General features: G+C 40.7%; 3 protein-coding genes and 2 pseudogenes across 9 annotated transcripts in view; 1 reads left to right on the top strand and 4 right to left on the bottom strand.

The window, feature by feature from the left end:
* The window catches only part of SUGCT (succinyl-CoA:glutarate-CoA transferase), a 754,504-nt gene extending 721,103 nt beyond the window's left edge, over positions 1–33,401 (bottom strand). For all 6 annotated transcript variants that reach the window (XR_002520705.2, XR_002520704.2, XM_017956755.3 and 3 more), the window contains exon 1: positions 33,172–33,401. Coding sequence is in view for 4 of the 6 variants with exons in the window: in XM_017956755.3 (XP_017812244.2) it covers positions 33,172–33,292 (121 nt within the window). In the remaining 2 variants the exon portion in view is untranslated. The remainder of the gene's footprint in view (positions 1–33,171) is intronic.
* Positions 8,830–11,735, bottom strand: LOC100999649 (annotated as a pseudogene).
* Positions 33,402–33,418: 17 nt separating the features above from the next.
* On the top strand, positions 33,419–35,528 carry MPLKIP (M-phase specific PLK1 interacting protein). The gene is made up of 2 exons (XM_009203070.4): positions 33,419–34,068; positions 35,011–35,528. The coding sequence occupies exons 1-2, from the start codon at positions 33,730–33,732 to the stop codon at positions 35,209–35,211; spliced, it is 540 nt and encodes a 179-aa protein (XP_009201334.1). The 5' UTR covers positions 33,419–33,729; the 3' UTR covers positions 35,212–35,528.
* A 17,150-nt stretch (positions 35,529–52,678) lies between these two features.
* On the bottom strand, positions 52,679–53,334 carry LOC108584799 (annotated as a pseudogene).
* A 22,159-nt stretch (positions 53,335–75,493) lies between these two features.
* CDK13 (cyclin dependent kinase 13) lies at positions 75,494–214,371 on the bottom strand. 2 transcript variants are annotated; one of them, XM_031665375.1, is made up of 14 exons: positions 212,878–214,371; positions 182,968–183,627; positions 173,736–173,906; positions 171,911–172,050; positions 169,393–169,563; positions 127,562–127,751; positions 125,732–125,788; positions 110,076–110,177; positions 109,903–109,980; positions 94,597–94,713; positions 93,864–93,995; positions 83,942–84,147; positions 79,361–79,630; positions 75,494–78,505 (listed from the first exon to the last, which is right to left on the bottom strand). In XM_031665375.1, the coding sequence occupies exons 1-14, from the start codon at positions 214,086–214,088 to the stop codon at positions 77,655–77,657; spliced, it is 4,356 nt and encodes a 1,451-aa protein (XP_031521235.1). In that variant the 5' UTR covers positions 214,089–214,371; the 3' UTR covers positions 75,494–77,654. The 2 variants fall into 2 exon arrangements, with proteins under 2 accessions (XP_031521235.1, XP_021791549.2); XM_021935857.2 differs by having other exon boundaries at positions 79,361–79,810; positions 212,878–214,220.
* Positions 214,372–288,358: the final 73,987 nt, after the last annotated feature.

Raw genomic sequence — 288,358 nt, 5'->3', positions numbered from 1 at the left:
ACACCTGGCCTGCAATTGTTATTACTATCATCATTACTATATATGTATTATACAGTCACATGATCTATTACAGCAAATAACTTCTTGTTTGAAAACAATAATCTTAGTACGATTATTCTAAGGAACAAGAAAAAAATCATTTCTTAATGCACTATACTTAAAAAGGATATCTACAGTCAAATTTTGCCTATTTGTGAAAGAACTGATGGGCTGGGTGGGAGTAGGGGATGATTACAAGGCATAAAACAGTTGGAAAAGGCATAAATTGTAATGTAATTTGTTGAAATATATTGAGCAGCTTGTATATCTCTCTGTCTTTTTGGCCTCTAGTATGGAAAGCTATTATGATGATACAGCTGGTCAACCATGCAAAGAAGTGTAATTATAATGAAGCTGCCATCAATTCTATGCTTGCCAAAGCTGCTTGGTAGGACTCCCCTGGTACTTGGCCCTGGGGTTTAGACGACACAAATAAACTTGAGCAACACCAGAGCAGGGATAATTGACAGATGCCCACACAAGTGGCTCATCTGTGTGACAGGAATCATGGCATCTCTTCCCACCCATACTAGCCAACTACTGAGATTAAAAAGCTTTTTTAAAGGCCAAGTCACAAAACAAACTGCTCAAACAGCAATACGAAACAGAAACCTTTTATATACACCAAAATAATTTTTTAATTTGATGATTCACAGAGAACTTAACCACCAGACCTTATGCACGAAGAGGCAGAAAATGGGCCTCGCTTCAAAGCATGCTCTCTTAATCTGCTGAAGCTTTATCTGTAACAGCATGATGTTTCCTTTCCAGCATGTGTCCAAAGTCATGGAAGAAGCTCTGTTCCTAACAACCTAGTTTGACAGGAAATTTTAGGAGTTGATGGTACCTGGAAAATTAGTATCCACTGGAAGACATTCCAGGGAAATTATAATTTGGGAGTCACCAGGCAATAATTTTTTTCAATTTCTAGGTTCATGGGGAATAAGAAACGAGGTTCGTGGAAAAGGAGAGTAAAAGATCTTCATGGACTCAAGGAGGCTTCAGTTCTGTTCATCATGGAAATTCATGAGTATGTATTGACATAATTACAGATTAATTATTGTCTCATCATCATCCACTTTATTCCTCTTTAACACAATCACTCACAAAAGAATCACATCGAGATGATAATTTTTAATTAGATTTCTTTTTCTGAAATCTCTGGAGGCAGAGGGGACATGAATTTTCAGCATCAAATGTTTATGCATAATAAAAAATAAAATAGGAATTCACCTTCCAATACAACTAATTAATATTAATTTTCTGAAGCCTCTGTTACATTAATAAAGTAAATAAAAGAGACACAATAAAAACAGAAAAAAAAATCCTCAACTTTTTTTCTTTTTTTTTTTTTTTTTTTGAGATGGAGTCTTGCTCTGTCCCCCAGGTTGGAGTGCAGTGGCGCGATCTCGGCTCACTGCAAGCTCTGCCTCCCGGGTCCATGCCATTCTTCTGCCTCAACCTCCCAAGTAGCTGGGACCACAGGCACCCGCCACCTCACCCAGCTAATTTTTTGTAGTTTTAGTAGAAACGGGGTTTCACCGTGGTCTTGATTTCCTGACCTCGTGATCCGCCCACCTTGGCCTCACAAAGTGCTGGGATTACAGGAGTGAGCCACCGTGCCTGGCCAAATCCTCAACTTTTGCAATTAATTTCCATATTTTCTCTTTACATAAACAATTCAGACCAGGCGCGGTGGCTCACGTCTGTAATCCCAGCACTTTGGGAGGCCGAGTCAGGCGGATCACAAGGTCAGTAGTTCGAGACCAGTTTGGCCAATATGATGAAACCTTGTCTCTACTAAAAATACAAAAAAATTAGCCAGGCGTGGTGGCAGGTGCCTGTAGTCCCTGCTACTCGGCAGGCTGAGGCAGGAGAATCACTTGAACCCAGGAGGAGAAGGTTGCAGTGAGCAAGCCAAGATTGCGCCACTGCACTCCAGTCTGCATGACAAAGCAGTCTCCGTCTCAAAAACACTCCAGTCTGCATGACAGAGCAGTCTCCGTCTCAAAAAAAAAAAAGAAAAAAAAAATTCAAGGGTCAGGCATGGTGGCTCACACCTGTAATCCCAGGACTTTGTGGGGCCCGAGGTGGACAGATCACCTGAGGCCAGGAGTTCAAGACCATCCTGGCCAACATAGTGAAACCCCGTCTCTACTAAAATACAAAAATTAGCTGGGCATGGTGGCTCACACCTGTAATCCCAGCACTTTGGGAAGCCAAGGAGGGTGGATTACCTGAGGTCAGGAGTTCGAGACCAGCCTGGCCAACAGGGTGAAACCCCATCTCTACTAAAAATACAAAAACTAGCCAGGTGTGGTGGCACACGACTGTAATCCCAGCTATCTGGGAGGCTGAAGCAGAAGAATCGCTTGAACCTGGGAGCAAGAGGTTGCAGTGAGCCGAGATTGCGCCACTGCACTCCATCCTGGGCGACAGAGCGGGTCTCCATCTTTAAAAAAAAGAAAATTATTTTATGGTTTCTGCCTTTGGTATTGTTTCAGGGATTCCCAAGACCACCCATATTTTCAGTGATTTGCTAGGAAGATCCACAGGACCTAATCATCTGGTTGTATACAGAGCTAAGGTTTACTACAGCAAAATGACATATGACAGGACCAACGAGAGGAAAAGACACAGGTAGAGATGGAAAAAATTCATGCCATGCAAAGGCTGCTTATGTTCTTTTGCTCTCATGGAAGGCCACATCAGGCATGCTTCTTTCTCCGGCAACAACAAAAAATAGATATAGAAACATGCAAAGTTTGTGCCCAGGGAAATCTATTAGAGACTCAGAACCTCGGTTTTCAATGAACACTATTTACATAGGCACTGTCTGCATACCATGTACCACAATTCCAGACTCCCTCCCAGAAGAAAGGTAGGTGTTTACCATTGTTGAAGCACATTGTTGAACCATACCCTAAAATGTAGGCATCACAGCAGCCTCAGAAGCCAAAGTTTTTCTCTGACCTCCTGCCTTCCTATCTCTCAGTCCCATTCTCCTCTGAGAATAGCTATAAAAACTAGAATTCAGCCAGGAGCGGTGGCTCACACCTGTAATTCCAGCACTTTGGGAGGCCAAGGTGGGCAGATAACAAAGTCAGGAAATGAGACCACCCTGGCCAACATGGTGAATCCTCCTCTCTACTAAAATACAAACAAATTAGCTGTGCGTGGTGGTGTGCACCTGTACTTGGGAGGCTGAGGCAGGGCAATTGCTCGAACCCAGGAGGCAGAGTACAGTGAGCCGAGATCACGCCACTGCACTCCAGCCTGGCAACAGAGCGAGACTCAGTCTCAGAAACAAACAAACAAACAACAATGAAAAAAACAACAAAAAACAACAACAACAAAAAACAACTTCTTCCCCAACAAGGGTCACAGAAACCAGACCTCTTTTCCCCAATGCCAGCCACAAAACTTAAAAATACTACTCCAATTGTCTCTCTGCCATATCTGTGTAAAAACCGGCCATAAAGAAATTATCTGACCAGACGTGGTGGCTCACACCTATAATCTCAGCACTTTGGGAGGCCAAGGCAGGCAAATCACTTGAGCCCAGGAACTGGAGACCAGTCTGAGCAATATGAGTAAATCCTGTCTCTATTAAAAAAAATACAGGCCGGGCTCGGTGGCTCACGCCTGTAATCCCAGCACTTTGGGAGGCCGAGGCGGGCGGTTCACAAGGTCAGGAGATCGAGACCATCCTGGCTAACATGGTGAAACCCCGTCTCTACTAAAAATACAAAAAATTAGCCGGGTGTGGTAGCGGGCGCCTGTAGTCCCAGCTACTCGGGAGGCTGAGGCAGGAGAATGGCCTGAACCTGGGAGGCGGAGCTTGCAGTGAGCCCAGATCGTGCCACTGCACTCCAGCCTGGGCGACAGAGCGAGACTCCATCGCAAAAAAAAAAAAATATATATATATATATATATACAAAAGCAGGCTGAGGTAGGAGGATCACTTGGGCCAGTGAGGTCAAAGCTACAATGAGCTGTGATCATGCCACTACACTTCATCATAGGCAATAGAGCCAGACCCTGTCTCAAGAAATACAAATTTAAAGAGATCTGTATTTTTCCTTGCTTTCTATTTTCCTAAATATTTCACATTTTCTGCAAAATGTATCCATCATTTTAACAATTGAAAAAAATACAAATATGTAAATGCTAGGGACATAAAAAATTTATTTACGCATTTTATTTATTTATTTTACTTATTTATTTATTTATTTATTTGAGACAGAATCTTACTCTGTCACCCAGGCTGGAGTGCAGTGGCACCATCTCAGCTCACTGCAACCTCTGACCCTCCAGTCGAGCAATGCTCCTGTCTTAGCCTCCCGAGTAGTATGGCCTACAGGCGCACGCCAAACACGCCCAGCTAATTTTTGTATTTTTAGTAGAGATGGGTTTCACCATATTGGTCAGGCTGGTCTCGAACTTCTGACCTCAGATGATCTGCCTGCCTTGGCCTCCCAAAGTGCTGGGATTGCAGGCGTGAGCCACCACACTCAGCCATATTTACTCATTTTTAAATAAACTTTTAGTCTTTGTATCTGGAAAACAATATTCATACTCTGTTTTTCTTCATATAGAAATAATCTGTCAGTAATGTTATTATTTTCAGTGAAAACGTTTATAAGCATAAGTTAATGCATTAATACCTGTGTTACACTTGGGTGAGGAATATTAGTCTACAAAGAAGTAAATATGTATAAAACATTTCTCTTGTGCTTGACTACCTTGCATAATTGGAAATGAAAATACCACTTTTTTTTTTTTTTTTTTTTTTTTTTTGGTATGGAGTCTTGCTCTGTCACCCAGGCTGGAGTGCAGTGGTGCCCTCTTTGGCTCACTGCAACCTCCACCTCCCAGGTTCAAGCGATTTTCCTGCCTCAACCTCCCGAGTAGCAGGGATTACAGACATGCACAACCACACCTGGCTAATTTTTGCATTTTTAGTAGAGACGGGGTTCCACCATGTTGGCCAGGCTGGTCTTGAACTCTTGACCTCATGAGCTGCCTGCCTCGGCCTCCCAAAGTGCTGGGATTACAGGCGTGAACAACTATGCCTGGCCCCAAAATATCACATTTTAATGAAGCAGTAGAATCCGGCTCTCAGAAACCCTTGAAAACAAGCCACTTCTAATTCTCCCTTTATCAATGAGATCATTATTTAAGTGACAGTTAAGTAATCTACTGTGCTCAGTGCAGGTCTAACCCTATCAATGAGTGAGCTAATCACATCCTATAGAAGCATTTACTTTTCCACTATTAGTAGTCTTTAACATGAAACAGCTAACAATAAGCACCTCTATAAGGAAAACTGAGATAATCTGAAAAGTTTCAGGGATACTAAGGTAAAGCTTAAACCTGAAGTATACATACAATCATTTCTGTACAGATACATTATTAAGTATATTCTCCTAAAAAGTGTTTTACATAAAAATATTTAAGTTTTTAATCTCTATATTTATTCATTCTTGTAACCTGAAAGTAAACACAAAGTTTCTGGAGCAGAGATCAGAGTTATTATTACTTAAGTCAAGAAATACATAATTTTCCCATACCTAATATCCCATAGATAATGCAATGAAAACCCATTTATAGGTAAGGGTTGAACTACAGGAGAAGAATCCCAAAATTTTGAATCTGTAAGTTTGTACAGGATAACTGCCCAGCTGCCGCCTTCGCCTAAGAAAGTGAAAGAAAGCTAATCTACCTATGGTAAGCAAATTCTCCTTGGGAAGAAAAGGGGAAGATCCCTGGGCTCTTACCCTTTGGAACATAAATAAATGTCTCCAGGAGAAGGTAAGATAAATGTTACTGGGTTTACAATCTTGGGAATGCCTCCCGCGCTCTGGGTTTTATATCCCTTAAGTCATCTTTTAACTCCCAAGGCTTGTCTTTTAACCCAGGTTCTACTTTTCTACGCTCAGAAAGCCCTGACCATGCAGAAACATGAAAATATTTACCCTTTTTTTTTGAGACAGTCTTGCTCTGTCACCCAGGCTGAAGTGCAGTGGTGCCATCTTGGCTCACTGCAACCTCTGCCTCCCGAGTTGAAGTGATTCTTGTACCTCAGCCTCCGAGTAGCTGGGATTACAGATGTGTGCCAACACGCACGGCTAATTTTTGTATTTTTAGTAGAGATGGAAGTTTCACCACGTTGTCCAAGCTGGTATCGAACTCCTGTCCTCAAGTGAACAACCACGCCTGTCCAATATTTACTTCTTAATAATACATAGTAAAAGTAACCAAAGAAAAAATAGTGGCTTTCAAACCCTTTCTGCAGAGCCTTGGGAATTCCTCAGAGGTGCCACCAGAAGCCACCACCTCAGAGGTGGTGAGGGGGTAGGGGGGTAGTTAAAATAGGAGTACAGAGTGAGCAGGTCTCTGGGACTCCAATTCCTCCTTTGAATATAGCCCATTTGCTCTTACATATTGGGCTCCCAAGTGTAGTTTTTTTTTTTTTTTTTTTAAGACAAGGCACTAAAAATATTCTTCTTTTATTTTGAGGCGGAGTCTCACTGTTGCCCAGGCTGGAGTGCAGTGACACGATCTCGGCTCACTGCAAGCTCTGCCTTCAGGGTTCACGCCATTCTCCTGCCTCAGCCTCCCCAGTAGCTGGGACTACAGGCGCCCGCCACCACACCAGGATAATTTTTTGTATTTTTAGTAGAGAGGGGGTTTCACTGTGTTAGCCAGGATGGTCTCGATCTGACCCCGTGATCTGCCCACCTCGGCCTCCCAAAGTGCTGGGATTACAGGCATAAGCCACCGCGCCCAGTCGGCACTAAAACTCTTAGGTATCCTAGGCCAGGCACGGTGGTTCACGCCTGTAATCCCAACACTTTCGGAGGCTGAGGCAGGTGGATCACTTCAGGTTAGGAGTTCGAGACCAGCCTGGGCCAAATGGTGAAACCCCATCCCTACAAAAAACACAAAAATTAGCCAGGCATGATGGCGCACGCCTGTAATCCCAGATACTCAGAGGCTGAGGCAGGAGAATCGCTTGAACCCAGGAGATAGAGGTTGCAGTGAGCCAAGATTACATGCTGCACGCCAGCCTGGGCTACAGAGGGAGACTCTATCGCCAAAACAAAAAAAAAAAAGAAAGAAGAAAGAAAAAAAATCTTAGGTATCCTAAGTAAAACTCCTCAGCCTTATAGAACTAGACAAGGTCCCATTTACATTTAGACTTAAATTTCCTTGACTTGTTACCCTTACTTGCATTAAAGCAGAACTTCCAAACACACTCCACCACATTATTAATAACCAGTTATTAACAATAATAACCAAGTATTTATGGGGCTCCCCAAGAGGCTTGGGTGCTCAAATGTTCCTTGATGTTTTTTTTTGTCTGATGATGTCTTCTGCATATAATGTCACTTGAAGATAGCCCCTAGCCACTGGAAGCATATTTCATAAAAGCACTGCCTTATCCAGGATCTTGTCTTCTAATGTTGGGCTTCCCTCAACAGTGCTGCAAGGATCTTTTTGTGGGAACCATACCTACGTTGCTCGCAAAAACAAGCAGTGTCCTTTCCCCTTAGCTCACAGGACAGCCACTATAAGCTCACATGCATCATCCCAGTTCTTCATTTGTCCTTTTTTTTTTTTTTTTTACTGGAAGAAAAAATTTCTTTTAATTTGCTTTGTTGGCCTCAAATACCAACGTGTCTGTTATTTTTTGTTTTTTGTTTTTTGTTTTTTTTTGAGACGGGGTCTCGCCCTGTTGCCCAGGCTGGAGTGCAGTGGTGCAAACTTGGCTCACTGCAACCTCCACCTCCTGGGTTCAAGCAATTCTCCTGTCTCAGCCTCCCAAGTAGCTGGAATTACAGGCATGCACCACTACACCCAGCTAACTTTTTTATTTTTAGTAGAGACAGGGTTTCACCATGTTGATCAGGCTGGTCTCCAATTCCTGACCTCAGGTGATCCACCTGCCTCGGCCTCCCAAAGTGATGGGATTACAGGCGTGAGCCACCGCACCCTGCCTCTGCTATTTACAAATAGTAATGCTCTATGCTACTACTAACAACAGTATTTTTGCAATCCCTTTGATAAATCCTAATCCTCTATTTTAGTTCTGAATAACAGATGCATATTAACCTGAATAACAGATGTGTATTTTAATTTTTAAGGCAGATGGTAAACTTTTCTATAGGACTTGTGAGATTTCATCTTATGGGGCAAACATTGTTCACAAAATGCAATACTTCACTTCTAGAGTTAAAGAATTTGAACAACTGAATAGCACAGATACGTAGGCAATGAAATGTGGCCTAAGATGTAATTATGTTCTCTGCCTTTCCTTTAGGCCAGAGTAGCTTTGCACTTGGCACAACAGAAAACAGCCTGTAAACCCTGAAAATAGGTCAGGTGCTGTGGTTCACACCTGTAATCCCAAAACTTTGGGAGGATTGCTTGAGTCCAGGAGTTCAAGACCAGCCTGGGCAACATGGTGAGACCCCTATCTCTACAAAAAACTATACTTTTTTTAAAAAAAATGTTTTGGCCGGGCGCGGTGGCTCAAGCCTGTAATCCCAGCACTTTGGGAGGCCGACACGGACGGATCACGAGGTCAGGAGATCGAGACCATCCTGACTAACACGGTGAAACCCCGTCTCTACTAAAAAATACAAAAAACTAGCCGGGTGAAGTGGCGGGCGCCTGTAGTCCCAGCTACTCGGGAGGCTGAGGCAGGAGAATGGCGTGAACCCGGGAGGTGGAGCTTGCAGTGAGCTGAGATCCGGCCACTGCACTCCAGCCTGGGCGACAGAGCCAGACTCCGTCTCAAAAAAAAAAAAAAAATGTTTTAAGCCTGAAAATAAAATGTTCTACACCCAAATCTCACAGCGTTTTACTAGGCGTTTCACTAGGCATCTTTAAAAGCATTGTAAGCAACATACTAATAGCCCAAAATACAAAACAGTGCCAAGGAAAAGCTCTGCTTTCTCATAAGACTCTTTCAATCTCATTACATTACATTCACATCTTTTGCCAACTAGGGTGAAGAGCTTTGAACAGGTTTAAAGAGTGCAGACTGCAATTTTGTTAATACTGTTTTGCTCTTAAAGCAAGTTCTTCATGCTGACATTTCCAGTGTTGGGAAATACGAGTATTATTAGTCATCTTCAATCTTTGCATTACCAGAGTTCCTGTTTCTCCATCTTGTTCTGAAGGATGAACAAAAGCTTGAGGTGTACACTTCAAAACATAAACTGCAGCACAAAGACCCCCAGTGTTCACCCGAACTGTATCCACTTTTCACCATACACGTCACATGCCAGATAATGCTTTGGTAAAGCATTTCACATCCTGAGTACATCGTACAGCTTGGCCTGTTGTAGGTGTACACAGACACAACTCATCTCCCGTAGGCAAGCTGGATGAAGGTTCCAGTTTCTCTTCTTGGATACCATCCTTTTTCCAAACGGCAAATCTGCTACAATAATATCCACAGAGCCAGTTCTCAATGGCAGATTGCAGATATCCCATTGAACAGCATCTATGGGCAAGCTTCCGGATGGTTAGCCTTCTTTAATTTGGCTCTTGATCAATAAAGATGTGACATTGCTTGCTGCTCTATTCACAACCAGGGGATTATTATCACCAGAATATAATGTGAAAACATTCAGTAGTCCCCTCTATTGGTATTGCCCCTGTTCCACACATTGGATCGACTATTATAACATAAGGTAGCAGACCACAGAGGCTGGATATCCCAGGGGCAAGAGTTGATAGGTCCAAAATGTGCCCATAGGTCCAAAATACTGATAGGTACAAAAGAGTCATAGGTCCAAAATATGTGATATGTCTTCAATGGAGACTCGCTTTAGTCGATGCCACGCCCACAATGATATCATGGATATTCAAAAGAATCGCAACATCCAAGTTGGTCATGTCGGCCTTCCACTTAAAATAGCCTTAAACATCACCCCCAGAATCTCTTCCAGCCTCATTTGAGGGAAAGCAAGGTTTCTCTCCTACTCTGTTGCACATGACTCTAAACTTGACACTTGATGCTGTTTCTTCTTTTTTGCTTTCATCAGTCTCATCTTTGCAAGATGCCAAATCATCACCTACTAATGTTGCTATCTCCTTTGATGGCTGGATTTTCACAATAATCTAAGATGTGTGAATCTAAAACATTGTAGTGAATGAACTCTTTTTTTAACATCTCTTTCATCTGTTTGGACTTCTTATCCATCATCAACCTTACTTTTACTTGAATTCTGAATTATCTTTTTGAGCTTTTTTTTTTTTTCTTTTTTCCCTTAAAATCAACATTAATTGGCCGGGTGCAATGGCTCACACCTGTAATCCCAGCAGTTTGGAAAACTGAGACGGGCAGATCACAAGGTCAGGAGTTCGAGACCAGCCTGGACAATATGGTGAAACCCCATCTCTACTAAAAATACAAATACAAAAATTAGCCGGGTGTGGTGGTGGGTGCTTGTAGTCCCAGCTACTCAGGAGGCTGAGGCAGGCGAATCACTTGAACCAGGGAGGTGGAGGTTGCACAGCGAGCCAAGATCATGCCACTGCACTCCAACCTGGCCGACAGAGCAAGACTCCATCTCAAAAAAAAAAAAAATCAGCATTAATTTTCCTTATAATTAAAGTGTTTGACCATGGGAGTTTTCCAGCCAAGTCTTCAAAATCCTTTAGAATTTCTTTGTTTTTCTAAACTAGTAATCTTGAAACTCCTGAACAACCACAAGTTATCAACTGATCTCAGACAATAAACCTGAGCCAAATTTTCACTGAAATGACAAAATATATCTTGCATTGGTCTCTGCTGATTATATGGTGACCCCAATTTGTCTCTCACTTCCATCCACAGCTGCTTGGTCAAAGCCGGCTCCAATAGTTGAAATCACCTTTACAAAAACTAAAACAGTGAGAAAGTTACAACAGTGAAAGGGATATGGCCTAACTGACTCCATCTTGGTTCTAACCTCCAGGCTGCCCTTGTTTATTCCTGGGCATAGGATGAACTATCTTTGGGTAGAACGTAGTTTAAAGTTGAACTTTGAAACAAAGCCAGTAAAAGTCCTTTCCCAAATCAAATCCCTTACTTGCCTGGGGACAAGATTGCCATTGTAAAACTAACAAATTAACCACAAGATTAGAAATTATGGTTTAGGAGTCACACACCCACAGGCTGCAAGATTCCGAACCTTCCCAGTTGCTCCTAGGGATAACATCACTATTGTAAAACCTAACATTGGTGCTGAAGATATTTCCTAGACCCTGTGTTCTGATGCACCAGCTGGTGCCACCCAGGCCAATAATCTGGCTCAACCTGTTCTGTGATCCCACCCAGAAACAAAAGACAGCTAGAAAAACCCACTTTGACCCCTGTGACTTCATCTCTGACCCATCCAATCAGCACTGCCTATCCTCTGGCCCCCAACCTGCCAAGTTATCCTTAGAAACTTCAGTCTCCAAATTTTCAGGGAGACTGATTGGAGTAATAAATCCCCAGTCTCTTATACAGCTGGCTATGCATGAATTAAACGGTATCTGGGTCACTGAGCACAATGAATAACTGGGCAGTTACATAGTGACTTGAGGAAGCTGAGACTCACCTCTGAGGTCACTTTCTGTCACTTGTGCAGACCTCTGGTTCTCATGCAGGTTTACAATTAGGAGCTGTTAGTGGCTTCTTGAATGTCAGACATGTTGGCAGTGCTTCCAAGATCCCTAACACTGTCTCAGGCTCTGGGATCCAAGGATGGCCTTGAAGAGAGATCTTGGAAATATCTATACTGTCCTCATGCCATGCCAGGCATACACAACAGTGTTTAACACTAATACAGTTTCTGCATCTAAGGAGCTCACAGTCACTGTGAATACAATCTTCACCTAAAAAAGGCAGCTGAAGCCAGTGAAAAGGACATGTCCAGCTGCCACATAGATGCTTTCAGCGCCAGCATTCCACTGGCCTCATGTGCTCAGGTCACATGACTGGAAGCCACCTCCAGTTCTTAACTTTTCTACCTCTAGGTAATCCAAGATAAAACTTTGTTGTTTTGTTTTGTTTTGCTTTGGTTTTTGAGACAGAATCTCACTCTATCGCCTGACTGGAGTGCAGGGATGCGATAACAGCTCACCGCAACCTCTGCCTCCCGGGTTCAAGTGATTCTTCTGCCTCAGCCTCCCGAGTAGCTGGGACTACAGGTGTGCGCCACAACGCCCAGCTATTTTTGTGTGTGTGTAATTTGGTAGAGACAGGGTTTCACCATGTTGGCCAGGTCGATCTCCTGACCTTGCAATCCACCTACCTCAGCCTCCCAAAGTGCTGGAATTACAGGCGTAAACCACTGTGCCCGGCCCAAGATAAAACTTTCTCCCTGTCTCTTCATCTCTTTTTCCCTGAACTCATCATCATATAAATGGTAATTCCCTGGCTAAGGCCTAGGAATGTAACTGCCCAAGGGGTTCACCTTGCCCACTGCCTAGATAGAGCCAATCATCAAGACAGGGGAATTGCAATCCAGAAAGAGTAATTCACGCAGAGCTGGCTTAGCGAAGACCAGAGTTTTATTATTACTCAAATCAGTCTCCCCAGCATTCAGAGAGCAGAGTTTTGTTGTTGTTGTTGTTTGTTTGTGTGTGTGTGTGTGTGTGTGTGAGTATTTTCGCTTTTGTTCCCTAGGCTAGAGTGCAATGGCTGATCACGACTCAATGCAACGTTCACAACCTGGGTTCAAGCGATTCTCCTGCCTTGGCCTCCCGAGTAGCTGGGATAACAGGCGCCCACCACCTCGCCCAGCTAATGTTTTTGTATTTTTAGTAGAGATGTGGTTTCACTATGGTGGCCAGGCTGGTCTTAAACTCCTGGCCTCAAGTGATCCACCTGCCTCAGTCTCCCAAAGTGCTGGGGTTACAGGCGGGAGCCACCTTGCCTGGTCCAGCAAGCAGAGGTTTTAAGGATAACTTGATGAGGATCGGGGGAGCCAGTGAGCCAGGAGTGCTGATTGGTCAGAATGAAGTCCTAGGGAGTCAGAGCTGTCTTCTTGATCAGTCAGTTCCTGGATGGGGGCCATAAGATCAGATGAGCCAGTTTATTAATCTGGGTGAGGCCACCTGATCCATCAAGTGTAGGGTCTGCAAAATATCTCAAGCACTGATCTTAGGAGCAGTTCTGGGAGTGTCAGAATCTTGCAGCCTCCAGCCGCATGACTCCTAAACCATAATTATTTTTATGAGGCAGGGTCTCAATCTGTCGCCCAGGTTGGAGTGCAGCAGCACGATCTTGGCTCACTGCAACCTCCACCTCTTGGGTTCAAGCCGTTCTCCCACCTCAACCTCCCGAGTAGCTGGGAGTACAGGCATGAACCAGCACACCCTGCTAATTTTTGTATTTGTTTGTTTGTTTGTTTTGAGATGGAGTTTCGCTCTTGTTGCCCAGGCTGGAGTGCACTGGCGCAATCTCAGCTCACTGCAACCTCCAACTCCTGAGTTCAAGCAATTCTCCTGCCTCAGCCTCCTGAACACCTAGGATTACAGGTGCCTGCCACCATGCCTGGCTAATTTTTTGTATTTTTAGTAGAGATAGGGTTTCACCATGATGGCCGGGTTGGTCACAAACTCCTGACCTCAGGTGATCCACCTGCCTCGGCCTCCCAAAATGCTAAGATTACAGGCGTGAGCTACCGCGTCTGGCCAATTTTTATATTTTTAGTAGAGACAGGGTTTCATTATGTTGGCCAGGCTGGTCTTGAAATCCTGGTCTCAAGTGATCCACTCGCCTCCCAAAGTGCTGGGATTATGCGCATGAGCCACTGCGCCCGGCCCTAAGCCATAATTTCTAATCTTGTGGCTAATGCTAGTCCTACAAAGGCAATCTAGTCCCCAGACAAGAAGGAGGTCTGCTTTGGGAAAGGGCTGTTACAGTCTTTGTTTAAACTATAAGCTATAAACTAAGTTTCTCCTAAAGTTAGTTCAGCCTACGCCCAGGAATGAACAAGGACAGCTTGGAGGCAAGAAGCAAGATGGAGTCAGTAAGGTTAGATCTCTTTCACTGTCTCAGTCACAATTTTGCAAAGGCAGTTTCAGGAAGACCCTAGCTACATTTATAAAAATCCAGTATTTAAGGTTATATCTCCAAATCTTTAAATCTAAAATAAGCTACATGCTTATTAATCTGTTGCACTTTTCAAAGAATGGACTGTGTTGGGATTCAAAAATTGAGACCCCAAAATTCGGCATATTGACATGCTAAACTGAAGGAGAAACCTCAAGGACTCTCCAAGGTTCCCACCCCTACCATTGCTTCTAAAGAAGTTTAAGATTTTTATCTGCCTAAACTCCAGGGTCACCCACCAAAAAACAACTGGTTTTTCTTCCCCTCCCTGGAAGACCAAGAATGTAATCAGACCTGAACAGGCCCTTTCAGAAGATAAAGCCTGTCTCTCAGACTCATTCAAATTCTAAAGAGAACTAGTTAATTCTAAAGAGAACGAGTTAATCGCTATCCTCATCCATTCATTCTCCCTAGCAATCCTTTATTTCCCCCAACAGAGTTCCTCTTCTCTCACGGTTTCCATAACCTCTTTCATCAGAATCCAATCCCCTATTCTTTCTGTAACCTCAAGATGGTGTGGTGTAGGAGCTCTTAAACCTTATCATGGGGATGGGTCTTCATTCTTTTTTTTTTTTAGGCGAAGTTTTGCTCTTGTTGCCTAGGCTATAGTGCAATGGTGCCATCTCAGCTCACAGCAATCTCCGCCTCCCGGGTTCAAGTGATTTTCCTGCCTCAGCCTCCTGAGTAGCTGCGATTACAGGCATGTGCCAGCATACCCGGCTAATTTTGTATTTTTAGTAGAGATGGGGCTTCTCCAGGTTGGTCAGACTGGTCTTGAACTCCCGACCTCTGGTCATCCACCCACCTCAGCCTCCCCAGGTGCTGGGATTACAAACATGAGCCACCGTGCCCAGCCAGGTCTTACATTCCCACAGCTGATAGTCAATTCACATTTCTTGGGAAACATAGTTGCCTGTGTTAGATAGGAGTTCTAAATTTCTTTTCAAATAATTAGTATGTTAGTATTGTTAGGCAGGAATCTAGACCCAACATGGCGGCTTACCCGGAGTAGCAGGCCTTTTGTTAAAGACTCCCTTCACCCTTGTACACACCCGCAGACTTACATGTGTCAGAGTTCTGGCTGGGCAGTCACACTCCCCCATGACCTGCAGCTCACCTGCATTCCACAAGTTCCTAAACAGCAGTTTCGGTTGACAGTTTCCAAAGACCCCGTCCTCATGACCCTTACTCAACTCCTGCCCTAGTAGTTTCAAGACCCCCCAGGCCCTGTTTGCACAACCAGCTTCCCTACCTCTCGGGCTATAAGAAGCCCCTACCCTCCTCCCTCAGCGCGACTTCCTCAGCTCACACCTTTAGACCGAGGAACCTTGCCCGCAAGCCCTAATAAAAGCTATTCTCACTGCCATTTGCCTTGTGTCTTTGTTCCCAGTCCGGCTGCAGCCTCAGTTTACCTTTACATTTGGTGCCAAAACCCAGGAGGAGACCCCCTCCCCGGACACCTGCCGGGTCGGGCAGGCTCTCCTCTCCCTGAGCCGGGATCCCCTCCTCAAGCCTGGAGCCGTCTCACCAAATTTGACTCAATTCGATCACTACTGGGTAAGTTTCCCCCCGTCCTGAAGGCTCCCTCCGGGAGTCCCTGTCCAAAATGCGGGGCCACGTCAAGGGCTCTCTCTGGTCAGCTGTGACCTCGGCACCGGGGACTAGGAGACATCCAACCTCCCCGGAAGCCACCTCCGGACTGCCCGCCTTGAGACCATGGGAACTACCCAGTCCAAACCAAACCAAAAATCTCCTCTGGGGTGCCTCTTGGTGAATCTCCAGACGTTAAGTCTCAGCCAAGACATAAAACGAAAGTGGCTCATTTTCTTCTGCACAATAGCATGGCCGCAATATAAATTGGATAATCAGTCTCAGTGGCCTGCAGAAGGCACTCTAGACTTTAACATTCTCACAGATTTGACCAACTTCTGCAAGAGACTAGGCAAATGGTCTGAGATACCCTATGTTCAGGCCTTTTGGGACTTGCGTTCTCGCCCAGATCTCTGTGCCCAATGCTCATTAGCTCAAGTTCTGCTCGCAAAGTCTCTTCCCTTGAGCAAGGAGAGAGATGGTTCCTCCTCTTTTTCTGAGCCTCCTGACACCCTATCCCGGCCACCCCTCCAGTCTCCTGCCCAACCTCCTCCTTACCCTGACCCACCGTTATCCCCATCCTCGTCAATGCCTCCCCACCCTTCCCCCACTCCTGTGCCCTTACCAAACCCGACAGATTCTGTCTCCCCTACCTCCACCTCCTCCCCTTCCTCGCCTGTCTCAGCCCATACTCGGTCCAGGACCGACCTCCTGTGTCCCTTACGAGAGGTGGCAGGCGCCGAAGGAGTAGTCCGGGTCCATGTGCCGTTTTCATTGGCAGACTTGTCTAAGGTTGAGGAACGTGCAGGCTCCTTTTCGGCCAATCCTACTCGTTATATCAAAGAGTTTAGGTATCTATGCCAGGCATATGATCTCACCTGGCACGACCTTCATGTCGTTATGACCTCAACCGTGTCTCCTGAGGAGCAGGAACACATCCTAGCAGCAGCCAGGCAGCATACTAACCAGGTTCATTTAACTGACCCTGCCATGCCAGTCGGCACCGAGGCAGTGCCCTCGGCTGAGCCCGACTGGGACTACCAGGTAGGGCAGGCAGGCCGCCGTCGCTGAGACATGATGGTTCAGTGCCTTCTTGCCGGCATGCAGGCAGCCTCTAACAAATCAGTCAACTTTAACAAACTAAAGGAGGTAGTCCAAGGCGCAGATGAAAATCCAGCTGTTTTCTTAACCGACTGACAGAGGCACTTATTCAGTATACCCGCCTTGACCCTGCCTCCTCTGCAGGAGGAGCCATCTTAGCGTCATACTTTATTTCTCAGTCGGCCCCCAATATCCAAAAAAAGTTTAAAAAGGCAGAGGACGGCCCTCAAACTCCCATCCAGGACTTAGTCAAACTGGCCTTCAAGGTCTACAACTCCAGGGAGGAAGCAGCTGAGGCCCAACGACAGGCCAGGCTAAAACAGAAGGTACAACTCCAAACCCAGGCCTTGGTAGCAGCCCTGAGACCGGCCGGCTCTAGGAGCTCCCAGAAAAGAGGTACTACCCAAGCACCACCTGGTGCCTGCTTCAAGTGCGGCAACGACAGCCACTGGGCCAAGCAGTGCCCCAACCCAAAGGAGCCAACCCACCCCTGTCCGAACTGTCGGCAGATGGGCCACTGGAAGTCAGACTGCCCCGACCTAAGGACGGTCGCTGCGCCTCCAAGTGACGACCCTCCTCCAGGTATTGGAGGCGCCTTCCAGCTCCTCGACACTGACGAAGATTGAAGAGGCCCAGACTCAGGGACCCCTCTCACTCTCACGGAGCCCAGGGTTATGCTCCAGGTAGCGGGTAAGTCCATATCCTTCCTTATGGATACGGGGGCTACCTACTCTGTTTTGCCTTCCTTCAGTGGCCCCAGCCACCCCTCCGCTGTCACAGTCATGGGAATTGACGGCACTCCCTCCGCCTACCGCCAGACTCCTCCTCTGTCTTGCCGCCTGGATGTCTCCCTCTTCTCGCACTCATTTCTTATCATTCTTTCGTGCCCAGTCCCCTTGTTAGGACAAGATCTCCTCTCCAAGCTAGGGGCCTCAGTTCACTTCCGACCCAACCCCTCCCCACACCTCGCGTTCCTCTTCCCCCTTCTCTCACCTGACAAACCCCGCCAGGCTGACCTCCCACTCCCGTTTCCAGTCCCCATTAACCCTAAGGTGTGGGATACCTCCACCCCAATCATTGCCCAGCACCACACTCCGGTCCGCATCCGGCTAAAAGACCCTTCCAAGTTCCCTTCTAGATCCCAGTTCCCTATCTCCCTTGAACATCGACAGGGATTAAAACCTATCATTACATGCCTGCTCCAACAGCACATGCTAGTTCCAGCCAACTCACCATGCAAAACTCCTATCCTGCCTGTACGGAAAAGCTCTGGGGCCTATCGTCTTTTGCAGGACCTACGCCTCATCAATGAGGCAGTAGTCCCTACCTTTCCAGTTGTTCCTAATCCATATACGCTCCTCTTGCGTGTTCCCCCTGACACCACCCATTTCACTGTCCTTGACCTGAAGGATGCCTTCTTTACCATCCCTCTACACCCAGACTGCCACTTTCTGTTTGCCTTCACATGGGAAGACCCAGACACTCATGTTTCTTCCCAGTTGACCTGGACTGTCTTGCCTCAAGGGTTTCGAGATAGCCCCCATTTTTTCGGTCAGGCACTGGCACAGGACATCCTCCTCTGCCCCCTAACCCATAGCACCCTTCTACAATATGTAGATGATCTATTACTATGTAGTCCTTCCTGGGAGTGCTCCCTTACAGACACTGCTACACTTCTAAATTTTCTAGGTGACCAAGGTTACTAGGTTACCCCAGGTAAGGCTCAACTTTGCACCCCTTCTGTCACCTACCTAGGCATACTACTCACACCCACTACAAAAAGCCTTATGGCAGATAGAATAAGCCTCATTAAAACTCTCCAGCCTCCTCAGGATGCGGAAGAGATCTTGTCCTTCCTAGGACTGGTGGGCACAGTGAGCCTTATCCCGTGGCCCGATTCAGGATCTTTAAGGCCTACATCAAGGTCATAAGCAGCCTCTCAGCCTGGCCTCTGACATCAGACAACAGGAGGAAGCCATCTCAGCTCTAGCCCAGGCAGCAAGCCCCAGGACAGCAGCAACCTTTTTCCTGGCTAACCTTAGTCAGGGAAGGGGCTCAAGTGGTACACATGGCCGAGGTACACAACATCTCTTTGTTTCTTGTGTGCAGCCTTGAATAAGCCCCCACTGGTTGCGGTACCTTTACCCAGACCTTTTAACTCCTCTAACCTAACCGCCTCCTTTCCCCTTCCTGGCCGAACACTACATCAATAAGTCAGGACTAGTAGAAACCAATCTCCTCACTCTAGAAAAGATTCAGGAAAGACTCCACCAGAAAAACCTCAGATCAAGGCCCTCACTTAGGTGGTGGCAGTCGTCTGTGGCCGGTTAAGTCCTACCCTTTCTAAGGCCCTTAGTAATCACTGGCTTCTTGCTACTCATAGCTCCCTGTGTCCTCTGCTTCATACAGGACCGCATGAAAGAAGTCTCCCAGGTCACTTTCAATCAGATGCTGCTCCACCCCATACCCAAGTTCCGACCTCCAAAGAACCCCACGATGACCCATACCAGCAGGAAGCAGCCAGATGAACACGTCGCCCCATTTTCTTATTGGAAAGAGGTCGGAATGTTAGGCAGGAATCTAGACCCAACATGGCAGCTTACCCGGCATAGCAGGCCTTTTGTTAAAGACTCCCTTCACCCTTGTACACACCCGCAGACTTATATGCGTCAGAGTTCTGGCTGGGCAGTCACACTCCCCCATGACCTGCAGCTCACCTGCATTCCACAAGTTCCTAAACAGCAGTTTCGGTTGAGTTTCCAAAGACCCCGTCCTCATGACCCTTACTCAACTCCTACCCTAGTAGTTTCAAGACCCCCCAGGTCCTATTTGCACAACCAGCTTCCCTACCTCTCAGGCTATAAGAAGCCCCTACCCTCCTCCCTCAGCGCGACTTCCTCAGCCCACACCTTTGAACCGAGGAACCTCACCCGCAAGCCCCAATAAAAGCTATTCTCACTGCCATTTGCCTTGTGTCTTCGTTCCCAGTTCGGCTCCAGCCTCAGTTTACCTTTACAAGTGTGTTCAATTCTTTGCCTTCTACTTTTAAACTTAACTTCTTCATAAAGCAACATTTTTCGATTATCTTCTCCACCCTGACTCATTCCGATTACCTGATTACCTACTCTACCCTGACTCCAATTTCCTGCTCTCTCATAATCATTTTTCCCACCAAACCACTCACACTGTCACTCTCTTTAAATTAGCCAATCAGAGTTAGTTTAGCCTGCGTGGTCTAACCCTAGCCAATAGGGGAATGACACAGCAGCAGGGGCCATGTGCATCAGGAATAAGAACCCCTTCCCCTCCCTTGTCCAAGTGTGTGCTCACCATTGCTCCATCTGAAAGGGCACACCATTCTATAGAAGTACATTGCCTTGCTGAGAATTAAAAAGAAAATTTTATATTTGAGTGCTATTTCTTTTGCGGCACCGAAACTTTATTTATAACAATTTGGGGGCTCTCCCTTGATTACATTCCCCTCCGGGGGCGGTCTCTGGTTTTCCCTCATGAGGAGGTCCACCCTGCCCCCTTGTGGTGGCCTCAAGGGTGAGAAATCAGGACCCACCCGGTGCGACGAATTTCTCAGCAACGCTGACAGACACTGGCCAGTAACCTAGCTGAAAGGATCCTCACATACTGTGGCGATGTCTCTGTGTAAAGACCAAGGAAGAAGAAGCCGCAGGAGCTGGTAAAGTATTTCCTTGGTGGTTGGAACTAAGGAAAAAGCTGCAGGGTGGTAAAGCATTCCTTGGTTAGGACATACCAAGGAGAGAGAAATCACAGGGACAGTAAAGCATTCCTTAGTTGGGACTAGGGAAAGAAAGCCGTGGGATGTGGTTTAGTATTCCTTAGTAGAGATGTCTTGGAGGCTAAAAAGAGGTGAGAAATCCTCATTGAGGTGGGGGCTCAACCTCAGAAGGAAGTGAGAAATCCCCACGATGGGGGGGTTGAACCTCAAAAAGAGGTGAGAAATCCCCATGCGGGGGATTGAACCTCACACAAACCTCCAGTAGTAACAAAAATATTCAGAACCCCCCTCTCCTTTCTTCTCTGGGGAAGAAAGAGTGGCTCCACTCCTGCTGGTCCCTCCCCTAGCGGAAGGGGAAGGAGGGGGAGAACATCAGCATGGCTGGCAGAGGGAGGGAAAGACCAGCATAGAGGAAACAGGGGGAGAGAGAGAGAGCGAGAAAGAGGAAAGAGAGAGAGAAGCAGAGAGAGAGAGGAAGAGACAGAAAAATAGTCACAGAGAGAGAGAGGAAGAGACAGAGAGAGAAAGAGACAGAAAGTCAAAGAGAGGAAGAAAGAAAGAGAGAGAGAGAAGTAGTAAAAACAGTGTACCTTATTCCTTTAAAAGCCAAGGTAAATTTAAAACCTATAATTGAAGGTCTTCTCTGTGACCCTGTAACACTCCAATACCACCTTGTTGTCTGTTGGGAACAGGCCCCAAAATCTGGCCATGAACTGGCCGCAAAACTAGCCATAAATAAAATCTCTGCAACACTGACATGCTGGTGATGGCCTTGACGCCCACGCTGGAAGGTTGTCGGTTTACCGCAATGAGTGCAAGGAACACCTGGCCACCCTTTGTTTCCCATAAGGAATACTTTTTGGAAATCTTATGAGTGACTTGCTGTCAATAAATATGTGGATAAATCTCTGTTCAAGGCTCTCAGCGCTGAAGGTTGTGACACCCTTGATTTCCCACTCCACACTCTATATTTCTATGTGTGTGTCTTTACTTCCTCTAGTGCCACTGGGTTAGGGTCTCCAAGACCCAGCTGGTCTCAGCAGTTGTCAGTGTAAATAAGGGCGTAGCCTGAAAGCACTAAGGCCACTGACAACCTGAGGCCACTGATTAGCCTTCTTAATCAAAAATCCTTAACCCAGTAACATGCGGATGGCCCAAATGCATTCAATCTGTAGCGGCAACTGCTTTGCTAGCAGAAGAAAATAGAAAAATAACTTTCAGAGGAAACCTCATTGTGAGCACACCTCATCAGGTCAGAAATATACTAAGTCCAAAAAAAAAAAAAAGCAAAAAAGGTAGCTTACTGACTCAAGAACCTTAAAGTATGAGGCTGTTCTGTTAGAAAAAGATGATTTAACATCAACCACCGAAAATTCCCTTAACCCAGCAGGTTTCCTAACAGGGAATCTAAATCTTAATTAGAATACAAAGGTCCGACCAGACCTAGGAGGAACTCCCTTCAGGACAGGAGGATAGATGGTTCCTCCCCACAGTGATTGAGGGAAAAAGATACAATGGGTATTCAGTAAGTGATAAGGAAACTCTAGTAGAAGCAGAGTTAGGAAAATTGTCTAATAATTGGTCTGCTCAAACATGCGAGCTGTTTGCACTCAGCCAAGCCTTAAAGTACTTATAGAATCAGGAAGGAACCATCTATACCAATTGTAAGTTAATACGGACTGAACTGGGTCTTATTAATAGCAAAGAATAATTGAAATCCCAAACTTACAAGGTTTTCAACAAAACTAAAGTTTGCTGAAAGTTAACAGTGTCACATGTATTATCCTAACTTCTAATCTTCTGGCCTTAGGCAGTCTAGTCCACAGACATGAAGGAAGTTGCTTTGGAAAAGAATGGTTATCATCTTTGAGGAAAAAAAAGAAAAAAGTAGGGGGAAGAATTTATGTAAAAAGGAATGCTATATGGTAAATGCTTGTCCTAAAATAAATTAACTGGTTGTTTAAAGGAAGAATAATTGAAAGCCCAAAATTACAAGGTTTTCAACAAAAGTAAAGTTTGCTAAAAGTTTGCAACTGAGGCATATCTAAGAATTGTCTATGAAAGTTGTGAAAAAAAGTTATAAAAGGAAATTTATGCAAGAAATGTTGTATAATTTAAAAGTAATTAGGCCTCCTGAATGTAAAACTATTGAAGAAACAGTTTATGTGCAAGGTGTGTAAGCAAAGTAAATATACTTTTGATAAAAGGATTATAATGAGGCATAACAATGTGGATTTTTACCTACATTAAAAGGTTAAAAATTTTTTTTTGTTTAAAAGGTTTAAGCAAGTTTCGAAACATTAATTTTAAAGGAAATTCTGTGTGTAAACATATTGGCTAAAGTTAAAGGGGTATCATCCAGTTTTTCTGTGAACTGGACATTAAAATTAAAGCACAACAGGTTTTTCTTAAAGCACGAATCTGCTCTTTAACAAAAATTATACAAGGTTAAAAAGAGTATAAAAATCTTACTTTATGGTCAGACATTAAAAATTGGATAAATGTGTCTACAAGGTTTTATTAAAATTAAGTTTATCATTAATAGCACACTAATTTAAAGGTGAAATTTAGCTTATCTGGTATAAAAATCATACAGGAAGCATTGTCAAATATAAAACAGTGTCTGGCTTTCTTTGGTCTAAAAACTAATAAAAATAGGTGCTAAAGGAAATTTCTCAGTAAGAAGACACCAAGGACTATAAAGTCCACTGCTGATGTCCCCACATTAAAAAACAAAAGATCAGTTTCTTAGAAATTATATACTTGGTTTACCTTCCAATTTCCTTTCCCTCAAAACTAAAAGTCTTCTAGCACAGGTACCATGCCTAGAATTTCCGTCAAACTAGCACTAGCCTAAGGATCACCTTCTCATCAAAGGAAAACTCCAGCCAGTCTGGGAAGGACCCTACCTTCTGCTGCTAACCACTGAGACTGCTGTTTGTACAATGGAAAGGGGATGGAGTCATCACACCAAAAGCACCACCCCCTCCAGAGTCATGGGTCATAGTCCCGGGGGAAAACCCTACCAAACCAAAGCAAAGAAAAATTTAACTCTCTTTCATCTATTCTATTACTCTTTCATCTTTCTTCACTCTATTGCTGACTACCTAGTTATTAATATAACCAAGTCAATTCCTCTTCAAACTACTGCATTTGATGCTTGCCTTGTTATACCCTGTGGGGACTTGCCAAGTCAAAGACAGCTCTCTACTTCAGAAAAGTACCTCTGTCCCTCCTGACTCTCCTGAGACTAGACATTAGTGAATTGGGACCATTCAATCCGGGGAGATTTCGATAAAGACCCCAGTGTCAACCAGGAGTCTTGCCCTGCGACATAGAGCTTTTGCACTGTTGTTTCTCCAACATTCTATGGACCACTAAAGAGCAAGGATGGACTGCTCCAACAGGTTTTTGTAATTTCCTAAAACCATACATTCATTTTACTATAGGGACAGCCAACCCCCAACTGGGGATCAGCTAAACCACTGCAATCCAATACAGGTTATTATCTCAAACCCTCAAAGTTCTTCCCCTTTTCTAAGCCGGTTCCCTTCTTTAAGCCAGTTTTAAGGTATGGGGGCTGAGGTTTCAGGACAGACCCTATGGGATTCTTTGAAATACGTTCCTTTGATCCCCCACCGCCTATTACCTTACTCTAAGCCTTCTTCCAAAACCTCTCACAACTGAACAATTGCCCCTCCTCCATCTAACGATAAGACCAAGATAGCTATCGTAGAAGGTAAAGATTTAAAACAAACTTTGGCAATTAAGAAAGGATACCAAGATGCAAACGCCTGGTTAGAATGGATCAAGTATTCCAACTGCACGTTAAACAAAAGCAATTGTTATGCTTGTGCGCATGGCAAGCCAGAGCCCCAGACTGTCCCCTTTCCATTAGGGTGGTCGTCCAGTCAACCGGGCATGGGCTCCCTGGTAGCTCTTTTCCAGGATTCTACAGCCTGGAGTAACAAGTTGTGCCACGCTCTCTCTCTGCTATATCCCAAAGTCCGTCATGCTGCAGGTCAGCCCCCGAGGGCCATCCAGCCTCTATCTTCCAAAACCAATTTTACCTTGTGTCTCCAACGACAAGGGGAAATATCAGGCATTCCTTGGAGACTTAACAGGATTCAGTGAAGTCTTGCACTTCCAAGAGCTGACCCATCAGTCTGCCCTTATTCATCCCTGAGCGGATGTATGGTGGGATTGTGGAGGACCTGTACTGGACACTCTGCCAAATAATTAGAGCAGTACTTATGCTCTAGTCCAATTGACTATCCCTTTTACTCTGGCCTTTCATCAACCAGAGGAAGGAAAAACCACACATCATAAAGCAAGAGAAGCCTCTTATGGGTCTTTCGACTCTCATGTCTATTTAAATGCAACTGGAGTCCCACAGGGAATACCAGATCAATTTAAACCCTGAAATCAAACAGCTGCAGGATTTGAGTCAATATTTTGGTGGGTGACAATTAATAAAAATGTAGATTAGATAAACTGCATCTATTACAACCAACAGCAATTTATTAACTACACTAGAGATGCTGTTAAAGGAACAGCTGAGCAATTGGGGCTACTAGCCAGATGGCTTGGGAAAATAGGATAGCCTTAGACATGATATTAGCAGAAAGAGGAGGAGTTTGCGTCATGATTAAAACTCAGTGTTGTACCTTCATCCAAAACAACACTGTCCCTGATGGAAGTATAACAAAAGCATTGCAAAGTCTGACTGCTGTGTCCAATGAGTTAGCCAACAACTCAGGGGTAAATGACCCCTTTACACGATGGCTAGAAAAGTGGTTCAGTAAATGGAAAAGAAGAATAGCCTCAATTCTTACTTCCCTCGAGCCCTAATGGGTGTACTTATTCTTGTCGGGTGCTGTATCACACCATGCATCCATGGGTTGGTGCAGAGGTTCATAAAAACAGCACTTACTAAAACCTCCCTTAACCATTCCTCTGCCTTATCCAGAGAAGCTTTTTCTTTTGGAAAAATCAAGCAAAACAAGTAAGCCAAGACATATTAAAGAAGTTTGAAGAGAAAGAGCTGTAAGGAAATGCAAGAGGAGGGAATGTTAGATATGAGTTCTAAATTCCTCTTCAAAGAATCGGTATGTCAGTATGTTCAATTCTTTGCTTTCTACTTTTAAACTTAACTTCCTCATAAAGCAACCTTTTTCAATGACCTGCTCCACACTGACTCATTCCAACTACCTGCTCCACCCTTATTCATTCTGATTACCTGCTTCACCCTGACTCATTCCAATTATGCTCCACCATGACTCATTCCAGTTACCTATTCCACTCTAACTCATTCCGATTACCTGCTCATTCTCCACCCTGACTCATTCCGATTTCCTGCTGTGCCATAACCATTTCTCCTGCCAAACCACTCACCCCGTCACTCTCTTTAAATTAGCCAATCAGAATTAGTTTAGCCTGTGCGGTCTAAACCTACCCCGCCGTATATATATAGGGGAACGACACAGCAGCAGGGGCCACATGCATCAAGGATAAGAACCCCTTCCCCTCCCTTGTCCAAGTGTGCGCTCACCATTGCTCCATCTGTAAGGGGACACTCTTCTATAGAAGTACATTGCCTTGCTGAGAATTAAAAAGAAAATTTTATATTCGAGTGCTATTTCTTTTGTTGCACCAAAACTTTACTTATAACATGGGCTACTGGAGTCAAACCCTGTCTCAAAAAAAAAAAAAAAAAAAATCCGCTGAACAATGAGAACACCTGGACACAGGAAGGGGAATATCACACACCGGGGCCTGTCGTGGGGTGGGGAAAGGGGGGAGGGATAGCATTAGGAGATATACCTAATGTAAATGACAAGTTAATGGGTGCGGCACACCAACATGGCGCATGTATACATATGTAACAAACCTGCACGTTGTGCACATGTACCCTAGAACTTAAAGTATAATAATAAAAAAAAAAGAATTCCCTCTGCCTCAATCTTCATATATTACCTGTAAGTGTGATGAGAAGCACACTTTTTTTTTTTTTTTGAGACGGAGTCTTGCACTGTCTGTCGCCTGGGCTGGAGTGCAATGGCATGATCTCAGCTCACTGCAGCCTCCCACTCCCAGGTTCAAGCGATTCTCCTGCCTCAGCCTCCCAAGTAACTGGTATTACAGGCGCCCACCACCATGCCGGGCTATTTTTTTGTATTTTTAGTACAGATGGGGTTTCACTATGTTGGCCAGGCTGGTCTCAAACTCCTAAGCTCGTGATCCACCTGCCTTGGCCTCCCAAAGTGCTGGGATTGCAGGCATGAGCCACCGCACCTGGCCCGAGAAGCACACTTTCATGCATAATCTGTCAAAAATTCATAAATCATATGGGCACAGTGGCTCATGCCTGTAATCCCAGCACTTTGGGAGGCCTTTGCAATGAGCCTATATTGTGCCATGGTAGTAGAGGAAGACTGTCTCAAAAAGAAAAAAAAAAAGGAAAAGAAATCCCTAGGATTTCTGTTCACCAATAAGGTTCTACCCGAAGACGAAACCAAGAAGGCAGTCCCATTTACGATAGCTACAAAAAAATAAAACACCTAGGAACATATTTAACCAAGAAGGTGAAAGAAATCTACAAGGAAAACTACAAAACACTGATGAAAGAAACTATAGATGAAACAAATAAATGGAAAAACACCCCATGTATGTAGGTTGAAAGAATTAATATGGTTAAAATGACCATAATGCCCAAAGCAATCTGCAGGTTCAATGCAATTTCTATCAACATTATTTTTTCACAGAATTAGAAAAAACAATTCTAAAGTTCATACTAAAAATGAGCACGAATACCAAAAATATCCCAAGCAAAAAGAACAAAGCTGGTGATATCACATTTTCTGACCTCAAAATATACTACAAGGCTATAGTAGCCCAAATAGCATTATACTCATAGTGTCTATAAAAACAGACACATAGGGCCACGTGCGGTGGTTCATGACTGCAATCCCAGCACTTTGAGAGGCCAAGGCAGGCAGATCATGAGGTCAGGAGTTCAAAACCAGCTTGAGCAACATGGTGAAACCCCATCTCTACTAAAAATACAAAAATTAGCCGAGTGTGGTGGCGTGTGCCTGTAATCCCAGCTACTCAGGAGGCTGAGGCAGGAGAATCACTTGAAACTGTGAGGGTGGAAGTTGCAGTGGGCCAAGATCGTGCCACTGCACTCCAGCCTGGGCAAAAGAGCAAGGCTCCACCTCAATAAAAAAATAAATAGACACATAGATCCATAGAACAGCATAGAGAACCCAGAAATAAACTCACATACTTACAGCCAACTGATTTTTGACAAAGTCGACAACATATACTGGGGAAAGGATACCCTTTTTCAGTAAAAGGTGCTGGGAAAATTGGATTGCCATATGCAGAAGAATGAAACTGGATCCCTGTATCTCACCATATAAAAAAGTCAATTTGGCCAGGCACGGTGGCTCACACCTATAATCCCAGCACTTTGGGAGGCCTAGGCGGGCGGATCACCTGAGGTCGAGAGTTTGAGACCAGCCTGACCAACATGGAGAAACTCCGTCTCTACTAAGCAAACAAAAAATTCCCCGGGTATGGTGGCGCATACCTGTAATCCCAGCTACCTGGGAGGATGAGGTAGGAGAATTGCTTGAACCCGGGAGGCAGAGGCTGCAGTGAGCCGAGATCGCACCATTGCACTCCAGCCTGGGCAACAAGAGCAAAACTCCATCTCAGGAAAAAAAAAGAAAGAAAAAAATCAACTCAAGATGGATTAAAGACTTGAATGTAAGGATGAAACTATAAAAAATACTGAAGAAAACCTAGGGGAAACTCTTCTAGACATTGATCTAGAAGAGATTCATGACTGAGACCTCAAAAGCACAGGAAACAAAAACAAAAGAAGGCAAGTGGAATTTAATTAAACTAAAAAGTTTCTGCATAGCAAAAGAAATAATCAACAGAGTGAACAGATAACCTGAGAAATGGAAGAAAATATCTGCAAACTACACATCCAACAGGGGACTACTATCCAGAATTTGCAAGCAACTCAAACAACTCAACCACAAAAAACAAATAATCCCATTAACAAACGGGCTAAGGACACGAGTAGGCATTTTTCAAAAGACAAACAAGCATATCAAAAACGTTCACCATCAGCCGGGCACGGTGGCTCACGCCTGTAATCCCAGCACTTTCCGAGGCTGAGGTGAACGGATCAGCTGAGGTCAGGAATTCAAGACAAGCCTGGCCAACGTGGTGAAACCCGTCTCTACTAAAAATACAAAAATTAGCCAGGTGTGGTGGCGCACGCCTGTAGTCCCAACTACTCTGAAGGCTGATGCAGAACAATCCTTGAACCCGGGAGGTGGAGGTTGCAGTGGGCTGAGATCTTGCCACCAAACTCCAGCCTGGGTGACAGAACAAGACTGTCTCAAAAATTAATTAATTAACAGTATTATGAATCCTGAATTTATTTAATCTTTTTTATTTTATTTATTTCATTTTATTTTTTGAGCCAGAGTTTTGCTGTTGTTGCCAAGGCTGGAGTGCAATGGCGTGACCTCGGCTCACTCCTGACCTCAGGTGATCCACCCACCTCAGCCTCCTAAAGTGGTAGGATTACAGACACGAGCCACCACGCCCAGCCTGATTCCCAAACTTAATCCAATAACAGATTTCTTCTCAAACATTGGCAGTATGCTGTAATCATTTTAAATTCATAACCAGAACATTAGTTGAACACAAAATTCAAGACTCTAGGGAAACAAAGTAAAAAGAGTTTGTATATTGCTAGAATTGTCTATTAAGAGTCATGTTTTCATGCTTTTAATCTTCCCTGAAAATTTCTGTGTACTGCCATGAGTAAAATTTTTAAAAAATGTTCAACATCACCAATCATCAGAGAAATACAAATTAAAACCACAATGAGATATCATCTTACACGCATCAGAATGGCTATTAAAAAGACAAAAAACTCACAGGATGTTGGTGAGGAAGCTGAGAAAAGGGAACTCTTATACACTGTTGGTGGGAATGTAAATCAGTGCAACTTCTATGGAAAACAGTATGGAGATTTCTCACAGAACTAAAAATAGAACTGCCATAAGATCCAGCAATCCCACTACCTTGCATCTAACCAAAGGAAAATAAATCATTATATCAAAAAGACACCTGCACTCATGTTTATCACAGCACTATTCATAAAGGCAAAGATATGAAATCAACCTAAGTGCCCATCAATGAAGCACTAAATAAACGAAATGTGGCATATATACAAAATGGAATACTATTCAGTCATAAAAAAGAATGAAACTGCTTTTTGCAGCAACATGGATGGAACTGGAGGCCATTATCTTAAGTGAAACCACTCAGCACAGAAAAACAAATATTGCCTGTTCTCCCTTATAAGTTGGTGCTAAATAATGTGTACATATGGAAGCAGAGTGTGGAGTGATGGGCAATGGAGACTTGGAGGGTTGGGAATGTAGAGGGAAGGGGATGGACTACAGGAGGTTGCTTGCTGGGTACAATGTGTGTTGTGCCAGTGATGGATGCCCTGAAGGCCCTGACTTCACCCCAATACAATGTATCAATGTAGCAAAACTGCACTTGTACCCCCATGAATAGATGCCAAAAAACAATCATAACTGGCTGGGGCACAGGGGGCTCATGCCTGTAATCCCAGCACTTTGAGAGGCCCAGGTGGCTGGATTGTGTGAGCCCAGGAGTTCAAGACTAGCGTGGGCAACATGGCAAAACCTCATATCTACAAAAAATACAAAAATTAGCCAGGCATGGTGGCACACACCTCTGGTTTCAGCTACTTGGGAGGCTGAGGTGGAAGGATCGCTTGAGCCCAGGGAGGCGGAGGTTGCAGTGAACTGGGATTGTGCCACTGCCCTCTAGCCTGTATGAAAGAGCAAGACATGTCTCAATACTTAAATAAATACAAAATATATATAGAGAGAGAGTACACTGCTATAAGACAGAGAGACACAACTCAAACTTTTTTTTGTCAGTTTAATCATCTTGCTACAAAATGTACTACTGAAAGCTTAAAAAGAGCACGGCTTTTGAATTTTAATAAATTTTAGTGAAATTTAGTTAGATTGAAGTTATACAGATAAATGCATTGGTGGAATAAAGATCTATATACTCATTATGCGGCCATCAGTTAAACTGTTTACTATTAAATTAATTTGTTGGTTGGGCATGGTGGCTCACCACACCATTTAATCGCAGAGTTTTGGGAGGCCAAGGCAGGAGAGGGGAATGCTTGAGGTCGGGAGTTCTGGGAAACATAGCAAGACCCTGTCTCTACAAAAAATAAATAAATAAATAAAAATTAGCCAGGCATGGTAGCATGAGCCTGTAGTCCTAGCTACTTGGGAGACTGACGTGGGAAAATCACTTGAGCCCAGGAGGTCGAAGATGCAGTGATCTGTGATCTCACCACCGCACTCCAGCCTCGGTGACAGAGTGAGACCCTCCATCTCCATAATAGTAATAATAAAGTGCCGGGCACGGTGGCTCACCCCTGTAATCCCAGCACTTTGGGAGGCCAAGGTGGGTGGATCACGAGGCCAGGAGATCGAGACCATCCTGGTTAACACGGTGAAACCCCGTCTCTACTAAAAATTACAAAAAATTAACCAGGCGTGGTGGCGGGCGCCTATAGTCCCAGCTACTCCGGAGGCTGAGGCAGGAGAATGGCGTGAGCCCGGGAGGTGGAGCTTGCGGTGAGCCAAGATCACGCCACTGCACTCCAGCCTGGGCGACAGAGCATGACTGTGTCTCACAAAAAAAAAAAAAAATATATATATATATATATATATATATAAAATAAAGTTAATTTTGGTCCCCACCACCCTCACTTTTCTGTCCCCTCCCCTGAGTAGACTGACGATCTAAAAGGTGAAAATTACCTATGTGATGTATGTGAACCTTTTTTTTTCTCAGTGGGGTGGGTGGGTATGATAGGGTCTCGCTTTGTTACCCAGGCTGGAGTGCAGTGGCACAGTAGCGGATCACTGCAGCCTCAGCCTCCTGGGACTCAAGCCATCCTCCCACCTCAGCCTCCCAAGCAGCTGGGACTATAGACGCACGCCACCAAGCCCGGCTAAGTTTTTTGTATTTTTGGTAGAAACAGGACTTCACCATGTTGCCCAGACTGGTCTTCAACTCCTGGGCTCAAGCAATCGTCCCGCCTAGGTCATTTTATTCAATAAATATTCAAATGAGCAATTTCCAAGCATTAAGTTAAAAACTAAAGATAATGTCCAGAAAGGTGAATTTTTGGCCAGGACAGAACCACTGTATATAATAAAGTGGATAGGCTGGCGTCCTCAGGCCTTAATTTTATCACTAAGCCTTAATGGCAATATGCTACCTTGATTAACTCTGCGACTTGTATCTACAGAAGAAACGAAATGCAGTGAATTGAATTTCCACAGAACGAACAAACAAACTCTGTGTGTGTGTCTCCATTCATCAAGGAGGATAGAAGCTGAGAAGATACCACACTCGTCAGCTCGGGATGTCACAGAACATGTCAGAGACAGCGAGGAGTAGCAGCTACAAGAGGGTGAATGGAAATCACAGGTCCAGGCTACCCATTAGGCTATGATTTAAATGAGTCCTAAAGCTCTTTAAGATTGTGTATCCTAGGCCGGGCGCGGTGGCTCACGCATGAAATCCCAGCACTTTGGAAGGCCGAGGTGGGCGGATCACTTGAGCCCAGGAATTCGAGACCAGACTGGCCAAAAAGGTGAAACCCGTCTATACTGAAAATACAAAAAAATTAGCCGGGTATGCGGCGCATGCCTGTAATCTCAGCTACTCTGGGAAGCTGAGGCAGGAGAATCGCTTTAACCCGGGAGGAGAGGCTGTGGTCAGTCAAGATGGCGCCACTGCACTCCAGCCTGGGCGACGGAGCGAGACTCCTTTTTTTTTTTTTTTTTTTTTTTTTTTTAAAGAGACTCCGTCTCAAAAAAGGTGGCAGCTGCAACCTCCAGCCTGGGCGACAGAGCGAGACTCCGTCTCAAAAAAGAAAAGGGAAAAAAAAAAAAAAAAGCTTCATAGTGGATTACCATTCCCAAATTCAGAAGGAGTAAAGAAAGTTCTATAACACGGTAGTAAAGCTAAATTTCATCCTCTAAATAAAATTCTGCGACAGGTAACTGTACAAAGGCGTCTTTTATTGTACATGAAGTGTCAAGTTATGCAAAACAGCGGGCTAAAGTCTTTTCTGAAATGTGGCTGGGTGTGCATTTTCGAAGTTACTTAAACTTGGCGGACGAAAGGATAGGAGTAAAGAGGCCTCAAACGCGAGCCGCGTGACGCGCAGGAGCCGGACCCCGCCGTACACCGAGCCCTCGGTCACAGCAACGCGCGGGGCAGAGGCGACCCTGGGGCGGCCAGAGCGGGGCAGGCCGGCCGCAGGCCCACAGAGCTGGGTTGCAGGGAGGCGAGCAAAGCCACCGGATGGGCTGCGGGGTCAGCAGAGACTTCAGACCCCGATAGCTCTCCTCAGGGCACCCCAGGGGGCAAGCTGGGGCAGGGGTCCCTTTAGCCGCCCAGACCGAATCTCGGAGGGTACCTGACTGCGGGCGGCCAGTCCACAGCCCCCTCCCGCCGCCCCGGCCGGAGAAGAGGCAGGTTCTGCGCAGAGCTGCCACCCTCGCCAGCGTCGCCAGCATCGCGTGCGCCTCAGATGGCATCGGTCCCGGTCCAAGCAGCGAACTCCGTGGGGCGCCACCCGCCGCCACTGGGGGGCGCCCACGGACGCCGCAGACCCCGCCCCCGCCGGGTGGGGTGGAGCACTCCCAGTACCAGTCGCCCGCCGGGATAGCGTCTCGTCTGTCAGACCAAGGTCACCCAGACTGGAAAGGTTCTTGCTGGGGTCGGGTGTCCATCCTTTCCTGTGTCCTTTTCTTCCTCCTTTCACTTAAATCCACTGAGTCTCTCGCCAAGTCAGTAATTTAGGTCATCCCGCCGCCCCTGGCGGAACCTTTGTGACGCCGGAACCGATGTGCCATAAGGTGGCTGCGGTCGGAGGACTGTTTTGGTAAAGGACTCGCAGTTCTCTGTGGAGGGCCGGTCGATACAGTTCCGGTGGGAGAACGGCGCTGCGAGGTTTTCGGCTTTGGCTCCTGATATGCAGCGACAAAATTTTCGGCCCCCGACTCCTCCTTACCCTGGTTCGGGTGGAGGAGGTTGGGGTAGCGGAAGCAGCTTCCGGGGTACCCCGGGCGGGGGCGGACCACGGCCGCCCTCCCCTCGAGACGGTTACGGGAGTCCGCACCACACGCCGCCGTACGGGCCCCGGTCTAGGCCTTACGGGAGCAGTCATTCTCCGCGACACGGCGGCAGCTTCCCGGGGGGCCGGTTCGGGTCTCCGTCCCCTGGCGGCTACCCTGGCTCCTACTCCAGGTCCCCCGCGGGGTCCCAGCAGCAATTCGGCTACTCCCCAGGGCAGCAGCAGACCCACCCCCAGGTAATAATAGCCAGCGTTTGCCGAGCTCTTACTGTATGGCAGGCATGGTACTAATATTCCCTTTACGTGGATTATTTTGTCTAATCCTCTCTGAGGTACTATTGTTACCCCTATTTTGCAGATGAGCGAACTGAGGCTTAGAGAAGTTGAGTAACTTTCGGAAGATTACCCTAAAGAGTGGCAGAGCCGTACGTTCTGTTTTCGAGCCCTAGTGCTTTTAAGCAGTACACTGCCACCCATACACAGATTTCCCTAATTCTCCATTTCCTCTTGTTTGCCAAGGGCCTTGCCAGTTTGTTTCAGGAAATCGTTCTTTTTCTTTTTTTTTAAATCTTTCTTTCCAGCTACACTGGCTTCTGCTCCAGCTTCCCTGGAGAGGAAATCGGTGGTAGGGGAAGTTTTCCATTCCTTTAGTGAGAGTAAATACAAAAGACAGAGAAGTATCTCTAGCATGTCTAGGATTTCTGTGGTTTACAATTTGCAACTACGTGGTTTTCCAACTTGGTGTATTCTACACCAACCCCCTACCCCTTTGAGTCTGGAGCTAAGGAGTAAAGAAAATGTTCATGAGCTAGAAAGGTTCTAGAAACTTTATAGTATTGTTTTATCCTGAAAAAAATGAAAATATTAAGGGAAAATTGAATATAACTATTTCATCACTGCTTGTATTACTGCAGAGCTACTACATTAGACACAAAAGTATTTGAGGTGACAGTGGTCATGGAATTATAAATAAGTGAGAATAACAAGTTGCTTTAAGTACTTTTTTTTTTTAAAAAAAAGGAACACTTGATTAAAGGAAACATGGACTTTGTAATCGAACATGTTTAGGTTCAAGTCACAACTTTTAAGCAGCAATGTGATTCCCACTAACCTTGAGCTAAAGGAAGAAGTACCAATTATCTTTACTAAGTGTTTTTTTAACTGATTTTTTTTCTAAAGGGTTCTCCAAGGACATCTACACCATTTGGATCAGGGCGTGTTAGAGAAAAAAGAATGTCTAATGAGTTGGAAAATTATTTCAAGCCTTCAATGCTTGAAGATCCTTGGGCTGGCCTAGAACCAGTATCTGTAGTGGATATAAGCCAACAATACAGCAATACTCAAACATTCACAGGCAAAAAAGGAAGATACTTTTGTTAACATTTCTGAAATTCAACTGGAAGCTTCATGTGTCAGGAACATCTTGGACAAAACTTTAACTTGTGTTGATATAAATTTACCCAAAGATGATGACTTTGATTGGATGATTAGTAAGGTCTTTTTGTTATTTTTCATCGTATCAGGTATTGTTGATATTACAGGAAAAAAGTAGGATAATTTGCAACATTTAGCTCTGCAAGTACCTACCACATTTTAGAGATTTACAGTTTCCATATATTTAACATTCCTGGTTATATAATGGACATTTGTCTTTTAATGTTTTTTCAATGTTTTAAAATAAAACATTTTGTCTTCTAGCTATTGTGGTTTTGTGGTATGATAAAGAAGTAGACTTACTACAGTAATGCTTTGTAATCACTTAGCGTTTGTAGGTAAATATTTTGCAAATTATTTTTGAAAATGAAATAGATAAACCATCCTTTGAGCTGTAGACAGCTCTGTATTTGTTCATAACCTCTTAGCTTTATGGAGTTATTTTCTCTTGAGGCCAAAGAAGATAGCTACCAGCAGTCTCAATTCACTTCCATTGCAAAAAGAACATCTCTCATCTCCATCAATCCAAGAGAAGACAAATTTGCCATACTTAGATCATGTTTCTGTATTATTGAACCAATTAACTGGGGCCAAGGCCACAGTGAGATCTGATTAGCTTGAATCATGGACACATCACCATAATGACACAGGGTTCTGTGACCTTGAGCACCACTGGGCCTACCTGGAGTAGAGAAGTGGTATTCCAAATTAAGGGATACTATGTATATATGACTATAGTTCTGGAGAGAAAAATATGGAAGAATTGTTACCCCAACTTTTTTTTAAAAATCAAGTAGTTTTTGTTTTTTGAGACAGAGTCTCTGTCGCCCAGGCTGGAGTGCAGTGGTGCAATCTTGGCTCACTGCAACCTCTGGCTCTTGAGTAGCTGGAACTACAGGCGCACGTCACCATGCCTGGCTAAGTTTTGTATATTTAGTAGAGACCATGTTATGTTTTATTTTGTTTGTTTTGTTTTGAGACGGGGTCTCACTGTGTCACCCAGGCTGGAGTGCAGTGGCGCGATCTTGTCTCACTGCAGCCTCCGCCTCCCAGGTTCAAGCAATTCTCCCGCCCCAACTTCCTGAGTAGATGGGAGTACAGGCGCGTGCCCAGCTAATTTTTGTGTTTTTAGTAGAGATGGAGTTTCACCATGTTGGCCAGACTGGTCTCGATCGAACTCCTGGTCTCAAGTGATCCCCCACCTTGGCTTCCCAAAGTGCTGGGATTTGAGGCATGAGCTCCCGCGCCTGGCCGAGAACATGTATTTTTAGTGTTTTTAGTTTCACCATGTTGACCAGGCTGGTCTCGAACTCCTGACCTCAAGTGATCCACCCATCTCAGCCTCCCAAAGTGCTAGGTTTACAGGCGTGAGCCACCGTGCCCGGCCAAAATCAAGTGTTCTAACGTGTAATACAGACTCTAGACATTTTGAAGTTAGAAAATAGGAAGATAGAGCTATTAAAACTTTTGTTTCAACATTCCAGAAAGAAACATGTAAAAACAAAATAGTCACACCTCCTATTTGACCCATACCCACTTCTATTTGTTCATTAGATATTTCACAGAGACAAGAAAATAAGAATGGAAGGCTTTTAGATTAATAAAAGCTCCATGAAATCCAAGATTTTGGAAATTCTGTTTCTACAAGTTACTAGCTGGATGAGTTCACTTCTCTATGCCTCGTTTTTCTCATATGTAAGATGAGGAAATTAATAGTGCCTGTGTCATAGAGGTGTTGTGTTGGAAGATTAAGTGAATTTATGTATGAAACTCTTAAGCCAGAGCCTGGCACATAGTAAGCACTCAATAAATGGTAGCTGTTACTTTCTTTCTCATTTACCCCCATTTCCTCAGTTTTTAGAATAGTGTCTGCAAGATAGTAGGTACTTTAGTAATGAATGGATATAGAAATTCTGATTGTAACTACTATATTGTTCTACCTACACCCTATATATAAAGGGATAACTTAGTAATTTTTCCCCAGTATTTTAAAGAAAAAGTCCTTATTCCCAATATTATGTCTTTCCAGATATGTCGAGGTCATGATGTATAATGGAAATTAAAATACTTTATTGAACTTTATAGGTAAGAAATGTTGTCTTTAGGAAATGACATTTGGAAATAATGTACTGAAGCATCTCTTAGATCACTGGGTTATTAGTAAAGACGAAAACAGAAGTTAGGAAGGATTTTGTGCCAGCGTATTTATATCATATTTGGAAGACCTTCAAACTGTAACTCTTCTAATGGTCTAGGTACATTTTATTTCACTGTAAGTGTAACATAAAACAAAGGTAAAATTTCTTGCTAAAGCTTACCAACATCTACTTCCAGAGACCTGGCCTGAGTTTTCTGAGAGAAAAAATTTTGTCCTCACGAAAGGTGCATACACTATAAGTAGTGTATTCAGTTATCAAAATTCTTGTGGCATTGGTCATTTGGTTTGTTACTGTTATGCTATTTTTATTTAGCTGAGTAAAAGGAATTATCATTCTTTAAAATGAAAGGGATTGTTTTTTATTGTTCTAGGATACACATTTTACCTCCATAAAAATGCTGAATAACTTTTTAGAAAAACTTACAAGTAAGTATACATCTTTAAACATTCAGATGCTAGGCCGGGCGCGGTGGCTCAAGCCTGTAATCCCAGCACTTTGGGAGGCCGAGACGGGCGGATCACGAGGTCAGGAGATCGAGACCATCCTGGCTAACACGGTGAAACCCCGTCTCTACTAAAAAAAAATACAAAAAAATAGCCGGGCGAGGTGGCGGGCGCCTGTAGTCCCAGCTACTCAAAAGGCTGAGGCAGGAGAATGGCGCAAACCCGGGAGGCGGAGCTTGCAGTGAGCTGAGATCCGGCCACTGCACTCCAGCCTGGGCGACAGAGCGAGACTCCGTCTCAAAAAAAAAAAAAAAAATATTCAGATGCTTAAAGGATGGGAGTGTAGTCTATAGTAGAGTCTTCAAACAAGGGTCCACATACTCTTGGGAATATTAAACTTTCTAAGGGATATGCAGGCATAAATAGCTGTAAGGGAATGTAAGTTCAGATCCCAGTGCCCATGTAAATTCTTTATTAAAATTGACCTACATAAAAACATATCCATGATCAAGAGATCATGCCCGTTCTTTTTCCCTTCTGCCTTTTGGTAATCACTGTTCTCCCATTTTACAAAAGAAGCCTGTGGCAAGTTGTGTTTTCCAAAAACTACCCCAACAATATTTAAAGTCTCATACCCTTCTAGAACGTTGGCACTACCCTTATCAAGATGTGGAGTTATGTCCCTTCCCTTTGAACATTAACAGACTTAGGAGGAGTTAGGGGGTCTCCCTATAGGGGCCTCCCTGTATTACCCAGGCAGGTCTCTAACTCTTAGGCTTAAGGGGTTCTCCAGCCTCGGCCTCCCAAAGTGTTGGAATTAGAGGTGTGAGCCACCACGCCCAGCCCCTTAGCCGATTTCTGACTGCCATAATTAAGAGAATATGTTGGAAGTTAATGTATTTTCATTGTGGGTGAAGTGTGGTGTTAAAAATGAGTTACAGGCCAGGCACCATGGCTCACACCTGCAATCCCAGCACTTTGGGAGCCCAGGTGGACAGATCACTTGAGGTTAGGAGTTCGAGACCAGCTTGGCCAATATGGTAAAGCCTCGTCTGTACTAAAAATACAAAAATAAGCTGGGCATGGTGGCACGCACCTGTAATCCCAGCTACTAGGGAGGCTGAGGCAGGAAAATCACTTGAACTCATGAGGCGGAGGTTGCAGTGAGCCGAGATAGTGCCACTGCACTCCAGCCTGGGTGACAGAGTGAGACTCCATCTCAAAAAAAAAAAAAAATAAGTCATATTGGCCTAGGTGGAGATGTTCAGAATTCAGATGTATTATCAAGTTGGGAAATAATGATGAAAGTGTTCAGTTACCTTGCCTTTTTGTTTCTGGACTATTCAAAAAATCATTTCTTCTGTGGGTGCATTGTATGAAAGGAAAGCAAAGAGCATGAGTTTAACATGAAGGAAAAGATACCTTATTTTTAGACAAAAGGCAAATGGTAAGGTGCTTTGCCTCATCTATCTAAGAATTAAAATATTCAAGATTAGTGTAAAAACATGGTTAGTTTTGGTGAATCACCTGTGAAGCAAGCTCTGTATTTCCACCATTGTTTGTTTGTTTGTTTGTTTGTTTGTTTTTTGAGATGGAGTCTTGTTCTGCCGCCCAGGCTGGCATACAGTGGCACGATCTCAGCTCACTGCAACCTCTGACTCCCAAGTTCAAGCGATTCTCCTGCCTCAGCCTCCCAAGTAGCTGGGACTACAGGTGCGTGCCACCACACCCGGCTAATTTTTTGTATTTTTAGTAGATACAGGGTTTCACCGTGTTAGCCAGGATGGTCTGACCTCGTGATCTGCCCAGCCTCGGCCTCCCAAAGTGCTGGGATTACAGGCGTGAGCCACTGAGCCCAGCCCTCCACCATTCTTGATAATGATAAACAGCCTGATGAAGATATCTCAATTCCTGTCTCAGTAGCGTAGTTTGCATGATTTCAAGGAGGAGGAAGTTAAAAGTTTCATGTTTACTTCTGACATACTAACATTACATCTTCAAGTTAAAAACATATTTTAGAAGTAAGTTCATGAATGTATATTTTCTGAAACATTTTCAGATTCTTAAGAGAAACATTAACCCTTGCCAGTACATTTCATCTTAGGTTCTATAAATCCATATTAGTTGTTTTACGTAGGCCAAAGTCTCCTGCTATTGTCACTCAACCATTTCTCTGTTTCATTCATTCCTACCATATATTTAGGTTTAAGTTAACAGAAATATGTTGTAGTTTTTACTGTAAATAAAACACATAATAGGCTGGTCGGAAGGTAGTGAGTTATCTCAATTGATTGTTCACAGTCACAGATCAAACTCCTTGTTCTATTCCCCCCACTTCTCACTGCTGCGCTTGACTAGTCTGAAAAAAAAAAATACATAGTAGTCATCAGCACACCTTATATAAACCCTGAACTTCGTAATGACCTTTTTTTTTTTTTTTTTTGAGACAGAGTCTTGCTGTGTTGCCCAGGCTGGAGTGCAGTGGTGTGATCTCAGCTCACTGCAACCTCCACCTCCTGGGTTCAAGCAGTTCTCCTGCCTTAGCCTCCCTAGTAGATGGGATTACAGGTGCAAGCCACCACGCCTAGCTAATTTTTATATTTTTAGTAGAGATGGCGTTCCGCCATGTTGGCCAGGCTGATTTTGAACGCCTGACCTCAGGTGATTCACCCGCCTCAGCCTCCCAAAGTGCTGGGCTTACACGGGTTAGCCAGTGCACCCAGCCTGAATTATCTCTTATTTTGCTCATAATTTCCATAATTTATCATCTAATTTAAGATGCCTTAAAATTCACTATTATTTTATATGCCACTTAGTAAAAATACTGACAGTTAAGCAGTGACATGTCATTGATTATAAGATACATCTTAATTTCAGAGATGTTAAATATATGTCTTAATTTGATAAAATACCGTACAATACTGTTTTTTTGAGACCAGTCCTGCTATGTTGCCCAGGCTGGTCTCCAACTCCTGCCTCAGCCTCCCAAGTAGCTGGGATTACATGTGTGTGACACTACACCCAGCTCATATACAATACTGTTTTTTATTTGTTTGTTTTTTTGAGACAGAGTCTTGCCCTGTCACCCAGGCTGCAAGTGGTACGATCTCACCTCACTGCAACCTCCACTTCCCGGGTTCAAACGATTCTCCTGCCTCAGCCTCCCAGGTAACTGGGACAACAGGCGCGCACCACTGCGCCCGGATAATTTTTTGTATTTGGTAGAGACGGGGTTTCACCGTATTGGCAAGGCTGGTCTCGAACTCCTGACCTTGTGATCTGCCCACCTTGACCTCCCAAAGTGCTGAGTTTACAGGCATGAGCCACCGTTCCTGGCCTACAGTACTCTTAAAAGCAGAATATATACTTAGATATAGATAGGTATATAGAAGTAAATGTCTCCAAAAAGTAGTGTAGGACAATACATTTGAAAATCAGCTTTATTTAATTAGGGTTAACTCTTCTGAGCTATTTATATTTGTTCAAATTCATTAAAAACGATAATTGAGACTGGGTGCAGTGGCTCACACCTGTAATCCCAGCATTTTGGGAGGCCGAGGCGGGCAGATCATGAGGTCAGGAGTTTGAGACCAGCCTGCCCAATGTGGTGAAACCCCGTCTCTACTGAAAATACAAAAATTAGACAGGCATGGTGGCACATGCCTGTATCCCAGCTACTCGGGAGGCTGAGGCGGGAGAACTGCTTGAGCCCAGGAAGTGAAGGTTGCAGTGAGCCAAGATCTCACCACTGCACTCCAACCTGGACAACACAGGGAGATCCTGTCTCAAAAAAGAAAAAAAGTTTTACAATTAAAAGATTGGCAACAATCTAAATGACCATCAATAGGAGAAAGGATAAATAAGTTGCATATTTGCACAGTATAACAAGATAGTTGATTAAATTAGAGCCATTTGATACAACATGAATAAATCTAAAGTCGTGTACAAACAAAAGCCAAAGCAAAACTTATATTCTTTACATAAAATTTAAAAGTCTGCAAAACAATATGCTGTACTCTCTATAGATGGTAAATATAAGGTCATACTATAAATACAAATGAAGGTAACAAATACTTTAGATACAGTAATTATTTTGGGGTAGTAATTATTTTGGGGTGGGTTTGGGGAGATACAAGCTTCAGATGGACTTGGATGTGTGAGTAGGTATGTATTTCAAGTCAACCAAATTGGGAAAATGTTAAAATGTATTAAACCTTGCCATGGAATGCACATGTATTTATTTTCTCTTCTTTGAAATATTTTACAATAAAAAATTTATTCTGACCTCCTAATTCATACTGTGATGCCAGCATCACCCAAATACCAAAGTCAGACAAAAACATTACAAGAAAGGAAAAATACGTACCAATATCTCATGACCATAGATGCAAAAGTTCTCAATAAAGTGTTACCAAATAGAATCCAACAATAAATAGAAAGAATCGTATTGGCCAGGTACGGTGGCTCACAGCTATAATCCCAGCACTTTCGGAAGCTAAGGTAGGAGAATCACTTGAGCCCAGGAGATGGAGACCAGCCTGGGCAACAAAGTGAGACCTTGTCTCTACCAAAAAAAATCAAAAAATTAACAAGGCATGGTGGTCCACGCCTGTGGTCCCAGCTGGATAGGACCACATGGGAGGCTGAGGCAGGATAGATTGAGCCCAGGAGGTCAAGGCTGCAGTGAGCAGTGTTCATGCAACTGCACTCCACCCTGGGGACAGAGCAAGGCCCTGTCAGATAAAAATAATTATATACCATGACCAAGTGGTATTTACTGTAGATATTTAAGGCTTAGTCAACATCCAGAAATCAAAGTAATCCATCACATCAATAGACTAAAAAAGAGAAATCTCATTATCGTATGAATAGATGACGAAAAAGCTTTTTTTAAAAAAAATTTGAGACAGAGTCTCACTCTGTTGCCCAGGCTGGAGTGCAGTGACATGGTTTTGGCTCACGGCAATCCTCCCACCTCAGCCTCCAGATCAACTGAGACTATAGTTGCACATCACCACGCCTGAGTAATTTTAGTATTTTTTATACAGATGGGACTTGGCCATGTCACCCAGGCTTGTCTCAAACTCCTGGACTCAAGTGATCCGCCCACCTCAACTTCCCAAAGCGATGATGTTACAAGTGTGAGCCACGGTGCCCAGCCACAAAAAAGCACTTGACAAAATTCAGTACCCATTCATGACAAAAACTCTCAGCAAGCTAGGAACAGGAGGGAACTTTTTCAACTTGATTTTTTTTTTAATTTACAAAATTCTACAACTAACATCATTCTTACTGGTAAGAAATTAGATTCTTCCCACTAAGATCAGGAAAAAGGTGAGATGTCCTGTCACCACTCCTATCAATATTGTACTGAGATGCTCGCTAATGCAATAAGACAAGGAAATAAAGAGTATAGAAATTGGGAAGGAAGAAATAAAACTATTCCCCAATAATAACATGATTGTCTATGCAGAAAATCACAGATAATCGGAAACGGAAAAAACTTCTGGAACTAATTAGTGATCACAGCAAGGTTGCAGGATACAAGACTAATACACAAAAGTAAATTGCTTTCCTACATACCAATCATAAACAACTGGAATTTGAAATTAACCTAATACCATTTACCTCAGCACCAAAAAATAAGAAATGCTTAAGTATAAATCTAAGAAAATATGTGTAAGACTTATATAAGGAAAACTACAGAACTGGTGAAAGAAAGAAAATCTAAGAAATTTAATGTATTCCATGCACATGGGTAGGAAGATTCAATATTGTCAAGATGTCAGTTCTTCTCAACTGGGTTTGTAGACCCAGCTCACTCCCAGTCAAAATCCCAGCAAGTTATTTTGTGGGTATAGACAAATTGATCTAAAGTTTAATTGTAAAGGTAAAGGACTTAGAATAGGCAACACAGTATTGATTGAGTACAGAGTTGAGGGACTGACACTACCAGACTTCAATATTTATTATAAAGCTACAGTAACCAAGACAATGTGGTATTGGCAAAAGAAAAGACAACTAGATCAATGGAACAGAATAAAGAGACCAGAAATAGACCCACACAAATACAATTGTGTGACTCCCACAATTACAAATTGATCTTAGTCAAAGATCAATTGATTTTTGATCAAGGAGCAAAGGCAATTCAACGGAGAAAGGATTGTCTTTTCAACAGATAGTGCTGGAACTACTGGACATCCATATGCAAAAAGTGAATCAAGACACAGATCGTACACCTTTCACAGAAACCATCAAATGGATCATAGACCTAAATATAAAACACAGAGCTATAAAAGAATACAGCAGGAAAAAACCTTTGTGAACTTGGGTTTGGCTATGACTTTTTAAATTTTGTTTTTGTATAAATTTAAGGGCCACAAGAGCAATTTTATTACATGGATATTACGTAGTGGTGAAGTCTAGGCTTTTAGCACCTGAATAACATACATCATATCCACTAAGTAATTTCTTATTCCTCAGCACCCTCCCACCCTTCCTACTCTCCAGTGTCTATTATTCCACACTCTATGTCCACATGCACCCATTATTTATCTTCCACTTAACAAGTCAGAGCTTGTAGACCAAGCATGGTGGCTCACACCTGTTAATTCCAGCACTTTGGGAGGTCGAGGCAGGCAGATCGCTTGAGCCCAGGAGCCCAAGACCAACCTGGATAACAAAGTGAGACTTCATCTCGACAAAAAATACAAAAATTAGCCAGGTGTAGTGGTGCACGCGTTGGTCCCAGCTACTTGGGAGGCTGAGGCAGGAAGATTGTTTGAGCCTGGTAGGTCGAAGCTGCAGTGAGCCATGATCAAGCCCCTGTACTCTCGCCTGGGTGACAGAGTGAGACTCTGTCTCACAAAAATAAAATTAAAACCCAATGTGGAAGTGTAATGTCACCAGATTTTTCAGTTTTTCAAAACACTCCCCAAAATTTGGGCTTTTTTACTCAAAATCTCCCAATTTTAAACTAATTTTTTGTTACTGTTTAAACAATGTACGTCAAAACCACATATCAGCTGAATCCCAACCCCAGATCACCAGTTTATGACGTTTGTTGTAAATGATTAACAGAATTGTGCACACATTGGTTTTTATCTTTTTTTTTTTTTTCCCTTGAGACGGAGTTTCACTCTTACTGTGCAGTCTGGAGTGCAATGGCATGATATCGGCTCACTGCAACTCTGCTTCCTGGGGTTCAAGCGGTTCTCCTGCCTCAGCCTCTCGAGTAGCTGGGATTACAGGCATGCACCACCACACACAGCTAATTTTTTTGTATTTTTAGTAGAGATGGGGTTTCTCCATGTTGGTCAGGCTGGTGTCAAACTCCCAACCTCAGGTGTTCCGCCCGACCAGCCTCGACCTCCCAAAGTGCTGGGATTACAGGCGTGAGCCATGGCACCCAGCCTATTTTATTTTTTTGAGAGACAATCTCATTCTGTCACCCAGGCAGCGGTTGAGTGGTGTGTGTCATCATAGCTCACTGCAGCCTCAAACTCCTGGGCTCAAGCAGTCCTCCCTCCTCAGACTCCACAGTAGCTGGAACTACAGGTGCATGTCACCACACCTGGCTGATTTTTTAAAAATTGTGTTTATAGAGACAGGATCTTGTTATTGGTCTCAAACTCCTGGCCTCAAGCAAGTCTCCCATCTCAGCCCCCAGAGTGCTAGGATTACAGGTGTAAGCCACTGTGCTCAGCCCAATGCTTTTTGTTTGTTTTTTTTCCTTTTTGAGATGGAGTCTCACTCTGTCACCAGGCTGGAGTGCAGTGACACGATCTCAGCTCACTGCAACCTCCAACTCCCTGGTTCAAGCGACTCTCCTGCCTCAGCCCCCCGAGTACCTGGGATTACAGGCACGAGCCACCACGCGCAGCTAATTTTTTTTTTTTTTTTTTTTTTTTTGTATTTTTAGTAGAGACAAGGTTTCACCATGTTGGCCAGGGTGGTCTCAATCTCCTGATCCACCCGCCTTGGCCTCCCAAAGTGCTGAGATTACAGGCGTGAGCCACCGTGCCCAGCCATTTTATTTTTTAATAAACTTGTTGAACTGGGATCTTTCTAGAGTGGCAAAGTTGTTATTCTATATATTTTTTGAGATGATCTTGCTCTGTCACCCAGGCTGGAGTGCAGTGGCACAATCACATAGTTCACTATAGCCTTGACCTCCCCAGTCCAAGAAATCCTTGTACCTCACTCTCCAGAGTAGCTGGGACCACAGTCGTGCACCATCATGCCTGACTAGGTTTTAGTTGGTGGTGGTTTTTAGGTTTTTGCTTTTTTTTTTTTTTTCATAGAGATGGTTTCCCTATGTTGTCCAGGCTGGTGTCAAACTCCTGAGCTCAATTGATCCATCTACCTCAGCAAAAGTTGCTTTTTAAGTTGGGATCAGGATTTATTAAGTAACTTACCTAAATATTCTCATGATGTATAGATATAAAGGAATTCTAATTGTTGACTGGCATTCTACATATTAGAACTAGTTTTGTAATTCAACTGTGTTTATTGGGAATGGGTGACCATGATGCTTTTTTTCTGAAACATAATTAAGATCACTACATGAGCCCATGGAATATGTGAGCAGACTCCTGTGGAGTCATAATATTATATTATGAATCCTGAATTTAAACCAATAACAGATTACATCTCAGACATTGGTTCCATGCTGTAATTTAAAATTCATAACCAGAAAATGAGGTGGACAACAAATTCAAGACTCTCGGGAAACAAAGTAAAAACAGTTTGTATATTGCTGGAATTGTCTATCAAGAGTCATGTTTTCATGTCTTTTTGTTTATTTTTTATTTTTGAGAAAGAGTCTCACTCTTGTCACCCAGGCTGGAGTGCAGTGGCGCGATCTAGGCTCACTGCAGCCTCTGCCTCCAAGGTTCAAGCGATTATCTTAGCCTCCCGAGTAGCTGGGATTACAGGCACCCGCCACTACACCTGCCTTATTTTTGTAGTTTTAGTAGAGATGGAGTTTCGCTATGTTGGTCTTCTGGTCTCGAACTCCTGACCTCACGTGATCCGCCCGCATTGGTCTGCCAAAGTGCTGGGATTGCAGGCGTGAGCCACCACACCCGGCTGTTTTCATGCCTTTTAATCTTCCCTGATAATTTCTGTATACTGCCATGAGCAAAGTGTTTGTGACTTTAAGCTATATGGCATTTATTCTAAACAAAAACAACTTTAGGGTCTCAGTGTATGACTTGAGTTCATAAAGTTAAGTAACTAATTGAACAAGGCTAATTAAAAGAACTTGGGCTTCAATTTTTTTTGTTTAAGAATCAAACAGTTTTCTCTTTATCACAGACACTTCCTTAACTGCAGTTCAGCTTGATGTTTGCTATTTCTGGTAACAGGAGTAATATATGCTCCTATTAAAAAATTCAAATAATTCAGAAATGTGTAGAGCAGAATGTGAAAATCTCTTGTAATCCCAATCCAGTTAACTGATTAGTCTTTCCAAAGTTTGTTGTTGTTGTTGTTGTTTGTTTGTTTTTTTGAGATGGAGTCTTGCTCTGTCGCCCAGGCTGGAGTGCAGTGGTGGGATCTTGGCTCACTGCAATCTCTGCCTCTCAGATCAAACGATCCTCCCGCCTTATAGTTGGGATTACAAGTGTGCGCGACCATACCCAGCTAATTTTTGTATTTTTAGTAGAGACGGGGGTTTCCCCATGTTGCCCAGGCTGGTCTCAAACTCCCGACATGAAGTAATTTGCCTGCCTCAGCCTCCCAAAGTACTAGGATTACAGGTGTGAGCCACTGCACCCTGCCTCCAAAGATTTTTATATGCACTAACAAATACTTTTTTTTTGATGGTTTCATACTAATTCACGGTTTTGCATTCCCTCACTATAGTTAGCGATTTATGTCTTAGTCTGGATTCCGTCAAGTTGTAAGATTCAGACTTAAATGGCCTCATAGAACAAACATACTTTATTTTAAAAGTCCAGGGCCTGGCTGGGTAAAGGAGTGTAAGTAATGCTGTCAGTCCTTGGCTGTGCTCTTTTGTTCTACTCTTTCCTGTCTTGGTCCCGTTTTGCAGCAGCCTCTCACCTTGTGATGACAATGAGATTAATACAGCTCTTCTTATCAACCCCCCAGTGGAAGGGAGAGATTCTGGCTTTTTTTTTTTCAAGCAGGGTCTTACTGTGTGGCTCAGGCTGGGGTACAGTAGCGCAATCATAGCTCACTGCAGCCTCAACCTGGCAGGCTTCTTAACAGTTTCACAAGAGTCTTGTAATTGCACCTTATTTGCTCTGATTAAATCACATGTCCATCCCTGAATCTGTAACTGTGACCAAGAAGATGTGATGTTGCTCAGCAGGTCAAGTCTAGGTCAGTTGCTATCCATAGAAGCAGAGGTGGAATTAGTGTCCCTCCAAATCACAAAGACTGAGAATAAGGGAATGCACAGTTTCCCAGTAGAAAATAGAATGTTGTTGAGAAAAAAAAAGTCAATACTGAGTAAGAAAAGATGTTCTTTCTTTCTTTTTTTTTTTTTTTTTGTTGAGACAGAGTCTTGCTCTGTCGCCAGGCTGGAGTGCAATGGCATGATCTCGGCTCACTGCAACCTCTGCCTCCCGGGTTAAAGCAATTCTCCTGCCTCAGCCCCCCTTGTAGCTGGGACTACAGGCGCACGCCACCTTGCCCAGCTAATTTTTGCATTTTTAGTAGAGATTGGGTTTCACCATGTTGGCCAGGACGGTCTCAATCTCTTGACCTCATGATCCGCCCGCCTCGGCCTCCCACAGTGCTGTGATTACAGGCATGAGTCACCACACCTGGCCAGAAAAGACATTCTGTGTGTCCTGACAGCCCAGTTTCCATACACAAACCTTTTGCTATACATACACTATTTGGTTTTCGTTTGTATGGTTTTCTTTTTTTCTTCTTATTTTGAAAACAGGGTCTTGCTCTCACCCAGCCTGGAGTGCAGTGGCACCATCATGGCTCACTGCAGCCTTGACCTCCTGGGCTCAAGTGATCCTTCCATCTCAGCCTCCTGAGTAGCTGGGTCTATAGGCGTGCACCACCATGCCTGACTAATTTTTTTGCTGTATTATTTTTTGTAGAGACAGTATCTCACTATGTTGCTCAGACTGGTCTCGAACTCCTGGGTTCAAGCCATCCTCCTGCCTTGGCCTCCCAGTGTGCTGGGATTACAGGCATGAGCCACCAGGCCCAGCCTTGTAGTTTTGTTTTGTTTTTATATTATATGTTGACTGTTAAATTTATAGAAAAGTTGCAAAGATAGTACAGAGTTCCCATATAGCCTTCACACAAGTTTCCCTGGTGCTAACATCTTACATAATCATAGAACATGTGTTAAAACTAAGAATACTAAACAAATTACAGACTTCATCTGGCTTTCATTGCTTTTTCCAATAATTATTCTTTTCTGTTCCAAGATCCAATCCAGGATTCCACACTGCATTTAATATCTGTATACTTTCTTAAAAATAGTCACACCCGAGCTAATATAACTGTCTAACCTACATGATAAAACACACCTCCTCAGGGAGATAGCTGAAAGTCTCATTATTCATTCCCATTGAGGGTCAAAAACGCATGGATGATTTGTATTTCGTTTCAGGTCTAGATATAATACAACTTCTCATGGCAAATGATTGCCAAATTACACTTAACTGACTCCAGCTCAATCAACATGCAATGGTAAAAATAAAACATAGTGGCTGGGCACAGTGGCTCACGCCTGTAATCCCAGAACTTTGGGAGGCTGAGGCGGGAGGATCACGAGGTCAGGAGTTCAAGACCAGCTTGGCCAACATGGTGAAACCCCGTCTTTACTAAAGATACAAAAATTAGCCGGGTGTGGTGGTGTGCTCCTGTAGTCCCAGCTACTCGGAAGGCCAAGGCAGGAGAATTGCTTGAACTCAGGAGGCAGAGGTTTCAGCGAGCTGAGATCACGCCACTGCACTCCAGCCTGGGCAACAGAACGAGACTCCATCTCAAACTGAAAAAACAAAAAACAAAACCATGGTAACCACAATTGGAAAAAAAGAAAAGACAAAGAAAGGAACTTCCCTTAGGAAAGGAGAGAAATGAAAACATACAGTGGTCACTGGTTGACATCATACACGTATAACATCCCCTAATTGAAAGAAATAGCAAAAACTCGCGATCTTGGCAGCAAAGTGAACTTTTTTTCTTTTTTGGGGAGGGGACGGAGTCTTGCTGTATCACCCAGACTGGAATGCAGTGGTGTGAACTCAGCTCATTGCAACCTCCACCTCCCAGGTTCAAGTAATTTTCATGCCTCAGCCTCCCGAGTAGCTGGGATTACAGGCACCCACCGCCGTGCCGGCTTTTTTTTTTTTTTTTTTTTTTTTCGTATTTTTAGTAGAGACAGTGTTTCGCCATGTTGGCCAGGCTGGTCTTGAACTCCTGACCTCAGGTGATCCTCTCATCTTGGCCTCCCAAAGTACTGGGATTACAAACATAAGCCACTGTGCCCGGACTGTTTTTTTTCTGTTTTTGAGATGGGATTTCACCATGTTGGGATTTCACCACGTTGGCCAGGCTGGTCTCAAACTCAACTGATAAGCCCGCCTTGGCCTCCCAAAGTGCTGGAATTACAGGCATGAACCACCACACTCAGCCCATATACAGATTTAATTTGTATTTTTTCATTAAAGACTAAGCTTGTATAGTGTGCCAGGCACAGTACTTGATGCTAGAAGCAGAGAAAATCAAAACAAACAAAACTATGGCCCTCATGAACCTTATATGAGGGAAAAAATGAGGCAGGAGAGAGCGGTGAGCTGGTGTGTTCTTTGTTTGGCAAGCAGGGATTTTTTAGGAGTCCAGATAGCTTTTCCATAGCAGCAGGACAGAAATTAGTGTGATGGAAATGGTTGCAAAAGGTAGAAGTGATGTAGCAGGAGTTATGGGATTTCTTTCTATTTATGGACATGGTCACTTTCATAACAGTACATATACCATGTTATCACCATGGAATGTAAATTCAGGGTAGACAAGAGAATTTCACAAGTATAATAGCATTCCATGGTATATAAAAGTTTGTGTGCAGGGCACGGTGACTCACGCCTATAATCCCAGCACTTTGGGAGGCCAAGGCAGGCAGATCACCTGAGGTCAGGAATTTGAGACCAGCCTGGCCAAAATGGTGAAACCCCATCTCTACTAAAAAATACAAAAAATAGCTGGGCATGGTGCCGGGCGCCTCTGATCCCAGCTACTGTGGAGGCTGAGGTAGGAGAATCACTTGAACCTGGGAGGTGGAGGTTGCACTGAGCCGAGATTGTGCCACTGCACTCCAACCTGGGAGACAGAGTGAAACTAAAAAACAAACAAAAAAAATTCTGTATACTTTCTGGCCAAACTAGTTTGCTTATAAGTCATTAATTCCATTATAGGTAATTTGTTTAGTGTTTACAGTTTTTATGGAGAAAATAAGCAACATACACGTTTTAATAGTGTTCATTTATTTTTGCGTGAGCTCTTAAGGTACACATCTCTTCCTTTCCTTTTTTTTTTTTTTTTTTTGAGACAGAGTCTCATTCTGTCACCCAGGCTGGAATGCAGTGGCACGATGTAGGCTCACTGCAACCTCCACTTTTCGGGTTCAAGCGATTCTCATGCCTCAGCCTCCTGAGTAGCTGGGACTAATTTTTTATATTTTTGGTAGAGACAGGGTTTCACCATGTTGCCCAGGGCAGTCTGAAACTCCTGAGCTCAGGTAATCCGCCCGCCTTGGCCTCCCAAAGTGCTAGGATTTCAGGTATGAGCCACAGTGCCCAACCAAAATACATATTTCTATTTCAAGATAACATTTAAAAATTATTCTAATGTAACAGCAGCAAAAATATAATTATGCAATTACAAAAGAACTAAACTAGAATCCATCAGTTGTTCTCGTGTTTACAACTGTGATTCTTTAATACAACTACTATACAGCTCTATTGTAAGCTTTTGAGGTTGGGTTTAAACACACACACACAGATACTGTCAGTTGTGGGGGGCTTTACAAGTTATATTCCATGCACTTTTTGCACAGAGTTCTAAAAGAGCCAGCCAGTCCACAAGACAGGCAGGAAAAAGTTAAATTAACTGGGCAAATAGCACTCTTACATAATATTCAAAACGTGAGATTCTGCAGCAAACTGGCAGTACTTCAGGGTTGGCTTACTATCTTCTTTTTTTTTTTATTTTATTTTATTTTTTTTTTTGAGACAGAGTCTCGCTTAGTCGCCCAGGCTGGAGTGCAGTGGCGCAATCTCGGCTCACTGCAAGCTCCGCCTCCCGGGTTCACGCCATTCTCCTGCCTCAGCCTCCCGAGTAGCTGGGACTACAGGCGCCCGCCGCCTCGCCCGGCTAATTTTTTGCATTTTTAGTAGAGACAGGGTTTCACCGTGTTAGCCAGGATGGTCTCGATCTCCTGACCTCATGATCCGCCTGCCTCGGCCTCCCAAAGTGCTGGGATTACAGGCGTGAGCCACCGCGCCCGGCCAGAACTAATTTCATCTTAACAGTTTAACAAGGTGGACATTTCAACACTCTGAAGTGTATTTAGGTGACATGTATCTTTTATGTTAACTCTACTTCCTTTAATGACCTACTAGTAAACTTAGTCACTAGTAATTCAATCACCAGGCAAATCAAGCCTGCAAGAAAGGAAGCCAATATTCAAAATGCTGTTACCATCTTAACCCACTCAAATAGTTTATTTTCAACATTAATATGTAACTTCAATAATGAGATGTCTAACTAAAGCAAGCTCCTCCAACAAGATCAAGACAGCATCTCTTCTTCTAAGGCTTAAGTTTTTGCCTAGAATTCCCGATAGCCCATACCAACCCAGCCATTGCTCCTACAACAAAGCCTTGGGCTCCCACACGCATGTGGATCAGATGATGGAACATTTTAGTATTTCCCCTCCTCTTCAATTTGTGTAATCCGTATGCAACAATTGCTATAAAACCTGCCATTCCAATGGGGGTGAATGGTGCCTCTTTAGCTTTTGAGTAAGTTTGGATCCCTGATCTTCATCATACAAAGAAAAGGAAACATCTGTGTCTGTCGACATAGTGATCGCTCAAAGAATCTACCTAGAGCGAGAAAACCTCTCACATGCTAACTGACTTCTCTGTTCTATTTATTTATCTATTTGTGAAATAAGAACCTCCAGCTAGACTCCAAACCCAGTGGTACAAGGGAGAGAAAACAGTCATCACTGGAGAAAGCTACAGGGAGATCAATGTCCTCAGGGAAGAGCCAGGTTTCAGTCAAAGCAAGAAGGCCAAGGGAACACTTAGAGAAAAGCTATCTATATAATTTCTCCAAATGAAACCATACCTTAACACACTTAGTATGGTAATCTAAAGTCAAAATTATTATTACTAGAGACAGACTCTCACTCTGTCACTCAGGCTAGAGTGCAGTGGCGCCATTTCAGCTCACTGCAGCCACCATCTCTCAGGTTCAAGTGATTCTCCTGCCTCAGCCTCCCGAGTAGCAGGGATTACAGGTGCCCACACCACACCTGGCTAATTTTTGTATTTTTAGTAGAGACAGGGTTTCATCATGTTGGCCAGGCTGGACTTGAACTCCTGACTTCAAGTGATCCACCCACCTCAGCCTCCCAAAGTGCTGGGATTACAGGTTTGAGCCACTGTGCCCAGCCAAAATTAGTTTCTCTTAGACATTGCAGAATCTTTTTTGCATGTAATGTTAATTGGTGAGGAGTTCTTTTGTAGACAATCTTGTTTTGTTATTTTCTCAATATAAATAAATCTAAAGTTCCAATAAAATCTAAAATTCTGAAATTTTACTTTGATCTACTCCAAGTTTGAAACCTTTGTCATGTATCTTGCTTGGTATTCCATAGGCCTCTTACATTAGAAGACTCATTTCTCCTTTAACTCTGGAAATTTTTCTTTTAGTATTTCTTTGTGTATTTCTTCCTCCAAATTATCTGTGTTTTCTCCTTTTGGAACCGCTATAGGATGGATAATGCGAAATCTGGATCTATTCATTTCTCAATTTGCCTTTATACTTTTTAAAAATTTTTAATGGTTAATTTTAAGGAGGATCATCCCTAGCATCTCTCGACTTGATATTTAGGTTAATTTGCTCTTTTTTGAGATAGAGTCTCACTCTATTGCCCAGGCTGGAATGCAGTGGGGCAATCTTGGCTGACTGCAATCTCTGCCTTCTAGATTCAAGTGATTCTCCTGCTTCAACCTCCCAAGTAGCTCGGACTACAGGCACGCACTGCCAGGCCTGGCTAATTTTTTATATTTTTAGTAGAAACAGTGTTTCACTATGTTGGCCAGGCTGTTCTCAAATTCCTGACCTCTGGTGATCTGCCCACCTTGGCCTCCCAAAGTGCTGGGATTACAGGTGAGAGCCACCACAGCCAGCCTGATTTGGTGTTTTAAAAAGCGGGATTATTCCCCCAATAAAGTGGGAGACAGAATAGGAGATAAGATGGAGAAAAAGAGATAAACGTTATCAGGCTTCTCTCACAACTATAGAATTATGAATCATTGCTTCCTACACAAGGCTGTTGTTTCAAATTGCTTCAAGGCCTTATACCATTAAATAGAAGGTCAGATCGATGAATAAGTTACAAAAATGAAGCATGGAATGGAAACTCTCTTATTGTCCATCACACTACTTCATCAGAAAAAAATTTGAGGCAGGGGGCAGAGTCTCACTCTGTTGCCCAGGCTGAAGTGCAGTAGCACGACTATGGTTCTCTGCAGCCTCAACTTCCTGGGCTCAAGCAATCCTCCCACCTCAGCCTCATGAGTATCTGGGACTACAGGCATGCTTCACCATGACTGGCTAATTTTTAAATGTTATTTTTGTAGAGATGGGGTCTTGCTGTTTTGCCAGGGCTGGTCTCAAACTCCTTGACTCAAGTGATTCTCCCACCTTGGCTTCCCAAAGTGCTGGGATTGGCCAGGCGTGGAGGCTCAGGCCTGTCATCCCAGTGCTTTGGGAGGCCAAGGGGGTAGGATCACATGAGCTCAGGAGTTTGATCAGCCTGGGCAACAAAGTGAGACCCTGTAAAAAAAAAATTAGCCAGGCATGGCGCCACACACCTGGGGTCCCATCTACAAGGGAGGCTGAAGCAGAAGGATCACCTGAGTGAAGGAAGTTGAGGCCACAGTGAGCCATGTTTGTGCCACTGCACTCCAGCCCAGGTGCCCAAAAAAAAAAGAAAAGAAAAAGTGTTGGCGGTGAAACTCCATCTCTACTGAAATACAAAACTTTAGCCAGGCGTGGTGGCGGGCGCCTGTAGTCCCAGCTACTCGAGAGGCTGAGGCAGAATGGCGTGAACCTGGGAGGCGGAGCTTGTAGTGAGCCAAGATCGCGTGACTGCCCTCCAGCCTGGGCGACAGAGCGAGACTCTGTCTCAAAAAAAAAAAAAAAAAAAACGAAGAAAAAGAAGAAGTGTTGGGATTACAGGCCTGAGCCACCATGCCAGGCCTTAGATTTTTGTTTTCTTTTTCGAGACAGTGTCTTGCTTTCTTGCCCAGGCTGGAGTGTAATGATGCAGCCACAGCTCACTGCAGCCTGCAACCCTTGGCCTCAAGAGATCCTTTCACCTCAGCCTCCCAAAGTGCTGGGGTTATAGGCCTGAGTTACCACATCCAGTCTGGTCAGAAATGTTATAGAAGAAAGGCAGAGGAGTGATTCAATTTGTGTCCTTTTAACAATTAACACAGTTACAATTATAACAAAAATTTGAACTACAAATTCAACAGATTTATCTTCATAGCTTTCACAATCGTTATTAAAAATCAGGTACCAACCAAACTTTTTTCTCCACTATAGAATTCTCCCTACCACCACCATTTTAATTGGAGTCTGTGTAAGTTGTCTTTTGCTGCATCTATTATACCGGCATGAAAAAGGACTTCCTGAATTTATTGGCCCTGAGCTTGGAATTTTCCTGGAGTTTTTCACCATGTGGTAGTTCCCACCAATGTTTTTGGTTATTTTCTCTACTCTCATTTCTCCATTTGTTACAGTGTGGATATGTGTCCCCAGCCCCAAAGTCTCACATTGAAATGTAATCCCCAGTGTTGGAGGTGGGGTCTGGTGGGAGGTGACTGGATCATGGTGGTGGATTTCTCATGAATGCTCTAGCACCATTTCCCTTGGTACTGTTCTCATGGTAGTGAGTTCTCATGAGATCTGGTCATTTGTATCAGCATGCAAGAAGGATGTTAATTTTTGGGTGATGGAATGGTTATGGATTTACTATATGTATTCTCTCAAAATTCATGTTGAAGCCCAGTGTGACTGTATTTGGGTTAAAAAAAAAAAAAAAAAAAAATTAAGGTTAAATGAGGCCATGAAGGTGAAGCCCTGATCCATTGGGATCAGTGCCCTTATAGGAAGAGACACCAGAGAGCTCACTCTTCTCTCTCCTCATGGACTCTGAGGAAAAGGCCATGTGAGGACAAAATGAAAAGGCAGCTGTCTGCAAACCAGGAAGAGAGCACGCACCAGAAATCAAGTCATGCCAGACCTTTATCTGGGACTTCTACCTCCGTAACTGTGAGAAGTCAGTTTCTGTTGTTTCAGCCACGTAGCCTGTGGACATTCGTTATGGCAGCCCTAGCTGACTGAGTATGCTCAAATTCCATCCCTGCTATGTGGCAGTCCCTGGCTACTAACCTTGGGTAATTTAATGTCTTTTCACCAGTGTCCTCATCTGTAAAATGTAGGTAGGAATACTATCTACTTCATAGGAGTCATGAGGACCAAATGATGTAATATTTGTAAGAGCTTAGAATAGTGCCTAGTGCACAGTAAACACTAAAGTGTTAATCATCTACAGCAAATGCAGTGATAATTTTTTTTTAAATTTTTCTAGAGACAGGGTCTCACTGTCACCAAGGCTGGAGTATGGTGGTGCAATCACAGCTCACTACAGCCTCGACCTCCTGGGCTCAAGCAATCTTCCCTCCTGAGTAGCTGGGATTACAATCATGCACCACTACATCAGCTAATTTTTTAATCTTTTATGAGACAGGGTCTGACTGTGCTGCCTGGGCTGGTCTTAAACTCCTGGGTTTAAGTGATTCTCCCACCTCAGCCTCCCCAACTGCTGGGATTACAGGCATGAGACACCATGCTCAGCCCAGTAATAATTTCATGTGAATGTTTCCTATAGTGCCCTTTGATAAAAAGCTGAGAGCGTAATAATAAAATGTTAGTTTAGGTAATTCTACAAACTTCAAGATAATGGTGGCAGTATTATGAAGACTAGCTTGATTTAAAGATACCGTTTAGAATAACTATAAGAATACATGGACTTGTTCCTAGGTTTAATGAAGTATTATTAGTGGTTTTGTGTTTTGTTCCAGATCATAACAATCTCCTATTTTTTTCTACAAGCTTTGACATTTACCTTTTGTATGTATGTCTAGAATCTATCTCAAATTAATGTTTGAATATGATGTGATATATGAGCCAAGCTTCCTTTCTTTTCCCACATGGAACCCAGTTGCTCCAGCAAAATGAATTGAAAAGATTATTTCATCTCCATTGAATCACATGAAGCTGAAAATGATTGTGAGGTCTATTTCTGGACTTGTATTCTGTTCCATTGGTCTATGTCTATTTTTCTTTTTCTTTTTTTGAAACAGAGTCTCGCTCTGTCTACCAGGCTGGAGTACAGTGGTGCTACCTTGGCTCACTGCAACCTCTGCCTCCTGGGTTCAATCAATTCTCCTACCTCAGCCTCCCGAGTAGCTGGGATTATAGGTGCCCACAACGCCTGGCTAATTTTTGTATTTTTAATAGAGACGGGGTTTCGCCATGTTGGCCAGGCTGGTCTTGAACTCCTGACCTCAGGTGATCCACCCATCTGAGCCTGCCAAAGTGCTGGGATTACAAGCATGAGCCACCGTGCCCGACCCTCTTTTTGTTTTCTTTATATGGAGTCTCACTCAGTCACCCAGGCTGGATTATAGTGATGATATCTAGGCTCACTGCAACCTCTGCCTCCTGGGTTCAAGCAATTCTCCTGCCTCAGCCTCCCGAGTAGCTGGGACTACAGGCTCATGCCCCCACGCCCAGCTAATTTTTGTATTTTCAGTAGAGACAGGGTTTTGCCATGTTGGCCAGGCTAGTCTCAAACTCCTAACCTCAAGTAATCCATCAGCCTCGACCTCCCAAAGTGCAGGGATTATAGGCATGAGCCACGGCACCTGGCCCTGGTCTATGTCTGTCTTTATGCTAATATCACACTATCTTAATAGTAGTTGCTTTATATTAAGCATTGAAATCTGGTAAAGTAAGTTCTTCAACTTTGTTCTTCAAGGTTGGCTTGGCTACAGTAGTTCCTCTGCATTTTCACATACATTTTAGTCTCAACATGTCAATTTACACACACACACAGACCTGCTAGGATTCTGACTGGAATTGCATTGAATCTATAAATTAGACCAATATGAGTAGCATTGACTTAATAATATCAAGCCTTGGCCAGGCACAGTGGCTCACACCTGTAATCCCAGCACTTTGGGAGGCTGAGGCGGGCAGAAAGCTTGAGTCCAGGAGTTTGAGACCAGCCTGGGCAACATGGCAAAACCCTGTCTCTACAAAAAATATAAAAATTAGCCAGGCGTGGTGGCATGCACCTGTCATCCCAGCTACTTGGGAGGCTGAGGCACGAGGATTGCTTGAGCCCAGGAAGGGGTAGTTGCAGTGAGCCGAGATTGCACCATTGCACTGCAGCCTGGGAGATGGTAATGAAACCCTGTCTCAAAAGTAACAATAATAATAATAATATCAAGCCTTCCAATCCATGAACTTTATCTACCTACCTACTTATGTAGCTTTCTGGTTATATAGACAGTCATGTGTTTCGTAATGATGGGGATACAGTCTGACAAATGCATTGTTAGGCAATTTTGTTGTTGTGTGAACATCATAAAATGTACTTACACAAACTAAGATGGTAGAGCCTACTATATACCTAGGCTATATGGTAAAGCCTATTGCTGCTAGGCTATAAACCTATACATGTTACTATGCTGAATATTGTAGGCAGTTGTAATACAATGTTAAGTATTTGTGCATCTAAACATAGAAAAAGTAATGCTTTGCCTTATGATGTTATGAAGGCAACAATGTCACTAGGCAACTAGCAACTAGGCTGGAGTGCAATGGTGCAATCTCAACTCACTGCAACCTCCGTCTCCCAGGTTCAAGCGATTCTCCTCCTCAGCCTCCCAAGTAGCTGGGATTACAGGCATGTGCCACCACACCCGGCTAATTTTTTTTATTATTAGTAGAGACAAGGTTTCACCATTTTGTCCAGGCTGGTCTCGAACTCCTGACCTCAGGTGATCTACCTGCCTCAGTTCATACAGCTAAAGACTAGATTGTTTTCCCAAGATAACATTCATTTATAGCTCTAATGCTGAAAGAGCAGCTTTTTAATGTAACAAATGATCTAGATACAGAAGTCATAGGTTTCTCTTCCTATGAGAAAAACGTTCAACAAAATATAAATCAAACAGCATCCCAGAGGCAATAGAATCTCATTGTACTGAAATGTTTACAAATTAAGGCTACCTTGGCATATAAACAATTTACAATTTATGATGGAACATTCCCATCAAATTGTTTACATATAAGAATTCAAGGCCGGGCGCGGTGGCTCACGCCTGTAATCCCAGCACTTTGGGAGGCTGAGGCGGGCGGATCACAAGGTCAGGAGATCGAGACCATGGTGAAACCCCGTCTCTACTAAAAATACAAAAAATTAGCCGGGCACGGTGGCGGGTGCCTGTAGTCCCAGCTACTCAGGAGGCTGAGGCAGGAGAATGGCGTGAACCCGGGAGGCGGAGCTTACACTGAGCCGAGATCAGGCCCAAACAACTAACACGGGGGGACGGGGCAGGCCCCCGAACCAAAAAAAAAAAAAGAATTCAAGGCCAGGTGTGGTGGCTCACACCTGTAATCCCAGCACTTTGGGAAGCTGAGGCAAGTAGATCACCTGAGGTCAGGAGTTCGAGACCAGCCTGGACAAAATGTTGAAACCTCGTCTCTACTAATAAAAAAATTAGCCGGGCCTGGTGGCACATGCCTGTAATCCCAGCTACTCGGGAGGCTGAGGAGGAGAATCGCTTGAACCTGGGAGGCAGAGGTGGCTGTGAGCTGAGATCACACCATTGCACCCCAGCCTGGGGGGGGATGAAAAGAGTGAAACTCCATCTCAAAAAAAAAAAAAAAAAAAAAAAAAATTCAAGCAATTTATTAAAGAATCATCAGTGGGGCTCATTTCAAACAAGTTAATATTATGCATCCTTACATTCAACTTAGTACACTCAGTTGCTATAAGGAGAGTAACTGTCGTCTTACTTCGGGAAACACCACTAGTAATGTTAAGAATCCAAACCAGTCAAAGGGCAAAGTATTACAGCATTTGGCTCATGAATGAAAAAGCCTACAATTATAATTTAGTTTTTCTAATTAGAACATGATCCAAATATGGGACGTTTTCTTGTTTTTCTTTGCTTTTGTGGCTCTCATACCCTTTTGGTTTTCTAAGCAAACTGAATCAGTAATGCCATTGAACAAATGATCTATACAATTCAGATTTTTACTAAATCCAGGTTTCAAGATGGCACAATGTTCCTAAGTTATGTTTCAATTAGTACATCTTTCTGATGCCAGGGAAAAGAAAACAAGGACTAATATGTCCTATAAAAAATGGTGACATATTCCTAAAGCTGTGTATTTATTTATGAAGAAAAGATGATTGTCCCACTTTATGCATGTGTAGATCCTGTTTTAGCCACTATGACAGAAGAAAGTCTCAGTGTAGAGGTCTACAATTCCGATAAATGTCTCTGCATTTCCCTACATTAAGTTTAGCTACTTTCTGTCCAGAATTATAACCACAGACCCTGAGATGTAGCTCTCAGATCTCCAAATGTCTTTCTTTTTTAGAAAATGGATTCCAGGAAGATTAAAAAGCAATACCAGCAGGTATAGGTGCAGAATTAGATGTAATCATTCAAAGCATTCAAGTAAAATTATGGCACTATAAATATCAGAAAAGCATCCCTTAGGTGTTCAAAACAAAACGTGTAAGTCATTCCTAACTCAGTGGAGCTTTATAGCATTTTCCCAGACAGGAAGGGGAAAAACAGTTAACATTTGAAAGTCCTGAAAGCTTTTCCCTTGGTTAATTACATTAGATGGCTTGTCTTTGATCGAATTCCTTCTTTTTTTTTTTTTCTTTTGAGATGTATTCTTGCTATGTTGCCCAGGCTGGAGTGCAGTGACTCGATCTCGGCTCACTGCAACCTCTGCCCCCCTGGCTCAAGTGATTCTCCTGCCTCAGCCTCCCGAGTAGCTGGGATTACAGGCGCCTGCCATCGTGCCCAGCTAATTTTTGTATTTTTAGTAGAGACAGGGTTTCACCATGTTGGCCAGGCTGGTCTGGAACTCCTGATCTCGTGATCCTCCCACCTCGGCCTCCCAAAGTGCTGGGATTACAGGTGCAAGCCACCGCGCCTGGCCAAATTCCTTCTTTTTAAAACATGGATAAAAGTATTACGGGCCAAGCATGGTGGCTCACATCTGTTATCCCAACACTTTGGGAGGTCAAGGTGGCTGGATCACTTGAGGCCAAGAGTTTGAGACTAGCCTGACCAAGATGGTGAAACCCTGTCTCTACTAAAAATACAAAAATTAGCTGGGTGTGGTGGCCTGCGCTTGCAAGCTACTCAGGAGGCTGAAGTGTAAGAATTGCTTGAACATGGGAGATGGAGGTTGCAGTGAGCCGAGATCACGCCACTGTACTCCACCCTGGGCGACAGAGGGAGATTCCATCTCAAAAAGAAAAAAAAAGAAGTATTACTGTTAAAACAGACAACATGTTGCAAATTAATTCTCATATAATGTACTCCAACAAAGCTTAGAAAATAAAGATGTTGAGGTGGCTTGTGACTAAGTCGAATAGTACTTTCCTCTGCTGACAACTTCTTTATATGTTGGACCCAACACTATGGTATGTTCAATTGTGCTGTATATGATCCTTTAATGTCACACGATGGTGGGTATGGATCTACAATGCCCAAGTCACACAGATTCCTCAGAGCCATCAAGTACTTACTTTATCCCACAGCTCCATTATAATCTTATGGGACAGTGTCATATATGTGGTCCATCATTGACTGAAATGTGGAAATGTCATCATGTGGCGCATGACTGTATACACACTGTCAGCCATCACGTCCATGGATTCAACCAACTGCAGCTCAAAAACATTCAGGAAAAAAAAATGGATGGTTTCATTCGTACTGAATATGTACAGCCTTTTTTTCCTTGTCATTCTCTAAACAATATGTTATAACAAATATTTACATATCAGTTTGTATCAGGTACTGTAAGTATCTAGACATGATTTAAAGAATACAGGAGGATGAGCATAGTTATATGGAAATACTACATCATTTTATATAAGGGCCTTGGACATCTGTGGATTTTGGAATCCTAGAGGGTCCTGGAACCAATCTCCCACAGATACCAGGGGACAGTGTGTATTTATATATGTAAGCACTCTCTCTGTGTGTGTGTGTGTCTCTCTCTCTATATATATATGTATATATAGTCTGTATATATGTGTGTGTGTATATGTACAGTCTCTATATATACTCTATACTATAAACTAAAGCCACTATATATAAATACTGTACACACATATATAAATATAAAATATATAGAATACACAATATTGCTATATATATATACACACACATATATATATACACACACACACACACATATATATTTTAGGTCTTCTTTACCTTCTCAGCAATATTTTGTAGTTTTTAGTGAAGTACAACTTTCTAAGGTGTATTTCTTAGTATTTGTTTTTGACAGTAATGTAGGCAGTGTTTACTGAGTTTCATTTTCCAATTCTTTGTGCTAATCCATATAAATACAATTAATTTTTGTATGTTGATCTTTTATTTAGTTTCTTTCTAAATAAGTTTATTGTTTGTAGGTTCTTTTGGATTTTCTATGAATACAATCATGTAATCTACACATAAACACAGCTTTATTTCTTCCTTTCCAGTTACTTCTTTTTTGAGAGACAGGGTCTCGCCGGGTCACCCAGGCTGCAGTGATGCAATGATAGTTCACTGCAGCCTCGATCAAATTCCTGGGCTCAAGCAATCGTCACACCTCGGCCTCCCAAAGTGCTGAGATTACAGGTGTAAGCCACTGTGCTCAGCCTACAATCTTTATATATTTTTTTCTCCTTACCTTATGGCTCAAACCTTTAGTAAAATATTGACAAGAAACAGTGATAGTAAATATCCTTATCTTGTTGTGGACCTAAGGGAGAGAGTGCTCAGTATTTCCTCTTCAGGTATGTTAACTATAGGATTTTTATAGACATCTTCTATCAGATCATCTATGTTCCTTGTATTTCTAGTCTGCTGAGAGTTTTTATCATAAGTGGGTGTTTACTTTTATAGTTTCTGAATTTGAGATTATCACATGATTTTTCTCCCTTATTCAGTGAAAGTGGTAAATTACATTGATTTCGGAATGTTTACCCAATCTTGCATTCCTGAATAAATCCTATGTGGTCCTGATATATCATCCTTTTAAAAAAAAAAAAAAAAAAAAAAATTCGCTGGGCGTGGTGGCTCAGGCCTGTAATCCTAGCACTTTGGGAGGCCGAGGCAGGTGGATCACCTGAGATCAGGAGTTAGAAACTAGCCTGGCCAACATGGTGAAACCTCGTCTCTACTAAAAATACAAAAAACATTAGCTGGGCATTGTGGCATGTGCCTGTAATCCCAGCTACTAGGGAGGCTGAGGCAGAAGAATCACTTGAACCAGGGACGTGGAGGTTGGAGTGAGCCGAGATGGCACCACTGCACATCAGAGCGAGACTGTGTCTCAAACAAACAAACAAAATCTCTTGGCCAGGCACGGTGGCTCACACCTGTAATCCCAGCACTTTGGGAGGCTGAGGCAGGTGGATCACTTGAGGTCAGGAACTTGAGACCAGCCTGGCCAACATGGGGAAACCCCATCTCTACTAAAAGCACAAAAATTAGCTGGGCGTGGTGGTGCACACCTGTAATCCCAACTACTCGGGAGGCTGAGGCAGGAGAATCTCTTGAACCCCGGGAGGTGGAGGTTGCAGTGAGCCTAGATCGCGCCACTGCACTACAACCTGGGTGACAAGAGTGAGACTCCGTCTCAAAACAACAACAACAAAAAAAAAACCTCTGGATTTTCCAACTTTTTTTTAAGGATGTTCAAGAGAAATATTGACTTGTAACATTTTTGTAAAGTCCCATGTCAGGTTTTGGTGTTAAGAGTTGCGCTAAACTCAGAAAACCAGTTGGAACATGTTCCTTCTATCTCTAATCTCAGGGTGTATAAAAAATTATTTTTTTCAGAAGAATTCATCAGCAAAGCATTCTGAGGCTGCAATTATATTATTTTTTTTTGTGGAAAGATTTTCAATTACAGATTCATTCTCATTAATAGATACAAGATTTTGGGATTTCTTCTGTCAGTTTTAAGCTGTATTTTCCTATATCATCTAACTTATCAGATTTACTGGAACAAATTAAGCTTAAGAACAGGCAAAATTAATTGAGTGTTAGAATAGTGATTTCTTCTAGGGGTACTGATTGAGAAGAACATGACCTGGAGTAACACAGATTTTCTCCATCTTGACCTGGGTCATTATGTAGGTGTTAATATAAAAATCCATTAAATGTACTTAATTTAACTTTAATGTAAACATATTACAATTTAAAAATTACATGGAAAATAAACTTAAGATTTTGATGCTTATTCAAGACTGAAAATTTTGAGTTCAAGTGTGGCCTGAGAGCTGATTTGAGTGCTTACTGGAGATCTGAATTTTCAAAGTGAATTGTTCCTATGCTAGGATATCTTATTTATATCATTTCCTCCTAGCAATCATAGAATTTGCTTATTCTTATCTCTTCCAATAGACAGCAGAGAAATAAATCATGTGAAATTGGAAAGAGTAAGTTCCAGGGTTTACATGACAAGGAACAAATGGACTACATATACTGTTTTTTGTTGTTGAAATGGAGTCTCACTCTGTCACCCAGGCTGGAGTGCAGTGGTGTGATCTCGGCTGACCTCAGCTCACTGCAACCTCTGCCTCCTGGGTTCAAGTGATTCTCGTGCCTCAGTCTCCTGAGTAGCTAGGACTATAGATGTGCACCACCATGCCCAGCTAATTTTTGTATTTTTAGTAGAGATAGGGTTTTGCCATGTTGGACAGGCTGGTGTTGAACTCCTGGCCTTAAATGATCCACCCACCTCAGCCTCCCAAAGTGCTGGGATTACAGGCATGAGCCATGGATTACATACACTTTAGACAGTTCTTCATTCATCTTTTTCTGTCAGATATTTAAGGTGGAACTAGATAGAAAATAGTTCAAAACCTGAAGGAAAGCCTCAAGAGTGAATATTGTTGCTTTGTTCACTGGAACCCATAAATTCCTACTTTAAAAAAAAATTATTTTATTACAAGTACGTTTTTCTTAATTAAGATAAAAAATAAGCATCAAAGCAGCAGCAAAATTCCCCCTTCCCCACTCCCACCCAGTTCCTCTGTCAGTCACAACAGCAAACATTCGGGGAGCCCTGAAGTATGTACAAGGCACAATTCAGTTACTTAATCCTCAACACAAACCTTTAGGTACTGTACCTACTTCATGAATGAAAAAACTAAGAAATAAGGGAGTTTTAATAGCTTGTCTATGGCTATACAGATTAATAAATAGTAAAACCAGGATTTGGTCTTGGCTCCCAAGTCTCTTTTTAAAACAATCTGCAATATTATAACCCACAATTGGTTTCAGTTTTCAAATACTCCTTCTATGCACTATGTAGACATACTTATTTAATACAATGGAGTCATTCTATACTTTTATCCATATAACTGTTCTCCTACAAATGAATATTTAACATATTTACCTTTTTTCACTTTATAATTATATATAAAATTATACAGACAGAAATAAGCTAAATATATATATGTCCAGAAGTGGAGTTGCTAGTCAAAGTGTATTTGTTCTTTCTCAGTATTTTAAAGTTTTCCCATTCAGATCTATGAAAATGTGTGGTTTTTTTTTTCAAAATTTGCCTCTTCCTATTTCTTCTTGTAGATAATCATTTGTCCCAGGAATCTTTATATCTGGTAGAACAAATCCAAAATCTTGTTCTTCGAAATTACCTTAGCTATTCATGGCGTCTTCTACACACAGTAGTTCCCCTTTATCCATAGTTTTGCTTACCTCAGTTATCAGAGGTCAACTGCAGTCTGAAAATATTAAATGGAAAATTCCAGAAACAATTCATGAGTTTTAACTTGTGAGCAGTTCTGAGTAGCATGATAAAATCTCACACCATCCTGGCTCTGCCTGCTGTAGATACTACCTGCCCATTAGTCACATGTAGCTGTCTCGGTTATCAGATTTAAAAAACATAGTATTATGCAGGGTTTGGTACTATTTGCAGTTTCAGGCACTGAGTGGTGAGTCTTGGATCACGTACCCACAGATAAGGTGAGACTACTGTAAATGTTACTAGTGATTCATGCAAATCTATCAATGCTAATAATAGTTTATCTTGTGTGCTTTACATAGACAATCACTTAAGTCTAACTAATAACTTTTTCTGGCCAGGTACAGTTGCTCACACCTGTAATCCTCCCATTTTGGCCTCCCAAAGTGGGAGGATCACTTGAAGCCAGGAGTTTGAGACCCGCCTGGGCAATATAGTGAGACTCTGTCTCTAAAAATAAAATTAAAAATTAGCCGGGCATAGTGACTTGTGCCTGTAAGTCCCGGCTGTTTGGGAGACTGAGGCGGTAGGATGACTTGAGCCCAGGATTTCAAGGCTGCAGTGAGCTATGATCGCACCACTGCACTCCAGCCTGGGTGACAGAGCAAGACCCTGTCATAGATAGATTAGATAGATAGATAGATAGATAGATAGATAGATAGATAGATAGATAGATAGATAGATAGAGATAGACAGACAGACAGATAAAATTATGCCTTTTCAAACCCTTCTCTACCTTCCTCCATCCCTCAAAACTGCAGACTACCTGAACAGTAACTAATAATGGACATCCTTGTCTATTCCTCATCTTAAAATAAATGTGTCTAACATTCTACCCCAAGTATGTTTGCTGGATTACATTTTAGAAATAATTACAATAGGCCGGGCGCGGTGGCTCACGCCTGTAATCCCAGCACTTTGGGAGGCCGAGGCGGGCAGATCACAAGGTCAGGAGATGGAGACCACGGTGAAACCCCGTCTCTACTAAAAATACAAAAAATTAGCCGGGCCCGGTTGTGGGCGCCTGTAGTCCCAGCTACTCAGGAGGCTGCGCCAGGAGAATGGCGGGAACCCAGGGGGCGGAGCTTGCAGTGAGCCGAAATCGCGCCACTGCACTCCAGCCTGGGCGACAGAGCGAGACTCCGTCTCAAAAGAAAAAAAAAAGAAAGAAAGAAATAATTACAATAGTTAAATAAGAGAACTAAAACATCACTTTTTTTTTTTTTTTGAGACAGAGTCTCGTTCTGTCACCCAGGCTGGAGTGCAGTGGCGTGATCTCAGCTCACTGCAACCTCCGCCTCCCAGGTTCAAGAGATTCTTCTGCCTCAGTCTCCACACTAACTGGGACTACAGACACCACCACCATGCCCAGCTAATTTTTTGTACGTTTTGTAGAGACGGGGTTTCAACCTGTTGGCCAGGCTGGTCTCGAACTCCTGACCTCAAGTGATCTACCAGCCTCAGCCTCCCAAAGTGCTAGGATTATAGGGTGAGCCACTATGTCTGGCCTAAAACATCATTTTTTAAATGAGTCTAAAATCATGACTCTTACTACAAAACAAAAGAGGAAGAAGTAGAGGCTTAGAATAAAGTGAAAATGTGCAAATTCCATTTTATATAGGAGGCAGTCGATGGCAACTTTTATTCCTGAAGTTACTCATTCAAGAAATTGTTTTAAGTATGTCTCTGACATATTTAAAGCTGAATAGAAAATAGTATGTACACCTTACAAATTAAGAGAAGGCCCCCAAATTCAAATTTTAAAATTCTTGGCTCGGGGCGTTGGCTCATGCCTGTAATCCTAACATTTTTGGAGGCCAAGGTGGGTGGATTGCTTGAGCCCAGGAATTTGAGACCAGCTGGGCAACATGGTAAAACCCCATCTCGACTAAAAATACATACATAAAAAAAAAAAAATTAGACGGGCAAGGTGGCATGCACCTGTAGTTCCAGCTACTTGGGAGGCTGAGGTGAGAGGATCACCCAAGATCACGCCACTGCACTCCACCCAGGTGATGAGTGAGTCCCTGTCTCAAAATAAAACCAAAAAAATTCTTTTCAGAAAAGATTAAAAACAAAACAATTAACACTAAGAAGAAAAAAAAAAGCAGACAAGCAGAGCATAAAATTAAAAGAAGACCATCTAACTGTGGTAATGCTAAAACTGAATGTAAAATTCAAAATGTTAAAAAATGTAAATAAATGGGACAAAAATTAAGTAGTTGTGAGCCTTTATGTGCTGAGTATAGCACTGAATACAAAAAGCAAAAGGGATTCAAATATACAAGGCACTGAATAAAAAGGAAAAAAATACGTAACAGCAGTATCGGCTTTATTTTCCATTTCTCACTACTTGAGAGAAATAAGCATATAGAGAATCCACCAGTGTTTAATTATTAATATTGATTACATGGATAGATAACAAATTGCACTGAAGAACACATCCTTCCTAGCACCGGGGAAATAGTTACAAAATGTCTGCTTAGCAGGCTAAAAAGAAATCCTGAATAAATTTCCAGAAGCAGACTACATACACTAACTCTGTGTATTAGAACTACAAACTGTTAACAAAAACTAAAAAATAAAATATACCCAACCACATGGAAATAGAAACATACTATCCTAAACAACTCAGATCAAGTAGTCACATTTTAGCCACTAAATACTTAGAAAACAGTAATGAAAACACTTTTTTTTTTTGGAAACAGCCTCGCTCTGTCGCCCAGGTTGGAATGCAGTGGCATAATCTCAGCTCACTGCAACCTCCACCTCCCAGGTTCAAATAGCTGGGATTACAGGTGCACACCACTATGCCTGGCTGATTTTTGTATTTTTAGTCGAGATGGGGTTTCCCCATGTTGACCAGGCTTGTCTCAGACTCCTAGGATCAAGCAATCCTCATGTTTTGGCCTCCCAAAGGGCTGGGATTACAGGCGTGAACCACTGTGTCTGAATGAAAACGTTTTTAACCTACAGGATGGAACCAAATAAATAACCAGAGGAGATTCATAACATTAAAATGGTTCCTTGAAAGAAAAAAAACTGAAAGAAAAATAAATGGACCAATTATTCAACTCAATAAATAGGAATAAATAAGGGAAGTAGAAGAAGGAATCAAAGTAAAAATACGTAAATAAATTAGAAAATAAATGATAGTTTCTTATTCCCAGGTGGTGAGAGAGAGAATGGAGGTAGCCTGGGCAAACCTTAGCTAGTTTAATCAAGAAAGAGAGAAAAGACACAAAAAGTGTATGTAATTATAAAATGTATTTAAAATATTTAGATTATGTGCAATTATAGGCTTAAAACATTTTAAATAAAAGGTAAATGATGAATTTCCAGAAAAAGGGAAATTACCAAGATTTACCTGGTAAACAGACCTGTCAACAGACCAACACATAAGGAAATAGAAACATGAAAGAATTACTTTCAAGAGCCAAGTATATCTGCTTATAAATAAAATAGCTCCAACTTCAAAAAACAGGTAATTCTCAGGAGATATATATATATATATACACACACACACACACACACACACACACACACACACTTTTTTTTGTTGTTTGTTTTGAGACAGGGTCTCACTTTGTCACCCAGACTGGACACTGGCTCAATCTCAGCTCACTGCAACCTCTGCCTCCCAGGTTCAAGTAATTCTCCTGCTTGAGTCTCCCGAGTAGCCGGGATTATAGGCATGCGCCACCATGCCCGGCTAAGTTCTTTGTATTTTTGGTGGTAACAGGGTTTCACCATGTTGCCCAGGTTGGTCTTGAACTTCTGAGCTCAAGCAATCCACCCGCCGCTGTCTCCCAAATGTTGGGATTACAGATGTGAGCCACGGCACCCAAGAGGATCTATATTCTAAATAAAACATTAGTTTTCCAGTTTATTCTGCCAACCTGTCATAACCTGTTAATAAAATTAATATAGATACAAAACATAGATACAAAGTCCCAAATACATGGTTAGGAATTAGAACATAACAGCATTGTAAATTAATGGTTATTACATTCTATTAATAAAATTGGTGTCTGTCATCAAAACAGCAAATGCATATAATGTCATTTGAAAAAAAAAAACTGTAACAGCTGATCCTAATAAGCAGGCTTCATGAAAAAAGATTCTTAAACATAATATTCTATTTTTAACCTATAAATTACACAAGTGAAACACTAAAAATCAGATATCAGTAAAATCAGAAACAAGAATGCCCATTATTATACTTACTCACTGAAAACTATTAAAAATGATGATAAAAATTATGTAGTTAGTTTAACAGCAACAATAATCAGCTTTACAGTATAAGTGGTGACTAGTTAAAAATATTATAATACTTACGAGGAGTCCGTATCTAAAAGCCACAAAAATATTTTTGGAAACTTGAAAAAAGAACATAAAGAAAATTTTGGAACCCTTACCAGCCTGGCCAACATGATGAAATACCGTCTCTACTAAAAATACAAAAATTAGCCAAGTGTGGTGGCAGGGGCCTGTAATCCCAGCTACTTGGGAGGCTGAGGAAGGAGAAACTTGAACCTGGGAGGCAGAGGCTGCAATGAGCTGAGATTACACCACCACATTCCAGCCTGGGCGACAGAGTAAAACTCTGTCTCAAAAAAAAAAAAAAAAAAAAACTCTTTGGGGAACATGTAAAACAACAATTCTACTAAGTTCTCAATGGAAAGATCCCCTAAGTAAAAAACATTTAATATGTTTCTAATTAAAATCCTAACAGAATACTTGAGAAAATAAATGATTCTGAAAGTCACATGGAAAAATAGACAGGAATAGAAAACTCTGAAAAGGGGACAATTAAAGTTCTGCCTGACAAATTTTATGTGGTACACATTGTTCGAGGAATTGAAAATAAAGTGATTTTTAAAACACACACTGTCAGATGCCTAGTTTATAATGATACAAGTGTAGGACTTGTAAACAGAAGAGAAAGATTAAAAAAAAAAAGTGTAAAAAAGTTGGATCCATATCTGAAAACATCTATAAAATAAATTATAGAATGGTTTAGAATTAAATGTATACTAAAATATGTGTAAATATTTAAATAACCTTGGAGTAGGAAAATTTCTCTAAAGAGAAATAAGGAAAAGATTAACAGCCTTAACTACATAAAATATTTTTATATTAACTACAAATATATTTGTTATGGGACAATTTTAATATATACATACAATATATTGTATATATGCATATATGTATGTATATTATATATATTGTATATATAATATATAGCATATACAATAGACATACATAATACACATTTACAATATATACAATATATACATATACACGTATATTATGCATACATATAGTATATATTATGCATACAAAAGTATGTATATGTATATACATAATATTATTAGGATCTGCTGTTAAAGGTTTTTTTCAAACATCTGAATAGTTAATAAAAGACCTGGCTAACATATGAAGTGTTGGACTTCACTAGTAATCCAAGAAATATGAATTAAAACAAGATGAGTTACCACCTGTCTAACAAAGATCTCTAACTTTTAAGTACCCAACATGGCTAAATGAAAAAGTTAAGGAACAGGAATGTGAAATTGGTAAACTTTTCCCTAGAGAGATTTGGATCTAGCAAACATTCTAAAAGTGCATTCCTTATACCAGCAACTCCAAGGAAATTAATTTATGTTTGTGTGTATGTATTTTTGTGGATTTTCATCACATTATTTGTAACAGAAAATCCAAAATATTGTGTCCAGCAATGAGAAATTGTGAAAGTATGGTTCCTCTATAAAGCAATAATTTACAACCATCAAAAAGAGGGTGGGCTGGGCACAGTGGCTCATGTCTTTAATCCCAGCATTTTGGGAAGCCAAGGTAGGAGGACTGCTTGAGGTCAGGAGTTCAAGATCAGCCTGGGCAACACAGGGAGACTCCATCTCTACCAAAAATTTAAAAAATTAGCCAGGCATGGTGGTGCTCATTTGTAGTCCCAGCTACCTGGAAGGCTGAGGCAGGAGGATCACTCAAGCCTAGGAGTTTGAGGCTGCAGTGAGCCATGATCTTGACATTGCATTCCAGACTGGGGGGACACAGTGAGACCTTGTCTCTAAAAAATAAAAAAAACAAGAGGGTAGAATTTAATTGATTGATACCAAGAGATGTTCACAACATATTACTAAATGAAAAAAATCAAATTACAAAGCTATGGGCAGTATGATCCCATTGTTTTAAGAAAAATCAAACAAGATACGCATTTAAATACATCCATCAAAGGCAAAATATTAGGTGGTTATCTGGGGTTGTTCTTCTCTGTGTTCCTATTTCCGCATATGTACTAATTATAAAAAGAAAAAAGGATTCCACATCTTAACCTTTGTCGAAAAAACACGGCACAGTGGATTACAAGTGGTCATCTTTATCAGATAAAAACTTCAAAAAGTCTGTTCTGGATAGAAGCAAAAAGCATACAAGGCTGAAAAATGGCCTGGGAGTGTTATGGCAATTTATTTACAGACTATTGAATGCAGCCTGAAAAAAAATGGTAAAAAACAAATGGTTTATATTAATACATTAGATGTTAACAGTTACAAGACTTAACTTTCAATCGTTCTTGCAAAAGGGTACAATACTTTTACAACAAATTAACTGGGAAAAAACTTAAAAGAGTGATTCTGTATTCACCATAGAGCCTCATTTGAATACAATTAGAAAATTCATTTTTAATTGGACATTTGATAGGCTGAAATGAGTTAAGACCCACAGACTCTGTCAGTCCATAAAATTAAAAGAATAAGTTCTTCCCATTACGATAAAAATTTTCCATTTTCGCTGTCTTCAACTGGATCCCATGACAGCTTATTATTAATAGCTTTTATTTTTAAGTAGAAACATTTAAGAAATTATCTGGAGAAGCTTTTGGTAAATGGCAAACTATTGCTCCCTTTAAAACACCACTTGAAATTACAAAACCCTGAAAGTATTTCTGTTGATTTTTTAAGAAAAAGTTCCAAATCAATAGGTTTTATTGCATAAAACCTTGAAAGAACTTAAAAGCGAATTATGTTTGCAAGACTACTGATAACCAATCTTCTTTGAACAAATGAAAAATATATACAGGATTTGCCTTTTCAAAGATTATCCATATATGAAACAAACAGCCCCTTCAGGCTCCTAGATTTTGAAAATGTCTTTTTCTATTTTTTTCTAAATAAAAATTGTTTTTTAAGCAGACTTTTTAAAGCCACTTGTGTTAAGCCATTAGTCCAACAGTCTAAATTTAATTATTTTACTGTATCACTGGTCAAGTTATTTTGAAGCAATTTCCCTATTAAAAAGTTAAGTATTTACTGCAGAATTTGGGTATGGCTTAGAGGAACAAGCACAGGCAATCCAGTCGCCAAAGTTTCTGGCAATCCCTTTCTCTAAGCCTTATTTTTCTTAGCTGTAAAGTAAGAAGACTGACCGGATAATTTTAGATTATTGGGACATCTCGTTCAGACTTTTAAAATATCAAAAGGCAGACTGGGCCAAAAAAAAAAAAAATCGAAAGGATATTATATCCCAGCTGATCTATGGTCAAAACATGTATTTCAGCTTTTTTTTTTTTTTTTTTTTTTTTTTTTTTCCGCTGTCTCCTACAGGAAGGATTCAGCTTTTTGGAAAAGAAAGCAAGTCCCCTCCCCCTAAAAAAAGAAAAAATAAAAATAAAAAAGGAAAACAAAAAGCCCTAGGATGAAAAATCATCCCAAATTGGATTAAGCTCAAAGCAAACAGCAAAACCTTAACTCAGAAGTACCAGATTAGATTGTAAACATTTACGTATTCACTTTTCATTTTTCTCAAGAAGCCTTGATATTTCTTACAAATAGGCCATTGCAAACTGACCAGATTCAACTTAAAATTTTATCACTGACTTTCCAGTTGTTTGATTTCTCTCCATAACCATCTCTATCCAAATTTCAAAAAGATACTCAAATTTTCATGCCCTACATTCACTTAAGTACAATTTAGATACAGCTGAGGGTAGCAATACCACTAGCTTCTCCAGACATTTAAAAAATCTTGCTCACTGGCCAGGCACGGTGGCTCACGCCTATAATCCCAGCACTTTGGGAGGCCGAAGAGGGCGGATCACAAGGTCAGGAAATCAAGACTATCCTCGCTAACATGAAGAAACCCCGTCTCTACTAAAAATACAAAAAATTAGCCGGGCGTGGTGGCAGGCGCCTGTAGTCCCAGCTACTCAGGAGGCTGAGGCAGGAGAATGGCGTGAACCCGGGAGGTGGAGCTTGCAGTGAGCCGAGATCATGCCACTGCACTCCAGCCTGGGCGACAGAGCAAGACTCCGTCTCAAAAAAATAAATAAATAAAAAATCCTGTTCACTGTCAGCACACTGGAAGTATGATTTAACACTGTTGATGATTACTGATGTTACCCCAAGGACTAGATTAGTACCTGGCATGTTGTAGGCACTGACTATGTATTTGCTGACTTAATAAAGCTCTGAATCACAGCTAGAATTATTACCTTATTTCACATTCCACAAATGACAACTCCTTAAAATTAGCATTTGAAGGTTTCACAAGTGACTTGCAACTCTCTAACAAATAATGAAGACGTGGGAAACATACTGAGTTGCATGCAGAAAAATCTGCTGTGTCAGTAAACACAAAAGGGAATTTCACATGGAAGAAGATAAATACTTTCTTCTTTTCGTAGGTCAAATCTTTTATATTTTTGTCTTCTTAACTTGAAATCTGACTTACCTGCTTTTTTCCAAAAAATTTAAGCAATATTTTGTGTTCCTTAGATTTCACTCAAATTTTCAGCGATGACTGCTGTTATTGTAACTATAACCTACAGAATTAGTGATTTCCCAACTTTTTTCTATTAATCCAAATTCACTGAATTAAAATATTAAATGCTATGAAGGGAAGCATTAAAATTTTTTACTATCATATTTCATCAATTATAAGACAAATATTCTATATAATAACATGTCTGAATCTGGGATGCAGCTTATAATTGATGACATCTTAGCATTGTTTTGTGGCTTAATTGGCAAACATTTTTTCTTCTAAGTGATATATAAAAGACTGGTATGTCTCACAAGCAATGCTGTCTTAGGATAGTATTAGAAGTTCTAGTTCAAATTTTCAATTTCAAAGCAACAATTTCCCTGTCCTCCCAGCCACTCTCCCAACATAAATATATAACTGAAATGTTTGATTAGAAAAACTATCCAAACACAGTTCAATTTTATATAAAATATTTAATTTTTAAAACACAGGCTATTCATGTCACATAAATATCTTCAATTGTAGGTTAGCTGCTTATGGTCAGCAGAATTATCAAGTGTGACTATTAAGAATAACTTAGATACTGTCACTTATAGGAAAGTCTAAAGCTCTAAGACTCACCATATTAAAATTTCAGATACTTGAATACTGTTGCTATTTTGCTAATTTCAAAATATTTCTTCATTTCCTGCAATGTAGTTTATAAGTTGTTAGTAATCAATATTCAAATAAAAGCAAAATATTTTTTCTTCCATTCATTTCTTTCTCCCAACAATAAAGAGTCCATCAAAAAATAAAATGGTCAACTGATATCAACTGTTTTATAGTAGTAAAATGGTAAATTGTCCTCTTTAAAATAATTTTACTGTTATCAAACTACAGGGCTTCCCACATACTGTTTTGAAATGAAGGTTCATAAGTTAGAGGGCACAGGGTTAACTGGCTTTAGAACTGGAGCAATATACATTCTGTAACAGTTGTTCCAATTTAAGATTCCAATAAAAAAAAATAAGTTACCAGAACAGTTAATGAACAAAATGATTAATTGGCACAACTCTAACTTCCAGTCAATTTTTCCATTTAGTGATAATGGAAACACTGGTTATTTACCTTTGGTTCCTTTCTAGAATAATAATTGTGTGTATATGTGTGAGAGTGTGCACACAGTGAGACTTGAAACCATTACAGTTTAAATAAGGACTACTCCATTCTTTGATGCTCTTCATAAAAACAAAAAAAAATGTTGAAATGAACTAAAGTTGTTCCTCTAAGTCTGGCAGAAGTCATAATCAACTATATAGAAGGTGACAGGAAGGAAGATAAAAGTTCTCTCTCATTGCTTTTTCTTTTTGCTTCAATAAACTCAATCTAGGCAATGTTTCTAGTTAACAAGTGAATAGAACTGACTTTCTTAAAATGGCAATTGCATAACTTAAAATATGGTATTTGCCACCCCTCCCCCACGAACTTTAACACATTTATGCAAGTTCTGTTATTAACTCTTGCTTCTATACTATGACCCTCCAATTATCCATGGCAAATGGAAACAGGGATAATATGGCAGCCTGAAAGAAAATAATACTCTAAAATTCTCCTGGAGCTATTACTTTCAACCATTTAAATGACAAAACTTTTTAGAACTTATCAAACAAAAGGTACTGATTGCAGTTCTGCTCCCTTTCTTTGCTCTCACTCCCCTATCAAGAGAAGGTAGTAGTGAAAGGTAACACAGCCCAAAGACAGGCAGAAAAGGAGAAGGTGTGACAGGCAGAGGGAATGGACCTAACCGGAACTGAACAGGCAGCCCCTGAAAACTTGAGAGCTTCCTGCCTTTTTAATGCATTGATTCCCTTTAAAAGATAAATGGGGGTAAAAGTTAACTATTTTTTTTCAGACCTTAAGCTTACCTGTTAAGGCACTTACTTTCCCTCCCCACCCCACCCATAATTTTCATATAAAACCCATTATTTCATTTAAATGCATTTTGCTAGGCTATGATAATCTGCAAAACAAAACAAAAATAACGTTGACCATTTTTTTCTTATAAAACTGTTGCATCAAGAGAAAGGTTGTGTTTTATTTTCTGAAATGAGCACAAAGTACACCTTTCACAATAACACTGAAAGCAGGTGCAAAGACTGACAGTGACCTTTGACTAAAGGTAGCTTTGTAAAAAGAAAAATACCAAATAAATCAGTGCCCTTTCTGATTGTTGTAAAACTGGAGGTGGGGAGGGGCTGTTTGTTACATAAAAGTTGGTCCAAACTTACAAAAAAAGCACAAATGTGCATAGTTCAGAAGATCTGCAAGAGGGCCATAAAAGGCTTATGTCCCTAAAATTAGCATCCACTTAAAACTGCAAGAATACAAAATAAAATTGTTAACTAGAATTTGTGAAGATGTACAATTGATAGATCTAGTTTTTAGAACAGCATGAATTTAAGCAAAGGTTTTTTTTTTGTCTTTTTAAACTATTGTATGCAAGACCCTTCTCCACATAAAAATAAAGCTGTTGTTGAATTATTATTATTCAAGTCTCTTGGATTGCTGCCTTAAATTGCAGCTAGAAAAGTCTTTCCAGATAAAAATGATGTGCCTGAGGAAAAACAGATACTCAGTATGGTAACCCTCTGCCTCTGCCTCTGCCAGTTGATGTGCTAATATGTCCCCTGTATCCTTGTGAATATCCAGGTCCTTGGGCAGGAGAAGTCCAGGTCTGTCCATGCATGAGGCTGGGGCCACTCGGGTTTTCCTGTAAGTTACCACCATAGTTATAGTTGTGCATCTTTGCTGGCAAAGGATGAGTACTCTCTGGCCCCGTGGAAGGGTCACTGCTGTTTGCCAGGACTGCAATAGGACCATGGCTATATTCAAATCTATGGTCCTTGTCTCCACTAAACAACATGGGACCAGTATTGAGGTAAATGTCTCCAAAACCAGCTACTGAACTGGGAAACGACTCAGAAAAGGCAGAAGGCTGAGGTGGACCACTAGAATGAGATGAAGCAGTACTGTAGTTATCCAAAGACTGAATATCTGAATTTCCAATGAAACTACGTCGTTCTAGTGGTGGAGCAGAACTGCTTCCTAGACCATCATTGCTAACATAAGGAGCAGAAGAGAAAGAAGACGATCCAAAGTTGTCCTTGTAGTCTGAAGTGGACACGTAAGTGTCTCCTGCTTGATAATCAATCCCACCTTCTCTTTTGGGGTCATCCTGGGGCTGATGCTGAGCAAGCAGCTGTAACAGGGCTGCCTTCACTCCGGCATGAGGGTCAGTTAATGAAGAACTGGTGGTGGGTACATGCTGGTTTTCTGTCCGATAATCTAGATCTTCCTCAGTGACTGGTGGTGGTTCAGGAGGCTCAGGAGGTCGTTGGTCAGGAGGCAGAATTCGAGGCCGGTCTGGTTCCGGTGTTAGCTCCAAGATCCTCATATCTTGATGCTGGATGAGGTCATCTTGTCCTAAGTGAAACAGAGCAAAAACAAGGTCAAAAGTTACCATGGAAAACTAAATATTCAAAATACTCAGTGTTTCCTGTAGGTAGTCCTAAAGATGATTAGAAGTTCCATCTCTGCCAAAATGTTAAATGAAAAAAGCAAAAGGTTTACCAGTACTATGGTAACTGGTAAATTTTACTGTATGTGACTTCTCTTTAAAAAAAAATTTTGTGTGTGACATGGTCTCACTGTCACCCAGACTGGAGTGCAGTGGAGTGACCACAGCTCACTGCAGCCTTGACCTCCTGGGCTCAAGTGATCCACTCACCTCAGCCTTCCAAGTAGCTGGAACCACAGGCATGTGCCACCATGTCCAGTTAATTAAAAAAGTATTTTTAGAGACAGGGTCTCACTATGTTGCCCAGATAGGTATTGAATTCCTGGGTTCAGGCAATCTTCCCACTTCAGCTTCTCAAAGTGCTGGGATTACAGGTGTAAGCCACTGCACCCAGCTATAATTGGCTGGGTGCATAATTCACTTATACTTCATTGCTTAAGGAACAAAAGCTACTGTATACATAAACTATGCCTTAGTCAAGTATCCTTTTGTATTTGGAGTTAAATATTATTTCTTAACCATAGGTTTACCTTAGAAATTTCTTTACCATTCATAATGAGTTCTATCTCACATAGATAATTTGTTAAAGAATCCATTCCTGGAAGTAAACAGACTAAAAAACGAACCTATTGCCAGTAACCTGAGATTTTTCAGGACAGCTTTTAGCAATGTCACTGAACTATACACATTATAAATAGTCAGCAACACTGAGTAGACAATTTAATGCAGCCGTGTTAGTGGTCTGGTATTTGCACACTTACCCGACACCGGAGTGCTAGGTTCTGGAGGTGGCCTGAGTTGTAATGATGCTTCATGTCCCGATCCATTTTCCCTCTCTTCTAGTAGCACATCTTTCTGCTTTGACTGCTGAGCCTTTATTAACTGAGTCAACAGAACTGCAAATGCACTCTGCACAGCCGCCTGGGCAGCATCAGTCTCCACTTTAGGCTGGATGGTCTGAGAAGGCTGAATTCCTCCCAACGGTTTCGAAGACTCCTGTTGTGGTGTTGATGGATCTGTCTGTTTTTCACCTGTTGCCAAAATTCCAGCAGGAAGGTTTATTTTATTTAGCTGCTGTTGAGTCTCAGAGTTTACCTTAATGTTCAACACTTGGACAAAATCAGCCATATTAACACTTGTTTTAGATTGTAGTAGGTTTAGAAGAATTGCCAATTCACTGTGGTTTAAGTGCTGTCCAGGGCCTGTTTTTACTAAAGACAAAATTATATTAATTAGAACTGCCATAATTCACAGCTCCTCCCACCCCCACACCAAAATGGCTCTGTATTACCATATGAAAATGTATATTTGAGGGAGAGTATTTAAGAAATATTGTAAAAAGAGAACCTCAAGTCTAGTTAAATATGTACATTTAAAATGTACCTGTACATAAAAAGAACTGCAGTCAATGTTGAATCTTTAGGGGTAAATACTTCAAAAGGAAAATCAAGACCACTACTAAAAACTCATGTTATGGATTTAACCAGGAAACAGCACATTGTGAATGGGAAATGAATAATGATAATGATAACAGCTAAGGGAGTGTCACGTACCTTCAAAACATTTAATATCCTTTATTCCTTACAAAAACCTTATAAGGCAGACTATTATTAACCTCCTTTTACTGAGAAGAAACTGACACCGAAAGAGACCGAGCAACTTGCCCAAGGTCAAATATTCTGTAAGTGGCAGAGGTGAGATCTGAATCCAGATATTCTGATTCCAGAATCTGAGCTCCTAACTACACCATACTTTCTCTAAAATAAAGTTTATTATGCAAAATCTAAGGTTATCTTTGCACTATATTGAAACTATGACGTTTTGCAGATTCTGATAAAATGCCTGTGTTTCTATTCAAATTACCTTTTTTTTGTAAGCAACTTTGGATAAGTTAGGAATGCCTACAGAAACATGTTTATTATTAATATATGCATATGATAGTATTAACTCATCACCAGTAATAGCAATTCAGTTGTTTTTCCACCTTTCAGTTTAGACTTGGGATAATTTACACAGGTCCTCCTTCAAGCAAGCTTATCTTAATCATACATAATGACAAGACTCAAATGCATATAATACCATATATGGTAACTATAAGACTGCAATGGTAAGAAATTCCCATAATCACAGCTGACAGATTGATAGAAGAGCAACTCTAAGATGATGAAAAACTGATGTTTAATGCTTTTATATTCTCTTTATATATTTTGAGATACTTCTGCAAGTTATTCTTATGACCTGTGAGCATGCTTGTATGCTACATATCAAAAGTCATTTTTCCTTATTTTCATTTCCCTATTAGCACAGGTAGTCTCTCCATGTGAATTCAGGGATGTGGTCTTTAATTGAGGTGCCTCTTTTGCTGAAGGGGCGTTTCTTATTTCAGCACACTTACTGATGACGGAGAAGAAAATGACTCAGAGGATTCATCTTTTTTTCAAAAAAACAGAATTCTCACTGGTTTTTTTTTGAGACGGAGTCTTGCTCTGTTGCCCAGATTGGAGTGCAGTGGCGTGATATGTAACCTCTGCTTCCCAGGTTCAAGCAATTCTCCTGCCTCAACCCCTGCTAGTAGCTGGGATTACAGGCGTGTGCCACCATGCCTGGCTAATTGTTTTATTTTTAGTATAGACAGGGTTTCACCATGTTAGCCAGACTGGTCTTGAACTCCTGACCTCAGGTGATCCACCCACCTCGGCCTCCCAAAGTGCTGGGATTGCAGGCGTAAGCCACCATGCCCAGCCTGGAATTCTCACTTCTTAATCAGAATACTGATTTTTTTCTTTTCTCTTTTGATTTTTTTAGACAGGGTCTCACTTTATCATCCAGGCCAGAGTGCCAGTGGTGCAATCTCAGCTCACTGCAGCCTCGACCTCCTAGGCCCAAGCAATCTTCCTGCTTCAGTCCCCCAAGTAACTGGGAATATAGGCCCAGCTAATTTTTGTATTTTTTGTAGAGATGGAGTTTTGCCACGTTACCTAGGCTGGTCTCGAAATCCTGAACATAAGCTACCAGCCCGCCCCAGCCTCCCAAAGTGCTGGGATTACAGGCATGAGCCACCGCACCCAGCTATTTATAGATAACTTGAAGTCAGGATTCCAGACCAGCCTGGCCAACGTGGCAAAACCTCATCTCTACTAAAAATACAAAAATTAGCCGAGTGTGATGGCACATGCCTGTAATCCCAGCTACTCTGGAGGCTGAGGCAGGAGAATCACTTGAACCTGGGAGGCGGAGATTGCAGGGAGCTGAGATTGTGTCACTGTACTCCAGCCTGGGCAACAGAGACTCTGTCTCAAAAAAAAAAAAAAAATTAAAGTTAAAAAAGGAAAATAAAAAATAAAACTCTCCAACATTAAAACAGGGTTGTAAAGTAAGTTAGAGCAAATTAACAACAAAACGAGCCCAGAAGGGGCAATTCATTTTTTACCAGCTAAAATGAGTAAACTAACAACCCTCTGTTGTACTAGGTTTAGTAGAGTTTAAGACATCAGTTCCATGAAGAGGACCACAAATAAAGACCTGAGAGTCTTGCTAAATATGACAACTGTTGCCTGGGAAAACTGATCACCATCCAAAATTTCTGTTATTGCCATTTCACATCCTTTTGTTAGCAGGACAAATATTTTAATGTATAAGGGGAATTCACTATTTCAAGAAATAATACTTTTGAACAACAAATAATTGCTTTTGGTATTCATAGAATGAGTACTTTAAGTATGCAGTCAAACCAAGGTCAAGTAGAAGCTTGTAGACTACATGGGCAAGCATTAATGGTTATCTTTCTAAAGCTTTCTCAGTTAATCTATATTTATCTTCAACCACCAAAAGTTCAGTCTGATCCACACATCTGTTTTAATCAACTAACTGATCAATCAACATATACTCATCTCTTAAGAAGTGCTAGTCTATTTTTTCATGTTTAATAAGCCACCACCTACACACACACACACACACACACACACACACACACACACACACCTCTCTCTATTTGATATCAGTCTCTGTTTTCATACAACTGAAACTAAAGATGAGTGCTTCTGGATGCTTTAGGCAAAATGAGGGAGTGGAGGTCCTTTTAAAAAAGTTGTTAAATGATTTTAACACTCTTGACAACATTAAAGAGGCAGACTTTGCATCAAAAAACTTACTCTATGACAGATTGAGTCAGAGGAAGAAATTTAAGTTTCCCTAAAATAACTAGATATAAGATACCCTTTTTTTTTTTTTTTTTGGAGACAGTCTCGCTGTCACCCAGGCTGGAGTGCAGTGGCGCAATCTTGGCTCACTGCAACAGCTGCCTCCCGGGTTCAAGCAATTCTCATGCCTGAGCCTCCTGAGTAGCTGGGATTACAGGCATGTGCCACCATGCCCAGCTATTTTTTTTTTTTTTTTTTTGTATTTTCAGTAGAGACAGAATTTCAGGAAGTTGTCTGGGCTGGTCTCGAACTCATGGACTCAAGTGGTCTGCCCATCATGGCCTCCCAAAGAGTTGGGATTACAGACAGACGTGAGCCACCATGCCTGGCCTTCCCTTCTCATATTTTACTTTGGGCAAAATATCAGATTCACATACATAAATATATAAATATATTGAGATGGAGTCTCGCTCCTGTCGTGCAGGCTGGAGTACAGTGGCGCAATCTCGGCTCACTGCAACCTCTACCTCCCAGGTTCAAGCGATTCTTCTTCCTCAGCATCTGAGTAGCTGGGATTACAGGTGTGTGCTACCATGCCCGGCTAATTTTTGAACTTTTAGTAGAGACGGGGTTTCGCCATGTTGGCCAGGCTGGTCTCAAACTCCTGATCTCAGGTGATCCATCTGCCTCGGCCTCCCAAAGTGCTAGGATTATAGGCATGAGCCAACATGCCTGGCCCCAATCTTTAAGATTCTTTAATATAACCAGAGAAATGATAACATTAGGAGTGACATGGGGTCACTATGGTATGAAAGAGCTCTCATTATGATTTTTAGCTCTCTTCTTCTACCTTTCTTCCTACTCCTTAAGCATCTGTAGACACTGAATGCGGAGCCTCACTGAGAGCAGTGTCAGTAAAAGACTTACTGACTCCTGCACCTTTAAGAGCAAAAAGGAAATACAGAAATCCGAGGACTTGCCAGTCAGGTAATTTGATGCTTCTTTATAAGTTACCTTAAGATTACTTAAAATTGTGGTGCCAATAGCAAGGAAACTTCTATACTGGCACAAAGAAATGTCTAGTTCAGCGAATAAATGTTAATTTTCATCGTTAGCCACAAGATGCTTTAACACTAGAGCAGTATGATCAGCATTAACTGCAAAACAATGTGAAGAAAACCAACCCATGGAAGCATTACTGACCAGGTGCCACATTTGAGTTGCCCTGAGATTTCAGCTGTGAAGATGGCAGCACACCCTGGGGTGTGTTGGTTCTGCTGTCATCCAAGCCCAGAGACAAGTCCTTCCTAGGGGCTTTAATTGTGGAAACATCATCGGTCATGCCCATCTGCTTCTGTCTTCTTCGCTTTTTACTCCATAACTCATGACAATCTTGCCATAAAGGAAGACTGAAAAAAAAAAAAAAGGAATTAAATTGTAAATGGCATTTCTTAACAAAAAATGCTAGTTACTATGTAGCACCAAAGTTATGCCCCACCCCAAATAGTTCTTGAAGATTTCATAGAATGGCTCTGTAAAACTCCTCCAATAAAAATCATCCTTATTGTCCCACTTACTTCAGGGCTTGCTTTGTTTTTACAGGTAAACTATTTTTCTTTGGCTTTTGAATAATCAATAAATAATCATTTATCAAAATTATGAATGAAGAATATATATTCATAAAAATAGGCTACTATGCCAGGCATGCCTGTAATCCCAGCACTTTGGGAGGCCAACACAGGTGGATCATCTGAGGTCAGGAGTTTGAGACCAGCCTGGCCAACATGGCAAAACCCTGTCTCTACTAAAAATACAAAAATTAGCCAGGCATGGTGGCGGGCACCTGTAAATCCCAGCTACTCAGGAGTATGAGGCAGGAGAATTGCTTGAACCCAGAAGATGGAGGTTGCAGTGAGCCGAGATTGTGCCACTGCGCTCCAGCCTGAGCAACAAGACTGAAACTCTGTCTCAAAAAAAAAAAAAAAAGCCTACTATCACTGTTGGTGCAACCTTTCAAAGTCAGTTCTTATGATAGTACATCATACACTGAATAAAACATGAAAAAGAAGGCAGAAAAAATATTCCACTTCCAGCCAGGCACAGAGGCTCACGCCTATAATCCCAGCGCTTAGGGAGGCCAAAACAGGAGGATTGCTTGAGCCCAGGAGTTCAAGACCAGCCTGGGCAACATGGCAAAACCCTGTCTTTGCCAAAAATACAAAAATCAGTTGAGCATGGTGTTGTGCACCTGCAGTCCCAGCTACTTGGGAGGCTGAGGTGGGAGGATAGCTTGAGCCCGGGTGGTGGAGGTTGCAGTGAGCTGAGATCATGTAACTGCACTCCAGCCTAGGCGACAGAGCCAGGCCTTGTCACACACAACAGAAAAATATGCCATTTGCAGAAACTAGATATGGGATAAAAAAATAGTAAAGGGCCAGGCGCAGTGGCTCATGCCTGTAATCCCGGCACTTTGGGAGGCCAAGGTGGGTGGATCACTTGAGCTCAGGAGTTCACCAGCCTGGGCAACATGGTGAAACCCTGTCTCTACAAAAAAATTAGCCAGGCGTGGTGGCACATGTCTGTAGTCCCAGCTACCTGGGATGCTGAGGTGGGAGGATGGCTTCAGTCTGGGAGGCAGAGGCTGCAGAGAGCCAAGATCATGCCACTGCACTCTGGCCTGGGTGACAGAGCCAGACCCCATCTCAAAAAAAAAGAAAGAAAAAGAAAAAAAAAAGGAAGGCTAGAACATAACATTTGTGAAGAACTTTACAGTAAAAGCTTACTTTTTACTAACTTGCTTGTCTAGCCAAATGCTCTAGAATTAAACTGATGCTACAGACAAGTTTTCAAAATAGGTAATCCAGGCATAGAGTGGCTCATCATTTATCAACAGAGTTGTGAATAACAACTACCAAAACTGCCCACAATTCCTAGTCAATTCTATCTTAAAATAACTTCATACAACTGATAACACGAGATAATAACTTTTGCTTAAAGATACAAATATTTGATTTATAAATGCTTTCTTCTTAACCTAATAAAGTATTTAATGGAATGTTACTGTTGTATCTATTTTAAAGATGAGAAACTTGATGCTTAGAAAGGTGAATAAACTTGCCCAGAATATCTACAAATTCCCTTAAGCAACCCCACCTAGTGATATATACCTATAGTCCTCAACCTGGATCTGTTTACCTCTAGGAGGTACATGAAGACTCTCCAAGGAGGTACACCTGGAATTTTTTTTAAAGGAATTTCCATATCCATGTCTGCTTTCCTAAGATTGAGCTTTGAGGATGGCCTGCCTGTTTAAGCAAGTTCTTCTTTCACATCTACTCTTTCACAATTACTCATGTTATAAAATAAAGGCAGATGCAATAACATGGCTGAATCTTAGCAATATAATATTAGTTTAAAAAGTCATTCCCAAAATATTACAAACAGCCTGATGTGCTTTTATAAAATTAACAGCTAAAATTTAAAAATATAACCTTTTATGAGTACATATAGATGGCAACAAAAAGTATATACAAAAGAAAACAGGGATGATGGTTACCTCAGGTGGAGGAAGGCAAGGGGATAGGTTGGTGGGGGTAGGGATAATATGAGTAAAGTATGTTATTTACAGGGTTCTAGCTTTTGTCTGGTAGGTTCATGGCTGCTTATTAACATTATTTAAAATAACTAAAGTAACTAAAATAAATAAAAGAGAGCCATGCATGGACCAATGATGAGTGACACAAGGATTATGATTAAACCAAGTCTATGCACCTGAGGTCCAAAAACAAAACAAAGGCATACCTCTCAGCCATCTTACTATGATGCATTGCCTCAGCGTGTAAAAACCTCCTGGAGTAACAAACAAAGGGACAATTTGAAATATCGATATTGGGAAGCTTTCAGGCATCATAAACCCGCCAAAGAATTTCCTTTCTAAGTGTGTGTATGATATGATGTGGGCCTCAGTCTCTGTTGGAATATCTTAAATTCAGATATACTGTAGTACTGCAGAGTGGGGTAACTGGAGTGATTCCACCTTTCCATCCTGAAGCTCAGGGAATGCATTGCTCTTGAAGGACAGCCCCATGAGAGCAAAGCAAAGTAATCCATCAAAAAGGGCTTTTGTTCCCTCCCACAATTTAAAAGTAAGAGATTCTTTTCTTTCCTTTTTTTTTAGATGGAGTCTTGCTCTCTTGCTCTGTCACTCAGGCTGGAGTGCAGTGGTGCTATCCCGACTCACTGCAACCTACGCCTCCGAGGTTCAAGCAATTCTGCTGCCTCAGGCTCCCTAGTAGCTGGAATTACAGGCACACGCCACCATGCCTGGCTAATTTTTGCATTTTTAGTAGAGATGGGGTTTCTCCATGTTGTCTAGGCTGGTCACGAACTCCTGCCTGACCTCAGGTGATCTGCCAGCCTTGGCCTCCCAAAGTGCTGGGATTACAGGCGTGAGCTACGGTATCTGGCCCCCTTAAAAGTAAGAGATTCTTTATGGATGATCTCAACACTCATCTCTAGGAAAAATAAACTTCACCCAACAAATAGCTAAAATAGTACAGGTTACTGATGCCAGTGCTTTCAGATGGATCAGGAATGTTTTCCAGATAACCAAACTTTTATTTGCTTTCTTGAAGGTTCAAATGCCAGCTCAGTCACTTACTTGATGTGTCTTAGGCAAATAACTGGACTGGACCTCTGTGCCTATTCTCCTTGTCTTTAAAAATAGGATTAACAATACTATCTACCTCATAGGGTAGAGGTACTGTATGTTAACATGTGCAAGCTCTTCAGCAGTGCCTCTTACAAGGTAGGCAATGTATTAATTCATGTTTGATATCACTGATCATTCAATTAGTAGTTTACAACTATTTCCATCAAATCATATCATGAAATATCCTAATGGCAATTGATATTTTGTCTTATAAATGGCTCAATGCTTTTTACTTGCTGTTAAAGAAAGCTTACAGGCTGGCTGCTAGTCTAATTCACTTTCTAGCTATATATACTTTATGTTTGACAGGGCATCTAATACAATTAATGGACTTATTTCTGACTTTTTGTTTATTTTTGAGACAGAGTTTCACTCTTGTCACCCAGGGTGGAGTGCAACGGCATGATCTCAGCTCATTGCAACCTCCGCCTCCCAGGTTCAAGCAATTCTTGTACGTCAGCCTCTCAAGTAGCTGGGATTACAGGCATGTGCCACCATACCCAGCTAATTTTGTATTTTTAGTAGAGATGGGGTTTCACCATGTTGGCCAGGCTAGTTTCAAACTCCTAACCTCAGCCTCCCTCCTGCCTTGGCCTCCCAAAGTGCTGGGATTACAGGCGTGAGCCACCACACCTGGCCTTTTTTTTTTTTGACACATGATCTCATTCTGTTGCCCAAGCTGGAGTGCAGTGACTCGATCTTGGCTCACTGCAACCTCCGCCTCAGCCCACAATTCTCATGCCTCAGTCTAGGTAACTGTGAACACAGGCATGTACCACCACACCTGGCTAATTTTTGTGGTTTTTTGTGTGTGTATGTGTTTTTTGAGACAGAGTCTCAGTCTGTCACCAGGCTAGAGTGCAGTGATGCAATCTCAGCTCACTACAACCTCCACCTCCTGGGTTCAAGCAATTCTCCTGCCTCAGCCTCCCGAGCAGCTGGGACTACAGGCCCACGCCACCACACCCAGCTAATTTTTTTGTATTTTTAGTAGAGATGGGGTTTCACCATGTTGGCCAGGATGGTCTCGATCTCTTGACCTTGTGATCTGCCCGCCTCGGCCTCCCATAGTGCTGGGATTACACGTGTGAGCCACTGTGCCTGGCCTAATTTTTGTATTTTTACTAGAGACGGGGTTTCACCATGTTGGCCAGGCTGGTCTTGAACTCCTGACCTCAGGTGATCCGTCTGCCTCGGCCTCCCAAAGTGCTGGAATTACAAGCATGAGCCACCTCCACCGTGTCCGGCCTATTTCCGATTTGTAAATACCCCACTCTCTCATTTGATTATTCCTAAAAAATTGATCAAAAGAGTTTGATACATCTTCCAACTTTCTAAAGGAATACCATGTATTTCTTCATAGTCCTTACCTCATAAATAATTTATAATTTTAACTACTCATTACATCATATTGCAAAATAGTGAGAGACATTATATTGTTTATAAAATGTTTTTATTTAAATATTGGATCAATCTGATAATCTTTACCTGACTGCTTTAGTAATATATCTAGCAGGATTCATTCCGTAATGTGTTACAGATAGCTTACAGAATGTTCCTGGAATGTGTTTTAACATGTTTGTTTTTAATGAAAAAATGCAGTCAGGTGTGTTCTGATAAAATTAAGTCTGATTTGGGTAATTTGCTCTACAATAAGGACACAGTTTATGATCAGGTTATAAAGTCGGCATTTCCCATAAATTGAGTCGGATAAACCTATAGTTCCAAGGTTCTGGCAAAATACTTAAAAAACATAATTAAGAAACAATTTAAAAAATGGATTGGCAAAGTAGCACTGATAATACATGCTGATTTCCTAAACTTTTCTAGGTATACTGGATTAAATGTGCTATGAAAAGAAAAAGTAACAAGTACTAGAAAATGTCATTTCATAAGTATTGGTAAGACAACTGAAAAAGCAAATAATTACTAGATAAGAAATCCTTCTTTAGATCATGTGATCTCTAATCCTTCATCTTTTTTTTTTTTTTTTTTTTTTTTGTAAAAACAGGGTCTCCTTATGTTGCCCAGGTAGGTCTCAAACTCCTGGCTTCAAGCAATCCTCCTGCCTTGGCCTCCCAAAGTGCTGGGATTACAGGCATTAGTCACCATGCCCAGCCTCCAACTCTTTACTATCCGAAAAACTGAAGTTTGAAAGAATCTTAACAACAAGAAGGTCATTAGAATCTTTTTTTTTTTTTTTTTTTTTTTTGAGACAGAGTCTCGTTCTTTTGCCCAAGCTAGAGCACAGTGGCGCGATCTCCGCTCACTGCAGCCTCGCTTCCCAAACTCAAGCAATTCTCATGCCTCAGCCTCTGGAGTAGCTGGGATTACAGGCATGTGCCACCATGCCTGGCTGATTTTTTTGTATTTTTAGTAGAGATGGGATTTCACCATGTTGTCCAGGCTGGTCTCAAACTCATGGGCTCAAGGGATCCACCAACCTTGGCCTCTCAAAGTGTTGGGATTACAGGCGTGAGCCACTGCACCTGGCCTAAAATGATTTTCTTTCCTTTTCTTTTTTTTTTTGTTTTTGAGACAGAGTCTTGCTCTGTCACCCAGGTTGGAGTGCAGTGGCAAGATCGTGACTCACTGCAATCTCCGCCTCCCAGGCTCAAGTAACTCTCCTGCCTCAGCCTTCTGAGTAGCTGGGATTACAGGCACATGCCACCATGCCCAGCTAATTTTTGTATTTTTAGTAGAGCCAGGGCTTCGCCATGTTGGCCAGGTTGATCTCAAACTCCTGGCATCAAGTGATCCTCCCGCCTAGGCCTCCTAAAGTGCTGAGATTATAGGCATGAGCCATTGTGCCCGTCCTTTAAATCTTTCTCTTTTTTTTGGAGATGGAGTCTCATTCTGTCGCTCAGATTGGAGTGCAGTGGCGCCATCTCAGCTCACTGCAACCTCTGCTTCCCAGGTTCAAGCAATTCTCTGCCTCAGCTTCCTGAGTAGCTGGGATTACAAGCACCTGTCACCACGCCCAGCTATTTTTTTGTATTTTTAGTAGAGACAGGGTTTCACTATGTTGGCCAGGCTGGTCTTGCACTCCTGACCTTGTGATCCACCCGCCTCGGCCTCCCAAAGTGCTGGGATTACAGGCGTGAGCCACCGTGCCCAGTCTAAAATCATTTTTGATGAAAGACTTTTCACACATAATGTTGAAGGAGTTCCAAGAACTCAGTGATATAACTATGACAAAACTCCTTACATTCTCAAATGCTAATTTACAAGCGTGCTTATAAAAATAAAAAATAAAATTGGAATTCATATGGAAATATGTCTCATTCTAAAATAAGCAATATTAACACAGATACGCAAACTACTTGGGAAAAAAAATCTCAGCCCTATCTCTTTCATTAGGTTGTACTTCCAACAAAATTTACGAATTTCTTCTTTATTTAAAAAGGAAATATTCGGGCCAGGCACGGTGGCTCACACCTGTAATCCCAGCACTTTGCAAGGCCAAGGCAGGCGGATCACCTGAGGTTGGGAGTTCAAGACCAGCCTGACCAACATGGAGAAACTCTGTCTCTACTAAAAATACAAAATTAGCTGGGCGTGGTAACACATGCCTCTAATCCCAGGTACTTGAGAGGCTGAGCCAACAAGAGCAAAACTCCGTCAATAAATAAATAAATAAATAAATAAATAAATAAGGAAATATTCACTACTGATATTTGCAATAACAATTTAATCAAGAAGAAAGAGAGCTTTTAGTCACAGGAAATGTGAAATTTAATTTCCATTTATATACATATATTTGTTTTTTAAAATATATAATACAGTAATCAATAAAATACTTTCCAGCATAAATATTTTACGTTAGAATAAAAGCCTATGGGAGTAACATAAGTTCAAGATGAAAATGGGACGATGTACAACTGCTCAACATTTTCTAAATGACTATCGGTGGTAGATATCAAAATGCTATGATAGTTGCTTTCCACTTGATACATTTACAAGAGTGATGTAACTGCTCTACTTAAAAATGTCAGCATTTACTATGTTACTAAGTAATATTACGTTCTGTTGAACATAATTATGACAGAGCAGGATCACCATCAACATTATATTCTTGCCCCCCAAACTCTTAATCTAATTCTGATAAAAAGAAAGCAATCAAATCCAAATTGTGAAATATTTTACCAAACAGCTAACTTGGAATCTTAAAAAATGTTAAATGTCATAAGATCTCTTCCCTAGGGAGTGATTACAGATGAAAAGGACATAACAAATAAATAGAATGCCGAACTTTGAAAAATTATTTATCCGGAAAAAAAGAAAGCTTATAAAGGAAATTATTGTGTCAACTGGGGAAATCTGAATATGGATTGACCATTAAATATTCTCATGTTAAATTTCATATGCTTTATATGGTATGCATGTAGAATAAAGTCCTAGTTCTTACAGATATGATTACATATTTATAAGTGTCACCTCCACAACATGATATCCAACTAGTTCAGGAAAAAAGCAGAGAGTGATAAAGCAAATGTGTCCAACTATTAATAACTGTTGAATCTAGATAAAGGATATACATGAATACTCATTGTACTATTCTTCCTATTTTTCTGTAGAGTTGAAATTTTTCCGAATCAGAAGTTTAAAAAATGTTATTTGAAGGGATACTGAGCCCAAGTTTTAAGATTACTGATATACACTAAGGAAAAAGCAAACATGAAACAATTAATTCAACAGTGAAAAATTCAGGTCCCTCATGATGTCAAATAATAGATCCTTTTTGGCTCTCAAATCATCCCATCAAGGCCAACCATATACAGCTCAATAAAAGCTTAATGAAGCTGAATATGACAGCCTCATAGAAATATAACAAGCACTATCTAACTGATAAGTAGAAGAACCAGGATTTGAACTCCAGAGCCCATGTCTGTTCATTTAAAATATGCTATATTTATTACATGGAACCATTTTATTATTACAGATAACAGACTTGCTTTTAATGATGCTCCGTATCATTTTAAAAATTATTAAGAAAGGCTGGGCGTGGTGGCTCCCATCTGTAATCCTAGCACTTCAGGAGGCCAAAGTGGGAGGATCACCTGAGGTCAGGAGTTCGAAAACAGCCTGGCCAACACGGTGAAACGCCGTCTCTACTAAAAATACAAAAATTAGCCAGATGTGGTGGTGCATGCCTGTAATCCCAGCTACTTGGGAGGCTGAGGCAGGAGAATCACTTGAACCTGAGAGGCAGAGATTGCAGTGAGCTGAGATCGTGCCACTGCACCCCAGCCTGGGTGACAGAGTAAGACTGTCTCAAGACGAAAAAAAAAATTACTAAGAAAATACCTACAAGGTTTCTAGATCCTGTCAAGGAATGCAAATGAACTGTTTTTCCTTCCCCCATCCATCCCCAAATCAATCCTAGAGAAATAATAGGAGCCATGTGAAGGTAAAGGTTCAAAAGAAGCCAGCTATTTTGACTCCCAAACTCAATTTCCCCCATCAGACAGTAATTCCTTCCATACAGGCTTCTGATACTAATATTCTTTCATTCAATGATAAGAATTTTATATTGTACAGTATGCTATAAAGTATTTTTAGAACCTCTCTTACTTACTGGACTTACGTGAATCTGAGAGCTGGCTGTACCCTTTACTAGATTTGTATTCTTGGGCAAGTTTCTTAACCTCTCTGAGCCTGCTTCCTCCTCTATAAAGTAGTGATGATAATAATACTAACACCTACTTCATAAGGTTATAAAGATTAATGTAAAAAATGAAAAATGCTTAGCATGGCACTCAAAATTATAGCTATAGCAGCATCAGTAGCAGTGTTAAGTATTTAGTAGATGTAGTATTAGAATAGCAACAGCAGTAATATTTTCTTTTTTTTTTTTTTTGAGATGGAGTCTTGCTCTTGTCACCCAGGCTGGAGTACAATGGCACGATCTCGGCTCACTGCAACCTCCGCCTCCCGGGTTCAAGCGATTCTCCTGCCTCAGCTTCCCAAGTAAGCTGGGATTACAGGCAACTGCCACCACGCCCGGCTAATTTTTGTATTTTTAGCAGAGACGGGGTTTTGCCATGTTGGCCAGGCTGGTCTCAAACTCCTGAGCTCGTGATCCGCCCGCCTTGGCCTCCCAAAGTACTGGGATTACAGGCGTGAGCCACTGCGCCCAGCAGCAGTAATATTTTCTTAAAGCTGAAATATGTTATTAAATCTTGAGGTCAATCAAGCCTAAAATTAGCTAGAAGGCAGCTGTTTTTGCTAGTTCTAAACATTAAGCAAGCATCTATATCCTAGATGTGCAAATTATGTGTATTACTGCTGTTTTATCTTTTCTTTGATTTATTATATTTCTTTTCTTATAACCAGGCATGAACTATCTTATCATTACACATAAATGTTATTAAAACTGTGTATGTGGAAGCTGATATAAAAAAAGTCACTTACTCTGGTGGAGGCATTTTTGAGGGTTCCACATCTCGGAGGAACTCGCACTGAAGAGCCTGTTCAGCAGTGCAGCGCTTACTAGGATCCAAGGCGAGCATGTAATCAAATAAGTCTAGCGCAGCTGCAGGAATACTAGCATGAGAGGATTACAAAAGTCAGATGTGTTCTTTAGATACAAGCTTATGTTTCTTTAGGAGCTTAAATTATTTTTTATTAAATTGTAAAACTAAAACTAAGATAATGTAAAAATAATTTTAAATACTAACATTTTTAAATATGTGCATACTTTAATAAATCCAGAATTTTCCTTAGAATAAATATTTCATTATTTTTACATAATTTTTGCAATCACTTTCTAAACAATAGTAGATATTCTTACTCCATGGGCAATTTGCTGTTATTACACAAATTAAGAACTGAACAGTATAGTTTTTTCTAAAGCAAAATGAAAACCTGAGCTCAAGTAACTTGAAAGCTGTTCCAGTAACATTTAAATGATCTTAGTCAAGTTATTTTGTGTAAGTACCATATCAAACACACAACCTCAAATCACTGATTGCATAATAATGGTAAAATGGTAATCTGCATGTGGCAAACAGAACTCAAAATTAAATGCCCTAGAAGAATTATAGGTTTACCTCAGATCACTAGAGAATAGACTAACATTTATAATTCACTAGAATTAAAAGTAAAACATTCATGCAATAAGGATGTTTATACATCCCCTTCTTACAAAACAAATTCTTCTCTTAACTTTCGACGATATTGCTTCTTTGGTTTCATGGTGTTGAAATATGGTAGTTTGATTACATCAGGCCACACTGCAGGACATGGACTCCCACATATTCGGCTAAGCAACACACAAAAGAAAGTATATCACTATAAACTACATAAAGAATACATACAACTGTTATACAAAACATCAACTCATTTTTAAATACACAAAAATTGAAGCCTTGGTCTATAAAAAATTTTGTTATTTTATTTATTTATTTACTTTTTTGAGACAGAGTCTCACTCTGTCACCCAGGCTGGAGTGCAGTGGCACAATCTCAGCTCACTGCAATCTCTACCTCCTGGGTTCAAGTGATTCTCCTGCCTCAGCCTCCTGAGTAGCTGGGATTATAGGCATGCGCCAGCACGGCCCAGCTAGTTTTTGTATTTTTAGTAGAGACGGGATTTCCCCATGTTGGCCAGGCTGGTCTCGAACTCCTGGCCTCAAGTGATCCACCTGCCTAGGCCTCCCAAAGTGCTGGGATTATAGGCATAAGCCACCACACCCGGCCCTCGTTAAATATTTTAGTCATCCCAATTTAATTATTTAAGAAATTAATTTATTTTCAGTAGATACTTTTAACAATCCAAGCATTCCAATTCTTAGAGGACTTTCATATTTGCAAAATGAAATCTTAAAACATGATACTCAAAATATGTGACTTATACCTTAAAACCAACATAAAAAATGTATGCCAATAAATTAAGGAACTAGAGTTTAACATATGTTCCTCTATGGTTTTTTGGTACCTGTCACTCCTCCTTCCCATGAATATAAGGCAGTCTACAATAATAGCAGAAACAGATTCCTATATGACCTCAAGAAGGTAACTGTAGTGTAGACTACTGCTAACTGCCATCAATGGAAGGACACTAAACATAATACTCCTGAAACATTAAAGTTCTTCAGTTTAAGTAGTGCTGCTGATCTTAAGTCATAAAGAAATTTTAACTGCTTTACTCTCGTTTACCTGTATCTTGAAAACCCTCATTATTTTAGTATTAACTAGTAAATCCTTGTTATGGTAATTTGTAGAAAAAACGCTATAAACAAATAGGCAACTCCAGCTACTAAACATTTAAAAACTAACTGATTTAGTAATATGTAGATGAAAATTTGATTAAATCTACTTATTTTTTGTATGCCAAATTTCAAGGATAAATGTTTATTATATATAAAATTGTCAGCTAATCTGCATATGTAAAAAGAAAATGTTAATGTATCACTGATTGAAAGTAAAAATATTCCAAACATACGTAAATACAAATGCATGTATAAATGTATATAAAGAAGTAATGGCTCAAGTTGCCAGACATTCTTTTAGCTGAGCTTTAGAATAACTCAGAAACACATATTTATAGGAGACCTTTCACATGTCTAAAGCCATGTCACTGAAATGTACTTTTTTGTCTCAATATATTTAACATTTTTATAAACCCAAGCTTTAAAGATACTAAGAACTTATTCTTTGTACAGTTCTACTCTCTTTTGTCTGAAAGTTCAATTTTCACAACCTCCTCAACCCTACTCCCTTGGAAAGAAAGCCCAACTCCTGTAGCATGGGCTCTCTAGATCTGGTCCCAATCTGCCTTCCTAGTCTCATTTCCCAATGCATCTCTCCCCACAGGCCCTCCTTCATGTCTGTGCTAATGTTCCTTCTCCCTAAATTCTATATAGCTGAATTCTTTCCACTTCTCAAGATTCAGATCAAAAGTAATGTAATTAACAAAAGTCTTCTGTATTCCCCAGTGCTACTAAGAATTACTCCTTACATGCTACTGGTTTGACATTTGTTTCATCCTGCTTTCTATTTTAGCTGTTTACAGGTCTCTTTTCCATTTCTTATTTTTGTATACTTTTCTGAGTAACCATGTAAACACAATCGACCCCAGGCAGACTGATGTGCACTATAATAGAGGTATAAAGCATACTGGAATACAGGAAGGCAAAGATACTTTCAACATGCAGAAATATAAGAAAACTTACTCAAGTTAGGGAAAGAGTGAAGAATTTTGGTTATAATTCCAAGGATAAATAAACCATAGAGCTGGGCGCAGTGGCTCACACCTGTAATCCCAGCACTTTAGGCGGCCAAGTCGGGTGGATCACGAGGTCAGGAGATCGAGACCATCCTGGCTAACACGGTGAAACCCCGTCTCTACTAAAAATACAAAAAATTAGCCAGGCGTGGTGGTGGGCGCCTGTAGTCCCAGCTACTTGGGAGGCTGAGGCAGGAGAATGGCGTGAACCCGGGAGGCAGAGCTTGCAGAGACCCGAGATCGCGCCACTGCACTCCAGCCTGGGCGACAGAGCAAGACTCTGTCTCCAAAAAAAAAAAAAAAAAAAAACAAACAAAAACCATAGACAGGTGGGAAAGGGAATAAGATAAATTATGTTACCAGAAGAGAGAACACAGGCAAAGGCATGGAAATAGCAAAGTATAGACATTTGGGAGGAACACTATGTAAATCAGTGTAGGTAGAATACAGGACTCAGGGAGGCTTAGCTGGAAGCATAACCGGGGTCTACATAATACTGCGGTGGGTTTGTCTGTCTGTAGACAGGTTTTTGCTATGTTGCCCCGGCTGGTCTTGAACTCCTGACTTCAAGTGATCCTCCCACCTCAGCCTCCTAAAGTGTTGGGATTACAGGCATGGGCCACTGCGCCCAGTCCACAATACAGTTCTAAGAAGGTACTTTGCCTAAGTATAATGAAGACAGACTTCAGAAGCAAGCTTTAGATTTAAATCCTGTCTGACACTGGTCAAATTATATTGCTTAGGAATCTGCTCCTCTTTTGGAAACTTAAGATTAATTTTATTTTCAAGCTACAAAATTAAATGAGCTAGCATCTGGCCCATTAATAGTCTTATAATAAATAAGTTTCATTACCCTTAAAGAATTTCAATTATTTTAGCATATGTGATGTTGAAAGATATCTCAGTACCAAAGTTATCTAATCAAAAGCAGCACACACGATGGAATATACATACCGATGCAAGGAAAGTTCCTAGAAACTAGAGAGATAGACATGACAGCAACTGATAACTTCATTTACAAAATCTGTGCCTGGTGGCCAGTCAGCTACTCCAAGACCATTTACTACTGAGATGCATCATACACTAAGGTATATGCTAAATCTCCAATTATCTGAGGTCTACTTTGGGAATCTATCATGATTTGATCAATCTACTCTGGTGTCAATACCGTATTGTGCTATTAATATTTCTTGAAAGTCTGATAGAATAAATCTCCTATCCACTTCTTCACTTATTCTCCTCAAAATTTTATTACACATGAACTATAATCAATACTGTAGCAATCCAGAAGAGAATCCTGCTGGGATTCAACCACCACTCTGAATTTATAGATTTAGAACCAACTACTGCCTTTACAATGCTTAATATTTCTATTTTAGAAAAATTCAATGCTTCTATTTCTTTCCATTTATTTATTTATTTATTTATTTATTTATTTATTTATTTCCAGTGAGATCTTGTGTGTTTCCTTTATGGGCTTTTTGTTTTTTAAACAGTTTTTTTAAAAAAAATAGACACAGGGTTCCGCTGCTACCCCAGGCTGGAGTTCAGTGGCACAATCATAGCTCCCTGCAGCCTCAACCTCCTGGTCTCGAATGATCCTCCTGCCTCAGCTTACCAAATAGCTGAGACTACAGGCATATGCCACTATATCCATCTAATTTGAGACCCAAGCTGGTCTCAAACTCCTAGCCTCAAGTGATCCTCCTGCCTCAGTCTATCAAAGTATTGGGATTACAGGCATAAGCCACTGAGCCCAGCCTTAAACATGTTTTTAGCCCATTGTATTTTCTTTCTTTCTTTCCTTTTTTTTTTTTGAGATGGAGTCTCGCTCTGTCGCCCAGGCTGGAGTGCAGTGGCACCATCTCGGCTCACTGTGAGCTCCGCCTCCTGGGTTCACACCATTCTCCTGCCTCAGCCTCCCAAGTACCTGGGACTACAGGTGCCCACCACCACACCCGGCTAATTTTCTTGTATTTTTAGTAGACACGGGGTTTCACCATGTTAGTCAGGATGGTCTCGATCTCCTGACCTAGTGATCCACCCACCTCGGCCTCCCAAAGTGCTGGGATTACAGACGTGAGCCACCCACTGCACCCAGCCCAAGCCCATTATATTTTCTAAGCAATTAATTGGAAAAGCTTGGCCAGGCATGGTGGCTCACGCCTTTAATCACAGCACTTTGGAAGGCCGAAGCGGGTGGATTGCTTGAGCCCAGGAGTTTGAGACTAGGCTTGGCAAGATGGGAAACCCCATCTCTACTAAAAACACAAAACTTAGCTGGGCATGGTGGCGCACAACTGTAATCCCAGCTACTTGGGAGGCTGAGGCAGGAGAATCACTTGAACCTGGAAGGTGGAGGTTGCAGTCAGCTGAGATCAGGCCACTGCACTTCTTTAGCCTGGGTGACAGAGAGCAAAACTTTGTCTAAAAAAGAAAAAAAGAAAGAAAGATTGGGCACAGTGGCTCATGCCTGTAATCCCAGCACTTTGGGAGGCTGAGGTGGGCAGATTACAAGGTCAAGATATCAAGGCCATCCTGGCCAACATGGTGAAACCCTGTCTCTACCAAAAATACAAAAATTAGCTGGGTGTGGTGGCGTGCACCTGTAGTCCCAGTTACTCAGGAGGCTGAGGCAGGAGAACCACTTGAACCTGGGAGGCGGAGGTTGCAGTGAGCCGAGACTGCGCCATTGCACTCCAGCCTGGCAACAGAGCAAGGCTCTGTTGAAAGGAAGGAAAGGAGGGAGGGAGGGAGGGAGGGAAGGAGGAAGGAAGGATGGAAAAGGAGAAAGGAGAAAGGAGAGGAAAAGAAAAAGAAAAGAAAGAAAAGCTTTATGACAGGAAAGGTTTGAAATTTTACATCCTTTTTTTTCTTTATTTTTTCTGAGACAAAGTCTCACTCTGTCACCCAGGCTGGAGTGCAGGGGTGCAAACCAGGCTCAGTGCAACCTTGACCTCCTGGACTCCAGCAATCCTCCCATCTCAGCCTCCCAAAGTGCTAGGATTACAGGTGTGAGTCATCATTCCTGGCTGCAAACAAAAACTTAATAATAGGAAGCCATCTGAGATTGCAGGGTTCCTACCAGTTTTAGCAGGTGTTTCTTTGAGGTATTCCAGGTATATAAATCATATAACCCATGTTGGAATCATCTATATTTTTTCAAATGTATCTTTATCACTGTGGTATGTTATATTATGTGGCAATTCCTAAACAATGTTAAAATGATAATGACAGTACACAACATTGGGTAACTTCACTTTCTGATTTTAATGGGAGCACATTCATTGGTCAGCCCTGGGAGGAATTACGCCTTTGGGTTTGAAAAACACATAACAGAAATGTACTCACATATATACATACAAATTCACACATATTTCCTGTTAAGGAAGTATTCATTTATTCTTCTCTACTATGGATTTTAATTTTTGTGGCTTTTACATTCTAAGAGTGCTTTAGTTTTATCAGTTTTGATTTTTTAGAACTTCTGTAACCACCATCATCTGCATTTTCTCCAGGGCTACTAATGTGAATTATATCACCAGATTTCCTAATACATATTCATTATTATATTCAAAGGAAGAAAACCATCCGAGCCTAATAAAAGTACCATTATTTCAGTGTAATGCTGTATTTTCTATTTGTTAAGTTAGATGTTGTACATCAGTATTCGTACGTAAGACTGACACACAGCAACAGTTTTCACAAGTGGGGTCCAAGGACCACTGAGTGTCCCCTAGACACTTCAAGATCTGGCAGGTCGAAGTTATTACTAAGCCATTATTTGACTTTTTCCATGTGTTGATTTGCACTAATGGTTCAAAAACAGTGGTAAAACCACCAGCACCTTAAAATGATTCAACTCAGTGGCAACAAACTATATTAACAGGATGTACTCTTCATTATCATGCAAATTTCAGGGTGGGGAGAAAAGCCAGTTTCAAATAAGAACGTACTTGTTAGGCAAGGCGCAGTGGCTCATGCCTGTAATTCCAGCACTTGGGAGGCCAAGGTCGGCAGATTACCTGAAGTCGTAAGTTCGACACCAACCTGGCCAACAAGGCAAAACCCTGTCTCTACTAAAAATACAAAAATTAGCCGGGTGTGGTGGTGCACCTGTAGTTCCAGCTACTCAGGGGGCTGAGGCACAAGAATTGCTTGAACCCAGGAGGCGGAAGTTGCAGTGAGCTGAGATTACACCACTGCACTCCAGCCTGGGTGATAGAACGAGACTCTGTCTCAAAAAAAGAATGTACTTGTTGAAGCAGTACAAATTGTTAATGGCATTTAATTCTGACACTTGAGTATGTATCTTTTTAATATTCTCTGCAATGAAATGAGAAATACTCATAAGCGCTTCTACTGTACAATAAAATATGATAGTTATCTTGAGAAGACGTGCCTGTGCAATGATTTGACTTACAAACTGAGGTAGCTGCTTTTTTCATGGACCTCTATTTTTACCGACAAAGACAACTAACACACTGCAGTCATTCATACTTGGGTATTTTCCAGACATTTTCTCAAATAGGAACAAAGTCAGCTTGTCACTTGAAGGAAAACAACAGTATTTATTGTCAATTATACAATTTGAACTTTCTAGAGAAATTAGATTAGAAAACATATCCTCCACCGTCAGCTTAACAGCTTCACAGTACTGAAAAGCTTTTCTGATGAGATCAGTGGTGGTACAAATTATATAATATAAAATGTTACATGTGGAAGATCTGTTCAATTCAGTGAAGTAGCATTTTTCAAATGACCAATGCATAATGTCACAAAATCATCACAGATAAAAGATCCATTCAAAGTGCAAGACAGAACAATGGATTTCAATATAGTACAGTATAAAATATTCCTTCATATGATTTCAGATTACACATTACAACCTGTAAAAAACTACCAATCATCTAATTTTTGTGGTTTCTAAAAACATGCACCGTTATCCAAAAAGGCTATTGAAAACAGCACATCACAGATATGAGGATCCAAGTGTCATGTCTATTAAACCAGATAGATCTGCCACTCATTCCAACAACTTTTATTTTAGAAACTATAGACTTTATAGACTTTAAAACATGTTAAAATATTGTGTTAAAATGAATTCATAAATATCTTTAATTTCTAATATGGTAAATCTCAGTAGATACAAAAACTCTTGGGATCTTTAATAATTTGAGCGTAAGAAGTTCTGAGACCAAAAAGTTTGAGAAGCACAACTCTACAGAATATTTTATGGTATTGGTTTATGAAGGCATACATGCTTCATTTTTTTCAATATGGGAAGTTTCCTTCTTTACCTATCATCTGGTACAACCAAAATCTTCCTTTAAAGTTTAAAAAATTTCACCTGTGTGAACCACCTAGGCCTGAGGCTTTGTGTGTACTGCAGGAGGTGGCAGAGAGTCAGAGAAAAGATTCATTTAATTCTAATCTACTTTCAATTTCTTCACTGATTATAATCGTTTTTATCTCATAAGCAATGTACATTGTATGATATAAAGGCTCTTTAGCTCACTGCTGTAAGGCTTAATGTGATCCTCATGTTTAAAAAAATTAAATATATATATATACACACACACACACACACATATATGTGTATATGTATGGTTACACAGAGATTTCTGCCTTCATTCATCCCATTTTGTCCCAATGTTTGTTTTCCATTCTCTTCCTCCATCACTTTTTGTTTTGTTTTTTGAGACAGAGTCTCACTCTGTTGCCCAGGCTGGAGTGCAGTGGCACGATCTTGGCTCAATGCAACCTCCGCCTTCCAGGTTCAAGCGATTCTCCTGCCTCAGCCTCCCTAGAAGCTGGGATTACAAGGTGCTAGCTACCACGCCCCGCTAATTTTGCATTTTTGTAGAGATGGGGTTTCACCATGTTAGCCAGGCTGGTCTCAAACTCCTGACTTCAAGTAAACCACCGGCCTCAGCCTCCCAAAGTGCTGGGATTACTGGCGTGAGTCATCTTGCCCTCCATCACTTTTTTTTTTTTTTTTTGACTTGCAAACTGAGACTAGGCTCGGCAGAGATGGAGTCTTATTACGTCGCCCAGGCTGGGGTGCAGTGGCACAATCTCCACTCACTGCAACCTCCACCTCCCAAGTTCAAGCAGTTCTCCCGCCTCAGCCTCCCAAGTACCTGGGATTTCAGGTGTGTGCCACCACACTCAGCTAATTGTTTTTTTATTTACTTATTTATTTTTGAGACAGAGTCTCGCTCTGTCGCCCAGGCTGGAGTGCACTGGTGCCATCTTGGCTCACTGCAAGCTCCGCCTCCTGGGTTCACACCATTCTCCTGCCTCAGCCTCCTGAGTAGCTGGGACTACAGGTACCCACCACTATGCCCGGTCTTTTTTTTTTTTTTTAATTTTGGTAAAGATGGGGTTTTACCGTGTTAACCAGGATAGTCTCGGTCTCCTGACCTCGTGACCTGTCCGCCTCGGCCGCCCAAAGTGCTGGGATTACAGGTATGAGCCACTGTGCCCGGCCTCCCTCCATCACTTTTTAATCTATGCTACTACTATTATAAAATATTTGTAATCTGCCTGAAATACTTTCTGGAACAAAGCAAATTATAAATAAAATAACTCAATCACCATGGTGTAAAGCCATTTAAAGCGAATCCTGATTAGTGTTATCACTCTTGATCAGTTTTACATGTATTTGTACAATACTGACACTAGGTCTCACCATTCCTGAGCCTACAGATTAGAGAAACAACCTAGCATTACTGCAAATAAGGTGAGGGAAGAAATATGTACTGAAAACTTATTTACATTTAATTCTTACAACCCTAAGCATGTTATTAGTCCTCTTTTACTTTTGAAGAAATAAACTTCAAGCATATGAGATTTACCCTAAACCATAAGAGAAGGAAGTAGCTGAGCTGGCATTAGAACCCAAGTCTGTAAGATTCTAAAGGCCACACACTTTTCAGTATACTCCGTTGCCTCATTATACTCAGATTTGTTTATCAGAAACTTCATTTCCTCGTGTTTAAAAAGAAATTAATGCAACGAAATCAAAATTGAAGCATGTTTTTATTTTTTGTTTTGTTTCTGTTTTTTGAGACAAGCTCTTGCTCTGTTGCCCAGATTAAAGGGCAGTGGTGAAATCACAGTTCACTATAGCCTCGACCTCCCTGGGTTCAAGTGATCCTTGTACCGCAGCCTCCCAATAGCTTGGGCTATAGGTGTGTGCTACCACACCCAGCTGATTTTTGTATTTTTTGTAGAGACAGGGTTTGGTCACGTTGCCCAGGCTGGTCTCAAACTCCCGGGCTCTAGTGATCCACCTGCCTTGGCCTTCCGAAGTGTTGAGATTACAGATGTGAGCCACTGTGCCCAGAGAATCTCTTTATAAAACTATAAATGTCTTAACAAAACAAAAACATGCTGAAATATATAAACTAGAAAATAAAAATTTCTCCTCCCTACTCTTCTTGAAAGTCCATGTTCAGATGAACAATTTGAGTCTTTCATGTTACCTAAATGACATCAATCTCAATATAGCCTTCTGTAACTATTCATGCTGCTTTTCCATTTCTTTATCTCCAAATCAACTATTTCCTTTTTTTTTTTTTCTTTTTTGAGACATAGTCTCACTCTGTCACCCAGGCTGGAGTGCAGTGGCACAATCTCAGCTCACTGCAACCTCTGGCTCCTGCCTCAGTCTCCCAAGTAGCTGGGATTATAGGCGTACACCACTGAGTCCAGCTAATTTTTTGTATTTTTAGTAGAGACAGGGATTCACCATGTTGGCAAGGCTGGTCCTGAACTTGACCTCAAGTGATCCACCCGCCTTGGCCTCCCACAGTGTTGGGATTACAGGCGTGAGCTACCGTGCCTGACCAACTATTTCCTTTTTAGTAACTGTACAGTATGCTATAAAATGGATAAACCAAGCTTTCCCCCGCATATGGTTCACTGAAAACATATTCCTTAAAAAAACCCAAATACACTCATGCCTCAGAGTCTTTATTACTTTGCCATTTCTTCATTCGGATCTCTGCTCAAATGTCACTTTCTGGGAGATACCTTTCTTGACCCTCTGTATCATCTTACCTCCCATCATTTTCTGCAAGTTAACTTTTTGATAAAAAGCTGGATACTATTTGTTAATACCTCCCTTAGAATTCTTGGATTAATATCTCATAAAATTTTTCCTTTTTTTTTTTTTTTGAGACAGAGTCTCTCTTTCACCCAGGCTGGAGCTCAGTGGAGCAATCTCAGCTCACTGCAACCTCTGCCTTCTGGGTTCAAGCAATCATCATGCTTCAGCCTCCTGAGGAGCTGGGACTACAGGCGCGTACCACCACGCCCAGTTAGTTTTTGTAATTTTAGTAGAGAGAGGGTTTTGCCATGCTGGCCAGGCTGGTCTCGAACTCCTGACCTCAAGTGATCCACCCACCTCAGCCTCCCAAAGTGTTGGGATTACAGGCATGAGCCACCACGCCCAGCCTAATTTTTATATTTTTAGTAGATACGGGGCAGGGGGGTTCACCATGTTGGCCAGGCTTGATTTTGGGCTCCTGGCCTCAAGAGACCCTCCCACCTCGGCCTCCCAAAGTGCTGGGATTACAGGCGTGAGCCACCGTGCCCAGCCTAATATCTTATAAAAACTTTCATGCTGTCTTTGTCAAGTACTGATATGTGAGTCATATTGATTTTATAAAACAAAAGATTCCAGGTGGTTTTATTTCCTATTTAGTTTATTTATTTATTTTTTGAGACCAATTCTCACTCTGTCACCCAGGCTGGAGTGGAGTGGTGCTATCTTGGCTCACTGCAACCTCTGCCTCCCAGGTTCAAGCAATTCTCGTGCCTCAGCCTCCCAAGGACCTGGGATTACAGGTGTGTGCTACAACACCCGGCTAATTTTTGTTTTTAGTATAGACAGGCTTTTGCCATATTGCCCAGTCTCGTCTTGAACTCCTGGGCTCAAGTGATCCACCTGTCCCAGCCTCCCAAAGTTCTGTGATTACAGGCGTGAGCCACCGCACCCAGCCTGTAGTTTGGAGTAATGGTTAAAAGTTTAGATCCTAAGGTAACAACTAGCAGTGTTTAAATCTCAGTTTTGCCACTTGCTAGTTATATGACCCTGGACAAATTCTTCACCTCTCTAAGGTTCAGTTTTCTCAACTATAAAGAGGAGACATAGAGTTGTTATGAAGCTTAACTGAGAAAATTCAAGTGAAACTCTTAGAATAATGCTGATATTGTATATAAACTAAATAGATGTTAACTATCTTTAATACAAGCCCTAGTTTCCAATACAATCAGGACCAAGAGAGTTGGCTGGTTAAGTTTTTTTAAAAAGGGGGGGGGTTAGAATGACTCATTTATAAAAAGGTTAGAAGGAATCGTTAAAAAAAAAAAGATACACAGATACATAATTTAAACATTTTATTTTAACTGAAAGTTTATAAATGTACATTTGTTTTCCCATCTTCTGACAAAGGCCAAGGCTTTCTCTTTGAACAGAGGATTCCCCGAATGGAATTCTGTATTAGCTCTCTTGAACGAACCACACGCATAACACATCATCACAGATTTTTAGTTTTGATTTCTTTAAATAAATCTAGAAATTAAAAACACTTTCAAAGCAATCTAACGCCACATCTTAGATTTTTATGACTTTTCTAACTTACACAATTACTTGTCCACCCCTAATTAGACAGCAATGTCTTAAAGTTTTTGTAAAGCACTGTATCTATGCTTAATTAAACTATGTAATTATAATAATAAAAAGTTAGCATAAAAATTGAAAACTAACAACCACCTCCTGTTCAGCATACTCTTCAACTGGTGGGATAAATACATAGTCTTACTAGAAAATGATAGCCTACTAGCTATAAGCATTCAGCTTGCCATTTTATCAAGTCAGTTTTTCTTTACAGAGGGAATGAAGAGCATCAATTAATCTAATAAGACTCTTCAAGAGGAGACTGAGTAAGAAAGCTTCTACTGCACTATTCTTATGTTCCGGAATAGTTTAAAGAACATTACAAGTATTGGTTTCTAAAAGATGTGCAATAATTTATCAAAGAAAATACTAGGGCTGGTTTTTTGTTTTGGAGATAGGGTCTCATTCTGTCAACCAGGCTGGAATGCAGTGGTGCCATCAGCTCACGGCAGTCTCGACTTTCCAGGCTCAAGTAATCCTCTCGCCTCAGCTTCACGAGTAGTACAGACCACATGCTCACACCCCAATGACTAGCTAATTTGTTGTTGTTGTTATTTATTTGTTTTAATTTGTAGAGACAAGTTCTAACTGTGTTGCTCAAGCTGGTCTAAAACTCCTGGGCTCAAGTGATCCTGGCTCGAGTGATCCTGGCTCGAGTGATCCTGCCTCGGCCTCCCAAAATGCGGGGATTACAGGCATGAGCCACCACACTCAGTCATTCAATTTCTTTATACTCTCTTTTCATATGAAGTCAAACTAGATTAATTTATATTGTATATATGTGTGAATAAACCCAAGACCAGATCACAGATTTCTTCATAAATTCTACATTTTATGTATTATAATTCATTTTTATTTCCTTGGTTTATTTTGCTGCTTTTGTCTAATTTTTCTGTAGAATGCTTAATTAATTTGCTTTCCTTTTCTTATTTAGTAGTATATTTAAGGTTGTGATTTTCTCCTAAGCACAGGGTGAGCCCATGGATTTTTATACTTATCACTCTTTGTGAACCTAGATGTTCTAAAGCAAGCTTGTCCAACCCGTAGCCCATGGGCTGCATGCAACCCAGGATGGCTTTGAATGCAGCCCAACACAAATTCATGCTTTCTTAAAATATTATGAGATTTTTTTTTTTTTGCATTTTTTTTTTTGTTTTTAGTCTATCAATCAGCTATCATCAGTGTTACTGTATTTTATGAGTGGTCCAAGACAACTATTCTTCTTCCAATGTGGTCCAGGGAAACCAAAAGACTGGACACCCCTGTCTTAAAGTTTGATTTTTCTGTAATCCAAGGTTTTTTAGCATATGTAAATTTTTCAGATAGTTAAGAGACTTTGTTGTTTCCATTTTTATATTAATTTCTAGTTTTATTCTATTTTAGAGAATTTAGCCTATAGTATTTCAACATTTTGGAGTTTCTTCCTCTACTAATATATAACTAACTTTTGTAAATGCTCGATTAGCATTGAAAGGTATATTTCTTTTTTCCAAGAGTATCAGTTGTTCTTAACCCTTTTTACTTGTCTGTCGCACAATTAAAAAGGTAAGACACATTTTGGGAGGCTGAGACAGGATGATCGCTTGAGCCCAAGCATTGGAGACCAGCCTGGGCAACATAGAGAAATCCAGTCTCTAAAAAAAAAAAAAAAAAAAAAAACAAAAATCACCCAGCATGGTGGTGCATGCCTGTGGTCCCAGCTACTTAGAAGGCTGAGGCAGGAGGTCAAGGCTGCAGTGAGCCATGACTGCCCCAATGCACTCCAGCCTAGGCAACAAAGTGAGATCCTATCTCCACAAAAAAAAAAAAAAAAAGTAACATAAAAGTTTTCTATGTTTCAGGTGAACTCCTTCCTTTCCCTTCTCCTAATTTTATTAAAAGTTCTGTGCATGGATACCCTCAGTGAAGTCTGGACATAATTAGTTCTATGCTTCCATTTAAAGGTGAGGCAACTCGCTGCTCTGGAGTTGAAGCACTACTAGTTTCTGGTTTTGGGTACTTCTGATTATAGCCAAGTTATCCCCAGAGAAGAAGCAGGCTCTAACCAGGGAACTAATCTTTCCCTGCTGTACCCTACAGTAAAAACCTTGCCTAACCATCAAAAAGGGCAATAATAAGATTTTTAGTTTGATTCAATTTGTCTGTTTATGATCTGATGCTGAGGTCCAGGGCATGCTGAGGTCCTTCTCTGGTTACTATTTGTTGCTTTATGTTCATTTTGTTCAGTCGGGAAAGTAAAATTCTGTAAATCTGTGCCCCCTACCAATATCTTTTCTAAAAAACTTCATATGTATTTTGAAACTGTCATGGAAATTTTATAAGTTGCACGTTTACATTATTACATATGAAACTGAAGACAATTTTGCTCTTCTTACCCAGGCTAGAGTGCTGTGGCACAATCTCGGCTCACTGCAACCTTCGCCTCCTGGGTTTAAACGATTCTCCTGCCTCAGCCTCCCAAGTAGTTGGGATTACATGCATGGGCCACCACGCCCTGCTAATTTTGTATTTTCAGCAGAGATGGGGTTTCTCCATGTTGGTCAGGCTGGTCTTGAACTCCCAACCTCAGGTGATCCACACCCACCAAGGCCTCCCAAAGTGCTGGGATTACAGGCGTGAGACACTGTGCCCGAACAAAGCCCATTTTTAAAATTAAAATTATTTTAAAATATAAGATGGGCTGGATGAGGTGGCTCACGCCTGTAATACCAGCACTTTGGGAGAACAAGGTGAGGGGATTACCTGAGGTCGGAAGTTCAAGACCAGCCTGGCCAACATGGTGAAACCCCGTCTCTACTAAAAATACAAAAATTAGCTGGGTGTGGTGGTGGGCACCTGTAATCTGAGCTACTTGGGAGGCTGAGGCAGGAAAATTGCTTGAACCCAGAAGGCAGAGGTTGCAGTGAGTGGAGATTGTGCCACTGCACTCCAGTCTAGGTGACAGAGACTCCATCTCAAAAACATAAAACAATAAAATAAAATAAAAGATAAAAAGAAAAGTGACAAAAATGTATGAGTAATTGCTTATGAACTAGGTCCTATGATAGGCTCCAAATAATGAAGGCCTATGCTAGAGGGTTTATGCATGTATTTTAGTGTATATACACACATATAGACACATGTAAATACACATAAAAACATATGTGTATTTACAATAGAGTATTTTTTAACAATACCCCAAAACATTAATTTTTCATTTCTGTCATAATTAAAAAATACATTATCTACCATTCATTCTCTCCTACATTTACTCTTCCTTTACAGTCTTATCTTTTGGGCCTCAAGTCCTTTGATTTAAAAAAACGCACACATGCACTCACACATGTATCCATACACACACACCCACCAAGGGGCTGTGATATCCTTAATTTCACTGGAACAAGTATCAAAGTGCCTACATTTCAGTTTGTCCTCCATTTAGCAGTCATAAGCCCTCCAGAGAACTAACAAGAGAAAAGACAAGCTTGACAGAGTTTAAATTTCCTGAGGAGTTTGACACTCTCCCAACTCCCACCAATATTATAATCAGCAGCTTACCTTATTAATTCTAGTTGTGCAAGTTCCTGATTTGCTTGAAATATAGGTTTTTTAGTGAAGAGTTCGCCAAGGATACAGCTAATGGAAAAAATACCCGTCATTACCAAATGATCTATTTTAATTCACTACCAAAAGTTTCAAGTAAAATAAACCAGTAAATAAGGTTATCTTACCCACAGCTCCATACATCAATGGCTGGTGTGTATCGTTCTTCTCCCAGCAGCAGTTCAGGTGGACGGTACCATAAAGTAATTACCTTGTTAGTATACGGCCGACTAAAAAACACAGAGAACAGTCTTTAGAGTTAGTATTTGTTGGAATAAGAGAGATTTTCTGAGGAAATATTATTTTGTTTATTAAAGCAATCCTATAATCCTAACTAAAAACACTTTTTTTTTTTTTTGAGACGAAGTCCTGCTCTGTCGCCCAGGCTGGAGTGCAGTGGCACAATCTCGGCTCACTGCAAGCTCTGCCTCCTGGGTTCACGCCATTCTCCTGCCTCAGCCTCCCGAGTAGCTGGGACTACAGGCGCCGCCACCACGCCCGGCTGATTTTTTGTATTTTTAGTAGAGACGGGGTTTCACCGTGTTAGCCAGGATGGTCTTGATCTCCTGACCTCGTGATCCGTCCGCCTCGGCCTCCCAAAGTGCTGGGATTACAGGCGTGAGCCACCGTGCCCGGCTACTAAAAACACTTTCATCTGCCTACTAAAAAATACAGACATCCAAAGGCATCTAATATATAATCATAAAATATATGTGAGGGCAACCTGTTTAACTAAAAATTCCCTTAATATATGAAGATAAAAATAAAAAGTAGTTGACTGGTAAGCTGGGTGCGGTGGCTCATGCCTGTAATCCCAGCACTTTGGGAGGTGAGGCGGGCGGATCACCAGGTCAGGAGATGGAGACCATCCTGGCTAACACAGTGAAACCCCGACTCTACTAAAAAAAAAATTAGGGGGTGTGGTGACGGGTGCCTGTAGTCCCAGCTATTTGGGAGGCTGAGGCAGAAGAATGACGTGAACCCAGGAGGCGGAGCTTGCAGTGAGCCGAGAATGCCACTGCACTCTAGCCTGGAGGACAGGGTGAGACTCCCTCTCAAAAAAAAGTAGTTGACTGGTATTAACTGCAATTTGGTCAAAGCAAAGCTTTAGTATCAACTCAATTGTTGAGCACTGTTTTTCCTTTCCATAAAAACCTTTAATGGGATTAACTGATTTAAAGAGCGTTGACTGGTTCTGATCAAATCTTGTAAATTACTAATGGATGACAACATATAATTCAAATAGAGACCACCTAACAAGAGTTTTCAAATGATCATATTTTTGGCAATTTTTCACTGATTTACATACCCACTGGTGTATGTGAATAGAAAAAAGCACAGAAATGCAGACTATAGTACTTGAGGTCTACTCTGCAAAGTAGCAATACATATGGTAATTTATCAAATAATTCTTTTATTACCTTCTGAAAAGAGGACATAAATATACTGCTACCTCTTTATTTGCCACAGAAAAGATTATTTAGTCAAGTTATAATAGAGTCAGGTTTGACTATCACAGCACAAATTATCTGGCAACGTAAAGTGTTCAGAGAATGTAATGCTCAGAAATGTAAACGCTCAGAGAATGGTCACATTCTAGCTGATTGACATGCTTCAAGAGAATCCTAAGTAGTCAGAGGAGGTTCTTTGGCTGATCTGTAGTTACTTACTTCAGGAAGATCACATATGTATTCAGATCAATTATAAACATCTCTTTATATCCAGATGTTTTCCAAATCACAAGGACTCAAAAGCCACAGCAAATTCCCCAGAAAGGCTGTATTCCAAGCCCATTTATTTAAGCTTGGCTTGGTCCTGGACCAGTCTTGTTAAGGAAATGGAGCATTCAATTTAGAAAGCAATTCCCTCTTGCCACCTATAGATTTGCAGTTCCAGGCTGCCCCCATCCAGCCAAATTTCTCCAAATAATTTAAGCACTAGTGTTATAAAACTATCAATCTGGGCATTCTAGGATTAACACAGATAAGACTCTACTTAACAGTGCTCCAAAGCCAGCAAAAACATTTGACTTTGGTAAAAATTGCAAAAAGAGGATAGTATAAGATGAATATTTTTAGTAGTAAATTAAGATTAGGTTTTTCTTACATTATTAATGTACTTTTCTCAGTGATTTTTGCTTGTTTATTGGAATCACTTATCTTCACATAATGAGCAAGTCTTTTAAATTTTAGCTACTCTAGTTAAGCTGAACTTAATAATTCTTTAAAACTATGCTCACCTCTTTATGCTTTACTTCCTTTTTTGTTTTTTTTTTAGACAGAGTCTCACTCTTATCACCCAGGCTGGAGTTCAAGCGATTCTCCTGTCTCAGCCTCCTGAGTAGCTGGGATTACAGGCACCCACCACCACGCCTGGCTCATTTTTGTCCTTTTAGTAGAGATGCGGTTTCACCATGTTGGCCAGGCTGGTCTCCTGACCTCAGGTGATCTGCCCACCTCAGCCTCCCAAAGTGCTGGGATTACAGGTGTGACCCACTGAGCCCAGCTGCTTTACCCCCTTTGAATAAAATCCTTTCCCTATTTTTCTCATTCAAGTGCTATGCTTCCTTTACAACACAGTAAAAGATGCAAATTCATAAAGTCTAATCTCTATTAAAAATATATTTATCTTTACATTCTTAAATTTACATCATACTTACCTGTCTTGAACTCCCTATTTTTATTTTCCTAGAAAGTTAAAAAGCCTTGTAACATTCTTTATTATGAACCCCACACACAAAGCCCAAAACAATGCTGGGCACAGATCAGGCACCTTAATGTATATGGCCCTCTAACTTTAGATGGCACATGATTAACTGGGTGGAATAACAAAATTTGTAAAAATTATGACAACTAATTTCTCAAACATGTTAAGGATCTATGAGTATATCAAACCTATACAATGGTGTTATAAAAGTGCAACTGGATAACTAGGCTCAAGGAAATGTTTAAATTTATATAAATCTATCTGCAAATAGTTAATTATTTTATTTTAAAAAATATTTTTAGTGTCTTGTATTTTTAAAAACATCTTAAAAATTAAAAGTATGTTGAATTGTAGAGAAATTAAACAAATTCAGGTGTCTAAAAAGGAATATCTAAATAAAAGATTATTGTAGATATTGTATATCAAATTCTAGGCAATATGTAGCGTCATCTAATGCAATATTTAGCAGTCACCATAGCAGTTAAAACTAGAATATAATTTATTGTTATAATTTTTTATTAATTCAGACATGAAAATAGTAAATTTTCAAAAATGATTAAACACAAAATCACATGAAATATATTTCTAACTGTACAGAAAAATATTTAATGTATACTACTTAATGGCCTTTCTAAATGCTTAGTTTCTGTTAGACAAGAAATAAGAACCAGGCAAAGATTGAGAGAAAACATTCAGCTGTAAAATTTAACCTAGGAAGTTGAATTTGAAAACACTTAATGTGATTTCGAAAGTATGGAAATTCTTTGATTTATGAAGCAAACAAGCATTCAGACTGATACATACTTTTTATAAAACAAAAAGTACCACACTCTAAAAATTATTTTTACACTCAAGGAAGTGTCAACGGAGTAGAGATCAAAGACTATCTGTTCACTGATAGATTCTAATACTTTGCCTCTAAACAATCCCAAGAAGGCTAGGCGCAGTGGCTCATACCTGTAATCCCAGCACTTTGGGAGGCCAAGGTGGGTGGATCACGAGGTCAGGAATTCAAGACCTGCCTGGCCAAGATGGTAAAACCCTGTCTCTACTGAAAATACAAAAATTAGCCAGGCATGGTGGCACGCATCTGTAATCCCAGCTAATTGGGAGGCTGAGGCAGAGAACTGCTTAAACCTTGGAGGCAGAGGTTGCAGTGAGCCGAGATCGCACCACAGCACTCCAGCCCAGGTGACAGAACGAGATTCTGTCTCAAAAAACAAAACAAAACAAAAAACAATCCCAGGAATTCCAGAGATTTAGGGCAGGTAAGATGACATACGGTTATGGCCTTCCCTGCCTTCAGGCCTGATAAGCTGCACTGTATCCACAACAAACCAAGCAGTGCAATAAGGAGTGTGCCCCTCTGCTGGCACGTGTTTCAACCTCTTATTGGTCTAGATATATATAGAAAAACAGCACAAAATCCTAGATCCTGGAAGTATTTGGGGGTTCTGGATAATCCCAGTTAAAATTTATAAAGCAGGGTTGCTGCCTTTGTTAAAGACCATTCTAAGTGAAAAAAAAAATCATATAAAATACCTAAACTAGCTCTAAAATGCTTCATTTTTCCAACAACATATGATAAAGTCTGTACTTCTTTCCTCCTGCTTGAAGGCAACCCTCCCATGTACTTCTTTTATACTATAATCTATACTGTTTTGAGACAAAGAGAGTCTTCAGTAAACTAAATTCATTATACACACAAAATGGCATGTCATCTTTATGACATTCACAATCCACTGCAGAAAAATTTACCAAACCTACAAAAGAAATCTGGGATCCACTTTCTAACACCTACCCAGCTTTTGACGTCAAAAATCCAGGTGTCATTCTTGATTCATCTTTTCCTCAGATTTCCAAACAACTTCCGCCAATTCTTCATCCAAAATAGATCCCCAATCCAAATACCTAGTCCAAGTCATTATTCTTTTCACTGGTATGACCACAACAATATCTTAACTGGTTTCCTGGCCTCCATCTCTCATCGCACCCCCCGCCACCCGTTTTTGCTTTTGTTTTTATTTTATTTTGAGACAGAGTCTCGCTCTGTTGCCCCGAATGGAATGCAGTGGCGCAATCTTGGCTCACTGCAACCTCTGCCTCCTGGATTCAAGCAATTCTCCTGCCTGTGGAGTAGCTTGGATTACAGGCGTGTACCACCATGCCCAGCTACCCTTAACTTCTTTTCAGTTTTTTTATTAAGCATAAAAGCAGGTATCACCTACTTGCTTAAAACTGCCCAGTGATTTCCCAGTGCAATCAAATAAAATTTAAACTTTACTTCAGTTGATAGGACTGTATACCGAAGATCTTACCTCCTATTACACTGGGCAACTTTTGACCTTAAACTTCCCAAGTCTGTTCCCAGGCAGTACTGAGTTCCTTCTCCTTTGTACTTGGAATGTTCGTGGCCCAGGTCTTCATTAAGTTTTCCCTTTCTCATCACTCTGGTCTTAGCTCCAATTTACTTCCTAAAAGAGGTCTATCTTAACTACCCTAATGAAAATTATCCAATCAGCCACTACCACCCCTACTTTGACACTACAGTCATTATTTTATTTGCTTTGTAGCACTTAGCTATTTTAAATTCCTCACCCTACATATGCATTGCCTAACTTATTAATACTTTCATATACCATAACTACATAGCAATAAACACAATCTTGAACTCCTGTTTTCCTCCTTTTGATATCTTCCAAGAAAAATAACTTTTTAAATTCCTCTATCATCACAGTGCTACAGAGAAACAAAACCACTTTTTTCCCAACTGATGCTGTCATCTTACTAAGATCAACTGTCTTACTTGCCCATTCTTATTATCACAAACAAATTTAGAAGTCCTCTAAGTACCTACATTATTACCTTTTGCTACAAACTGCATCTCTGTTCTTCTTTACTGTCTCAGCAAACAGCCTCACCATTCGTGGCAGATACTCATAGCTATCCTCTAAAAATCTGTTATTCCTCCCTTCTATGGCAGTTGTCCAGCTCCGCTACATCTCCCATCCTCACTGCAGTTAGGTGTGGCCACATGACCAAGTGCTCTCCAGTGGAACATAAGCATGTGTGGTAAGTGTCATTTCTAGGCCTGGCTCATTACTCTCCTCCTTTCTCTTTTCTCACTTCTGGCACCAGCCTTGGAAGGCATGTGTAGAAGATGGCAGATCTTCCAATCTGCTTCTCTGAATAGCTATATTGAAGCAGTCACCATTTGACTTGGTGATATGGTTAAATATTCTTAATTGTGCGCTAAGGTAACCGACAACCTCTCAATATTTTTTCTTTTTTTTCTTTTGAGACAGTTTTGCTCTTGTCACCTAGGCTGGAGTGCAGTGGCATGATCTTAGCTCACTGCAACCTTCGCCTCCTAGGTTCAAGCAATTCTCCTGCCTCAGCCTCCCAAGTAGCTGGGATTACAGGTGTCTGCCACCACACCTACCTAATTTTTATAGTTTTAGTAGAGATGTGGTTTCACCATGTTGACCAGGCTGGTCTTGAACTCCTGACCTCAGGTGATCCGTCTGCCTTGGCCTCCCAAAGTGCTGGGATTACAGGCGTGAGCCCCCACGCCCAGCCACCACTCAAGATTATTAAGTGAGAAATACATATATAAACTTCCCATTCTTTAAGCCACTAACTTTTGTGGTTCTCTTTGTTACAAAAGTTTAGACTATCCTAACCAACAAATCATTCATCCAGGTGCTTAAGCAGAAACCTTACAGTAAGGGGTAGAGGCAGGGATGTATCTCACAACACATGCAACCATCAAGTTCTAACAATTCTATATCCTTATGATATAATTAATCTGTCTTTCCAATACTTGTGCCCATTCCTTGGCTCTAGCTATAATCATCCTATTTAGATTTACTGCAACAGCTTTTTTAAGTGATTGTTCTTGCTGCCAGACTTGTAAGGCCAAACCACTTTCCAAAGTGCAATCAAAGTGATAGTATGAAATAAAACATGAGTATGTTATGCCTATAGTACACATTGCTTCCATCTAGAGAATATCTACACAAGGCCTATAAAATCCATTATAATTTGGTTTTTGTTCCAATCACACTAAACCTTCAGTTCCCTGAGGGAGGTGAGCAAATGTTCATTTTCCAGAGAAAGGGGATAAAGCCAGGGAGAGAACAGAGCTGGCAAGAAAACTTTAAAGAAGTTAGTGGTGCTTTAATTGTATTTTAAATATTTTTAATAAACTATTTTTTTAAAAGCTTTTAAAAGGTAACAATGACAAAAGACAATGAAAATGACCATTACTAAGGACAAGGAAAAACATCCGATGATTTATTCAAAAATTTTGCAAAATAGGTACCATGCCTCACTTTCTACCTCTCTAATGAAAAAGAAGCAAATATTGAGAAAGTGAGCAGACAGAAGTATTTAATCATAAAAGCAAGTTCCAAGGTAAGTGGAGTTAGAAGAGAATAAGGACAATTTCAGGTATCGCCCAATTCAGTAATACAGTAGACAATCAAACAAAAATCTATGTAATGATTAGGATGCTAATACTGAATCTCGTTAACCGTTTACAAATGTAAAGACAAAAGTAAAAGAGACTGAAACTATGTTTTGGCTCCAGGAAATTTAAAGCCCAGAAAAATTAAACCACGTTGTAATATGAAAATACATTATCCAAAGAGAGACAAATAAAAGAAAATCCATCCGGGCATGGTGGCCCATGCCTGTAATCCCAGCACTTTGGGAGGTGGAGGCATAAGGATTGCTTGAGCCCAGGAGTTCGGAACCAGCCTGGCCAACATGGTGAAACCCCGTCTCTACTAAAAATACAAAACAAATTAGCCAGGTATCACGGTGCATGTCTGTAATCCCAGCTGCTCAGAAGGCTGAGGCATGAGAATTACTTGAACCCAGGAGGCAGAGGTAGCAGTGAACCTAAATGACACCACTGCATCCTAGCCTGGTCGACAGAGCAAGACTCTGTCTCAAAAAAAAAAAAAGAAAAAAAGGAGAAAAAAAAAAACCATCCAGAATCTTCAAAAATGAGTATTTCAAACTTGCTCTATTAGATTTGGCTACCAATATTCAACATCGTAGAGATGATCTTGTTTAGATCACACAGAGAAGCAGCAAACTGATGTGACACTACATATACGATGCTTTTTACTTTCATGGATTAAAAAACAAATTACATTCTCGTGATGTGTCTATACCCAGTATTTGCACAAAAAGCAAATTAACTCACAATGAAAAAGAAACAGGACTGAAAAACATACAGTCAAGTTCTTAGGTGTTATCACACAAAAAAGAAAAATCTAAAAATGAAATGAACCACTCCAGTTTATTTACATAATTAGATCAATTCCAATCAATAAACTCAATAACCCAGAAACACACACACACACACACACACACACACACACACACACACACACAGTCCTTCTGCCATTAAATTGGAAAAACAAAATTTAGTAACTTCAATAAGTTGTTATTGGATGGCAAGAAACTAAACTTTGTAAAGACCCAAAAATAATGGTCTCAACGTTAACTATTGTGCATTTCAATTTTTACTTTTTTTTTTTTTAAATAGAGATCTCACTATGTTGCCCAGGCTGGACTCAAACTTTTAGGCTCAAGCGATCCTCACATCTTGGCCTTCCAAAGTGCTAGGATTAGAAGCAAGAGCCACCAAGGCCAGGCCTTCTGCTAAATACTTTCATTTGTAAATCTCATTACTATTTTTGAAAAGAAGGCAGACACTATTTGTCTGTCTGCCAGGAAAGTAACACCTTCTTTTGTTTTTCCTTGAACCTTAAATGATTAACCAAATATTAAAATTTAAAGTCAGGCCAGGTGCTGTGACTGACCCCTGTAATCCCAGCACTTTGGGAGGCCAAGGCGGGCGGATCACTTGAGTTCAGGAGTTCAAGACCAGCCTGGACAACATGGTGAAACCCCGTCTCTACTAAAAATACAAAAATTTGCTGGGTGTGGTGGCAGGCACCTGTAATCCCAGCTACTCAGGAGACTGAGGCAGGAGAATCGCTTGAACTCAGAAGGCAGAAGTTGCGCTGAGCCGAGATTGTGCCACTGCACTCCAGACTGGGGCACAAGAGCGAAACTCTGTCTCAAAAAAAAAAAAAAAAACATTAAAATCATCAGACTTTAATAAAACTTTCATGTGAAAAATTACAAGTAATTTTAAATATCTGTTTCTATCAAAATATTTTTTGTTTATAGATTTCTCACTAGATATTTCAAGAGCTTTCAAACTGCTTAAAATATAATTAAATCCAGTATGACTAAGGGAGATTCAGAAGTAGAAATATCACATAACTTGCTAATCTGCTGGAAGATCAAAACTACAGCATACCTCATTTGTCAAAAATATTATATTTGGAGGATGCAAAGACAAAAAGCAAAATTCAGCAGACCCTTTACTACAAAAGAACTCTAAAAATTGTCATCAGCCTAATGGTACCTCTAAAGCAGACTTGAGAGGCCCCTAGAGTTCTCTACCTGGAAGACACTTCTAGGAAATAAAGGCTGAATTCAGAGTCTTACCAGGGAAGCACTCCCATATAATGAAAATAATCTGACAAAAGATCCTGAGCTGTACTACTTATTGGTTGTGTATTGGTTGTGCTTGAAAATGCACTTCAGTTTTCTAAACTTGTTTCTGTATCTTTAAAATGTGCATAAGAATAATGATACCTACATCATCCATCTCAACTTTCTTTTAAAATAATTCTTGTGAAGGAAACTATGTATAATAATGTACACAAATGTTAAGTTTGTTCTTTCCTTTTCCTTTCTTTATAAGCAGTAACTATTTATTGAAACTCTGAGCTAGGCACTGTGCTAAGTAAGCACTAGCAGATGGTTAAACGAAACAAAAATACACACTTATACAGCAATTAATAACTGCACTTATTAGAGCAATTAAGTATGGTGGTAGGCTGGGTGTGGTGGCTCACGTCTGTAATCCCAGCACTCTGGAAGGTTGAGGCAAGTGGATCACTTGAGGTCAGGAGTTCGAGACCAGCCCGGCCAACATGGTAAAACTCCATCTCTACTAAAAATACAAAAATTAGCCGGGCTTGGGGTGCACAACTGTAGTCCTCTCAGGAGGCTGACGTGAGAGGATTGCTTGACCTGGGAGGCAGAGGTTGCAGTGAGCCAAGATCTCGCCACTGCACTCCAGCCTAGGCGACAGAGCGAGACTCTGTCTTTTAAAAAAAAAAAAAAAAAAGGTGATAATATAAATTATAATCATGTACTATAAATAATACATAGGATGAATAATATACTGTAAACACATAAAAAAAGATGTGCCCAATGATGCCTGTGGGATTCAGGACAGATTTCAAAGGAGGTAGGGCCTGAATTGCACACTGAAAGAAAAAAAAACAAATTTGTCAAACTCAGGTGGGAAGTAGAATTACATACAAAAAGAAAGCTTATGTAGATTCACAAAGGCACTCAAGAGCACAGCAAGTTTATGGAACTACAAATAGTTCAACATTGCTATTATCTGGGGGGCTGGAATGGCAGAAGACAAGAACATAAGGGAAAAAGACCAGACGGCAGAAAAACCAATACAATTCTATTTACAATGGCCTATATGAGAAGGTGACTGGGTACCTTTAACTAAAACAGGAAATAAAGGAAAAGGAGTGGACATTTTTCTGGGGAATGAAATAAAGGTTTAATTTAGGGTACCCAGATCACCTGGGTAGAGATTTCCAATAAACAAAAGGTCTGGAGACCAGAAGAAAGACCAAGGATTGGAATTCAGTTTTGTAAGTATTTGGCAGTAATGTCTTGGATGACACTCCCCCAACAGAAGGAAGGGGGAATTCTTTCCACTTTATATGCTCAAAAATGAAGACTACTCCATCAGAGCTGAAGAGAGAACAATTTAATCTTGATCTTACAGTTAAAAGTCAGTGATCTAAATGAGATCTCCTTTCCTGAAGCTTGTTTAATCTTATTATTTACAGTCATTCACCTGTTATTAGTAATTTTTTTTTATTACCATGGTTCCAATCTTTGTCTAGTGATTCTCAGAAGATTGTTTTATTACCCAGAATCCCCAAAGCTCCCTGCACTCATCCATATCAGGAGGATCCTCCAGATGAGGATCACCTTCTCCCAGATCAGAATCAACCAAGCACTTGCCATGAATGCAGTCAATGTTTTAAGGAACATAAAACACAAAAGAATAAAATACGGTAATACTGCCTTCCTCTCTCATTAATACCTTCAACTTTGGGAAAATTTAGTTTTGCTTTCAATAACAATGTTCTGAAAAGCCACTAGATGGCGATACTGCCTTCAAAAAGGTGTGTGCGTTTTGGGAGGGTGGTATTAGTGAGCTAGCATAATACTTTAAGGCCCTTTTCATTTTTCCCTTCTCTCTCCTTATTGGATCATCATACAGAAACGTAGTATGCTTTCTGGTTATTGTTTAAAAAACTATTTTATTTTGATCACAGAAACATTATTAAAGATACATTTTTCAGGGCCGGGCACAGTGGCTCACACCTGTAATCCTAGCACTTTGGGAGGCAGAGGTGGGTAGATCACTTGAGGTCAGGAGTTCGAGGCCAGTCTGCCCAACATGGTGAAACCCCGTCTCTACTAAAAATACAAAAATTAGCCGGGCATGGTGGCAGGTGCCTGTAATCCCAGCTACTCAGGAGGCTGAGGCAGGAGAACCGCTTAAATCGGGGAAGCGGAGGTTGCAGTGAGCCGAGATCACGCCACTGCACTGCAGTTTGAGTGACATAGTGATACTCTGTCTCATAAATAAATAAATAAATAAATAAATAAAGTGTTACATTATAGTTTCTTCTCTAGAAAATGAAGCTAATTTCAATTAATATGGAAAACATTTTTTTCACACAGGACAGTCACATGAAGAGAGAAAAATACTCCATCCTTTTGAAAACCACTTGAGCAATGACTTGGTAAAATAAAAACTAAGAAGAGGGAAACACTGCAGCTGTCAGAAAAATCATACTTAAGAAAAGATACTACAAGATGAACAGTTAAACGAAGAAATGGGGTAAAAACCTCTATTCTCAAGTTTTAAAGTTCCCAATGCAGAATGGGACAAAGTATAAATACCAATGTTCAAAATGAGAAAATGATTCAAATCGAAAGAAATAATTTTCCCCTCTACTTTTAATCCAGTGGTTCTCTTTCTTTCTTCAATAATAGGCACATGACAGAGCAGATCCACATTGGCCACAGACTCCCCCAAGTGCTAGCTGTAACTCCACCCAGTTTTCCTCAAATTCAAAAAAGTAACATCCAAAATCTAATGAGAGCTGTGGTTGATGCTATTACAGTGGTAAGCTGAAATCTGCTCTATTTACAAACAAAAAACCTTACACAAAATTCTTGAGCACTTCAGTTATTCAATCTATATTAACTACTTAGAATATAAAAACACTTCAAAGTGACTTTATATTTGCTTGAGTATTATAGTAAGGCCCTACCTGGCTCTCTATAACGAAGCAGAAATATGAATGAAAAATCATTTGTTGTATATTTATCTCAAAAAATATCTAGAAAATTTGAGACAACACAATCTGTTAAAGGTAGATTTCTTTTAAAATCAGTATGTTATTAAGGTTCACTAGAGCAATATATGTATTTTAAAGGTATTCCATTATATTAAGCCTACTCCAGGAGATTCTAAATAAATCACAATTATTCTCTTTAAAAAAAAAAGAGAAGCTTTAAAGGAGTATATAAACCCCATAATGATAGGATATTTGCTCTTAAAACAAAATGACAGACTGAATTTTCCTCTTACACATTTAACTGAGCAGAAAAATTCAGTATATATTACCCAAAGATGCAAAGTTATGGGACTTTAAAACTCTGGTTCTCTAAACTCAAAATTTCTACATCAATCTTGCAGGGCAACAGGGACCATGGCCCAGTGAACACGCCACACCCCTGGCACTCCATTGGAACCCAAATTATATTTTAAAATGAAAATGAATAGGAAAATTGAGCCTGATAATATAAAATTTGGCTTTATAATCAGCTTTTCTGAAACATATCTATTCCAAATGTGCACAAATATCTGCATATCAAGAATCTATTAGATTAAAATGGTAATTAGCTGTTTTCCATTTCATAGAAAAGGATTTACATAATTAACGACAGACACAAACTTGTATTAAGCAAAATCTAACTACAGTGAAATCTCAACCAGCTTAGCACTTAGAATTCTTAATTAACCAGAACTTGCCCAAAATAATAGCCACATTAATTTAGTTATATATATGCTTCTCAGCTGGGCATGGTGGCTCATGCCTGTAATCCCAGCACTTTGGGAGGCCAAGGCAGGCAGATCACTTGTGGTCACTAGTTCGAGACCAGCCTGGCCAACATGGAGAAATCCTGTCTCTACTAAAAAATATAAAAATTAGCTGGGCATGGTGGTGCGCGTCTGTAGTCCCAGCTACTCGGAAGGCTGAAGCCAGAGAATCGCTTGAACCCGGGAGGCGGAGGTTGCAGTGAGCTGAGATCACGCCACTGCACTCCAGTCTGGGCAACAGAGCAAGACTCTGTCTCAAATAAAATAAATACATATGCTTCTTAAACAGCAGAAGAAAAAAATATATACTTCAAGTGAAGCTTTGGATTAAGTACACATTCAGATCAATTTTTTCTTTCAACTTCTACCAAGAGGCACTATTATATATGATAGAAAGAATAAAAAATTGGGAATTGAAAACTTAGCTATACACCCTTGGCTCTGCCAACATTTTTTGATCTTTAAAGTCACTCAACCCTTCACAATAGCCAGGATAGGGAATCAACGTTAAGTGTCCACTAAGAGATGAACGGATAAAGAAAATGCGGCCTGTAATCCCAGCGATCGGGAGGCTGAGACAAGAGAATCACTTGAATCCTGGAGCCAAGACTGCGCCACGGCACTCCAGCCTGGGCGACAGAGATTCCGTCTCAAAAAAACAAAACAAAACAAAACAAAAAAAGGAAAATGTGGCATATATGCACAATGAAATACTATTCAAGTCTTAAAAAAACAAGGAAATGCTGTCATTTATGACAACATGGATGAACGTGAAGCGCAATGTATTAAGTGGAATAAGGCAGGCACATAAAGACAAATAACTCATCATTTCACTTATATGTGAAATCCAAAAACCCTCAGCTCATAGAGGTAGAGAGGAATGCTGGGAGTTACCAGATGCTGGGCATAGGGAGTATGGGGGGAAGATGCTAGCCTAAAGATATAAAAGTTCAGTTAGACAAAAGTAAATTCAAGAGATTTATTGTACAACTTGGTAACTACACTTAATAACAATGTAATCTTGAAAACTGTTGAGAGTAGATTTTTAAGAGTTGGCACACACAAAATATGTGGGGTAATACATATTAATTAGCTCAATGTAGCCATTTCACAATGTATACATATTTCAAAATTAAAAAGAAAGTAACTCAGCCCTTTCTGGGTCTCAATTCTCTCAAATGCAAAATGAGGGGTACAGCTTTTGAGCTTTAAAACAGTTTTAAACTTAAAAAAAAAAACACTCATACAACCCTTTCCTAAAATAAAATGTTAATTTTAAGTGTAGCAGTCAAAACAACTAAAAACCAAGTAACTCTGGTGAAAGTCAGTACAGAGGACTGGAGGTCCAATCACAAAACCCCATCCACAGAACACTTTCTTTCCTTTCTTTCTCTTTCTCTCTCTCTCTCTGTCTCTCTTTCCTTCCTTTGTCCCTCCCTCCCTCCTTCCTTCCTTTCTTTTTTTGGAGACAGTCTTGCTGGAGTACAGTGGTGCAATCTCGGCTCACTGCAACCTCCACCTCCCAGGTTTAAGTGATTCTTGTGCCTCAGCCTTCCAAGTAGCTGGGATTACAGGCGTGCACCACCAAGCTCAGCTATTTTTAGTAGAGATGAGGTTTCACCATGTTGGCCACGTTGGTCTCCAAGTGCTGACCCTCAAGTGATCCACCCGCCTCTGCCTCCCAAAGTGTTGGGATTTGTAAAAGCATGAGCCACTGCGCCCGGCCCACAGCACACTTTCTGAGGGGTTTCATGGAACTTGAATGGATCCAAAACATATCACTTATAAACCTCTACTCTAGAGCACTATATAATGAAAATACTTTCCAGAATTATGTCACAGGCACTGCAAGATTTAAAAACATAGACTTTTTACTCTGAAAAATTCAAACGAGAGTTTTTGTTTATTCCTTTAACCAGAAAAAAGCAAAGATTAAATGAAAGTAAACATCTATTCCTAAGACTACAATCAACTGATGTTTCACTATATTAAATTATGGTGATACTAAAGAAATGACAGAATTGTCATAAAATAATTTTAAAATTCTTTAAATATATTATTTCAGAGAGAGATATATATATAAATAAAGACAAGAAAGGAATGGAGTAAATGGACTAAAGATTTATTAAGCAAAATTAATTCTATATTTTATTTACATAAAACCTACTATTGTACAAAAATATTTTATTTTGAAATCCCATATTAGTTCTAATAAGACAAGTCATTTCACTACCACCAGGCACAAAGAAAGCCAAGTTGGGTATATACTCAAACTTTAGCCAGAAAATTTCTACCTTTTTGTGTCTTATACACTGAACATCCTCACAACAGTTGGTTTAAATAAAGGGTTCTAGGGAGTTAAAAAAACAAAGAACTGTAAATATAACAATAAAACCTGTGTAAAATAATAATGAAAACAAAGTTTATAAGTTTAAAAACACAATTTAAAAGGTTTTCATTAAGAATATTTAATATCTGAATACACATTAGAAATTTAAGTATAAGTTCACTTCAGTCACAATTAAAGATGTATATTTTTTAAAAATCATTTTTACCTGTGTTAAAGATCAATTTTTAAATTGAGATAATGTGTGAAATATTGTAATTACAATAATCAACCCAATATGGTATAAAATTTCAGTTTTTTAAATACTAACCATGAAAAGTAAATTTCTCTTTTAAAAAATAAAACTATCAATAAGGTATTCTTAGTATAGCTTCAAATACTAAACTCTAATATCTACAATATTCATTTGAAGGTATGCTTACCTTTCTTCTGAGCTATACAATCGAGCAAGTCCAAAATCTGCAAGTTTTATCTGCCCTCTGGTAGAAAAAAGACAAGATGAACAAAAAGTATTAATTTACTCTAAATTGACAATACACATTTATATTCTATGCCTAGAACTGGTAAGAAAAAATACCTATGTAAACGTTAACTCTGCTCACACTTCAATATCATCAAGGTAATACAGGTAAAAGCAACTAGTGGATAAATTCACAAAACAAAAAAATAAATCCTTGGATAGTCAAACTTACAGCAATATGATTATTATAATTACTGTATTATAATATTAGAATAGTATTTTATTACTATTCAGTTCCTATTTAGAAAAGCACACTTCAATGGAAACAAAATAAAACGAGATCATTTTTATTACTTAGCAGTAAGACAAATTTCTTGTTCAAGGTAACAGTGCACAAGAACTAAGTGACATCACTTTTAATTTGTTTAATTCTCCAGTTTTAGAGGGGCTAGGTGCATAGAACACTGTCTATTAATTAAAATCAGAACCAGGCATGCCTTATTTAAATTAACAAACAGTACCAATTACAAGAGAATTACCAGGGTTCAAATATAAGCTGTTACGAATATAAGCTTATTTACATAAGTTTTAAATATGTGAATGTGTATGTGTGTGTACACACTTCCAAAAAGTTCACTTTACAACTGTGACTGTTTTTTTAAAATTTTCTAAAATCTATTCTTAGCCTAAAGCTGAAATTATATTGCTATTAGATGATCCATTCACATTACTTGGAAAAATAGCAAACAGAAAAGTAAACTAAGTATTATTTTATATGCATTACAGACTATTATTGGATTTTTTTTTTTTGAGACCGAGTCTTGCTTTGTCACCCAGGCTGGAGTGCAGTGGTACTATCTCAGCTCACTGTAACTCCACTTCTGGGATTCAAGCGATTCTCGTTTCTCAGGCTTCCTAGCAGCTGGGATTACAGGCGTGTGCCACCACACCGGGTTTATTTTTGTATTTTTAGTAGAGACAGCTTTTCACAATGTTGGCACAGCTGGTCTCGAACTCCCGGCCTCAAGTGATTGGCCTGCCTCATCTTCCCAAAGTGTTGCGATTACAGGCGTGAGACATCCCGCCCGGCCACTAACAGATATTTAACACAACTTTTGAGGTATCCCAAGCTATAATATTGGTGATTATTTTTTATTTTTATTTTTGAGCCAGAGTCTCGCTGTGTCACCTAGGCTGAAGTACAGTGGCATGATCTCAGCTCACTGCAACCTCCACCTCCTGGATTCAAGCAATTCTCATGCCTCAGCCTCCTGAGTAGCTGGGATCACAGGTGTGCTCCACCACGCCAGGCTAACTTTTGTATTTTCTTGGCAGAGACAGGGTTTCATCAACATTGGCCAGGCTGGTCTTGAACTTCTGGCCTCAAGTGATCCGCCTGTCTCTACTTCTCAAGGTGCTGGGATTACAGGCGTGAGCTACTGTGGCTGGCCTGATTATTTTTAAATAGTTTGTATAAAGTAAACTAAATTTTAAATATTTTTTAACATAATCAAGGTGCAACGTCATGTAACACTGTATCTTTTCTTTATTTTAAAAATTTTAGATTCGGGGGTACATGTGCTTGTTTGTGACACGGGTATTAGAAATTTAATAGTAGGGGTTAGGCTTCTAGGGTGCCCATCACCCAAATGTTGGACACTGTACCCAATAGGTAACTTTCAACCCTCACTATCCCCGACATTCCCCGCCGCTACAGTTTCCAGGCTATTCTCTCCATGTACATGTCCATGGTAAAACTCATTTTAAATATATATAAAGTTCATAACCATACCTATTATTTAGAAGGATATTGGAACATTTAATATCTCTATGCAAAAAGTTCTTCTTATGACAATAATCCAGACCCTCCATGAGCTGTCTCATAAATGACTTTATGTGATTTTCATTAAAATGAACCAAGCCTGATTCCAGTAGTCCCATCAGATCATGGTCCATATATTCAAACACCAGATAAAATGCACCTAAGAATGAGAATAATTAATACATTAAAAACTTATTCCTACAACTTTTCTATAAATTCACAATTTTTAACAATAAAAGGCTGGTGGAGGAAGAATTAATCCTTGAAAAGAAGTGTTACTTTGTTACTTTTAACATTCACCTTTCTCTCTGGACTTAATAATATCAATAAATAAATCCCAACGAAAACATCTAACCTATTTTCTTCTCCCCTCCAAAAAACAGTTACGATTAAAAAAAAAAAAAAAATCACCCTGCTGTTCTCCATATTGTATAGTTTCTAGGTGCAATTAATGTTTTAGACATCAAATTGTCTCTTAGAAGCTGAATAAAATCAATATAGTTTATCAAAAAATTAAAAGCTGGTAAAAGAACTGCTTTAAAACAACAACAACAAAAAAGAGTGCAGGCCAAGAAAGATGTTAGGTGACTTCTAAATGCTTCAATAAGCATGTAATTTAATTCTGTTTATACAGCTCCAGAGTACCTAAAGGCAAGAATTTGAGGAAAAACAATATAATTTGAATTTACAACTTTATTTTATAAAAAACAGCTTAGTCCTTCTACAAAAACCTAAAACAGCACATAGCACACACACACAAACTATACAAACGTACTTATGAGAGATTCAGAAATCCTAAATGAAACTTACACACAAACTGAATGAGAAATAGAATTCATTACATTTGTGAAAAGCAGAAAAACTAACACCAAGACAAAAAAAAGGCATCTGAACTTGGTTCAGATAAGTTCCTAATTTTTAAAACAGCAAAGAACTCTTGGTAAACTTGCAACAGGAGTCTTTCTTAAAAGTTTATTATGGTACCTCTCTGAAACCAACAACCAACGTAATATTTAATAGGAAAGGCTAGGTATTATGTATGAGATTAAAAAAAAAATTCCCAGTGGCTCACGCCTGTAATCCCAGGGCTCTGGGAGGGTGAGGTGGGCGGATCACGAGGTCAGGAGATCGAGACCATTCTGGTTGACACAGTGAAACCCAGTCTCTACTAAAAATACAAAAAATTAGCCAGGCATGGTGGTGGGCGCCTGTAGTCCCAGCTACTTGGGAGGCTGAGGCAGGAGAATGGTGTGAACCAGGGAGGCAGAGCTTGCAGTGAGCCGAGATCGCACCACGGCACTCCAGCCTGGGCAACAGAGAGAGACTCTGTCTCAAAAAAAGAAAAATCAATATTCAAAAAGCAAAAGATGGCCGGGCACTGTGGCTCATGCCTATAATCCCAGCACTTTGGGAGGCTGAGGCAGGTGGATCATCTGAGGTCAGAAACATGAGACCAGCCCGGGCAACATGTCGAAATCCTATCTCTCTACAAAAACTACAAAAATTAGCCTGGTGTAGTGGTGTGTATCTGTAGTCCCAGCTCACATAAGAAACGTGAGAAATCCTTTAAACTATAAACACTCTTACAAGACAGAAAAGTACACACGAGCAAATGGATAGCAAGGCTAAACATGATAAAGATGTTAATTATCCCTATGTTAGCTTATAAATTAGACACAGCCAAATTTTTCAAGATACTTATTGGTTGCTTTTCTGTAATGTATATCCACATAGAAAAATAACTAAGAATAGCAAAGTAACACCTGAAAGAGAAAGGGGGTATGTGTACACACTCTACCAGATATTAATCCAGTATACATTTCCATCATTAAAAAGTGTGATGCTGGTAAATAAACACGAAATAAAACAGAAAATTCAGAAATACATTCACATACATATGGACCTTTACTATATGATAAAGATGGTATATCAATTCAGTGGGGAAAAGATGGACTTTTTAAATGTTGGTATTGGGATAACTGAATAGCCAGAAAAAGATAAAACTTGTCTGTCTCTCACACTATACACCAGCATAAAAGCAAATTAATCTACAAAATTACAAAAATTAGCCAGATGTGCTGGTGGGTGCCTGTAACTCCAGCTACTGGGGAGGCACAGGCAGGAAAATCACTTGAACCTGGGAGATAGAGGTTGCAGTGAGCTGAGATCATGCCATTGCACTCCAGTCTGGACAACATGAGTGAAACTCAGTCTCAAAAAAAAAAAAAAAAAAGCAAACGAATCAGTTATCTAAATTTTTTTTTAAAGAACCATAAAAGTACTTTTAAAAAAACACAGAATTCTTTAATAATCTAAGAATAGAAAAAAAAGTTCCAACTAGGAATCAAGAAATAATTCATACCAAGAAGTAATAAATATGACTATGTAAAAATAAAAATCCTCTGCATGGCTAAAAATACTACAAGCAAAATTAACAGAATATAGCAACCTGGAAAAAAATTAGCTGCAACTTATACTGCAGAGTGATTATTAGTATCAACTACAGTCCAGGCACGGTGGCTCACGCCTGTAATCCCAGTACTTTGGGAGGCTGAGGCAAGTGGATCACTTGAGGTCAGGAGTTCGAGACCAGCCTGGCCAACATGGTTAAACTCTGTCTCTACTAAAAATACAAAAATTAGCCAGGCATGGTGGCTTATCCCTATAATCCCAGCTATTCAGGAGGCTGAGGCATGAGAATCACTTGAACACAGAAAGTGGAGTTTGTAGTGAGCTGAGATCCTGCCACTGCACTCCTGCCTGGGTGACAAGAGACTCTGTTGCAAAAAAAAAAAAAAAAAAAAATTAGCCAGGCATGGTTGTGGGCGCCTGTAATCCTAGCTACTTGGGAGGCTGAGGCAGGCAAATTGCTTGAACCCGGGAGGCAGAGGTTGCAGTGAGTCGCAATTGTGCCACTGTGCTCCCGCACTCCAGCCTGGGCAACAAAGCAAGACTCTGTGTCTCTCTGTCTCTCTCACTCTTCTCATATATATATATATATATATATACACACACACACACACATATATACACACACACACATATATATGTATGTATGTATGTATGTATGTATATAAAATAAAAACTCTCTAAATTAGGGGGAAAAAAGATCAACGACCTTACAAAACAATGAGAAAAAGAGACAATTAGCTCATCTGAAAAAAGAGCAAAGTGCCCCTAAGTGAATGCAAAGTAGCTTAACTTTGCTCGTAATAAAAATTTATGGCCAGGCGCGGTGGCTCACGCCTACAATCCCAGCACTTTGGGAGGCTAAGCCAGGTGGATCACCTGAGGTCAGGAGATCGAGACCAGACTAACCAACATGAAGAAATCCTGTTTCTGCTAAAAATACAAAATTAGCCAGATGGGGTGGTGCATGACTGTAATCCCAGCTACTCGGGAGGCTGAGGCAGGAGAACTGCTTCAACCCGGGAGGCAGAGGCTGCAGTAAGCCGAGATCATGCCATTGCACTCCAGCCTGGGCACAAGAATGAAACTCTGCCTCAAAATTAATTAATTAATTAATTAATTTCCCAAACTAAAACTTGACCAAAATACGAAATTGACAAAAATCCAAAAGTAGAACTCCAGAGACTATTAACAAAGCTGTAAGAAACACTTTCATACATTGGTAGTGGAAACACACAAATACAAGCCCTCTGGAGAGAAATTTGGCAATATCTAGCTAAATCACATTCAGCATTTCCCTTCAACTTAACAATCCCAATTCTAGGAACTTGTACCAAAAATTCACTGGCCAAAATACAAAATGAAGTATGCAAAGGGCTATCCAATGCAGCATTATTTACACAATGAAAACATCTATCACTAGGAAAGTAGCTGAATAAACTATAGTATATCCACACAGTGCAGTGCCTCTAAGCAATAAAATGAGAGAATGATTTTTGTCTACTTACATGGAGTAAACTTCAGCGTGTATGGTTAAATGAAAAGAAAAAGGTAGAGTAGAGCACTTAAAACATTGCTACCTTTTTTTTATTAAAAAAAAGGGGAAGGTGAATATGTACAAAAGAAATGTTGGAGGATGAAACAAACATTTAAAATAGTTACCCATGGGTAAGAGAGAGAACAAGAAAAAAGGAATGGAAGTGACACTATTCTGAATGTACCTGTTTTATAGTTTAGAGTTTGAAACCAAGTACACGTTTTATATAATTAAAATACATCATTAAATCAAAAAGGGGGAAAAAAAGCAATCCCTAAAAAACTAGAAACATATCCACATTTAGGTGGATTTATGTTTATCAAATTGGTTACATAAACTGTCTACAAAACAGTATACCGACTATATACAGCTGGGGGGTATATTTTTTTAAGGACAAAAGGAATCACTTAGAAATCTTAAACTGCATTCAGTAGTCTTGTTGGCAATTAAAATTAGCATTGTTACTTTGAAATTATTACATGTATATGGTAGAACAAAATAAGCTATGTTAATATTTTAGGAACCAAGGCTTTTAGTTTACAAGAAAGATAAGGTCAAAGATGTATAAATCATGTACTCTGAAATTGAAATTGAAATCATTGACAGTAGCCAGCCTCCAAAAGGGTCCTGAATGATCCTCACTATCTGGCATCCATGCCATGCCACAGTGACTCAAGGATGGTCCGTGTGACCAACAGAATATTGGAGAGTGAATAATGTGACTTCCAAGACTAAGTCATGAAGACAATGCAGCATCTACCTTACTTTTTTAGATCATTCAACCTGGGAGAAGCCAGCCGCCAAGGCTGTCAGGATATTTAAGCAACTTTGTGGAAGACCCATGTAAAGAATAAGTGAGACCTCCCACCAAGAGAACAACTTGCTAGCCATGTGAGGGAGCCACCTTGGAAGTGGATTCTCCAACCCCAGTCAAGCCTTCTAATGACTACAACCCTAGCTAACATCTCATTGCAATCTTATGAGAGACCCCAAACCAAAACTGCCAAGCCAAGATGCTCCCAAATTTCTGCCCACAGAAACTTCAAGATATAGCAGCTTCCACCATAACCTTTTAAGTACAACTGCCAAAGAATTGAATTTGTATCTAAATAAACTTCTGGATTTAATTACTATTTAAAGGAAATAAGAGGGATAGAAGAACAAGCTAACTAACACCTAAAGGAAGCATTTGGCCAAATTGAAAATGCAGTGTACTCTCCAATAAAAAAAAAGGAATAAAATGTTTAAAAGGCAAGAAGAGCTACTATAAATTATGAGACTTAAAATACTAATTAATCATGAATAACATGCACATCTTGTTTGCATGCAGGTTCAAACAAAGCAGCTATAAAAAACATTTTTGAGACAACTGGGTAAACGTGAATGTAGATCATTAGATGACATAAAATTATGGCTAATTTTGTTAACTATAAGGTCTCTTTTCTTTTTAAATATAACTACAATTTCATTATCTATTGTCTCTCTATAATCAAAGACTAACTTTTATAATACAATGAGCCTGAGATTCACTTAAAAATAATCTAGGAGTTTTTTATTTTATTTTATTTTTTTAAGTAGACAGGGATAAATAAATTTAGCAAAATGTGTTCGCTATAAAAGTGGAGGATGGGGACACTGGGGTTCATTATACTATTTCCTCTACTTTTATTTTTATATTTTATTTTAATTTAATTTTTTTTTTTTTTGAGACGGAGTCTCGCTCTGCTGCCCAGGCTGGAGTGCAGTGGCCAGATCTCAGCTCACTGCAAGCTCTGCCTCCCAGGTTTACGCCATTCTCCTGCCTCAGTCTCCCAAGTAGCTGGGACTACAGGCGCCCGCCACCTCACCCGGCTAGTTTTTTGTATTTTTTAGTAAAGACGGGGTTTCACCGTGTTAGCCAGGATGGTCTCGATCTCCTGACCTCGTGATCCGCCCACCTCGGCCTCCCAAAGTGCTGGGATTACAGGCTTGAGCCACCGCGCCCGGCCCTATTTTAATTTAATTTTTTTTTTTTGAGACGGAGTCTCACGCTATCACCCAGACTGGAGTGCAGTGTACAATCTCAGCTCACTGCAACCTCCGCCTCCCAGGTACAGGCGATTCTCCTGCCTCAGCCTCCAGAGTAGCTGGGATTACAGGTGCCTGCCACCACACGTGGCTGATTTTTGTACTTTTGGTAGAGACAGGGTTTCACCATGTTGGCCAGGCTGGTCTCAAACTCCTGACCTCATTTACTTTTAGATGTTTGAATATTTTAGTAATAATGAGTCTTTTAAAAACGTAAGTAAAATTTTAGAAGGTTTGAAATTATTAAATTAAGAAATAAATTTTATGTTCCTATATTTTAAAATTGGTTTTTACTTATCAAGGTTTTATACATATATATATATATATGTGTGTGTGTGTGTGTGTGTGTATCTGTATACATAATTTATTTATTTATTTATTTAGAGACAGGGTCTCACTCTGTTGCCCAGGCTGGAGTGCAGTGGTACAATCTTACCACTACTTCCTAGGCTCAAGCGCTCCTCCTCCTGCCTCAGCCACTCCAGTGGCTGGGACTAAAGGTGTATGCCACCATGCTTGGCTAATTTCTGTAATTTTTTATACAGACAAGGTCTTACTATATCACCCAGGCTGGTCTCAAACTCCTGAGCTCAAGCCATCCTCCTGCCTTAGCTTCCCAAAGTGCTGGGCTTACAGGTGTAAGCCAAGGTTATATATTTACATAGTTTAAAGCAGTGATTCCCAACCTTTTTGTTATCAGGGACCAGTTTCATGGAAGACAATTTTTCCATGGACTAGGGATGGGGGGATGGGTGGGTGGAGGGATGGTTCTGGGATGATGCAAGTGCATTACATTTCTTGTACACTTTATTTCTATTGTTATTACATTGTAACACATAATGAAATAATTATACAACTCACCATAATGTAGAATCAGTGGGAGCCCTGAGCTTGTTTTCCTACAACTAGATGGTCCCATGTGGGGGTGATGGGAGACAGTGACAGATCATCAGGCATTAGATTCTCATAACAAGTACACAACCTAGATCCCTCACACACACAGTTCACAATAGGGTTTGGGCTCCTATGAGAATCAAATGCTGTCACTCATCTGACAGCAGGAAGAGCTCAGACAGTTATGGGAGCTATGGGGAGCCACTGTAAATACAGATGAAGCTTCACTCGATCACCTGCCACTCACCTCCTGCTGTGTGTGGCCCAGTTCCTAATAAGCCACAGACCAGTACCTGTCCATGGCCTGGGGGCTGGGAAACCCTGGTTTAGGGCAATGGTTTTCAAACTGTGGGTCATGTAATCAACTGAATTAAGTCATGATCTGTGTTTTTAAAAACATTTTTATATTGCTTCATATTTTTCCTATATTGTATTTAAAATTAATAAAATCATATGTAATGTAGTGGTGGAACTATAACATGCCACATAAAATTTCATTATGGTAGGAAATTTGATATATATACATATCCTTAGAAAAATATTAGTATCAAAACTCTAAGAGGAGTTTATCTGTGTGAACAGATAAGTGATTTTTACTTTCTCTTATGCTGCAATTTTCTAACTTTTTCTAAAATAAGTACAATTTTAAGAAACATTATCAATTGTGCCTAATATTCAGATTAATAAGGGGAACAGCAAATAACCCAACTGAAAGTAAATGCCAATGTCCACAAATAAAGAATCCAGAGAGAAAATTACAATGTTAATAAATATATGTAAGATGCTCCATACCTCACCAGTTTTCAAGAAAGTACTAATCAAAGCAATGATGAGATATCATTCTCTTCTATCAGATTGACAACATTCAGTAATAGCCAAAGAAAGGATACTCACACACTGCTACGTTTGGGCAAAGTAATCAGACAATATGTATTATTAAAAATACAAATATCCTTTGACTTAGCTATCTCACTTTTAAGAGTAAATGTAAAGAAATAACAGCAGTAGTATGCAAATATATGTGTACAAGAATATTTTTAGCAGTACTATTTATAATGGAAAAAAGCTGAGAAAACTTGAATGTCCACCAATAAACAAAAGGTTGAATAAATCTAGTATATCCATACTGTAGTATATTATGCAGCTAGAGATATGTTATAATCTTTAATTTAAAAAGTAAATTATAGAAAAAAAAATTAGCCCTGGGGACTACCTGTTTCTGGTCTGGAATTTAAGGAGTTAAAAACTGCCATTCCACACTCAAAAGAAAAGAAAAGAAAAGGTGAAAAGCAACAACTCTTCTTAGAGCTATCACAGAAATTGGAGTCACAGGGCAAACCACTGCCCCCAAAATTAGAGAGAGGCAGGCAGGTACAGGATACAGAGAACCACAACTTACAACTGCAGAAATCTCCTTGGGAACCATTACCAAGGTAGGAAAGCCTAAACCAAGCTGGAGGCTCAGTGTGAACAAGTTTTAATTTAAAACTACAGCAGGACCCTGTCTGAGAGGCCTCCACATTTTGTCAGTTTTTAATAACCAGAAGTCCTCCAGATTATCATAGTGAAGATCAGAAAAAAATATGTAGTTATGATGAAATATGCCCAGAGCATTCTGTCCTTAACAAGGCCTGACTTCAAAAAAAAAAAAAGAGAAATTATTTATCAGAGCCTAACCTACCAGGGTTCCACCAAAGCCTTGCCAATCTAGAAGGGAAATATTCAACTCCAGAGCACTCTAGCCTTAGACTCAGGGTAATGAAATACCCAATATAGCAGCATCCTCTAGCACTCCTGTCTCAGGGAAAAACCAAAACATCAGAAGTACTTGTGGAGACTACAGTCTAGGGGCACAGGTTCACTAAAAGACTGAGAACAAATCTTTAGGCTATAGAACACTTCCCTCCCTCCACACCTTACCACTATATAAATACAGCTCCTGTATACTAAGTGGAGAATACAACTAAACAAATTGCACACCTCAGACCTTATTTAAGAAATATCAGAGAAACCAAAAGACAACAGGGGAGACAAAAAGAACACTAGAGGAAATTTTGGCCTCTGATACTTATAGGTACAGCAAAGAGAGAACATAGCCTAACCTCTAGCCAGATAAACACAAAACCTTACACTAAAGGCATATTTACCTCAGTTCCTTCTATAAACCATGTACTACTTCTTTCAATGAAAAATTTAAAAGTATGCTAAAACACAGTTTGAAGAAACAAAGTAAGCATCAGAGTCAGACTTAGATACAGCAGAAATATTGGCATTATCAGACTACTAATTTTTTTAAAAGCTCTAATTAATATTCCTAAAGCTCTAATGGAAAAAAGGTAAACAAAATACAAAGGCAGAGAAATGGAAACTCTTAAGAATCAAAGGACAATGTTCAGGCCAGGCATGGTGGCTCACGCCTGTAACTCCAATACTTCGGGAAGCTGAGGTGGGCGCATCACCTGAGGTCAGGAGTTCGAGACCAGCCTGGCCAACATGGTGAGACCTCATCTCTACTAAAAATACAAAAATTAGTTGGACATGGTGGCTCACATGTATAATCCCAAGTACTCTATATGAGAAAAATAACACAACTCTAATGAAAGAAATCAAAGGAATGAAGACAAATCCCATGCACATAGACTCTACATTGTCAAGATGTCAGTTCTTTCCCAACTTGATATATCCTTTTAAAGCAATCCCAATCAAAATCCCAGTAAGTTATTGTGTGGATTATCAACAAATTGATTCTAACATTTATATAGATAATAAAAGACTCAGAGTAGCAAGAAAACATTGAATGAGAACAAAGGTAGAGGGCTGACACTACCCAACTTTAAGACTGACCATAAACCTACAGTAATTAATACAGTACGGTATCAGTGGGGGGGGGGGGGGGGGAAACAAACAGATAACTAGACTAACAAAACAGAATACAAAAGCTCAGAAATGCATCCTTTAAAAAAAAATAGTCAACTGATCTTTGACAAAGGAGTCAAAGCACTTCAATGGAGAAAGGATAGTCCTTTCAGCAAATGCTGCTGAAACAAGGGGACACTGACACGTGAACAAAATGAATTTAGAGACAAAACTTATACCTTTCACAAAAATTAACTCAAAACAGATCACATACTTAAGTGTAAACTGCAAAACTAAATTTCTAGAACACAGGAAAAAATCCAGGTGATCTTGGGTTTGGCAATGACTTTTTATATAAGACACCAAAATCACAATATGTGAAAAGAAGAAACTAATACGTTGGATAGTGTTAAAATTTAAAACTTCTGCTCTTTGGCAAGGTGCAGTGGCTCATGTCTATAATCCCAGCACTTTGGGAGAACAAGGTGTACAGATCGCTTGAACCCAGGAGATCGAGACCAGCCTGGGTAACATGGCAAAACCCTGTCTCTCCAAAAAATATTTTTTAAACCATACAAAAATTAGCCAGGTGCAGTGGCATGTGCCTTTAGTCCCAGCTACTCTGGAGGCTGAGGTGGGAAGACCACTTGAGCTTGGGAGGAAGAGGTTGTAGTGAACCAAAGTCATACCACTGCACTCCAGGCCTGAGTGACAAAACAAAACAACCGAAGAAAAACTTTTGCTCTTCAAAAGACACTGCTAAGAAAATGAAAAGACAAGTCAGACTGCGAGATTGGTATCTACTGGGCATGGTGGCTCACGTCTATAATCCTAGCACTTTGGGAGGCCGAGGCAGGAGGATAACTTGAAGGCAGAAGTTGGAGACTAGCCTGCGCAACATAACAAGACCCCATTTCTCCAAATAATAATAATAATAATAAATTAGCCGAGCTTGGTGGTGTGTGCCTGTAGTCCTAGCTACTCAGGAGGCTGAGGCACGAGGATCACTTGAGACTAGGAGTTTGAGGCTGCAGTGAGCCATGACTGTGCCACCACACTCCAGCGTGGATGACAGAGTGAGATCGTCTCCAAAATAAAAGAAAGAAAAAAGAAAATAAAGAGCCCAATTAAAAAGAAGGCAAGGGCCGGGCGCGGTGGCTCCAGCCTGTAATCCCAGCACTTTGGGAGGCTGAGGTGGGCGGATCACGAGGTCAGGAGATTGAGACCATCTTGGCTAACACGGTGAAACCCTGTCTCTACTAAAAAATACAAAAAACTAGCCGGGCGAGGTGGCGCATGCTACTCGGGAGGCTGAGGCAGGAGAATGGCGTAAACCCAGGAGGCAGAGCTTGCAGTGAGCCGAGATCCAGCCTGGGCAGCAGAGCGAGACTCCGTCTCAAAAAAAAAAAAAAAAAAAAAAAAAGAAGGCAAAACATTTGAACAGATATCTCACCAAAGAAAATATACCAATGGCAAATAAGCAAATGAAAAAATGCTTAATATCATATTTTTCTTTTTTTCCTTTTTTTGGTTTTTTGAGATAGAGTCTCACTCTGTTGCCCAGGATGGAGTGCAGTCGCATGATCTTGGCTCACTGCAGCCTCTGCCTCCTAGGTTGACGCAAATCTTCTGCCTCAGTCTCCCAAGTAGCAGGGACTGCAGGCACATGCCACCACGTCCAGTTAATTTTTGTATTTTTAGTAGTGACTGGGTTTCACCATGTTGGCCTGGCTGGTCTTGAATTCCTGACCTCAAGTGATCCACCCACCTTGGCCTCCCAAAGTGCTGGGATTACAGGCATGAGCCACCGCACCCAGCCTTAACATCATACTTCATCAGAGAATGGCAAATTAAAACAACGATGAGCTACCACTACATATCTATTAGAACTGCAAAAATCCAAAACACTGACAACACCAAATGCTGGCAAAAATGTGAAACCACACAAACTTTCATTTATTGCTTATGCAGACAGTATGGAAGACAGTTTGGCAGTTTCTTAAAAGGTAAACATTCTCTTACCATATATAATCCATCAATCCCTGGTGTTTACCCAAAGGAGCTGAAACTTAACACAAAAACCTGCATACAAATATTTATTCATAACTGTCAAGACTTAGAAGTACCCAAAATATCCTTCAGTGGGTGAATGGTTCAACAAACTGTGGTACACCCATACAATGGAATATTTTGAGTGAAAAAAAGAACTGAGTTATCAAGCCACAGAAAGACAAGGAGGAACTTTGAAGCGCATACTGTTAAGTGAAAGAAGCCAATCTGAATATTCTACATATTGTATGATTCTAACTAGATGACTTTCTGGAAAAGGCAAAACTATGGATAAAGTTAAAAAAAAAAAATCAGTGGAAGAGTGCAGTAACTCACACCTGTAATCCTAGCACTTTGGGAGGCCAAGGCAGGCGGATCACTTGAGATCAGGAGTTGCATACCAGCCTGGCCAACACTGCAAAACCCCATCTGTACTAAAAATACAAATTAGCCAGGCATGGTGGTGCACACCTGTAATCCCAGCTGCTCAGGAGGCTGAGGTTGCAGTGAGCTGAGATGGCACCACTGCACTCCAGCCTGGCTGTCAGAGCAAGACTGTCTCAAAAAAAAAAAAAAAAAAAAAAAAAAAACACCAGTGGTTGCCAGAGTTGCAGGGGTGGGGAAGGATGAACACAGGACTTTTAAAGCAGAAAAAGTATTCTGCTGATTTTTGTGTCACTCTCAGATTCTCTGTGTCTTTGCATGCCAGACTGCCTGAATGACTGTTTCTCTTTCTCTCTCTCTCCATGCCCCCATATATACATACTTTTTTAATTTCAATGGTGAGGTACTTCTGTTCTCTAGAAAAGATATAATGTATAGAGGCTACAACTACTTCCACTGAAATACTCTCCCCACATAGTTAGCACTTAAAAGAGATGCTACTAACGCTTTTGAGACTGCTAAACATGGATTAGAAAGAATCACAGCAAAAGGGGTAGGGGGTGCAATGAAAGACAGCCAGATAGAACCAAGAAGTGACCCTGAGTGTCCTCATCCACTACTTCAGACAGTAGGACTCTAATAGAGACCAGACATGGTGACTCATGCCTGTAATCCCAGTACTTTGGGAGGCCAAGGCGGGCGTTTATCACAACGTCAGGAGTTCGAGACCAGCCTGGCCAGCATAGTTAAACTCCATCTCCACTAAAACTACAAAAAATTAGCAGGGCATGGTGGTGCAAGCCTATAGTCCCAGCTACTCAGGAGGCTGAGGCAGGAGAATCGCTTGAACCTGGGAGGCAGAGGCTGTGGTGAGCCAAGATTATGGCACTGCACTCCAGCCTGGGCAACAGAGCGAGACTCTGTCTCAAAAAAAAAAAAAAAAAAAATCTTTTCTCTCTCTCTCTCCCTATACATATATATGTGTGTGTATATATGTGTGCGTGTATATATATGTATGGGGGGAGAGATAGAGAGAGAGAAAGGGAGACTTGATCAAATTGGAGGTTAGGGTCATTGGTCCCCCACACTGTTGAAACCCCATGTTCACCTTTTGACTCCCTCAAAATTTAATTATTAATAGCCTACTGTTTTTTTTGGTTTTCTTTTTTTTGAGACGGAGTCTCGCTCTGTCGCCCAGGCTGGAGTGCAGTGGCCGGATCTCAGCTCACTGCAAGCTCCACCTCCCAGGTTTATGCCATTCTCCTGCCTCAGCCTCCCGAGTAGCGCCCGCCACCTCGCCCAGTTATTTTTTTGTATTTTTTTTAGTAGAGACGGGGTTTCACCATGTTAGCCAGGATGGTCTTGATCTCCTGACCTCGTGATCCGCCCGTCTCGGCCTCCCAAAGTGCTGGGATTACAGGCTTGAGCCACCGTGCCCAGCCAATAGCCTACTGTTGACGAGAAGCCTTCCCAATGACAGTTAAGACACAGACTAGCATCTACATATATTTTATGTAATTTTATGTATTCACGAGACACCATTTTCTTAATATTTTTTTTTTTTTTTTTTTTTGAGACAGTCTCGCTCTGTCGCCAGGCCGGAGTGCAGTGGTGCAATCTCAGCTCACTGCAACCTCCGCCTCCCGGGTTCAAGCAATTCTCCTGCCTCAGCCTCTTGAGTAACTGAGACTACAGGTGCATGCCACCACGCCCAGCTAATTTTTGTATTTTTAGTAGAGGCAGGGTTTCAACATGTTGGCCAGGATGATCTCGATCTCTTGACCTTGTGATCCACCCACCTCAGCCTCCCAAAGTGCTGAGATTATGGGGGCTAGCCACTGCACCCAGCCTAAATTTTTATTTTTTCTTCGGAGAGTCTTGCTGTCACCTAGGCTGGTGTGCAGTGGCATGATCTCGGCTCACTGCAACTTCTGCCTCCCAATTCAAGTGATTCTCCTGCCTCAGCCTCCCAAGCAGCTGGGACTACAGGTGTCCACCACCACACCAGGCTGATTTTTGTATTTTTTGGTAAAGATGGGGTTTCGCCATGTTGGCTAGGCTGGCCTTGAACTCCTGGCCTCAAGCGATCCGCTTGCCTCGGCCTCCCAAAGTGCTGGGATTACAGGTGTGAGCCACCACGCCCAGCCTTTTTCTTAATTTTCTAAAATTCTAGGCTACATGGTTCATCTGAGTTTTCTCAAATTGTTGCAAATCTCCAAAAAAATATTTTCCAATATATTTATTTTTAAAATCTGCATATAAGTGAACCCATGCAGCTCAAACCCATCTTGTTCATGGGTCAACCATATATCTAATATATTTTTCCATTTCTGTTTCCCTTTTTTTTTTAATGTAGTACAAATGATACATACTAAGCTGTTAACACTGGATTTGGCAAAAAGGGGCAAGAGAAAATGGGAAATTAATTTTTTTCTTTATGTATATTTGCATTATTACATATATTTTATATATATATTTGCATTACTATCGTCATAGTAAACTCATTTATACTTCTTACAGAGGAACTTTATTTTGAAAAGAAAAATATTAAGGAATTTATATTTTAAAAGTCCCTAAAATACAAGAGATTTACATTCAATAAAAGTTGGAAACAATAAGTTCTAAACTCACAGGCAAAGCAAATAAGACTCAGTGAGACCACCACCAGGGGAATAAATAATTGTTATCTGCATTTCTGATCCTTTTCATTGAGTAGATTGTTAAGTATCTGCCCCACCAACAGGTCTGTAAAAACCCTGGTAAAAAGTCAACTCAGGCTTGGCATGGTGGCTCGCACCTGTAATCCCAGCACTTTGGGAGGCCAAGGCGGGCAGATCATGAGGTCAAGAGATTAAGACCATCCTGGCCAATGTGGTGAAACCCGTCTCTACTAACAATACAAAAATTAGCTGGGTGTGGTAGCATGCACCTGTAGTCCTAGCTACTTGGGAGTCTGGGGCAGAAGAATTGCTTGAACCCAGGAAGCAGAAGTTGCAGTGAGCCGAGATCGTGCCACTGCACTCCAGCCTGGCGAGAGAGCAAGACTCCATCTCCAAAAAAAAAAAAAAAGTCAACTCAAGCATCTGAGATCCTGGGAATCACAAAGGATCTGACATCTACCTGGTGAACGCCCCCCCAACCCCCATCAACGAGAGAACAACCTTCTGCAGCTGGGGCATTCTAAGGCCATACTGAACCTCCCTAATCCACACTTATTTACTTGGAATGTCACTCTTGCAAGCGACAGAAAACCCAATGTACAATAATTTTAAAAAAGAAAGAAAAAAGGTTAATTTCTCAATCTTCTGAACTTCTATTGTAATTATGGAAAAAACAGAACTATCAAAATCCTATGGCAAGGGCCTAGGTTCCTTCTCTCCATTTCTCAGTGCTTGCTCTATTCTCAGAACCCATTCTGTCTCAAGATGATTACCCTCACACTCACACTGCACAGGTAAGAGGACCTCATTCTGTATATGAAATCTCAGCGTTAAGTCTCCACCTCATAAGAGAACTGCAAGGCTCCAACTGCTCAAACTGAGTCATGTACCCCTAGAAACAGAGCAGGCTTCACAGCTATAGGGACAGAGAACAGAAGAAAGGTGAATCCTAAAAAAAAAAAAGAAAAAAAAAAAAACAACAGCCCAAGGGTGTTATAGAAAGTGAGGTAAATCAGTAGTGGGTGGCCCCAAAACCTGTCAAATACTGTATCTTTCCCAAAGTAGGGCAAATATCAAGCTGTTTAGAACTAAGTTGTCCATTCAGAAGGCTTTAGTCATAACTCATGGCTACTGCACAGTTGAAATGTGATTAGACCCAGTTGAGATAAGATATGCTGTGAGTGTACAATACAAAGTAGATTGTGAAGATTCAGTACCAAAAAATCTAAAATAGCTAAATAATTTTTATATCTGGGGTTAAATAAAAGTTGTTGTTTTTTTTTTTTTTTTTGAGACAGAGTCTCACTCTGTCATCTAGGCTGGAGTGCAGTGGCACAATCTCAGCTCACTGCAACCTTCGACTCCTGGGCTCGAGACTCTCCTGCCTCAGCCTCCTGAGCAATTGGGATTGCAGGCACACCCCACCACGTCCAGATAATTTTTTGCATTTTTAGTAGAGACAGGGTTTCACCATGGTGGTCAAGCTGGTCTTGAACTCCTGACCTCAAGCGATCCACCCGCCTCGGCCTCCCAAAGTGCTGGGATTACAGGCATGAGCCACCGCACCCAGCCTAATAAAAGATAATATTAAAATAATTTCACTTGTCTTTTTAGTTTAAATTGGGTTTTTAGAACATTTAAAATTTATATACATGGTTAGCATTATTTATCAGAAAGGTGTGAATCATCTCCTAACCAGTTAATAGCCTGGAGAGAAACCAGCTAAGTCTATATATAACTTGAAATTGTTTATTGTTCAAAAAAGCTAATGAAATATCTTAAAGCAAGTAGTTCCAGGCAACAACTTTAAGTACACCACAGTATTTATTATTCGGATTATTTCCCAATTTTCTCCTAGTATTTTCATTTTAAAAGGAAGGCTGGAAAGGAAATGAATTACAATCACAGCAGAGGTCTATGAAATCTGCTTAATCTACCATCTGTCTTTCCAACAGCATGTTTTGGCTATTTCAAGGAAAAACTGGAACAAAAACTGCTGTAAGTAAAGAGTCCTTGTAGACAAAGTGAAGAAATTTTATGGTTATTTATTAGGTTATTTAAGGGAAGAGTAAGAAAAACATATTCAAATTATTTTTAAATGGTAGATTGTTATTTATTTATTTCTGAGGCAGGGTCTCATTCTGTTGCACAGGCTGGAGTGCAGTGGTGCAATCGCAGCTTACTAAAGCCTTGACTTCCTGGGCTCAAGCAAGGGATCCTCGCACCTTAGCCCCCCAAGTAGCTGGGACTACAGGCATGTGCCACCATGCTCAGCTAATGTATTTTACTGCTTTAGAGATGGAGTCTAGCTATGTTGTCCAGACAGGTCTCAAACTCCTGAGCTCAAGTGATCCTCCTGCCTTGGCCTCCCAAAAGTGCTGGGATTACAGGCGTGTGCCACCACATCTGGCCTAAATGGTATTCTTACACAGGATTTCTTTCTCTTAATTTCAATGGTGAGGTACTTTTGTTCTCTAGAAAAGGTATAGTGGCCATAACCACTTCTACTGAAATACTCTCCCCACATGTTTAGTACTTATGTTTAGTACTTAAAAGAGATGCCACTAGTGCTTTTGAGACTGCTAACGATGGGTTAGAAAGAATCAGAGCAAAAGGGGTTGGGGGTGCAATGAAAGACAGCCAGATAGAACCAAGAATTGACCCTGAGTGTCCTTATCCACTACTTCAGACAGTAAGAATCTAAACCTTGGCTTATTTTGGCAACCAAAAAAATTGCTTCACATAGAAAAATACCTGTTAGCAGAACTGGCATTAAAACTAAGAGAGAATAAAGCATTTGATTTTCTTAATTTTCTTCTCTAAGTGTTCATATAAGGCAAGAAAGGGGAAAGAACACCAATAAAATAAACAATAAATTCAATGGCACATTGGTTTAGATCAAACTAAAGTTTTCACTTATTACTAATTCCAAAATAAAAGTTCACACATGACCAAAACATTACAGAAAGCAAGGTAGCACTATTTATAAAAATGTGTTTTAAAATTCTTCAATAAGATTATTCCTAATGGAAGAAAATCTCATCTCAAGAAAAAGGCTGTGAATGTCCAATCAACTTTCAATTATCCATTCTAGAAATTCTCTGAATTAATATATATCCTACCTGTTAAGACTAGTAAGTTGGCAAAAGTTGGAAGTAGATACAAGGAACAGCAATGGTGAAAGTGGATCAAAAAACTGCAAGTTTACATTTACAAATACTAATTTAAGTAATTTTTAAAATATAACTTTATAAAAACTATACTCTATCAATTATTTTGGAATTTTTTCTTTGTGAGACTATTCAACGAAACAACAGAAGTTTATTGTTTACAAGTATAAAGACAAATAAGAGTTGTTCACATCAGGAGGCTGCAAATTTATTAATACCATTGCAGACAAACACGTAAATAAAGTAACTGTAGTATTACAATGCTTTGATAGGCTTAAACATGCAGTGGTAGCCCAAAAGATAAAACTTGATTCAGCTATTAGGAAGAGATATTTAAGCTGAGATTTAAAGCAGGACTAAGAGCAAGCAGGCTGACAGCGGTCAGGGGCATGATGAGATACCTTTGTGAAATATGAACATGGAGATACCTAGTGAATAGCTGTAGCTATCTGAAGCTCAGATCTGGGAATGTTTTCATAAGGTAATGGCACAGAGACATGATGATTAAAAAACCATAGAGCTATAGCTGGGTGCGGTGGCTCACGTTTGTAATCCCAGCATTTTGGGAGGCCAACGCAGGCGAATCACTTGAGGTCAGGAGTTAGAGACCAGCCTGGCTAACATGGTGAAACCCAATCTTTACTAAAAATGCAAAAATTAGCCAGGCATGCTGGTGCACACCTGTAATCCCAGCTACTCAGGAGGTAGAGGCAGGGGAATCGCTTGAACCTGGGAGGCGGAGGCTGCAGTGAGCAGAGATCATGCCACTGCACTCCAGCCTAGACAACAGAGCGAAACTCTGTCTCAAAAAAAAAAAAGAAACACAGAGCTACAAATATCTTGGAAGAAAAAGACCACCACCAAGTAGACACCACTGAGAAAGACTATGAAGCAACAGCCAGAGAGAGAGAAAGCAAACCTGAATAGAACTGTTTCAGAAAAGACAGAAGTTTTAAGAGCAAGTCAACATAATAAATGCTGGCCAAGTCAACTAAGAAAACCTGAGAAATTATTACTTTTAGCAATAAATTACCACTGTCCTTATCTTTATAAAGTAGCAAGAAAATTCAGACCAATGGGTGAATGACAAAGCGAGGCAGTACAATTGGCATCCACTTACTGATTACTCTTTCACAAAGTCTGGCAACAAAAAGAAATAGTAAGACAGAGTAATAATCCATAAAGCAGACTCAAATTGGAGAAAGGTTTTTTTGTTTTAATACAGGAAATATGTGGGTAGGGCTAGTGCTGAAGGTAAGGAGTGAGTGGAGAGGGAAGCAGTTAAAAATGCAGAAGAGGTAACACACACGTCAAAGTACCTAGGAACTTGAGGGAATCTGCTTCAAGTAGGAAAGAGAATTATTACCTCCTCTGAGATAAATGAGTAAAACGGGTACAGAGTGAGGTAAATACATTGAAAGTTAAAAGCTGAGAGTGAGTTCTTGGCTGGTGTGACTTTCCCTGCAGATAATGAAGCAATATCTTCTATTTAAGAGAAAAGAAATAGAAGCTGGACAAGAATCTTTGCTTTGCATAATGGAAGACAGAGCTCACTAAGGACAAATAAAAGGATACTTTGGTAGCCCTGAAGTCCTATCTTTGTTGACCATAAATCTGAGAAGAAAATAACCTAGATGGCTGTAATGATTTTTCTCCAGCAGTTTTAGTATTAAGAGATCAATCCAAGGCTAGGGCAGGTGTGACACCAAAAGACAAAATGTCAGAGGTATAAACTTTCTAACCAAAGTCTCAGAAAATCATCTATTTCAACCACAAATACTTATGAAAATGTATAATCAGAAGTTTGCAGGGCACGGTGGCTCACGCCTATAAACGCAACACTTTGGGAGGACGAGGTGGGCAAATCACTTGAGGCCAGGAGTTCACCTCCTCTACCAAAAATACAAACATTAGCTGGGCATGGTGGTGCACACCTGTAGTCCCAGTTACTCAGGAGGGTGAGACATGAGACTCTCTTGAACCTGGGAGGCAGAGGCTGCAGTGAGCCAAGATAGCGTCACTGCACTCAAGCCTGGGCAGCAGAGTAAGATCCTGTCTCCAAAAAAAAAAAAAAAAAAAGTTGGGTATAAATTGTACTAGAACTCTGCTTTCTCAAATTCGACAACAGAAAAAACTAAGGAATAGAATTTCAGAAACAAGATTTAACAGCTCTGACTGTAAAACTAAGGGCTGCAACAATTGCACTGATCTTTACTTGAGAAAACAAGTAACAGAATCAGACTATCTGCAAAGTTTTCAGGACATTCATATGAAATTCAAAACCATTTCTGCCTAACTCTGTAAAAAAAAAAAGAAAAAAGAAAAAAAAAACATTTCTTCCTATGGGTCTACCTTTAATCTGTAATTGTTAGAAAACAATTCTAGTTCTAACAGGAGTAAGCAAATTAACCTAACATTAGAGTCCCAAGTCATACAGTATCAATGGGGGTGGATCAGGACATTCCTCTACTCTCCTTTGACCCTGGTTCAATTTGGGACAGAGAGAAAAAAAAGATACTTCCTCTATTCCCCTAACCCCACTCCAGCCCCAATCCTCAGCCATTATGACACAACACAGGGTAGAGACCTTGTCTATTCCAAATGCCTAGAACAATGGTATATAATTGGTGCTCAACAAGTATTTGTTACAGTATTTCTTTTAAAAGTATTCAGGGATCTTATTTCAACATTTCTATTTAACCCAAAGCCATAACCTGTAGAAGAGATATGAAAAAAAATATGCCTGAAGGTAGAAGGTGTAGTATGAGTACTGGAAGAGAAGGGACCTATACTCTTCCATTTCTCATTAATGTCAGTGGTAGGAAACCTAAAAATTGATACATGCACATTACAAGAAGTTTGTGGCTGATGGGGGCAGCAGCAATGAAAAGAAAAACTAGATCAATTCCTGAAATGGCAAAAGAGAAAGATCTGGTCACTGTGCCGACATGAAACCAAATATATATCTCAAACCCAGAGGTGTTTACACCAAAAAGAGGCCCAAAGAAAACTCTGGTCCTCCAACCTTCAAACTGAAAACTTAAGACCTCCTGGCTCTTTTCCATTCCAAATTTCAGGCCCTAAGGCCACTAGCGATAGTGAGCTGCCTAAGTAAATATGTGCCCTCAACATGAAAGGTGGTAGGAGTATAAAGAGCAAAAATCCACTTAATGACATCACAACTGGGAGTGAGAATAGGTGTGCATCGTGCCTGAAAATCTGAGTTCTAAACACATTTTCCCATAAATATACCTTGATGAATAATGAGATTCTATACATCCTGTTGAAATCAAACCAACAGAAATGACTATCTGCTTGAAAAGAAAATTTTTAGTTGCTATTTTTCACATATTTAGTACGTGACAAAAATTCTAACTTTTCCTATACCTCTGTACCTCATTTCCTTCTCTATCGTTCATAGATTTGTTATGATGATTAACTGAATATTTGTAAATAGCTTAAAGCAGTCTCTGGCCCATAGTAAGCATTATACATATATATTTTAATTAAATAAAACACTACTTTTTTAGATAAGTTTCTAACTAGTTTTCAAAGAAAAGTATGTTGGTTCTACTTTTTTAGTGATATTTTCAAAAACTTTTTGGAGGTTTATGTGTAAGCAAATTATTGAAACAGACAAAATTACTATATCCTTTTTTTTTTTTTTTTTGAGACAGTCTCTGTCTCCCAGACTTGAATGCAGTGGCACAATCTCAGCTCACCATAACCTCCATCTCCTGGATTCAAGCGATTCTCCTGCCTCAGCCTCCCAAGTAGCTGGAACTACAGGCATGTGTCACAACACCAGCTAATTTTTGCATTTTTAGTAGAGACGGGGTTTCACCATGTTGGTCAGGCTGGTCTTGAACTCCTGACCTCAAGTGATCCACCCACCTCAGCCTCCCAAAGTGCTGGGATTACAGGCATGAGCCACCGCGCCCAGCCAAAATTATTCTTTCTAAGAAAGCATATGAACTGATCTTTGGGAATTTCAGACTTAAAACTTTATATACATGTTGTTTTTGTTTTTGTTTTGAGACGGAATCTCACTCCGTCACCAGGCTGGAGTACAGTGGCGCAATCTTGGCTCACTGCAACCTCCGCCTCCCAGGTTCAAGTGATTCTCCTGCCTCAGCCTCCCAAGTAGCTGGAACTACAGGTGCCCACCACCACATCTGGCTAATTTTTGTATTTTTAGTAGAGATGGTGTTTCATCACATTGGCCAGGATGGTCTTGATCTCTTGACCTCGTGATCCACCCACCTTGGCCTCCCAAAGTGCTGGGATTACAGTCATGAGCCTCTTCGCCCAGCCCTACATTTTAATATATTTAAAGCAATCTTAACCTTAAAAGTTACCTTGCTTTTTAAAAATTTTACCTACAAAGTATTTCACCTATAACTATAATGTTACCATCTTAAAAGCTTACTTGTTATGTTTAAGCAACTTTTATTTAGCTTAATTACGAATATTCCATTGAACTGCCATCATTTAATGTAGTGTCTGCTACAAGAGTCGAAAGTGTAGCAAGAAGTATGTGTAACCTCAATAACATTCTAAGACAAATGCAATCACTGTTAACATTTTAGGAGTAGCATGCCAGTTTAGCCTTTCTTAGGCAATGAAATACACCGGGGGAACAGCAAGAGGGAAAGGAAGAGGTTCAAAACTGAAGAGTAAAGGAGTATGAAAGTAGCAATAAAGGAATCCTGGTTGGTAAAGTGGCTGCTACAGAAATAACAAGAGGTGATAAAATAATCTGGGCCGGGTGCGGTGGCTCACACCTGCAATCCCAGCACTTTGGGGGGCGGAGGCGGGAGGATTGCTCGAGTCTAGAAGTTGGAGACCAGTTTGGGCAACACACAGAAACCCCATTTCTACTGAAAATACAAAAAGTAACTGGGCATGGTGACATGCACCTGTAGTCCCAGCTACTTGGGAGGCTGATGAAGCAGGAGAATCCCTTGAGCCCAGGAGGTGAAGGTTGTAGTAAGCCAAGATTGTGACATTGCAATCCAGCCTAGGTGACAGAGCAAGACCCAGTCTCAAAAAAAATAAAATAAATAAATAAAGTTGAAAGTTTATCATTTATATTAAATCTAGAACATACGTGTAAAATTCCAATTCACTTTCAGAAAACACATTTAAAGCCAGAGACAAATAACAAAAAACTTCATGAAAGTGCAAAAATCATTCAGTTCCCATCATCCAAATTCTCAAGCATGAGAATGAAGCACGCATTATGGCATACACAGAGATTCTGATAACATCTTTGTGTCACTAAATCAACCAATGCTAAACCTTGCCCTTATCTCTGGGTCTCTTCTCATGTAAGCTAACAGATTCCCATGTGGGTTAAAACTCTCTCAGTTGGATATTTTGTTATTCTGCCAAAATCATCCTGTTACAGTTTGAAGGTTAATTTCATGTGCTAACTTGGCTAGGCTATAGTGCCCAGTTGCTTGGTAAAAACCAGCCTACATGTTTCTAAGAAGGTATTTCTTACATGGGATCAACTTTTAAATCAGAAGACTTTGGGGAGAAAAGATGAACCCTCACAATGTGGGTGGGCTTCATCCAAGCAGTTGAGGCCTTGAAAGAAAAGAATGAGGTCCACCAAAAAGGAAAAAATTCTGATTCCAGATTACCTTCAGACTCAAGATTGCTGGCCAGCCCTACAAATTTCAGACTTGCCAGCCCCTACAATTCTGTGACCTAATTCCTTAAAACAAATCTCTCTCTACATACGTAAATATACATCCTGTTGTTTCTTTCTTTCTTTTTTTTTTCTTTGAGACTGAGTCTCGCTCTGTCGCCCAGGCTGGAGTGCAGTGGCGAGATCTTGGCTCACTGCAAGCTCTGCCCCCCCGGGTTCAGGCCATTCTCCTGCCTCAGCCTCCCGAGTAGCTGGGACTACAGGCGCCCACCACCAGGCCTGGCTATTTTTTTTGTATTTTTAGTAGAGTCGGGGTTTCACCGTGTTAACCAGGAAGGTCTCGATCTCCTGACCTCGTGATCCGTCCACCTCAGCCTCCCAAAGTGCTGGGATTACAAGCCTGCGCCACTGCGCTCAGCCGGTTCTTTCTTAAAGTAATAAACTGAATAATTTAGCTTAAGTTTGTTACATTTTAACAGAAAATTTTCTTTTATAGCTTCGATGTATTAAGTGACAATAGTAAGCTGCACGTACTTAGAGCGAATGACTTAAATAGCTTTCACATAGGTATGTACCCATTAAGACTGTGGCTATAATTAAGACAGTGAATATATCCATCACCCTCAAAAGTTTTCTTGCGTTCCTGGAATAAATTTTAACAAAATTTTGGATTGAACTTTACCTAGTCCTTTGTAAACACTGTGAATAACCTCCCTTATAATTTAACTTTTACACAATGTATATAATCCACATAGCATTCTCTAGTAATAATATACCATAGTTCTGTTCAACAATTCTCTATTGTTGAGACATTTATGTTGATGCTAACGTTTTGTTATTATAAACAATACAATGAAGAACAATCTTGTAGCTCTATCTAGTCCTGATTACTTAAAAAAATTTTTTTCAATTTTAATTACTTAAAAAATCTTTTTCAGCTTTAGGGATACAAGTGGTTTTTGGTTACATGGATGAATTGTATAGTGGTGAAGTCTGAAATTTTAGTGCCCCTGTTACCCAAGTAGTGTACACTGTACCCTGCCTCCCACTCTCCCCCTGAGTCTCCAGCATCCATTATACCACTTTGTATGCATTTGCATACCCGTAGCTTAGCTTCCACTTATAAGTGAGAACATAACAGTATTTGGTTTTCCATTCCTGAGTTACTTCACTTAGAATAATGGCCATCAGTTCCATCCAAGTTACAGCAAAAGACACTCTCGTTCTTTTTTACGGCTGAGTAGTATTCCATGGTGTATACAAACCACATTTTCTTTATCCACTCATTGGCTGATAGGCACTTAGATTGGTTCCATATCTTTGCAATTGTGAACTGTGCTGCAATAAACATATGCATGCAGGTGTCTTTTTGATATAATGACTTGTTTTCTCTTGGGTATGACTACTTCCTTATGTTTCCAAAAATACAATTGCAGAGTTAAGGAATACATTATATTTTAAGAAATAATGATTATAATAGTAACATGAAATGTTTATCTAGTATTTAGCACATGCCAGGTTCTATATTACATCCTTAATTACTCTCTAACAACTTTTACTCTCCAGCATTACATTAATATGCTTGTCAATGATCCCACACCTTGACCAATTTTTTAAAAAGCCTTCTTTCTCCCATACTAACATCAATGTAATGCCAGTCAAATTTCCATCAGTATGTTTTCAGACCTTATATCCATCTAAAATGCATAAAAATAAAATCTTTTTTTTTAAGGGGGAAAGAGAAGGAAATAATTATCCACCAGAAATTAAAATATACCATAGGGTGGTGATAATTAAAGCAATATGATATGGTGGCAGGACATACAAAACCATCAATGAAACGGGAAATTCAGAACATGTGGGAATTTAAAAAAAAAAAAAATAACGTGGGAATTTCATACGGGCTAAGATTGCAGAACAGTGTAAAACAAAAATAAAAGATTAAGATCACTGAGTATTTCTTCAAACTATAATAGAAGTTTTTTTAAAACACAAAAAAATTCCTATTACTCTGCCAAGGATTCAGCCTTCCTAAGCATGAGAGAAACTACCCTTCCAAAATTAAAAAAAAAAAAGCCCCCAAACACACAGATGTGATCACATAAAGATTTAAAATAACAACACAGAAAAACAAAGGGCAAGCAATAGAAATGGGAAAATTATTTGACACATGAAACACATAAAACATTGATATCTGTATTTTAATATCTCTCTAAATCAGTAAGAAAATATCAAAGGAACAGGCAAATTCACAAAAGAAATGGCAAAAATTATGGGAAAAAAGTATAATTTCACAAACAATAAGGAAAAGGTATTACTTTCTCTTATCAGATGGGCAAAACCATAAAATCAATAATACACTGTGTTTCAGTAAACTACATATTCCCACAAAATTTTTATTAGAATGTAAAAAAATTGAATAAACTTCCTTATAAGTTAATTTGGCTATACCTATTAACACACAAAAGAATTACATCATTTAACTAGCAATTCCAATTTTAGGAATGTATCCTACAAAAGTCCCAAACAAATACACATAGATTTACACTTAATGATGTTTGGTAAAGCACTGTTGAAGAAACTAAAAACCAATAACCGAAATATTCATCTATATGGGCAAGCTTAATAAAATACAAAATATATCTAAATTACAGAATTACAGAATACTATCTCTGCTTTTTAGGTGGCTATATCATGGCATATAAAGATAACTATTTTGCAGAATATTGCATACTAATGCCTCAATTTTGAAAAAATTCATGAATAGAATAATGCACATGCTTGTTTTACACAAAAAAATTGTATGGAAAGAAACTGAAAAAATGTGACTCACGTCTCTTCATCATTGGCCATGGTATTCTTATCTGCTACATATTCCCCTTCTATCCATTTATGCTTTTTATTTCTATATTTCCATTGTTTTAACCAAATCAAAAATAATTTTATAATTCTAAAAAAATCTAGTGAGAAAAATTTTTTAAAACACTACCACTTTTGACAGATAAAAAGTTTGTAACATTTAAATTACATTTATTTTATTATGGCGAGGCTGGATATTTTTTCTTTTTTCTTACATTTACCGGAAATTATTTTTTTCTTTTTGCCCTGCCTTATGTACTTTTACAGTAAATCTTTAATGATGTATAAAGAAGAATTATGCCTCCTTGTTTAAAAGTTATGCCACAGTTCATATTTCTCTTCAACATCAGATGATATATTTCTATAAATATAGAACACCTGGTACAATACTCCCAAACTTTGACATCTGACTTTCAACAAAATTCTAAACACAAACTGAAACAAGTAAGAAACCGGCAAGTTTTATACGGTAATTGCATGATGGATCAACTACTATATAAAGTCTCTCCTATCACATGGCATAGTAAGAGTGATATCCTAGTACATATAGGTTGACTCTAACAGTAATCATGAAGAAAGAATGGTGACAATACTTCACATACTGTCTCACTTATGTCTCACAACAACCCAAAAAGTATAATGATCTTCTTGTAACACTCAAGCTCAGAGACACTAAATAATTTGCCCACATTCACACAACTACTATGTGGCAAAAGTAAAACAATCCCCCAGCCTCACTGTCCTCTACTTTTCACGATGAAAAAACAGCAGTTAATCATTACCTTCCTCCAAGAGGTACCAAAAACTGCACAGCAACATAACAGGTAACTTTTAGCTTAATGCGCTCTAAATGGCACTCTGCCACTTCCACCCCTCACTGCTGGCATTTCTCCCAGTGCAGAATTTAACTGCAGAATTCTATCTGTTCTTGTTGTCTATAGTTATCTCAATGTCAAGAGCATCTGCTCCTTAACTTCCTCTTCTACTCTCCATTTCTAACCTGTACCAAGGCATCTGCTCTTTGCATTTCCCTTATTATCTGCTCCTGAGTTTCACTTGTCAGTCTTCCTTTCGCTGCCAGTTTGGGTTTGATCGCAACCAATGATTTGTTTTTTCTTTCTGGTGGGTTAACCAATTACTCAGAGCTAATCAGATGTGACTGAAACTCTTCACAATTAGAGACTGCTTCTAAGCTTTCAGAAAACGTTTTGTTTTTTTTTAACTTCTGGATCAACTCCATTCTTGAGGCTTGATCTCCACATAATAAAATTTCAGTAGAGGACTAAAACTAAAATTTTTATTTCTTCCAAAATTCCATCCCACCTGCCTAATATTATATTAATGATCTAATTCTGCCCTCAAAATCAATCTACTACCAAGCTAAACTTTACTGCTGTGTGCTTACTATGTGCCATATTCTATGTGAAGTACTTCCCATGGACTATACCACTAAATAATCACAACAAACCTATGAGTTAGGCATTATTATCCCATTTTCCAGATGAGGAAAACAGAGTATAGGATTCTAATTCATGCTCTTAACCCATTATACATATTACCATCACTATTACCTTACACCACCTGTTCCAAGAGCACGCATTTCTAGTGCTCTAATGTACTGTTCAGGAAATAGTGACATGGGAAATGCACTCCCCACCCTACTTTCCATTCCTATCCTACTCCCTTCCCTACTTGCCCAGTTTCCCTTTCCATTAAACTCCTAACAGTCCCTTTGCCATGTATCATCTCCTGATGGGCATCTAACACATTCTGATCTCTCTACGTTCTTTACATTTCAACACGTGGTACTAACTCTATATTTCCTTGAAACCCAGAGAAGAAAGTCATTCCAAATTAAGATTTGAGCTTTTTTCCTTTAGGACATTATTTGGTGTATCTTAACTAAAACACATTCCTCTATCTTCTAGTAATTATTTGATTATTCTGAAACAGATGACAATCTATTTTATACATATTTTTCTTCTCAATTCAACTCACCCCTCAAAAAAATTTATTGATCACTAACATCAGAAAAACAGAGAGAGCAAGAATACCAGATGCCTGAATAGCTTTTAATGTTAGTCAAAACATGAACATTTTTACTATGTAAATCATATAATTAAAATCAATTAAGAAAAACACTAATACCCTAGTTAAAAAAGAGTAAAGGACCTAAACATGAAAATAGATGGTTAAAGAAATATAAATGGGCCAGATACAGTGGCACACACCTGTAATCCCAACATTTTGGGAGGCCAAGGCGGGTGTGATCACTTGACCCCAGGAGTTCGAGACCAGCCTGGGCCACATGGTGAACTCACATCTCTACAAAAAATCACAAAAATGAGTCAGGAGTGCTGGAATGTGCCTGTCATCCCAGCTCCTCGAGAGGCTGAGGTGGGTGGATCACTTGAGCACAGGAGGTCAAGACTGCAGTGAGCTGAGATGATTGTGCCACTGCACTCCAGCTTGGGTGACAGGGCAAGGCCCTGTCTCAAAAAAAAAAAGAAAGAAAGAAAAGAGAGACAAATATACATGGCCTCTACATATAAGAAACTATTCAAGCTCCATAGAAATTTAAAAACAAAAAGACAAGACAGTCCGGGCGCGGTGGCCCACAACTGTAATCCTAGCATTTTGGGAGGCTGAGGCGGGCAGATCATGACATCAGGAGTTCAAGACCAGCCTGACCAATGTGGTGAAACCCTGTCTCCACTAAAAATACAAAAATTAGCTGGGCGTGGTGGCACGCGCCTGTAATCCCAGCTACTTGGGAGGCTGAGGCAGAAAAATCACTTGAACCTGGGAGGCAGAGGTTGCAGTGAGCCGAGACCACACCACTGCACTCCAGCCTGGGCAACAGAGCAAAACTCTTGTTTCAAAAAAAAAAAAAAAAAGACAAGACAGCATTTTTTGCCTATTAAATGCCCAAAGATAAAATAAAATCACTACAAATGCTGTTTGAAATGTACAATAAGCACTGTATTATCATTTTTTGAAAAAAGTAGAAGTTTTTTGATATTTTGGTTCCTTGGCATAGTATTCAAGGTCTAGCACCTTTACAGTCTCATCTTTTATAACAGAGAGACACCCCTCTCACCCCAGTATTTATCCCCTCAATTTGCACTGTATTTTAATTAAACACAGAATTCATAGGAGCTAGTTATGGTTTTCTTCCTTAAATAACAGCTTTATTGAGATATAATTCACATATCATACATTCAACCACTTACAGTGTTCAACTGGTTTGAGTGTACTTGGAGTTCTGCAACCATCATCACTACAATGAATTTTAGAACACTTTCATGATCCTAGAAAGAAACCTCACAGGCATTAGCAGTCATTCTCCATTTCCAATCCCCTCCCCATGTCTCTGGCAATCACCAATCTATATTCTGGTAATATTTGGTGCCTATTCTAGATATTTCATATAAATGGAATCATATAATACATAGTCTGTTGTGACTAGCTTTCTTCCACTTATCACGTTTTCTTGGTTTATCCAAATAGTAGCATGTATCACTTCATCTTGCTTAATTTTTTAAAATTGTGGCGAAATACACACAACATAATCTTAACTATTTTAAAGTGTACAGTTCAGTGGCATTAGCATATTCACACTGTTGCGCAACCATGATTTCCATCCCTCTCCAGAACTCTCTTCATCTTGCAAAACTGAAACTCATTAAACAGTAACTCCCCATTCCCCTCTCCCTTAAGCCCCTAGTAACCATCATTCTACTTTCTGTCTCTATGAATTTGACTACTGTAGGTACCTCACATAAGTAGAATCATACATATATTATCTTTGTGACTGGCTTATTTCACTTGGCATGTCCTCAAGATACATCCATGTTGTAGCATGTGTAAAAATTTCCTCCATTTTCAAGGCTTAACAGTATTTAATTGCAGGTACATATCACATTTTGCTTATCAATTCTTCCATCCAAGGACACATGGATTGCTTCCACCTTGCAGCTACTGTGAATAATGCTGCTATGAACATGAGCTTATGAATCTCTTTGAAATGCTGTTTTCTTTTTTTTTTTTTTTTGGACACAGAGTCTCACTCTGTCGCCCAGGCTGGAGTGCAGTGGTGCAATCTCAGCTCACTGCAACCTCTGCCTCCCGGGTTCAAGCAATTCTCCTGTCTCAGTCTCCCGAGTAGCTGGGATTACAGGTGCCCGCCACTGCATCCAGCTAATTTTTGTATTTTTAGTAGAGACGGGGTTTCACCATGTTGGCCAGGCTGGTCTCCAACTCCTGGCCTCCGGTGATCCGCCCACCTCGGCCTCCCAATGTGCTGGGATTACAGGTGTGAGTCACCGTGCTCGGTCTTCCATTTTTTATTATTATTTTTTAAATATTTTATTTGACAAAGTCTCTCTCTGTCACCCAGGCTGAAGTGCAATGGAGTAATCATAGTTCACTGCAGCTTCAAACTCCTGGGCTCAAGCAATCCTCCCACCTCAGCCTCCTGAGTAGCTGGGACAACGGGCATGTGCCACCTCACCTGGTTGATTTTTAATTTTCTGAAGAGATGTGGTCTTACTATGTTGCCCAGGCTGGTCTTGAACTCTTGGCCTCAGGTTATCCTCCCACCTTGGCCTCCTCCCAAAGTGCTGGGATTATAGCTATGAGCCACCACACTTAATGACAATTCTTTTGGAGATCCAGTAGTCGAATTTCTAGAATTCTATTTTTGATTTTTTGGGGGAAAGGCCACACTGTTTTCCAAAGCAACTGCACCATCGTACTCTCTCAGTAGCAGTGAGTAAAGGTTCCAATTTCTCCACATCCTCACCAACACTTATTTCCTAGGGTTTTTTTTTTTTGTTGGTGGTGGTGATGTTTTGTTTTTTATAATAGCCATCTTAATGGATATAAAGTGGTATCTCACTGTGGCTTTGATTTGCATTTCCCTAAGTTGTTGAACATCTTTTCATGTGCTTATTGGCCATTTGCATATCTTCTTTGGAGAAATATATGTTCAGATCCCTTGCCTACTTTTTAATCAGGTTGTCTTTTTTCATTATTTAGTTCTAAGAGTTTATACATTTAAGATACCAGTCCCTTATAAGATATACAGTATACAAATATCTTCTCCCATTCTAAGTGTTGTCTTCTCATGTTAATGATAATGCGCACTAAAGGACAAAAGTTAATTTTGATGAAGTTCAATGTATCTATTATTTTTCTTTTGTTGCTCCTGCTTTTGGTGTCATATCTAATAAGCATCTATCTGCCCAATCCAAGATCATAAAGACTTACTCCTATATTTTCTTCTAATAGGTTTATGGTTTTAGCTCTTACATTTAAGTCACTGATTCATTTTAAGTTAATTATTGTATGAGGTATGAAGGGGTCCAACTGCATTCTTTTGTGTGTAGCTATCCAGTTATCCCAGCACCAGTTGCCGAAAAGCTATCATCCTCTGAATCATCCTGCCACCTTGTCGAAAATCAATTGAGCTTGTAAAATGTGTGGAATTAATTTCTAGACTCTCAATTCTATTATTTATCTATACATTTATCATAATGCCAGTGCCACACAATCTTGAGCACTCTAGCTTTGTAGGAAGATTTTTTAAAATTTATATAAATTTATAAAAATAGAGATGGGGTCTCACTATGTTGCCCAGGATGGTCTCAAGCTCCTGGACTCAAGTGATCTTCCCGCCTTGGCCTCCAAGGGGTTGGGATTATGGGCATGAACAACCATGCCTGGCCTGTAGGAAGATTTAAAATTGAGAAGTGTGAGGGTTCCAACTTTGTTCTTCTGTTTTAAGATTTTTTTTTTTTTTGAGATAGAGTCTCCCTCTGTCCCTCAGGCCAGAGGGCAGTGGCGCGATCTCGGCTCATAGCAAGCTCTGCCTCCCAGGTTCATGCCATTCTCCTGCCTCAGCCTTCCAAGTAGCTGGGACCACAGGCACCTGCCACCACACCCGGCTAATTTTTTGTATTTTTAGTAGAGACGGAGTTTCACCATGTGTTAGCCAGGCTGGTCTCGACCTCCTGACCTCGTGATCCACCTGCCTCAGCCTCCCAAAGTGCTGGGATTACAGGTGTGAGCCACCGCGTCCAGCAAGATTCCTTTTGTTATTCTAGCTCCTTTGAATTTGCATATGAATTTTAGAATCAGCTTGTCAGATTCTGAAAAGAAGTCAGCTGAGATGTGATAGGAATTGTGTTGAATATGTAGAGCACTTTGAGTATTGCCGTCTTAATACTGAATTTTCTAATCGATGAATATGGAATGTCTTTCCATTCAGTCTTCAATTTCTTTCAATTATGTTTTCTAGTATTCAAGATACATGTCTTACACTTCTTTCATCAATTTATTTCTAGACATTTTATTCTCTTTTTAAATTGTTGACTTAATTCTACTTTGTTCATTACTTGTATACAGAACAAATGATTTCTGCATATTGATCTTTTATGCTGGCACTTTGCTGAACTTACCTATTAGTTCTAATAGTTTTTTAATGCAGGGGTCTCAACCCTAGTACTGGCCTGTGGCCTGTTAGCAACTGGGCCGCACAGCAGATGAGCAGCGGGTGAGTGAAGCTCCAACTGTTTTTTGTTTTGTTTTGAGATGGAGTCTCACTCTGTCACCCAGGCTGGAGTACAGTGGCATGATCTTGGCCCACTGCAACCTCTGCCTCCTGGTTTCAAGGGATTCTCCTGCCTTAGCATCCCGAGTAGCTGGGATTACAGGTGCAAGCCACCATGCCCAGCTAATTTTTGTATTTTTAGTAGAGACGTGGTTTCCCCATGTTATTCAGGCTGGTCTGGAACTCCTGACCTCAAGTGATCTGCCCGCCTCGGCCTCCCAAGGTGCTGGGATTACAGGTGTGAGCCACCACGCCTGGTCCTCCATCTGTATTTACAGTCAGTCCCCACTGCTCACATTACTGCCTGAGCTCCGCCTCCTGTCAGATCAGCAGCAGCATTAGATTCTCAAAGGAGCACAAACCCTAGTGTGAACTGTGCGTGTGAGGGATCTAGGTTGCACACTACTTACAAGAATCTGATGCCTGATGATCTGTCACTGTCTCCCATCGCCCTGAGATGGGACCATCTAGTTGCAGGAAAACAAGCTCAGGACTCCCACTGATTCTACATTATGGTGAGTTGTTAATTATTATATATTATGATAATAAAAAAGTACACAATAAATGTAACGTGCTTGAATCACCCCAAAACCATCCCCACCTCCCCCACAGCCCGTGGAAAAATGGTCTTCTATGAAACCACTCCCTGGTGTCAAAAAAGTTGGGGTATACTGTTTTGGTGGAGTCCAGAGGATTTTCTATATTTTCATGCACAAATATACACACACACAAACTAAAGAGAGTTTTACTTCTTCTTTTCCCACTTGGACACCTTTTATTTCAGTTTCTTGACTAACTGTCCTGGCAAGAACCTCCAGTACAATGCTGAATACAAGTGGTAGAAGCAGATATCCCTGTTTTTCATAAGATGTCCTTTATCAGGTTGAGGCAGTTCCCTTCTACTTCTAGGTTGTGACGTGTACCCTGGATTTAGGAGTATAAATTGGCACCTTTTTTCTGGAAAACAACTTGGTAATATATGTCAAGAAGTTTCAGAATTTAAAAACTTCGGTCTATCAATTCAATTCTTATTGATCTATTTAAGGAAATAATCAAATGTTAAAAAAAAAAAAAAGTTTACCAATAAGGATATTAAGAATGGAAGGAAATCTGGTTCTAGTATCTATGACCCACTGACTGCTAGGATTGATGCAACAGCTGCTCATTATGTAAGACTTTTATCCTCAATACTTCATTCCTAACCAAACCAGTAATTAAGAATTGATTAGGACTTTTCCTAGCACATTAAGCCTCTGCTTTAGCTAACGGCATATGAATAGTGGCAGGTACCTCCTAGAATATCCAAGCATAAAGCTTCAATAGAAGGAACTATAATGAAATGTCCAAAGGAACTTAAATACACAAAATGGAGGAATAAAATATAATTCAGGCTACATTTCACCCAAGTGACATTATGCCATTACAAAAGCATTTTATTAAATGAGACAATAAAAGAAGCAGAACCTTCATTTGGTAATAATCACATAGATGTGAGAAAAGAGACACTAGAGGAAAATATAGACAAATGATGATAGTGACAGTATCTGGGTCAACTTCTTTTCTCCTTTATACTTTGTTTTTCAAATAGATGACAAATATTTATTTTATAATCAAGCAAACAAAACCTACACATTAACATTCTTCTTTCTCCTCTTCTGCCCCACCCCAAAAAAGGTACTAACTCTACAAAGTAACAGTACTACACCAGAGGGGTAGAATCCTAAAACTATGAATCCCTGACCCTATATCTTAATTGTAAATTTCACATAAAATTCCAGATAAAAGTAAAATGTAGAATGGAAACTATTTTGTAAGTTTTATCTTTTACATAACATAATGGATAACACAATATAGGTAACCCCCAGTATAAAAGCAAAAAAAGTAACTTCCATGAGTGACTTTCAACCCTGCCTTAAATGTGCTGCTGGAAGCCCCACTGTTACAGAAACATGTTATTTTCTATTAAAAAAACCCTGCAAGTTCATTTCTCTTTTTAGGAGGGGAAAAAAAAGATAACACAGTTTACAGTTGCTAAGAACAGACTCCTTAGCAAAGCTCCCTGACTTATTGGGTATGTTCCACAGTGAGTTATTGCTTAAGTTTTTTCACTTCTTTTGAAACTTAACACCTTCAACTGAAATTCCAACAATTACACATTAACTAACAATAAAGAAAAATCTCTAGGCAGAAACAGGTTTGTCATTCATATATAAGTTTGATTCAGTTCTAGCAGTGTTTGCAGATTCTTCTGGTTCCAGAAACTAGGTTGAGTTAGGGACCAGATTTGGTTTGTTTAACATCCCCAGTATTCAGATGGGCATTATTCAATGCTAAGATAATGAAAATGTTCTGTAACTTCACTACATGTAGCTACAGAGCACTTGGAACATGAACAGTGCAGTTAAGAAACTAAACTTTTTATTTTATTTAATACTAATTAACTTAAATAGCTACATGTGGCTAGTGGCTACTGCATTGGCCAGCCCAGCTCTATCTAGAACCTAGCACAATAAACATTTGTGGTAAGAAAGAATGAACAAATCAATGTTGCTTTCTTCTCAAACCTCAGGAGATATCAGCAGTTCTAAACTGTGGGAATATAAATTCAGGCCTAGAAAAACACAAGGTAAATAATTTGGAAGCTAGGTATTCTTTAGGGGATATGCCAGTCTTTCATTGTCTTGTAAAAACAAGTCATGACAACTAATAATTAGAATGCCCTCCACTATACCTATCCAAACTGCACCCACCTTTAACATTGCACCTATTCCATAGAACCTTCCGAACTCTCCATTTCATTCATTCACTTACTCAAAATTTAATGATAATCAACTGTGGGCTGCACACAATGAATACAAAGAATAAAATTCAGTCCCTGCTCTCAGAAATACAGTAAGAATAAGATATGAAAACGTGACAAGTTATATGAAAATACAAGTTATGGCTGGGCACGGTGGTTCACGCCTGTAATCCCAGCACTTTGGGAGGCCGAGGTGGGTGGATCACGTGAGGTCAAGAGTTCAAAACCAGCCTGGCCAACACAGTGAAACCCCGTCTCTACTAAAAACAGAAAAAAATTAGCTGGGCGTGGTGGCAGACATCTGTAATCCCAGCTACTCGGGGGGCTGAGACAGGAGAATCACTTGAACCCGGGAGGCAGAGGTTGCAGTAAGCCAAGATTTTACCACTGCACTCCAGCCTGGGTGACAGAGCGAGATTCCGTCTCAAAACAAAAACAAAAACAAAGCAAAGCAAAAATACAAGTTATATGAAAGTACTATTACAGAATTATGTATGACATGCAATTCAAGTATACGGGAGCACCTAACACTGTTTTGTGAATCAGAGACTACAGAGGAAGTGACATGTGAGGACTTCTTCCCTGGACCACACAGTGATATGTTGCCACAAGCATTTACTATAGAATACTGTCTTCTGATTTTTAGGAAAATTCCACAGTAGAGTGCTCTAATTCCCTCATTATAAAAACACTAATATTCCAAGTATTACAGCTAAATTAATTAGGGGATAGTAATTATAATACTGATGTTTGGGTGTCCAGAATACCATGTTAAGTACCAAAACACTGGTTTGTTAAGTAGGAAGGTTTTATGTGAAATTTACAGTTAAGGTATAAGGTCACAGATTCATAGTTTTAGGATTCTACCCCTCTGTGTAGTACTGTTACTAAGCAGAGTTGGTACCTTTTTGGGGGTGGGGCAGAAGAAGAAAAAGAAGAATGTTAATGTGTAGGTCTTATCAGTAGAAACAGGTACATTTCAGTTGACGAATTTTTTAAATCTGAACACTGAAAATTTACATCTTGAAATAAAGATCAATGACTCGAGTTTTTACTTTATACAGCATAAAAGTCTTCTCTATCAAGAGAATTTTTTTTTTTTTTGAGACACAGTCTCACTCTGTCGCCCAGGCTGGAATGCAGTGGCATGATCTCGGCTCACTGCAACCTCTGCCTCCCGGGTTCAAGTGATTCTCCTGCCTCAGCCTCCGTAGTAGCTGGGATTACACGCACGTGTCCCCACACCCAGCTGGCCTCTTGGCCAGGCTGGTCTGGAACTCCTGACCTCAGGTGATCCACCCGCCTCAGCCTCCCAAAGTGCTGGGATTACAGGTGTGAGCCACCATGCCCAGCCTACCCAGAGAATTGTAAACAGCACTAAAATGTTTAATATTTAATTAAATATTATTTTACTCATTCAGAAAGTATTCTTCTATAACTTTATAATCCTCAGTGAAAGGAAGAAAGTAACAAAGAAAAGCTTATATCGCAAATTAATTCTATTTTCAGCAAATGCATCTCCATTCACAATCTGTTATAATATAAACACTGAACAGTTCAAAGACTTTTTGAACAGTGAAATATGAACATAAATACTGAAACTAATGTAAGTAACTGCATCCCACTCTCCTTCCATACATGAAGAAACTGAGTATCTAGAAGAACAGGAAAAGCTCTCTGATCCCAAAACCCCACCTTGTTAACAATAAAAGATTTAAAAAATCAGACAAAAAGGTTCAAAGTTCCCTTCAAAGTGATTAAAAGAGATGAAACTACATGAAGATGAAAGAGTTAGAAGGAAATTTCAGAATCAGTTTATCCCCTGTCCATTCCCCCAATTAGTTTAGCAAAAGTTTCTTCAGGCCAGGTGTAACAACTCACACCTATAGTCCCAGCACTATGGGAGGCCAAGGCAGGAGGATCATTTGAGCCCAGAAGTTTGAGGCCGGCCTGGGGAACACGACAAGCCTCATCTCTACAAATCACTTTTTTAAAAATTAGCCAGGCATGCTGTCATGCGCCTGTGGTCCCAGCTGCTTGGGAGGCTGAGGCAGGAGGATCGCCTGGGGTCAAGTCTGCAGTGAGCCCTGATTGCATGCCACCGCACTCTAGCTTGGGTGACAGAATGAGACCCTGTCTCAAAGAAAAAACAAAACAAACAACAACAACAACAACAACAAAAAAAAACAAGAAAAAGCCTCTTCAGCATCTGTTTCTGCACAAAAATATACCCATGACTCGGTGATACCACCTAACCCTCTGTTTCTTAAGAATAATTCCTTCTTTAAGATGAAATAAAATTTCACTTTTGGCAGGGTACGGGGGCTCAAGCCTGTAATGCAAGCACTTTGGGAGGCCGAGGCAGGCAGATCACTTAAGGTCAGGAGTTCCAGACCAGCCTGGCCAACATAGCGAAACCCCGTCTCTACTAAAAAAATAAAAATTAAAAATTAGATGACTGTAGTGACGTACACCTGTAATCCTGGCTACTTGGAAGGCTGAGGCACGAAAATAGCTTGAATCTGAGAGGCAGAGATTGCAATGAGCTGAGACCGTGCCACTGCACTCTAGCCTGGGCAACAGAGCAAGACTTGGGTCACAAAAAAAACAAAAAAAATTTTTTTTACTTTCAATAATTAATTGAAATTATAACCTTCATGATTAACTTTTTCTCATTTTTAAGTAAAGCCAAGTTTTAAGAAAATATATTTATGATGTTTTCCTTTTTTTTTTTTTTTTAGACACAGGAGTCTCACTCTGTTGCTTAAGCTGGAGTGCAATGGTGCAATCTCGGCTCACTGCAACCTCCACCTCCTGGGTTCAAACAATTCTCCTGCTTCAACCTCCTGAGTAGCTGGGACTATAGGCACGCACCACCATGCCTGGCTAATTTTTGTATTTTTGGTTGAGATGGGTTTCACCATGTTGGCCAGGCTGGTCTCGAACAACTCCTGACCTCAGTCGAGTGATCCACCCACCTCGGCTTTCCCCAAGTGCTGGGATTACAGGCATGAGCCACTGCACAGGGCATTTATGATGTTTCTCTTACACAACTAATAGCTTAGTTAGTTATAACAATGCAATGTTTATATTTTTAAAAGTTAATATTTTTACTTGATTTTTGTATTGTTTCTAATTTTCATATTTACATTGTTAAGTCTAAACTTTTACTTTTTAATGTTTATACATTCCAATACACTCATTTTAGACTAGCCCGTAACATTTAACCAGTGTTACTGAACTGTCTTTATGCTCTAACTAGACAATTAAAATTAGTTTAATACCACACAGTAGCAATCACAATTAGCATAATGTCATACAGCTAGCGTGGTCAGGATTAGACTTCAAATCTAGTTTCCTTTTCAGAAAATGTTGCTTCATCATAGATCCCATCAAAATTATTAGATTCATTTAAGAATTATGTTTTAAATTTCATAACTTCTCACATACACTAATGCATTTAACTAATTCCAGGTACCTACATGTAACTTCTCACATAGTAAAACACATTCCTATTTATCATGACTCATAGAATTACAAACAGGATTATGGTAGGAAGAAAGATGATGAAGAGTGCAAATAACATGAAAATCTATGATTTCTGAAGTGCAGCGCTAGGCACTGAGGAGAAATAAAACTAAAAACAAAGCAAAAAAAGGCTCAGGGAATTTATAACCTGATAAAGAAAATAAATTATGACCATAATTGTAATACCCGGAAGACTATTACTACATTCACAGACAGTACTGTTTAAGTATTAAAGTATAAATAGGATTATTTAAAAAAAATAGATCTCATATATTCATTCAGCAATTAGTCATTCAGCACATTCTATGGTCCAGCCACTGAGCTAGGTAGGAGGCACAACAGTGAAGAAAACAGGTATGGTTCCCATCTATCTGTACAGAAACAAGTAACAAACCATTATAATTATTCCCACTTATTAGGAAATATTAAATTGTCTGTGTCTATACGTAGTGGAAAGTGGGAAGACTGATAAGGTAAGGCCTCACTAATGAATAAAGCAACATTCAGGCTGAGACCTCAGGCGTGAAAAATTAGCCTTTCAAATTGTGCATGCGTGCATGTGTGAATGAGTGTGTGGGTATGCGTGTGTCTGTGAAGCCTGGTGGGCAATCAAAATGGCATAGATGGGATTGGAGAAGCAAGCAGGGAGGTGATCTCACAGATCAAAAAAGCAGGACGGCCCAGGTATGCTGGAGGAAAAGCAAATATACTAATTTAGCTAGAGCATGAGGTTAATGCAAAACAAACAGCATTTGCCCAATACTTTCATGTTTAAAAGTCTTAATTCTTACCATGATAGATAATGTTTCCCTTTTATAGATGAAGCGATAACAGACTCAAAAGGGCTAAAAGCCTTACTAATAAGCCCACACCACTAATGCACTCAGTCTCAAGACCCAGATATTCTAATTCAAGTCACACCAGTACCCCTTCTACCACACAATAAGTAGTAATGAAAAATAAAGTTGAAAAGACAAACCTGGGTAAAAGTCAGGCTGAGAAATGCAAGCTTTACTAGGGACAAAAAGTAACAGAAGTGACATCAATTAAAAAGATGATTCTGAACTCCATATTGTACTTTCAAACAGTTCCTTTATGCAAAATAACTACCATGTAGTTTATCAATCATTTTGAATTGTGTCTCCCAGAAGAGTGAGAGAGAGAGACAGAGAGAGAGAGAGAGAGAGAGTGAGAGAGAGAGAGAGAGAGAGAGAGAGAGAGAGAGAGACTGTGTGTGTGTAGCTGGGGAAGACAGAAGGCTAAGTACCATGTTCAATCAGAACATTCCTACTTTAATCTTTTTCTTTTCGTTTTGAGAGACAAGGTCTTAATCTGTCACCCAGATTGGAGTGCAGGGTGCAATCACAGTTCACTGAAGCCTCCATCTCCTGCACTCGAGATCCTCCTGCCTCAGCCTTCTGAGTAAATGGAACCACAGGCATGCACCACCATGCAGGGCTAATTTTCTGATTTTTTTTTGTAGAGATGGGCTCTCGTTATGTTGCCCAGGCTGGTCTTGAACTCCTGGGCTCAAGTGCGCCTCACACCCTGGACTCACAAAGTGTTTGGCTTATAGATGTGCAACACTGTGTCTGTTTTATGTTAGATTTAGTCTGAAAAAAAGTTTTGCTGTTTGCAAACCTCAGAATATAGTCAGTAAACTTTGGTTCTACAATCTCATGAAGATTTAAATATAAGATTCATATAAAGATCCTATATTTACATCTTAAATATAAGATTTAATATAAGATTGTATAAAGATTTAAATCTAAAATCTAAGATGTAAAACATACCAGCAGTAGAGCACTGCTTTCACCCATCATATGCCCTATAATAACTACTTTAATAAGCAGGCTAATTTTTTGTCAGCTTCTCTACTAAATAATAACTATACATATATACATACCCCACTATAGATTATTAAAGGCAATTTCAAGTATGATTTTTGCCTCCACACTTTCAGAAATAATACATATGCCTACCATAAAGTTTCCTTGTATGTTAAGGCATTTGTAACATAAAAATGTTTTTCAACTACTAAAAAATGAACTCTAAAAACTACACACTGATGTCAAAAAAAACACATATTACTAGTGAATACTTTATGTGTAACACTGGCAAATACCCTTTACGAAGTTTACTCAAAACCCACTAAAGTAAATCAATCAATTCTTCAACTCTACCAAACTTAAAAATATAGTTTCACATTAGAGCAATAGTATTTAATTGCTCAAATAGTCAAATCTATAAAAAAAATTTGCAAGTTAGCAATATTAATCATGAATACAAAGAATTAGTTATTTAAATATGCGCACATACCTTTGTCCTTCTTGAAATCCAAAGCATCTTCTTTATCAGTCACTATTTCCTTCATATTGATAATACTCTGATGGGTAAGCTGCCGGAGAATTTTAATTTCTCGAATTGCTGTAATTGGAAAGCCTTCCTTTTCATTATCCAGACGTACTTTTTTTAAGGCTACCATTTCTCCTATTAAGGAATTTAATAAAATCAGGTTACCAGCTGACAAAAGCAGATGACATTTTTCTTAACTTTAAATGTATTTTAATTTAATTCTGTTCTTACTTCTCAAAAATACAACCCACAAAATACGTTTGTTTCCAATATACCAAATAATACTTATAGTTCAAAAAAATTAAGTCCGTCATTGAACAAATTATGTAATATTTATATAAACCAGGGAATACTATACAACTGTTAAAAATGAGCTAAGTCCAAATATATTATGCTCCCCATTTATATATTCAGTGAATAAAGTAAGATGCTTTTACATTCACTTGGAAAAAAATAAAAAGAAAACAGAAAGATGCTAGGCCGGATGCGGTAGCTCATTCCTGTAATCCCAGCACTTTGGGAGGCCGAGGAGGACAGATCACGAGGTCAGGAGTTCGAGACCAACCTGGCCAACATAGTGAAACCCCAACTCTACTAAAAACACAAAAAATTAGCTGGGCACCTGTAACCTCAGCAACTTGGGTGGCTGAGGCAGGAGAATCACTTGAACCTGGGAGGTGGAGGCTGCAGTCAGCCGAGATCACACCACTGCACTTCAGCCTGGGCGATAGTGCAAGACTCCGCCTCAAAAAAAAAAGATGCTGAAGACTGGGTATATCACACTGTCATTTTTTTTTTTAAAGTGAACAAGGGAAAGACAAATATAGCCCATATGCTTATGTATGCATAAAATTTCTCTGAATAGAGAAAAACTCTATCAGTGAAAAAAATATGCTCAGACATATTACTTGCCCAAACCTGGCCAGTTACCTAGTAGTAAAACTGGAATTCAAACTCCAGTTACTTGCCTCAAAAATATACGTTCTTCCCCACTACACTAAATTGTCACGTAATTTAAGTATGAGTCAGCTTTGTATCAGAAATGATCCAAATAGAAAATGAAATATACACACATACACAAAGTCTACTATAAGAAAAAATTCACTATAATAAAGGTTTGTTCATTCCACTTCTTTGGAGAAAAAAATGTTCTTACAAATTTTCTAAAAGAAGGAGGTGTATTCTTTTAATCATTACAACTTATTCTATTAATTTTAATGGAATGTCTTCTATATTGTGTATGAGTCCTGGTTTTACTTAACAGTTTTAAAAGTTGTAATTTAATGTTTTTGATAACACATCATTATAAATACTAATTATTACTCTATGAAGTAATTGCCCTCAGTAGTTTCTAACAATAAAGTCATCTTCCATATACTATATGGCCTCAAATAGCTGTGCTGTTTTAATCTACTGGTTTTTTTCCTTGAGACAGAGTCTTGTTCTGTTGCCCAGACTGGAGTGCAGTGGCGCAATCTTGGCTCACTGCAACCTCCACCTCCGGGGTTCAAGCAATTCTCCTGCCTCAGCCTCCCAAGTAGCTGGGATTATAGGTGCCCGCCACCACACCCAGCTAATTTGTGTGTTTTTATTTTATTTTATTATTTTCTGAGGTGGAGTCTCGCTCTGTCATTCAGGCTGGAGTGCAGTGGCACGATCTCAGTTCACTACAACCTCCACCCCCTGGGTTCCAGCCTCAGCCTCCCTAGTAGCTGGGTTTACAGGCATGTGACACTATGCCCAGGTAATTTTTGTGTCTTTGGTAGAGACAGGGTTTCTTCATGTTGGCCAGGCTGGTCTCAAACTCCTGGCCTTAGGTCATCTCCCTGCCTCTGCCTCCGCCTCCCAAAGTGCTGGGATTATAGGCATGAGCAACCATGCCCAATCTATTGGTTTATTTCAATAAGCAATTATGAGTAAAGAAAGATAAAATACTAGCTCTATGCATTATTAAGTAAAATACATAGCTTCTGACACAGCTACTTTTTGCTTCTCCTGTGAAGCCTTTTAAAACTTTCTCTGAGTTCCTGATTATGTTATGAAAGATTAAGCTGCTAAAATTGACCTCCAAGGATAGTTACTGCAGGAAAAAAATTGAAGGCTAAATGAAAGTGTTGTGTAAGGCTTATGACAAAAAAAAATTTACTAGTAAGATTAATTCAGGTCAAGATACCTTTCCCTCTGATTAATAACAGTGTAAGAATTACTCACCATAAAAGAGGAAAGAAAAACTAAATCCTACCATACAGTATACAACAAATACTAAAGGAACACTTTTTAAAATATATACATATACAGACTCACTTACATGTACTCATAACTTACAAAATGCATATATAGAATAAAATTAAAAACAAGATGAAACAAAAGCACAATAAATTTGAATTTTTTTGGAAAATTTCCAAAGCTAAACATTAGAAAAGAAACACAAACTAAGTACATTCCATAGGCCCAAAAGATTCCCAGAACTTGGCATTCTTACCAGTGTCTTTATCCCTGGCTTTGTAAACTTGTCCGTAAGTACCTTCTCCAATAATTCCGATGATATCAAATTTATCCACGCAGCGTTTTCCCCAGTCAATATCTTTTTCTTTGATTTCACCATAGCGAGGCCCACATATTCTATCAAATATAGTTCTAAAGTTTTTATATACAATCAAGCAAATTGAATAAACTGTCTAATAACTCAATATGTACTTGCCACCCAATTGTATATTCTTTATTCTTCCCTACTCTCGCAGTATTTACCATCATCTATCCAAAACAAGTAACACTGATTTGGTATTGTAAGTTATCATAAAAATTGAGGTATCATTTCTATATGCTGACTCTTCTTCTGTAGACAAGCATTTAAACTGAGAAAAAAAGTAGTAGAGCTTGTATGAAGGGTTTTCAAAAATAAAATGTAATTTTTCAATGAGTAGATGAAACCAACACTAGTAAGAGTCAAAATTCTCTAATCAATCTCCAGGGAGTTTTATTTTTCATCCATTAACAATATACATAATCTACTTTTAAAAAACAAGAGTTTGATAAAGAATGTTAACAAAAATCTAACTATAAAACTTATTGACAAATTTAGACTTATGGCTGGATGAAATCATCTGAAAAACATCAAAAAAAAAGATTTTGCAGTCTAAGAGAGTACAAAAGGTATTAATACAACCAACTCTCATGAATCCACATTTAAGCAGATACAGATGGATAGGTAGGACAAAAATCTTACATTCTTCAAAAAGATACATAATTTTGTAGTATTTTAATATTATAGTAAATCACAGAAATTCAAGTAAAAGAATAAAATTACAGTGCTCAAGAAGAGAGTATTTTTTGGCTTTTTTTTTTTTTTTTTGGAAACAGGGTCTTGCTTTGTCGCCCAGGCTGGAGTACAGTAGCACACGATCATAGCTCATTATAGCCCTGACCTCTTTGGCTCTGGTGATACTCCTGCCTTAGCCTCCTGAGCAGCTGGGACCACAGGCATGCACCACCACACCGGGCTTTTTTCTTTCTTTCTTTTTTTTTTTGTAGAGATGGGGTTTCCCTATGTTGCTCAAGCTGGTATCAAACTCCTGGACTCAAGTGATTCTCCCATCTCGGCCTCCCAAAGTGCTGGGATTACAGGCATGAGCCACTGTGCCCGGCCAGTTTAGAAAATGACCTCAAACACACACACTACGTACTACCTCAACTGCAATTCTAAAATCAGATCTAACTTAAAGTCCTCACTGTCCCTTGGTTAGGAAGTTAAAAAAAAAAAAAAAAAAAAAAGCACCAGTGTTGCCCGCCTTTAACTGATTAACAGGTTTTAAGGGAAAGAGGTCTCTCTAGGCACTTACTTGAAGCTAATTTAGGATACAAATTTCAAACCACCTTCTACTCCATCTCTTGCAAAACAAAGAATGTATTTGTTTACAGGAGAAAATGGAGCTAAAAGCAAAGGTAATAGCAGCTTGCCCATTACTAATTTTATTTGGGCTCACTAAATGCTGACTTCTACTCTGCCCAATTTCAGTGTTTCTGTGTTCAATCTCTTAATAACAGAAAATATCTTAAACAAATACAATACCCCAGGAAATTAATACATTACAAATTATGAAGGAAAATTAAATTTGGTTTTATTCGTCACTGTGAATAGGAATGCAAGCAATTATGAATTTTTTCAAAACTGTAATAGAATTCATATATTTAAGTTGAAAGAATAAGTACATTTTTTATTTTAAACCTTAATTTAGTGTTTTATGAACTTCTGATGACCCAGAATCACTGCTGGTCAATTTAAGAGCAGGTAGAAAGCAAGCACATACTTAGGCCTCCTTTTACTATGTAATTGTGTTGCTGTTTTCTTTTCCTCTGGACTCTTTGAGAGATCATCTCCTCCTGGTAGCTCAGGGGGCAGCGGTAAATCAGCAAGAAGACATCGGAGTTTCTTTTCTACTTCTTTTTTAACTGCTTTTACTGAAATATTTCCTCGTAAGCTAAAAGTGAAAGAAGTCAGACAAATAAAAATTTTGTTAAGTAATAAAAATGTGCTTATGTCTTACATTTAAGTAGCAATAGTCATGAATATTCAACAATATTTCACATTATAAGACTATTGTCTGAGTTTCTTTCTAGCTAAAGTAATACACTATACTCAACTGTAAAATGCAAAATTTGGGGTAAAAATGATACAGAATTAGGTAAAAACTGAGGAAATCTGTATAAGGTAGGAACTTTCATGATAACTTTGTATCAATATTGATTCATTGTTAACTAATGTACCACAATGATGTAAGATATTAACAGTAAGGGAACTGGGTACAGGGTATTCAGGGTCCCTGTAGTATCTTCATAATTTTTCTATAAATATAAGACTGTTATAAAAATAAAGTTCATTTTTTAAAACGATACAGAATTAACCATAAAACTGTACATTAAAATTGAAAATCAACTAAACATGCTTTGCATAAAAACTCAGTTTTGCAAACCATTTTTTTTTTTTTTTTTTTTTGAGATGGAGTCTCACTGTCGCCCAGGCTGGAGTGCAGTGGCAGGATCTTGGCTCACTGCAACCTCCACCTCCTGGGTTCAAGCGATTTTCTTGTCTCAGCCTCCCAAATAGCTGGGATTACAGGTGCCTGCCACCACACCCGGCTAATTTTTGTATTTTTAGTAGAGACGGGGTTTCACCATGTTGGCCAGGCTGGTCTTGAACTCCCGACCTCAAGTGATCTGCCCGCCTTGGCCTCACAACACCCAGCTGCAAAGCACTTACTTTGATTCTGGTAGAGACACAAAAGATATTGTACTGTAATAAATAAATGAAAGCACATGATAGTATTTATCTTGCCCATTTAAATATCCACAGATAATTCGGCTTTGACCCTTTTCAGGGTTAATTAATTTTTCTAAATTGCACAATGATTCTTCTAATTTTTTAAAGATTCCAGCCTACTAGAATTACAGTTGAAATTTAAACTCCATTAGCTTTGTACCTTTTATGAATGCATAAAGAGCTCTGAGTTTTAAAGTATACCTTAACTTGGCGATTTATTTTAAATTTCCCTGATATGACAAAGTATGTCATCTAATATAATGTGACATGTTGAAAGAGAATCTCATAATGATAATAAAATTTGGACTTCACATACTGTCATAGCAGTTGAGTCCCATAGTGAAAAAATTTATTCCAACTACACTGCTGTGATCAGAAATTACTGAAGATATTATTATCAATGTAAATAATTGTAATTATCCTCCTATTCATGTTGAACAATAATACTGTAAAACAAATGAATCCTTTAATACCACTTGATAAAAACAACTTAATAATACCATCTGATAAAAACGACTTAATAATCATAGTAAATGTATGTCCTGTGTTACTCACTGAAAGGTTCTTTAACAGAGAAAAAACATGCTTTAAAAGAAACTGGTTTGTAGTTTTGTTTTGTTTAAGACGGAGTCTTGCTCTGTTGCCCAGGCTGGAGTGCAGTGGCACAATCTCAGCTCACTGCAACCTCCGCCTCCCGAGTTCAAGCAATTCTCCTGCCTCAGCCTTCTAAGTAGCTGGGACTACAGGCACGCATCACCATGCCCGGCTAATTTTTTTGTATTTCTAGTAGAGATAGGGTTTCACCATGTTGGCCAGGCTGGTCTTGTACTCCCGACCTCAGGTGATCCAAAAGAACTGCCTTGGCCTCCCAGAGAGCTGGGATTATAGGCGTGAGCCATCATGCCAGGCCTGTAGTTTTAATTTTAAAAAAATGTATCACACAGCCCGCTTCTCAATTTTCCTCTCCCTCCATTCAGCAAATATTGATTATGAGCTTCCATGTGCTAGGTATTTTGTAAGGCACTGGAAATTTAACAACAAACACATTAAGCTACAGTTTCTTTCAAAAAAGAGCTTACAGTCTGGAAGACAGGTAGGAAGTAGGATAAAGTGTTATACAAACAGATTCCTAGAGTAATGTAGTAGCTAAAGGGTAGCTAAATCAAGTCTGAAATACAGTAAAGGCTTCTTTCTAGAAAAGGTATCACCTGAACGCCAACTGAAAATAGGCCTATTTAGAATAACTTACTTGAAAACTATAGTCTCTAACTTGTAATGAGGCTTTAGTCAAGAGTTATCTGAAGATTCAATCAACATTTCTGAAAGCAAAAAACTAAAGTTTTAATTTCAGTTATAATTTAAAACTTAAAAAACTATCTATATTAAATGTTATTATATTAACTATCAAATATTACTTTCCAAGAATATTACATAATTTAAAACATTTTTGAGTATTTGCAATAATCAAATAGAAAATGTGCTTTTAAAAACACTTCCATACACCACAGCAACAAAAATAAAATGCCTTAAAAAGAAATACACACATGCAACAGAAAAAAAATAAAACATCTGACTGAAGAACATAAAATTAGATCTGAACGAATGAAAAGAAACCATGTTTTAATATGGGAAACTAATATTATAAAGCTGTCTCCAAATTATGACTCTATTACATTTAATAGAGTTTCAAAAAAATCCAAGAAAGTTTTTTTTTTTTAATACAACTTGACAACCTGACTGATTATAAAATTTGTCTAAGAATAAAGGCAAAAGAACTGCCAAGAAATTTCTGAAAAAGAGAAATTAAGTAGGATTTGCCCTGTCAAGCTATTCAAAGATCTAGAACTACAAGCCAAAGGCTGGTTGAAGTCAAAGGATATATATTATTCAGTCTATCTAATGTTTTATAAAGAACTATGAATTGTGAGTAATTTTAAATCCAAAGATTTACGTAATATTCAGGTTCTAGGCTTCCTCTTTTAAAAAAGCAAAAGTTCTAAGACAAGCTTAAATTCTCGTAGAGCAACATTGATGTTGCAGCTCAACAGCAGAGCTGTTTACTCATCACAAATTTACTTCATTCCCTTCATTTTTATATTACTGTTTGCCCCTAAAATAGAAATTTGAGTTTGGGAGCCAATATACCATGTATCTAAAGACATTACAATGGTAAGATACTGACAAATAAAATATGTTAAAGAAAAGAAAGTAGAGAAACAGATATATGTAAGAATTTTTATATATGGAAATTAGTGAGATGAATTATACAATAAACAGTTCTGGTAACAACACTGGGTTGGGGGAGTAAAGAATCAGAACACTTCTTTACACTATAACCGAAAGCAAACTTCTATGAGATCTGACTTAACCTTTTTAAATTTTATAAACCTAGAAGTCTTAAAGAGAATAGATTTGACTAGATAAAAATGGAAAACATTCATATAACCAAAAGCAAAACAAATGTCAAAGATAAGCAATAGATTCTGAGAGGCAAAGGTCAACATCTCTAACATAACAACTAAAAACCAATTTGAAAAAGGGAAACAACTTTAAGGAAAAGCCAGCACAGAATACAAGCAAGCAATTCACCAGAAAAATAATAAATAACCAATAAACGTTCTAGAAAATACCATACCTCATTATCAGAAAAATGCAAAATTAAATAATTACGTATTTTAAAGAGTGTCAAAACTGACACTATCCAAAACTGTTACGGCAATTTCATACATCTGGGTGCATAAATTGGTATACAGCCTTATTAAGACATAATTTGGCAGTTTCTATCAAATTTTTAATGTGTGTACTTTGACATGTTAACTATCCTATAAAAATTACCTAAATATACATAAAATATTAATATATAAGGAGAGTTTAATAGCAAATAATTATAAACCTAAGTATCCATTAATCAACAGAAGAACACGATACATCCATTCCTGTAATAAGAATATCGGGCCCATCTATACCAACATGGAAAGATCTCCAACACATTAAATGAAAAAGCAAGTCAAGGAACATTATCCATGGTATGATCCTAATTTTAAAAATAATAATAAAACAATCACATTCTCTGAAAACACACAGATTACCATCTATCTCATGATTTTGTGGGAAAACAGACTGCAATTTTGGGAATGAAGCAAAATTCAAAGTGAGCCTAACATATACCTTTGGCAAGGAAACACGAAAAAACAAATGAGGTCATGTCAAAAGAATAAAAGAGTCAGCTTATAGCAGCTTCCACTGGCCAAATTTCAGACAATGTAAGGGTCAAAAGGAATAGTGGCTATTACTATTAGTAACACAGAAAATAAATAAAAATCCACGAGAGTAGAATGATTAAATGGGATATGGGGAAACATGTACATACAAAACAAGGCCAGCTAATGTTAAAAGGAACGGCAGAATTAGAAAATAACCATTTTCAATTTGTGCAGCAGCAACGGAAAAAAAAAAATCACCATTTGCAGCCCCTACTATAGTAACTGAATTAGACAAATATCATTCATGGCTGCTAAACCATTATGTGATAGGTTGTTGGGAAAAAGGATATTCAATCACTGCCAAAACTATTACCCTACAGCTCACTTCTAATTGCAAAGAGGAAAATGTACCCTCATACATGAAGAGACCTTCAAGTTGGTCATCCACTTAACCAAGTGATCATATCACTACTAGCAGAGTAAGACAATCTGGTATTTTGGTCCTCCTGTAACAACAGCATAAAATACATAAAATCACCTCTTAAATATTCTGGCTAAAAAACTGTGTATTCTTTATCTAAACAAAGCACAAGTAATTTCCAGATTATGGGAAATAAAGGGATTAGAGAAGAACAAGTTAAATGATACCAAGAAGAAATAATCAGATAAATCCAAAGGTGAGACATTCTGTAAGATTACTGGCCCAGACTCTTCAAAAAGTCATGGGGCTGGAGACAGGGGGTGGGTGGGGGAGAGTACTGATTACTGATTATATATAGTGCATGATATTATTGTTTATTTATATTAGATTAACTACTGTTGATTTCCTTGTTATCACAATAATGATACTGTGATCAAGCAGGAGACTGACCTTATTCTTGGGAGATGACTTAAATATTTACGGTATAGTAAAAAGAAATATATACACAGCCGGGAGCGGTGGCTTACACCTGTAATCCCAACACTTTGGGAGGCCAAGGCAGGCAGATCACAAGGTCAGGGGTTCGAGACCAGCCTGGCCAACATGGTGAAACCCCATCTCAACTAAAAATACAAAATTTAGCCAGGCATGGTGGTGTGCGCCTGTAATCCCAGCTACTCCGAAAGCTGAGGCAGGAGAATTGCTTGAACCCAGGAGGCAGAGGTTGCAGTGAGCCTAAATGGCACCACTGCATTCCAGCCTGGGCAACAGGGCAAGACTTCATCTCGGGGAGAACTATACACACACACACACACATACCCTCATTAGTTCTCTTAAACAACTAGAGATGGAGCGTGTGTGTGTGTGTGTGTGTGTGTGTGTGTAATTTTTTCCTTTTTTTGAGACAGGGTCTCACTTTGTTACCCAGGCAGGAGTGCAGTGGCGCAATCACAGCTCACTGCATCCTCAACCTCTCGGGCTCAGGTGATCCTCCCACCTCAGCCTCCCAAGTAGCTAGGACTACAGGCATGCACCACCACAGCCAGCTAATTTTTGTATTTTTTGTAGAGATAGGGTTTCGCCATGTTGCCGAGGATTGTCGCAAACTCCTGGGTTCAGCCATCTGCCCACCTTGGCTTTCCAAAGTGCTCATTACAGTTTGGGATTACAACTGTGAGCCACCACACCCGCTGAGACGGAGCATATAAAACAAAATGTAACTTCCATCCAGTAAACACAGATGCTAACTGTATTATTCTTTCAATTTTTCTAAGTGCTTGAATACTTTCAAAATAAAAGAAGTATGAGGGAAGAGGAGAATTTACTTAGACATAATAAAACAGCAAAAACAAGTGGAGTAGAGGTTTGCAAAATCAAGAGGCCACTCAAAACACACACACACACACTTTTGCTAATGTATTTGTGGATACAACAGTGAGAGTCAACCAGGAATACAGATACAGGCATGCTCAAAGAAAGCAAAGATCGGCCGGGCGTGGTGGCTCAAGCCTGTAATCCCAGCACTTTGGGAGGCTGAGACGGGCGGATCACTAGGTCAGGAGATCGAGACCATCCTGGCTAACATGGTGAAACCCCGTCTCTACTAAAAAATACAAAAAACTAGCCAGGCGAGGTGGCAGGCGCCTGTAGTCCCAGCTACTCGGGAGGCTGAGGCAGGAGAATGGTGTAAACCCGGGAGGCGGAGCTTGCAGTGAGCTGAGATCCGGCCACTGCACTCCAGCCTGGGTGACAGAGCCAGACTCAGTCTCAAAAAAAAAAAAGAAAGCAAAGATCGAAAGCTTTCCTTAAGATACAGCAATGAGATTATGCAGACCATTACTCACTCTTCTTTAAAATGATCTTTAAATTTACAGTGAGTAACAAGTAAATAAAGATACCTCCCATATTTGGCTTTCCTAAAGTATGTTGTAACAGAAAAGATTGTTTCTTTACCTCAAGAGAAATAGTTTATAAACCACTTTCAACTAATAGCTGTTCAGCAAAAACCAAAAAGTATACAATGGTTACTAAAAAGAAACTTGTAAACATAAAATTACCATGAGCTTACTTTTGGATACATGAAAAATATGTCCTGGGGGTGCTCCCCCTTCATTATAAAAGAGGATGGAAAACCAACCAATAGTTCCTCTTTTACAAAAACCAATTATTTTCAAAGGAAGCACTAGGTCTATTCGTTACACAACAGATCTACATGTTACATATATAATGGTTCATATATTATACAATGTAAATCATACTTTGTAATTTTTACTTTTTTTCAATAATCTAAAGCAGTTTTAAATATCTGTAATATTTCCAGCAGTGCTGATTTATACTAGGACTAATTATAATAACTGAGATGCATAACACTTTACAGCTTGCAAAATTCAGTCCATCAACTCGTTTAATGTTTACAACTAATCTGTGAGGTTAAACTGTAAATATTTTCACCCATGAATAGAACTAAATGGACTGAGGCACAGAAAGATTAAGTCATGAGCGTAGTAAGAAGTACAACTGGCACTAAAAACTAAGCTTTCTACTACAGCCTACTAACAAATGTTATTGTACTTCTAACAGTATTATAAATAATAAATATAAAATAAGTCTCCTGTGCCATCCATTCCCTTCAGCGTCCATTTATTTCCAAAAGTAATCACTTCTAACCATTTCTTTTTACAATACATTTTTATTTAATCACCTAAAAACTTTTATAAAAAGTAAAACAATATCAAGTCTCTTCCTCATATGCAGTTAGTACATACATTTCGGTAGTTAAATTACAGATATCAAAATAAGGAAAGTTCCATTGGTGATGAATTAATCTTTGGCCACACAGACATGTACTGGTAGTGCTCATGAATCTTAAGAAACTTCTGTATCCATTAAACATACAAACACATTCAAAGAAAGAAGAGACAACAAAAAGGGGAAAAAGCAGAGGAGACAGAAAAGGTGGATCAAAAAAAAAAAGTAATGAACAATAATTAAATGTGCCATCAACTAATTAAAGACAGATGCATAACGAATATCCTTATTAAGCACTCATATGTGTACATACAGAGTTCCTGAAAATATCCTAGTAAAAATTTACTCCTAAAGCATATACGAAGAATATAAAGTAGAGAACCACCAGTTTCAATAAAACATGGATTCTCAGTAACAGGTTACTCTCTAATGAAGTAACTCAATTCAATGAATTAACAGTCAAACCTGCAAATACAACAATTATAGTAGTATAATTAAATAACACCCAATTAAATTGGATGGGGTCTCCCAACAACATTTTGATTATTTTTCAAAAGGCACCTCAAAGGGCATGAAACTCAAGAATTATTATTTCACTTTTGTTTGTGTTAAATTATAAAATTTTCATAATGCCAAAGTAAGCACTTGTCCACATGGCATTTTTATCCACAAAATCTATTTTAAAAAGTCAGCTAGGAAAACTACTCATATAGTTGCTTTTTAATGGGGAGTGGGTGGGGGTGGAAGCTCTAATTTCTTCATAAAAAATAAAAACAGCTAGCTGGTATAACAGGCAGATAACAGGCAGATAAACCACACAAGTCTAATTCTTCTACACTAGGACACAAAAAATAAACATTCTTAGTTGTATTTTAACTTCCTCTTAAGAATATGTTTCTCAATAAAAAAATAAGTCATACCCTCAACGTTCATAATAGAAATTTTTTAAACGTGTTAAAGGAAAGCATAATGACATTATCAATTTTCTTTCTTTCTTTTTTTGGTTTTTTTTTTTGAGACACAGTCTTACTGTGTCATCCAGGCTGGCTGGAGTGCAGTGGTGTGACTTCGGCTCACTGTAACCTCCACCTCCCAGCTTCAAGTGACTCTCCTGCCTCAGCCTCCCTAGTAGCTGGGATTACAGGCACCCGCCACTGCAGCCGGCTAAGTATTTTGTATTTTTAGTAGACACAGGGTTTCACCATGTTGGCCAGGCTGGTCTTGAACTCCTGACCTCAGGTGATCCACTCGCCTCGGCCTCCCAAAGTGCTGGGATTACAGGCTTGAGCCACCACGCCTGGCCACATTATGAGTTTCCTATAATATAATGTGATTAATCCCAACTGCAAGACAGGCTTTAAAAAAATTTTTTTTAATTAAAAGAGTTAAGAAAAAACTAAACTAAAAAATGATAATAAAATCACTGACAGTGATAAATCTACGAGGCCACTGAAGAAACTTAGAAATAAATGAGACAAATGCTTATGAGATGTATATTAAACATGGCCAACTTATTCATAAAATGTCCTGTTTCTGATTGCCATCATCAAGGAAAACTAAACCAAAGAGAATACTGGTATTTCTAATACCCAAAATCATATTGAAATATTCATTGTATCCCAAGGCAATGGCAATTTTTCCCTGAATGTCTTAGTATAAACTTTAATTTTGCCATCTTGTATGCAATGTGCTTAATTTTAAGATGCATACAATAAAGAAAATTCATTCACTTACTTGTAGTCTTTTCCACTAAAGTTGTTTTGAGGGGGTTAGGGGAGGTCAAACCATTTCTCACTTCAGACTTACATTTTTTCTTTGAGCAGTTATTGACAAATACTTTTTTCACTTACCTATCAGCTTCTTTATCTTCAGGCAGCATGGGAGGCAAAGGTAACGGTGGTAATGTAGAGGTCACTAAAGCTACATGTTGCTCCTTCTCCTTGGCTCCTATGCTTGGTGTAAGTGGTTTGGTTTTCTCTTTAAGAGATACTGGTTCCTCCTTTGTAGCAGCAGATTTACTCTCCTTTCCAACTATGACTGCTTTCTTGGCGGCTTTATCTACAATCAAATTATTTTCCACCTTCGTTACCTGAAGAGGTGGCTTTGTTTTTGCTTTGTCATTTTTTAAAGTTCCACCACTTGAGGGAGAAGGTGCATGTTCAATTTTAATTTTCTTCACATCCTTCACATGGTTTGTTTGTGATGCACTGGCACTAGTTTCTGTGTTCCCCTTGGTAGGTGTAGAAGTGTTTGAAGCTTTTGCAGCTTTGGCAGCAGCCTCAGCAGCCTTAGTTGCTTCTGCAGCTTTCGCTGCTTCTGCGGCTCTTGCTGCCTCTGCCGCTCGTGCTTTTTTATTCTTGTTCAATTCAGCTGCCAGGCTACTCTTCAGAGTTAGTGTGCTAGGAGAAATACTAGAATGACGACTTCTGGATCTAGACAATCTGTGCCTGCTACGAGATCTTGAATGCCTAGATGAATACGGGCTTCTGCTTCGGGATTTGCCAGACCGTCTGGTGAGAAATAATTAAGATTTAGTCAGTAATTCAGAAAGGTTCAGTTTGGAATTTACAAAGACAGTGCTAACTCGAGTTTATGAAATAAAATAGAAATTTACTTAATTTCAAAGTTACATTTTCGAAGGAGTTTTGAAAAATAAAAAGTTCTTTAAAGTAGAATATTATTTGGTGGTCATAGTTCTCTTCAAAATGGATTGCCCCTATCTTGCTTTGGTCTACAAATGTAAAAATGAGGAGGAAAAATGTGACAAGGCATCACTGCTGTCTCAGAAAAAAGAAGTAGGCAATAAGGCTACATCAATGGTAGTAGTAGCAGCAGGGTAAAATCTGACAAATCTTTTACCAGGAGACAGTTGCCACATCTCAAAAGTACCTTACTCAACCATAAGTTCAGAAATAAACAGTGCTCTGTCTATGGCAAGAGTGAAAAAGACAAGACTTACTACTGGGCAATAAATAGAGTCTCTTGGAGTTCGTTTCAGAAAGATAGTTTTAAGAAAATGTACAGCCAGGCGTGATGGCTCACGCCTGTAATCCCAGCACTTTGGGAGGCCAAGGTGGGCGGATCACGAGGTCAGGAGTTCGAGACAAGTCTGGCCAACATAGTGAATGAAACCCCGTCTCTACTAGTACTGCAAAAAGTAGGCCAGGTGCAGTGGCTCAAGCCTGTAATCCCAGCACTTTGGGAGGCCAAGATGGGTGGATCACGAGGTCAGGAGATCGAGACCATCCTGGCTAACATGGTGAAACCCCATCTCTACTAAAAAATACAAAAAACTAGCCGGGCGAGGTGGCGGCGCCTGTAGTCCCAGCTACTCAGGAGGCTGAGGCAGGAGAATGGCGTAAACCCGGGAGGTAGAGCTTGCAGTAAGCTGAGATCCGGCCACTGCACTCCAGCCTGGGCGACAGAGCAAGACTCCGCCTCAAAAAAAAAAAAACTGCAAAAAGTAGCCGGGCATGGTGGCATGCGCCTGTAGTCTAAGGCAGGAGAATTGCTTGAACCTGGGAGGTGAAGGGCACAGAGCAAGACTCTGTCTCAAAAAAAAAAAAAAAAAATTACATTCACACACATTAACTAAAATAGACATAAGCATAATCACTTTACTCACATAAACACACATATACAAGATAATATCTTATGAGCTACATAATTTCACACAGAAAATGCTACAAACTAAAAACCATCCAATCATTCTTAATCTGAGGCTCTGATACTTTCAAAATGAACGAGAGTAAAAGGTAATATACATATCATTTAAGTCTTCAAAGTACTTGACAACGATTATTTTACCATAATATTAAACATTTACTAGTTAAGTATTATTGCTCCAATTTCTCAGAAGGGAAAAGAACAGAGAGGCAAAGTAAAAATAACTCCCACAAAGAACTATGCCACAAATAGTAGTATAGCCTGAACTAGGACTTAGGTTTTCAGGCTCCTTGCTGTATAAAACAATGAGAAACTAAATCTTGGAAACAACTTGATAATGAGGCCATTCACTTCTCAAAAATTACTGGAAAACATATATTTAAAAATATAGTGGCAACCAAAGTTCCCACAAAACAAATTTAACACAGTACCAAGTGAAAGGAAGCTGAGCTTTTCAAATCCGTGCATTACTAAGACTTTTAAAATATACTCAACAAGACAAAGACACTATGATAATACTTTCACGTTATCTCATTTAATGCCCACATCAACCCAGTAAAGTATGCATAGATAACATATAAGAAATTGGGTAAAATATTATATTACCTGAAGTCAACAACTGAACTCATTAGTAGTTGTGTTGCTTATTATCTTACTACAACTACTCTATCTCCCAATACTTTTCTGCTCTACTCTGTAACCAATGATGCTGACCCCAACAGATATGCCTTCTGGGTTCCAGGGCTGTCTTGCCACTGACAGAAGATAAGGCGGCGGAGAAAGGCTGCATTATTTCTTCCTACCTCCCTCCCTCCTCATGGCCGCATTTTCTGGCAGAAGCTGCATCCCTCCACCACCATGGTTGCTGTGAGGCACCCTCTTCACAGCTCTCATGAGGCTCCAATAGCACAATATTTTTCCTGCCCCTTTGGGCTTCCCTGTTTCTAGTAAAAACATGCCTTATGGGTTCCCTTAACCCAGGGCACCTCTGCAGTCCCTGCATTAAAGTCTCTTATAACATCTGAGTTGGATTCTATTTTTGCCTAGAACTCAGGTCTTAAACTCAGCATTTTTTTTTTAACTCTAAAGTAGGCAGGTTAACACATTAACACACTGCCAAGGAGCTAGCTGGCAAGAATGTGGAGAAAAGGGAACCCTTGTATACTGCTGATGGGAATGTAAATTAGTAAAAACACTATGAAGAACAGTTTGGAAGTTCCTCAAAAAGCTAAAAATAGAACTAGCTATCTTACAATCCAGCAATCCCACTCCTAGGTACATACCCCAAAGAAAGGAAATCAATAATATTAAAGAGATACCTGTGCGCCCATGTTTATTGCAGCACTATTCATAATAGCCAAGATTTGGAAGTAACCTAAGCGTCCATCAACAGATGAAAGGATAAACAAACTGTGGTACATATAAACAATGTAGTACTATTCAGCCATAAAAAGAAAATGAGATCCCATCACTTGCAACAGCATGGATGGAACTAGAGGTCATCATGTTACATGAAATAAGTGAGGCACAGAAAGGCAAACTTTGCACGTTCTCACTTATTTGTGGGAGTTAAAAATTAAAACAATTCAACTCATGGAGACAGAGAGTAGAAGGACGGTTACCAGTGGCTGGAAGGGGAGTGACATAGTGGAGGGTCGGGAGAGGGTTAATGGGCACAAAAAATACAAAGAATGAAGGTGACCTACTACTTGTTAGCACAACAGGCTGACTATACTCAATTTTTTTTTTAGTCAGAGTCTCGCTCCAGCCCTGGCTGGAGTGCAGTGCTTCTGCGGCTCTTGCTGCCTCTGCCGCTCGTGCTTTTTTATTCTTGTTCAATTCAGCTGCCAGGCTGATCTCGGCTCACTGCAGCCTTTGCCTCCCGCGTTCAAGCGATTCCCGTCTCAGCCTTCTGATAGCTGATATTACACGCATGCCCCCACCACGCTTGGCTAGTATTTGTATTTTCAGTAGAGATGAGGTTTCATCATGTTGGCCAGGCTGGTCTTGAACTCCTTACCTCAGGTGATCTGCCTGCCTCGGCCTTCCAAAATACTGGAATTACAGGCATGAACCACTACACCCAGCCAATAGTAAAAAATAATTTAAGTGTACATTTACAAAAAAACTGTAAGACAATAGTTGGATTGTTTGTAACACAAAGGATAAATGCTTCTAACACAAAGGATAAAAGGATGCCCCATTTACCCTGTGGCTAATATGCGTGCATGCCTGTATCAAAATATCTCATGTAACCCATAAATATATACATCTACTATGTACCCACAAAATTTTAATTTTTATTTTGCAAAATTTTGTAATTCAAAAAAAAAATAAGCAGAGATTTTTTGTTTTTGTTTTTGAAAAAGGTCTCACTGTCACCCAGGCTGGAGTGCACACACACTACCCATGGCTCACTGCAGCCTCGAGGTGCAATCCTCCACCTCAGCTTCCTGAGTAACAACAGGTATGCACCACCATGCCCAGCTAACTTTGTAGAGACAGGGTCTCACTTTGCTGCCCAAGCTGGTCTCAAACTCCTGGGCTCAAGGGATCCTTCTGCCTTGGCATCCCAAAGTGCTGGGATTACAGGCGTGAGCCACCATGCCTAGCCACTGAAAATTTCTGTTCTTAGTTGACATTAATACAGTGTGGAGGGAAGTGTTTAGAAACATTCTAATTCTAGGATAAAAACAAAATGATGATTAGGTTTAGGATAAACTCAAACACAAATTCAACTTCTACCTCCTTCTTTCAAAAACAAGTAAGTGCTGAGGGTCAACTAGGGTTCAGTATTGAGAAAGCATTTCATAAAAAAACCATACTTTAGTATCAATAAGCTTATAATTATACACAGAAATGAGAGGAAATGTTTGGCTAAATATGAAGTGATTGTAAGTTGGTTGTGAAATAATGTGGTTAACTTTAATATAGGAACCAAAGTGTCATAACATGAAATACTCAGCCACATTTTTAATTTCCTCTCCCTTCAGATTTTGTTGGAGTTCCAAACAAGTCTGATATACATCATGTTTCTACTCCCTGATCACATACTGATGAGTCGCAGAAAGCTAAACAGCAGAAGAAAGCAAAGAGACTGTCATCTCATCAAAGGTAACAGCATAGAAGGTTTAGAAAGCAAACCTTCTTTTCTTAAGTCAACTTTTCCTACACTGGCAAGATTCCGGTCATCAGTTTCATTCAGACACATAAAGTATATTTAATTGAGATTTATAATCAGTGAATCTCATCTAAGAAAAGAGATACAAAGATAATAGGTAAAATCCCAACACAATTCATTCTTCTAAACTATTAATCTCTTTTAGACAGAATCTGAATAACAGAGGTAGCAATAAAGACTCAGAAAACTTTTGTCCTATAAAAAGATATTTTGGGGCTGGGCACGGTGGCTCACGCCTGTAATCCCAGCACTTTGGGAGGCCGAGGCAGGTGGATCACGAGGTCAGGAGATCGAGACCATCCTGGCTAAAGCAGTGAAACTCTGTCTCTACTAAAAAAAGAAAAGAAAAAAAAAGAAAAAAAAAATATATATATATATATATATATTAACCAGGCGTAGTGGTAGTGGCAGGCGCCTGTGGTCCCAGCTACTCGGGAGGCTGAGGCAGGACAATGGCGTGAACCCGGGAGGCGGAGCTTGCAGTGTGCCGAGATTGGGCCACTTCACTCCAGCCTGGGTGACAGTGCGAGACTCCGTCTCAAAAAAAAAAAAAAAAAAAAGATATTTTGGAGGCAACTTTGTATAGTATTTGATCACTATACCAACTAAATTCTTCTACATACAACTTCTGCTCCTCTCCAACTCTTATTTATCTACAAAAGTTCCTTCCTTAAACTATTTATTTCATGCCTTAGTAAATTTCCATTCTCTCAGATATTGTGATTTGCTAATAAATTCCAATAATATATTTACTGTTTATAACAAACATGGTTTGGGAACCTAAAACTAAACAAATTTAAGTTTAGGTCATTTTTACTAATGATTAACATTACAGCCATAAAAAGTTATGAGAATAAGAGAGAAGTGCATCTTTAATTAAAACTATATAATGAATTATGGCATGATAATGTTTTACTAAAAGAATTGAAATGGAAGTAGGTAGCAGGTCCAACCTTCTTGTTTAATAGATAATTTTTTTTTTCTTTTTTAGACAGGGTCTCTCATTTTTTCGCACAGGCTGGAGTGTCGTGGCGCAAACAAGGCTCACTGCAGCCTCGACCTCTCAGGGTCAAGTGATCCTCCCACCTCCGCCCCCCAAGTAGCTGGGACTACAGGCGCGCACCACCACACCCGACTAATTTCTGTATGTTTTGTAGGGATAGGGGTTTCACCATATTGTCCAGGCTGATCTCCTGGACTCAAGTGATCTGTCCACCTTGGCCTAGGGTTATAGGCATGAGCCACTGCACCCAGCCAAGATTTTTCTAAAAATGTTTTCCTAATATTCCTATATTGTTATAGAAATTAATGAATACATATTACCTGTTTCTTGCTTTTGATGTTTTTAAGAGGCTACAGGACCTCTTTAAGAAGAGAACTTTCTATGTTTCTAACAGGTTTTCCCAATACACACAACACAAAGCAGTACCAGAATAAAAACCCAGTATCCTGAAACCCAACTGGCTAGTGCTCGTTGTTAGACTATTTAGTGTTCCTTGGAGAGAGAGGATTGTTTAGTGTTCACTTGACTATTACCTCACAGTCTCTCCAGGAGTCTAGGTCTTCTGACAATTGTTTCTCATTAGCAAATACCACGTCCTACAAATTTTACTAAAATACTGATAATATCCAGTCCTCCACTGTTGAAAATAACACAGAGCAGCGTCACTTAATGGAACTTTCTGGATGACAGAAATGTTCTATACATAGGATGTCCAATACAGTAGCTGCGATCCACAACATCTTTGAGGCTAATGTTTCCACTCTGCTTATTTCTCATGCTAATAGCAGCTGTGTCTATTTCAAATACTTATTAACCCCCCCCAAAAAAAGGTATGAATATGACTCCCAAACTGAAAAGCATTAAAGTGATGTTCCTATGTATTTTGTCATGTAACATCATTATAACAGCCCTACTAACTATATGTAACAGCACTGTGGTAGCCTCTTAAATTCATCTCCTTGTTTCAAATTTTCTTCCACTCTATCTAATCTATATTACTAGACTCAAAATACTATTCTCACCAGTTCCTAAAATTATGACATGCAAAGCAAATACACGTTCCTCTAACATCTACTCCTTACCATTCTCTATTTTTAATTTCACTACTCTCCACTCATTTACCCAGGCTAGAAATCTAGTTTCCTGGTTCCCATACCACAACCCCTTAATTGTCTCATTTTACTGACTCTAACTCTATACTATTCCCTTATATCCATACCCTCTGTTTCTGATCATTGTTGTAACAGAAAACTCCACAAAGTTAGCAGTTTAGAACAACACAAATTTATTATCTTGCAGTTCTGCAAGTCAGAAGTCCAAAATCAGTCTCAGTGAACTAAAAATCAACATGTCACCACAGCTTTGTTTCTTCTGGAGTCTCTTGGGAAAATGTTCCCTTGCCTTTTTCAGCTTCCACAGGCTGTCTACATTCCTCAGCCCTCTACTTTCACCATGGCATTTCCTCTCTCCTATTCCTGTCATCTGACTAGACCCTACAGCCTCTCTTTTGTAAGAATCCTTGTGATGACACAGGACCCACCCAGATAACCCAGAATAACCCCTCCATATCAAGATACTTAATTTAATCATATCTACAAAGTTTCTCTTAAAATGTAAGGTGTAACAGTCACAGATTACAAAGATTAGGGCATGGCACTTGGAGGGGGTGTGGTATTGGGTGTTATTTGGCCTACCACATCCTCCTCTTCCATTCTCAAGGACACTGTTCAACTTTAGGTCTCATTACCACTTCCCTAGGCTACCATATCATCTTAAAAAAATAAGCAATTTCTCCTGGCCAGGTGCAGTGGCTCACACCTGCAATCCCAGCACTTTGGGAGGCCAAGATGGGTGGATTACCTGGAGGTCAGAAGTTCAAAACCAACCTGACTAACATGGAGAAACCCTGTCTCTGCTAAAAATACAAAATTAGCTGGATGTGGTGGCACATGCCTGTAATCCCAGCTACTTGGGAGGCTGAGGCAGGAGAATCGCTTGAACCCAGGAGGCAGAGGTTGCGGTGAACCAAGATCATGCCATTGCACTCCAGCCTGGGCAACAAGAGCAAAAACTCCATTTAAAAAAAAAAGAAAAAGAAAAAGAAAGAAAGAAAAAAAAATCTTTATTACTAGTCTCTCTCTGCTCCAATTATTTCTACAGACACCATAACCAAACTAATCCTCACTGTTCAGTGATTATTACACGTGCCAAATTCACTCATTTTCCTCCTCTTAGTAGCTATTCCAAACCTTCACAACTTTCATCAAGCTCACACAATCCCAGTCTTCTCATAACATAGCTTTATTTATTGTTTCACAAAAAAAACCACAAAGACTACCAGGCATGTCTCTTGCCTGCAAATTTAATCTGTATTTCCTGTGCCTTCATCCACCTTACATTCCACCTCAATTAAGAGAGGAGGTGTTCCTCTTTCTATCTAAGGCTAACTCCCCTATAATGAATCAATCTCATACTCTCTAGAGCCTTACTTCTTAGAGTGCAGTCCATAGACAGGCAGCATCAGCACCAATTGCAAGCTTGTCAGAGATGCTGTGTCTCAGACTCCAGCCCACAATTTAATGGGTATCTTTAACAAGATAACCATTAAAGTTTGAGATGCACTATACTAGGCTACTCTATGGCTATGGTTGGCTTATTCTATTAATTGTAAGGTTAACCTTTGCTGTTCATTTGTTAATTCCCCTGAAGGAATAAATTACTCAAATCTCTAAGATCTTTAAAAACAGACAAGAAAATAAAACAAAAAAAAAAAAAAAAAGAGAGAGAAAATGATGGCATATTGATATTATCTTTATCTCTCCTTCCAGTTATGGCCAAAACCTCATTTGTCCTTTCAATCGTCAAACCACCACAATCTGGCTTATACACACATCCTCTCTGCAACCGGTCACCTCTGAGGCAACCAATGACCTATCTTTCAAAAAAAAGAAAAAGAAAAAAACATCACTGTGATAATGTCGGCTACAACCTATTTGGAGCACTTCCTAGCTATTTCTACTACCTTTCGTTTTCACGATTTTCTTACTTCTATAGCTGTTTCTGCACCTTGAGGTTTTTCTTCCTTCCTATACTCATTCTCCCACATGTTTAATTTATGCTATGTGTGGCTTAAATGATTACCTAAACACTGTCAATTCATCCCCCCCCCCTCACCCCAGGAAATCATCCTCTCTACTTCCAACTCTCTGACACGTATCTTCAACACAATATAGCTAAAACGATTAAGCTTCCTCTTCAAATCCACCCTCCTTCTCCTTAAATATACCCTATTCTCAGGCAGTGGCCCCCTCTAAAACAGCAGAAACCTGGAAATTATTCTACATTCCACATGATCCCTTTTATCTCTTCTCAGATCTATTTGGTTTCCAAGCTCCACCAATTCTACATCTCAAGCATGTCTTCAGCTCTCCATGCTCATTATCCCCATAGCTACTATTCCACATTAGGTACTACATAATCACACACTTGGCCCAGTGCAAGTCTCCTTACCAGGTTCCCACCTCTAGTCTCCACCCTTTCCAATTAACTCTGCACTTGAATAATCTTTCAGTTACCCCAAAACCTTCAGCCTTGCTTGACTTGCATATAAAGTCCTTGTCCAGCCATCACAAAATACAGGAAGTGTCAGGCCTAGAATGTTTCTCTAATATTCCTCTCTTCACCTCCTTTATCTAGGAAACAAAAGGATACTTCGTATCTCAGCACAATGTTTACCACCTTTATAAAGCCCTCTCTTATTATGCCAGTCAGTTAGAGCTGGTACTTGTCCTATGATCCCATCACAACTTTGTTTATATCTCGGAATAAAAATAATCAGATAATCTATCTTCCCCAACTAAACTGAGATATTCTATCTTCAAGCCTTGACTTCTATCATAAACCTGGCAGTGGTAGATGCTCAATAAATATTTACACAATTAAAGACACTACTGATAGTATTCCTATTGAAAAGAATGCACAGTAGCCTAGTATCAAGGTACTGCATAATTTGTTTGGTCCTAACCTACCTTTGCTTATCAAGTACTAAATTTGCCCAGTACTTCCATGCCTTTACACTCCCACATACCAGCCTAGGGAGAATATCATCTTGCCCTCCATCTTATATTCAAGGCTTATCCATCTCTCAAGCACTAGCATAAAAGTGCTTCCTTCCTCATAAAGCCTTATGAAGAAAGAAGTCAAATCCAAGCAAGAAGCAGGCTCTCCATTCTTTGAACTCCCATAGCATTGTATCTGCACCCTTCTTATGATCTCTCACTCTTAACTTCATATTTTAGATATCAACCTCACATTGTCTATTAAACTGTACCCTCCTTGAGAAGTCTAATTCATTGTTGTATCACTCCACAGCCCCTAGCATAATACCACACAGGTAAGAGTCTTTCACTGAATAAAACAAATACCGTACAACAGTCCCCTCATCCGCAATTTTACTTTCCATGGTTTCTCATATGCAAGGTACAGTATGATAAGATATGTTGAGACAGACCCCACATTCCCATAACTTTTATTTCAGCGTATTGTTATAACTGTTCTATTTTATTATTGTTGTTAATCTCTTACTGTGCCTAATTCATAAATTAAACTTTATCACAGGTACGTATGTATAGAAAAAAACATAGTATGTTTAGAGTGGAGTACTACTTTGGTGGTTTCAGGCAACCACTGCAAATACTGGAATATATGCCCCATGGAAAACTGGGGACATGACGATATACCATACTAACCCTCACAGGTTCACATTTATAAGCATTTTTCATTTGATTTTCTCCTCATGTGCAACCAAAGTATAGAGAAAGCAGATGGGGGAACTAAGAAGAGGCAGAATCAATACTCAAACCCAAGTCTTCCATTTCAAAGCCAGGCACTATTTATTGCTACACACTACCTCTTTCTCCTCCATTTGTTTAATTCGTGTGTGTGTGTGTGTGTGTGTGTGTGTGTGTGTGTGTGTGTGTGACGGAGTCTCACTCTGTTGCCCAGGCTGGAGTGCAATGGCATGATCTTGGTTCACTGCAACCTCCGCCTCCCAGGTTCAAGCGATTCTCCTGCCTCAGCCTCCCAAGTAGCTGGGATTACAGGCACCCGCCACTACACCCAGCTAATTTCTGTATTTTTAGTAGAGACAGGGTTTCACCAGGTTAGGCTAGTCTCAAACTCCTGACCTCAGGTGATCCGACCATCTTGGCCTCCCAAAGTGCTGGGATTACAGGTGTGAGCCACGATGCCCAGCCTGTTTAACTCTTATCGATCTTTCATGGGTCAAGCTGAGGTCTCATCTCTATCACTTCCCCATATGCTGAAATCACCCAGTACTTGTTACAGGTTGGCTTGTATTTTATGTCTTTGTCTTTTAAAAACATAAATTGGGTTATGCCATGTCCTTGCTTAAAACTCTGCAATGGCTTCCAACTGCATTTAAAATAAAAATAAAACTCTGTGTTGTGACTCACAAGGTCTAAACCACCTTCCATCTTTATTATACCCTTCTTTATTTACTAGACTCCAGCCACGCTGGTCTCCTTTCTGCTTTTGCAGAAGGTCAAGCTTCTTCCTGACTTGACGCCTAAGCATACATTATTTTCTTTTCCTGGGATGCTTAGATCATCACATGGCTGGCTCTTTCTCATAATTTCAACACTAATGCATATATTACTCATTATAAAACACTGTTCAAATGTTTCTGTACACATGGTATATGAGAAACCAATGTGGCAATCATTACACACATACTACAAAATAGGAGATTTCCTTTTTTCATGGACCCTAGAATAGTAATGAATATTTATATTAATATATGCTCCCGTATAGGGGTCAAACAAGGTATTTGAGGTTTTTTTTTTTTTTTTTTTTTGCTTTGAGACAGGGTCTCACTCTGTGGTCCAAGCTGGAGTGCAGTGGTATAATCTTGGTTCACTGACTGCAGCCTCAACCTCCCGGGCTCAAGCGATTCTCCTGCCTCAGCCCCTCAAGTAGATGGGACTACAGGTGCACACCACCAGGCCTGGCTAATTTTTGTATTTTCTGTAGAGACAAGTCTGTGCCATGTTGCCCAGGCTAGTCTCAAACTCCTGGGTTCAAGTGACCCTCCTGCCTCGGCCTCCCAAAGTGCTGGGATAACAGGTGTGAGCCACCATGCCCAACCCAGAATTTTTTTTACACCAAAACTTAGACTTCGAGGCAAACAAAGTCGTTTTTCTTTTTCTGACTTCTGCAATGAGTTGGAATCAAAGTCATTATTTTTTATTAAAAAATAAAACTAGGCATTTATGACAAATCTGCAACTAAGCACTTTGCGAAGAAAGACTAAATGAGGAACAAGACAAGAAAGTCCCTTCTCATCCCTTCTGCTCAACATTGTATTTGAGATTCTAGCCATTGTAATTGGTCAAGGATAAGAAATAAAACAAATCCAGGCCAGGTACTGTGGCTCACACCTGTAATCCCAGTACTTCGGGAGGCCAAGGTGGGCGGATCACCTGAGGTCAAGAGTTCGAGACCAGCCTGGCCAACATGGCAAAATCCTGTTTCTACTAAAAATACAAAAATTAGCCAGGCGTGGTGGTCCCCACCTGTAATCCTAGCTACATGAGAGGCAGAGTTGCAGAGAGCCAAGACCGCGCCACTGCACTCCAGCCTGGGCGACAGAGCAAGACTTCATCTCAAAAAAGAAAGAAAAAAGAGAACAATTCCATTGCAATAGCCTTTAAAAGGCTGAAATACCTAAAAATTTAATTTAAAAAGTGCAAGGCTTATACCCTGAAAACTACAAAACACACTAAAAAATATTAAGGAAAATCTAAATAAAAGGAAAGTCATCCCATGTTCACATATTAGATGACTTAACCTGTTAAAAGGTAATATTCCGTGGCCAGGCGTGCTGGTTCATGCCTGTAATCCCAACACCTAGGGAGGCCAAGGCAGGAGGAGTGCTTGAGCCCAAGAGTTCAAAACCACCCTGAGCAACATAGTGAAACCCTATCTCAAAAAGAAAAAAAAAAAAAGAATTAACAATACTCCCCAAATTAATCTAAAAAGTCAATGTGTTGCAATTTTGTAGTGATGAAACAAAAAATTGTTTAAATCAATGTACTCCACATCAAAATCCTAGCTTCTTTTTTGAACTAACTGGCAAGCTGATTCTAAAATTCATTTGAAAATGCCAAGAACCCAAAGAGTCAAAACAATCTTTAAAAAGACCTAAGTTGGAAGATTCACACTTCCTGATTTCAAAAATTACTGCAAAATTAGAGTAAGCAAGACTGTGTGGCACTGGCATACAGACGGATACATAAATCAATGGAATATAATTCAGAGTACATAAATAAATCCTAATATTCATGATCAGTTGATTTTCAACAAGGGTGCTAAGACAATTCAATGGAAAAAGAATACTCTTTTCAACAAATGGTGCTGGGACAACTGTATATCCACACACAAAAGAATGAAGCTAGGCCTCTTCCTTTCACCATACAAGAAACTAACTGAAAATCGATCAAAGTAGGAGCTAAAACTATAAAATTTTTAGAGGAAAATGCAGAAAATCTTTGTGAACATAGATTAGGCAAAGCCTTCTTAGATTTGATACCAAAAACACAAGCAATATATAATAAGACTTCATCAAAATGAAATACTTCTGTGCTTTAATTGACACCATCAACAAAGTGATAGAATGAGAGAGAAATTACTTGTAAATAACGTATCTGATAAAGGACTTACATCCAGAATAGACAGTATACAAAACCCTTAAGACCCTATAACAAGACAACAGCCCAATTTAAAAATGGGCAAAGAAGGCCGGGCATGGTGTCTCATGCCCATAATCCCAGCATTTTGGGAGGCCAAGGTGGGACGACTGCTTGAGCTTGAGTTTGAGACCAGACTGGGCAGCATGGCAAAACCTCATCTATACAAAAATACAAAAAAATTAGCCGGGTGTGGTGGTCCCTGTGCACCTGTGGTCCCAGCTGCTCAGGAGGCTAAGATAGGGAAATCGTTTGAGCCCCAGCGATGGAGGCTGCAGTAAGCCAAGATTGTGCCATTGCACTCCAGCCTGGGCAACAGAGTGAGACCCTGTCTCAAAAAACAGGGGTGGGTGGGTGGGGATGGGCAAGAGATTCATGTAGACATTTCTCAAAAAAAGATTTTGGCCATTTCTCAAAGGGTCAAAAACACATGAGAAGATGCTCAACTTTACTTGTCATTAGAGAAATGCAAATCCAAACCAAAATGTGATCCCACTGCAAATACCAAGATGGCTACAATCAAAAAGAAACTTTTGTTGAGGATGTGAAGAAACTGGAACCCTCATATGTTGCTGATATGAATATAAAAATGATGCAACTATTTTAAAAAACAGTTTATCAGCTCTTTAAAATCTTAAACATAAAATTATCATATGACCCAGCAATTCTACTCCTAGGTATACGCTCAAGAGAAAAACAAATGTTCATGCAAAAATGTGTACACAAATGTTCATAGCAGCATTAAAAAAAATGGCCAAAAAGTTAACCCAAATGTCCATGACTAATGATAAAGTGTGGCATAACTGTACAATGGAATATTTGACCATTTAAAGGAATATTGATCCATACAACAACACAAATAAACCTTGAAAACATTATGCTTTAGTGAAAGAATCCAGCCACAAAACACGATACTTTATATGATTCCAGTGAAATGAAATGTCCAGGATAGGTAAATCTATAAAGACAGAAAGAAATCACCAACCATTGGTTGCCAAGACTGTAGGATGTGGGAATGGGGAGTGACTGCTAATAGTCATGGAGTTTCTCTCTGGAGTGACTGAAATATTCTCAAATTAGTGGTGACGGTTACACAATGCTATGAAGAGACTAAAGACTAATAAATTGTAGCTTAAAACAGTAACTGTACGGTATGTGAAATATATTTCAATAAACATGTTATTTTTAAAACCAGAAAAGATAACATAAAAATGAAAAGTTTTGTGTTTATTCTAAAAGTATACTTCCTTTATGGTCCTTACGCCATATTAAAAGTAACGACAACAACAAAAAGACACATGGCTGACTTTTTGCAAATGTGCTCAAGCAAACATGTTCTAGTCCACTGAGCACAAACTCTGTGTTTGTCTTCATGTTTTCCTGAACCATGCCTTGAGATGTATTTTTGAAGACGGAAAAAGAAAAGCAGATGAGAAGAGTAGAAGGGAGCTCAGTACTTAATATGCACAAAGGCACATACTTTGATAGTCTCTCTCCAGCCATCAAGAATTTGTTCACAGTATATTACTAGACTTTGTTAATATCAACAGAATTTTTTTTAACCCTGTGAGGCTGGACCTTTGTGGGTTTTTGTTGTTGTTGTTGTTGTTGTTGTTTTGAGATGGAGTCTTGCTCTGTCGCCCAGGCTAGAATGCAGTGGTACAATCTCGGCTCACTGCAAGCTCCCAGGTTCAAGTGATTCTTCTGCCTCAGCCTCCCAAGTAGCTGGGACTACAGGCGCCTGCCACCACGTCTGGCTAATTTTTGTATTTTTAGTAAAGACAGAGTTTCACCATATTGGCCAGGCTGGTCTCGAACTCCTGACCTCGTGATTCACCTGCCTCGGTCTCCCAAAGTGCTGGGATTACAGGTGTGAGCCACCGTGCCCAGCCTGAACCTCTTTTTTTAATCCAAAGCAATTTAGGCTGAAGAAATAGTTTGCTACAAAATACAAGGTTTTTGTTTTGTTTTGTTTTTTAGAGATAGAGTCTTACTCTGTTGCCCAGGCTGGAGTGTAGTGGCAAGATCTTGGCTCACTGCAACCTCGGCCTCCCGGGTTCAAGCGATTCTCCTACTTCAGCCTTCCAAGTAGCTGCGATTACAGGGGCATACCACCACACCCAGCCAGTTTTGTATCTTTAGTAGAGATGGGGTTTTGCCATGTTGGCCAGGCTAGTCTCGAACTCCTGGCCTCAGGTGATCTGCCTGCCCTGGCCTCCCAAACTGCTGGGATTACAGGCATGAGTCACTACACACAGCCCTAGAAAATACAATTTTAAAACAAGACAGGCAATTTAATCTCACTTGCTAGGTACCTACTATCATATGCTGTACTAGGTGCTTAAGAACCACAAATATTTAAAAAATCACAGGACTTGAAATCCAATGGCTGAAACAAAACCAAAATATTATAGAAATTTATCAGCCAGAAATGCAACAAGTCAAAATATTAAGGAAAAAAATTTCAGTTTAGGATTCCATACCCAGTAAAACTATCTCTCAAAATGGAGAGTTTATCAGACATACAAAAAGCAGACCTACATTATAAAAAATGTTCAAAGTCATTCCTCCAGCCACAGGAAAATGATACTACATGGAAAGTTGGATCTGTAAAAAGGAAAAGCACTCGAAAAGGTAAATATTTGAGTAAATATTTCCCCAAGAAGTGACTCTCCTCATTTTAAATTTTATGTCTATGTATAACACACATACGCCATGCAAACACAGACATAAAACAGATGACAACAACCGGGTGCGGTGGCTCAGGCCTGTAATCCCAGCACTTTGGGAGGCTGAAGTGGGTGGATCACTTGAGGTCAGGAGTTCGAGATCAGCCTGGCCAACAGGGTGAAATTCCATCTCTACTAAAAATACAAAAATTCATTGGGCGTGGTGGTACATGCCTGTAATCCCAGCTACTGGGGAGGCTGAGGCAGGAGAACTGCTTGAACCTGGGAGGCGGAGGTTGTAGTGAGCCAAGATCGTGCCATTGTACTCCAGCCTAGGCGAAGAAGACTCCGTCTCAAAAAAAAAAGAGGTGACAACAGTACAAGATGAAAATGTAAGTATGTTATCATAAAGTTAACATTATACATAAAAGTAGACTGATAAACATGCACATTATAAGCCTAAGGAGAAAATCTCTGTTACTGTGGGTTAGGCAAAAATTTTTTTGGACATAAAAAGCATAAATCTGGCTGAACACGGTGGGTGGCTCACGCCTGTAATCCCAGCACTTTGGGAGACAGAAGCAGGCTGAGGTCAGGAGTTTGAGACCGGCCTGGCCAACATCGTGAAACCCTGTCTCTATTAAAAATACAAAATTTAGCTGAGCGTGATAGCACACGCCTATAATCCCAGCTACTCAGGAGGCTGAGACACGAGAATCGCTTGAACCCAGGAGGCGGAGGTTGCAGCGAGCTGAGAACATGCCTGGGCGACAGAGCGAGACACGCTGTCTCAAAAAAAACAAAAAAAAAAGCATAAATCAGAAAAATGCTAAAATGGTTTTTCATTAAAATTTAAAACTTTTGCTCTTGGAAATTACTGTTAGGGAAAGTGAGTCACAGACTGAGGAAAAAACGTTTGCAAAACATGGATTTGTATCTAGCATATATACAGAATTCTTACAACTTAGTAAGACAACCCAATTCATGAAGAATGAACATTTTGAGACACTTAGCAGAAGATATGAAGGGCAAATAAACATATGGAAGTATACTCAACATTACTTATCATTAGGGAATTGCAAATAAAACCACAATTAGATACCAATACCCATCCACTAGAATGGCTAAAATCAAAGACTGACAAAAAAAAAAGAAGTCTTACTGAGGAGGTGAGGCATCTGGAATGCCCATACTGTACTGACTGGAATGCAAATGGCAAAGACATTTTGAAAAAGACTATGGGATTGTAGGAAGTCAAGCATTAGCTTCCCATACAACACAGCAAACCCTCTCCTAATTTACTCAAGAGAAACAAAAACAAAAGACCTGTACTCAAATGTTCAGTAGCTTTGCTCATAACAGCCAAAAACTGGAAACAACTCAAATGCCTATCAACTGGGTGAACTGGATGTAATAATTACTCACAAAGTGATCTCAGTTCTAAAGGTTATTTTTAAAAATCACTTCTAAACGAGATTAATGAAGGCTTCATAGATAAAAACAATACCTGAGACTAGGCGCGGTGGCTCACACCTGTAATCCCAGCACTTTGGGAGGCCAAGGCAGGTGGATCACCTGAGGTCAGGAGTTCGAGACCAGGTGGCCAACGTGGTGAAATCCCATCTCTACTAAAAATACAAAAACAACTAGCCAGGCGTGGTTGCGTGTGCCTGTAATCCCAACTACTCCGGAGGCTGAGACAGGAGAATTGCTTGAACCTGGGAGGTGGAGGTTGCAGTGAGCCGAGATCACACCACTGCACTCCAGCCACAAAGCGAGGCTTCATCTCAAAACAAACAAACAAACAAACAAACAAAAAAACACCTGAACTAAGGTTGAAAGAACGAGCAAGGCAGATTGGCCAATTGAAGGAAGGATACAAAGTGAGATACAAGAAAATAGTAAATAGTCCAGTTTGTATTGTGATCAGGATATACAGTAAGAAGTAAGAGTAGTTTGGTTCAGTCTGTGTTGGCAGTCTTAAATGCCCCATTCAAGAATTTGATTCAGTGGAATACTCAAACCCTCAAAAGATCCCAAATGGCCAAAGCAATTCCGAGCAAAAAGAACAAGGCTGGAGGTATCACACTATCTGACTTCAAAGTGTATTACAAAGCTATGTTAATCAAAAGAGTATGGTACTGGTATAAAAACAGAGACATTAACTGAAGGAACAGAATAGAGAACCCAGAAATAAACCCATTTATAGTCAACTGATTTTTGACAAAGTAGCCAAGAACATACAGTAAGAAAAGGACAGCCTCTTCAATAAATGGTGACGGGAGTGAGGCACAGTGGTGCATGTCTGTAGTCCTAGCTACTGGGGAGGCTAGGCGGGAGGATTGCTTGAACGTAAGAGTTCTGAGACCAGCCTTGGCCAACACAGCAAGACCCTGTGTCTTAAAAATAAAAATAAACAGGGGTGGGAAAACTGGATATCCACATGGAGAATAATGAAAATAGACTCTCATCTCACACCTTATACAGTAGAAAGTAGAAGAAAAGCTCCATGACATTAGTTTGGGCAAAGGTTTTATGGTTATAAACCCAAAACTACAGGGAACAAAAGCAAAAATAAACAAAGAGATGGATCAAATTTAAAAGCTTCTGCAAAACAAAGGAAACAATTAACGAAGTAAAGTGACAACCTGTGGATAAGGAGAAAATACCTACAAACCACACATCTGATAAGGGATTAACATTCAAAATATTTTATGAATTCAAATCAACAGAAAGAAAATAAATAGCCTAAAGGACCTAAATAGACATTCCTCAAAAGAGGGAACACAGTTGGGTTTGGTGATTAACGCTTGAATCCCAGCTACTTGGGAGACTGAAGTGAGTGAGGTGGGAGGACTCCTTGAGCACAGGTGTTTGAGACCAGCCTGGGCAACATAGCAAGACTCCATCTCAGTGTTTTTAAAAAAAAAAGGACATACAAATGGTCAACAGATACATGAAAAAATGCTCATCATCATCAATAATCACCAAGGAAATGCAAACTAAAACCACTATGAGATACCACCTCCCACCTGCTAGAATGGCTAGCCTCAAAAAAATGAAAGATAACAAGTGTTGGCGAGGGTATAGAGAAAAGGGGACCCTTGTGCACTGCTGGTATGAATGTAAATTACTACAGCCATCATGGATAATGGTATGGAGGTTCCTCAAAAAAGTAAAAACAGGATTACCACATGATCCCACTTCTGGGTATATACCGAAAGAAACTGCAATCAGTATGCGTAGGAGATGTCTCCACTCCCATGTTCATTGCAACATTATTCACAATAGTTCAGATACGGAAGCAATCTAGGTGTCCATCATTAGATGAACGGATTAATTTATTTAATGTGGTTCAGGTTTGTTTTTTGTTTTGTTTTGTTTCTGAGAAAGGGTCTCACTCTGTTGCCCAGGATGGAGTGCAGTAGCACGGCTCAATCTCAGCTCACTGTAGCCTTTACCTCCAGGGCTCACGCGATTCTCCCAGTTCTGCCTCACAAATAGCTGGGACTACAGGTACATGCCACCATGCTGGGCTAATTTTTCTGTATTTATAAAGAAGGGATTTCATCACGTTGCCCAGACCAGTCTCAAACTCCTGAGCTCAAGCGATCTGCCTGCCTCGGGCTCCCAAGGTACTAGGATAACAGGCCTGCGCCACCGCACTCAGCTCAGCTTTAAAAAAGAAGTAAATTATGTCATTTGTGACAGGAAAATAAATACTGCACGATCTCACTTATATATGGAATCTAGAAAATTCAAACTCACAGAACCAGGGAGTAGAATGGTGGTTACCAGGGTCTAGGGGAGAGGAGTGTATAGGGAAAGGGAGATGCTGATCAAAAGACACAAAGTTTCAGATAGACAGAAGGAATAAATTTTAGTGATCTATTGCGCAGAATGGTGACTACAATAACGCACTGCATATTCTGATATTGACAAAAGAGTAGTTTTTTTGTTTGTTTTGAAATAGAGTCTTGCTTTGTGCCCAGGCTGGAGTGTCATGGCAAGATCTTGGCTTGCTGCAACCTCTGCCTCCCAGGGTCAAGCTATTCTGCTGCCTCAGCCTCCCGAGTAGTTGGGGTCTACAGGCACACGCCACCGTGCCTGGCTATGTTTTGTGTTTTTAGTAGAGACGGGGTTTTGCCATGTTGGCCAGGCTGGTCTTGAACTCCTGACCTCAAGTAATCCACCCACCTTGGCCTTCCAAAGTGCTGGGATTACAGACGTGAGCCACTGTGCCTGACCAGAGAGTAGATTTTAAATGTTTTCTTCAATGGCTGCTTGGAGCTGTGTTAAAAAAGAAAATTATTTTTAAAATGTTTTCACCACCAAAATAGCATGTATGTGATGTGATGGATTTCTTAATTATCTTGATTAAGCCCTCCACAGGTAAACACCAAAATATCACACACATAAATTTATATAATTATTTGTCAATAAAAAATAAATTGGCCAGGTGCAGTGGCTCACACCTGTAATCCCCACACTTTAAGAGGCCAAGGTGGGCAGATCACCTGAGGTCAGGAGTTCGAGACCAGCCTGGCCAACATGGCAAAACCCCATCTCTACTAAAAGTACAAAAATTAGCCAGGCATGGTGGCGGGCACCTGTAATCCCACCTACTCAGGAGGCTGAGGCAGGAGAACAGCTTGAACCCAGGAGGCAAAGGTTGCAGTGAGCCAAGATCACACCACTGCACTACAGCCTGGGCAACAAGTGAGACGCCATATCAAAAATAAATAAATAAATAAATAATTTTAAAAGTATTTCATTCTGTAAGTATCTTACAAAAAGAAAAAATCAAATGAAAGTGGTATTTTAAATCTGAACGCAGAGAACAGGAGGAGCTTAAAGAGAAATCCAAAAGCAAGCAAAACTAACAACAAAGCATTCCAAGACAAATGTGTAGACCAAAAGACCACTGAAAAAAAAAAAAAAGAAAAAACTTTACAGAACAAGAAGTTCATTACAATTATGGAGGGAGAAGATGTAAGTACTACTAAAGTTTGACACTAGGTACCTGGGAGAAACTACTGCCACTTAAAACACACATGTACACACACACACAGAGACCAATCAAAAACCTAGTCTTAAAACAAAACATTACATAAATAAGGTTAAAAGATAAAACACAAGCTCATGAAAAATACTTGCTAATGCCACCAAAAAAAAAAAAAAAAATTAGTAGCTATAACACACAAGTAGCTCTTACAAGTTAATTTAAAAAAAAAAAAAATGAATCAAGAAATTAGAACATCTGGCCAGGCACAGTGGCTCAGACCTGTAATCTCTGCACTTTGAAAGGCCAAGGCAGGCAGATTACCTGAGCTTAGGAGTTTGAGACCAGCCTTGGCAACATGGTGAAACCCCGTCTCTACCAAAAATAAAAAAATTAGCTGGGCATGGTGGCATGCATCTGTGATCCCAGCTACTCAGGAGGCTGAGACGAGATACCACTTGAGCCGGGAGTTGGAGGTTGCAGTGAGGAGAGATGGTGCCACTGTACTCCAGCCTGGGTGACAGAGTGAGACCTGGTCTCAATTAAAAAAAAAAAAGAAAGAGGCCAGGCGCGGTGGCTCATGCCTGTAATCCCAGCACTTTGGGAGGCCAAGACAGGTGGATCACCTGAGGTTGGGAGTTTGAGACCAGCCTGATCAACATGGAGAAACCTCGTCTCTACTAAAAATACAAAATTAGCTGGGCGTGGTAGCGCATGCCTGTAATCCCAGGTACTCTGGAGGCTGAGGAAGGAGAATCGCTTGAACCCGGGAGGCAGAGGTTACAGTGAGCCGAGATGGCGCCATTGCACTCCTGCCTGGGCAACAAGAGCAAAAAAACTCCGTCTCAAAAAAAAAAAAAAAAAGAAAGAAAGAAAGAAATTAAAATATACAGTAAACAGATGAAAATATATTAAACCGTATTAAATATCAAAGTGCAAATAAAACAATAATGATTCCAGGCACCAATAGTGGCTCACAACTGTAATTCCAGCACTTTGGGAGGCCAAAGTGAACAGATCACTTGAGATCAGGAGTTCAAGACCAGCCTGGCGAACATGGCAAAACCCCATCTCTACTAAAAATACAAAACAACAACAACAAAAAAAAAAACAATAATGGAATATGTGACAACTCCAAGTGTTGGTGAGACCCAGGAAATGGGTACTCCCACACTGCTGGGAAATGTAAATTTGTAAAAGCCTTCTGAAAGGCATTTTGAAAGTGTATCGATGTTTCACATGTATATACCATCTTTGCCTCAACAATTTTACCCCTGGGAAATTCAATCTAAAGACGATAATGGAACAAATGCACAAAAAATATATTTGCTTTAGATACACACACATAGCAAAAATTTAAAAAAAAAAAGACTAAGAATTTATCAAAGTGGATTCAGCCAAACAATGTATGCTATATCCATACAACAGAATACTAGGAGCTACTAATAAAGATGATATACTGTATTACGGAGTACAGGCTCCAAGACAGTATCGTTACATGTTCCCACTTATGTAAAAAAGTCTAGAAGAATGTTTATCAAAATGTCATGAATGATCATCTCATCAGGTAGCTGGGCTTAAGAGGCCTTTTTATCTCTTATACTTTTCTGTACTAACTGAAAATTTCTACCATTAGCCTCTATTATGTTTGCAAACAGATGAAAAATAATAAAGAGCAGTATCAGAAAAAAAAAAGGGCTCTAAAAAAGGTGAAATAATTTTATGTTAGATAAATTGAGTTTGGAATGCCTACTAAATATCCCAGTGAAAGTGCCCCTATGCAACTGAAAATGCAAACAGAAAAGCAGGGAGGCATGTAGATCATTTACCATTTTCGGTTCCTCTCACTAACCTTCTAATTTCCGTTTTATTTACATTCCAGTTTTACCTATATTTATCCTCTAACGTACATCAATCTTATTTTCGAAATACATGAAAAACACTAGGTTCTTCCACAATTTAAATGTGCAGGAATTAAAGGAACAAAATCACTGCAAACAAGTAATGCTTCTGATTCTGGCTTGGTACTTCTGCTTCCAACACCCACTTTAAAGCTTATAAATTTATAGAAAACAAAGCCAACCAAAACCAAAATAACAACAACAAAATGATATTCACAAAGTCCAAAATAAAGGAAAAAATTAAAATTACCTTATATGTGAATATTAAGCAACATTCACTTTCAACTGGTTTTTCAAAAATAGCTACAATTTTTCAGAGTCGGGAAATGAAAGTTTGACACAATGTCTGCTGAGAAAATTTTCCGTTTAAAGATTAATTCAAACTCACCAAGAATTTATCTTGATCAGCACAACAGAGAGCAAATATAAACATTAGGTCTGAATTTATTCCATTCACACTAAAGTGAGTCCCAGCATCCTCTACTCATTCTAATAAAGTAGAAGCTACAAGGAGGTTCTTAAATTCCCTCCTTATAAATCGAAACAATTACCTGCCCTATCCTAGAGTATGAGAGTATGTGTAAACCAAAATACCAAGCAAGTTTAGAGATGTAACTGGCATCTGTGCAGACTGGTTTATACTAATCTATAGAGGGAAAAAATGTATTTAAATTAAACCACCAATAAATAAGCTCTGTAATTTTCCTCTAGGAGCTTACAATCTAGCAGGGAAAACACAAAAGTAGCCAGTCAACTAAGCAGATATTAAACACAATTTTTTAAAGTTCTATAACAAAGATAAAGTGCTGTGGGGGCACAGGAAAAAAAATTAACTTTTATCTAGATGAATGGAAAAAGGTCTCAAGATAGTGGGATTTAAGGCTGGACACACTGGCTCATGCCTGTAATCCCAACACTTTGGGAGGCAAGGACAAGAGGATTGTTTGACCCCAGGAGACCAGACTGAGCAACATAGTGAGACACCATCTCTACCAAGAAAACACACACACACACACACACACACACACACACACACACACGACGGGGATTTTTTACCTGAGTTTTAAATGCAAAGCTGGAGATGAAGAGCAAAAGAGAGTTTAGAGTGTCTCATCATTTAAGCTAAGAGAACAGCAAGTATAAAAATAGAAATAAAAATGTCTCTGAAAATAGAATTCTGATAGAATGGAGTCAGATCATAAAAGGCATTAACTGATGATGCATTAGGAAGTTTAGAGTTGGCCGTGCACAGTTGCTCATGCCTGTAATCACAACACTTTGGGAGGCCCAGGTGGGAGGATTGTCTGAGGACAGGAGTTCAAGACAAATCAGAGCAACATGGTAAAACTCATCGCTACAAAAAATACAAAAAGTAGCCAGGCATGGTGGTGTGAACCTGTAATCCCAGCTACTCGGGAGGCTGAAGCAGGAGGATCCTCTGAGCCCAGGAGTTCGAAGCTGCTGTAAGCCATGATCGCATCATTGCACTCCAGGCTGGGCAACTGAGCTAGACACTATCCCTTCAAACAAAAAAGTTTAGGTTTATTTGAATAATAATTCTAATATAATGGGAGTGACATGAGCTAAACAAAGACATTAACTCTCCTCATAAAGAATGAACTGAGAAGAATGGATGAAATGAGAAGACTGGTAACAGTAACAGGAAGTCTAGCTAATTAACCTGAAAGGGTGATAGAAATGGAAAGAAATAAATATTAGTGAGAGTGGAAAAGAAATATGATAAGGACTGAGTAGATGTAAATATCAGGTAAAGTTTGGTCAGAGAAGGAGCAAAACACAAGGCCATCACTTTGAAATGAAAATATGATTACAGCTCTGGAAATTTAAGACAGTTGACCTGAACTTCCATTCCCTTCTGAGAGTTTCTGCATTTGTTCTAATACCCTATTTTTTGACACTTTTTAAAAGCATTTTAAGAATTCCATTCACCTAGGGATTTTCATGACTTATTTCTATTAAGTATATATTAAATCAGTGGCATATTTTTTGAGTTTCTTTTTTCATTATAGAATATCTTCATTTCATATACTTCTGAACCATAGTTTTCAGGACAAAACACTAAATAATCCATAACAGAGGTACCACATATAGTAATAATTTTACTTATTTATATTTGGAGTCCACCCATCTTTTTCAGATTCTTAGGTTCTTGTTATCATTCCATAATGAATGCTTCTGGACTTCTTGGTGGAATGGAACTTCCATAGGTTTAGAGAAAGAACAGAACATACGTAGTAATTTCTTGCACAGATTTTAATCTGACATCAGTAACTTTAGCTCAAAATAATTCGGGAAAACCAACACCAATAAACTAAGAGTAATTAATGTCTTCAAGAAATGTTTTTAGCCAATCTTTGTAAAGACAAAGTAGAAAAAATCCACAAGATTTAAACCCAATTGTTCATAAAAACTATGAATAAACACAAATAAGCTGAAAGACTCTTTAGAAGATTCGTCTTTTAAAATCCTCAAAATGCTGAAAAAATGGCCAAGGAACAGAAATTAACACATAAGTACCCAAACAGAAGCTGATTTTTCACCAGAACAGGTCATTATGTGAGGTGGCCAGCGCCCCTGAATGCCAACTGAAGTTCAATGACGCATATGCTTTAAGTGGTAAGTGGCCTATGTTCTTTAATAAATAGACTGCTGTTAGAATTCGTCATATTAGGCCAGGCGCGGTGGCTCAAGCCTGTAATCCCAGCACTTTGGGAGGCCAAGACGGGCGGATCACGAGGTCAGGAGACCAAGACCATCCTGGCTAACATGGTGAAACCCCGTCTCTACTAAAAAATACAAAAAAGTAGCCAGGCGAGGTGGCGGGCGCCTGTAGTCCCAGCTACTCGGGAGGCTGAGGCAGGAGAATGGCGTAAACCCGGGAGGTGAAGCTTGCAGTGAGCCGAGATCCGGCCACTGCACTCCAGCCTGGGCGACAGAGCAAGACTCCGTCTCAAAAAAACAAAAGAATTCCTCATATTGTAATCAAAATCCACCTTCATATTGTAACCAAAATCCATGCTCTTTAATATTAAGAGCATGTACTTTTAAATCAGTCCAGGGTTTCAATCCAAGCTGACCTTGGAACAAATGACTTAACTTTTTAGAGCTCCCGTTTCCCAATCCATCAATGGAAATGTTTCCAACTATCACATGGACTTTGGTGGTCAATGTATGTTAAATATTTATCAACGCCTGGCATACAGTAAAACACTACAAAAAGTACCCTCCCCTCTTTTCAATACACCCTCACATTTATTATAGGGCCAATCAGCAAGATTATGTGACCTTCCACACCCCAACAGTCAAGTAGTAAAGAAAATATGACAAACAGATCATACAGGGGAAAAAGTAAAGGTAAGAGGGAACTGACGAAAAGAAACGCATGAGCTGAGGACTGAAGATTCAAATGAAGACAAAGAACAAGTTGTGAAGCAGAAGTCACTAAAATGAAAAGGATTTATTTATCTGACATCAAAAAAAGCTTCAGCCTGGGTACGGAGGCTCACACTTGTAATCCCAGGACTTTGGGAGGCTGCTGCAGGTGGATCATTTGAGCCCAGGAGTTTGACACCAGCCTGGGCAACATGGTGAAACTCTTATCTCTATTTTCAGCTTATTTAAAATTGTTTTTCATCTTCATACCATGATTTCAATACTATTTTGAATGTGTATGCATTTCCTTAAAAATATCGACACTGACAATTCATTAATATGTAAGTTCTGCGTAGGCTGGGAAAAGATTACACTGTTTCTTACAGCATTACACATGGTCTATATTAAATATTTGACTGAAGTTTGTAATACAGGCCCACATTAGTATTTTTTATGTTCAGGAAACTCCAGCATCCCTTCATTTATCTATTCAACATTTATTAAGAGTGTACTTGTGCCAGATACAGTGCTGAGCACTGGAAACACAATGGTGGACAAGACAGGCCAGTTGCCTTCATGGAACTCACAGCAGTCCATTCATTAAAGAACATGGGCCACTTACCACAAGTAATACATTCTGAAAATAAATAAAACTTTCTGCATTCATCTGTACAAGTGAGTTCAATTAACTGTTCCCAAAAAGTAACGACACATTTACTATACTTTAAAATCTTAAGATTTTCCAATCAACTATTTTAGCTATTAATTCTGGGCCCCATGTTATCAGCTAGACATTTGACAAACTAGATATAATGTGAAAAATCTGAAAACCATACGAGTTTTTTAAGCCTAGAAGACTCAGAAATCATCACAACTGTCTTTACATTTTAAAGGGTTAGCATACACATGTGCTCTGTACCATTCCAAAAGGTTAAACTTGGAGCAATGGATAGAAGTGGCATGAAGGTGGATTTTGGTTACAAAATGAATTCTAACAATTTGAGATATTGAATAACTCAACCACCTTAAATATTTCTGTGAGACTGCATGTTTTAAAAAGATAAATTTTCATTTAATCCTTGAAATAATCCAGAAAAACAAGTGTTTCCCTGTTACAGTTTAGGAAACTGAGTCTTCAAGGATCTTGCTAAAAAATCAAGTCCCAAATCTAGTGGAACAGGCTGCCTCAAAGCAATGTGCTTCCCACCTCCAGATGTATTTAAGGCACACACCAAATGGCCATCTATCAGGAATGTTAGCCAAGATACCCTAAAGTTCCTTCCAAATTCAACCCTTTAGAAATACCGCTGGTCAATATAAACACCATGAAAAGATTCTGTGTTGAATGGTCCTCCAGAATGCAAGCTCCATGAGGGCAGTAACTTTTTCTTCCGTGCTACATCCCAATACCTAAAACAGTATATGGCATACAATACAGGGTCAAAAAATACTTGCTAAATATGAATAGTCCTAGTCATACATACCACGATTATATATTTCATATATATATAAAATACATGCCACTATTATACAATAAAGGACCTCGCTGAAGTAACCAGCAACTAAAAAGCCTAAGTATAAAATCCATTCTTAAAATTGCATCAAGCACTTTAAATTGTTCAGGTCCTGAAACTTCAACCAGTTTGCAAAACAAATTGAACTGCAAAAACTGCAAACCTTTTGGCAAAGTATTCTAGTTAAAAGCAAAATACAAACTCTTACAAGATATAACGGCTAATTTTGATGAATGAGTTTTTCAAATCTTCATTAAGGCATCAACTACCATTTTAAGTGTGCTTCAACACTCTTTAAAAGAGTGAAGCAATTTATACAACTCTTTTGGCTTAAAGACAAACTCACGCTCAGATCTCTACAAACATCACACCTTCACATTTACTATGCCGATGCTTCAAAACGGTCTGCTAATTTTGCAGATGCATATTCGTATTATGTTGAGATTCCATATAATCCATACTTAGGGGTACCGTATATCCACTTGCCATTACTGAAACCCAATAGGAAAAACTGATACAAATGTCATTTTGCAATACTCTAAACTATAAGGCCTGGAATGTCCAAAAATCAAGGAATACGAGAACCCATAAAACACTCGAAAGTTGTTTTTAATGCACTTTGCTTAGTGGATAAGTATATTTTAAGGCATATTTTTTAAAAAGAATATTTTATAACAAAAAAGGCAAGAAAGCTACCTAAAAGTTTTACTCCAATTTCACTAAATTACACCTTTTGAAGATTTCTGGACAAAGATTCTGATATTTAAAGGTATAGTTACATTGTGTTTTTATCCTTCCGGCATATCTAAGAAAAAAAACAGTCGACTTAGCTTTTAAACTAAGCAGTTGCAGGCTTATAATAGTATAAGAATGTACTCAGCCATTCACTTGGTTACACTAGGTTACACCACCCAGATTTATAATGTTATTAGCAACTGGGTGTCATCACAAACCAACAAAGAAACCACAATCTTGTCATTTTTTCTGCTTTCTATAATTATGACTTTGAAAGATCAGGTAAAAACTACCCCACACAAGAATATCATTAAATAGATACCTTCCTTATCTCTTCAGTATTCAGAACTATCAGCTTCCACCTAAGCTTTTTTCACATACTAAAAGAGTAATAAACTTTACAGAAAGGCTGCTTCTCCCATCTCTGTAATCATCATAAGAAACATGTGCAGTCCACATCGAACTCTGACATCAGCACCTGATTCTTATTCCCCTGTACAATACTAGATCCTAAGCTGCAGTACATTCTTAAATCCCCAACAATGAAACCTCTTCACAGAACTTTCTAAATTTAAACGACTTAAACCACCTCTGGGTTTACCCAAATTGTACCAGAAACGCAAAGAGCAATTGAGAGAAACCTGTTAACACATTAATGCAACAAGTCTGAAACTTTGAATTCTTCCTTAGAAATCTTCCCTGCCACAGTTAGGAGAAAAGTTCCGTTCACCCAGTTGCTTTGTCCCTTCGACCCCCTAAAAAAGTGTCACGCGCGCGAAAACGCCTACCCTTCCTGGGAGGCTCAGGCAGTGTTGTCTCGTCTCGGTGATGGACCTGAATGGTTTTGAGGACCCAGGCACCACATTCCCTTCCTCCTGGGGATCTGGCTAGAGCAGCCAAAGTACACACGGGCCGAACGACGGGACTCACCTGAGCACAGGGCTGTAGGGACTCCGAGAACGGCGCCAGCTGCTGCTGCTGTAGGGACTAGGGGACACGTCGCCGCCCCGCTCGTAGGAGCTGTGGCGGCTGTAGCTGGGGGAGCGGCGGCGGCTGTAGGGGCTCGGGGAGCGCGGCAGCCGCCGAGAATAGGGGCTGCTGCCACCTCCTGCCGGGCTGGGGGACTTGCGGCTCCTCAGGCTCTGAGAGGCCCTGTGGGACACCGGACTGTCGTCCCGGCCTCCCAGCGGGCTGAGGGACCGCCGCCGCCTATAGGCCTTGGGCTCGGTCTTGTCCTCTCGGTAGGCCTTGGGCGGTTCCTTATAGGCCGAAGGCGGCTCCTTGGACGTTTTAGTCCGGCTGCGGTGGGCCTTCGAGTCCCGGTCCTTGCGGCTGCTACTGCTGCTGGACGTGGCCGAGGCGCTTTTCCGGCGGCCGCCGCTGCTGCTGCTGCTGCCGCTCTTGGCGGCCTCGGCCCGCTCCTCGCCGCTGTGGCTGTGGCGGCTGCGGGACTTGGAGGCCTCGCTGCCACCGCGCTGTCCGTCTCGCCGCCGGTGCTCGCGGTGGCGCTCCTTGCTGCGGCCACTGCTGCTGCGGCGGTCCCGGCGGGGCCTGCGCTCCGACCCCTCCCCGCGCCGCTGGGTGCCGGAGGAGGAGGCCGGACTCCCGCCGCTGCCCCCCGTTCCCCCGGCAGCCGTCGCCGCCGTTGCCGCGCTGGCCCCCCCCAGCAGCAGCCCCTGCTCGGACTGGGAGCTCACATCCTCGTATTCCACCAGCGGGGTCACACCCCCGCCGCTACTAGCACCGCCACCGCCGTCCTGCTGCGGCTGGGGCAGCGAGAAGACCCGACGCTTCTCCGCCTCCTGCCCGGCGCGGGGCCCGCGGCGCCGCTTCTGCCGCCCTCCTGCGCGCCTCTTGCCTCTCGCCAGCCGCTTGACCTCCAGAGGGGGGCCCGGGCTGAAGCAAGAGGAGGAGGCCGCGGCGGCGGCGGCTGCGGCGGCGGCCGTGCCGGGAGCAGCCAGGAAGAGCAGAGGCGGCGGGGGCGGCGGCGGTTGCAGGAGCTGCGGCTGCAGGAGCGGCAACAGCAGCGGCGGCTGCTGAGGGGACAGGAATCGCCTCCGCTTGCGGCGTTCCTCCAACTTCTTCTCCGCCCAACTCAGGCCCCCGCCTCCCCCCAGCGCCGTGTCCGAGCTGCTCGGCATCGCCTAGAGCCAGCCGCAGAGCGCGGCGCGGGTGCGGCCTCCTCCCGGGTCAGATCCTGGCCATCTCCCCCGCCGGAAACGGGAGCGGCGGCGGAGGGACACCGAGCACCAGGACCGGCCGGGAGACGCGCCACGATAATCCGGGTCGGGACTCGGGTCCCAGGGTTCCAGGTCACAGTGGGGTACGCAGCGGCCTCCGGGCCTCAGAGAAGCAAGAATCCGGGCGGTGGAGCTCCCGATCGCGCTCGTCGTCCTATACCTCGGCAGCGAAAACACCAGATGCGCCGGGTGCTGACCTGCGGGGGAGTCCCGAGTCCTCCAAGTGCCCCCGGGGGTGGGGGAGCGGCCTCGGCCGCGCTCTCGGCTCGGGCAGCGCAACGCGGAAGTACCACCTTCGTCGCCGCTTCACTCCATCGCGCCCTGACGTTGGGTGCGAGTTCAGGGGAGGGGAGTGGGCGAGACAACAACACGCCTCCCCCGCCTCCTCTTCGGCGTCGACGTCGTCCTCCTGTGGTGGCGGCGACACACCGCAGGCGCCTCGGAAGTGGCCTGGGCCTGACAACAACTCCCAGCCTAGAGCCTCGCGCACTCTGCGGCCCGCGGGGTTGGGCAGCGGGGCGGGGCGAGGCGGGGGCGACCGGGCTGCGGCTCTCGGTTGGGGCAGCGGGTGTGCGGGGCTGGGCGGGGGGCTATTTCCGGGGAGATGGGGGCGGGGGCGTTTCTGAGTCTGTGGCGGTGAGTATGGGCCCTGACTTTCTTCTTCTTTCGCCGCCACAGCCGCAAGCAGAGGTGGCGGAGCTACCCCTTTCCTCCGCTCCCCCCCTCCACGAGGAGGCTCCTGATGTGCGCGGCCGGCCCCGGCTCGCTCCTCCCCTTCCCTCTCCGCTCCTCGTCAGGAGGAGGGAGAGCCACGGGACTTGCTGGTTGGGCCCTAACCTCCGCAACCCCTCCTCCTCGCCTCGCTCTTTTCGGCTTTTTCCCCTCAGCCCTGACGTACGACCGGGAGCGCGCCCGGACGTCACGTTCAGAGAAAGCCGAAGATGAGAGGTGGCCGGGGCAAGAGAGGCGGGAACAAAGTTGCCGCGCACTGGCGTGCTCGCTCCCGCCAGGGGCCGGCGGGCCGCACCGGAAGTGACGTGTGTAGAAACCGCTCGGCTTCCGGCGAGGGTGGGACTCGATGTGAAGAAGGGTTAAAGAAAGGAGAGGATTCGTGCGCCGCCCACTGCTGTTGCTTGAGAGTCTCCCCGTGGTGGCGCGCCTGTAGTGCCTGTTGCTTGCGTCCAGCGCGCAGAGCCGGTTCCGGCCCTCTGCAGATGCCGCACTGCCTGCCTGGTGAGCGAAAGGTCACAGTGAGAACAAGTGTCTGTGGAGACTGCGAGGGAAATAATGCTGTTGGTCAGGCCTTCTGGGCTAGGCAGTCACCCCGTAGTCTACCTTCAGTCCTGGGAGTGGAACAACTGCGAAAGGAGAGAAGACACCCCGCGAAACAGGGCGGAGATGGCCTTGGTTTAATTTGTCTAACGGACACCAAAGTTCGAGGCCCCATCTCTCTTTTTTTTTTTTTTTTTCCTTTTTTTGGAGACTTGAGTTTCGCTCTCGTTGCCCAGGCTGGAGTGCAATGATGCGATCTCGGCTCACCGCAACCTCCGTGAGGCACCTTCTTATCCTAAAAAAAACAGACTTGGGAATCACAGCTCAAGCTTCGGTAACACTATTTACTTTAAAATAAAAAATTTTAAAGCTTTAAATCAATGCAGGGAATAAGTGAAATGTTAAAAAGAACTACTGAAAATTCCATAACTTCTCAGGAGCCTTGAAACCAAAACATCTTGTGCGAATGAGGAGTGCCCTCTTAGTACTTCACCCCCTTTCACCTTAATATCTACACCTCTGGGGTTGCCAAACATAGCCATATAGTGACCTGACATCCCATTTCTTGCCTTAGAATTGCCCTTCAGTTACAGACTGAGCACTTGGGATGGTTAGATTAAAATCTAAATGGCTTATTGACTTTTGGAATGGTTGGAAACGCAAGCTAAGGCGGCGCGGTGGCACACGCCTGTCGTCCCAGCTACTCCAGAGGCTGAGGCAGGAGGATCTCTGGAACTCAAGAGTTCGAGGCTGGAGTGAGCTATAACCATGCCACAGCACCCCATACTGGGCAATCGGCAGGGCGAGGCCCCGCCTCTAATAAAAAGCCGTCTGTTTAATGACTACCTGTAGTCACCCCTTTGAAAATTTATTTGTTCAGATCATCAGTTGCTTTAGTTCTTAAACACTTGGTATCTATCCATCATTCATACCTTAGTGTAAATTATTTTAATCAGTTTGACATCACAGTATCACAGACTGGACTGATTTAAGCTAAGATCAGACTTCACTGACCGAGTACAAAGGATGTTGGTTTGCTGAAGGGTAAAGGAGGAGGCAAAGGAATAGGTAATCTTAAAGTCAGAGCATGTCCCAGGAGGGCAGGCCTGGGTGGGTCACACCATGGGACGGGCATTGAGAAACTGAATAGAAAAATAGGTGCAGAGTTTCTAAAACAAATTTCTCGTTGACAGTATTGTTGAGTGAAGGTCCTGTAGCCAGCCTCCTACCAAAGACTGTTTAGCAAGTGGCTTTTTCAGAAACATGTAGGATCAACTTGTTCCATCATCCTACGTTAAATAGACTGGAATAACAGAACAAAGAGAGCAAATAAGAGGTTTAGCTTGCAGCTCCCCACATGTACAAACAGTTCCACTTGAGAATGTCATCTTCTATCATATACTTTCAAACAAAACTTGATCCATAGTAAATGGATAATTCCCATGGGTAAGTGTATTAAATGGAGAAGAAGAAAAAGGAAAAGTAAATGGATAGTTCCCAATTCAGGCTGCAAACAAAAAACATGTACTAAAATATTTTTACTGTGGTTCTACCACCCACATGTTTCCTCAAAGATTCTACCTTTGGTGGGGGAGGTTGAATGAACATTTTGAGCTCTCCAAAGATACCCGCCCACGTGGTTGGAAACACTAATAACTAAAAGGATTCAAACTCCAAAAAATGGGAATGACCTTTGAATTAGAAGTCGTCTGTGTCTATAAGCCTGTCTGCTTGCCTGAATATTCAAGAGATTTGAAATTGCCATTTGAGAGTATATTTTTGTTTATTACTGCTTGTGTGGGGGGGAGGGGTTGGTGTTTTGTTTTTGTTTTTGTTTTTTTTGAGACAGAGTTTCACTCTTGTCGCCTAGGCTGGAGTGCAGTGGTGCAGTCGTGGCTCACTGCAACCTCCACCCCCAAGGTTCAAGCGATTCTCCTGCCTCAGCCTCCGGAGTAGCTGGGATTACAGTGGCCCGCCACGATGCCGGGCTAATTTTTTGTATTTTTAGTAGAAACGGGGTTTCATCATGTTGGGCAGGCTGGTCTCAATCGCCTGACCTCAGGTGATCCACCGGCCTCGGCCTCCCAAAGTGTTGGGATGACAGACGTGAGTCACTGCGCCCGGCCCCGGACTCATCTTTTATGCAGTTCAGAGGCCCACAGTGTTGGCACTTTTTTCAGAAGTGCAATATTGCTTCTACGTGTTGGGGAGTGGGAATTCTTGCTGGTTCAGTAAAGCTGAAGGATACGTATTTATAAAACGGTAATGGTGGAGTAAACTTCTAGCTGTCTTCCTACATGGATTTTCCCTTGATTACATAAGTAACAGTATCCTGGGTTTGATGGGGGTAAATGTGCCTAGCTAAAAACTACATCTTCCAGTATTCCTTACAGATGAGACGTGATCATTGGCTCCTGCCGATGAAGGGAAGTAGAAGTTGTTGGACGAAGCTTCTGGAAATGATTCTTAGAAAATGGAAGATCAGGGCCGGGCTGGGGCAGGAGAATCGCTTGGGACTAAAAGCGCACGCCACCATGCCTGGGTCTCAAAGTGTGTGCCACCATGCCTGGCTAATTTTTGTATTTTCAGTAGAGACGGGGTTTCACCATATTGGCCAGGCTGCTCCCGAACTCCTGGCCTCAAGTGATCTGCCCTCCTCCGCCTCCCAAAGTGCTGGGATTACAGGCATGAGCCACTGTGCCTGGCCTGGAATAAATTGTTGTTACTGTTGCTCTGTTGCCCAGGCTGCAGTGCAGTGGCGTGATCTTGGCTCACTGCAACCTCCACCTCCCGGGTTCAAGCAATTCTCCTGCCTGAGCCTCCCAAGTAGCTGGGATTACAGATGTGCGCCATCACGCCTGGCTCGTTTTTGTATTTTTAGTAGAGACGGGATTCCACCCTGTTGGTCAGGCTGGTCTTGAATTCCTGACCTCAAGTGATCTGGGTGCCTCAGCCTCCCAAAGTGCTAGGATTGTAGGTGTGAGCCACCGCACCCGGCCAAATGTTTTTTATTCTTTAATTTTACAAAAATGTTTAGGTACTCTTAGGAGATAAATATTCGTGAATATTTGGAAGTTCAACTAGACAACAAAAGGATTTCAAGTTACTGATTACATCAACAAATTTGAGAGAAACAAGCGTGAACAATTCATCTATGTTTTGTTAAAATTTCTCTTGAGTCATTAACATCTTAAAATATAATACTGATGATGACATAGGTTACAGGAAATCATTTCTACCAGAACTGTTTTTTTTTTTTTGGAGACAAAGTCTCGCTCTTGTCTCCCAGGCTGGAGTGCGATGGTGTGATCTCAGCTCACTGCAACCTCTGCCTCCCAGCTTCAAGCGATTCTCCTGCCTCAGCCCCCCAAGTAGCTGGGATTACAGGCTCCTGCCACCACGCCCAGCTGGTTTTGGTATTTTTAGTAGAGACAGGGTTTCACCATGTTGACCAGGCTGGTCTTGAACTCCTGACCTCAGATGATCCACCCGCCTTAGCCTCTAAAGTGCTGGGATTATAGGTGTAAGCCACTGCTCCCGACCCATTTCTACCAGAACTTTTTAACTGGCAATGTTAATCTTATTTTGTGTACAGAACATTACAAAAAAAGTATAAAAATCAGCATTTAAGAATTGATTCACTCTTACATTTATGGACTGTTGATTTTCAACAAGGTGCCAAGACAATTCAATGGGGAAGAATAGACTTTTCAACAAATAATACCAAGACAACTGGGTATCCACATGCAAAAGAAAAAAGCTGGATGCCAACCTCATACCATATTTAAAAAAAAAAAAATCAAAATGATCCAAAAGCACATGTGACAAAAGGAAAAATAGATAAACTGGATTTCATCCAAATTACAATTCAAGACAGGCAGATTGAGCCCAGGAATTGGAGACCAAACTGGATAACATGGCCAAAACCCATCTCTACTAAAAATACAAAATTTAGCCAGGTGTGGTGGCACACACCTGTAATCCCAGCTACTCTGGAAAGTGAGGCAGGAGAATCACTTGAATCGAGGAGGCAGAGGTTGCAGTGAGCCAAGATCCCACCTCTGTACTCCAGCCTGGGCGACAGAGTGAGACACGTTCTCAAAAACAACAACAACAACAACAAAGAAAAACCGATCCTATATTTCACATTTGCCAAGAGGATAGATCTTAAGTGTTATCAGAAAAAGAAAAAAAAGTTCAGCTGGGCACAATGGCTCATGCCTTTAATCCCAGCACTTTGGGAGGCTGAGACGGGCGATCACCTGAGGTCAGAAGTTCAAGACCAGCCTGGTGAAACCCCGTCTCTACTACTAATACAAAAATTAGCCAGATGTGGTGGTGCACACCTGTAATCCCAGCTACTTGGGAGGCTGAGGAACGAGAATCACTGGAACTCGGAAGGCAGAGGTTGCAGTGAGCAGAGACCGCACCACTGTACTCCAGCCTGGGTGACAGAGCGAGACTCTGTCAAAAAAAAAAAAAAAAAAAAATTTTGAAGGACCTAAACAGACATTTTTCCAAAGAAGCTATACAAGTGACCAAAAAGCACATGAAAAGATGTCCAATGTCATTATCCACTAGGGAAATTCGAATCAAAACCACAGGAGATACCATTTCAAACACCAGAACCAGCCTGGGCAACATGGTGAAACCTCGGCTCTAGAAAAATAAAAAAATTAGCTGGGTGTGGTGGTGCACACCTGTAGTCCCAGCTACTTGAGCGACTGAGGCATGAGAATCGCTTGAACCTGGGAGGTGGAGGTTGCAGTGAGCCAAGATCGTGCCACTGTACTCCAGCTTGGGTGACAGAGCGAAACCCTGTCTCAAATATAGATAAATAAAACAAAATTAAAAACACCAGTATGACTATAATCAATAGACAAGTTTTGTTGAGGATGTGGAGAAATTGGAGCTTTCATACATTGCTGGTGGAAGTGTAAAAATGGGGCAGCCACTTTTTAAAAATGTAAATGTTTATTTATTATTGCTTAATATTCAACTTTTGTTGATTAAATATTATGAGAAAATCTTCTCTCAAAATGTCTTTTGTGCTTTTTGCTTTGTTTATTTATTTATTTTGAGACAGAGTCAGTCTCTATCACCCAGAATAGAGTGCAGCGGGGCAATCTGGACTCACTGCAACCTCTGCTTCCCAGGTTCAAGCGATTCTCCCGCCTCAGCCTCCTGAGTAGCGAGGATCACAGGCGTTCCACCACACCCAGCTAATTTTTGTATTTTTGGTAGGGATGGCGTTTCACCATGTTGGCCAGGCTGGTCTCAAACTCTTGACCTCAAGTGATCCATCCACCTCGGCCTCCCAAAGTGCTGGGATTACAGGTGTGAGCCACCACGCCAAGCTGGGTGTTGCCCCTTTGGAAAACAATTTGGCACTTCCTCTAAATGCTAAACATATAATTACCGTATGACCTAGCAATCTCATTGCTAGGCATATTAGCCAAAAGATATGAAAACGTATGCTCTCACAACATGTCATGATAGGTAAAAAATGGAAACAACCCAAATGTTCATCAACTGATGAACAGATAAAGCAAAATGTGGCATAGCCATACAATGGAATATTATTCAGCAGTAAAAAGGAATGCATTTCTAATACATGCTACAACATGGATGAACCTTGAAGCCATTAGCTAAGTGAAAGAAGCCTTAGTTTCTCTCTCATAATCATCACCTGAAGTACAAAATAGATGATATTATTATCATTTAACAGATAAAAAAGTAAAGATCAAAGAGATTGAGTAGCCTATAGCCACATAAACAATAACGTGAAGCAAATTTTAACCTCAAAACATATTCTAAACACAAATAAAACTTTTTTTTTAAGTGTCTGATACAGTTTTGCTGTGTCCCCATTCAAATCTCAACTTGAATTCTATCTCCCAGAATTCCCACATGTTGTGGGAGGTACCCAGGGGGTGATAATTGAATCATGGGGGCCAGTCTTTCCCATGCTATTCTCTTGATAGTGAATAAGTTTCACAAAATCTAATGAATTTATTAGGGATAATAAGAAATGCCTCTTCTTCATTTTCTCTTGCCACCGCCATGTAAGAAGTGTCTTTTGCCCCGAGTCATGTGGAACTGTAAGTGCAATTAAACCTCTTTTTCTTCCCAGTCTTGGGCATGCCTTTATCAGCAGCATGAAAACGGACTAATACAGTGTCAAAGTCTTGATCTATAGCTCTTTTCCTTTGTGGTGTCCTCAGTAACCACACAGATGCTTTTCATCTTTCCTTTTCCCTCTCTTTGTTCCTGGCCTTCTTCTTATTGTCCTGGGCATAGCTAAAAATTACTGGTGGAATTCAAGGGATTTAAAAATTAAAATCTTAGGTCAGGCACAGTGGCTCACACCTGTAATATCAGCACTTTGGGAGGTCAATCCCAGCACTTTGGGAGACCAAAGTGGGTGAATCACTTGAGCCCAGGAGTTCGAGACCAGCCTGGGCAACATGGCAAACCCCTATCTCTACCAAAAAAAACAAAAAAACAAAAATTACCTGGGCATGTTGGCTCACACCTGTATTCCCAGCTACTCAGGAGGCTGAAGTGGGAGATCACCTGAGGCCCAGGAGGCAGAGGTTGCAGTGGACTGAGATTGCGCCACTGCATGGCAGCCTGGGTGACAGAGTGAGATCCTGTCTCAAAATAAAATTTAAAAAAAAAAAAATCTTAAAAATTAACTCAATCCCCTGACACTCACTTTTTATGATGTAAACTGAGATTTACACAAATCTATGTCTTGTCCAAGATCCTACTGCTACTTGTAAAAGAAACCTGGTTTATTTTGCCTTCCAGCTAGATCCATGATTTTCAAATTTACCAGTGGTACTCAAAGATGTTCTAAGGAATAAATAGGTTGGGAAACTTTTAAGGAAGTGAGTTTTTAGATCCTCAACTTGTATACTTCTAAAATTGATCTAGGCCAGGCACAGTGACTCACAGCTATAATCCCAACACTTTGAGAGGCAGAGGTGAGAGAATTGCTTGAGACCAGGAGTTTGAGACCAGCAAGACCCTATCTCTACAAAAAATAAAACAAGTAACATGGCACGGTGGCACGTGCCTGTAGTCCCAGCTACCCAGGAGGCTGAGGTGGGAGGATTACTTGAGCTTAGCAGTTCAAGGCTGCAGTAAGCCATGACTGCGCCACTGCACTCCAACAGGGTCACAGAGGAATACCACATATCTAAAATAAAATTAAAATTTTAAATAAATACATAAAATAAAATCGATCTGCCCGTGGTCAAGGTGTCTTTTTTTTTTTTTTTTTTTTTTTTTGTGAGACAGAGTCTCACTGTCACCCAGCTGGAGTGCAATGGCACAATCTCAGCTCATTGCAACCTCCGCCTCCCAGGTTCAAGCAATTCTTGTGCCTCAGCCTTCCAAGTAGCTGGGATTACAGGCGCCTGCCACCACACCTGGCTAATTTTTATATTTTTAGTAGAGACAGGCTTTCACCATGTTGGTCAGGCTGTTCTCGAACTCCTGACCTCAAGCGATTCACCCGCCTCAGCTTCCCAAAGTGCTGGGATTATAGGCATAAGCCACCATGCCTGGCCTCAAGGTGTCTTGCTGGGTCTCTTTCCCTCATTTTACCAAAAGAAGACATATTTTCTTTCTTTCTTTTTGTTCTTTTGAGACAGGGGTCTTGCTCTGTCACCCAGGCTGCAGTGCAGTGGCGTGATCATGGATCACTGTAGCCTCAATCTCCCAAGGCTCAGGTGATCTCCTGCCTCAGCCCCAAGAAGCTGAAACTACAGGTGTGTGCCATGCTACTCAGCTAATTTTTGCCTTTTTAGTAGAGACAGGGGTTTTGTTGTCCAGGCTGATTTCAAACTCCTCCTGTACTCGAACTCCTGGGCTTAAGAATCCACCCACCTCAGCCTCCCAAAGTGCTGGGATTACGGGCATAAGCCACCTGCAGCTGACGCCACTTTCACGCATTCTGTAATCATAATGGTGCATTGCCCAAAGGTGTAAGAACAAAGACAAACAAAGGAAGCCACAGTTCAAAACACTGGTATGAGGAAGCAATTTTTAATCAAGGCAATCTGTCTCATTGTAGCAGTAAGTACTAATCTTCCATGGACATATGAGCTTATGGTGCATGGCATGTTGACTGATGTTTAAAAATTATTTATCAAAATATAAAATGTATTTGCTGTTTTAATCAATATTAGTGATAATTAAAATTAAGGCTTAATCGAGAATAAAATTTTTTTTCTCCAGCCATAGAAAATGGGGAAAAGAGGCCGGGCGCAGTGGCTCACGCCTGTAATCCCAGCACTTTGGGAGGCCGAGGCGGGCGGATCACAAGGTCAGGAGATCGAGACCACGGTGAAACCCCGTCTCTACTAAAAATACAAAAAATTAGCCGGGCGCGGTTGTGGGCGCCTGTAGTCCCAGCTACTCGGGAGGCTGAGGCAGGAGAGTGGCGTGAACCCGGGAGGCGGAGCTTGCAGTGAGCCGAGATTGCGCCACTGCACTCCAGCCTGGGCGACAGAGCGAGACTCCGTCTCAAAAAAAAAAAAAAACAAAAAACGAAAATGGGGAAAAGAAAAAAAATTTTTTTCACTCATAAGTGTCAATTTAATACACATTTTTATAGCAGGATGTATGATAGAGTAGTCAGAAAAAGAGTCGGAAGCCAAAAAGTAATTACCATATTGTATTATGATAAAATTATGTGAGGGAAGTAGAATGGAAATAACAAGTCAAAGAAAAAGAGGAACAATGTAAAATTCTGCTTACTAAAGATGATGCATTATTTCTGAAAGAATGATAGTGGATATCAAATTGCTATAGTTTGAATATTTTCCATACATAAACGCAAGTGATTTAGTTTTACTTATACAATAACAGAAAATTGTATCGTTAGTAACTATTTAAATTTATAATAAAAAATCTTAAATGTCAACTTAAAAATGTACAAAGATACAGGCTTCCAAGATTATTTTAGGAAATACAAGCAAAAAATCTGAAGGCCACTCTCATAGGTAATCCTCTGTGAAACATTGGTAAATCATAGTAAATCCATTACCATTATAGAAAAAAATTCTCAATAAACCTGTCTACTATTTTTTTTTTTTTTTTGAGACAGAGTCTCTCTCTTGTTGCCCAGGCTGGCACATGCCCAGGTGGCATGATCTTGGCTCACTGCAACCTCTGCCTCCAGGGTTCAAGCTATTCTCCTGCCTCAGCCTCCTGAGTAGCTGGGATTACAGGCATGCACCACCACGCCTGGCTAATTTTTGTATTTTTAGTAGAGACAGGGTTTCACCATGTTGGTCAGGCTGGTCTCAAACTCCTGACTTCAAGTGATCTGCCCGCCTCAGCCTCCCAAAGTGATGGGATAACAGATGTGAGCCACTGTACTCGGCTTGCTATTTATTTATTTATTTATTTATTTATTTAGAGACAGAGTCTTGTTCTGTTGCCCAGGCTGGAGTGTAGTGGTACAATCTCGGCTCACTGCAACCTCTGCTTCCCAGATTTAAGCGATTCTCCTGCCTCAGCCTCCCAAGTAGCTGGGATTACAGGCATGTGCCTTCAAGTCCAGCTAATTTTTGTATTTTCAGTAGAGACATGGTTTCCCCGTGTTGACCAGGTTAGTCTCGAACTCCTGACCTCAGGTGATCTGCCAGCCTCAACCTCCCAAAGTGCTGGGATTACAGGCGTGAACCACTGCGCCCGACCTGTCTGCTAATTTTCAGCCCAGTATTATCATTTTCACACATAAAGGAAAGCACATTATCATTGTTCCAAAAAAAAAAAAAAGCAAAAATCAATTACTTTGGCTGGGTGTGGTGGCTCACACCTGTAATCCCAGCACTTTGGGAGGCTGCAGCGGGAGGATTGATTGAACCCAGGAGTTTGAGACCAACCTGGACAACAGAGAGAGATCCCATCTCTGTAAAAAACAAGATAAAAATTTTAGAAAAATCAATAGGACAGGCACGGTGGCTCACGCCTGTAATCCCAGCACTTTGGGAGGCTGAGGCAGGTGGATCACTTGAGGTCAAGAGTTCGAGACCAGCCTGGCCAACATGGTGAAACCCCATCTCTATTAAAAATACAAAAAAAAAAAAAATTAGCCAGGTGTAGTGGCGCGCACCTGTGATCCCAGCTACTCAGGAGGCTGAGGCAGCAGAATCACTTGAACTCAGGAGGCGGAGGTTGCAGTGAGCTGAGATGGTGCCACTGCACTCCAGCCCGGGCAATAGAGTGAGACTCCATCTAAAAAAAAAAGAAGCAAAATAAAAATAAATCAATGACTTTGAAGTCATGACAGATCAGAGATTTTTGCTCCCACTCCTGAATTTCACAATCTTTTCTTACACAATTTCCCCAGGCCCTCAGGTACCAGATAGCTACCTACTGAGGCTTCTGCTTGAAAGCCTTCAATTGCTTCTAACTGCTTATAGGAAAAAATGCTAACACCCTTACGTGACTCACAATGCTTGGCATAATCTGAGTCCCACTTATCGCTCCAGATTCAAGTCTCTACCTGCTTAAATTTACTCTGCACTTCAGAAAAACAGAGCTTTTTTCTCATTTTTGAAAGGTACTGCTCTTCTCAACTCTGGGCCATCACATGGCATTTTCCCTCTATTTGGAATTCTCACTCCCACCTCCTACCTCACAACTAGGTGTCATTTTTATATATTTTCAGATCTTAATTTAGATATCACTTGAAGCTTTATCTGACACCCCCCGCCCCATCACTACCATCATTGAGGCTGGAGTAAATGCTCCTTTGTGTTTCTGGTGAATAGCATCCTTCTCCATCATGCCTGTGTTTCAATCATCTCCTTCCTTGTCTGTATCTTCCAAAAGACTGTGGGTTCCAAGACAGTAGAAACAGTGTCTATTACTCAGCATCATATTCTTAGTCACCATCATATTCTATTTAATCACCATCATATTCTTAAGCTCTGCTACAATATACAGTAGGTGTTTAATGAATATTAGGAAAATTAATGAATTGACTGATTTTCATTATTAAAGTATTTCCATGAAATACTTTTATGGAAAGTAAATGGCTACTCTAACAATCTTAAGGGAAAAACAAATTTATTGGAAGGGTGTTATCAAGGGCTAACAAACTGACAGGAATCTATAATACTAGGCTTGAAAAATGGGTAGAGACCTAGGTGGTTCCAGAAGCCAAGAAGCTACAAGATTTTAGCAATAGCCTGGGAAGAACACAGCCACCATCATTGTAGGGCACTTTTAGGATTCATCCTTAGTGCCTTTGGAGATAATCTCCCTACTGCTGTGAATTAAATATCATCTCCCCTTTGTCTTTGTGTTATCTGGTCAAGAATCAATGTTCTGGAAAAATGATCATTGGCTAAGCCTAGATCACATGCCCATGCATAGGCTGCTGGAGAGGGGAGCCTCAGGATATGTCCTCTAATGCCTCCAGAGTGGGAAGAAGGGCATTACCAAGACAGTGGGGAATTCTCTCACATAGGAAGGAAGGATTGGACATAGTACAGCTAAGAAAGTACAGCTGTTAGTTACAGCTGTCTAGAACTAAAGCAAAATATGTGTCCCCACACAGAAGCAGCTTGTTTTGGTGCCATGTGTATATGCAGGGCTTCTAGAATGGCTCAAAGAGTAGTAAAAAACACAGTGTAATGTTTTTGGAGATACTCTTAAAGAAGCATAATTTTCATTCTGTCATCAAAAGGAATACTCAGTAATTCAGATATAGTTATAAGTGTCTACATTTAACTTAATGAAGTGTTCAGTTAAAGATAGAGAAATTACAAAATAGACTTTAAAGTATTAACTGAAAAGAAGCTAAGATATTTTGGGTTGCATTATGGAAAAGTTATTTAGCGCTCCAATCTCAATTATAGCACACCATTTCATCTTTGTGTGGAAATGGCCAAGAGCCTAGAAACTCAAGGGACTTTGAGAATCACTCAACAAATGTTTAAATGTTTGTATGAATTGTGAGGAAACTTTCTTGTAATCAATATTTGATGAGAATCTACGAATTCAGGCTTGCAAAAACAAGATTAAGTGTTTTTCCCAGGTATGGAAGAAATGAACCATATAAGAAAAAAAAAAAAAAAGACCCAGTGTAAACCTGAAGAACCAGGAATGAAAAAGAAGTGTTTATCCACATAAAAACGTGAACGTAAATGTTTATAGCAGCTTTATTCATAAGTGCTGACATTTGGAAGCAACCAAGATGTCCTTGAAAAAAGTGATAAACAAACTGAGGCACATCCATGTAATGAAATATTATTCAGTGATACAAAGAATTTAGTTATCAAGCCACAAAAAGATATGGAGGGCTGGGTGCTGTGGCTCACGCCTGTAATCTCAGCACTTTGGGAAGATAGACAGGAGGATCACTTGAGGTCAGGAGTTCAAGATCAGCGTGGCTAACATGGTGAAACCCTGTCTCTACTAAAAATATAGGAAAAAAAAAAAAAAGATGGAGGAACCTCATGTGCATATCGCTAAGTAAAAGAAGCCAATTTGAAAAGTCTACATACTGTGTGATTCCACTGATATGACATTCTGGAATAGGCAAAACCATGGAGGCAGTAAAAAGATCAGAGATTCCAGAGGTTCAGGGAGGAAGGAAAGAAGGATGGATGGATAGAGAAAGAGATATGTTTAAGGAAGCAAAACTGTTCTATATGATACTGTGAAGATGAACACCTGTTACCATACCACTGCCAACACCCATAGAAGGTAAGACACAAAGAATGAACCCTAATGTAAACTATGATCTTTAGTTAGGAACTGTGTATCAGTTTTGGCTTATTAATTATACCGAATGTAGCACACTCATACAAGATAGCTATAGGAGAAACTGGGAGTGGGGTAGGGAGGGTACATGGGAATGCAACACTTCCCACTTATTTTTCTTTAAAATTAAAACTGCTTTTAAAAGTCTGTTAATTTAAAATAAAGAGTATATACAAACGTAATTTTATTTTATTTATTTATTTTTATTTTTTATTTTTGAGACAGACTCTCGCTCTGTCACCCAGGCTGGAGTGCAATGGTGCGATCTCGGCTCAATGCAACATCTGCCTCCCAAGTTCAAGCAATTCTCCTGCCTCAGCCTCCTGAGTAGCTGGGATTACAGGCATGCGCCACCACACCTAGCTAATTTTTGTATTTTGGGCAGAGATGGGGTTTTGCCATGTTGGCCATGCTGGTCTCGAACTCCTGATCTCAGGTGATCTGCCTGCCTTGGCCTCCCAAAGTACCGGGATTATAGGTGTGAGCCACTGTGCCCAGCTTACAAATGTAATTTTAAAATACTATAAACTTCTTGTGTATGTTTATAATATATAGTATCTGTGATTGGTATTTTCTTCACAAGTGGCAGATGAAAGACTTGCTGTGGAATAAAAATGAAGTAGATGAATATAGACACACAAGTAAGTATTTACTGACTGTGTTTGCCAGCCTCTCAGATGGCCTCCAATGGTCCTCGTCCCCTTTTTGTTGTTCTTTTAAGCTCCTAAAGTCTGAAGCATTTGTTACACTGCAGTAGATAACTGATAACTAATACACTGCTTTTTAGTTAGGATTAAATCAGTGAATGCACATCAATAAATAAAAACTCTGAGAACAAATGAACAACTTTGGATTTGCAGGGATTTGCAGAGGTTCTGGACTTGGATATTGAAAGTATTACAGAAAGAAAGAGGGAGAAGTGAGGCCGAAACAGAATGGTTTAAAGGTGGACAGGGAACAGACTGACTCTGATCTGCACCCTGAAGCACAGAATAGTTTGCAGCCAGGGTGGATGGTGGTGAAGGTTGAAAAGGGCAGGTGTCTCAATCATTCAGGCTGCTATGACAAAATGCCATAGACTGGGTGGCTTATACACCACAGAAATGTATTTTCTTACAGTTCTGGAACCTGGGAAGTCCAAGATCAAGACACCAGCAGATGCAGTGTTTGGTGAGGGCCTGCACTCATTCATAGACATTGTCTTCTCATTGTGTTTTCACATGGCAAAAGAGGCAAAGGAAGTCTCTGGGGTCTCTTTTATAAGAACATTAATCCCATTCATGAGGGGTCAACTCTCATGACCTAATCACCTCCCGAAAGCCAGACACAACCATACTGGGGGTTAAGTTTCAACATATAAATTTCAGAAGGACACAAATACTTAATCTATACCAGCAGGAGAATTCCTCTCAAAAGAACTGCCTAGAGAGAACTAGGGATACCAGGGAAGAGTTGGAATAACAGAGAAAAGCTCTCCATTCTGACATGTGGGAAGCTTCCAGCATAAAAGCCAGAGAATCTCATCTTTTGTGCACAAATCAGTCAGTCTTGATGTTGTCTTCTTTTTTAAAAATGTCAACTTTATAGATGCATAGCTTCTGCATAATATAATATATTGGCAAATATATATAGCGTATAATTACCACACAATCAAAGCAAAGAATATTTCATTTACAAAAATAAAAATAAAAAGTTGGCTCCAGCCTCTCTGCCATCAATGCCCACCACCACCAACCACCCTACCCAGGCAACTAACTGTAGATCTGTTTTCATATTCTAGAGTTTCTTATAAACTGAATCACAGACTATGTGGTTCCAGTTTATTTTGCTCAGCATAATGTTTTTCAGATTCCTTGTGTCATAGATCATATCAGTTCATTGCTCTTTATTGCTGAGTAGTACCTCACAGTATACAGTGGATATACAGTACCACAATTTGCCTATCTATTCACCTGTGATTGGACATCTGAGATTTTTCTGGGTTGGGGCTGTCAGTTCACATAAGCCATGAACATTCATGTATCACCATTATAGCATCAAACAGAATAATTTCAGTGCCCTAAAAAAATCCCATTTCTCATATTTAACCCTTTTCATTTTTATTATACCTGATAAAAATACCTTTCCAAACTAAAGACAAAATAAAACTTTTTCATACAAACAAAAGCTGAGCAAATCTGTCTCCAGAAGACCTGCACTACAAGAAATATAAAGAATATTTTTCAGGCTGAAGGAAATGATCGCAGAAAACCTTACATTTATACAAAGAAATAATAAACTTCAGAACTGATAAACATACAGGTAATATAGCAGGCTTTTTTTTTTTTTTCTTTTTTGAAACGAGTCTCACTGTCGCCCAAGCTGGAGTGCAGTGGTGCAATCTGGGTTCATTGCAACCTCCACCTCCCAGGTTCAAGAGATTTTCCTGCCTCAGCCTCCCAGGTAGCTGGGACTACAGGTGCCTGCCACCAGACCCAGCTAATTTTTGTATTTTTAGTAGAAACTGGATTTTGCCATGATGGCCAGGCTGGTCTCGAGCTCTTGACCTGAGGTGATTCACCTGCCCCAGCCTCCCAAAGTTCTGGGATTGCAGGAGTAAGCCACCACGTCCAGCCTATTTCTTTCAATGTGGACAATTTCTATTGCTGTGTCTTCAAGTTCACTGATCTCTTCATTTGCAGTATCTAAACTGTTATTAAGTTCATCCAGTGAAATTTTCTCTTTCTTTTTTTAAAAATTAATTTATGTCCCCACAAAAGCAGACCAGTGATGTTTTCATTTCATATATTGTATTATTTACCTCTAGAGGTTCCATCTGATTATTTAAAAATATATTTCATTATTATTATTATTATTATTATTATTATTAGAGATAGGGACTCACTCTGGCACCCAGGCTAGAGTAAAGTGGCATGATCATAGCTTACTGCAGTTCAAACTCTTAGGCTCGAGTGATCCTCCTGCCTTAGCCTAGTGAGTAGCTAAGACTGCAGACATGTGCCACCATGCCTGGCTGATTTTTAAATTTTTTTGTAGAACGGGGTCTGACTCAGGCTATTCTTGGATTCCTGGCCTCAAGCAATCCTCCTGCCTCAGTCTTCCAAAGCACTGTGTTTACAGATGTGAGCCACCACACCCAGTCTCTTTATTATTTTTATGTTTTCCTTTAAAACGTTAAACATATTTATAATAGCTATTTTAAAGTCTTTGTTAATTCTATTATGTTTATCATTTGTGAGTATTTTTCTATTGGCTAATTTTTCCCCTCATTAGGGGTCATATTTTCATCTTGTTAGCAATTTTTCACTAGGTGTTGAACATTGTAAATATTATATTGTTGAGTATTTGGGTTTTGTTGACTTATTTTAATGAATGTTGAAAATGTTTGGCAGGTAATTTAGTTACTTGGATCATTTAGTTGCTTGATCATTTCAAGAACTACTTTTAAACTTGTTAAGGAAAATCTAAAGTAGTTTTAATTCTAACACATATTTAGCTGTACTACTAAGACATAACACTTGTTGGTTCTGTGCTGAATGCCCAGGTTTTTGTTTTTGTTTTTGTTTTTGTTTTTTTTGAGATGGAGTCTTACTCTGTCACCCAGGCTGGAGTGCAGTGGCACAATCTCAGCTCACTGCAACCTCCACCTCCTCGGTTTAAGCGATTCTTCTGCCTCAGCCTCCCGAGTAGCTGGGATTACAGGCATGCGCCACCATGCCCAGCTAATTTTTGTATTTTTAATAGAGATGGGGTTTCGCTGTGTTGGCCAGGCCGGTCTTAGAACTCCTGACCTCAGGTGATCCACCTGCCTGGGCCTCCCAAAAGGCTAGGATTACAGGCGTGCCACCGTGCCCAGCCTGAAAGCCCAGGTTTTTCTGAAGTTCTCTTCACTCTGGTAAGGAGGAGATCAAACGTCTCTTAGCCCTGTGTGACCTCTAGGACTTGTTTAGCTTACAACTCACAGACTTTGTTCTTCGCTCAGCCTTGTGTAATTTCACCTCACATAGTACACATTAGATTCTGCCAAATAATGAAGGTTATGCAAACTTTTGGATCTCTTTCTCTGCTATCTCCCTCTTTGGAACTCTGCCCCAAAAATTCCAGCCACCTCAGCTTCCCCAAGTTTTTTTTTTTTTTTTAATGTCTAGAGCAGGTAAAATATACCAAGTTTTTATCTCTACTTCATTAACTCAGTGAGATCTCTCAGTGATGTTTGTGCTTCCCCTCTCTGTGCCATAGCCAGGAATTGCCTTTAGGAAGGAAGCTGCAACAATCAAAAGACACACCTTATTGATTTCCTTTCTTTCAATGGCTAAAAATAAATGGCTTAGGGCTGGGGGTGGTGGCTCACGCCTGTAATCCCAGCACTTTGGGAGGCTGAGGCAGGAGGATCGCTTAAGTTCAGGAACTCGACACCAGCCTGGGCAACAAAGTGAGATCCTGTCTCTACCAAAATAAAATAAAATAAATAAATAAAAATAAATTAGCTGGGTGTGGTTGTCTGTGCCTGTAGTCCCAACTACTCAGAAAGCTGAGGCAGAGGATCCCCTGAGCCTAGGAGTTCAGGGTTGCAGTGAGCTATGATCACCCTACTGCACTCCAGCCTGGGTGACAGAGTGAGACCTGTCTAAAAAAAGAAAGAAAGAAAGAAAGCCAGGCATGGCAGGTCACGCCTGTAATCCTAACACTTTGGTAGGCTGAGGCAGGTGGATCACTTGAGGCCAGGAGTTTGAGACCAGCCTGGCCAACATGGTGAAACTCCATCTCTTCTAAAAATACTAAAAATACACACACACACACACACACACACACACACACAAATTAGCCAGGTGTGGTGATGTGTGCCTGTAATCCCAGCTGCTGGGGAGACTGAGACACGAGAATCTCTTGAACCTGGGAGGCAGAGGTTGCAGTGAGCTGAGATCTCACCACTGCTCTCCAGTCTGGGTGACAGAGCAAGAGTCTGTCTCAAAAAAAAAAAAAAAGAGAGAAAGAAAGAGAAAGAAAGAAAGAAAGAAAGAGAGAAAGAAAGAAAGAAAGAAAGAAGGACGGACGGACGGACGGAGGGAGGGAGGGAGGGAGGGAGGGAGGGAGGGAGGGAAGGAAGGAAGGAAGGAAGGAAGGAAGGAAGGAGGAAGGAAGGAAGGAAGGAAGGAAGGAAGGAAGGGGCTTAAAACATAGATTTCACACACTTTGTTTTCTTTGCTCTATGGCAGCACAGTAAGCTCCATACTGACACCATTCCATAAGTGGACGCAGAATTCTACTGACTCATTCTTAAATATGAATAGATAACCCAGGATCAGCAGACATTTGAGGATGGGAGAACACAAGAGTTACTTAAATTTTCACAACACAGGCTGGGTGCAGTGGCTTACACCTGTAATCCTAGCACTTTGGGAGGCTGAGGTGGGTGGATCACCTGAGGTCAGGAGTTTCGAGACCAGCCTGACCAATATGGTGAAACCCCGTCTCTACTAAAAGTACAAAAATTAGCCAGGTGTGGTGGCACACACGTGTAGTCCCAGCTACTCAGGAGGCTGAGGCAGAATAATCGCTTGAACTTGGGAGGCAGAGTTGCAGTGAGCTGAGATCACGCCACTGCACTTCAACCTGAGCGACACAACGAGACTCCTTCTCAAAAAAGAAAAAAATATATATCTATATATATTTTTTCCACAACACAATATAGGTGTTATAATATTGAACACATGTAGATGTATCAGTTTGCTAGGGCTGCTAAAACAAAGTGACATAAAAGGGCCTTAAACAACAGAAATTTTTTGTCTCATAGTTCTAGAGGCTAGAAGACTGAGATGAAGATGCCATCAGGGTTAGTTCCATCTGAAGACTGTGAGGGAGAATCTGTTCATGCCTCTCTCTCAAGTTCAATACAATATTTGGCATTCCTTGGCTCTTGCTGCTTCAGTCTTTGCCTTCATCTCTACATGTCTATCTTTCCTTGTGTACGATTGTCTCTGAATCTCCCCCATTTTAAGAACATCATTCATATTGCATTAGGTGCTCACCTCATCTTAACTACATCTACAAGGACCTTATTTCCAAATAAGGCCATATTTTGAGGTACTGGATGTTAGAACATCAACATATGAATTCTGAGGGGACACAATTCAACTCACAACCATAATTACAGGTGTTGCTAACAAAATTTGTGAGATGGAAAGGAAATGGAAAATTTGTGAGAAGAGATAGAGGAAAAAATGGGAAAATCTAATGTCCTGGTCTTACAAAAACAGAAAGAGAGTCGTGAAATATTGACAAAAGTCTATAGAACATGAAATAGGAGGCCAGGCATCGTGGCTCATGCCTGTAATCCCAGCACTTTGGTAGGCCGAGGTGGGTGGATCACCTGAGGTCTGGAGTTTAAGACCAGCCTGGCCAATGTGGTGAAACCCTGTCTCTACTTAAAATACAAAAATTAGCCAGGTGTGGTGGCGCACGCTTGTAATCCCAGCTACTCAGGAGACTGAGGCAGGAAAATTGCTTGAACCCAGGAGGCAGAGGTTGCAGTGAGCCAAGATCATACCATTGCACTCCGGCCTAGGTGACAAGAATGAAACTCCATCTCAAAAAACAAAAAGAAACAAAACAAAAAAAAAAAGAAACAAAGAAATAGGAGTTTTGGTATATTATTTAATGTTATAACGGTAACCAGTTAGCATGGTAAACAAACTGAAATGCTTACAGGAGCAAAGCAAGTAATATAAATAAGAAACAGGGCTCAAGCATGGGTGTGCATGTTTACCTCTTGGGTGTGTTGAGAACTTTGGCATACAAGCTGGCACTGGTCACATCTGGAGAGTACAGCCACTTGATCATTAATTTTAATGGGATTAATTTTGGGGATAAGGGCTATATTTTTCACGTACTGGTTATCCCCCCAAATTTCATGTCCACCTTGGACCTCATAAGGTTATCTCATTTGGAAAGAAGGTCTTTGCACATGTAATTAGTTTAAATCATACTGGATTAGGGTGTACCCTAACTTCAATGGCTAGTGTCCTGACAAGGGGAGATTTGGGGACACACACACACACACACACACACACACACACACGGGAAAGCCACGTGAAGACAAGACAGAAATTTGAGTAATAACAACTACAAGCCAGCGAATGCCACGGATTGCTTGCAAAAGCTAAGAAGAAGCAAGAAAACATCTTTCAAAGGGAGCAGAGCTCTGCCAACATTTTGATTCTGGACTTCTATCCTCCAAAACTGTGAGAGAATATATTTCTGCTATTTTAAGTTATCTAGCCTGTGGTACTTTGTTATAGCAATGCTAAGGAACTCATGTGTGCTACAACTGACTTTTTGTGAAAAGTTAAGCATTTTCTTTTTCTTTCTTTTTTTTTTTTTTTTTTTTTTGAGATGAGGTCTTGCTCTATTGCCCGGGCTAGAGTGCAGTGGTGCAATCACATCTCACTGCAGCCTGGACCTCCTGGGCTCAAGTAATCCCGCCGCTTCAGCCTCCCAAGTAGCTGGGACCACAGGTGCACACCACCACCTCCAGCTAATTTTTCCTATTTTTTTTTTTTGATAGAGATGGGTTCCCACTATGTTGCCTAGGCCGGTCTTGAATTCTTGGGCTCAAGTGATCCTCCTGCCTCAGCCTCCCAAAGTGCTGGGATTATAGGTGTGAGCCACCACACCGGGTCAACATTTGGACTAAAAAATAATAATACATCTAATAGTTTTTCAATGTTGGCTTTAAAAAAAATTACTACAATCCAAACCAAATACACATACAGTCAGGTCTAGCCTGCAGACCATCTGTTTGCAACCTCTGCAGTAGAGAAGCTACTAATAAATACTGAATAGGCTATGACTAACAGAATTGAGAAAGGAGGTAAGCAAACTGAGATGTGGTATAAGTGTGCTGAATTTTCAACTGTCATAGCAGGAAGTAAAAAGAAAATGTCTAAACCTGATTAATTAAGAAATAGCAATAAAATGATTCAAAGTAGTTGCCTCTGGAAAATGGCATAAGGGGTGGGGCAGATGACTGTTGCTTTCCATTATAAGTTCTTTTTTATTCCTTGATTTTGAAAGGCAGGTAGGTATTATTAGGCATGCCAGGAACTTACTCTGAAAGTGAGGATAACTGTATTTGTTGCCAGCAATAATAGAAGAGGCCAATGGCTGGAAAAAGTTTGAAAGAGTGCAAAAGACATTATCTCTCCCTGAAGGAAAATAGGTCTTAGCAGATTTGGAAGAACAGACAAAATGCGGGTTTCCACATTTTTATGTCCCCCAGAATTTATCTTTATGCAGGTCATGAGAGTCTTTAATCTTTTTTTTTTTTTTTGAGACGGAGTTTCACTCTTGTTGCCCAGGCTGGAGTGCAGTGGCGTGATCTCGGTTCACTGCAACCTCCGCCTCCTGGGTTCAAGTGATTCTCTTGCCTCAACCTCCCCAGTAGCTGGGATTACAGGCATGTGCCACCATACCTGGCTAATTTTGTACTTTTAGAAGAGACGGGGTTTCTCCATGTTGATCAGGTAGGTCTTGAACCCCCGACCTCAAGTGATCCACCCGCCTTGGCCTCCTAAAGTGCTGTGATTACAGGCGTGAGCCACTGCACCCAGCCAGGGAGTCTTTAATCTTAAGTATGCTTTAAATTGTGGAGATGAAATAATTGAGTAAGGTAATCTGTTAAGTTTTACAATATGGAGGAACTGAAAAATTAAGAATCCATTCTGGTCATTTCATTTTGAAATCATCTGTTAGAAAACTCGAAAGTGCCACCCATATTTCATGGAGCTATTTGTGCTTTTCATAAAGGAAGTATAGATTCTTTAATTATACAACTGTTCATGACATATGGCATGACTAATGATTTCAAATGATTAATCCAAAGGAATCAGTCCATTGACATTGCACGAGGGGAAAATCATCTCTGGAACAACACCCAGATTATCTAGAAATTCTTGTTTTTACAAAAACCCACCACCACATTAGCAGTATATAGTTACATGACATTTGCAAGTTGAATTGATATAGTTAAGTAATATAGTTACTAAAGATCTCTACTAAAGATGTTTCTGAGAGCAATATTAAGAAATTAAAATTAGATTAAACTTTATAAATAGTTTATTAGATGTCACTTTCTTCCCTGTATGACACTTATGAAAACTGGATGAATAGCCAGATTATATTCCTCAATCTGTTCTCCACACTAGTCCTAAGGGACCTTGCTCAAAGGCAAATCTGCTTAAGGCCTTCCCCTAACATAAATCCTTTACTGGATCCCCATTGTCTTCAATACAGCGTTGTTGTTGTTGTTGTTGTTTTTCCTAGAGATGTAATCTCACTATGTTGCTCAGGCTGATTTGGAACTCCTGCTGCTCTTTTTTTTTTTTTTTTTTTGAGACGAACTTTTCACTCTTGTTGCCTAGACTTGAGTGCAGTGGTGTGATCTCGGCTCACTGCAACCTCTGCCTCCCAGGTTCAAGTGATTCTCCTGCCTCAGCCTCCCAAGTAGCTGCAATTGCAGGCGCCTGCCACCACGTTCAGCTAATTTTATTTTATTTTATATTTTGTATTTTTAGGAGACAGGGTTTCACCATCTTAACCATGCTGGTCTCAAACTCCTGACCTCAAGTGATTTTCCCACCTCAGCCTCCCAAAGTGCTATGATTAAAGGCCACTGCACCCAGCCTTGGTCTTGGACTCCTAAGCTCTAGTGATCCTCTCGCCTTGGCCTCCCAGAGTGCTGGGCTGGGATTCCAGGGATGGAATCCTATGCCCAGCTGCATTAAGTTTTTCTGGATCTGATCTCAGATCACTTTCTGGCCTCTTCTCTCAACTCCCTAATCAACACAAATGTGGTGTTTGCTTGTCCTTGAACCTGAGCTCCTGGGTGTGTTGTTCCTTCCTTTTCCAGTCCTCTTTCCCTTGGCTAACTTCTGCTTATCCATGAAAGCTCAACTTAGATCTGCTCTCTCCAGGAAGGGACCCTGTTCACCCTTTCAAGGCTGAGTTGTATATCATCTCGGGTATTTCCACAGCAACTTCTTGGTTAACTCATCACAGTTTGGCTTCTTCATCTATTATCATCTGACGCTAATCTCACTAGAGGATTTATAACTTTATGACCATAAAACTTGGATTTTCTTACTGAGAAAATTTCTTCTCTGTTTCTTTCTTTCTTTCTTTTTTTTTTTTTTTTTTTTTTTTTTGAGATGAAGTCTTGCTCTGTCGCCCAGCTTGGAGTGCAATGGCGCAATCTCAGCTCACTGCAACCTCTGCCTTCCGGGCTCAAACGATTCTCCTGCCGCAGGCTCCCAAGTAGCTGGGATTACAAGTGACACCATGCCCGGCTAATTTTTGTATTTTTAGTAGAGATGGGGTTTCACCATGTTGGTCAGTCTAGTCTTGAACTCCTGACCTCTGGTGATCCAACCTCCTCGGCCTCCCAAAGTGCTGGGATTACTGGTGTGAGCCACCATGCCCGGCCTTATTTCTTTTCTTTTTCTTTTTCTTTTTTTTTTTTTGAGACAGGGTCTAACTGTCATCCAGGCTGGAGTACAGTGGTGTGATCACAGCTCACTGCAACCTCCGTCTCCTGGGCTCAAGGGATCCTTCCACCTCAGCCTCCTGAGTAGCTGGGACTACAAGCATGCCACCACCATGCCTGGCTAGTTTTGGTATTTTTTGTAAAGATGGGATCTCAAAACAAATGTATGTTCTTTAGACTATTATTCCCATTTCATCTCATCTCCATTCTCAAGCATTTACAAACACTACTTAAGTTTCTATTTCTTGCTAGTTGTATGATGTTGAGAAAAGTAAATAATTTCCTTAAATTTTATTTCCACATCTGTGAAATAGGAATGATAATAATGATACCTACCTCACAGGGCTGTTTTGAAAAGTAAATGAGTTATTGCCTGTGAATGTTTTCAGCTGAATTCGCAGTGTAGTATCCATTCATAGGATTATCGGATTTTAAAAACATGCAAAATGGCAGTTAAGCTTTACTGGTGATACTATAATTTTTTTTTTAAGGAAAAGAGAAAGGAGCAGGAAATAGTCCATATTTTGAAAAATATTTTAAAAGAAGATGAGTGACTTGGGACCCAAAGCATTTTTCTCAGATTTAGGTCAGTCTCCTTTTTCTGGTCCATTTGAATTTTCTTTCATTTGTGAAGGATTTCATTTAAATCAACGACCTTTATAAATCTAGATTTTTTTCAGAGAAATACAAAACTTTATCAGGAAAAAAAATTTCACAGCATTTCCGGTTTTATCTGTCTCAATTGATAGATTTTTATAATCTCTTTTATAATTTTCTTGTAAAATGGAGCATACTGTTAAACTTTCATAAATCCTCTCATTCTCAATTAAAAATTTTTACAAAAAAAGCTCTTGCAATAAGTTTCTGCTGGTATGTACAGAGATGAACTTGGAAATCAAGTCTTTTTAAAAATCGTGAGCATGAAGAAATAGTCTGTGAATGCCCACTACTTTACCCAACATGCTGGGCATTGGGAATATAATTCAGGTTTTCAGGAAACTTATGTTCAAGCTATTCAAAAGGAAAGTTAGGAGAGTTGATTGTGAGTACAGTGTTCTATAAGAAAACAACCCTCTTTCCTTGGTAAAACTTTCTTCTTTTTTGTTTTGTTTTAATTCTGGTGTTAAGGTCTAGGACACCCCCTGTGAAAGAGGGAAATTGAATTGTAAAGGGATCTAAGGGTAGGAAGAACTTGATTATCCATCAGGTTTGGGATTTGCCTATTTTATAAATGAGCTGAGAACTAAAGTCATTATTTAGAAACAAAAGAAGGTGCAGTGGCTCGCGCCTGTAATCCCAGCACTTTGGAAGGCCAAGGCGAGAGGATAGCTTGAAACCAGGAGTTTGAGATCAGCCTGGCGAACAAAGTGCCAGCCTCCCAAAGTGCTGGGATTATAGGTGTGAACCACCACACTGGGCCATATCAAGACTTCTCATTATCAACATTGATGACAAAGATTTGTTGAGTCCACCGGGGGCGGTGGCTCACGCCTATAATCCCAGCACTTTGGGAGGCCGAGGCGGGCAGATCACGACAAGGTCAGAAGATTGAGACCATCCTGGCTAACATGGTGAAACCCCGTCTCTACTAAAAATACAAAAAATTAGCCGGGCGTGGAGGCGGACGCCTGTAGTCCCAGCTACTCGGGAGGCTGTAGCAGGAGAATGACGTGAACCCGGGAGGCAGGGCTTGCAGTGAGCGGAGATGGCGCCACTGCACTCCAGCCTGGGTGACAGAGACACACTCCATCTCAAAAAAAAAAAAAAAAAAAAAATTCGTTGAGTCCTATTGTGTGTATGGAGGGGACTACTCTGGGCACAAAAGCATAAGAACATAAAGCAGACTTGTTTCCTTTCTGACAGTACACTTTTTATCTCTTTGTGGGGAAGGTTTATGTATTTAGAGACAGGGACTCGCTCTGTTGCCCAGGCTGGAGTGCAGTGGGGCAGTCACAATTCACTGCAGACTTGACTTCTCAGGCTCAAGCAATCTTTCCACCTCAACCTCCCCAGTACCTGGGATCACAGATATATACCACCACACCCTACTAATTTTTTGGTTTTTGTAGAGACTGCTTCTCCCTATGTTGCCCAGGTTTGTCTTGAATCCTGGGCTCAAGTGATCCTCCTGCCTCAGCCTCCCAAAGTGCTGGGATTACAGGCATGAGCCCTTGTGCCCAGCCAGCAAAGTTTATTTGAAATGTGTTTCTATAGCATACCATCATCCCAGGGTATATTATATTTTAGATTCTTCTTCTCTAAAACAAAAACATGTCCTTGGTTGACAAAGAAACAATTAAAAGAAAAATGTCCTTAGAGACAATTCATATAACTCTTTATATCAGTAGTAGCCCACCAGTTAGCTTCCCTTGAAAGAAAACAATATTGATGATCATTGTACCCTTTGGCTCTGCCCCACAGTCTGAGTTAAGGTGAGGGGAGTCATACTGTAAAGGCAGCACTCCCTCCTATTCAGTGGGTCCAATTTAAAAAAGAAAAAATAGACAGTACTCCCATTTGTCCTCTTGCATGATGAGGAGGCTCCGGACGTCCAGGACACCTGACTCAATCTAACATTTGGGTGACCTTTTCATCCCTTCCAGCATCGGTTTCTCAGGGTAACAACTCCATTAACAGGTGCCAATTTGTTTCCACAGCCTGATGAAGTTCATAAAGTTCACAGGAAAAGTCTTTAGTCATGAGCTGGCTCAACTCTACACTGTGCTTTTGGGAACAGAGGCTTCTTTAAGAGCCCTGCCTACCTCTAGCACATTAACGTCACTCCCATATCACCTTACTCAGAGAGTTGAAGGGTGGCAAGTAATAACCCTATTTTTAAAAGACTTTTGATTTCTCTCTGTATTTGCATAAAGTGCAAACATTTAACAGTTCACAGCTCATTGTAATTACTGACTTCTACTCGGAGTAGTGTGGAGGGTCTTTGCTTTTAATCCCTCTGTTCCATTGTTATTTCCTTGGAATACTCAAATCGGAAAGAGGCTTGCTATGCAGGGGAGCTACACGGCTCAGGCTCTGACAGTCTGAGGGGCAGCTGGATCCAAGGGATTAGAGGTTATGATAGCTGAGCCTATTACTTGGCGGGACGAAGACACAAAAAGTAACTCTTGACAAGTCAGAGCAAGTGTGATCTCAATGATAGCAGCTCTCCTGTTGCGCTTTCCTAACGAGTGAAATTGGGGTCCCTAAACATTTTTTGGAAGAATAAGTCTTCTGTTTTATGTTTTAACAGGTCACTGCAATTCAACAGAGATAAATGAATTCAAATCAAAGATGTTTTCGGGTACTTCAAAAAATATACTTGTAAACTGCTTTCAAAGTACTTTTTTTGTTTTAAATTTAGAAACACAAGCTGGTCACTTTTTTTATAATCCCAGCACTTTGGGAGGCTGAGGTGGGAGGATCGCTTGAGCCCAGGAGTTTGAGACCAGCCTGGGCAACATAAGGAGACCTTGTCTCTGCAGAATTTTTTTAAAAAGTAGCCAGGCATGGTGGCGCATGACTGTTGTTGTAGCTACTCAGAAGGCTGAGGTGGGAGGATCGCTTGAGCCCAGGAATTTGAGGCTGCAGTGAAGTATGATTGGATCATCACACCCCGGCCTGGGCAATAGAGTGAGGCTTTATCTCTAATCTATTCTTTTTATTTTTAGTAATGGAGTCTTGTTCTGTCGCCCAGGCTGGTGCGATCATAGCACACCATAACCTTGAACTCTTGAGCTCAAGTGATCATCCTGCTTCAACCTCCCAAGTGGCTGAGACGACAGGTAGGTGCCATCATCAAAGTACATTTTACTTTATAAAATAAATTAAGAAATTTTAGAATTGCACATTGATGGACACACATTTTATCCTTAATACTATCTGCAGCCAAGTGTATATATATATATTTTTGAGACAAGGTCTCTCTGTCACCCAGGCTGGAGGGTAGTGGTGCAGTCTCAGCTCACTGCAGCCTCTGCCCCCAGGCTCAAGCCATTTTCCCACTTCAACCTCCCAAGTAGCTGGGACTACTGGCACATGCCACCATGCCCGGGTAATTTTTTGTATTTTTACAGAGACAAGATTTCCCCATGTTGCCCAGGCTGGTCTCGAACTCCTGACCTCAAGGGATCCACCCACCTCAGCTTCCCAGGGTGCTGGGATTACAGGCATAAGCCACTGTCTCCAGCCCCAAGTATAATTTTTTTTTTTTTGATTCGGAGTTTCATTCTTGTTGTCCAGGCTGGAGTGCAATGGCGCGATCTCAGTTCACCGCAACCTCCGCCTCCCAGGTTCAAGCGATTCTCCTGCCTCAGCCTCATGAGTAGCTGGTATTACAGGCATGTACCATCAAGCCTGGCTAATTTTGCACTTTTAGTAGCAATGGGGTTCCACCTTGTTGGCCAGGCTGGTCTCAAATTCCCGACCTCAGGTGATTCACCCACCTCGGCCTCCCAAAGTGCTGGGATAGGCATGAGCCACCGCACCCAGCCCCTAAGTACAATTTTTAACCCCCTTTTGCCTTTCTATGTCTCCCTTAAGTTTTGAAGTTCAGTCCACTGATGAAAGCTCAAGGGGAAGTGTGGTATGCTGGAAGGAGTAAGAGGCTAAGAGTCAGAAGAAACTCTGGCTCTGCCATTTATAAGTCATATTCATTTAATCTCTTTGCTTCAGTTTCCATAGCTGTAAAATGGCAAGAATGATAGCTGCCTCACTTATTTTTACAAAGTTCTTGTAGTAATACTGGATAATATAAATGAATAATCTGAGCCAGCATATGAGGTAGGTACTAATGTTACCCATTTTACAGAAGAGGGAACTAAAGGTTGAAGTGCTTAAGTGACTTGCTCAACATCACTCACAAGATACCTGACTGAGTTTGTACCCCATCCAGACTCACTTGGCCCCACTCAGCCCTACCCTTGGACCTTGGCTGCTTGCTCAGTGGAGCTCATCTGGTCTCCTAACACCACAGCTGACTCACAGCTGACTCACACTCCCCTGGGGTGAGTGCCTAGCTCTGTCCTGACCTCTCTGATGCCCATGGCAGTGTTGGGTTTGTTTCTCTTTCTTCCTTTTTTCCATTACTCTTTGCTTCCCTAGGATTCCACCTCCCAATAAAGCAGCTGACATGCTCATATTCTAGTCCTGTGCTCTCCAATTCAGTAGCCACTAGCCATGTGTGGCTATTTAAATGTATTTATTTATTGTTTGTTTGTTTGTTTGTTTTGAGACAGAGTCTTGCTGTGTTGCCCAGTCTAGAGTGCACTGGCGTGGTCTTGACTCACTGCAACCTCCACCTCCTGGGTTCAAGCAATCCTCCCACCTCAGCCTCCTGAGTAATTGGGACTACAGGTGCGTGCCACCACACCTGGCTAATTTTTATATATATTTTTTTGGTAGAGACAGGGTTTTACCATGTTGCCCATGCTGGTCTCAAACTCCTGACCTCAAGCAATCCCCCTGCCTCAGTCTCCCAAAGTGCTGGGATTACAGGTGTGAGCCATCGTGCCTGGACTTTACATTTAAATCAACTAAAATTACATAAAATTAAAAATTTCATTTCTCACTTACGCTGGCCACATTTCAAATGCTCAGTAGCTCCATGCAGCTAGTAACTACTGTAGTTGATAGCACAAATAAGAATATTTCCATCATCACAGAAAGTTGTATTGGCTAGGGCTGCTCAAAACCTTACCATAACAAATAACTTCTATTTTCATCAATTCCATTCTTGATGGGCACCTTCTGTCTTTCTAATTTACTCTAGTATCCCCACTTAGATACCTTCCTTTGAACCTAGAGTTGTAGGATGCTGTGTCTTTCTCATCACTCTCTTACTACATCCTCACCACCCCCCTTATCCAGCTTAATTTATATGATCTTTCAACGTTTTCTTAGTTCTCTGTTCTTCCTTGATTACATTCATCTGCTGTGCAGGATATCATCTATTTTCCCCTCCAGATCCACTCTCCACCCTATTCTGTGACAGGTGGTCTACAATCGTTGGCGAACCTTTTTCTCTCTGGGTCCTGTTTGAGTTCAGTCCATGGCAACCCGGAAGGAGACCAGAGAGAGAGGGGAAAGTGAGATTGAGATATTTATTCCTCTAATGTCCTCTCTAAGAAGTCACCGTGGGCTGGCTTTGTCCCTCATTGGAGGGACTCAGCTCCTGAAAGAATTTTAGCTGTTCTCTATTTGAAAACCAAAACCAAAAAATACCCTCCTAGATTACTACTGAGCTCTGACAGACACCTGTGACCAGGATGGCTCAACTGGCCATCCTGAACTGGGTATTATATGCTCCACGAAAACCTAAAAATTGCACACAGCAAGTTTCTTTTCCTTTTTTCTTTTTTTTCTTTTCTTTTTTGAGACAGAGTCTCATTCACTCTGTTGCTTAGGCTGGAGTGCAGTGGTGCAATCTTGGCTCACTGCAACCCCCACCTCCTGGGTTCAAGCGATTCTCATGTCTCAGCCTCCTGAGTAGCTGGGATTACAGGTGTGCACCACCATGCCTGGCTAATTTTTGCATTTTTAGTAGAGATGAGGTTCCACCCTGTTGGCCAGGCTGGTCTCGAACTCCTGGCCTCAGGTCATTGCCTGCCTCAGCCTCCCAAAGTGCTGAGATTACAGGTATGACCCACTTGTGCTCGGCCAACAGCAGGTTTCTTATAAAATGGAAATGATATGATCTGCTTGGTACGGGTCTGGAAGACACAGCACCCTGCATGAGCAGGCGGCACAGACTCCCATGCTACTGCTCCTACTGCTTTGTTGCCTCTTTCTGAATTCACACCAGTCCCTTTTGAGGAGTTCCATATAGCCAGTTAATAGAGGAAGAAGAAACACATAGGCCAATTTTGTTGATGGATCTGCCTTTAGGACATCCCCAACTGGAGGTGTGTAGCTGCTACACCATCTCTCCACTGAAAGGTGGCTTAGAGAGACAGTGGTGAAGGGAAATCCCTGTGGGCAGAGTGCTGGATGTTGCATCTAGTTGTCCACTACATGTGGAAGAAGAGGTAGCCTGAGGGACAGAACCGTAGTAACACATGGACAGTGATCCATTTGGTCAGGAACTTGGAAGGATTAATTTTGGAAAACCAATGGGAAGGAGATCTGGGGTGGATGCATGTGGGTAAAGCTCTTGGAATGAGCACAAAGTGTGAAAATGTTCATGTTCCATGTAAATGCCCACCAGAGGGTATCTGCTAACAAAGAGGCTCTTAATCAGAGGGACAAGATGCCTTGGCCTATGAATGTCAATGAGTTTCTTTCTCCAGTCACTCATGGAGTTTGTGGACCTATGTACAGACAGGAATGAAAGCTGTGCATGGGCTCAACAACATGGACTTTCCCTCATTAGGGCTACCACCAATGCTGAGCGCCCAACCTGCCAACAGCACAGGACAATTCTAAGCCCTTGACATGACATAATTTCCTGGGGGAGACCAGAGAGCCAACTAGTGGTAGGTTTAGGGTAGACACATAAACTGGGTGTAGATTTATCTTCCCTATCCTCAGTGCTTCTGCCAGCTCCACCAGTTTTTGGACTCTCAGAATACTTTATCCACCACCCTCATATCCCATGCAACATTGCCTAAGACAAGGGCATGAATTTTATGGCAAAGGAAGTGGAACAATGAACCCAACATCTGTGAACTTCACCTATCTCACCACAGACCCCACTACACAAAAGTAGGTTTGATAGAACACTAGAATGAATGCTCTGCTGAAATCCTAATGTCAGCTGGGAGACAACACCCTGTAAGGGTGGACTCCTGACCTACAAATTGAGGTATGCTTATAACCCAGTGACCAGCACATGATGTCCTCATTTTGCTAGCCAGAATGCATGAGCCTAGGGACCAAGGTTGGAGATCGCAGTGATCCCTCTCACTATGACACCATAACCTTGAAGAATTTTTGCTTTTTTGTCCCTGTGACCTTGGCTTCTGTGTATTTACAGGTCCTAGTGCCCAAGGGAGGAATGCAGAAAATGGGGTTACTGTGTTGACTGGAGTAGTCAATCCTGATTACCAGGGAAAAATTGGGTTGCTGCCACCCAGAGAAGACAGAGAGCTATGTTTGAAACCCAGAGGATTCACTGGGGTGCCTCTTAGTACTCATTTGGCCAATTGTCTTAGTCAATGAAAAACTGTAGTAGCACACAAGAACAAGGTCACTAAGGACTCAAATCCTGTAGGAATAAAGGTCTGAGTCACCCTGTCAGGTAAAGAACCCCATTTAGCTGAGGTGCTATCAAAGGGTAAGAGAACATGGGATGAGTTATAGAAGACAGCAGTTATGGTTACCACCTGCTTAGACTTCATGACCTGTCTCAGAAGCAGGGATGGTAATGTGTTACATGCTTTCTTTTCATAAGAAACTGTGAAACTGACCAGACGCAGTGGCTCACTCCTGTCATCCCAGTACTTTGGGAGGCTGAGGCAGGTGGATCACCTAAGGTCAGGAGTTTGAGACCTGCCTGGCCAATATGGTGAAACCCCATCTCTACTAAAAATACAAAAAATTAGCTGGGCGTGGTGGCGGGCACCTATAATCCCAGCTACTTGGGGGGCTGAGGTAGGAGAATCACTTGGACCCAGGAGGTGGAAGTTGCAGTGAGCCGAGATCGTGCCATTGCACTCCAGCCTGGGCAATAAGAGCAAAACTACATCAAAAAAAAAAAAAAAAAGAAAAAGAAAAAGAAAAAGAAAGAAAAGAAAAGAAAGAAAAAAAAACAAATTGTGAAACTGCCTTCCAATGTGGGTGTGTCATTTCGCTATCAGTTGCAATGTCTTCGTTTTCATTTCTAATTGAGCTTATTTAAGTCTTCTCTCTTCCTGGTTAATCCAGCTAATGAACTATCAATTTTTTTTTAATCTTTTCAAAGAACCGGTTTTTACATTTCACTGATGTTTTGTATTTTTTTGTTTCAATTTCATTTAGTTCTGCTCTGATCTTTATTATTCTTTTTCTTCTGCTAGTTTTGGATTGGTTTGTTCTCAGTTTTATTTTTTGTTAGGATGGTTTGTTTCTTAATCAGTTTGTTATTGTTTCTCTATTTCCTTGAGGTGTCATGTTAGGTTTTAAGTTTGTGGTCTTTTACTTTGTTTTGTTGCTTTTGTTTTTGAGACAGAGTCTTGCTCTGTCACCCAGGCTGCAGTGCAGAGCCATGACCTTGGATCACTTTAGCCTCTGCCTCCCAGGTTCAAGCAATTCTCTTGCCTCAGCCTTCCGGGTACATGGGACTACAGGCATGAACCATTGTGACCAGCTGATTTTTGTATTTTTAGTAGAGATGGGGTTTTGCCATGTTGGCCAGGCTGGCCTCAAGTGATCTACCTGCCTTGGCCTCCCAAAGTGCTGGGATCACAAGCATGAGCCGCCATACCTGGCCCATCTTTTACATTTATTTATTGATTTATTGATTGATTGATTGATTGATTGAGATGGAGTTTCGCTCTTGTTGCCCAGGCTGGAGTGTAATGGCGTGATCTCGGCTCACTACAACCTCTGCCTCCTGGATTCAAGCAATTCTCCTGCCTCAGCCTCCTGAGCAGCTATGATTACAGGTATGTGCCACCATGCCTGACAAATCTTTTATTTTATAGTAGACGATGTTTCACCATGTCGGTCGGGCTGGTCTCGAACTCCTGACCTCAGATGATCCTCTCGTCTTGGCCTCCCAAAGTGCTGGGATTACAGGCGTGAGCCACTGCACCAGGCCAACGTTTTTTAGGTAGGCATTTGTACTATAAACTTCCCTTTTAGCACTGATTTTACTGTATCCCAGAGATTCTGATCACTTGTGTCACTGTTATCATTACTTTTTTTTTTAAACAGAGTCTCACTTTGTCACCCAGGCTGGAGTGCAGTGGCACAATCTCGGCTCACTGCAACCTCTGCCTCCTGGGTTCAAGTAAGTCTTGTGCCTCAGCTGCTTGAGTAACTGGGACCACAGGCATGCACCACCATGTCTGGTTAATTTTCCGTATTTTTAGTAAAGACAGGGTTTTACCATGTTGGCCAGACTGGTCTCAAACTCCTGGGTTAAAGTGATCTGCCAACCTTGGCCTCCCAAAGTACTGGAATTACAGGCACGAGCCACCATGCCCAGCTGTTATCAATGTTGAAGAATTTTCAAATTTTCATCTTGAGGCTGGGCATAGTGGCTCACACCTATAATCACAGCACTATGGAAGGCCAAAGTGGGAGGAATGCTTCAGCCCAGGAGTTTGAGACTAGCCTGGGCATATAGTGAGACCTTGCCTCTATAAAAAAATTAACAACGTAGCCAAGCATGGAGGTGTGTGCCTGTAGTCCCGGCTACTTAGGAGGCTAAGGTAGGAGGATTACCTGAGCCCAGGAGTTTGGGGCTGAAGTGAGCCAAGATTGCACCACTGCACACCAGCCTGAGTGACAGAGTGAGACCCTATAACAAACAAACAAACAAACAAACAAATCTTTCATCTTGATTTCATTGTTAACCTAAAAATTATTCAGGAGCAGATAGTTTAATTTCCATGTATCTGTATAGTTTTGAGTGTTCCTTTTGGAATTGATTTCTAGTTGTATTCTGCTATGCTCTGAGAAGACACTTGATATGATTTCAATTTTCAATAATTTAATGAGACTTGTTTTTTGGCCATATGGTCTGTCTTTGAGAATGTTTCATCTGGTGATAAGAAGAATGTATATTCTGCAGTTCTTGGCTAGAATGTTCTGTAAATGTCTGTTAAGTCCATTTTTTTCTAGAGGGAAGTTTAAGTTCAGTGTCTCTCTGTTGACTTTCTTCCTCAATGATCTATCTAGTGCTGACAGTGGTGTGTTGAAGTCCTCCACTATTATTGTGTAGCTGTCTATCTCTTCTTACCTCTAGTAGTGATTGTTTTATGAATTGGGAACTCCAGAGTTAGGTGCATATATATTTAGGTTTAAAGTCTGTCTTATTTAAGAAGAGCTACTCCTGCTCACTTTTGGTTTCCATTTGCGTGGTGTCTCTTTTTCCACCCCTTCATGTTGAGTTAAAAGAATCCTTACGTGTTAAGTGAGTCTCTTGAAGATAGCAGATATTTGGTTTGTGACTTTCTATCCATTTTACCAATCTATGTCTTTTAAGTGGGGCATAAGAACCATTTACATTCAATGTTAATATTGAGGTGTGAGCTACTATTCTCCTCATTGTGTTGATGGTTATTTACTTACTTTGTTTTCTTCCTTGTTATTACTTTATATGCCCTATGAATTTTATGTGTTCAAAAATTTCTTTTTTTTTTTTTTTTTTTTGAGATGGAGTCTCACTCTATTGCCCAGGCTGCAGTGCAGTGGCACAATCTCAATTTACTGCAACTTCTGCCTCCCAGGTTCAAGCAAATCTCATGCCTCAGCCCCCCAAGTAGCTGAGATTACAGATATGTGCTACCATGCCAGGCTAATTTTTGTATTTTTAGTAGAGATGGGGTTTCACCATGTTGGCCTGACTGGTCTTGAACTCCTGACCTCAGGTGATGTGCCCACCTTGGCCTCCCAAAGTGCTAGGATAACAGGTATGAGCCACCATGCCTGGTCCAAAAGTTTCTATTCCAGGGAATATTGACCTTTTGTTTCAAAATTTAGAACTCCTTTTACTATTCCTTGTAGTAACACATTCCCTCAGCATTTGATTATCTGAGAAAGATTTTACTTCTCCTTCATTTATGTAACTTAGTTTTGCTGGATATATAATTCTTGCCTGGCAGTTATTCTGTTTAAGGAGAGTAAAGATAGGACCCCAATCCTTTCGGGCTTAAAAATTTTCTGCTGAGAAGCCTACTATTAGTGTAATAGGTTTTCCTTTATAGGCTATCTGATGCTTTTGTCTCACTGCTCTTAGAATTCTTTCTTTCACATTGACTTTATATAGCCTCATACCATATGCCTTGATGATGTCCTTTTTGCAATGATTCTCCCAAGGGTTCTTTGAGCTTCTTATATCTGGATGTCTAAATCTCTAGTAAGATGAGGGAAGTTTTCCTCAATTATTCCTTCAAATATATTTTCCAAACTCTGCTTTTTCTTCTTCCTCAGGAACATCAATGATTCTTGGGTTTAGATGTTTTTACATAATCTGATTTTTTTTGAGACTTTGTTCATTTTTTAAAATTAAAAAAAACTTTTAAAATGTTGTGTCTGATCGGGCTAATTCGAAAGCCTTTTCTTCAAGTTCTGAAATTCTTTCTTCTACTTGGTTACTCTATTATTAAATTTCCATTGCATTTTGTAATTCCCTAAACGTGTCATTTCCAGAAGTTCTGATTACTTTTTCTTTAAAATGTGTATCTCTTTAGAAAATTTTTCTTTCATATCCTGAATTTTTTAAAAAATTTCTTTATGTTGTTTTTCACCTTTCTCTTGTATCTGCTTGGGTAACTTAATAATCAACCTTTTGAATTCTTTATCTGGTATTTCAAAGATTTCATCTTGGTTTGGATCCATTGCTGGAGAGTTAGTGTGGTGTTACGGAGCCCTGTTTTTTATATTGCTGCAGTTATTTTTCTGGGTCCTTCTCATTTGGGTAGACTATTTCTTATAATTATTTTTTTTCAATTTATTTTTGATTCAACTGTGTTTTTGTCTTATTTCTTTTTTCCCCCTCTTGAGAATGTGACTTTAATGTTTACAGTTTATTGCAACCTAATTTGGCTGTATGTGCTTTCAGTGGAGAAGACACTGTATGAGTTCCTTGGTCACAGAGAGTCTTTGTGTGATGCCCTTCTCAGATGCTAGTTGTAGTAGCAATGCGTTCAGTGTGTGAGTAGGTTCACTGTCTCCTGTAGGGCTAGGATGGCAGAGTTCTTATGAGGCTTATCTTGTTCCCCAGTGGTATGCACTTCTTTATTTATTTACTTTCCCCAGTATATTATTCATTGAGTTAAGCAGTTCAGGCTTTAGGCCTGTAGGAGATGCCCATGAGTAAAAACCAGCTGTGGCTAAAGCAGGTGGGTAAATGCAATACCTAATGGTGGGCAGAGGTCCCAGTCTTGACAGAGGTGACTGGGGGAGCTCTCAGCAAAACGTACTGAGGTCAGGGGGAAGGGAGGGAGCCACCTCAGCTTCCCTACCACGCCAGCCGGGAAGCAATTTACCTCCTAGTCACACTGCTGGCTCAGTGTTCCAGCTATTTAGATTAGATACGCTCCTCTGTTCATCTGCAAAAAATGTTGATGTTCTGTGTAGAAATGGATTGTGACTCTACCCCTCATGCAAGGATAAACCTGGAGGGCACTCCTCCTGTGGGGATGCAGTCACCCTGAAGTGTTCCAGGACTATCTACAGGTATACCCATGCCGAGGTTCCATGGGAGAAGCCTCAGCTCTGTGTGCAGTGATGGCTGAGTGGGAGAAGAAGTATTTTTTTCCAAGACTCTTCATGAGCACTAGGGGTGCCTGACTATTGGGGTAGAGCTACAGACTTTCCTCACTGAGCCCAGCACTGCACCTGTGCCTCTGCACCTGTGTCCAGCACTGCACCTTCCCACAAACAGAAAGTTCTGTGACTCAAGGCTTGCAGTCTGAATTATTTTGTCCCATGAGATGTTCCCTTGTTGTAGTGCACTTCCCCTTTCCATAGGAGTAGAAGTTCCTGAGGGTCAGACTACTGTGAATTTTGGTGCTCCTCCACTCTACGAGGCTGTCACACTCCAGGCTGGTGCTGGAAGTGTCTGCAAGGAATCTAGTAATATGACTTGTCATCTAGTCTCCCAGCAGTAAGTACCAGTATCAGCTCTGATGGGGGTGGCAGGGGAGAGATGTAGACTCTGTGAGATTTCCTTGGTTATAAATAGCCTTAATGTGTTGGCTTTCTCAAATACCAGCTGTAGTAGTAATGTGCTGGCCACGTGGACAGACTCAAGGCCTCCTGGTTAGCAAGAATGGTGAAGGCAGTGGTGATAGCTAAGGGTGGATAAGAGTTTTCTCCTTCCTGGCTGTTGTCTTATTGTGTCTGCCGATGCTGTAATGGATTGTGTTGGTTGGCCTCCAGCCAGTAGGTGGCACTTGCAAAAGAGTGCCAGCTGCGGTAGTAGTGGTGGGATTTGTGCTTGCCTTATGTTACCCAGGGGAGGTACTCTGGTGTCTTAGGCAATGTGTGGGACCTGGAGCTTCCAAAAGTCCCTGTCCTTTGTGTTAAACTATCAGGGCAGGTGGAGGAGAAAAGCCAGATAGGGGTTGGATCAGGCAAGTCTGTGCTCTGGCTCTCCATATGTGGGTACAAGCATTGCCCCAGTGGAAATCGGAGTACAGTTCTGGGGCCACTGGGTCAATGTTCCAGGGAGTAGCACAGCTGCCTCTGCTGCACAGAAGAATCCACATGGGGATTGAGGGGTTGCAGGCAGCAGTAAGCCCTGCCCAGCTCCCATGCATTTACAAGGCAAGTCTCACTCCCACTGTGTTCTAGTAGCAGCAGCTAGCTGGTTTCAAGACAGCCTGTGCTCAGAACTCAGAACTGCCCCAGGCCATAAGCCTTCCCCATTGGAACAGAAACCTTGGCTTTCCGGTCATGCCTCTCCCAGTCTGCCCTGGTGAAGGAGGGGCACCCAGCTCCTGCACCCGTGGCTATAGCACACTTCCCACTTGTCCCTCAGTTCTGGCCAAAGGGTTTCATCCCTGCTTAAGATTATATTGCAGCTGGGTGCAGTGGTTCATGCCTGTAATCCCAGCATTTATGGAGGCTGAGGTGGGTGGATCACCTGAAGTCAGGAATTTGAGACCAGCCTGGACAACATGGTGAAACCCCATCTCTAATAAAATACAAAAATTAGCAGGGCATAGTGGCAGATGCCTGTAATCCCAGCTACTCAGGAGGCTGAGGCAGGAGAATCACTTAACCGGGAGGCGGAGGTTTCAGTGAGCCTAGATTGTGCCACTGTACTCCAGCCTAGGTGACGGAGTGAGACTCCATCTCAAAAAAAAAAAATAAATAAATAAATAAATAATAAAAATAAAAAAATAAAATATTATATTGCAAATCTCATTTGGGAGCTTCTCTCAACCCGTCACTGCTGCCTGAGATAGCTGGCTGATTTCCATGAGGTCCCCTACGAGCTACAATCAGGAATGGCTTCCCACCATTTCCACCGGAGTCTGGGAGTGCACAGAAAGCACATTCTAATGCCTCTTCTTCTCACATACTCCCCACAGCTCACTAAATCAGCTCCAGCACTGGGTAGAGTTAAGGCTTTGCCCCAGGGCCTGGATTGCCAGGTTCCCCAGTGAGAGTAAATATCACAGAGTCAGTCTCTCCTCCTCTCACACTCTTGGGGACTCACAGTTTCTGCCTGCCTAATGATGTCGGCTGCTGCTCACTGCTTCCTTCACATGGTAATTGGTTTCTTTCAGTTTTCCGTGTTAAGTTTCTGTGTTGCTTCTTGGAAAAAAATTCACAGTGTAAATCTGTATACGCACTCTTCTTTTTTTTGTTTTCTTTTGTTTTTGTTTTTTGAGACTGAGTCTTGCTCTGTTGCCCAGGCTGGAGTGCAGTGGTGCACTCTTGGCTCACTGCAACCTCTGCCTCCCAGGTTCAAGTGATTCTCTTGCCTCAGCCTCCCGAGTAGCTGGGACTACAGGTGCACACCACCACACCCAGCTAATTTTTGTATTTTTTGTAGAGATAGTGCTTCATCATGTTGTCCAGGCTGGTCTCTAACGCCTTACCTCAGGTGATCCGCCCACCTCAGCCTCCCAAAGTGCTGGGATTACAAGTGAGGGCCACCTCGCCTGGCCTGTATGCACTATTCTGTCTTTCCAAGTGAGAGAGACATGCTAACAATGCCTCTAATCCACCATCTTGGAAATGAGATTTTTCCCCTATGTTTTCTTCTAGTAGTCTTATTTATACTTTTGGGGTTTAATTTAAATATTTTTTCGTGTGTGTGACAGAGTCTGACTCTATCACCCAGGCTGGAGTGCAGTGGTGCAATCTTCGTTCACTGCAACCTCTACCTCCCAGGTTCAAGTAATTCTCGTGCCTCAACCTCTCAAGCTGGAATTATAGGCATGCACCAGCACACCCAGCTAAATTTTGTATTTTTCAGTAGAGATGGTGTTTTGCCATGTTGGCCAGGCTGGTTTAAAACTCCTGACCTCAAGTGATCCACCCTCCTTGGCCTACCAAAGTGCTGAGATTACAGGCATGAGCCACCACACCCAGCCTTTAATGTAGGTCTTTAATCCATTTTGAGTTGATTTTTGTATAGGGTGAGAGGTGGGGGGCCAGCTTCATTCTTGTACATATGGATGTCCAATTTTCCCAGAACTATTTATTAAAGAGACTGTCTTTTCCCCAAGGAGTGTTCTTGACATCTTTGTCAAAAATCAGTTGACTGTAGATATCTGGATTAATTTCTGGGTTTTCTATTATGTTCCATTGGTCTCTGTGTCTGTTTTTATGACAGCATCATGCTGTTTCAGTTACTACAGCTTTGTAGTATGTTTTGAAGTGAGATAGCGTGAGGCTTCCAGCTTTGTTTTTGTTGTTCAAGATTACTTTGGCTATTCAGTATCTTTTGAGATTCCAAACAAATTTTAAGGGTTTTTTTTTCTGTTTTTGTGAAGAATGTTATTCTTTACAATGTATATATACCAATGTATATTGGTAGGGATTGTATTGAATCTGTAGATTGCTTTGAGTAATGCCATCATTTTAACAGTAATTATTCTTCTGATCCATGGCCACAGCTAACAAATCCTACTTTGTTGGGAGAATTTTTATTACTGCTTCAATCTCGTTACTTGCTATTGATCTATTCAGGCTTTCTATTTCTTCTTGGTTCAATTTTGACTGATTGCGTGTCCAGGAATTCATCCACTCCCTCTAAGTTTTCAAATGTATTGGTGGATAGTTGTTCATAATAGTCCATAATGAGCCTTTGTATTTCTGTGGTATTGGTAGTGATGTCTCCTTTCTTGTTTCTGATTTTATTTATTTAGGTCTTATCTCTTTTTTTCTTAGTTGGCTTGTCAATTTTGTTTATCATTTCCATCCATTTAGTTTTAATCTATATGCCTTTATATCTAAAGTGGATTTTTGCAGACAAGAAATAGTTGAATCTTGATAGATAGATAGATAGATAGATAGATAGATAGATAGATAGATAGATATGTAAAATTTTTAAGAGACACAGTCTCTCTCTGTTGCCCAGGTTAGAGTGCAGTGGCACAATCTTGGCCCACTACAACCTCTGCCTCCCAGGTTCAAGTGATTCTCGTACCTCAGCCTCCCAAGTAGCTGGGATTACAGGCATGTGTCACCATGCCTGACTAATTTTTGGGTTGTTTTGTTGTTGTTGTTTTGCTTTTCTTATGAGACAGAGTCTCGTTCTGTCCCAGGCTACAGTGCGATGGTATGATCTCAGCTCATTGCAAACTCTGCTTCCCAGGTTCGAGTGATTCTCCTGCCTTAGCCTCCTGAGTAGCTGGGATTACATGAGTGCACCACCATGCCCAGCTAATTTTTGTATTTTTAGTAGAGACAAGGCTTTGCCATGTTGGCCGGCTAGTCTCAGGTGGTCCACTCACCTAAGCCTTCCAAAGTGCTGGGATTACAGATGTGAGCCCCTGTGCCTGGCCTTTACTTTACTTTTTGATCCACTCTGACAATCTCTGTCTTTTAATTGGTGTGTTTAGACCATTGATGTTTAAACAGTTATTGATATTGGGTTAATATATACCATATTTGTTACTGTTTTTTGTTGTCCTTGTTCTTTCTTTTTTGTCTTCCATGCTTGTCCTGAGTTTCATGGCAGGAGTGGTAGCCTCTTATAGAATTCATTTTTTATCTTAGCTTATCAGTTATACTACCTTTTTAACTTCTTTTTAGTGGTTGCTTTACAGTTTGCAATATACCTTCCTCAAAACAGGCAGTAAAAAATTTAAAAAAAAAAGAGTTTGCAATATACATTTATAACTAATCCAAGTCCACTTTCAAATAACACTATTGTGCTTCACAGGTAGTACAAGTATCTTATAATGATGAAATAATTCTAATTCTTCCCTCCTATCCCTTGTATAATAGCTTTCATTCATTTCACTTATATATAAGCATATACATGTGTTTATATTTGCTTATATATGTTACATAAGTGTATATATGTTTATGTGTGTGTATATATCTATCTGTTAGATCAATTAGAAATACAAATTTGAAGTTTTATTTCACCTTCACTTATTCCTTCTTTGATGTAGTTCCTTTATGTAGATCTGAGTTTTTGACTTGTATTGTTTTCCTTCTCTCTAAAGAAATTTTAAAAATATTTCTTGCAAGGTAGGTCTACTGGCAACAGATTCCTTTTATTTTCATTTGTTTGAGAAAGTCTTTGTTTCTTCTTCACTTTTGAAGAATAATTTTGCAGGGTACAGAATTCTACGTTAGGGTTTTTTTCTCTCAAAACTTAAATATTTCATTCCATTTTCTTCTTATTTGTATGGTTTCTGAGATAAATTGGATGTAATTTGTATCTTTGCTCCTCTTTATCTAAGGCTTTCTCCCCCCTCCCAACTTCTTTCAGGATTTTTTTTCTCTTTGATTTTTTCAATTTAAATATGATATGCCAGCTATAGTTTTTTTGTTTATTTGTTTTGTTTTTGGCATTTATCCTGCTTAGTGTTCTCTGAGCTTCCTGAATCTGTGGTTTGGTATCTAACATTAATTTGATGAAATTCTAGGGCCAGGCACAGTGGCTCACGCCTATAATCCCAGGACTTTGGGAGGCTGAGGCAGAAGGACCACCAGAGGTCAGGAGCTCGAGACCAGCCTGGCCAACAAGGTGAAACCCCGTCTCTACCAAAAATACAAAAATTAGCCTGGCATGGTGGTGGGTGCCTGTAATCCCAGCTACTTGGGAGGCTGAGGCAGGATAATTGATTGCTTGAATCAGGGGCCGAGGTTGCAGTGAGCCGAGATCACACCATTGCACTCCAGCCTGAGTGACAAGAGCAAAACTCCATCTCAACAACAACAACAAAAAATCAATTTGATGAAATTCTCAGTCATTATTATGTGATAATATTGCTTCTTTTCTTTTCTCTTTCTCTTCTTCTTCTGGATTTCCCATTACATGCTGTTATACCTTTTTTAGTTGTCATACTGTTCTCGGATGTTCTGCACTGGTTTTTCTTTAGTCTTTTTTATCTTTGCTTTTCAATTATGACAATTCCTTTTCTTTTATTCTTCTTTTTGAGTGGAGTCTCACTTTGTTATCCAGGCTAGAGTGCAGTGGCATGATCTCAGCTCACTGCAATCTCGACCTCCTGGGTTCAAGCAATTCTCCTCCCTCAGCCTCCTGAGCAGTTAGGACTACAGGCACACACCACCATGCCTGGCTAATTTTTGTATTTTTAGTAGAGACAGGGTTTCACTGTATTGGCCAGACTGGTCTGGAACTCCTGACCTCAAGTGATTCACCTGCCTCAGCCTCCTAAAGTGCTGGGATTACAGGTGTGAACCACCACGCCTGGCCACTTTTTTCTTTTCTTTAAGACACTCTGTCACCGAGGTTGGAGTGCCATGGTGCAGTGGTGCAATCTCAGTTTATGGCCACCTCAACCTCCCAGACTCAAGTGGTCCTCCCACCTCAGCCTCCTGGGACTACAGGTGCATGCCACCATGGCCAGGTAATTTTTTTTTTTAAATCTTTTTGTAGAGATTGGTTCTCCCTATGTAGCCCATGGCTGGTTTTGAATCTCTAGACTCAAGTGATCCATGTGCCTTTGCCTCCCAAAGTGTTGGGATTACAGGTGTGAGTCGCTGCACCTGGCCCAGTTTTGGCAATTTCTTTGAGAAATTCTCAACCTCAGAAATTCTTTCCTTAGACCTGTTGAATCTCCTAACAAGTACATCAGAGTTATTGTTCATTTCTGTTAGTTTTTAATGTCTAGCATTTCTTTTTTGATTCTTTCTCAGAATTTCCATCTCCTTTCTTACACTGCACACATATGTTTGCAGTCTGTCTACTTTATCCATTAGAATTCTTAGCATATTAATCATAGTTGTTCTAAATTCCTGGACTGATAATCCCAACATCCCTGCCAAGTATGAGTCTGTTTCTAATGCTTGCTCTGTCTCTTCAAACTGTGTTTTTTGCCTTTTAGTATGCCTTGTAATTTTTTATTAATAGCCAGACATGAGGGATTAGATAAAAGGAACTGCTATAAATAGGCCATTAGTAATGTGGCGGTAGTACATGGGTGTTCTCATGAGAGAAAGTGTCCTTTAGTCCTGTGATGAGGTCTCGGTCTTTCAGTGAGCCTGTGCCTTTGGACTGTGAACTTTACTCATGATGCTCAATTCTGTTCCTCCCCCTTAGGTGGCATGAGGATAATTCATGAGCTTACTCCAATGACATGGTTTGGCTCTGTCCCCACCAAACCTCAACTTGAACTGTATCTCCCAGAATTCCCACGTGTTGTGGGTGGGACCCAGGGGAAGGTAATTGAATCATGGGGGCCTGTGTTTCCTGTGTTATTCTCGTGATAGTGAATAAGTCTCACGAGATCTGATGGGCTTATCAGGGGTTTTTCCTTTTGCTTGTTCCTCATTTTCTCTTGCTGCCACCATATAAGAAATGTGCCATTAGCTTCTCCAGCCATGTGGAACTGTAAGTCCAGTTAAACCTCTTTTTCTTCCCAGTCTTGGGTATGTCTTTATCAGCAGTGTGAAAACAGACTATCCCCTCCAGCTAGACTGGGCTGGGGTTGGGTATTTCTCTTCCCCCAGATCAGTAAGGCTCTGATAAAACCCCAGCAGATAATAGTCTGGTAAGTTTCTCCTGAGGGCAGACCTGTTAAAAAGAACAGAATGCTTTGGTATTTTTCTATTTTTTTTGAGACAGAGTCTCAATCTGTTGCCCAGCTGGAGTGCAGAGTACGGTGGCGCGGTCTCGGCTCACTGCAACCTCCGCCTCCCAGATTCAAGCAATTCTCCTGCCTCAGCCTCCAAGTAGCTGGGATTACAGGTGCGCACCACCATGCCAGGCTAATTTTTGTATTTTTAGTGGAGACGGTGTTTCACCATGTTGGCCAGGCTGGTCTTGAACTCCTGACCTCAAGTGATCTGGCTGCCTCGGCCTCCCTAAGTGCTGGGATTACAGGCGTGAACCACTGAGCCCGGCCGCTTTGGTATTTTTCAAAATGATTCCTTTTACCCTCCCACTGCCAGAAGCACAAGGGGAATTTTTTTTTTTTTCTAATATTCACCTTAAGGCCTGTTTTAGTTCCTGGGAATAAAACTCACAAAACTATATGAACCCCTCACCACTGGGTCCCCTGAAGCTTTTGACTCTCAGACTTGACCACTCCAGAAATTCATCAATTACAATTTATGTTTTCCTACCCTGGCACTGGTTCCCATGGAGGAATCTGTATATGGGTTTCTGCTTTGGGAAATTATGACCCTCTGTCTGTCTCTGTCTCTCTCCAGTTTTTAGGGCAGCAGTTTACCTTATGACCCCACTTCTCTTAAGGATCTAAAAAGAGTTGTTGATTTTTTAATTTGTTCAGCTTTTTACTTGTTTAGATGAAGTGGCAACTTTACATCCTTACCTGCTGGACTAGATACCTAAAGTCACATGTACTCTTTTTAAAATCTGGCTTCTTGTATCCAGCATAATTATTTTTAAAGTTTATCTGTGTTGTTGCATGTATCAGGAGTTGATTCATTTTTATTGCTGAGTAGTATTAGATTGTATGGATATACCATAGTTTGTTTATCCACTCATCTCTTAATGAGCATTTGAGTTGTTTTCAGTTTTGGGTTAGTAGAAATAAAGCTGCTGTTTTAGTCTGTTCTCACATTGCTATGAAGAAATACCTGAGACTGGGTAATTTATAAAGGAAAGAAATTTAATTGACTTACAGATCTGCATGGTTGGGGAGGCCTCAGAAAACTTACAATCGTGGTGGAAGGCAAAGGAGAAGCAGTTACTTTCTTTACACGGCGGCAGGATGGAGTGAGTACAAGCAGGGGAAACGTCAGACCCTTATAAAACCATCACATCTCGTGAGACTCACTCATTGTCACAAGAATAGCATGAGGAAAACTGCCCCCATGATCCAATTACCTCCACCTGGTCCCACCCCTGACACGTGGGGATTATGGGGATTACAATTCAAGACAAGATTTTGGGTGGGAACACAGCCAAACCATATCAGATGGATGAATATTTATGTACAAGTCTTTGACTAGATACATGTTTCTCTCTTTGGGGTAAATATCTAGGAGTATATTGACAGGACAATATAGTAGATATATGTTTATTTTTTTAACAAACAGCCCGGCTGGGTTCATGCCTATAATCCCAGCACTTTGGGAGGCTGAGGCAGGAGAATTGCTTGAGCCCAGGAGTTCAAGGCCTGCCTGGGCAACATAGTGAGACTCTGTCTCTACGAAAGAAAGAAAGAAAAAAAAAAAAAGGAAGGAAGGAAGGAAGGAATGAAGGAAGGAAACTGCCAAATGATTTTCTGAAGCAGTTGACTACTTTTCATTCCTACCAGCAGTTGGTATAATCAGTTGTTTTAAATTTATCCATTCTAACAGTTGTATAGAGGTATCTCGTTGTTGTTTTTTATAATTTATTTTATTTTATTTTAAATTTTTTGTAGAGTTGGGGTCTCACCACATTGGCCAGGCTGGTCTTGAACTCCTGGCCTCAAGCAATCCTCCCACCTCAGCCTCCCAAATTGTTTGGATCATAGGTGTGAGCTACCGTGCCTGGCCTTTTTGTGATAACAAAATGCATTTTCCTAATGACTAAGGATACTGACCACCTTTTCAGGTGTTTATTTGAGATTGACTATATCTTCTTTGGTAATATGTCTCTGCAAATATTTTGTCTATTTTTATTGGATTGTTTTATTATTGAGTTTTGAGGATTCTTTATATATTTTGGATAAATGACTTTTATCAGACACTGTGATTTGCAAATATTTTCCCCAGTCTGTAGCTTATCTTTTCATTCTCTTTAAAAAAAATTTTTTAGTCTCCTTTTTCTTCTTTTTTTAAAATATTTTTTCACCGTCAAACATTCTCCTATCCAATTTTTATTCTCTTAACAGTGTCTTTTGAAGAGCAAGATTCTTAATTTAATGAAGTCCAGCTTAACAATTTTTTAATTTATGGATCATGCTTTTGGTGTTATATCGTAGAAATCTTTACCTAATGTAATGATTTTCCCCTACGTTTTCTTCTACAGCTTTTTTATAGTTTCTATTTTACATTTAGGTCCATGATCCATTTTGAGGTTTTGTGTATGTGTACAAAGCGTGAGATGTAAGGGTCTACATTAATCTTTTTATATGTGGATATTCAGTTGTTCCAGCACCATTTGTTGAAAAGACTATCCTCTTACCACTGGATTGCTTTGGATAAAATCAATTGACTATATATGTGTCTGTTTCTAAGATTCCTATTCTACTCCAATACCACAATGTTTTGATTATTGCACTAAGTATTGAGGTCAGGTAGCATAAGTTCTCCAACTCTGTCATTTTTCAAAGTTGTTTTGACTATTCTATATCCTGTGCATTCGTATATGAATTTTAGAATTATCTTGGCAGTTTCTAAAACAGCCTGCTGGGATTTTTACTGTGATTGCATTGAGTCTACAGATGAATTTGGCAGAAATTGACATTTAACAATATTGAGGCTTCTGGTAAGTTAAAAAAAAATTTTTTTAATTGTTTTCTTCCTGGCCTCTCTGCGTAGAGTCTTCTGATAACTTTTTTTAGTAAGTTGTATACTTTATGACCCTTTACCCCTAAACTTTAAATTATGTATTTCTTAACAGTAAGAATGCTCTTGGGAAAAAGGCATTTGAGGGGAAAAAAAATAATATTCTCTTGTATTTCCATAATACAGTTATCAGCCTCAGTAAATTAAACATAGATATCATATTTTTATTTTATCGACTGTCTGTATTCCAATTTTGTCAATTTACCTGGTAACGTTCTTTATAGCATTCTCTTTTCCTCCAGTACAGTTTCCAGACTAGGATCACATGTGTATTTGGTTGTCATGTTTGTTTATTCTCCTTTAATCGGGAACAGGTCATCATCAGCCTTTCTTTATCTTTTATGACATTATTGTTTTTGAAGAATACAATCCCTTTTTTTCTTTTTCCTTTCTTACACTCCTTTTGTAAAAAGCATGGTATTTTATTGTGAAACAACAAGGTAATTAAAGGAAGTTTAAAAAATTGGCTGGGCGCCGTGGCTTACACCTATAATCCCAGCATTTTGGGGGGCTGAGGCAGGTGGATCACTTGAGGTCAGGAGCTCAAGACCAGACTGGGTAACATGGTGAAAACTCCTCTCTACTAAAAATCAAAAATTAGCCAGGTATGGTGGCACATGCCTGTAGTCTCAGATATTTGGGAGGCTTAGGTGGGAGAAAGGAGGCTGAGGTGAGAGAATTGCTTGAACCTGGGATGCAGAAGTTGAAATGAGTCAAGATTGCACCACCGCCCTCCAGCCTGGGCAACAGAGTGAGACTCTATCTCAAAATAATAGTAATAATAGTAATGGTAATAATAATGTTTACTTCTCAGAACAGAGAAGTCAATTAACAAAAAGATTACTAAGAAACTTCAGTATAACTTATTCTTTGACTTACACATGGCAAAAAATAGTGAGGCTTTGCTGATCTAATTTCTTTTTTTTTTCTGAGATGGAGTTTCGCTCTTGTTCCCTAGCCTGGAGTGCAATGGTGTGATTTTGACTCACTGCAACCTCTGCCTCCCGAGTTCAAGCAATTCTGCCTAAGCCTCCCTAGTAGCTGGGATTACAGGCATGCACCACCACTTCCGGCTAATTTTGCATTAGCTGGGATTTCAGGCGTGAGTCACCGCGACCGGCCCTGCTGATCTAATTTCAAATAATTTTACATAATAATTTTTATAACAAGTACTTCCTCAGGTTCCTCTTCATGAAACAGTCTTTTTTTTTTTAGACTGAGTTTTGCTCTTGTCGCCCAGGTTGGAGTGCAATGGGACGATCTCTACTGACTGCAACCTCTGCCTCCTGGGTTCAGGCAATTCTCCTGCCTCAGTCTCCTAAGTAGCTGGGATTACAGGCGCTGGCCACCACGCCCAGCTAAGTTTTGTATTTTTTGTAGAGACGGGTTTTCACCATGTTGGCCAGGCTGGTCTCCAGCTCCTGACCTCAGGTGATCCGCCTGCCTCGGCCTCCCAAAGTGCTAGGATTATAGGTGCGAGCCACCTCGCCCAGCCGAAATAGTCATTTTTAAAATAAAACTAACAAAAAAAAAATTTTTTTTGAGACTGAGTCTCTCTGTCGCCCAGTCGGGAGTGCAGTGGTGCGATCTCAGCTCACTGCAACCCCCGCCTCCTGGATTCATGCGATTCACCTGCCTCAGCGTCCCAAGTAGCTGGGACTACAGGCGCCCGCCACCATGCCTGGCTAATTTTTTGGTAGGCATAATGGGAGACTACAGTCATTAGGCAAGACATGTGTCTCCTTCTTGCCAGTTAAATGTGAATGTAAGAGATGTGTGTTTCTTCTGGATGGACATGTTTACTGGTGTGTTATCTCCGTGTGCTTTGTTCCCTGCCATGGTGACCCTGGAAGCTCTATATTGAAAGGGCAGCATTTCTAGAGAGAAGAAGCCTGGATTCCTGAGTCACCAGATGGAGGAGAACTCTGGCTCACTGACATCGAATTTTGATGTCTAATGCCTAAAACATTTATGTACCATTTGATTTCTGTTGGAAAAGAGAACCGAAAAGTAGCTGATTTCAAAATATCCTTTTAAGGTCACATCATTCCTATTTCAGATTCTTAATGAAAAATTGATCTTCACACATCAAACAAAATATACAAAAATATCTTAGAGCTGTAAGGAAAGTAACAAATGGTTGCAAGGCACTTTCTTCCTTTTCTGTGGATGTATCTTTGGGATGTTTTAAGTAACAAATATCAGAAAGTCTAAATTGAATTGGCTTAAAAATAAGATAATGCATTATCATACATTACTAAATTCCCCAACTAGAGTAGGAAGTGCTTCAGGATTGGTCAACTCAACAATTCAACAACTCACTGTGCTATCAGGAACCTGGATTCCAGGCCAAGCGTGGTGGCTCACGCCTGTAATCCCAACACTTTGGGAGACCAACGCAGGTGAAGTTCGAGACCAGCCTGGCCAACATGGTGAAACCCCATCTGTACCAAAAAATACAAAAAATTAGCCAGGCGTGGTGGCGCATGCCTGTAATTCCAGCTACTTAGGAGGCTGAGGCGCAAGAATCACCTAAACCTGGGAGATGGAGGTCCGGTGAGCTGAGATCGTGCCACTGCACTTCAGCCTGAGTGACAAAGTGAGACTCTGTCTCAAGAAAAGGACCTGGATTCCTTCCATCATTCTTCAATATTTTTATTGTTAGCTTCATCCTCAAGCTCATAGCAAGATGGCAGCAGTAATTGGCGTATTCACATTCTGACAGGGCAATGTCAAGAGGAATAAGGATGGTTTCTCCTATATCTCTCTTTTAGGATTTGGGGAGGTTTTCCCAGAAGCTTCCTAATAAATTCTCCTCCTGTCTCATTGGCCAGAACCTAGTTACAGGACCATGCATAACTGATCATTGACAAGGGTCAATGGAATTGTCTGTGGAAGAATCAGGCCTATCTTTAAAAGTGGGGGTATTAGGCCGGGCGCGGTGGCTCAAGCCTGTAATCCCAGCACTTTGGGAGGCCGAGACGGGCGGATCACAAGGTCAGGAGATCGAGACCATCCTGGCTAACACGGTGAAACCCCGTCTCTACTAAAAAATACAAAAAACTAGCCGGGCGCGGTGGCGGGCGCCTGTAGTCCCAACTACTCGGGAGGCTGAGGCAGGAGAACGGCGTGAACCCGGGAGGCGGAGCTTGCAGTGAGCTGAGATCAGGCCACTGCACTCCAGCCTGGGCGGCAGAGCGAGACTCCGTCTCAAAAAAAAAAAAAAAAAAAAAAAAGTGGGGGTATTGTGGCTACAAAGAGGATGGGTTTTCTTGTGAGCAAAATCTGGGTGCTGTTAGGAAGAAGTGTGACTGAAAGTTGGAGAGAAGCTGACAGCATGGCTCATGGTAGGGAATGATGGGATGAGACTCACTCATGGCCAACTCTAAGGTGTCCTTCATTTATTAAGAGCCATGTATAGGACTGACAAGGAGAAAATAGATAGTTAAGGAATCCCTGGTCATACCCCTTCCCCCTTCTTGGTGCCTAATTTTAGATCATCCAAAGCTTGCCTGATTAATTAGGCTATTCATAGACTAACAAAGGGATTAGCAAGTTGAGGATTATATGTAGTTATTTTAGGAATTACAATGGAATTGAAGAACTGTATCAGCTAGTATGGTTTAGTTCCAAGTTAAAATATATGGTCTTGACTTAAACTGGCTTAACGAGGAGGAAATGTATTATTTGCTGTAGCAATGGAACAAGAATCAGAATTGATTGCCCAGTGGCTTCTTGATGCCTTTGTTCCAAGTTGTTTTCCATCTCTCCGTTCTCCCAGTACTGGTGTTTGCTTCAGTTTCAGGTTGATGGCAAGATGCCGTCAGCACTTCCATACATATTATTTTGAAATGATAATGTCTAAAAGACAAAGGGAGGAGGCATCTGCTCTGCGGCTTTTCTTTGGATAGAGGAAAATTTCTCAGGACTATCTTCCTGAGAGCAGGATTCCCTCATGTTTCATTAACCAGGTTTTCATTACAAGCTCATTCACGAACCAAACACTAGCAAGAAGTATAGAATTTCCAGGATTGGCTCATGCTAATTATCTGGAGTCAAATGACATTTGGGGGTCAACTTTTATAACTGGGAAGCTGAGGCCAAGATGAGGTTTAAAACTTTTTTTCAACCTTTAAAGGATTCCTTTAAAACTTGAAGACCTTATTTTCTCACAGCGAGGTCACTAACAAAGTCACCTGGAGCAAGGTTATCATTTGTTTATTCCACATTTATTGAGCACTGGGAAAAAATGTGGAAGATAAAAATGAATGGTCTGTGGTCTTTTCCCTCAAGGAGCACATAGTCTAGTGGGGAAGTTATAATTGACTGTTATAAGAGCTATAAATAGAGGCATGAGCTTAGCCCTATGGCTCAGAGATGATGGAGGAGGAGAAGTAGGAGGAGGGTGGAGGCATTGGCAGGGCAGAATCACAGGTGCCTGAGCTAAGTGCTGAATGTGCATGAGTTTGTCAGACAAATGATAGACACGGGCATTCCAGGCAAAGAGATCAGCATAGACAGAGATAGTGAGGCACAAAAGGATATGGCAGAGGAAAAGAACTTGAAGACCTTTGGTGTGGCTGACTCCTTAGCGTTATCAGAGTTAAGACTGGTAAAATAGGCTTTGCATTGAAAGGTGTCATTGGCCACGACAAGAAGATTGGGATCTTCAAAACTAGTAAGGAGCCACTGAAGGATTTTAAGCAGAAGGGTGACCTTGTTAAATTTGTATTTTTCGGTGTTTACTATGGCAGTGGATGGAAGACAATGTAGGAATGAGACCCAAATCAGGCAAATTTTTAGGGAGGCAAATTGAGTGGACCTCAGTTTTCTTATTGAAAAAATGAGGTAGTGGAGTGGCATAGGATTAGATTAGGCATTACAAATGCAACTGCTACCAGGGCTGGACAGGTCCTGTCTATGCATCAGGTGCACTGGGGGTGGTTGGGAGCTGCATTAAATGAATAGAACATGCTCCATCTAAAATGGGGGCCGTTTTTGAAAGAAGATGAATAATAATAAATAAATTAGTAAAATAGAATGCAAGAGGGGCAGCAACTAGTCAGCCCAGGCTATTTTCTGTAGTTATTTTCCAGTTTTTCTCCCCAAACAGCCACTGAATCACTTTTTGTGAAGTCTCCTAATTTTTCTATGTTGGCAACTAATTTAAAAGTAAAAATCAACGTCAGCAGCAACAAGATTACGCACGGTAAATAAGTATACTCTGCTAGTTCACTGGTTTGGGACTTTGGGATATGATAAGCTCTAGGGCCTCTTCCAGCTCTAACAGGACATGACTCCTCGGTATCCCACTAGCATTTATGCTACGCTGTCATTGATTGTTGACAGTAAGCCAGTCACATGGATGAAAGTCTTTAGGACTGTTCAAACACGCATAACCAGATATTTCTGGGGTTAGCATTTATTCATTGATAGTTTCGTGTACTAATTTGTTCATTCAACAAGCATTTGTATAGTGTCAATTACATGCAAATCATCATTGAATAGAAATGGAGAGATGAATGAGAAAAATGAACCTTGGGGTTAAGGAGGAGAGACTGGGACTTCCTTACAAGAAGGAGAAATCTGTCATTTCTTACCTGTTACCTCTGCCAACAGATGTTAGAGGAGAGATTTCTGTAACTCGGCCCAGGGTCTTCTTGTTCAGCCTTTCCCGTTCACAAGACACAGATGTGAGTAAACTTGTTCCTCAGGGTTCCCAGGACTCTCAGGATCTGACTTTCTACTATTCCATCTGGAGGAAAAGACAAATGACAAGAAAGGAAAAGAAGGCAATGAAAATAAATTACTGCTTTAGAAATTGGGTTATTGTGACGATTATGAGGCTTAAGTAACAGCTGACATTTGTTAAGGAGAGTTTTGTTTTTTTTTTTTTAAGTCAATCTAGGATTTTCTTTTTAAAAAAAAGAACAAATATGAAAATGCAAGGAGTGGAAAAATGTGTGTTGTGTGGAAAATGCATAGAAAACCTCTGGAAGGATATATGCACAGAGAAACTGGCAATTGAATTCTATTTAGCTTACTTCCATTTAATTTTGTTCCATTTAATCAACAGAAAAAGAGCTTGAAACAAAATCGAGTTATAAACTAAGAAAGTTAAATATACCATGAAAGGAAAGAAAAACAGTAAATTACCATTTTAAACCATTTTAATGTAACATTTTAAACAAAATGTTTATTTTATAAGAACTACAAAGAGTTTTAAAATTATAATATTCCAGTGTTGTCCATATAATTCAGAATGGTGTCAGAAGCTTTAAAGATATATACAGTACAGTATACCTTTTGTTGTTGTTGTTGTTTGAGACAGTCTTGCTCTGTTGCACGGGTTGGAGTGCAGTGATGCAATCTTGGCTCACTGTAACCTCCATCTCCTGGTTACAGGCTGTGAGCCACCGCACCCAGCCAAGTATACCTTTTAACCCAGCAATTATAGTAATAAGAATTTATCCAAAGGAAATCATTTAACATGTGTATGAAGATTTAACTCAGGGCCAGGCACAGTGGCTCACACTTGTAATCCCAACACTTTGGGAGGCTGAGGCAGGTGGATCACCTGAGGTCAGGAGTTTGAGACGAGACTGGCCAACATGGTGAAACCCTGTCCCTACTAAAAATACAAAAAATTAGCCGGGCATGGTGGTGGGTGTCTGTAATCCCAGCGACTAGGGAGGCTGAGGCAGGACAATCCCTTGAACCCGGGAGGCGGAGGTTGCAGTGAGCCGAGATCGTACCACTGCACTCCAGCCTGGACGACAGAGCAAGACTCTGTCTCAAAAAAAAAAACTAATAATAATAATAAATAATTAATTTTTAAAATGTCTAAACAAAGACAAGAAAGCATCTGGGACCCAGGAAATGGAGTTTAAAGTGCAAAAGAGCCAGCCTGGTGCCGAAGATTGGGGATGGGAATTCAATACACTTGTGCAAAATTCCCGTGTGGTGCTGCCACCCACTGGACAATTAGGAAATTAAACTGAAACTTTGCCATAAAGCTAGTTTTTCCATTAGAAAAAAATTTTGTAGAAGAGCTGACACTTGCTGTATATCTATCATAATACTTTTTTCCTAATGCATTTGCTTGTGCTTCCTAGCTCAATGATTATCATTAGAGACATATGAGAGGGACAGGTATGAGGAGACAAGAAAATGTCAGTTACCGAGAAATTAAAGACTTCAGTGTATTCTAGACTCAGTCTTTGTAAGTGTGAAAGAGCTGTAAATCTAGAACTCAATATGCATTTGCTACATAGTCACTTACTCACAAAACATATGCTGATTAAAACAATAGCAAACATTTGTTGAGTGTTTACTGTATGCTGTATCTATACTTAATGCGGATAAAGTATTTTACGGATAAAACATGAATATAGTGCTTTATGGATACACACTTTATGTGGATTAATTTATTTAAGTCTCACTACAACCTCCCAAAGTAGGTGCCATTTTTGTCTTCATTTTACATGTAAAGAAACTGACCATGAGGATATTGAGTAACTTGCCCACGGTCATGAAGCAAACGAATGGTGAATTGGGAGTCCGGCCCATGGAGTCTGATCCGGAAGTTTGTCCTCTTAACCTCAAGGCTAGTGGTTCTCAAAGTGTGCCTCCTAGACCAACGTCATCATCATCACCTGGAAACTTGATAGAACCCCAAGTTATCAGGTCCCTTTAGAGACCTAAATCAGAAACTTGGGATGGAGCTGGATGCTGTGGTCTGCATGGTGCAGTCCCAGCTACTTGGGAGGCTGAGGTGGGAGGATAGCTTGAGACTAGAAGTTTGAGGCTGCAGTGCACTATGGTCGCACCTGTGAATAGCCACTGTGCTCTAACCTAGGCAACATAGCCAGACCTTGTCTCAATAAAAGAAAAATAAAAAGAAAATCAAAATGGGGATCAGAGGATTCCAGGTGACTTTGCCATAGGCAAAAGTTTGACAACCACTGATTTAGATTATGCCACCACCAATGTTAAAGTATTTAAGTAAAAGTAACTGGTTCTAGACTTATCCTAGAGATCAAGAAAAAACAGTATGGTAGACATAACTACACCGTCATTTATGTGACAGCCCTGGTGACTGTCAGGGATTCTCTGTTCATCATAACTGTGTTTGATTGGGATAATGACCCCTCTCTGGGGAGGAGAGCCCAAGGATAGAAAGGTGTGGGTGGTTCTGAAGAGAAGCAAAGGCACCCACCCAGGTGTCCATACTAGAAGTTGGCAGCAGGGAATAAATCCACGGTGGCTCTAAAACAGCAACATTAAAGCAAACATTAAAGCAAAGAAATTCCCTGGGCAGGAGGCTTGTTTTCTTCAGCAATTTGACTTCCAGGAAAAGAATGGAGGGAATTCCCCAGCAAGAGCAGGGCGTCCCATCCCAAGTGTGGCTTGGGCTTGTAGCAGTTGAGCTAAGCTGGAACAGTGTCTCCCAGCATCCCCTTCCCTGCATAGTTCCAGGCTGGCATGGCCCACAAGAGACATCTTGGGTGGAATTTGGAAGACAGAGTTGAAACAGCAGCTGTATCCCTTCTGCTCAGTTGACTGGCGCAGGCTCCAGCTACCACGTGCTCACGTTGCTGCCTTTCTGTTGGCTCACCTTGTTGGTGGCAGCCCTTGGCTCACAGTTCCCCCATACTCTGCTGGAGCCTATTTCAGCTTCTCCGACAGTTGTGCCAGATGTTTAGTTACATAGTGGAGGGCTCTAGCTTTCCCTATAGGACACCTACTTCCTTGAAATTGGAAGCTTTCTAAAAGACCTATGTGGGCTCCAATATGTCCTCTGGCTCCAGCTTTGGGCTCACGGGTCCCAGTTTATCCTTGCTTTCCTCCACTTCATATCCATCCTCATCCTCACCCCCAGAGGACCTGCCCTGCAGATTTCAGGCCCCAGAACCAGCCATCTACAGACTGTTCAATGTTAACAAAAAGAGTCAAGTTCCATAAGATATTTGAAGAGATTTATCCTGACCCAAATGAGGGTGACCATGGCCTGTGACACAGCCCTCAGGAGATCCTGAGAACATGTGCCCAAAGTGGTTGGGGCACAGCCTAGTTTTATACATTTTAGGGAGACATAAGACATCAATCAAATACGTGCAAGATGTACATTGTTTCTGTCTGGAAAGGTGGGACAACTGGAAGGAGGGGGAGTGGGGGAGGGCCCAGGTGATAGGTAGATTTAAACATTTTCGGAATGGCAGTTGGTTGAAAGAGTTAAGTTATTAAGTTATTATCTAAAGGCCTGGAATAAATAGAAATGAATGTCTGGGTTATGGTGATAGGGGGTTGCAGAGACCAGAGTTTTATCATGCGGATGAAACCTCCAGGTAGCAGCCTTCAGAGATAATACACTGAAAGTGTTTCTTTTTTTTTCTTTTTGAGATAAGGTCTCACTCTATCACCTAGGCTGGAGTGTAGTGGCAAGATCTCAGCTCACTGCAATCTCTGCCTCCCAGGCTCAAGTGATCCTCCTGCCTCTGCCTCCAGAGTAGCTGGGATTACAGGCGTGCGCCACCAGACCTGGCTAATTTTTTGTATTTTTAGTAGAGATGGGGTTTCGCCATGTTGACCAGGCTGGTCTTGAACTCCTGACCTCAAGTGATCCACCCGCCTCGGCCTCGCAAAGTGCAGGGATTACAGGCATGAGCCACCATGCCTGGCTCGTAAGTTTTTCTTATCAGACTTAAGGTCTGTGTTGATGTTAATGCTTGTCAGCTTTTGCTGAAATCCAAAAAAGAGGAGGGTATAACGAGGCATGTCCAACCCTCCCTTCCCGTCATGGCCTGAACCAGTTTTTCAGGTTAACTTTGGAATGCCCTGGCTGAGAGGAGGGGTCCATTCACATGGTTGGCAGACCTTAGCATTTTATTTATTATTATTATTAATACTTTTAACTTCGTAAATTTTTTTGTTGAGATGGGGTTTTGCTATGTTGCCCAAGTTTGTCTTGAATTCCAGGGCTCAAGAAATCTACCTGCCTCAGCTTTCCAAAGTGGTGGGATGAAGGCTGAGGCAGGTGGATCACTTGAGGTCAGGAGTTAGACCAGCTTGGCCAACAAGGTGAAACCCTGTCTCTCCTAAAAATACAAAACTTAGATGGACGTGGTGGCGCATACCTGTAATTCTAGCTACTTGGGTGGCTGAGGCAGGAGAATTGCTTGAACTCGGGAGGTGGAGGTTGCAGTTAGCCGAGATCATGCCACTGCACTCCAGCCTAGGTGACAGAGCGAGACTCCATCTCAACAACAACAACAACAACAAAAACCAAAGTGCTGACATTACAGATGTGAGCCCCTGCCCATCCCAGAATTTTGTTTTTAGTTTACGCTAACCGGCTTCCAAAATTGTTTAGGTCCTCTCATATCTCCCTAGTATACATCACTCTGAGTGGGTTTTTCTGGATGAACCCCTGGCTGATACACTGGCACAGAGAGAGGATACCCCATCTGGAGCAGACAAGGCACAAGCCAAGAGGGATCTGGGAACCAGACCTGAGGGAGGAAAAAAATGGATACTCAAGGTGTCCTGGCCAGGTAAACCCAGGGAACTGTTAAGGTGACCCAGTTTTCAGAAGAAGAAAGATCCACCAAAATGCAGTAATCTTCACTCTTTGTACCATTCTCAACACTCAGCCACAGAGTGATGATTTCCAGATTTGGTGGAGAGATGCTGGAACAGGCTTGTCTGACCTGAGTCCCAGCTCCACCCCTTATCAGCTGGGCAATCTTGGGTTACTTGCTTAACCTCTCTTTGCCTCAGTTTATTAACATGCAAAATGGAGATAATAATAGCTCTTACCTCACAGGTTGTTGAGACGGTTTGCAGGAGTTAATATTTGTAAAGTATCCAGAATAAGCCTTGGGACATAGTGAGTACTATTTACATTTCTTCTGTTTATTTGGAGATATTCACATTTACAGATGACTCAAGTTTCACTTATGTCCCTTGGAGAGTACCTCCCCCTTACTTTCCCTCCAGGATTTGCCCCAGGAATTCCCCTTTTGCCTCCCCCACAAGCATTCTCCTTCTCATCTCCTCTCTCTCTCCTACCCAAAGCCCTGTAACCACCCAGCAGGTTCACCTTGCCTGCTGCCTAGACAGAGCCAATTTATCAAGACAGGAGAATTGCAATGGAGAAAGAGTAATTCGTGCAGAGCCGGCTGTGCAGGAGACCAGAGTTTTATTATTACTCAAATTAGACTCCCTGAGCATTTGGAGAATTTTTAAAGATAATTTGGGGGGTGGGGGCTCAGGAAGTGTGCAGTGCTGATTGGCCAGTTTGGAGACGGAATCACAGGAAGTCGTAGTGAGGTTTTCTTGCTGTCTTCTGTTCCTGGGTGGGATGACAGAACTGGTTGAGCCAGATTACCCTTCTGGGTGGTGTCAGCTGATCCATCCAGTGCAGGGTCTGCAAAATATCTCAAGCCCTGATCTTCGGTTTTACAATAGTGATGTTATCCCCAGAGGCAATTTGGGGAGGTTCAGACTTACAGCCAGAGGCTGCGTGACCCCTAAACCATAATTTCTAATCTTGTAGCTAATTTGTTAGTCCTGCAGAGATAGACTGGTCCCCAGGCAAGAAGTGGGTCTTTTTGGGGAAAGGGCTGTTATCAATTCTGTTTCAGAGTCAAATTCAAACTGTAAACTAAATTCCTTCCCAAGGTTAGTTCAGCCTATGCCCAGGAGTGAACAAGGACAGCTTAAAGGTTAGAAGCAAGATGGAGTTGGTTAGGTCTCATCTGTTTCACTGTCATAATTTCCTCTGTTATTTTTGCAAAGGCAGTTTCAACCCTGCCGTCAGCCCTTATGGAAGGAATCTTTTGAGCAGCATGCCAGCCCTCTCCTGGATCTTCTCTGCCCTGACCTCACCTTACAAAAACCAGTTATCAGCATCTAAAATCCAAGATCAAATTATCCTGTGAGGTTTCAGCGGTCATGGCAGTGGACATGGCCGAGGCAGTGATTGCAGCCTTTTCTTGCCCTTATCTCTCTCTCTTTTTTTTCTTTTCTTTCTTTTTTTTTTTTTGACAGTCTTGCTGTCACCCTGACTGGAGTGCAGTGGCATAATCTTGACTCACTGCAACCTCCGCCTTCCAGATTCAAGTGATTCTCAGCCTCCCAAGTAGCTGGGATTACAGGCGTGCACCACCATGCCTGGCTAATTTTTTTATTTTTAGTAGAGATGAAGTTTTGCCATGTTGGCCTGGCTGGTCTCGAATTCCTGACCTCAGGTGATCCACCTGCCTCGGCCTCCCAAAGTGCTGGGATTACAGGCGTGAGCCACCGCACCTGGCCATGTCTCTTACTTATTGAACATCTGCTGTATATCATGCAGTTCACTGGGCACATAACATATAATAATGCTTCATTCAGTCTTCCCCACAGCCTGTTGGGCAATACCATCTTTGTTTCACAGGAGAGGCAGTTGAAGCTGAGAGAGGTTGGTAGCTGCCCCAGATCACACAGCCAAAGAGCCATGGGGTCACATTAGGAAACCAGGTCTCTATGGGCTGCACAACCTCAGCCAGCACTTTCCATTACAAAACCTGCCCTTGGGTTTCCTAGTCACTGTCAGAAAATCTCAAAAAGGATGTGCACTGCTTTAGAGACAGGGAAGAAGGGTGGGGAGCTAGGTGAGACTTAGTTCTTTAGGGGCTAAAGAGAAGCAGAGGAGCATGAGAAGTGTCTAGGAGAATGCCCACAACTGGCTCACTTCCATCCCTTCATCTTCCCTCATGCCCTGTTTTGATGTTGGGCAAATGCCACCAAGTTCTAACAGTGCAATACGTATTGTCCAGGGCAGCAGAAGGGCAGGTGGTTGCTCCATGTTCCTAAGCCCGACTGTGCCTTCTCATTCAAGCTGGACTTCCCCTCTGGATTGCGGTTTTCAGAACCTTCTTGACCAGTGTAGAGAAACCATAGAAACCACACGGAAGGTAATTTGAGTGAGTACTTTTCTCAGTTCTTCCAAGGATGTTGCATCACATGCCGCAGTTCCCTGCAGGATGCATAAGAGTGGAGTTAATTCATTACAGAATATGCCCTAGGACAACAGGACTGAATTCTCTCAGAAAGAAAGGTGGTTTTTTTGTTAAATAAACAGAAAGATTAGTAAAACATATGCTATAACAACCCCCTATATACACACATACGTCATCCATCTTCAACAATTAATAACAACTTGTCCATTTTGTTTCATCTATCCACTCCCTCCAGTACTTTTCGGGGGGGGGTGTTGGGGATGAGTATTTTATTTTGTTTCTTTCTTTAGATAGTCTTGCTGTCACCCAGGCTGGAGTGCAGTGGTGCGATCTCGGCTCACTGCAACTTCTACCTCCCAGGTTCAAGCGATTCTTTGCCTCAGCCTCCCAAGTGGCTGGGACTACAGGCGTGTGCCACCGCCCCTGGCTGATTTATTTATTTACTTATTTATTTTATTTACTTATTTAGATTTTTAGTAGAGACAGAGGTTTTACCATGTTGGCAAGGGTGGTCTCAAACTCCTGGCCTCAAATGATCCACCTGCCTTGGCCTCCCAAAGTGCTGGACTATAGGCGTGAGCCAACGTGTCTGGCTAGGATGAGCATTTTAAAGCAAGCTCCAGACGTCATGAAATTTCACCCACAAATACTTCAGTATGCAAATTTCACTGGTAAAAACCTTTTATTTATTTCTACTTTTTTTTTTCCTTTTTTTAAAAAAATTATTATTATTATTATTTTTATTGACATCTCACCATGTTGCCCAGGCTGGTCTCAAACTCCTGGGCTCAAGCAATCCTCCCACTTCAGCCTCCCAAAGTGCTGGAATTACAGGCATGAGCCACTGCGCCTGGCCAAACCCTTTAAAAATATGATCTCTATGCCATTATCGCACAACAATGTAATAACGCTGCACATTGCACCAACAAATATAATTAGTAACATCTAAAACAATAATATTAATAAGGTTTATAATAAATTAATAACATCCACTACCCAAACCATATTCAAATTTCATTGATTATCTCAAAAAATGGCCTTTTTTATAGGATCCAGACAAAACCTACACATTGATTTAGTTCTCATGGCTGTTAAGTCTTCAAGCAAATCTTTAATCTCTATAAACCCCAGTTTCTTCATCTGTAAAATGAGAATAATTAATATCCAGCTCTTGGAGTGTGTTGGTTTCCTTGGGCTGCCTTAACAAGTTCCACAAATTCAGTGGCTTAAAACAACAGAAATTTATTCTCTGGCAGTCTTGGAGGCCAGAAGTCCAAAATCAAGGCATCAGCAGGGCCATACTCTTTGAAGGCTCTAGGGAAGCATCCTGTCTCACCTTTTCCAGCTCCTGGTGGCTGCTGGTCATCCTTGGTGTTTCTTGGCTTGTACATACATCACTCAAGTCCTCACCTATTATAAGGACAGTCACCTTAGAGCACACCCTAATCCAGTGTGTCCTCATCTTAACATAATTACATCTGCAGAAACCTTATTTCCAAATAAGGTTACATTCACAGGCACTAAGGGTTAGGACTTGAACAGATTTTTTAGGGAGTCATAGTTGAACCTATCACACATGATATTTGTATGGGGAAAATACAATACTGCTGTGGCTAGTAAGAATCACTCAATAAAAATGGTGGTAATGTTCAGTATTACTACTATAAGAATAGAAGACCACAGCTCAACTTCAATTAGAACAGTTGAGGAATATGATGTGACGAAAGCAAATGGAGGCAAGGCAACTGTAGGAAACAGAAAGTTGTAGAGAGAACCTGGCATTTTCCAACATCAATTAGAGGCCTATGAGGAAAGGGAATTTGGCTTGGAGTCATAAGTTTATTTCTCTCTCTCTCTCTCTCTTCTTAGAGATAGGATCTCACTATGTTGTCCGGGCTAGAGTGCAATGCCTATTCACGGTCACGATCCCACTACTGATCAGCACAGGAGTTTTGACCTGTTCAGTTTCTGCCTGGACTGGTTCACCCATCCTTAGGCAACCTGGTGGTCCCCTGCACCCAGGAGGTCACCATATTGATGCTGAACTTAGTGCGGACACCTAATTGGCATCATGCGCTACAGTCCAGGACTTCTTGGGCTCAAGTGATCCTCCCACCTCTGGAGTAGCTGGGACTACAGGCATGCACTGCTGTGCCCTACAGGAGTCAAAAGTTTAAGTGCTGCAACTTCCTCATGGGGAAGCTGTTTAACCAGAAAGACTAGATCTCAGAGCTATTTATTTATTTATTTATTTATTTATTTATTTATTTATTTATCTTTTCTGTTCTCTTAGATGGCTAGATCAGAAAATCCCTGTATTCCTTGCCAGCTCTATTTTTCTGTGATTCATTCATTACCTGTTTCAAATTACCCCAATTTGGTCAGAAGAAACTCAGAATTTTGAAATGTTAGAGGCTTTTGCAAATGGAAAGTTGAATTGGAAGAGCAATCAAGATATCTTTGTAGGCCAGGCGTGGTGGCTCACACCTGTAATCCCAGCACTTTGGGAGGCCAAGGCAGGAGGATTACCTGAGGTCAGGAGTTCGAGAGCAACCTGACCAACATGGAGAAACCCTGTCTCTACTAAAAATACAAAATTAGCTGAGCTTGGTGGCACACGCCTGTAATCCCAGCTACTCGGGAGGCTGAGGCAGGAGAATTGCTTGAACCCAGGAGGTAGAATTATAATTTGTGACAGAACTTCCTGCATATGTATTAGGTTGTGCAAAAGTTTTTGCGCTTTTTGCCATTAAAATGGTAAACCCGCCGTTACTTTTGCACCAACCTAATAGAATTGAAGAACAAATCCAGACCTTCAGTCTTAATTTGTGCAATTCTAGTTCTGTGTGTTTGTTTTCCATAAGGAGAATACATAGTAGTCATTAAATGCTGTTCACTAAATATTTGCAGCTCTTTACCTTTAGGGCACCTGGTAGGATTTGGGTTATGTAGCTCTTTTTGGGTCAATGAAATTTGAGCAGGAATGACATGTGACCCTTCCAGGTGGAAAGCAGTGTGTAATTCACCATCTTCACCTTCCCAACGTCCTGATGATCAAGGAAGCCACTGCTGAGAGGACACCGCTGCCAGCCTGGGCCCTGAGTGGTGGCAGCAGCAAAGATGGCCCGCAGCCCCACCTTGGACATGTAGCAAAAGTAAGAAATAAATGTGATCGCTGCAATTTGGGGGTTGGTTGTTACTGTGGCATAGGCCATTCTATCCTGGCTGACACAGTATTTTTTTTTTTTAATACTGAAAAAGAAGCTGGGCCAGGCACAGTGACTCGTGCCTGTAATCCCAACACTTTGGGAGGCCAGGAGAGGGGGACTGCTTGAGGCCAGGAGTTCGAAACCAGCCTGGGTGACACAGTGAGATGTTGTCTCAACAAAAAATAAAAAGTATTAGCCAGGCTCCAGGCATGGTGCCTCATGCCTGTAATCTCAGCACTTTGGGAGTCTGAGGCAGGCGGATCATGAAGTCAGGAGTTCGAGAGCAGCCTGACCAACATGGTGAAACCCTGTCTCTTCTAAGAATACAAAAATTAGCCAGACATGGTGGCACATGCCTGTAATCCCAGCTACTAAGGAGGCTGAGGCAAGAGAATCACTTGAACCCGGGAGGCAGAGGTTCAGTGAGCCGAGATTGCACCACTGCATTCCAGCCTGGGCAACAGAGTGAGACTCCATCTCAAAAAAAAAAAAAAAAAAAATTAGCCAGGCACAGTGGCACATGTCTATAGTCCCAGCTACTTGGGAGGCTGAGGTGAGAGGATTACTTGAGCTCCGGAGGTGGAGGCTGCAGCGTGCTGTGATGGAGACACTGCACTCCAGCCTAGGTGACAGAGCAGACCCTAAGAAATAAATAAATAAAAATAAAAGAGAAGTTTCAAAAAAGTCAATTCTCTAGCAAACCAGGGCATTTCTACACTTTAGGAGCAAAGGGATTGTGATTTTTGGCCAGCAATTTAATTTCCCTTGCTTAACTTTGTAATTATCTCACATGCTCCCTGAAGCCTTGAAGTCAGATCTCTGCCTACCCTTCATTCACATCCCCAAACCACTTAGAGCAGAAACCAAGTTCCCACCTGCCCTGGCCTTCCAAAGTGCTGAGATTACAGGGGTGAGCCATCACTCTTGGCCCCCAGCTTTCTTTTCTTTTTTTGTTTTATTTTTTTGAGATAGAATTTTGCTCTTGTTGTCCAGACTGGAGTGCAATGGATCAATCTTGGCTCACCGCAACCTCTACCTCCTCAGTTCAAGCGATTCTCCTGCCTCAGCCTCCCGAGTAGCTGGGATTACAGGCACGCACCACCACGCCCGACTAATTTTGTATTTTTAGTAGAGACAGGTTTTCTCTGTGTTGGTCAGGCTGGTCTTGAACTCCCGACCTCAGGTGATCCGCCCGCCTCGGTCACCCAAAGTGCTGGGATTACAGACGTGAGCCACTGCACACCCAGCTTTTTTTTTTTTTTTTTTTTTTTAAGATGAAGTCTCGCTCTGTCACCAGGCTGGAGTGCAGTGGCACGATCTTGGCTCGCTACAATCTCCGCCTCCCGGGTTCAAGTAATTCCCCTGCCTCAGCCTCCCTAGTAGCGGGGACTACAGGCACCTCGCCACCATGCCCGGCTAACTTCTTGTGTTTTAGTAGAGACAGAGTTTCACCATGTTGGCCAGGATGATCTCGATCTTCTGACCTCATGACCCGCCCGCCTCAGTCTCCCAAAGTGCTGAGATTACAGGCCTAAGCCACCACGCTCAGTCCCCACAACTTTCTTTAGGAGTCAATCAAACTTACACCAGGCTGTGTGAAAAGTCACAGCTTTGTCTAGTTTAGACACAAATCCAGGCAGAGGTTCTGGTTACGACAAAACACAACATCTGTCCTCCTCCTCCCTCTTGCCTCATCCATTCAATGATATTTATTGACTGCCTACTGTGTGCCAGGCCTTGTGCAAGGCCCTGGAGAAAGGGCCCTTAAAAGCCACAGATCCTGCCTCCAGGACTGACTGGCCACCTGTGCCCTTCCCTGATCCCTGCCCCTGCCTCCTGCACTCCTACCCAGACCTCATTATTTTCCTATCAATTTTCTTTTTCTTTTTCTTCTTCTTCTTCTTTTTTTTTTTTTTTTAGATGGGAGTCTTGCTCTGTTACCCGCGCTGGAGTGCAGTGGCGAGATCTCAGCTCACTGCAACCTCCACCTTCCGGGCTCAAGCCATCCTCCCACCTCAGCTTCCTGAGTTGCTGGGATCACAGGCGTGTGCTACCACACCTAGCTAATGTTTGTATTTTTGGTGGAGATGGGGTTTCACCATGTTGCCCAGGCTGGTCTGAAACTCCTGACTTCAAGTGATCTGCCTGCCTCACCCTCCTAAAGTGCTGGGATTACAGGCGTGAGCTACCATGCCCAGCTCCCAACTTTCTTTAGGAGTCAATTGAGCTCAAACCAGAAACTTCTGTTGCCAGATTATTAAATCTTAGGGTCTTTAGACAACTTCTGTGTAGTACAATGCTTCTCAAACTGGTTTCTGTAATGATATTCTTGGGCAGCTAAGAGTCTTCAGGTTGGGAAAACACTATCTCAAGGAATTAAAGATAATCTATAAAACTTTTGGCTATGTATTATTACTAAATATATAACATACCTTTATAACATAAAATAATTCAACCAAAGTAAAAATCACAAATGCAGGGTGATTGTGTTATTTTGGCATTAGGTGCAATATTTGTTAAAATGAGGTCAACAGATCCCAGGGCACAGGGAGTGGGGTGGGTTCTCTGGACGTATTTTTGGGAGACGTGCATTCTCCAGTTTAAGAAGCACCAACACGGGTAGTAGATCCCAAAGCTGGCTTTATATTGGTTTGCTTGTCTTTCTTTTTTTCTTTCTTTCTTTCTTTCTTTCTTTCTTTCTTTCTTTCTTTCTTTTTCTTTCTTTCTTTCTTTTTCTTTCTTTCTTTCTTTCCTTCTTTCTTTCTTTCTTTCTTTCCTTCTTTCTTTCTTTCTTTTCTTTCCTTTCTTTCCTTCCTTCCTTCTTTCTTTCTTCCTTTCTTTCTTTCTTTTTCTTTTCTTTCTTTTCTTTCTTTCTTTCTTCTTTCTTTCTTTCTTTCTTTCCTTTCCTTCTTTCCCTCCCTTCCTTCCTTCCTTCCTTTCTTTCTTTCTTTCTTTCTTTCTTTCTTTCTTTCTTTCTTTCTTTCTTTCTTTCTTTCTTTCTTTCTTTTGAGACAGGGTCTCATTATGTTGCCCAGGCTGGTCTTGAGCTCCTGAGCTCAAGTGATCTGCCTGCCCCGTCCTCCCAAAGTGCTGGGTTTACAAAAATGAGCCACTGCGCCTGGCCTGATTTTCTCCTAAGATTTCTACATAAATATGTCTTAGAGTTTTGTTTATTTATTTGCAGAAATTTGCATGTCTTAAAGTTAAAAAAAATTTCCCCCCAGGATTTATACATTTTTCATTTACTTTCGTGATGTATTTGTTTACTCTAGCTGTTCTCCAGCCAAGCGATGTAAGTTGTTCAGTCTGTCTTACAGCAAGTACTTTTGTCCACGTAACTGTTTTATCTACACTTATAGTAAAATACACATAACAAAATGTACCATCTTAATCATTTTTAAATTTGCAATTCAGTGGCATTAGGTTCATTAACATCACCATCACCACCATCCCCCCTCAGAATTCTTTTTTCTTGCAAAACGGAGACTCTGTAACCTACTAAACACTAATTCCCCATTCTCTCCTCTCTCCAACCCCCTGGCAACCGCTTTTCTACTTTTTGTCTCTGGGAATTTGGCTACTGTAGGTACCTCATGTAAGTAGACTCATATCATATTTATCATTTTGTGATTGATTTATTTCACTTAACAGAATATCCTTAAAGTTCATCTTTGTAGCTTGTGTCAGAATTTCCTTCCTTTTTTAAATATTTTATTTTTTTATTTTTTTGATATGGAGTCTCACTCTGTTGCCCAGGTCAGAGTGCAGTGGCACAATCTCAGCTCACTGCAACTTCAGTCTCTGGGAATCAAGCAATTCTCCTGCCTCAGCCTCCCAAGTAGCTGGGATTACAGGTGCATGCCACCACACCAGCTAATTTTCGTATTTTTAGTAGAGATGGAGTTTCACGATGTTGGCCAGACTGGCCTTGAACTCCTTACCTCAGGTGATCCACCCACCTTGGCCTCCCAAAGTGCTGGGATTACAGGCATGAGCCACCGCACCCGGCTGGCTTTGCCCATTTTTTAATCAGGTTGTTTTTGTTGTTATTGTTGTTATTAAATTGCCCAAGTAACTCTTGGTGGTTGTGTTTCTCTAATTTCTGCCCTTCTCTTCCTTTAATTCTTTATATTTTGTCACCAAGTGTGTAGCTTCTTAGACCTCTGTTGGGTAGTTTCAGTATTCATTTAGGAGTAAAAACAAACAACAACAAAAAAAAATGGAAGAAAGAAAGCAAAATAAATGTAGTTGCTTCCAGCTGGAATCTAGTAAAGTATGTATTTCACAACCAAGTCTTGTAAGAAAGGATAATGTGACTCATATAAGCTGGAAAGTTTAGGAGATTTAAAGCTTAAAGTAGTGCTCAGACAAAGTCATGTGGGTCCACCTCTTAGCTCTGTTTCTTCTGGTTTCACTCTATCCTGAGACAGCCTTTTCCAGGGTGGTTTTAAGATGGCTACCAACAGCTACTTTCTTCTTTGTCCTCCCTGTCCCTCTTTCTCCTCCTCCTCTTCCTTCTCTACTTCCTACTTTCCCCTTTTCTTCTTCAGCAAACTTTATTTTGGCATTGTGAGAGGAAAATATCTTGGGCCTCCAAACACTAAGCTAAAGGGAAAAAGCAGCTGGGAACTGCTTAGAGCAAACCTGCCTCCCACTCTATTCAGTTATCCCTCTGTTCACTGAGATAGATGCATATCTGATTGCCTCCTTCGGAAAGGCTAATCAGAAACTCGGAAGAATGCAACTGTTTGTCTCTCACTTACCTGTAACCTGGAAGCCCCCTCCTGCTTCAGGTCTTCTGCCTTCACTTCGAGTTGTCCAGCCTTTCCAGAATGAACTAATGTACTTCTTACATGTATTGATTGATGTCTCATGTCTCCCTAAAATGTATAAAACCAACCTGTGCCACAAACACTTTGGGCACATGTTGTCAGGACTTCTTGAGACTGTGTCATGGGTGAACATCCTTGACCTTGACAAAGTAAGCTTTCTTTCTTTCCTTTTTTTTTTTTGGAGACAAGAGTTCCGCTCTGTTGCCCAAGTTGGAGTGCAGTGGTGTGATCTCAGCTCACTGCAACCTCTGCCTCCTGGGTTCAGGCAATTCTCCTGCCTCAGCCTCCCGAGTAGCTGCAATGACAGAAGTGTGCCACCATGTCCAGCTAATTTTTGTATTTTTAGTAGAGACAGGGTTTCATCATCTTGGCTAGAATGGTCTTGAACTCCTGACCTCGTGATCCACCTGCCTCAGCCTCCCAAAGTGCCCAGAAGGGGTTTCTGAGTGGAGATACCTCAACCTTTGACAAGCTTTAAATCAAAGTTAGCATGAGCTAACTTTATGGCTCAAACCAATAGGATAATTTGCTGAGGTCTGAAAGCACCCCCTTCAGAGAATCCCTGATCTCCCTTTTTTTTTTTTTTTTTTTTTTTTTTTGAGTTTTACTTGCTTCCAATACAAGGAAGGCAAGTTTTTCCTGCTTCCATGATGATGGAAGGCAGGTAACTCCTTTACGGAGTTTGGGTTTGATTCCAGGAGGGAAGATGAGTTTTTTTTTCCCCTGCTTCTAGGATAGTAGATAGCAGTCCTATCTACTATCCCACCCCTAGGTAAGTAACTGAATTGAGGTTTGTCTTGGTTAAAGATTAACAACCAGCTGGCGTTAATTTCTCCTTGCACCTACAGCACTCACGTTGGAAACAAGTTTCAGTGCCGCCAAAGAAATAGCACTCGAACAGAAATTTTCTCAGCAAGGCAAATTTATTTCTGCAGAAGGGTGCAGCTTGCACCAGTCATGATCACAAGAGTACACCGAGTGGGGTAGGGTGTAGGGATTCAGTCAAGATGGTAGGAAAAATTGTAAAATAAACACAAGTCTTCTTGGAAAGCTGGAAGGTTTTTGCAAAAGCCTCAGGATAGAGTTATGGCTGAAGGCAGCCTAATCCTCCTTGAGCTATAGCAAGGGTAATTAACATAGGAATGTAGAGGAGTCTATCTAAATAGCTTGTTTACTCATGTGGTCCTAAGACTAACCTTTGACCATCTGCAGGTACATGATTGCTCTCCACTCGGGGGAGGGGGGGATCGGTGATGGTAATTACCTTCTAGTGGTGTTTACTTGAGACTTTTGTCATTTAATGTGTGCCAAATAAATGCCAGGAGGGCCAGGGAGTAGGGGCCATGGTTGCAAGTCTTTACAATACTCTCTCAGGAGTTTGTAAATGGCCTGGACTCTCAGCATAATATCTGTGTCAGTGTATTTATTCATCTGTTGTTGGGTCAGGGTCTGCAGGATGGACCCCCGCAGCTGGTGCCCTGTGTGAGGATCACTACAAAGGAAGCACGAAGGACCCCCTGAAAATGAAGGTAAAAAAGGACCACATGGTTACTGAATAATCAGTAAGTCATTGGTGCCCACTCAGGATTTCCAAGTTCAGGGGGATTGTTCAGGCTGAGGTTTCATCATGGGACAATAGTTATCAGCTCAGCAGAAACAGTATATAAAAGTATTGAAACAGCTGCTTAAAGCTAGCAGAGCCTTGGTTTTGCAGGCTCAATTAAGGGACCTAATGCAAACTGTTGAATCCCAAACCCATGGTTCACTAGAAAAGGCACGCTAGACATAGAGCTCTGGGAACAAGTGGGGAGAAATCTTAAACAAAATTATGCACAAGGGCAATGGGTCTCAGTAATAGCTCTAACACTATGGGCTTTAATTAAGGCAACCCTGGCTCCATTATACACAGAAGAGCCTAAAAATGGGAAGGAGAAAGCAATGTCACCTGCCTTACCACCTCCTCTTCCCTCGGCCCTGATATCACTGGGCCAAAACAACAAAGAGGAAACAGAGGTTTTACCTAAGCCTCCTCCTCCTCCAATAGATAGGAAAAAGGACAGGAGATACACCACAGCTATGAGACCCTGTCTCAGGCAGGCGGCATTAGAAGGGGAGCACTTAGCCTGCCTGGTAATGCAAGATCAGCAAGGCAATCAAGTATACAAACCCATTTCTTTTAACGCTTATAAAAAAGTTTAGAAAAGGCATTAGAAGCCAGAGCTGCGTGGCCAAGCAAGTGGTAGGCAAAAGGGAAAGCTCAGTGGTGGGGAAGCTCGTGGACCTGGAGCCAGCAAGTGCTCCCAGGAACTTGGCTTGCATGGGGGCAGTGACAGGAAGCCAGGCCCAGTGCGCTGGGGCTGGCCTGCTAGGGAGGGGCAGGAAGTGTGCACAGGAAGATCCGCCTGGCTGACAGCAGCTGCCTGGTGGTGGGGGGAAGGAGTGGCACACACAGAAAAAGTGGCATGGAGAGAAGTGGCACAAAAAATGGCAGCACCTAAGCAAATGCAAAGCGGCTGTCACCCTGGGGCTTGCCTGCTCAGCTCTCTGGCTCTGCGGGCCACCCAGAGCAAAATTTCATGTGTTGCTTGTATGCAAGCGACATCCCAAATTATAATTCCCTGCTAAAATTTAAGTACAATTTAAGAATTTGAAAGACCCCTTTTCTAATAATAACCACTGCTGTTATCACTCTCTTAACCCTGACATGGCTCTCTCAAAATCCAATGTAAGTAGAGCAGTAAAGTTTAAAGGGAGAGAAATTACAAATTCTAATAATAAACTGCAAAATCTGTTCTCTGTCTTAAAGGGCAATCCAGCCCTGGATTCTCCCAGATATTTAACCCCTGCAGCAAAAAGTGAAATCAAGGACATAGAGCAAGCCATATCTCAGAGGCAGCTAGATCGCATTGATCCGTGGTATTCAATTCAATTGTTTATTTTTCCCACTAAACACTCCCCTACAGGGTTAATAGGACAGATGGCCCCCAGGCTTCGCTTCCTAGAATGAGTTTTTTCCTCACATACCAGAACTAAAACACTATCTCCCTATATTCAGTTAATTACTAAAGTCATCTATTCAGGTCACAAACAATGCAATCCGTTGTTAGGTTATGACCCTGTTGTCATCAGCATTTCTTTAAGTAAAAAGCAATTTGAAGCAGTATTGCCAGTATCTATTGATCTGCAAATAGTTTTCTCTGATTACACAGGATAAACACAGTATGTCCTCCCTGCTGATAAACTCCTTCATTTCTTATCTCATACTCCAGTAATCTTGCCCACAAAAATAGTTCACTCCCCCATATCTAATGCTTTAACACTGTTTACTGATGGTTGTGGTAAACATGGAAAAGCAGCAGTCTGGTGGAGACCACATAATTCAATCACTTGATCTGGGTTTACTAGCATTCAGAGAGCTGAGACTGGGGTCCTGATATTGGCCTTGGAAACTTTTTCCACTCAGCCCATCAATATTGTGAGTGACTTGGCTTACTCTGTTTATTTATTGCAGAACCTTGAAACAGCCCTAATTAAGCCCACTCTTGAGCCCACCCTATGTGCTCTTTTTTTCTGACTTGAGCAATTGCTAGATCAACATACACATCCTATTTTTATCACACACATTTGAGCCCACAGCTCTCTGCCTGGCCCATTGGCTTATAGAAATGGACAAGCAGACCTTCAGATTATGACATCACTGCTTAACCAAGCGACCCAATTGCATCAATTTTTCCACAAAAATTGGAGAAACTTGTCTAAGCAATTTCAGCTTACACAGAGACTGGCTAAAGAAATTATCCTACAATGCCCAGATTGCCAGCTCAGAGGCAAATCCCCTCCTTCCACAGGTGTTAACCCTAGAGGACTAGAACCTAATCAGTTATGGCAAACAGATGTTACACACATTCCTGAATTTGGAAAACTTAGATATGTACATGTATTCATTGATACCAACACTCATCTAATTAGTGCGCACACCCTTCCTGGAGAATCAACCCGATATGTCATTAAACATCTTCTTTTAACTTTTGCATTTATGAGGCAGTCCTCAAAAATTAAAACTGATAACAGTCCAGCTTATGCCAGCTCACAATTTCAACAATTTTGTCACATGTAGAATATCTATCATTACACAGGCATCCCACATAACCCCCAAAGACAAGCCATAGTAGAACGTGCCCACTCCACCCTTAAAAATGTGCTCAAAAAACAGAAAAGGGCGAGTATGGGTAAAGACCCTGCAACACTATTGGCACAAGCCTTATTTACCCTACATTTTCTAAATTTAGATGACAAATTTCAATCAGCTGTAGAAAAGCACTTCGCTAAAACCTCTTGAGGCATAAAACCTGTAGTTTTATGGAAAGATGTGAACAGTAATATATGGTGTGGTCCAAGTAAATTAGTAAAGTAGAGAAGAGGATATGCTTGTGTTCACACCTCCTCAGGTCCTCTTTAGATTTCAGCATGATGCATCAAACCATACCATGGTGTGTCCGGAATTGGTGGGTTCTTGGTCTCACTGACTTCAAGAATGAAGCCACGGACCCCCGCAGTGAGTGTTACAGTTCTTAAAGATGGTGTGTCCAGAGTTGGTTCCTTCAGACATTCAGATGTTTCTGGAGCTTCTTCCTTCTGGTGGGTTCGTGGTCTCGCTGACAGGAGTGAAGCTGTAGACCTTCGCGGTGAGTGTTACAGCTCTTAAAGGCAACACATCTGGAGTTGTTTGTTCTTCCCAGTGGGTTTGTGGTCTTGCTGG

This window comes from Papio anubis, chromosome 4 (assembly GCF_008728515.1).
Source record: "Papio anubis isolate 15944 chromosome 4, Panubis1.0, whole genome shotgun sequence".
Lineage (NCBI taxonomy): Eukaryota > Metazoa > Chordata > Mammalia > Primates > Cercopithecidae > Papio > Papio anubis.
The sequence above is the reverse complement of the archived record's forward strand: the minus strand, read 5'-3'. Positions and strand labels throughout refer to the sequence as shown.

What these genes read in the sequence shown, in the direction of transcription:
- MPLKIP (XM_009203070.4), top strand. Translation starts at nt 33,730, where the DNA reads ATGCAGCGACAAAATTTTCGGCCCCCGACTCCTCCTTACCCTGGTTCG. An exon ending in AGCAGCAGACCCACCCCCAG is followed by an intron (nt 34,069 to 35,010) that starts GTAATAATAGCC and finishes TTTTTTCTAAAG; the next exon opens with GGTTCTCCAAGGACATCTAC.
- CDK13 (XM_021935857.2), bottom strand. Translation starts at nt 214,088, where the DNA reads ATGCCGAGCAGCTCGGACACGGCGCTGGGGGGAGGCGGGGGCCTGAGT. An exon ending in GAAGATAAAGAAGCTGATAG is followed by an intron (nt 173,907 to 182,967) that starts GTAAGTGAAAAA and finishes TTTCACTTTTAG; the next exon opens with CTTACGAGGAAATATTTCAG. An exon ending in AGCCAGGGATAAAGACACTG is followed by an intron (nt 169,564 to 171,910) that starts GTAAGAATGCCA and finishes ATTCCTTAATAG; the next exon opens with GAGAAATGGTAGCCTTAAAA.